The sequence below is a fragment of the Dunckerocampus dactyliophorus genome, chromosome 1 (assembly GCF_027744805.1).
Source record: "Dunckerocampus dactyliophorus isolate RoL2022-P2 chromosome 1, RoL_Ddac_1.1, whole genome shotgun sequence".
NCBI lineage: Eukaryota > Metazoa > Chordata > Actinopteri > Syngnathiformes > Syngnathidae > Dunckerocampus > Dunckerocampus dactyliophorus.
Window position 1 is genome coordinate 8,427,972 of NC_072819.1, and position 288,358 is coordinate 8,716,329.

The following is a 288,358-nucleotide window of genomic DNA, read 5'->3' on the forward strand; positions in this document are numbered from 1 at the left end:
GTAAAATGGCCAAATAATTTTAAATAAAAAATAATATTTTTTTTGCCAAACACTTGTTCGCCCCTAAAAAGGCACACACACTCCTGAACAAAATGTTAAGACCAGTTGAAAAATTGCAAGAATGTACATTTTGCACTGTTTGGATCTTAAGGAGGTTCTAAGTAGAGCTTTAAAATACAAAAAGAAGAAAAGGGAGTTAAACAAAAAAAACATTTTGAGTAAGCAATTTATTGCAAACAGCCATTACAGTGAAATAGGCTGTTCATCAGCTCATCAAAACTTTAAGACCACAGCCTTTAAAAGTCAAAATCTTGGGAAAAATGTGCATTCAAAGTCGGTATTCACACTGTCATGATGTGTTCAGTGCAAAGGCAAAAAAGCATTCTCTCTTTCCAATCCAATCCACTTTATTTCTATAGCACATTTTATAAACGGTTTCCAAAGTGCTGCACAAAGTAGTAAAACAATAAATAAGTCAAAGTACAAATTAATACAGTAAAAACTAATAAATCAAAGTAAAAACATTTAAAACAACAATAAAAGCAATAAATAAAAGAAATAGGTAAAAATAAAAACTAGGATAAGTAAAACCGATCAAAACTAAAAAGAAAACAATAAAAGACACAGAGGACCACACAACTCACGCAGACTTAAAAGCCAGGAAATAAAAGTGAGTTTTAAGACGAGACTTACAGGGATAGTCGGATTTTTTGACATGAAGTTGTATGACATCCCCATCAGCAGTATAGTGCATCAAAAGTGACTTACCCCCAAACACACACTTTGGTCAGATTTCGGTGATGACGAGCGTAGTTCTGGTTAGTTGTTGGGGCCATTTAAGTAAAGAGTTTGGCTTCTCAAAATGATATGCGTTCAAAAGAGTAATACATTTGCATCCTAAAAATGCCTCCTCGAAAAAATCTGACCTTACAAATGGCTCAGCGTTATATTTGTCTCCTGCGGTGTCCCTGCACACTGTCGCCTGTCCATTCTGCCGTATGTGACCAAGACGCTCGCATCTTCTTCCGCTGCATGACACGGAACTATCCTCAGCCCAAATGAAGGTGCAGCGTGAAGTTCAAAAGCCATCAGACGCCATCTACAAGAGAAGGCTTTTAAGAAGAAAAAATATCTTCAAAGGCTTTGTCTTCTTAAATGTTTGGAATTTGCAATAGAGCGCCAAACATGGGACAACGAAGAAAGTTTTATTCTCTGATGAGAAAAAAAGGAACCTTGACGGTCCTGATGGCTTCCAGCGTTACTAGCATGACAAGGAGATCCCACCTGAGATGTTTTCCACACGGCACAGTGGAGGGGGGTCCATCATGATCTGAGGTGCTTACAATGGAGCTTCAGGTTGTGCAGGGGTGTCAAATGGCAGTTGTCTATGTGGCGATGTTGCAGGGGGCATCCCTCATGACTGAAGGCCCACGCCTGTGTGGTAATGACCGGCTTTTTCAGCAGAACAACACTGCAGTTCACAATGCCTGACAAAGGACTTCTTCCAGAGGAATAAGCTCACTCTTTTGGACCATCCTGCGTGTTCCCCTGATCTCAGTCCAATTGAGAACATTTGGAGATGGATGGCAAGAGACGTTTGCACAAATGAACATCAGTTCCAGACAGTGGATGCCCTGTTGAGATTAGCATTTCCGTGAACAAACATATATTCTACTTTTACACTTTCCCCAGGCTTTGTGTAGAAAATGATGCAAATGCTAGCACAGTATTAGTATCCCAGTATCCCAGCTGGCAGGATTTATCAATAAATAAATAGTCACATGTTCTCTGGTCTTGAGGAAGTCATTACCAGCCAGTGTGACAGTTAAAGAGTGCATTGACACTGCTGCCCTGTGTTATTTCAGATGATGTTGAACTCCTTCTGATAAGCATCTTCACAGGCCTGGAGGGGGTTCCTACATCAGGGGCTTGACTTCATTCCGTCTTGTGATGTTTCAATAACATCAAAATGATAAACACTAAAAATCGTCCTAAAGTGAACCACAGCACACCTTCAATGCTTGTACTGCATTTTAATCATTTACAGTGTATTCATTTCAATAGTGAATTGTATTTATGGATGTAAAATATTGCATGGGTAGTAAATGCGTTTAGAATGTAATTATTTCTGTGTGATAGCCAAACAAAGCGTCTTTTCTTTAATGCTTACCTTAGCCATGACTATTTTTGTGAATATTGCTTCCATTCCAAAACATACAAAAGCATGGCCACATGCCGCGCTCCTTATTCTGTGTCATTTCAGCTTCCGTTGTTTCTGAGTGGAGCAGTTGCCAACTGCGACAGTGTCTCACTCTGCTGCTATATTGGGTTCCCTTTTTATGCTCGTGTTAAAGTTTACATATGCTTGTGTGCTTAAAGTGTCATCATATAGTGATTAAATTGTATTTTCGAAGTCGTGTCGGCATAAAGGCGTACATATAAATGACTACAATTCGAAACGACACCGGTGATAGTCCAATACAGTTTCTTTAGTAGCCATCGCAATAATAGACGATCTTTGCTGTTAGCCTTGTCAACATACGAGAAGGCTGCCACTGCTAGCTTCTAGTTTAGCGTAAAACTGGCTAACAAACGTTTGAAATACGCGTCTGCTCGATTGTCAACGTGAAGAAGATGAAGAGAGAAACGAGCTGGTAAGAATGAGCCTAAAAGGTGTGAGAATATCCTTCGAGCAGCCGTGGAAGTGTTCGCCTGCGTCTTTTAGTTGGCTGAGTTCGCTAATGGCAGTCCACTATTATGATTGATACCGTGTGGTGGCACCTTGCTCTCCTGTCACGCTGCTGTCTCCCCTCCCTGACAGATCGCAATGAACACCTGATGTTTTGTGACAGAATGATGGAGGAATAAAAACTCACGGATGGAAACCCCGAGGAGGGGGTAAGAGGATTAATGCCTGCTTGTGATCACCATGTGATATCACCACACACTCGTACTTCCACTCACAAACAAGGGTCATATCAATTTCATACTAAGTACAGTAAATACAGGCCAGTATTGCTGATACTGTGAATTTTTACTTGGCCTATTTCAGTGCCAGTATTGCTGATACCAGGGATTTTTACTTGGACTATTTCAAGATCATTGAATGATTTGTTGATCATGATTATAATCAGCATAAAACACAGGACAAAGAGCCAAAATGAAGTATTTGTGTGTTTAAAAAAAATATATATGCCATATCGTACCAACTTTATTAATGGAGCCCTTTAACCGCAACCACGGTTGAAACAAAGGGTGGTACAGTACATCAAAATAAGTTAAACACAGGAAAAACAGAGAAACATGAAAACAAACATTAAAATATACAATAGTTAAGAAATATAAGCACAATGATTCAAAATAAAAATGAGTTCAAGTCTCATGCTGGTTTAAAAGCCAAAGAATAAAAGTGGGTTGTAAGATGGACCTTAAAAATTGATAGTGATGAGGCCTCTATATAAATACAACCAAATAAGATCATGTGACGATATCAAAAGAAAATAACTTTTTATCTAATATAATTGAGCAAAATAAATGATGTCTTTCTTAAATGTATATATTATAAAACAAAAAAGTACAAAATAACATTTTATTATTTATTATTGTATATGATTATAATAACAATAATGTAATAACAATAGGTCATTAATGAGTTATTATAAATATTAAAATAAACATAGAAGAGAACTGAAGTGCACCGATCTCCTCATGCTAGTATTGATCCCATACTGATACTTCTGACCCCTAATGTTGATACTATTGATATTTGGATCGATCCGCCCACATAAACATATGATGCTCCTCAATGTAACTTGTTAAACATGTCCTAATCAAATACCTATACTGTACTGCCAGTAAAATATTTATAAATTACTTATGTACAAAACATGTCCGAGTGACAAGTACACACACATATATACACACTCCTGATCAAAATTCATTTGGATCTTAATGAGGTTTTAAGTAGAGCTACAATATGCAAAAGCAAGAAGGGGGAGAGAGACAAAAAGCACTTTGAAAAAGTAATTTATTGAAAACAACAAACTGAAATAGGCTGTTTATCAGCTGATCAAAAGTTTAAAACCATCGCTCAAAAAAATAACAAAAATCTCTCCAAACCATAAAACATTTTCTCAGTAGGACTCAGTAATGAGTAGCTCCACTGTTCATGTTTTGTTTGAGCATGCTTCATGCGAGTGTTTCCAGGAGGCTAGTGGGAACATTGCTCCAAGTGGTGAAGATGGCTTCACGAAGGGCATCAACTGTCTGGTACTGATGGCCATTTTTATAAACGTCCCTTGCCATCCATCCCCAAATGTTCTCTATGGGATTTAAATGACGGGAACATGCAGGATGGTCCAAAAGAGTGATGTTATTCTCCCTGAAGAAGTCCTTAATTAATACAAGGGACTAAACTCCATTTTGTGTTCCAATGTAGCTGCTTTCAAAACATGCACTATATTAAATGACAACTAAATACATAACTTGGAACTTGAAGACATTAACTTGTGAATGCATGAGGTCCTGGAAATCCTGCATGGAAGTATTAAGTGAAATGGGACGCCGTGTATATCTGCATATACAGTATCTTTATTTCACGTTAAAACGCTGTATAATAGTCTTAGATAATGGTGGACATGTGAATTAACAGTTGCCATCTATGTTTGTCTCACAGAGATGTAACCTATACAATGTTAAAGCGCTGTAATACGCTCTCTAAAACTTGGATGAAAACTAGAATGGTCTCCTTGACAGGCCCTGGCAGCGTGGCACTAAAGTGTAGTGTTATGTGGTTTTACAAAGTCACAGCTTTCCACAAAAATACTGATAATAACATGGGTATTTCCAAATTCTCATCTTTCAGCTCTGGGGATGACAGTGAAGGAGAGAGAGGCCTGCTTCACACCTGGAAGGGCTACTCTTACAGCTTAGCTCCTGAGCGACTGCTGCTTCCCCAGTCTGTTCTCCAGGTGGCTGTGGGCAGGCGTCATGTCGTTTTGTTGGTGGAAGGTAAGCATAGTAGTGTGTACAGCATTAAAAAACACACCTGAATCTTTCATATCCTTATTGTGCACATTCAGGGGGTCAGGTGTTCACTTTCGGATCCTTGCCATGGAAGCAGAGCCAAACGCCAGAGTTTACATCTCCTACCTTGGAGAGCGCGCTCAGTGGGCAGCGAGTTGTCGCTGTGGCTGCTGGAAGCTTCCACAGTGGGGTGGTGACAGAGGATGGCGGCGTGCACATGTGGGGTGACAACAGCGTGGGGCAGTGTGGTTTGTTGGGTCTCAGCTCCGTCCCCAACCCCACTCCGATCGCTCTGGTGGACTCGGAGTGCGGCCCCTTGCAGCAGACTGTACCGGTGCTGGAGCTGGCCTGTGGGGAGCAGCACACTCTGGCGCTCTCAGCCAAACGGGAAGTGTGGGCTTGGGGAAGCGGTCCCCAGCTGGGCCTCAATGCCAGCGTTTTTCCCGTCTGGAAGCCGCAAAAGGTGGAGCACCTGGCTGGCAGGTTTGTACTTCAGGTGGCCTGCGGCGCTTCGCACAGCCTGGTTTTGGTGCGCTGCCTGAGCGCTCAGGATGTCCAGCGCCCCCCCGCTGACAAATGTGGGCAGTGTAAGCAGCTGCTGTACACCATGACGGACAAAGAGGATCACGTCATCATCTCTGACAGTCACTACTGCCCACCTGGATTAGAAGATGAGGGGAAGCTTGAGGCATCCTTGCCGACTCCTTTACTCAAGACTTCTCCGTCCGAACCCATTCTTTCTACCCAAACCCCTGCTTCACTTCCTCAAGCACCTGCCTCTCCAGCAACTGAAGAGTCATCTTCAGCTGAGGAGGGGCTGCCCACAGTAAACTATGACCTCCCTGAGGCGACAAGTGCCAAATGTGTACCTTATCCAGATGAGAAGGCAGTCAAAGATTACCTGCAAAACCTCTTAGATAACACTCAGGCGGAAAAAACACAAAAGGTGACCACGGGAGGACTGCACACCTTACTGGTGAGTGTTGAAATGGCATGATGGGTCATTAAATCCTCTAGCTATTCCACTTTTAAAAAAGCACATATAAGTAAGACTTTTTTTTTGTTTTTCTTCCAGCCATCTGCCTCCGGACTCAGCACCTCTTCCAACAACGCCCTCAACAATCTGGTGGCGTCGTGCGCTTCGGCAGTGGGCGAGAGGGTCACCTCCACCTACGAAGCTTTGTCCCTCAAAAAAATGCTCAACCTCTACCTTCCTGGAACGTCGAGGTCGGGCGGGCCGGTCAGGTTAACCGGGGTGGGTGAGAGCACCCCCGAGCGTGTGCGCCAGGAAGACTCTGCGCAGGCCAAGAAGAGCTCCAGCACAGGAGATATCCGCGAAGAGGAGGCGGAGCTCACGAAACGCCGCCTCTCACTCCCGGGACTCCTCTCACAGGGTAGATACGCTGTTCACCTCTTATCCTCCTCCTATGCACTGCTGTGTAAGTACGCCTCCCGTCTGTGCATGCTGGCGTCAAGTGTTTGTCAAGTTGCATTCACTAATCAACAACAAGAACATTATCCTTGCTTGTTGCCACCCTGATACAGCCTTTTTAATTTCATTTCCTAAGGTACTGTTCAGTTTAGTGCAGTCCCACATTCTTTCAACACTCATTCTTGTAAATTTTGCAATATTGATTCATCTGGCATGAGATTGAGTCCATAATTTGGTAACACTTGGCCTTCCCAGTGAAGCATGTACAACAGGGGCATTGTAGAAGGAGAGGGAGTTCCCCATGACTGCCGGGCCACCGTGGCAGCCATTGGCCAATGAACTGCTCTGCTTGACAAAATGCATTATAAGGGAGAGAAAAAATTTAAACCTACATGGCCCTGAAGTGATTGCCCTCCTGTGAAAACATAACTGAGATTAATTGAAATCTATCAGTCTGGAAAAGGTTATAAAGCCATTTCCAAAGCTTTGGGACTCCAGCCAGCCACAGTGAGAGCCATTATCCACAAATGGCGAAAACTTGGAACACACAATAAAACTGCACCGCATGAAATAAACGCTTACACACCAATGTGCATGCAAAACAATAACATTTTCGACTAATGTATAAACCGCAAGGCATGCTGGGTAACTTTGTGTTGGGGAAGCGTGCACATGGGCTTCCCAGGATGCTGGTGCTGCCTGTCGATGCAATTATGTACTTTACTGACATCATATAACGTATCACCAATTCAGGGTAAATGATTTGGATTTCATGCCACATAAACGGCACAAAAGCTTTGGCACACACTTTACAATGTACATTAGCACCACCTATGGGACACGAGAGGATTAGAATTGCCTGTCAATCAAGCAGACATGTTTCAGATGATTTGGCCTTTGCAGAGGTTTGCGCGGCATGCTCATTTTGGTCATGCACCTGCAGTGTCGCCAAGGCTGCTTTGTAAAGTCGGTCGTTCCAAGATGGCCGCCGTGGCTCTTACACCGTTGGGCGTGTCAGCCCCTGAGGCCCAGGAGGTGCTGCCCACCCTGCAAACAGAAGTGTGGAGCTGGGGCCAGGGCGACCAAGGTCAGCTCGGCCATGGAGACAACCTGGACAGGTGTGGGAGGGGTGGGGGACGCCTTATTTTTTTCTTTTCTTGCACATAAGCAAGCAAAGTGGAATGTTTTACAGATCACAGCCGCTCTGCATCAAAAGTCTCAACAACAAGGAGGTGGTACGAGTGGCAGCCGGCGCTCATCATTCCCTTGCTCTGACTGCGCAGTCGCAGGTCAGTCAGCATCTGCAGTCGCAGGACCGTGAATTCTTGTGTGTCTGACTTGTGTGTGTCACTGACTTCCAGCTGTTCTCGTGGGGCAGTAACAGCCATGGTCAGCTGGGCCATATGGAATCCCCCAGCACCGTCCCTCGCCAAGCCAAGGTGAGGGAACTATTCTTACATATCCATATCTACAGTGGGGGGGGGGGATAATTATTTATCTGCAGAGTTTTTGCACACCGCATCTAATTAAGAAATGGGTGCATAAACTTGCAATTGTTTTGAATTTATGCAAAATTATGGATACACCACAGACACTCCGACTAATATTTGGTTAAATTTCTCTGAGCTGAGCTGAGTTTCGCATGGACTGCTGCACAACCTGAAGCGCCATCCACAATCCTTCTGTGAAACATGAACACATATTTCTTTCCCTTTCCTGTGCTTTGTAAAGAAAGAAACCAAGTTAGCACAAGGGCGCTAACAATGGACGGCATGGGACCCGCCTATTTAGATATTGTATTAATATATTAATTATATTTAGATTGATAAAGCCCTCTAAAAAAAACTCAAACAAAGTGTTTTGGTTTTATATACATGTACTACATGCTGTGATCATGCGTTAACAGGTACATTCATGATAATACTTACAGTTTTTTGCCGTATTTTGATCATTTTAAATCATTCACCAATCATTTACCAAAATCTCTTTCCTCGGCGCATTGATTTCACATAGCCGATAGGCGGTAACGCTACTTCCGTCAACAACAGCAGCATAGAAACAGCGTGTCTGTGCTATCGCTAATCATGACTTCGTGAGAGCCACCGCCACCGACAACTACTTTTGGACAAATGAGGAACCAGAACAAACAACGCCGCCGTGTAGGTCGTATACTGCTCGACAGTGGCTTGAGGCGTTGTGAGTGACGCTGAGAGGCGATGTGTTTGTGTTACTCCGCCAGATAAATGTAGTGCTTTGTGTTAGCTGCTACAATAACAATATCACTGTTGCTTGGTTAATACACAAGTCAGTTATATAAATGGAACATTGTTGGCCTTTATTTATTTATTTATTTTTAGGGCTTTATCATCAAAATACAGTAGGTGGGTCCCATGACGTCCATTGTTAGCTCCCTCATGCTAACTCATTTTCTCTCTTTAGAACGCACAGAAAAGGGAAAAAATGTGTTCATGTTGTCAAAATTACAAAGAAAGTGCAGTTTTCCTTTAAGCGCTTCTCTCGCAGATGCCATCTCCTGGTTGCTGGGCTGCAGTTAGCTTCAGTAAAGTCCTTCACTTGGGTCGAGGATCAGCCCGTGTCTTCATGAACAGACCCTCTGTAAATTTACAAACATCCAAAAGAAGTTCAATTGTATTCAATTCTTGGGTTTAAAAATCATTGAAGATGTGCAGCTTATATAAATCCTCCACAGTCGTCCCTCACATTATCGCTGTTCCATTGTCACTCCATCACTATATTGCTGTTTTTCAGAAATTGATTCATTAAATGATGTCCGTTTCATGGTAGACTATATTCTATTATTAGTCAAACCATCCATCCATCTATTTTCTATGCCGCTTATCCTCATTAGGGTCGCGGGGGTATGCTGGAGCCTATATTGACTTATGGGTGAGAGGTGGGGTGCAGTCAGTCGCAGGGCACATATATACAAACAACCATTCACTCTCATATTCATACCTGGACAATTTTTAAGAGTTGCCAATTTTTGGAATGTGGGAGGAAACCGGAGTACCCAGAGAAAACCCACACACGCACGGGGAGAACATGCACACTCCACACAGAGATGCCCAAGCGGAGGTTCGACCTAGGTCTTCCCGATCTCCTGACTGTGTGGCCAACATGCTAACCACTCGGCCACCGTGCGGCCTAGTCAAAACAAATTGAAACATTGGTGTCCTCCCGGTGGAACTGGAAGAGGTGGCCAGGGACTGGGAAGTCTGGACTTCCCTACTGAGACGGAAGAAAATGAATAGATGGATGGATGGATGGAAGTGATGTGTACAGTAGTATTGTGGTCACTCGGCAGCAGTAATGACACAAAACGTTGACACATTACCTTAACACTGCATGAAGTCAACCATGGCATGTCCGACATGATAGAGGGGAAAAAAAGTTCTCCCATTCCGTGTGGAAGTTTTTGGCTTGTTAAGTTTAGAAGAAATACATTTGAGGTTAACTGGTTAGCTTGCTAGCTCACTAGCTAGGTATGAATGTGAGTGTGAATGGTTGTTTGTCTATATGTGCCCTGCCATTGGCTGACGACCAGTCCAGGGTGTACACCGCCTTTCGCCTGAAGTCAGCTGGGATAGATAGGCTCCAGTGTACCCCCGTGACCCTAATTAGGGTAAGCGGCATAGAAAATGGATGGATGGAACATTGAATCCTGGATCGCGGAAATTCATTTATCGAGGTTGAGTCTGGAACCAATTGTACAGTTGCCTTTTCACACTTGGAATTTGGTGACTTCACTCGGTCACGGTTTTTCAAAAATATAAACATTCATAAAGCTTTGCTGTTTCTACGGCCTATTATTAGTCAAAAAATATACCAATTCAACATATTTTTCAAGCATAAAAATGGCTAAGTGACGTAAAATACATATATAAGGCATTCAGAAGACTCAGACGTGATGACTTGTAGTATTGTACACTGGTCACTAGGTGTCAGTAATGTTACATTGATTAGACAAGCAACTAACTAACACTGTCACAAAACACTACATAAACGATACACAAGATTGGGTGTATGAGGACGAGACCAGAGGTTAACGTTACTTTTAAGAAAAGTAAAATTTTAAAAAAGACAATATACTAATTTAATTTCTACTACGTTACCTTGAATTGCTCCTCGTGAGGTTGCACTCTTATGCAGTCTGTGTGTATGCTACCGGCCCTGCCTCCCCCCACTGAGGCAAAGAGACTGTATGACTGCCAAAAGGGCTCACTCCTTTCATGCCGCTGTTCTATGGAACAAATGCGCTAACGTGCTAAAACCAATGCACAGAGTGAATCCGCTTCCTACCTGTTTGGAGGCGCGAGATAAGGAAAATAAACAGACAGGCATGAACATATTGAGGCTGGCAAAATGATCCAGTTCGTTTTCATTTATTATGTGATTTATTTATTTATTTATTATCGTCCGAGTCCTAGTGCCCAGGAAACGAACGAGAAATCTCACAAGACCTTGTGGCACCCCTACTAGCTACTGCAGTGCTGTACTGAAACTGGCAGTAAAAACGGAACAACAACAAGGAACTCTCCCAATGCTAACATGTGTGAGTCTATGTGTGAGTCTTATGTCTTATTTTGTCTTATTATGTCCTCCATATTGGGAAATACGAGTGTTAATGTGAGTATAGTCATGTCTAGAGGGGTGTAGTAATGTTAAAACCGTATGTTGAAGGTCGTAAACAGGTTTTCTGGGTTCTACCCACGAAAATATTTGATTTTGAAATAAGGATTCCTACTTAGTGGAAACTCACTCATCACAGTCGGGTCTGGAACCAATTAACCGTGATAAACGAGGGGTTACTTTATGGGCCTAAAACTAAAAAGGCATTTATTTGCATTAGGGCTGCACTAATCTGCGTTTTTTTGTATCTGCCGATACCGATAGTATTCTGATACCAGAGCTCTGTTTGCTTTAATATTATTATTATTATAATGATTATTTTTATAGCGTCTATGAAAATGACGAGGAGGTGGTCGATCAACAAGTGCTTTATTGAACGAGACAGGTTTCTGTCGGTCGCAACCACGCCAAAAGAATATTAGCAAATATAGCTGGAAGACTATCAGCAAAAATACCGTAGTTGTCAGCCTGATCCATTCACGGCTTCACAGTCAGTCGGACAACACAGAACTCTCTTGATATGAGGCTGTGATAAACTCCTCTCTGCAGGCGAGGATGATATGCTTTGTGTGGCCGTGAATGCATCAGACGACCACTACATTTGCTGATATTTGCTGAGATCCTTCTAGCTACACAGACATGGCTAATGGATCGGAAATCGGAAATTTCCAATGCGTGAATTACACTGATATCAGAATCCCCATCCCTAATTTGCATGACGAGTGTGTATAAAGTGCAACTGTGTAGTTACCGCATGCATGTCTGCGCCCCACTGCAGCTGTCAGAGGGCATCCGGGTTTGGGACGCAAGTGCCGGAGAGCGACACAGCCTCCTGCTGGCTGATGGAGACTGCGTCCAGCCCATCATATATTACAGTGGAGAGCAGGTGAAGGGGAACACAGAGGAGACTGGCACACAGGAAGAGGGGGTGGAGCCATCCGAGGGCTACACCCAGCAGCCCGTGCTGCTTCCCTTCTGCATGAACGTAAGAGGAAAATGTTTGCAGTGGGCGCACGGGTCTCACAAATGGTAACAATTTGTGTCTGTTTTGTTGTCCAGTTGGGATTTGTAAGTGCCGTCTTTGCCGGCGGCCGACGGTGCGCTGCGCTGTCGGACAAGAATGTGATGGGTTTTATCGCCGGCCTCCATGAGCTGGCATCGGCGGAGAGGAAGTTCTACTGCAAACTGTGCAACATCAAGACACAGGTCTTACGCCCCCTACTTGAGTTTGGTGAGAACAATACAAACGGGGAAAGATCTTTTTTGTTTCCTATAGTGATGGTAATAGTTGCATAAATGTATTTTCTAGAATTTCTGAGTGCTGCCCTCGGTCCGGTCAACTTTGGGCTCCTACAGACGTTCGCCAGTCGATTCTGGCACTTGTGTCACCTGACTGGGCGGCATGCTGTCAGATTGACCGCCGGCCTGCGACACAGCCGCAATGTTAAAAGCCTGCCTATCCTTGAGCACCCCGCCATCTTTCTGGACTCTTACACAGAGTATGCACAGTACAGTCTTAACAACTGACACCTCATGCCATGATTATGGACTCTTTGCTTCCATCTCTTCAGGTACTGTAGCACTTTGGCAGACTTCCAGGTGATGGGAGGCTTCCTGACCATGACTAAACCCTTGCTGTGAGTACATTGTCACAAGTGTACCTTTAATTGGATATCTCCTGGTTTGCTCACGTGTTTAATGTACTGTATTCAAATTGGGGTATTGTTTCTGCTTGAGTTTATTTGCCAAACTGTCTCTGAACTAACAAAGCGAGCACCATCTTAGTAATTTTCACACATGTTGAATTTCGCAAGGGTAAACATGATATAACTTGTTAAGCATGGTGGAAACAAATAACCATGACCGTTACTGATGTTAGAATACAATAATACCTCCTTATCGTGGTTAATTGGCTGAATTAAATGTTTTTTTTTTTATTTTTGAGCATAGAAAACCTGTTTCCAACCTTCTTAATAATTTTGTAAACATTATTAGAGCCCTCTAGACATGAAATAGCGCCCCTATAGTCACCTTTAGGCTCCTATTACGCAATATAGTAGACATAGTAAGATAAATTAAGCCATTTAAGGCATAAATAAGGCTTGTGCTCGTGTGTGTTGCTGTAAATGTTTTCCAGTGATAGAGGAGCTGACAAGAAGGCGTACAGGAAGTGACGCTGGGGGTACGCAGTAACCCGTGTTAGGGATTATCTTGCCTGTTGTGAGCTCATTCAAACCTGCAATAAAAGCCTGTTGTTCCGGCGATCAATTCTGGCGCTTGTGTGTCTCGCATAACATTACAGTAACATTACTGACACCTGGTGACCAGTGTAGAATACTACATATCATCGCATCTTTGAATGTGTCTTCTGAATGCCTTATAGTTGTATTTTACTTCATTTAGCCATTTTTTTCCTTAAAATGCTTGAACAAAATATGTAATATGCATCATTTTCTACAAATATTAGACCGTATTCAACCAGGAAACAGCATGATTTATTGATTAATATATTTTTGAAAAACCATGATAGAGTGAAGCCTCGAAATCTGAACCACAAAGTGGAAACTTTGAGGCCATTTTGAGGCCGGTCATTTTTATTTGCGGTGGCCGCCTAAATAAATTTTGGACCGCCACAAAAAAAATTAGCCACTACCGCCGTTGCTCATAAAGACATTATTATGGCACTGTCTTCCAGTGTAGCTTATCGTTACAACTCTGCACAGAAGGGGCGGTATGCTTCGTAGCTCCGCTTTTTAACACACCTCATACACACCTGGTCTGCCACTGAATAAGAAGACGTAGCACGAGGGACATACTTTTTTTTCCGACTAGCGATAAATGTAGAGACGTTTTCTTGCATTATTGGAGACTCTGACATGAACGCAGGTATTGCTGTTCTCGATGAGCAGTGGGCTCTTGTGGGCCCCCTTTCAAAGCACTCACAGGTGGCTCTGTCTTGTTTGTGACGTTAAAAAAGCAACAGAAAGAAGTGGTAATTTTTATGGGGTTTTTTGTACTCAGCTCCTGCCTCGCCCCAGTCCACCACTCCAAATAAATTGTGGTCCTGTGGAAACCACTGACGTCAGTGTCCTACTTCCTTCCGAGCAGTCTTGAATGAACAGTGTCAGACCGTAAAGAAAGAGTGCCATTGTCCATTGATACGGGGGAATGTTATTAGTGTTTTATTATTTCGTCTTAAGAGATTTTTTTGGAAAGAGTCCTGAGCTGCTCCAGAGGTTGGCTGAGTGCAGTGAGGAAAACCTTGCCGTGGCAGACATCTTGGTGGCGCTCTTCTGCCTCCCCATACATCATCCTCAGGAGTATGGGCGACTGCTGCTCAAACTGGCCACTTGCTTTGAAGTGGTAGGTTAACTGTTAGCAATGTGAATTCTTTTAATGTTTAAAAAAAAATAAAGAATGAAACATGCGTTTTGTGTATCTGTGTGTGTGTCAGTGCTCCAACGATTACCAGCGACTGCAGGACAGCAGCTCTAAGTTTGAAGCTTTGGCTCTTCTGCTGAAGAAGAGAATAAAGGAAGCCGAGTACACTTTTCTCTTCTGGAAAAGCTTCCCAGGCAAGATGACGGTAAACACGTTTCTTTTCTTCACGGCTACATGATTCATACACATCCATCAGTAGATCCCCGTCTCGTCGCGGATTTCTTTTCTCTGTTTTAAACTGTAAACAATTCCTTTTTTTATCGTAACTGAAATTCAACATGTATAGCAAAGATGCTTTGACAAGACGGCATGTTGTGTAACTGCACATTTTCTAAGTACAATAAGAGCCGCCCCTCCCAACACGCATAACACATATGGCCCCACGATCCTTATTTTGTAAAAAGCGTATTCTCTGCAAATGATTCAGAGAAAAAAAAAAGTTTTTCTGACACCACACTCCAAATGAAATTCTGTTTAGGGTGCCAATTTGGCCAGAGGCAGCCCTGAGTACAATGTTATGTACTGTATGCCTGTCTTAATGTGTAAAACTGCATTTAAAATGTGGCATATTAATGGGATTAGACCTGAGGTCCCACAGTTACATTCATCCAAGGGCCAGATTTTTTTTTCTGCAGACATCATTAAGAATCCTGATAATGATAATTATGGGCCTGCAAGCAAAACTCAGCAGCCCATATTGTTATTCCTCATACTTATTATTGATTATTACATCTTATTCTGCCCCAACTATGATCGTGGGTCGTGTGCTATTTGTACGATAACACTTGATTCGGAACCCCTCTTCAGCCCAAAGAACCCCCACACATTTTAGATCCCTGGATAGGTCTCGATGGGGAGAAGGGCCCTATTTATATTTAGTTACATTCTGTGTAACCATGGCGATGTTATTGACGAACAAAGTTGAAATGGGCCATTTGGTTAGGAACTTCTCTTTAGTCCATCCCGTGCAAAGAGCTCCCACACGTTTTATATCACTGGTAGGGGCTCGATGAGGGGACATGCCCTATTTATATCTGGTAACATTCTGTGTAACCATGGCAACAAATTGAAAACTGGCCACTTGATTCGGAACCTCTCTTCAGCCTATACTGTGCAAAGAACCTCCACACATCACTGGATATGTCTCGATGAGGGGATTCTTTAGTAGGAATCCATACTTCAGACCATAACGTGCTTATAACATGCAAGCAACCGGTGCAGCAGGCAGGCCCATTTAAAATTGTTGTAGTGTATATTACCCTTCATCCTCACTGGGATTTGTACCAAGAACTAGCATGGTTTCATTTTTTGGGTGATGTCTGGCGGGCCAGATGTGGCTACCAAGCCGCCTATTAAGGCATTTTAGGGCTTTTTAGGAGTGCGTCAATTATTTGCAGTTTTTCACCGTTTGCAGGAGGTCTTGGAAGGACGCCCCTGCAGACAGCAGGTATCTACTGTACTGCTTATTTTGTTCTGCGTCACAGGTAGGCGGGTGGTAATTCCAGCTGATTTAGGGTGCGAGGCAGGGTACACCTTGGACAAATCAACTGTCGGGCTCCACCGCGCTTCCCGCGCGCACACATTTTGCTGACAATGTGCATTTGTTGTCGACAGGACTCGCTGCGGAAGCCTCACCGCCGTCTCATCTGTGAAAGTAGCAACAAAGCTCTGACGCTGCAGAACTCGGGGAGGTTCTCAGTCAACTGGTTCATCCTCTTTAATGACGCTCTCGTCCATGCCCAGGTCAGCTCCACACATGCATATCCACACGCACGCAAATGACACTGAGAAAGATAGACATTGTAACCCTATGTGCTTTTCAAGCATTTGTGTGTGCTTGCTTCCGTGCTGTCAGGGTGTGGCGCCTTATAAAAACCTTGTAAGTATGATGTTCTCTGTCAACCCCCTACATAACTGTGTGTGTGTTTGTGGAAAGAAGAAGGATAAGGTGTCAGTGTCTTGGAATTGGTCTGGATTGAAAAGAAAGACAAACATAACAAATATGATTGCTTATTCTCTGAGCTGCTCTCCAAGGAATCGGTCCCAACACTCTATTCCTTTGACTTGTGTGTGTGTCACGCTGCTTCCTGGAAAAAAAGGGGGTGATCCTCAACACACGCGTCATGCTACGAGTCTGTGCGCTACATATGATACGGAGTGTCATTTGATGCAGAAAACGGAGCTAGCCTGCAGCCGATGACACCAATTTCAAGCTTTTCAGGATCATCCGATTTCCGTGAAAAAGCATGTGATCAGCATATGCAGATAAACGCCTTTCAACGCCGATCACAAAAAACGATCTGGCTCGGACTATTGCAGCCTTTATGTAGCGTGCGTCTCCAGCCCACTTTCCTTCACACTGCGCAGGCGTGCCAAACCCAAAACAAACATGTCTGCCGTGTGGAACTCACCTGCCGTTTGTGTGAGTGATATAAATTTTGCACCCTGCAAAACATGCCACGAAAAATATCTCGCCGAGGTAGCACGTTAAAAAGCTTCAATTTAATACGGCATTTGAAGAACAAACACGGAGTATGGTGAGTTTTTGAGGCTCACAATGTGATCATCAGTCCAACGGCAGCTAATGTAGCCAAAACATGCCCATATGTGCGTGATAGTCAGAAGTGTAAAGCAAATAACCCGATGATAATTGAATCCACCGGACTAGATGACCAGCCTCCCTCAGCGGTGGAAGACACCAGGTTTGCCTACTGCTCTGTCACTTGGAGCCCTGCTGCATGCTACTGGAAGTCCTGCTAGAGCGCCATCAGACAATGTACTCTCACATCCAAAGTCTCCTTAAAGAAGGCCTCTCATCGTCTGTAAATTTCACCAGTGATATATGTTCTCTGGAAAAAGTAAGTCAAATATGTCTAAATGAAGGTGATTTATGGTTCCAGGGGTGCAACCAGGAATTCTGGGCCCAATGGGGGAAAAAAATCAACTTGAAACTTATAATAATTACCTATTTTTTGGCCCGCTGACAGTCCGTGGACCTTGGAATTGTCCTAACTCTTCCCCCTTATACGGCACCCCTGGCCAAGAGAACTCACCATAAATAAATTGAAATCGTCCGATTTTACTCATGGATGATCGGAATCGGCAGCATAAAACCTTGATCAGAGCATCCCTAGATATCAGCGATGATATGCCTTTGTTGTGTGGAGTGAGTGAAATGTTAAAAAAAAACACATTCCCCTCCTCTCTCTGCCCGTTGTTGCCATCCACACACCAGCAATCTCCTTTCCTTGCTGTCATTGATTAGACACAACAGCTCCTGCAACACAGGCACATCAATCATGTTAACCTGTATCAACAAGCATGTCTGATGCTTTTGTTTTTGTCCTCCTACCCCCTAGTTCTCCACGCATCATGTGTTCTCCTTGGCCACGCTGTGGGTGGAGCCATTTTCAGAGGACAACACCGGCCTGTGAGGGACTTTGTCTCTTTTTTTAATACAGGGGTGTCCGAAGTGCGGCCTGGGGGTCATTTGTGGCCTGCTGCTGTTTTTTTATTGGCCCGTGGCACATTCTAAAAATATAATTTAACCAGGGAAAAAAAAAACAAAAAAACACAGCAAGAGCAAAAATTAAAAAATTAGTGGTAATTTTACAAGAACAATGTAAAAATATTAAGAGAAAAAAGTAAAAAGTCAGAAAAAGTAATTTTACGAGAAAGTCATAATGTTATAAAGAAAAATAGGGTCATTTTAGTAGCATACAGTTGAAATATTAAAGAAAATGTTTTTTTTTAAGTCATTATATTATAAGAAAAAAACTAAACAACAAATAAAGTTGCAATTTGTGGAAAATTTGGTTGGGAAAAAAAGATACACTATTATGGGAACAGAGTCATAATTCCGAGAATAAAATTTACAAAAAGATAGTTAAAATAGTTCGAAAAAAGTTGGAAAAAAACAGCATAAATGGGAATCAGCTGTCATTTTTTGAGAATAAAGTCAAAATAATATTATGAGGGAAAATAATGTCATTTTAATAGAGTTGGAATATATATTTTTTCAAATTTAGTGTTTTAAAGTTGTAATATTATGACAACCAAACAAAACAAAACAAAGTTGTATTTTTTTTTTAATTAGATTGGGGGAAAAATTTTAATACACTTACAAAGATTATTTAAGAAGAAAGTCAACATTTTGGGGGAAAAAAATGGGGGGGGGCAGAAAAGAGCAAAGTTGATCCTAATAATAGGCTTTTTCACCTATATCACAAAGCTGAAATGTAAAGTGGCCCTTGCATCCTTTAATTTTTCACTAAGTGGCCCTCGCTGGAAAAAGTTTGAACATCCCTGTTTTAATGTAAAAGGTGTTTTTATGGCATGATGTTTTGGCTCACTGCTGTGTGTTTGTGCAGCTATGGGCTGAAAGTCACCACACCAGAAGAGATGTTCACCCTGCTGGCCAGCTCCCCTACGGAGAAGGTAGATTTCTGTGCATGACATGTAACTCCACAAAGAGTTGTTGGACGTCCGCATTTATGTTGGCTTTCACAGACCAAGTGGATCCACTGCATCAACCAGGCGGTTGATCAAGCCCTGGACTTAGGTGAGGGACAAAAGTTTGAGCCCCCCATCTCTCGGAGCGCCACCTACACGTTTTACAAGGACGGCCGGCTGAAAGAAGCAACCTACGAGGGCCGCTGGCTTGCCGGCAAGCCCCACGGCAGGTGGGACATGCTGGCATTGGTCGTGTGAGCCGAGCTGTTTCACAATCTGACTGGTATTTTTGCTGCTTTCAGGGGTGTGTTAAAGTGGCCCGATGGGAGGATTTACACGGGGTCATTCAAGAACGGGCTGGAGGATGGGTCAGTGTCAGCTAGCAACGTGTGTGGAGGGCATGACAACTTCTGTCCTCAACATATGTGTGCTTGTTTAGTTTCGGCGAATTTGTGGCTCCGAATAAGACCCTGAATAAGAAGGATCACTATCAAGGTCACTGGAAGGATGGCAAAATGCATGGAGTGGGGACGTACAGGTAGGCATGCTAGTGTATATTTGATTTGACTTAACTGGCCACAAAAAAGCTACCCTTCTTGTATGGCGGTTATTTTTTCTCTGACAGTGTCAATCAAAATTGACCATTATTACTCCTGCACGACGCACGCAGAACATATTTTTTTGGCGTTTATCTTGCCGTCACACCCACAAATCAGCAAGACAGTTTCATTTCACTATCTGAGCTCCTTAGTGGCTGTCGCCAAATTCTGGTGGAAAGACTGCAAATCTTGGCAGTTATGGGCACCGCATAGTGACCGTATAGATCAGGGCTCTTCAACTGGTGGCCGGGGGGACCAAGTCCAGCCCGGCAGTGACAGCAGACACCCCCACAAGTTCAAAACTTGGGAGCGGCTAACTTTTTTTTTTTTTTTTTTTTAACAGCAGATTCCTAAAAACACCACAGTGCTGTCATGCAGAGGATCTTTGACTAGTATTTTTAATGCATCCTTAGAAACAGCATTGCTCCTTTGACTAGCTTTTTTAGTAGGTCCTGTCGTAGAATATCATTGACTAGTGTTTTTCTAGTAGATTCCTAAAAACAGCAGAGTTCTCGTGTTATATAGAGATCTTTTACTAGATTTTTTAGTGCATCCTTAAAAACGTCAACGTTCCTGTCATAGAGGATCTCAGACTAGTTCTCCTGTGACAAAGAATCATTGACTGGTGTTTTTTTGCAGACTCCTAAAAACAGCAGAGTTCTCCTGTTATATAGCTTATCTTTGATTAGAATTTTTTTGTAGGTCCTTTCAAAACAATTGTCATGTCATAGAGGATCTTTGAGTAGCATTTTTAGTAGATCCTTAAAAACAGCAATGTTCCTGTCATAGAGGATTGTTGGCAAGTGTTTTTCCAGCAGATTCCTAAAAACAGCAGAGTTGTCCTGCTATATAGAGGATCTTTGACTAGCATTTTATTTGGTCCTTAAAAAAAGCACTGTTCCTGTCATACAAGGTCTTTGACTAGTGTTTTTCCAGCAGATTCCTAAAAACAGCAAAGTGCTCCTGCTATATAAAGGCTTTTTGACAGGCATTTTTAGTAGGTCCTTAAAAACAGCAATGTTCCTGTTATTGAGGATCTTTGACTTGTGTTTCTCCAACAAATCCCTAAAAACAGCAGTTTTCCTGTTACAGAGGATCGTTGACTAGTGTTTCTCTAGCAGAGTCCTAAAAACAGCAGTCCAGTTATATAGAGGATGTTTGACTAGCATTTTTAGTAGGTCCTTAAAAACAGCAATCTTCCTGTCATAGAGGATCTTCAACTAGTGCTTTTCCTGCAGATTCCTAAAAACAGCAGACCTCTCCTGTTACATAGAGGATTTTTGATAAGCATTTTCTAGTAAGTTTTTAAACAGCAACGTTTCTCCAGCAGATTCCTGAAAACAGCAGTTTTTCCTGTTACAAAGAGGATTGTCGACTAGTATTTCTCCAGCAGATTCCTGGAGATTCTGAGAGAATGTTTGACTAGCATTTTTTGTAAGCCCTGAACAGCAATGCTCCTGTCATAGAGGATCTTGGCTAGTGCTTTTCCAGAAGATTCCTAAAAACGGCAGATTTCCAGCTGATTCCTAAAAACAGGAGACCCCTCCTTTTATACAGAGGCTTTTTGACAAGTATTTTTTAGTCGGTCCTTATGTTCCAATGTTCCTGTCAAAGAGAATCTTTAACTACTGTAATGTTTTCCCAGCTGATTCCTAAAAACAGCAACTTCTCCTGTTTATATAGAGGATTTTTGACAAGCATTTTCCAGTAGATCCTTGAAAATAACAATGTTCCTGTCATAGAGGATCTCTGACTAGTATTTTTCCAGCTGATTCCTAAAAATAGCAGACCTGTCCTGTTATATAGAGGACTAGTGTTTTCTAGTAGGTCCTGAAAAACAACAAAGAGTTTTTGATGAGTACAAATATTTTGACATCATGACTTTATTTCTGACTATATTAGCTATTTGGTGAGGCAAAATTGTTATTATTTAACAATTATTTATTTAATTTATTATTTTTTTCCCCAATGTTGAATTATTATACAAAGCAAATCCTTGACATGATATGCTAAATAACAACAATAGAAAAGGGAGAAGTTTCTTACCTTTGTGAAAAGCAGGCCTCCCTTCAAAGGCAATGTAGTTGAGTAGTCCTGATATGGAGTAAACACATTCGCTGTCGCTCCCGCCACAGATATGCCAATGGCGAAATCTATGACGGTTCCTTCCAGGACGGTTTGCGTCACGGCCACGGGATGCTGCGCAGCGGCAAGCTCAACACCTCCTCCCCCAGCGTCTTCATTGGCCAGTGGGCGCACGACAAGAAGACCGGCTACGGCGTCTTTGACAACATCACTAAGTACGTTGCCGTCTCCGTTTTGAGACTCTCTTGAGTTTAGCTTGGTTGTTTTCTTCATCAGAGGGGAGAAATACATTGGCATGTGGCAGGACAACCAGCGACAAGGCACCGGGATTGTGGTCACACAGTTTGGGCTTTACTACGAAGGATCCTTCAAAGACAATAAGATGATGGTGAGGAGCAGTTTGCAGAAGAAGCCTTAGGAGAAAACCTACATGCAACTGAGAGATTTTGACTTTCAGGGCACTGGGATCCTGCTGTCAGAGGATGACACAACATATGAGGGAGAGTTCTCTGATGACTGGACCCTCAATGGCAAGGTGACTAACAAGCAAAAGGGGATGAATGCTGTATTTTACGGACTATAAGTGACATTTACCAGTATTTATGATAGAGCTATCATCAGAGCGAGTGTCATGGCATCGCTCCTAACTACATTCAATTTACAAGAGAAGAGGGAGGGGGCAATGTTTACACCAATAAGGAGAAAGCTGACACAACAGAAGCTGACATAAGTCACAAGTTTTAAGTATATGGATACAATAAAACATGACCTGTTTTAATACATGCCAGAATGTTCTCAAAGAAGACAGGTTTAATACGTGACGTGACATCTGGACGCACTCACATTCATACCTATGGACAATTTAGAGTTGCCAATTAACCTAACATGCATGTTTTTGGAATGTTAAACCCTCACACACACGGGGGGAACATGCAAGCTCCACACAGAGATGCCCAAAAAGGCTACCATGCTAACCACTAGGCCACCGTGGGGCCGGCCAGCCAAACTATGAAAGAAAAAACTTTGGAAAATATGGTAACCTTTATTTCTGTATGCCTTCGAGGGAGTGCTGACGATGGCGAATGGCGACTACCTGGAGGGCTCCTTCAGTGGCGAATGGGGCACCGGCCCAAAAGTGACCGGCTCCTACTTCAAGCCACAACTAACTGATAACGACACGGAGAAAACACGTCCGGTGTAGGCTGACCTTAAGTAACTTGAAAGTGCCTCGTATGTAGCATGGGATATTTGACTTTACTTTGTGTGTGTGTGTGTGTGTGTGTGGGTGGTAGGAAGCTGGGGCGTCTGTGTGTGTGCGCCGAGGAGAAGTGGCAGGCGGTGTTTGACGAGTGTTGGACTCAGCTGGGCTGCGATGCCGCTGGCCAGGGAGAGAATTGGAAGGCGTGGGAGAACATCGCAGTGGCGCTCACTACAAGCCGGCGCCACATCCAGGACAGGTACGCACGCACACACACACACACACGTCACGTACCTTTTGTTATCAAGGCTTGAATTCTGCTCTTTCTTTTTGCTACTTATCTCAGTCCGGAGCTGCTGTCTCAGAGTCACAACAGAACTCTGGAGAGTCTGGAGGTCATCCCTCAACATGTAGGCCCCATCACCATGGAGCGATATCACGCTGTTCGTCTTTACCTCATCAAGGTGAAGCCGCTTCGACCTCTCAGGCACATAGTGGAACATTCAAAGTCATATCCTGACGTTCACCATTTGTTTTATAATAGTGGCTTTCTTACCCATTATCCGGCAGTTCGTTACAATACCGATATAGGCACCAGCATTATGGTAAATACCAGGCTTGGGTGTTTTATTTCTATTTGATATCTGGAAAATGGTTTGGAGAGCCATGAAAATTGCAGCGTTTCAGAGCGGATCGTTTTCAGGCTTGGAGGTTCCACTGTCATAAGCTTTGCTGTTCATAAGCAAAGCATCATCTGTATTTTATCTTATCAGGCATGTGACACCTCGCTGCACCCACTCGGCCGGCTCGTAGAGGCCTTGGTGGCAGTCTACAGGATGACGTACGTCGGCGTCGGAGCCAACCGCCGGCTCCTACCGCAGGCTGTCAGCGAGATCAAAACTTACCTCAACCGTATCTTCCAGATCATCAGGTAGCATCCTGAACATGCCGGGAATTTGCTTGTTGTTTGGTCATTTTATGTTCTTTCTTGGCTTTTGTGTGCAGGTTCCTGTTCCCAGACCTGCCAGAAGAGGGCGGTGTCATTCGAGAGCCCAATGCTGACCTCCAGGGCGGGAAGGACTCGTGCTTGAAACTGGAAAGCTCACCTAAGCATGAAATCCCAATGGAGAACACGATGATAGACCAGTCGTCTTTCCTCCTCAGCCACGTGGTGAGCAGCTCGGCTCTGCTGCTTCCTGTCTTGTTGCCCCGCCTCTATCCTCCGCTCTTCACGCTCTACGCTCTGGACAAGGAGCGAGAGGACGACGTCTACTGGGAGTGCGTCCTCCGTCTCAACAAGCAGCCTGACCTGGCTCTTCTGGCCTTTCTGGGCGTCCAGCAGTACGTCTCACCGTTATCACCCAATCACCACAGGAGTGTATTTATTTGGTATTTTCACTCTATTTTTACTCTCCTCTCAGGAAGTTCTGGCCCGTTTCCATCTACATGGCACCAGCACCAGCAAAGAAGCAAGAGGTTTGGTTGGCTGTTTTTTCTTTCTGTGTTAGTGAGCATTCAGAATTCATTCACTTCAAGATGCTGTTAGACGGCATGATCCTGATCAGGTGTGCTTTAGCCTGGCAACAATAAAAGGCCACTCCAAAATGGGCTTATATTTTTGTTGAGTGTATATACAACATACAACATGCACACATATACAGTGGCGTGAAAAAGTGTTTACCCCCTTGCTGATTTTTTTTTTTTTTTTTTTTTTGCTTGTCACATTTAAATGTTTCAGATCATCAAACAAATTTAAATATTAGTCAATGACAACACAACTGAACACAAAATGCAGTTTTTAAATGAAACCTTATATTAGTAAGGGAGAAAACAATCCAAACCTGCATGGCCCTGTGTGAACAAGTGATTGCACCCCCAACTGCCTTGAGAGCCATTATCCACAAATGGCGAAAACGTGGAACAGTGGTGAACCTTCTCAGGAGTGGCCAGCCAACCAAAATGACCCCAAGAGCACAGCAACGACTCATCCAAAAGGTCACAAAAGACCCCACAACAACACCCAAAGAACTGCAGGCCTCACTTGCCTCAGTTAAGGTCAGTGTTCATGACTCCACCATAAGAGAGACACTGGGCAAAAACGGCCTGCATGGCAGAGTTCCAAGACGAAAACCACTGCTGAACAAAAAGAACATCAAGACTTTGCCATAAAACATCTTGATGATCCCCAAGACCTTTGGGAAAATACTCTGTGGTCTGACAAGACAAAAGTTTAACTTTTTGGAAGGTGTATGTCCCATTACATCTGGCGCATTTCAATGCCGCATTTCAGTAAAAACATCATACCAACAGTAAAATATGTTGGTGGTAGTGTGATAGTCTGGGGCTGTTTTTCTGCTGCAGGACCTGGAAGACTTGCTGTGATAAATGGAACCATAAATTCTTCTGTCTACCAAAAAATATTGCAAGAAAATGTCCGGCCATCGGTTTGTGACCTCAAGCTGAAACGAATTTGGGTTCTGCAGCAGGACAATGATCCAAAACACACAAGCAAGTCCACCTCTGAATGGCTGAAGAAAAACAAAATGAAGTCTTTGGAGTGGTCTAGTCAAAGTCCTGACCTGAATCCTATTGAGATGCTGTGGCATGACCTTAAAAAGGTGGTTCAGTGTGGCTGAATTACAACAATTCTGCAAAGATGAGTGGGCCAAAATTTCTCCACAGCGCTGTAAGAGACTCATTACAAGTTATCGTAAATGCTTGATTGCAGTTGTTGCTGCTAAGGATGGCCCAACCAGTTATTAGGTTTAGGGGATAATCACTTTTTCACACAGGGCCATGTAGGTTTGGATTTTATTTCTCCCTTAATAATAAAAAGTTTCATTTAAAATTGCGTTTTGTGTTCAGTTGTGTTGGCAATGACTAATATTTAAATTTGTTTGAATATCTGACAAAAATCTGACAAACATGCAAAAAAATAATCAGGACGGGGGCAAACACTTTTTCACACCACTATATACTGTTATGCACATAGTACACAAAATGTGCAAGTAACAAACAAACATAAGTACAAAGCACTCGTAACCTTGCAATTACAGTCGTCCCTCATTTATCACGGCAAACGGTTCTAGACGCAACTGCGATAAGTGAATTTCCACAAAGTAGAATGAAATATTAATAGATTTAATATTTTTGTATGTATGGCATAGAAAACCTGTTTATGACCTTCTAAATACCATTTTTAACTTTATTAGAGCCCTCTAGACATGAAATAACACCCCATAGTCACCTTTACACTCACATTACCCAATATATCACATATAACCTGAGAAAATAAGACATATTAGACATAAATCAGATCACACAGACTTACACGTTAGCAGGTCCTTGTTTTTTTTTTTGGACAATGTACTTCCTGCGGTGGCTATTGCCTCATCAGTGTAATGTAATGGCGGCTTTCAATTACTTTCCACTTGTTTTATCCAATATAGTAGACATGATAATAAGGCATTTAAGATGTAAATAAAACTGCTGTTTATGGGTGTCACAGACAAATGTGTAGAGGACTGGAAGTGACGTTGGAGGTCCAGAGTTGAGGTTTAGCTTGTAGTGGGTTACGGCTCCAACAGTAGCCATGTTATTATTATGGTATTATTGTGCCTGTTGTGAGATTATTTAAACCTGCATGCCTTTTCTGGCAATCATATCTAAGGGGCGACATGGCTACGTGGTAGAGTGTTCTACCAAGTGTCTACCAACCTGAAGGTTGTAGGTTCGATCCTCCATCCTCCCATGTCGAATTTCCCTGGGCAAGATACAGTTGCTCCTGATGCTGCATCATCGGTAGATAAATGTGCCTTGGAGGTGGAAAAGCACTATTCACTATTCACTATTCAAGTTTACCATCTAGTGCTTGTCTCACCGAACACCGACACCTTGTGGCCAATGTAGAATGCTATATTTGCAATTAGAATGCTCCTTCTGTCTTCTATTTGTAATTTAATTGATTTAGTTAGTTCATTTAGCCATTTTTATGCTAAATGCAAGAGTTAGTACAATTTGCTTAAATATGCATTTTTTTTTACCAATAATAGCCCGTATTCAACCACAAACTGCAATAATTTATTATTTAATTAGTTTTAATTAGGAAAAAACACGATAGAATGATAGAATGCAATATCTGAACTGCGATGCAGTGATGAACGTCTGTACACCACTTTTTTAATTACACTTTGGCTTTTGACAAAAAAAAAAATTATTACATGTTTTTTAAAAAAAATTTAATTTATTTGGATTTTTTAAATGATTTTACTTCTAAAAAGTTGTTCATAAAAGTTTCACTTTTGCATGATTTTTTTTTTATGAAAAGATTTTTTTGTTGTTGTTGAAAGTATCACATTTGCATCTCACAGCAACTCTGGCGCGTTCCAGGACTGCTGGACAGAGACAAAAATATATTTTTTGGGAGTGTGCGGGAGTCCACTTCAGTGCATTTTAGCTTCATCCTGAAATTTCACCCGAAAACAGAATATTCCCAACTTTTAGTGAGTAGTGTATGTGATGATGTATCTGGTCTAGGTTCTGTCCAGCACCAAGGACGCCTGCTTTGCCTCAGCAGTGGAAACTCTGCAGCAGATCAGGTTAGTCCTGTTTGGCGCACACTGAAACTACATTCACTCTGTTCCTTCCCTCTGTGTGAGCTTTCCTTTTCTTGCTTGTTTGCAGCACAACATTCACGCCATCCGACAAGTTGCAGGTGATCCAGCTGACCTTCGAGGAGATCACCAAGGAAGTGCAGTCACTGCTGAGGCAGGATTTCCTGTGGTCAATGGACGACCTCTTCCCTGTTTTTCTCTACGTGGTGCTGCGTGCTCGGTCAGCTCCAGATCTATCTATCTAATACTGTAGATGCTTAATTGGGAGATGGAGATCATCTAACTGTTCGCTGTTGTCTGACAAACTAGAATCAGGAACCTCGGCTCAGAAGTAAACCTGATTGAAGACTTGATGGACCCAAGTGTCCAGCATGGAGAGCATGGAATTATGTTCACCACTCTGAAGGTAAACATTGTTGGAATTTCTTGCTGATCCATTTTTGTTCTGTGACGTTCCCTGTCCTCCTGCAGGCCTGTTACTACCAGATTCAGCACGAGAAGATCACATAACGCAGCAGGCGTCGCTGTTTCTCCCACAACACCCCATCGCGGAGGCTGTTTTAGACTGACACGCATACACGGCCGCCAATGGGGCGCCAGGGATCAGCCGACGTCATCGAGCATTACATCTGCCGCCGACGCGGGCACACCCCCATCCCCGGCCACACCGAGCAGCTGCCGTGAGTGTCGTTACTGGCACGGATGCGCCGTTCCGTATTGCGAACTGAGTGCGACACTTGCCTTTTTCTTTGTGCCAACAGACTTCATTTTACCTCCTGGCTTCATTTTCAGCCCATCAAAAAATTCACCAAAACTATTATCACCAACAACAATCATCAAAACAATTATGCACAGGGTGTGTCGACAGGGTTATCCTTGATAGTTAATGAATGAATGAATAAAACAAACAGGGAATCAGTACACCTTTAGCTACATAAAAATGGAACCAAACTTTACTTTAGAGCAGTGGTTCTCAATTATTTTCTCTCATGCCCTTCCACCCCTTGGGGACAGACATGTTTTCACGCCCCTCCTGATTTGAAGTGCTATTGAGAACCTGATATTTATTGATTAATCTGTACAAACCACTGTATGTGTTGCTGGCACCAGCATCGTTCAAGCATGAATAAAGACACTAATACACCTGCCAACCTTAAAGAAATGTTATGTTTAGTCCCCGCTGTCTCTCACGGCCGTCTCCCCCAACACTTCACCGTACCCTCCCCACTATTTGAGAAGCACTGCTTTAGAGGATAGAGGAAGTTGACTCACCTGCACCAAACCTAAACACTGTTCAAGCTTTGTTTACTGATGTTTCCTTGCTCTTATTAATGTTTTGTCAGGGTGTGATTTGCATCTCCTGTTGTCATGTTCTCAAAGGGCTTTAGAGGATTTCTAACCCCTTTTTGTCTTCTCTGATCATTTCATAGTTCAAGTGAACATCTTTGATTGCCACCGACTCAATCTCAATTTTTAAAACTAATTTAACATTTTTTCCAACTGTCATGTCACTTTTTTTTTTTTACATGATTTCCACCGACACTCATTTAATGTTTTTTCAACACTAATTTCACGTTTTTTTGACTCTCATGTAGGCCTGTCACGATAACAAATTTTGCTCGTCAATGATTGTCCTACAAATTATTGTCGATATTGGATATTATCGACCTTTTGGGAGACGTTTTATGTGAGTACGTCGTATCAAAAGCAAATTTCAGATTTTTTCTTATGATTGACACAGGCTCTGTATCCACTCACTAGTCGCCCCGCCTCCACAAAAAGGCTGTTCATTCCACTATAGAACCAATGCGCACAGACATGCCGAGTGAACTCTTTTTTCATCCAGCCTCTGTGGTTTAGAGAGACGAGGAAATGAAACACAAATGCGCATGTCAATTTATTGAGGCTGGCATAATTATTGACCTCTATTTTTTATCGTTCGATTTATCGATTATCGTAATAGGCCTACTGTCATGCCACAGTTTTTGTCACGATTGGCACCAACACTCATTTCACGTGTTTTTGACACTCATTTCACATTTTTTGTCATGATTGGAAGCGAAGCTCATTTCACATTTTTTCGACACTCATTTCACGTTTTTTTTTTTACTCTCATGTCACAGTTTTCCTCATGATTGACATCGACACTCATATCACAGTTTTTGTCATGATTGGCGCCGACAGTCATTTCACATTTTTCCGACACTCATCTTACATTTTTTTTAAACTTATTTCGCATTTTTTCTCATGACTGACACCGACAATCATACCACTTTTTTTAGCATTTTTGTCAGTTTACCGAGGCCGGCATAATTATAGACTTTGTTTTTCTTTATCGCTCGATTAATCGATTTATTGATTATTGTGACAGGCCTACTGTCATGTCACAGTTTTTGTCCTGATTGCCACCAACACTCATTTCACACGTTTTTAACATTCATTTCACATTTTTTGTCATGATTGGCACCGGCACTCATGTTACATTTTTTTCAAACTTATTTCATATTTTTTTCTCATGATTGAAACCGACACTCATACGACTTTTTTATCATTTTTGTCAGTTTATCGAGGCCGGCATAATACATCATAATGCAGTTTTTGTCATGACTGACACTTATTTCACATTTTTTTCTTATGATTGCCACCGACACTCATTTCTTTCAACACTCATTCACGTTGTTTTGACTCTCATGTCACAGTTTTTGTCATGATTGGCACAGACACTCATTTCACGTTTTTCTTTCAACAATCATTCAGGTTTTTCGACTCTCATGTCACAGTTTTTGTCATGATTGGCACAGACACTCATTTCACACGTTTTCGACACTCATTTCACATTTTTTCAACACTCAATTTCCACGTTTTTTGACTCTCGTGTGACAGTTTTTGTCATGATTGCCACCAACACTCACTTCACATATTTTCTCATCTTATCAGTATGGACTGGCGCATAGTTAAGATATAACGCTGGTGTGAAGTTTCACCAGTGCTGTGGTGAATATGACTTTAAGGTTTGTTGCTGCTAAACTTAAATGGATTTGTTAATGAAGCAGAATGTTCCCCATGGAAACTGAGGCTATGTGACATTAATTCATTAATTCTGTCAGTATTTTGTTGCTGCATCCATGTGCAACACTTGTTGCCGTGTAAGACATGACAAAAGGCAAAGCATTAAACAGAACTGATGTTTTGTCCACTGTTGAATTCTTTGAAGTGTTAAATGTTGGGTATGATTCAGTGACTCATTAGGAAACAAAGCTGTAGGCTGACTGATGCTCAATGATATAATGTTTTAAGCTTTTGCACCTGAATAATGCTGCCTGTGGAGCCGCCTCCTCTTCCAACAGCTCTGGCTGAAAGAGTTAAGAAGATTTGTCAGCTCCACAGCAACCAACGAGGGAGGGAGGGGGTGCAGGCTTCCGGTGGGCAGAGGCAGCAGGCTCTCTTGCGCGGGATTAAGTAGGATCGGGAGAGATTAGAGCTCTCTCACTTCTCGTAGTTGGACGACAGTGTGGTGCTTGGTCCTCTGTTGAGTCTCGATTTTACCAGCAAATATTGTTTTCTTTCTGCAACTGGACTGATGCAAGAGGCGACAACATCTGGAAGATAGAAGCCGGTGGCATCCTTTCAGATTTGGACGTGGAGGTAAACTTTCACTTTGATGCATGATTTACATTCATTTTAATACGTGAGCAGTTATCATCTTGGACATGTCCGTTTAAGATTTGACAGGCTGACCCTTTTTTTATTTTCATTAACAACCCATAAAGGATGGAATCAAATATGCTAGAGTTGAGTTGATGCTGTCTTGTACCTCTTGCTCCCAATACATGAGTGTTATTACGGGCCGCCATTAACCCCTGACCTTTTCACACTGACAACCAGCTCAAGACGGGATTACCATCAGGAAAAGCAGTCGGATGTCACAGAAACCCCCCAAAAGTAACGTAACGTGGCGTGTGTCACTGCTAAGCTGCTCCGAGGTACTGTATTGTTTTTGTTATTGTTATGAAACATAACCGTCTTCTTGTTCTCAGACTCGTCACAGCGTTTAAAGGTGGAGGGTTCAGCGAGCATGAGGCAGGCGGTGGAGGCTCAGGTGTTAAGCCCTCACTGTGAACTCGGAGAGCATGGTCCGTGGGTAGAACAGAGTGCAACGTTTTAGTGCATTAGCGCAGCACTTGCACTCTGATGCTCTAACCATACGTTTGTGCGTGTGTGTGTGTGTTTGTGTGTGCGCGCGTGCACGTCACAGGCCTTCGTCAGATCCTGACAGATGTGGTGGAGGAGGTGAGGCGCACGCTGAATCAGGACATCGACGGAGCAGAGATTCTCCAGAGTCTTCTCAATGCCTCCTGGTTGCAGTCGCTGCTCAAGGTGCGCCCTCACACACACACGCACACACACACACACACAATCCCTGCTTTGACACACCAAGAGTCACAATATTACTCTTACAACAGGTTTATGAGTGTCTTCAAAGATACCTCCGAGACTCCCCAGAGCCGGCCTTGGACTACGCCTCTGGACTCTCATTTCAGGTTTGCTTTGGTGTGTTGGTTCTGCTGCTGGACTTGTTTCTCCCATCTTGTCCTTGTCGTTCCTGTGCAGCTGCTGATTGACATCAAGGCGTTACCTGGATGCTCTGAGGAGGCCAAGGAGCTCGACCGACTCCTGCGACAGCCGCACTTGCAGGTAGGGCAAGTGACTCGAGAACAGGAGCAGGCAAATTACGGCCCGCCTGAAGTTTCTAAATGATTATTTTGGTAGCCGGCAACATTACTTGCAATGCTCTTGTGGCGAATTGGAGTCACACAGGAAGGAGTCAGAGTCCAAAAATTCGCCTACCCACTTCACCACGAGGGCATAAAAATAAGCATCCACGCACAATGCACATGTCAAAATTACACCCATATATTCCTGCCGCAAAGCATGCTGGGTTGCGGCAGGAATATACGACACTCCCAACACATTGCCATGTTTGTCGCATTTTTGCTGTGTTTTTGCTTGATTGCAAAACAAGTGGAGGTCGTCCGAAGTAAACGAGGTGAGACGTCTTAAAGGAAAGCTGCACTTTTTGGGGGAATTTTGCCCACCATCCACAGTCATTATGTGAGACACGAACACGTATGTCTTTCTTTTTTCTGTGCATTCTAAAGATATGAAAACAGATTTTAAAAAAGACAGCTCATGACTGCATGTGTGGGAACCACTTATTCCGCTTATAAAGCCTTCTGGAAAAAGCCTCCAAAAAATGCTCCATTTACATATACAGTAATGTGACTTGCATATTAACTAAGCTACAGCGACATTGTTATTATTATTAACATTGTTACACTGACCGAACTACGTTACTGGCACACTGACACTGACAGAACACACCAGCTAGCTACTAGCCGACTAGCAACAAGCTTCACCACAGACTCGGCTGCAGCGCGTCACAACGCCTCACATCACTATAAAAAAGATAAGGTTACATATTTCAGCTGACACCACTGCTGCTGTGTTTTTAGTTCTGAGTTTGGAAAAGTTAACACTCGGTGTAGCGTACGTTTCTTAATTGCTCATGTGAAGTCAGTGCGCCAAGAAGGAAGTTCCGGTAATGCTTAAAATGGCCAAAATACGCAAAATAGTGTAAGTGTTACATGTTATCATGAATGTACACGTTACTACGTGGTCACAACATGGATATAAAGCCATAAGATTCAAGATTCAAGAGTTTTATTGTCATATGCACAGTAAAACAGGTAGTTATACTATGCAATGAAATTCTTATTCTGTTCATTCTCACAAGAACAGAAAGAAAAAACAAGAAAAAGAATAAGAACATAAGAAACATAAATACCAATAACTAAAGCAACAACAGAAGAGACATTAATACAAATAAATAAATAAATAAAGTGCTATGAGTGTGTTGCGTGCGGCGTGTGTGAGTGCTTCGTTGAGAAGCCTGATGGCCTGTGGGTAAAAGCTGTTTGCCAGCCTTGTGGTCCTGGACTTCAAACTCCTGTAGCGTCTGCCTGACGGTAGGAGTGTGAATAATGAGTGTTGTGGATGTGTGCTGTCCTTGATGAGGTTGTGTGTTCTGCGTAGGACTCTAGATTTATAAATGTCTTGCAGTGAGGGGAGGGCTGCCCCAACAATGTTCTGTGAGGTCTTGATCACCCGCTGGAGTGCCTTCCTATCACGTGTTGTACAGTTACCGTACCAAACAGTGATGGAGGCGGTAAGGACACTTTCGATAGTGCATCTGTAGAAGCAACTCAGGATTTTGGTGGGCATGCCAAATTTCCTCAGTCTTCTCAGGAAGTACAGTCTCCTTTGGGACTTCTTGATAATTTGTTGGGTGTTGTGAGACCAGGTGAGGTCATCGCTGATGTGTGTGCCAAGGAACTTGAAAGTTTTCACCCTCTCCACCTCAGTCTCATCAATAAACAGGGGTTTATGCGGCTTCTTTTCCTTTGTTCTTGGGTCGATGATCATCTCTTTAGTCTTATCTGTACTGAGAAGGAGATTGTTATCATGACACCAAGCTATGAGGTCCGCCACCTCTCTTCTGTATGACGTTTCAACACCACCAGTGATCAGGCTGATGACTGTAGTGTCATCTGCAAATTTAATGATGCTGGTGTTGTTCTGGGAGGCCACGCAATCATAGGTGAAGAGCGTGTAGAGGAGCGGACTCAGCACACACCCCTGTGGGGTCCCAGTGCTCACAATTTTTGAGCTGGATGTGCGATTGTGGACTCTGACTGACTGGGTGGGGCCTGCCTGTGACTTTGTGGGGTTTGACTGTGTTAAAAGCAGAGCTATAGTCTATAAATAGCATTCTGACATATGTGTCCTGGCCCTGTAGGTGAGAAAGGGCTGTGTGGATGGCAGTGTTGACTGCATCATCCGTGGACCGGTTCTGGCGATATGCAAACTGTAGAGGGTCCACAGTGGCCGGGATGCTATTTTTGATGTGGGTCATGACTATCCTTTCAAAGCACTTCATAACAATAGGAGTGAGTGCTATAGGGCGATAGTCATTTAAGCAGGTCACGTTGCTCTTCTTGGGTACGGGCACTATGGTGGTGGACTTAAAGCAGGTCGGTACAGATGCTTGTGCAAGCGACAGGTTAAATATGTCAGCAAGCACATCAGCTAGCTCTGGTGAGCAAACCCTAAGTGCACGTCCTGAGATGTTGTCTGGGCCTGCTGCTTTTCGTGGGTTTGTTTTGTTTAGAACCCTGCGCACATCTGCTGATGTCACCATGAGAGGTGAGTTCTGTGTGCTCCCCAAGTCCAGCCACCCTCTCTGCTCACCAGGAGTTTGGGTGTCGAAGCGGGCATAGAACTCGTTCAGCTCGTCTGGAAGTGTGGTTTGGCTGGACGTGGCTACGCTACTCCGCTGTCGATAGTCTGTGATGTGCTGGAGCCCCGCCCACATGCGCCAAGGGTCTGAGGTGGAATAGTAGCCCTCCAGCTTCTGTCTGTACTGTCTTTTGGCCTCTCGTATGGACCTCCTCAGGTCATATCTGGCCTTTTTGTAGTCATCAGCGGTGCCCATGACAAATGCAGTCGAACGAGCACGTAGCTTAGCCCTTACATCACAGTTCATCCACTGTTTTTGATTAGGGTATTTTCTGTAATACTTGGTGGTGGTAACAGCCTCTATATATGTGCTAATGTAGCCAGTGACAGCAGACGCGTATTCATCCAAATCAACAGTACAATCTTCCCTCCCCGCTGCAGTTTTAAACACATCCCAGTTTGTGCAGCCAAAGCAGTACTGAAGTACTTGATCAGTTTCTTCATTCCACACTTTAACAGCTGTACTTACAGGGGGAGCTTGCTTGAGGAGTTGTCTGTATGTTGGATAAAGGAATATAGAGATGTGGTCAGCCTTTCCAAAGTGGGGTCTTGGAACAGCCTTCAAAGCACCTTTCATGTTGCTGTAGACTTGGTCCAGGATGTTATTTTCCCTCGTGGGAAACCTTACATGCTGGTAATATTTGGGGACCTTGTTGGAGGTTTTTGGAAGTGTTTTAATAGCGTTTGTAGGCAGCATAGTTGGATCCCATTATGTCCAGTCATGAGCTGTCTCTTTTTATCTGTTTTTATATCTTTATAACGCACAGAAAAGCGAAAGACGTATGTTCATGTCTCACGTAAGGATTGTGGTGATTGTGATGGGCAAAATTCCAAAAAAAGTACAGTTTTCCTTTCAATCGTCAATGTTCATATAATAAGGCAAGGGATGTCCAAACATTTTCCAGCGAGGGCCACATACTGAAAAATGAAAGGATGCAAGGGCAACTTGGATATTTTATAAAGATACAGTTGTGTGAAAAAGTGTTTTCCCACTTCCTGATATCTTATTTTTTGCACACTTAAATGTTTCAGATCATTAAACAAATTTGAATATTAGTCAGTGACAACACTACTGAACACAAAATGCAGTTTTTAAATGAAACTTTTTATTATTAAGAGAGAAAAAAATCCAAACCGACATGGCCCTGTGTGAAAAAGTGATTGCCCCCTAAACCTAATAACTGGTTGGGCCACTCTTAGCAGCAACAACTGCAATCAAGCGTTTGTGATAACTTGCAATGAGTCTCCTACAGCGCTGGGGAGGAATTTTGGCCCACTCACTTTTGCAGAATTGTTGTAATTCAGCCACAAATATTTTTGTAGTTAGAAAACTTGTTTATGGCCTTCTAAATACGTTTTTTAACATTTTTGGAGCTCTCTAGACATGAAATAACACCTCTATAGTCACCTTTACACCCCTGTTACCCAATATAGTAGACATAGTAGAAGAAAATAAGACATATACGGCATGAATAAGACATAATATAAACTCACATGGTGATCTACTGACCAGTGTAGAATACCACATATCATCACAACGTCTTTGAATGCGTCTTCTGAATGCCTGATATTTGGATTTTACTTCATTTAGCCATTCTTATGCTTGAAAATGCTTGCGTATTCAACCACGAAACAGCATGATTAATTAATTAATAGATTTTTGAAAAACCGTGATCGCTGCAAAATTCAAAGTGGCGAGGGATTACTGGACATAACTATTTGTTAACCCAATATGGCCCAGGAATTTGCCCACCCCTGCTCTATGGAAGCTTTTGTATTCAATCATTTTTGCATTTGGCATCTCTATTTGTCCAACGGTACAACGTTTTGCATGTTCTCCAGGCTTTGCTTTCTGCGCACGACAGCGTGGCCCAGAAGGACTACGAGCCGGCGTTGCCGCCGATGCCAGCTGATGTTCCGGATGACGAGGAGGCCACCAGGATCGTCTGCCTGGTCAAAAACAAGCAGTCCCTGGTAAGCAGCAAAGACAAAACTCTGATTCTTACAAATGAGGTTTCACTTTAGACCCCAGAACTGGATTGTATCCAGTTTGATGCACGCTATTTATCAGTTTGTATCTGTTTAGAATATTTATCAGTCATGCCAATTTCTGCATGCAAAATCAGCTTGGCTCAGCACGAGTGAGGATAAAGGCAATAATATGCCTGGCGATTTGGGCAACTTGAGCCTTTTTTATCCACAATATTTTGCTTGTCAGTGATGTTGGGAATATTTCTAACACTAAAATGTATTGTGGTGAGAAGATCAAATGTTTGTATTGTTCAGAATGGGACCGCCTTCTCGGAATAAGTATTCCACAAGTAATAAATGTTCCTTCAGTTGTTATATCGTCTAAACTATTAAAGAAATCTGATTAGCAAAGTACACAGTGACTTTCCGAAAACCTGCGTGTGTGTGCTTGTGTTGTGAGGTTGCATTCAAATGATCAGTAGAAACTACCAGAATCAAAAAAGAATCACAATCATTGCGGAAATTTTGAATGGGCCTGCCTGCCTGCTCCCATGTTATATGCATGGTGTGGCCTGAAGGGTTGGTTCCTAATCAAATGGCCGTTTTCAACTTTGGTCGTCAATGACGTTGCCATGGTTATACAGAATGTTACCAAATATAAATAGGGCTCTTTCTGCCATCGAGACCTATCTAGTGATATAACACGTTTTAGGATTCTTTACAGGATATGGCCTGAAGGGCTGGTTGCTTATCAGGTGGCCCATTTTCAACTTTGTTCGTCAATGACGTCGCCACGGTTACACAAAGTGTTCCAAACTGTGAATAGCACACTTCCACTCATCGAGACCTTTCCAATGATTTAACACTTGTTGGGGTTTGTTGCACAGTATGTGCTGAAGCGGGGTTCCTAATCCAGTGGCCGGTTTTCAACTTTGTTTGTCAATGACGTCGCCATGGGTCCACAAAATGTTACATAATATGCATAGCATACTACCTGCTATCAAGGTCTTTCCAGTGATATCTGTGGGGAGCTTTGCATTAGTTACGGCAGAACAAGATATAGTACTAATAAATATTAGAAATAGTATGAGGAATAATAGAATGGGATGCTGTGCTTGGCTTTGCAGACCCATAATTACATACATATACATAGACTCTATGTTTAGATATTTTGGCTCGAACAAATAAATACACAATCTGTCTGTTTTGTGCGCAGCAACTTTTATAAATGAGGCCCCTGAGCTTGAAATATTTCTTTCCTACATTGAGTTCCTCTGTTGTCTAACAGCTTTGCCACCATCTGAGTGCTTGTCCGCAGCTGCCTGCCATGGCAAAAAGCCCCAGAGCAGGGATCCGCAGTCGCTGGGACACGCTGAGGCGTCTGACGCGCCAGAGGCTTCACTTAGAGGGCGCGCTGGGCTCCGGGCGCATCCCCAGCCCGCGTGAGACTTATTCAGCAGTGTGTAGCGTGCGCAGAGGGAGCTACCCGCCAGCAGAGGCGCTCTGTCACCAAGCGCTTTGGCCCCGCCGTCCGCCTTGCTGCGCAGCCATGAGTAGCAATAGCAACGCAATGAGCCGGTGTCGACTTTGTTACACAAACCTCCTCTGGCAGCAAAATGTCAACCACTCAGCTCCTTCAGTCTACAACTCTGTTCTGATTGGTAAGACAAGATGTCCATCATCCATCACCAGCCACGCCCTTCCTTCATCATCCATCACTTGCCGTCATTGATTGTTCATGTTTTTTCTCTTTGGAGACAACTTCATTGAAGAGATAGATGGCAGAAATGAGGATGAAGCAACTGCGCCACCCATTCAGGCCCCCAGCATGCCCCAGCGGTGGGCTGTTTCCCCTCCTGGCCTCTCCCTGCCCTACTACGCCAACGTGGACCAGTCCCTACAGCCTAGTCTGCCTCCAAGGCTAAGAAGCCAGAGCCCGCGAAGCCGCACGGCGCCCCCCAGCCCCATGTGCCCCCAGCGCCTTGTAAAGATCCCTCGGGTGCCCCCTGTGGAGCTCGCCAAGCAGGAGAGTCTGGATGAGCTGCGGAGCACCGTGCAGCTGGCCGCCAGCTCCATGGAGAACAGCACCAAGGATATCAAGCTCCTCGGGGAGAAGATGGCGGCTGCAACCGACCGCATGTCTGAAACCGTCCAGGACAATTCCCAGGCTTTAGTCGTCCTCAGCCAGGTGGTGGAGCAGCTGCAGGTGCGCCTCACCGCCTCACCGGCGAAGGGTGCAATCGCTGAGCAGTATGCGTCCCTGAAATCCATGCCATGGGTTGTGTCGTCCTCGTCCAGTTCCCTCAGCAGCTGCCCGGACGAGCCCTCCACTTCCGGGGCCACCAGCTGTCTGTCAGGGGCCTGCCGCGGGTCGCCCCGCTGGAAAGGCAAGAAACCGCCTTTGACTAACGGCACCTCGGCCGAACCCAAAGAGGCTGTGAGAGGAAATCACTCTCAAGGGAGGAAAAAAGGGAGGAAGACGGCGACGTGAGAGGCCGACGAGAGCAAAACATCCACCTCTTTGCGTTGGTTGGATATTTATTTTATTCCATCTCAGTCTCCATCATTAAGGACCACTTCATGCCTTTCTGTGTCCCTTTTCACTCTGTTCATTTGTGTTTGCTTCCTTCCACCACCCTGGAGTCAGTCTGCAGTCTTCATTGACCCATCACTGGACCTCCATTGTGCCTCCGTTGCGCCTCACTCGTCTTATGTGGTCTCCCTGTTTCTGTCCTAGGGGGCAACGATAAAGAGAAATGACATCACCGGGGAGATTTTTGTGGCTCGGGTGATCCACGGAGGCCTGGCCGATCGTAGTGGTGAGTTTTTGATGGTCATCATGTATTACCCATTTATTGATTTGTTGATTGTGAGCAGGTCTGCTGCACGCGGGGGACCGAATCATTGAGGTGAATGGATTTCCTGTGGATGGCTTGGAGCCGGAACAAGTCATTCAAGTTGTGGTATGTTGTTGGAATCCAATCCAGGAATGTTCTCATTTGAGAGGCAGGGAAAAGCTCTTTATTGGGACAGACAATAACCAACCAAAACAGAACTCACAATGAGCAGGACAACTACTACTACTACTGGAGGATAATAAACTATGTTAACTCTAAACATGTACTTTGAGCAGCTCTTTAGAAAAAAGTGCCACAAAGCATGCTGGGAGCTGGCATCACTCCTGTCGGCCCACGTTCTGAAAGAGTTAACATACTGGTTGTTTACTATCCTCCACGAGTAGTAGTAGTTGCCCTATGTGTGTCAGGATCTCATTTACACGGGCGACCTGGCCAATAGGTCAGCCGCACACGTCATCATCAATACAAAATTGAAGAAAGTTTAAGGCAATAAATGATCAACAATTAAAAACACAAGCATGGCTCATCGGTTTCCTTGTGTGTAAAATAGAACGAAAAGCTTTGAGTGGGGGGCAGCATAACAAAAAGCCCCAATAAATCAACATCATCCAATGTGTATACCTCCAGGAGTTCACGGAGGGCCACGGTGGTAACTGAGGCGACCACAACCAGTAACAAAGCGTAACGCACAATGATACACAGTGTCCATTCCCCGAACACATTTTAACACTCATGCACAAAACATCAACATAATCAATTAACAACAGAAAAGTTGCAAAGACAAGATATTTCCAAGCTCTGAGGGGAAAAACATGATTTATTTAATAAAATCCAAGTTTCACCTGCAATTTACGGACCAGATTGGCAATGTGAGCCTGGAAGAAGAGTTCTTGGTCAAGCAGAAAGCCAAGATACTTTTAAAACCAGTTTCAAAGATTGTAAAATGAGTCAGAATTGGTTTGAAAGCTGTCTGTAAAAATTCTAAAGCCTGGGCAAGTGAGGAAGAGCAGCAATAATAATAATAATAATAATAATAATAATACATGAAAATAATACTAAATAATAATAATAAATGACTGTGTCATCGGCATAAAGGTGATACAAGGCATTTGATAAGTTATCACACAAGTTATTGATGTTATTGATGAATATGCTGGGGCCTATCCCAGATGACTTCGGGCGAGAGCCGGGGTACACCCTGGACTGGTCGCCAGCCAATCGCGGAGCACATATAGTCAAACCATTCACACTCACCTTCACACCTATGGACAATTTAGAGTCGCCAGTTAACCTAAAATGCATGTTTTGCGAGTGAACAGTTAAAAGTGGGAGGAAAGCGGAGTACCCGGAGAAAACCCACGCACGCACATGCAAATGGGAGAACATGCAAACTCCACACAGAGATGCCCAACGGAGATTGGAACCCAGGTCTTCCCGATCTCCTGACTGTGTGGCCAACATGCTAACCATTAGGCCACTGTGCGGCCCTATTGACATGAATAGTAAACAAAATTGGTAGGCTGAACCTTGAGGTGCTCCTGTAGGGATGTTCAGAAAACATGAAGAGGAACCAGCAAATTGGACACACTGCGTTCTGTTTGTTAGATAGTCTACAAACGTAAACGAGGCAAGCGAGCCGGCCTGCATGCTAGGCTAAAAGCTAGAGCGACGAGGCCACCGCTACCAAGCCTGCTGCTAGCCAACGTCCGCTCTCTTGAAAACAAGATGGACGAACTACGAGCAAGGATTACAGCTCAACGTGAGATCAGGGAATGCTGTGTCCTCACCTTCACAGAAACCTGGCTGACGGAGGATATACCGGACTCGGCGATCCAGTTGGAATCATTTGCTGCTTACCGGGGAGATCGGACTTTAGCGTCTGGTAAACACAGAGGTGGCGGTGTCTGTGTTTACGTAAACAAACGGTGGTGCACAGACGTACAGACGATGGAAAAGCACTGCTCGCAGGACATTGAGCTGCTGATAGTGAAATGCAGACCTTTTTATTTGCCTCGTGAGTTTAGCGCTGTGTATTTAACTGCTGTTTACATCCCACCACGAGCTAACACTGCTAATGCACTAGGCCTCCTGCATGACATCATTGATAAACACGAGACCAAACACCCAGACGCTGTATTTATTATATCTGGCGATTTCAACCACTGTAACCTCAGGACTGTCCTCCCCAAATATTACCAGCATGTGAGCTTTCCCACAAGGGAAAATAACATCCTGGACCAAGTCTACAGCAACATGAAAGGTGCTTTGAAGGCTGTTCCAAGACCCCACTTTGGTAAGGCTGACCACATCTCTATATTCCTTTATCCAACATACAGACAACTTCTTAAAAAAGCTCCCCCTGTACGTACAGCAGTTAAAGTGTGGAATGAAGAAACTGATCAAGTACTTCAGGACTGCTTTGGCTGCACAAACTGGGATGTGTTTAAAACTGCAGCGGGGAGGGAAGATTGTACTGTTGATTTGGATGAATATGCTTCTGCTGTTACTGGCTACATTAGCACATGTATAGAGACTGTTACCACCACCAAGTATTACAGAAAATACCCTAACCAAAAACAGTGGATGAACTGTGATGTAAGGGCTAAGCTACGTGCTCGTTCGACTGCATTTGTCATGGGCACCGCTGATGACTACAAAAAGGCCAGATATGACCTGAGGAGGTCCATACGGGAGGCCAAAAGACAGTACAGACAGAAGCTGGAGGGCTACTATTCCACCTCAGACCCTCGGCGCATGTGGGCGGGGCTCCAGCACATAACAGACTATCGACAGCAGAGTAGCATAGCCACGTCCAGCCATACCACACTTCCAGATGAGCTGAACGAGTTCTATGCCCGCTTTGACAGCCAAACTCCTGATGAGCAGAGAGGGTGGCTGAACCTGGGGAGCACACAGGACTCACCTCTCATGGTGACATCAGCTGATGTGCGCAGGGTTCTAAACAAAACAAACCCACGAAAAGCAGCAGGGCCAGACAACATCTCAGGACGTGCACTTCGGGTTTGCTCATCAGAGCTAGCTGATGTGCTTGCTGACATATTTAACCTGTCGCTTGCACAAGCATCTGTACCGACCTGCTTTAAGTCCACCACCATAGTGCCCGTACCCAAGAAGAGCAACGTGACCTGCTTGAATGACTATCGCCCTATAGCACTCACTCCTATTGTTATGAAGTGCTTTGAAAGAATAGTCATGACCCACATCAAAAAGAGCATCCCGGCGGCAACTGTGGACCCTCTACAGTTTGCATATCGCCAGAACCGGTCCACGGATGATGCAGTCAACACTGCCATCCACACAGCCCTTTCTCACCTACAGGGCCAGGACACATACGTCAGAATGCTATTTATAGACTATAGCTCTGCTTTTAATACAGTCTGCCCCCACAAACTCACAAATAAGCTCCTCACACTTGGCCTGTCTCCCTCCCTCTGTAACTGGGTGTTTAACTTTCTCACAGGCAGGCCCCAGTCAGTCAGAGTCCACAATCGCACATCCAGCTCAAGAATTGTGAGCACTGGGACCCCACAGGGGTGTGTGCTGAGTCCACTCCTCTACACGCTCTTCACCTACGATTGCGTGGCCTCCCAGAACAACACCAGCATCATTAAATTTGCGGATGACACTACAGTCATCGGACTGATCACTGGTGGTGTTGAAACATCATACAGAAGAGAGGTGGCGGACCTCATAGCTTGGTGTCGTGATAACAATCTCCTTCTCAATACAGATAAGACTAAAGAGATGATCATTGACCCAAGAACAAGGGAAAAGGAGCCGCATAGACCCCTGTTTATTGATGAGACTGAGGTGGAGAGGGTGAAAACCTTCAAGTTCCTTGGCACACACATCAGCGAGGACCTCACCTGGTCTCACAACACCCAACAAATTCTGAAGAAGTCCCAAAGGAGACTGTACTTCCTGAGAAGACTGAGGAAATTTGGCATGTCCACCACAATCCTGAGTTGCTTCTACAGATGCACTATCGAAAGTGTCCTTACCGCCTCCATCACTGTTTGGTACGGTAACTGTACAACACGTGATAGGAAGGCACTCCAGCGGGTGATCAAGACCTCACAGAACATTGTTGGGGCAGCCCTCCCCTCACTGCAAGACATTTATAAATCTAGAGTCCTACGAAGAACACACAACCTCATCAAGGACAGCACACATCCACAACACTCATTATTCACACTCCTACCGTCAGGCAGACGCTACAGGAGTTTGAAGTCCAGGACCACAAGGCTGGCAAACAGCTTTTACCCACAGGCCATCAGGCTTCTCAACGAAGCACTCGCACACGCCGCACGCAACACACGCACACACTCATAGCACTTTATTTATTTATTTATTTATTTATTTATTTGTATTATTTGCTTGTATTAATGTCTCTTCTGTTGTTGTTGCTTAATTTATTGGTATATATGTTTATGTGTTTATGTTTCTATGTTCTTATTCTTTCTCGTGTTTCCTTTCTTTTCTTGGGAGTATGAACAGAATAAGATTTTCATTGCATGGTATAACTGCTGTTTTACCATGCACATGACAATAAAACTCTTGAATCTTGAATCTTGAAACCGAGTAGAAGCCTGGCTTGAGATACCAATCTTGAGCAGTATATCGATTAAAAGCTTGTGATCGACCGTAAAACCTGAATAAAATCATTTAAAACTTTTAAGGCAGGAGTAACAGCACTATGCTTCCTTCTAAAACCAGATTGACAATTTGTGAAAATGCCATTAGCGTCTAAAAAACTTTTAATTGTTCACTAGCAATTTTTTCAAACATTTTAGCCAGGACACAAAGTTTAGAAATCGGTCTATAGTTATTCACCTCCGAAGGATCACCACACTTCAGAAGACGAAGCACAAAGGCCAATTTCCAGACTGGGGGAATTTTATTTGAATTCAAACTCAAATTAAAAATGTAAGAAAGCAGCTTTGCAATATAGTCGGCAGCCAATTTGATTTAAAAAAAAAAAAAAAAAAAAAGGAGGGGGGGTCCACATTAAAAATTTACTTATTTAAGTACATATTGCAGGGTTTATTTTGCCTAAATGAAGCATTTTCAAGCATAAAAATGGCTAGTTTAAGTAAAATACCAATATAAGGCATTCAGAAGACACATTCAAAGTTATATGTAGTATTCTACACTGGTCACTAGGTGTCAGTAATGTTACATTAATGAGACAATAGCCTCCGCAGGATGTACTGTCCAGAACATCCAACCATCCATCTTCTATGCCGCTTATCCTGACTAGGGTGTTGGGTATGCTGGAGCCTGTCCCAGCTGACTTTGGGCAAGAGGCAGGGTACATCCTGGGCACATATAGACAAACAACTCACATTCATACCTATGGACAATTTAGAGTCGCCAGTTGACCTAACATGCATGTTTTTGGAATGTGGGAGGAAACCAGAGTATCCGGAGAAAACCCACACACGCACGCATGGGGAGAACATGCATATTCCGCACAGAGATTAGAATCTAGATCTTTCAGATTTAACATGGCCAACATGCTAACCATTAGGCCACCGTGCGGCCCTGTCCTGAACAGGAAGTAAAAATAAAAGAGCAACAACAAGGAACTCCCAATGCTAATGTCTGTGGATCAGAGGTGTCCAATATGCGGCCTGTGGGGCCATTTATGGCCTGCGGCACTTCCTAAAAATACAATTAAACAAGAAAACCAAAAAAAAAACAACAGCAAAAATGGGACAAAAGAGCAGTAGTTTTACAAGAACAAATACAAAATATTAACTCTTTCAATACCAAAGACATAGTTATATGTGTTTAGAAACCCAAACAAATAAATGTTCAACGTTAATCCAATTCAAAGTAATATGCATTCATTTGATTCCAACCAGCAGGCCAGAGCGCAGGGCACCATCATGTTCAAAGTGGTTCCTATCACCGACAGGCCAGTTCACCATCACACCATGGTAAGTCATGACTCCCTCACGACTTCCTGACACACCTGGCAACATCCCCCGACGCCATATTGTCGCACTGCAGCTCTACATGCGAGCGATGGTGGACTACAGCCCGCAGCAGGACCCCACCATCCCCTGCGCGGACGCGGGCATGACCTTCAAGAAAGGCGACGTCCTGGAGATCGTAGACCAGACCGACGCCCTCTGGTGGCAGGCTAGAAAACTGCCCAGCAGCGCAGCCTGTGCGGGGCTTATCCCGTCCAGCAACCTGCTCAAACGGTCAGTTTTGCCCTCGGACGCCGCTACGTTCAGTCATCCTGACTTTCACGTGGATCTTCACAGGAAGCAGCGGGACGCCTTGTGGTCTTACCAGCTACACGCCTGCATACACACACGTAAGCTCACCCTGTCAAGTTTCCTTTCACACGTCCACACAAACTAAACATGTCTCTTCATCACATGCTTTTCTGAAGTGAGCACAGTGGAGGAAGGTATGGCTCGTTTGCCACTTGGAGGGGAGGGTCAGTATTTGTTGTGTATTTGTTGTGTTCACGTGCTTTTCCTTCCCACAGAGGAGGACTTGATGGCCATTGATGAGAAATGTGTGGAAGCAGGTAAATCGTCACCTGTACCATGAATGCGATGGGAAAAAAGGACATTTGTGAGTAACTCTACTGTCTTTTCTCTCCGCTAGATGAGGAAGCTTTTGAATCTGGTAGGTAAGTCTTTATTAGATGAATCTGCGTTGCCTTATGTTCACGCTGCTTCTTTCTACTCATTCTTTTTTATCTGCTTCTTTTTATTTGCTTTCTGATGCGGAATGTCAGAGGAACTCCGTGATGGTGAGATGTTAAACATTTATTTAACAATCCGGTCAATCCGTTTAGCCGTTTAGAGAAGAAGATTGTCAGTGATGCTTAATGTGGCCTCATCCATAAAAATGTGTGTGGAAATCTGACTAAAAGTCTGCGTACGCCAGAAACCCAAAATGTGCGTACCTACAAAAATATTCAGATCTAAAAAAAAAAAAAAAAAAAAGTGGCGTACACACGCAAATGCGCCTCAAGTTACGCCCTTTCCACGCCTCCACTTCGCCATAGAAGGTCAATGCAAAGTGACTCATGAAAGTGGCGTCCATATTTAAAGAGCCTTGATTGCGTTGGAATCACGGCTGGTGGGAAGACGACGAGGACGAAGAAGCGGGCTTTCACGGAAACGGAGGTGGAAATACTGGAAAAGGTGTCATATTTGGAAGACGCAGCAGTGGCGTAGCAAATAAAACAAACATTGAGTGCTGCCATCTCTGTGAATGATGGAACAGGGGGCCAACCAAGGCAAAAAAAGATGTTGCTATTATAAAAAAGACAAATGTTGCTATTGATCTTTACTGGCTTCCATTGCATGCTTATTTCTAACATGATTTCACGGCCCCACTTAAAATGTGTGTCGCCTTTTTGCCATGTATCCAAATGGTGTGTACCGGTGCGCACATTCTCACATGTTTTTATGGGTGACATACTTGCCGTCGGAAAAGGCCGAAACAACTTTTCGGCCCTGTTTTGTGCGTAAGCAAGCTTTCTAGGTGAGGCCCCTGGACATTTCTTTCACAACGTGTCCAGAACTGCACTTATTCTGTGGCTGTGTCTCAATTGGCACACTTACGTACTTCCACTATTTTTTACATTTTATTTTATTCATTTATTTATATTTAGACTTTTTTTTGTGATGTAAAAAAATATATACATTGTATATTCCGTATTTACACTGTATTTTTTAAAATAAATTTATATTTTAATTTCAATGTTTTTTATTGATATATATGTTTATAATTGTTATAAAAATATATTTCCAACTTACATGTTTTTTTACTCATTTATTTTTTTAAGTTTTCTAATTTTTTTCACACAAAAAATACATTTTAAACAGAACTAAAGTAAAATAAAAAAAAGTGTAAATAAGGATTATATTTAAAAAATCATAAATAAAAATTAATGTAAAATATAAATACATGAATAAATAAAAGTAAATACGGAATATATATATATATATATATTTTTTTTTTTTTTTCAGCATATACAGTATATATATATATATATATATATACATACATACATATTTAAATAAATATATAATATTTATAAAAAAGATATAAAAAATATATAATATATTTAAAAGTGTAATTACAAAATGTAAAAAACATATATACTTATAAATAAATAATTAAAAGTAAGTATTAAATAATTGTAAGAAAGGAATGTATTTTTTTATCCCAAAAAAAATGAATGAGCCAGGAAAGGTTTTTTTGGGGTGGTTTATTAAATTCTAACTATTTATATTTATATTTTATATTATATTCTGTATATACACTTAGCATTTTGAGTGCATAAGTGCGGAAGTACCCAGTATGTTGCGCTCAACACGCCCCAAACGATGAGTGTGCAGCTACGGATCCTAACCACCCCCAGTTGTCGCAATCTTGGCTTCGTAGCGGAAGGAGAGGGACTAATTTGAGTGGTTGCGATTCAAAATTAAAAAGGACAGAAGAAGAGGAAGTGGATAAATTTGGGACAGCACTACACTGTCAAAGTCTGCGTACTGAAGAACTAAGTACACGGTGTACACAGCATACTAGTACTTATTGAAGTATACTGATGGAAGCGTGTTTTCTTTTTGTCTCCCATTTGTGTTCCTGTCAATCTAGAAGGGGATGACTTGAGCAGCAACTTTGTCGGCGTGTACTTGGGTGCGTCTTCAAACTCTCATCTGGACTTTAATGGTTTAAGGTTTTTTTTATGAGGCTTTAAAAGTAGCATTTTTTTTCCACAGCTGGGTTCCGGCACAGCTTGCGCCTGTGTCGCAGGCGGTCTCACAGTGCTGGCCTCACGTCCTGCCCCGCCCGCTGCCCCAACAGCTGCACCAGTGCCCCCATCTGTGCCTATGAGGAGGTGGTGCGCTACCAGCGCGGCGCCCATGATGCGCACCGTCTCGTTGCCCTCTTGGGTACCTTTTATTCCCTCTAAGCGACATGTTTGGAAAATGAACCTTTGTTTAACAACTCTGGCCTGCCTGCCACAGGTCCGTCGGGCGTGGGTGTGAATGAACTCCGCAGGGGCTTGATTGAAATGAATCCCAACACCTTCCAAGGAGCGGTGCCTCGTACGTGACGGCCTGTCCACTTGCCTGAGTGACAGAAGAACACTGCCGCCCAAACGTCTGATGACGATTTGTCTTCTCCTCCGTCAGATACCACAAGAGCACCCAAAGGATACGAGGAGTCTGGCAGAGAATATCACTTCACCAGCCGAGAGGTCTTTGACAACATGGTGCACAAAAGCAGGTGGGACTTTTCAGTCCGATATTGGCACAGAATGATACCGAGACATCGGTATCATTTTTTTTTTATGTAAATATCTGTATCGGTAATGAAGTGCTGGATGATATCTGTAAGAGAGACAATATCAGGCATCACTTTTAATAACTGGAAATATATGCTCATAGATGACCACGATGATGCTACAAGTATACGAACATGTAGCAGAGATGTGAGAGTCGTGAATGAGTTGTTAAAAAATGAATCGCCACTCACAGCTACTGGGCTCTGTTGACTCGTTCACTTACAGTACTACCGCTAGCTAAATTAAACAAGGAAAACAGGTGACTCTGTGACAGGTGACTCGAGTTAATCCCGTGCTCGATTCACTCCAGTGAATGACTCATAAGAACTTGAGTCAGTTAAGGAATCGGGGTGTCCATCACTAATATGTTCCATGAAAGTGGTTTTAAAAATCAGGTGCTGTGTCTCAAACGGAATACTTCTGTCAGTACACTCCAGTAAGTACACTATGCACACTGTGTACTTAGTTTCTGAGATAGATACTTTATTGATCTCCAAGTGCGCATTTTGGTACTGCAGTGCTGCTGTCGTACACTTGGGATATGACCATTGCAATATTCACTTTTTCTTTTTTTTCTCCTTTTTTTTTGCAACCACTCTACAGAGCATTATCGCCAACATTTTTGATCGGCCAATAAAATATCCCCCAGATTTTTTTTCCCCCACTTCTCAATTTTACAAAAAAATGTAAAAACTCACTTTTTTAATTCGCTTTTTTGTGTTTTTAAATAAAACACGTATAACTAACATGGCTGCCACTATTTCACGTTAGTCTCTCCCCTTCCGCTATGTAGCCAAAATGGCGACGATTCAGGGTGGGAAGTGTCAATCACTGCACACTTGCCGTGCTGGCTGCTTTGAGTCCAACACCCGGATACTGAGTGCACTGACTCAAAAGAGTAAGTACAGAAGTACGCAAATTGAGACACAGCATGAGTTATCAGGATTTGAAGAGGAAGTGCTAATTGTTGTGTTGGTAACTGGAGCACGAATATGTATTTATTACGGAAATATTGAAAATAATCACCAAAAATAAATAAATAAATTTGAAAACATAAATAAATAATTACATTTAAGAAACAGTGTAAGTGTAAGTAGGCATGGAATACATTGAATATATTTAAAATCACAAAAATACATTTGGAAAATTATAAATAAGTAATTACATTTAAAAAGAGTGTAAGTTTAAGTATGGGCGATATATGTTTTTAAAAATCATAAAAAATAAGAAAATGTAAAAAAGTGTAAGTATGCCATTTTTAAAATCCCAATAAATAAAAAAATTGTAAAAATATCAAAACATGCATGTTAAAAAAAATTAAGTGTAAGTACAGAATCTAAATTATTATAAATATTACATATTAAAAATACATTTAAAAATGTAAACATTTAATAAATACCTAATAAAAAAAGAAATAAATAAGTAAATGTAAAAATATAAATAAATGAATAAAATAAAAAATCTTTTTAAAGCGTAAGTACGGAAGTGCACACATTGAGACGCGACATGACTTGTCAGGGTTTGAAGAGGAAGTGCTAATTGTCGTGTTGACGTGCAGGTTCGTTGAGCATGGCGAGTATAAAGGGAACGGATACGGCACGAGCAGGGAAGCCGTGAAGGAGGTTTTAAACAGCGGGAAGACCTGCGTGATTGACATTGGAGCAAATGTGAGTGGATGACCATTGACCATGCTGACGCTGAATGACGGTGACTTTTCCAGTGGATTTTCTCACTTGCCTTTGACGCGTTCAGGCCATTCAGGCGGTGAGAACACATGACCTGCGGGCTTACATCGTCTACGTGAAGCCGCCGTCGCTGGAGCGACTCAGGCAGACGAGGCGGAACTCTTTCATTACCACCGAGTACTACATCAACCGCCCCTTCAAAGTGGTTATCGTGCCCGTTTCATCATTCAGTCTGTCATCTTTTCAAACTGGCACAGGTAGGATTGTGAGGTTCACCTGTTTACTCCAACAGGACGAGGACTTCCAGGAGATGGAGGAGGCCGCCCACAAGCTGGAGTTGCACTATTCACAGTTCTTCGACCATGTGATTGTCAACGATGACTTGCAGGAGTCCTGCGTCCGCTTGCTGACGGCGGTCCAAAGGGCGCAGGATGAGCCACAGTGGGTCCCTGCCAGCTGGATACGACCTGCCTCAGACTCCTAAGAGATGCGCACAAGCTGTTAAACCGTTCCAGAGATGCAATTTACGACAAAACATGGTTTACAGACAATATTCTTTCAATTCAACACAAGTTCATTCCGTTATGTTCTTCACTTGCTCATACCTGGCTCTCAAATCGAACACTTCTATCAGTACACTTCAATCAGTTTGAATCTGCTTGAGTCCTAGTTCTTCCTTGCAGCAGAAGGCGAGGGACTAACTTGAGTGTTTGCAATCCACAGTTAAAAAGGAGGAAGCGGGCAATCGTCATTCCGCTGTAAGTGGGCAACGACAATAACGGATGTGGGACAGCATGACACTGTCATAATTCACTCACTCAGGAACTAAATATGCAGTGTACTTAGTATACATATTGAAGTGTAAGTACACAAGTGTACGAATTGAAATAATAGCCTATAGCTGCTCACTCACCGTTATGGGTGTTGTGAGTGCACCACCCGCACTGCATTTTGCTGTACTTCTCGGTGTGCTAATATGGAAGTGCGCAAATTGTGACACAGCCTATGCCAGTGGTGTCCAAAATGCAGCCCGGGGCTGTTTTTTATTGACCCGCGGCACATTCTAAAAATATAACTTAACAAGTTATCTAAAAAAAACACACCAAAAATGGAAAAATCAAGAATTTTACAAAAATAAAGTCAAACTATTAAGAGAACCAAAATGTTATCTAACAAGTAAAAGTTGTAATTTTATGAAAACAACATAATTTTACTAGCACAAAATTCAAATACTAAAGAAAAAAGTCATAATATGAGAAACAAACAAAACAACAAAAAGCTGTATTTTTTGGAAAATTGGGGTACGGAAAAATGATAATGTTACAAGTATAAAGTCAAAAATATTACTGGAATAAAGTCATAATTCCGAGAAGAAAATGCACAAGAAGAAAGTTGAAATAGTTGGAAAATAAATGTAAAAAAACAGCAGAAATGGAGAAAAACAGCTGTGATTTTACAAGAATACAGTCATATTCTAACGAGAAAAAAAAGCTGCAATTTTACGAGAATAAAACGGTAATATGAGCGAAAATGATTTCATTTTAGGAGTTGAACTATTAAAGAAAAAATATGTTTTTTTTAAAGTCATAACATTACAAAGAAACAAAACAAAGTTGTCATTTTTGGGAAATTAGGTTGGGGAAAAAGTTATAACATGATAGGAATGAAGTGAACATTACAAAAAGAAAATTTGTGAAGATTATCTAAGAAGACAGTTTAAACATTTGGAAAGTTTTGTTTTTTTTAAAAAAGCAAAAATGGGGGTGGGGGTGGGGGTCAAAGAGCAAATACGCTTTTTCACCTCTATCACAAAGCTGAGATGTAGTTTTTTTTCTTGAAATATAATGTCTACAAAGTGGCACTTGCACCCTTTCATTTTTCACTATGTGCCCCTCGCTGGGAAAAGTTTGGACACCCCTGGCCTATGCTGATCCCACCAATGTTTACAGTCTATGGTGTGAGGTAATTTTATGTTTTTATGTTGTGTTGATAATCTGCCAAAACACGTTGAAAAATAGTTGTGTTTGATTATAAGAAACAAACGTTTTATTATGGTAGTGTCATGTGTGCTCTTACGCTGAAGGGGCCAGTACAGGAAGTGTTCGCTCAGATCTTTCTCCGGCCAAAGCAACGACAGCTGTCTGTGGCTTGTTTTTCCTCCGTGAAATGTGCGAGTTACGGTATTCCTTAGGCAAACCCACAAGTTGGCAACGATTTTGTAACGTTGCACGTAGCCTTTACTGTGGTAAAATCAAGTTTTTAACCTTACAACAAATGTGCAAGTTAAGGAATGCTTTGCTATTTCATTTGCTACTTCTGAGTGTTTACGACAATAATAAACCTGCTGACCTCAGGTGATTCGTTTTGATTGGTTCTGTTTAACGCCCCCCCCGCGCCCCCAATCCCCGTGCACTTTGGGGCTTTTATTTTGGAAACAGGATGACCACCCTGACCTCATTAAGTACATCCGGTTGGCGCAGTATTTCGAGCTTCTTTTTTCTACAGTAAACATAAATAAATAACGGTTTTTAGTGTGACTTCGAACATGAATTAAATATACCCCTCCGGTAAAAAAATAAAAATCGAACGGAATATGGACAACGGGGTCTCACAGGTACGATTTCTAAGTTAGCTCTTAGTTTATTTATTGTGCATGCTAGCTTAGCGGCCACTGACGGTAGAACAACACAGAAGGTGCTAAATTGTTCTTTTCCAAAAAGTCACCTTTTCATTTGATGAATCATAAGATTGCTTATGTTGAAGTGATTTGAATGAATATGCTATCTATTGCTTATAATGTTTGCCTTCTTAGAAAATGCGACCCAGGGAGCTGCCTCCTCTGCCTCAGGTTAGTCATTATTTTAAGTAATGTTACTAACTACAAAACTCAAACTGTACTAACTGTTTTACCATTAAGGGTTGTAATCACATACTGACTCAGTTTGCGCACTACCGTACTTACACATTACACTTTTTGAGTGCCCAAGTGCGTTCACACTGAGGCTGTGTCAATTCGCACACTTCTGTACTCACACTTAAATAAGTATACAGTGAGTCCCCGCATATTTGCGAGTTTTTACCCTGCCCGGAATATTAAATATGTGACATTGAGTAATAAAATGTCAGCATTGTTCATTCATTGTAACTTCTTTATATTATAGCATACTGTGGTATGTTTGAAAAACCGTGAGTGCACAGCGATGTGGCGAGGGACGACTGTCGTAACTTAGCAAACCCTCACGCATAAATATTGCCATCAAGCAATCGATTTTGGACAGCACGACACTGCCCTCAGTCACAGTACACAGTGTGCATACTTACAAAGTATACACTACCGGTCAAAAGGTTTAGAACACTCCAATTTCTCTGGAGGAAAAACCTAAATTGTTAAGTGTTAATGTGGTCTGTCTCTCTACCCATTGTTAATTCTCTTTTTTCGTGCCGTTTTTGTAGCAAGACATTACTTTCTCAAATGCAATGCTGTTCAACTGATGTTCACAAGGGTATAGTACCACGGTGTGTTCCAAAAACTGTTATTATGCAGACAGAGGAGGTAGTAAGCACTCCAGAACTTGGAAGCCTTGATGAACCTCCATTTCTGCAGGACAGCTTTACATTTTTGACCCATTTTCCCATTTCGCTGAAACAGGCCTTTTTGTATAATTATGAAATACACATTATTTTTCAGTTTAGGGTAACCTTATCTTTTTTTTAACCTCTGGCACTTCACCACTTACCTTTGTATCATTTCAAGCTATTCGTTGGACTTGAATGACTTGAATTTCAATAAATAACTGGAAAAATTGGGGTTTTCTTAAACTTTTGACCGGTAGTGTACATATCGAAGTGTACTGACAGAAGTAGTCCATTGGAGACGCAGCAAATGTATTGTTGCACCACCTTAATGCATAAAAAAACATATAACTTACATCATTGTTAATTTTGCACAAGGGGGCGCATTCTCTGCAAATGCGCAAAGTATGCACACCCTATTCTCCCAGTCTTGTACTGGTTGCTTTTTCACGGTAGATCAAAATCCACGTAACGTAGCAGCGGGTTTGACCCCGACCCGAGTAATCCTTCCTCATGAGCACAGATTTAGCAGAGGATTTACCAAGCAGGTAAAGCACTGCCTCACTCCACTCTTGCTTGATTCTTGACTGGAATGGCCAGAAAGACGCCGGTGAAGCTCCTCACTTGTCCTCTCATCTGCTGTAACAACAATAACAATGCACTTAATGTCAACTGACCTGTGATTCCCTTTTCTTTCTGTAGCGAGGACAAAGAGCGCTTCCCACAATGCCAAGGTAGGCAAATATAGTTGTAAAAAAAAGTGTCTTATGTTCCCTTGACAAACATGCTGCTCCTTTTCTCATGTACACGGACTGAAGGGAAGACACGGCTGGTGAGTGAGGAACTATCAGCAGGGGGACAATGGGCAATTTCAGCTTTAAAAAATTCAGCAATTGAAGTGTGCTTATGTAACAGATGTGCCAAAACAAAAGAAGAAGAGGGTGAAAAGGGAGGCAGACAACACAGACGGTGCGCACGGTCCTCACGTCCCCACGCCACCTCATGTAAACATCTTTGCACCGTCCTCACGTTTTCATGCTTTTCAGATCAGGCAATGAAGATGGAAGGCCTGGGCACCAGACGGATGTCTGAGGTTGGAGAGCATGTTTCACTTGAAACACCTGCAGATGCTCCTCAAAGGAAGAAGAAGAAAAAGAAGAGCATGACTTCAGGTAGGGTCAGACCGACATCGAGGAGCGCACTTTCAAATACCGCCATGTACGCAGTGTCATACACAGCAAAGACATTCCAGGCCGAAGAGATGTTTTTGTTTTCCCTTTCAGATCTGGAAGATGACCAAGCTGATCTGTTGAATGGAGGCGCGGGAGATCACACTAAGAAGAAGAAGAAGTAAGGAAGAGTCAAACTTTCTCTTATTATTTGCGGATGGGGATGAGTGTTTTTTCTGTGTAACCTACTCGTGCTGTGTCTCAAATGGAATACTTCCGTCAGTACACATAGGAAGTACACTGTGTACTTAGTTCCTAAGTGCACACATTTTGACAGTGTAGTGCTGTCCCAATTTGATTACCGCCATTGTGCACTTATTGAAAGTGACAATCACAATACTGTCCAAATTTTCAAAAATGTATTACTGAATAAATGATCGCTGTTTTGTGGTTGAATCTGCTGTATTGTTAGTAAAAAAAAAAAAAAAAAAGCATATTTAAGCAAACTAGTTGTTCTTGGCCTAAATGAAGCATTTTCAAGCATAAAAAATGGCAAAATGAACCAAATAAATGAACTAAAATACAAATACAAGGCAGAATAAGCATTGTAATTGTGAATGTAGTACTGTATTCTACATTGGCCACTAGGTGTCAGTAATTGTTCGGTGAGACAGGCACTTGACTTCTTACTAAGGTTTCCTATGGAATACATTTACTTATCTGAAATGGCTTAATTACTCTTATTTTGTTTACTACACTGGATAACACATAGACCCATTTAAAGCCGCCATAGCGTACTACATAATACATCAGTGTATTGTAATGGCGGTTTTAAAGTACGCTGAAAGTAAGCTGTTGAGAAAAAAAAACTGCGAGGAACTGCTAACATGTGAGTCTGTTATCTTATTGTTGTCTAAGATGTCTCATTTTCTCTGATTATGTCTACTATGTTGGGTAATAGGAGTGTCAGGGTGAATACAGGGGTGTTGTTTCATATCTATAGGGCTCTAATAATGTTAAAAACTGTATTTAGAATATTGTAAACAGGTTTTTTGTGCCATAATTATGAAAATATTGTATTCATAGGTATTGAATCCTACCTCGGGGAAATTCTATAGCAGTCGGGTCTGGAACCATTTAACTGCCATAAACGAGGGACGGCTGTAGTTACCGTCTTCTTTCTCTACTTCTTTTTCTTTTATTTTTTCTTCTTCTTTTTCCTTTCTCTGCTTTTCTTTCTTTTTTTGCCTATGATTTCTTATTTTTCTTCTGTCATCATATTTTTATTTCTTCTTTGTTCTTCATTTTGTTTTTGTTTTTTCTTCTTCATTCTCCTTTTTTTTTCTTTCTACTGTTCTTTTTAAATGGTGAATTGCAACCACTCGACGGAGCACTATCGCCAACATTAGGTTAATTGGAGAGTAGGGGTGTAACAGTTCGTTTTCATTTCAATTCGTATCATGATGCGATTCAAGGAGGATATTGGTTCATTTAGAACGATATGGTCTGAAACAATTCAGTGACTTAAATCAATTCAGTAACTTTTTATCCAAAAATTCTAACAGTGTGACTGTGAAATAAATACCTGGATACTGGACTGTGCAGGTGAAGTTTCCTAGATGTTGTTTTTTGTAAGGGAGTCAGGTATTAATTAATTATGGATATAAATAAACAAGTAAACAACAATTAATGGCATGAAAATAATACAACATTAATATAAAAATAAAGTGCAACCAACACTTTAGGTTGAGTGAACAGGAGGTTAAGCTTTTCTGCTGTCATTTTCAATATTCAATCCATTTTCAATAAAAGTACAGTAAGTGCAACCAAGATTTCAACAGTACGTTTACCTGCTCCTTCTGCTTTTGGTTTTCAACATAAAAACATTACAGTACTAACATCAAAACAAAGTGCAACCAACATCTCTTAAGGTTGAATTAACTGTAGCTTTAACTGCTACTTTTGCTGTTGTTTTTTCAACATAAAAATAATACAAATACAACATTAATATAAAAAATAAAGTGCAGCCAACTTCTCTTCGGGTTAAATGAGCAGTGCTTGAACCTGCTACTTCTCTCATTTTAATAAACAAACAGCAGTGTAGCAATATTTAACAAAAGATGAAGTGTAAGCAACTACTCTTCAATAACTACAGATACCGTTTAGCAAGGGTTTAAAGTGGAGGTAGCTCTTTCTCCTGAGATCTCCACCACTTCATGGCATTTTCAGTCAAAGGCAAAGCATCTTTTGCTCAGTGTTCACCTCATTTTTGCCAAACAGTGCATCTAAGACTTTTTTTTCTTGCAAGGAGGTGACTCATTTGGACTTAATTAGAACATCTCCCTCTTTGCAAAAGCCAATGTGTTTCCACACACTGGACCGCAATGGTGGCTTAATTATTTCTTGCTCGCCGGCTTGTCCTCTGCCATTCCTCATGCTACGTTTCTGCTGGTGTGTGGCAGACTGAATGGAGTAACGTTTAACACCTTTATCAATAAAAGTGCTTTAAAAAAAACACATCCATATAAAGCCTGCCATGCTTAAAGCCAATGCTTTATATTCTAGTATTGATGCAATTGGATGATTGCCTATTAAACAATGTTTTATCGATATATGTCGTCCGTAATGGCAACTTGTCGTACAGATTGATGTAGTTGAATCATAGGAATATATGTCGATACATCGATGTAGTAGAGGAATTGTTACACCCCTGTTGGAGAGTCTAAATTGTCCATAGGTGTGAATGTAGGTGTGAATGCTTGTTATGCGTCCCCTACAATTGGCTGTTGAACAGTCCAGGGTGTACCCTGCACCTTGGCCAAAGTCAGCTGGGATAGAGCCCAGCTTACCCGTGACCCTATTGAGGACAAGCGGAGTAGAAAATGGATGGATGGGCTTTTTCTTGCTAGTGTGCTTCAAAATTGTACTCTGTCGTGAGTGTAAATGCACTCATGCACTCATGTTAAGTGTAAGTACATAAGTGCTCTTGTTTCCCTCATTAAAGGAAGTCAAAAGTTGTGGAATCGTCACTTCCTGACGGGTTGGATGTAGAAGAAGACGACGTGATCACAGACATAACATCTCCTATCCCACAACATTCCCTGTTCTCTGCCCCACAAGGACAGAGCCAGCCTGTTGGGAAGGTCTTTGTTGAGCGCAACAGTAAGTGATGTAATGGATACCCCCTCCCAAACACTTATTTCAACGCCACTTACTGATTGTATGTTATTGTGTAGAGCGCTTCCAGGCAGCAGAGCGCTCAGACTGGAGGAAGACCAGCGACCAGGCGGAAAACATGAATGACTTCCAGCTCATGCAGCCTCGCTGGACCACCAGAGATGTTTCTCTCAGGGTGCATGAGGGATTCAGGTGGACCCAGATTGCATTGGGTGGTTTAACTAACTGGAAGTATGACTCCGACATTCTTTTGTCTCTAATTCAGGATTTTCGCGCTGTACTGTCACGGCTTCCTAGCAGGATATGCTGTGTGGAACATGGTGGTGGTGTACGTGCTAGCTGGGCAGCACCTCAATGCTCTTCCCAACCTGCTGCAGCAGTACCACTACTTGGCTTACCCATCCCAATCTCTGCTCTACATGCTGCTGGCCATCAGCACGGTGGCTGCTTTTGACAGGTACCACCCTCCCGTGTGTCTTTTAGCCAATCCAAAGCACTTGAAAACAACCACGGTGAGCCAAAGTGCTGTACAGATACAATTTAAATTAATAAAAAACTTAAAATTATCTCATATTTAAATACATTTTTGAATGTATTTAATATAAAAATGTATATATACAAATTTTAAAAGTGTAAAATATATACATTTATAGATATATAATTTTTGGCTTCCGCTCTGATCTGATTTTTTTTTATAATCTTGTCGATCCAATCCGGTGCCGATCCTTTTTCTTCAAAGCATTAAATATAACGCAACCAAATTATTGCTGAATTTACTTTTTTTTATTATACAGCATGACCAACAATATTGTTTGGCTTTTGTAACAAACCTCTGTGAGTCAGGTCTCTAATCCAATAGAGCCAATGATAGTCCATCCACTAAAGATAAGATTGGAAAAAGTAGGCGCGCAAACTACGTTTAGGGTAGAACTAATCATTTGACATGATTATAGATCAATTTGTGGTGTGATTTAAAATATTTTACTTTTTAAAAAAAAAAATTTAATTTTTTATTTTTTAACAAACTCTCAACGCAATAGTAATTCATTGACGGTCCCTAGTATAACAACCAGCGGTTAGAGCAGAACTTTTTGTACGAGCTCCCTGCATAATGACACAGCAGTCCAGGCACAACTACCACTGTAGCCAAGGAGCCGAATATCCAATGTCCAACGTGAAACTAACTAATTTCACCACAGTACACGGCGGACATGTCTGCATGGTGGTGTGAGTTCCGAATATTAAACGCAACAGGATCTGCCCGATCTCACGGCGGAAACCGATATTATCCAATCTTCAAAATACAGCGGATCGGCAGCTCGATCTCGATCCTGAAGATCGGATCGGGACATGCCTATTCAAAAATATATACTGTGTCTTTGGTGCCTTCTGCTGGTCATTTAGAATAATAACAAGAAAATACGTCTGAGAATTACATAGTTGTAAATGAGAGTAAAGTACTAATCAGGTAATATTGTTCAATGTATGTTAAAAATTTACCAAAAGAAGAGATTTTAGGATGTTAGGTTAATTGGCGACTCTAAATTGTCCGTATGAATGTGAGCGTGATTGTCTATATGTGCCCTGCGATTTGCTGGCGACCAGTCCAAGGTGTACCACACCTCCCACCCGAAGTCAGCTGGGATAGGCTCCAACATACCCCCAAATGAGGATAAGAGGCATAGAAAATGATGGATGGAAAGATGGACGGACGGAGATTTTAGTCTGTGTTTCTCTGGGACAGGCGTACAACAACTTTTTCAGCTGGAGTTTGCATTAGGGTTGGGCAATACTGCCAATTTCGGTATCGATTTGATTCGAGCTGCATTGCGATACCGACCTCGTTCTTCATCGTTGAATATTTTTGTTATTTTGCCGTTACATTTCCATATTCCATTTACTGTAATAAATGACAATCATTTGTTCAACGCAAGCATTGTTTTAATGTGAAAAATATCTCTTTAGGAGCCAGGGGTGTCCAAACTTTTTCCAGCCAGGGCCACATAGTGAAAATGAAAGGATGCAAGGGCCAAAAACTGCATCTCAGCTTTGTGATATTGGTGGAAAAGCCTCTTATTACCATCAACTTTGGTCTTTGCTCTTTTTTTCCCGTTTTTGCAGTTGTTCTTTTTAAATTTTCCAAATATTTAAACTTTCTTCTTAAATAATCTTTGTCAATTTTCTTCTTGTAATATTATGACTTTATTCCCATAATATTATAGCTTTTTCCCCAACCTAATTTTCCAAAAATGACTTTATTTTGTTTTGTTCGTTTCTCATAAAAATTTCTCATAACTTTTAAAAAATTATGTATTTTTTCTTTAATATTTCAACTCTATACTACTGAAATGACATTATTATTCCTCAAAATATTACATGTTTATTTTTGTAAAATTGACTTTTTTTTAGAATACGACTTTTTCTTTTAATATTTTGTCTTTATTCTTGTAAAATTACAACAGTTTTTTCATTTCTGCTCTTTTTCCCCCCAACTATTTCAACTTTCTTCTTTATTCCCATAATATTTTGACTTCATTCTTGTAACATTAGAACTTTTTGTACAACCTAATTTTCCAAAAATTGCAACTGTATTTGTCGGTTTGTTTGTTTTTCATAGTGTTAGGACTTAAAAAAAAAAAATCTTTCTTTAATATTTAATATTTTTCTTGTTATAGTACAACTATTTTCTCTTAATAGTTAACGTAATAATGTAATGTAATATTTTTCTATTTTTGCTGGGTTTTTTCCCACATTTTCTTATGTAAATTATATTTTTAGAATGTGCCGCGGGCCCCACTTTGGACCCTCCTGCTTTAAGGTGAACACAACAAAAAGAAATAATCATGCGATTAGTAAAACTATAAAAACCTGCCATTAAAAATTGTGATTAACTTATTTATGAGTCAAGTGACTAATAAAATAAAATTGTGTTGTTAGAGTCAACCTGGCCAAGGCTCCCATGGCACTGCAGGAGCTGATCACACTGGACCCAGTGGCTATTGCCTCATTCTGTGAGTATTATTGATTTTTATTATCGATGTTTCTAAAAGTATCATAACATCTGCATGCTGTCTCTGCAGTGTATTTCTCTGCGTTGGTGCTCTCTCTCAGCCAGCAGACCACAAGCGATCGAATCAACCTCTACCCCCTCTCCAACTCAACTTTGTGGTAGCATCACTGTACTTTTCTTTCCGCTATTCTGAGTATCCTACTTTAAGATGATCTTCTCACTTTCAAGGCCGACAGGGTCCGAGCACCAAATACTCCACCCTTGGGTGACGGTCAACCTGGTGGTGGCACTGCTGGTGAGCCTGGCCTGGATGTTCATCACCAGCCGACCTGAGGCAGACTATACTAAAAGTGAGACTGAGAAGATCCAGTGGCGTTCTTATGATTAGTCGTAGTAGAATTATTGCCTCAAAACACAACAAATGAACCTTGTTTTCTTCTTCAGGTTATCTGGTTGCCATGCAACTCGAACCCTCCAAGATGGATGACAAGTCAGAAATGATCACATGATTAGAGCTAGGCAGCTTCATTATCATTTTTGCACATGCGTTTGCTTTGAATTTGTACACTTCTGATTGTGTTGTACATTTGGGTTCGTTCAGACTTTTGCATTAAACCTTAAAATATTTAAAAAGAAAATATATTTTATTATAAGCACCACTGATAAGCATCACATATGAGGTGTGTCCCAACTACAGACTGAAACAGGGCGCCATTTTTGACAAATGTTTGCCCTGTCTTCCTCCCTGATAGAGGCGCAAAAGTCTTAACTCGGGTTGCGCTCGCTAATGTAGCTTCTGTGTTCGTCAGTGTTGCTGCTGGCATTTGTCGTGGTTTAACTTTAGTCCTGCAGCTTTCAGTGTGTCCAGGGATTCCTCAAATCCCACTTCTGACACCATGCAGTGTTACATAGAAATGGCAGAGGACCATATGAGGTCCACGGCACATTCTTGAAATATAATTTTTTTTAAACACAGCAAAAATTGAAAAATCTGTGGTAATTTTACAAGAATAAAAATTAAAGTATTAAAAGAAAAAAAAGTTTTAATTTTTATGACAATAAAGTTGTAGTATGAGAAAAAATAACACCATGTCAGTAGCATCAAATTTAAATATTTAAGAAAAAGACTTGAAAAAAAGGCATAATATTATGAGAAACAAACAAAAAAAAAGTTTGAAATATTAGAATATTATGTGACTATTATGTGAATAAGGTCAAAGTCATGATATTTTGAGAAGAACATTTACAAGACGGAAGTTTACATAGATGGAAAATTTTAAAAAACAAAACAGCAGCAGCAATTTTACAAGAGTCAAGTCAAAATATTAAGAGAAAAAAGTTGTAATCTAACGAGAAAAAGTCGTTTTATGAGAATAAGGTCGTAATATTATGAGGAAAAGTAACGCCATTTCAGCAGTATACAGTTGAAATATTAAAGAAAAAAGATGTAATTTATTAAAGTTATTAAGTTATGAGAAGTAACACAATGAAGTTGTCATTTATGGGAAAATTAGGTTGTAGAAAAAGTTATAATATTACGACAATAAAGTCAAAATATTACAGGAATAAAGTCATAATTACGAGAACAATATTTACAAGAAGAAAGCTGAAATAGGTGGAAAATTAAATTAAAAGCAGAAATGAAAAACAGCTGTAGTTTTATGAAAATAACGTCAAAATATTAAGAAAAAAATTGTGTTCAAACGAGAAAAAAGTCACAATCTTACAAGGAAAACAAAATTATGAGGAAAAATAACCATTTCAGTATCATAAAGTTGAAATATTAAAGAAAAAAAGACTTTTTTTCAGTCGTAGTATTATGAGAAACAAAGTTTTAATTAAATTAGGTTGGGGGGGAAAGTTATATTATGGGAATACATTCAAAATATTATGGGAATAAAGTCATAATATTACAAGAATAAAATTTAACAGAAGAAAGTTTAAAACTATTTTTGAAAAGTTTAAAAAGCATCCAGAATATCAAAGTGGCCCTTGCATCCTTTTATTTTTCAATACGTGGCCCTCGCTGCAAAATGTTTGGACACCCCTGTCTTAAACAGTCTTCAATGGAACATACATTTCAAACTATGGTGACCCGCTCCACTACTGGACGATCGCCAATTAACTGCTGTGAAGGCAGCGTGCTGTGGACAACTCAAGCTCGAAGATGTCATTACTCGTTCACGTGAAGGCAGTGTCGACGATTCAGACTCATGGACTGCACATACTGTAAGCAGCTCGTACTTCTATACAACTGGGAGAACGGTTCTCAGTGTTCACTTAAAAGAGCTGTTCAAAGGACCCGACTCATTTGCAAAAATCACGTCGCTCGTGCACACTCAAATTTCTAAAGTTTATACAGCATTTTGTTGTGCAATGTTTTGTAGTTGTGTTGTTTCACTGTAAATATTTGGAAATGAACTTAATTCAAATAATAAAATTTTTGTCTAATTGAGATCGGTCTTTTGTGTTTTAGAATTAGATTTCTGTTGCAATCTAAAATAATATTTTTACTTAAAAATGTATGTTAGACGTATTTTGGTAAGATATCAATATAAGTAACAAAAAAGTCTGAGGAGCCCTTTGGGAGCCAAGCCAAAATAGTCGTTTTCTTAAAAGAAAAAAAATAACTTTTTTTTAACCACGGGAAGCGCTGGATGAGCATCGATGTTCTCTGAGCTCTATTAGTCCGCCCTTCCAATCGAACGCAGAAACTCTGCCACATTTGTGTTGACGTGGAGCGTGACTTTAGTTCAAGTTATCGCAACTGGGAAACAAATAAGTGAGCCGTGATGCTGGATTTTGCCATTTTTGCCGTGACGTTTATTGTCTTTTTGGTCGGCGCTGTTCTTTATCTATACCCGGTAAGTTAGCTAGTAATTAGCTCCAACTTAGCTAATCAGCTGTACAGTTTTGAGTTGGTTTTTGGGACATTTCTATATTTAAAAACGCGTCAAACACATTGTGGGCAAGTCGTGTTGGTTTGCTACTGAATAGAGATGAATGACGTATAAAATGAAAATATTGTGGCAATCTCACGTCGGCGAAGAGACGTTCAGAGGCGCTTCAGATGCTTGAAGAAAGCTGCTCTTTATTTGGGCAGGCAGTAATCAGGACGGAACTTGCAAATGGCTTGGCACACAATATGAAGGAAAGACGGTTAAAGAACATTAACCATGGCCATGGTGGACACGACAGGTGTTCAACTCAAGGCCCGGTTAGGCTACTTTCGGCCCGCCATATCGTTTTATGTGGACCGCAATAGCCTGGAAATAATTTAATTATAGTATTATTTTATTTATATATATATATATATATATATATATATATATATATATATATATATATATATATATATATACATACATACATACATACATACATACATACATACATACATACTGCTAAAAAAATTAGAGGAACACTTCAAAAACACATCAGATCTAAACTGGGGGAAAAATTATCTTGAATATCTTTCCTGATAATAAGTGGGTGACTACGGATGGTGTCCTGTCTCCTCCCAGATCTGGACCAGGGCATCAATGAGCTCCTGGACAGTCTGAGTAGCAACCTGGCAGCGCCGGATGGACCTAAACATAATGTCCCAGAGGTGTTCTATTGGGTTTAGGTCAGGTGAACGTGGGGGCCAGTCAATGGTATCAATTCCTTCATCCTCCAGAAACTACCTGCATACACTAGCCACATGAGGTCGGGCATTGTCGTGGACCAGGAGGAACCCAGGTCCCACTGCACCAGCGTAGGTTCTGACAATGGGTCCAAGGATTTCATCCCGGTACCTAATAGCAGTCAGGGTGCCATTATCTAACCTGTAGAGGTCTGTGCGTCCTTCCAGGGATATGCCTCCCCAGACCATCACTGACCCACCACCAAACCGGTCATGCTGAATGATGTTGCAGGCAGCATAACGTTCTCCACGGCATCTCCAGACCCTTTCACGTCTGTCGCATGTGCTCAAGTTGAACTTGCTCTCATCAATGAAGAGCACAGGGCACCAGTGGTGTAGTTGCCAATTCTGGTGGTCTATGGCAAATGCCAATCAAGCTCTACGGTGCTGGGCAGTGAGCACAGGGCCCACTACAGGACGTCGGGCCCTCAGGCCACCCTCGTGGAGCGTGTTTATGATTGTTTGGTCAGAAACATTCACACCAGTGGCCTGCTCGAGGTCATTTTGTAGGGCTCTGGCAGTGCTCATCCTGTTCGTCCTTGCACAAAGGAGCAGATACCGATCCTGCTGAGGGTTGAAGCTCCAGCTCTCCTGGAGTAACTACCTGTCTCCTGGAATCTCCTCCATGCGTCCAGGTACCGCAGTGATGCCCTGGTCCAGATCTGGGAGGAGATCCCCCAGGACACCATCTGTAGTCTCATTAGGAGCATGCCCCCACGTTGTCAGGCATGCGTACAAGCACGTGGGGGCCACACACTACTGAGAATCATTTTGAGTTGCTACAATGACATTTTAGCAAAATGGACCAGTGTGCTGCATCATTTTTTCACTTTCATTTTTGGGGTGTCTTTGATTTCCCCCCTCTATAGGGTGATCATTTTCATTTCTATCAAATTGTGTGGCATCATTTTGTTACTAATACATCACCCACTTATTATCAGGAAAGATATTCAAGATCATTTTTCCCCCAGTATTAACTTTATTACTATTATTTCTGTGCATTTTTATTTTTTCAAAAATGTATTTATATTATAGTATATCTTTATAGTAAAAAAACATTTTATTTAATTTTTTGTGTTTTTAAAAAATGTGTGTTTATAAAATGTATTACTATCATTTATGTACATTTTTACTTTTTAAAAATACATTTATAGTATATGTATATAGTAAAAAAAAATAAGAAAAAATATGTTTATAGTGCAAAAAGACAATTTTTCTGGCTACATTTTTATTTTTTAGTGTTCTTTAAAAAATATTTGTATATATTTTTATTACTAAAATGTGTGTACATTTTTACTTAAATATATATAGTATAGTAATAAATAAATAAATAAAACAAGCACCTATTTTGTGTTTTTAAAAACAACATTTATATATTAATACTGTTACTATCATTTATGTACATTTTTACTTTAAAAAGAAAGTTTATAGTATATGTTTATAGTAAAAATAAAAAACATCAAAAAGACTATCTTTATTATTAAATATATTCTGTCAATTATGACAGAAAATGTATACTGCATGCAATTGAATTTGTTTTTGTTTTGAAACCTCATGTAAAATTAATTCTGCAATAGTTGTATACTCAAATTTCTGCTTGGCACGTTGACTTCTGATTTCAGTTTACGTTTGTTGGTAAAACCATCCAAATACTATATGGAATGACAAACAATTTACATAAAATGTTGTAATATTATGTCATATTTTCTACTAATTACACAACAAAGCATGCTGGGAAGCAGGACGTGCTCCCAGCAACGATTGAGTTGAACTGTACCTATGCTGAGTGTCGAGTGGGGAAGACGATACGTTGCCGATTTTGTCTCCGATCTAAATTCCAAATAACTTCATGGGCAGAAACATTCAACATCTTCTCATGTTTCAGTCATCCAGAAGGGCATCCGGCATCCCAGGTTTGAACCCCACTGATGAGAAGTAAGGAAGTCTTATGTCATTTTCATGTATTATTTTTAAGTTGTGTGTTTCTGATAAGCCGTGCTGTTGGAGGAATGAAGTTGTCGATTGTGTCGTCGACAGGGATGGGAACCTGCAGGACATTGTGAACCGAGGCAGCCTGCATGAATTCTTGGTTGCGTTACATGAGGAGTTTGGCTCGGTTGCTTCCTTCTGGTTTGGAAGGCGTCCGGTGGTAAGCCTGGGCTCTGTCAAGCAGCTCCGGCAACACATCAACCCCAATCACACAAGTAGGTGCAACCAAGCATGCGTTCACACTTAAGTGACGTAAAACATGAAAAGAAAGACACAGTCATACCTTGTAATTGGGGCGCACATTCTAAAATCACAAAAAATAATTAAATTTTAAGAAAAGTAAAAAAAAAAAAAAAAAAACAGCAGCAAAAATTGAAAAATCTGCAGTAATTTTAAAAGAATAAAGTCAAAATATTAAGAGAAAAAAGTTTTAATCTAACAAGAAAAAGTCGGAATCTTATGAGAACATTGTTGTAATATTATAAGCGAAAAACGTCATTTTTGTAGCATAAAGTTGAAATATTAAAGAAAAAAGATGTAATTTTTTAAAGTCAGAATATTATGAGAAACAACTAAAATTGTCAATTTTGGAAAATTATGTTGTAGAAAAAGTTATAATATTCAGAGAATAAAGTCAAAATATTATGGGAATAAAGTCATAATTATAGCAAGAAATATACAAGAAGAAAGTTGGAAAATTAGAAAACCTAGCAGAAGTCAAACTAAAAAAAACTGCTGTAATTTTACGAGAATAAAGTCAAAATATCCAAAGAAAAAAGTTGGAATCGAATGAGAAAAATTTACGAGAATAATATATTATGAGGAAAAATAATGTCCTTTTAGTATCATATAGATAAAATATTACAGAAAAGAGAAGTTGATTTTTAAAGTCGTTATACTTTGAGAAACAAAACAAGAGAGAAAAAAGTTATAATCTATCGAGGAAAAAGTCGTAATTTTACGAGAATATTTTGTAATATTATGAAGGGGGCAAAAAGGCATTTTAGTAGGTTAAAGTTGAAATATTAAAGAAAAAATACGTACTTTTTTAAAGTCAAAATATTATAAGAAAAAAAAAGAACGACTAAAGTTGTAATTTGTGGGAAATTAGGTTGTAGAAAAAGTTAGAATATTATGGGAATAAAGTCATAAGTATGAGAAGAAATTTTACGAGAAGAAAGTTGAAAACAATGGGAAATTTTAATTAAAAAAAACAGCAGAAATGAAAAAACTGCTGTCATTTTTACGATAATAAAGACAAAATATTAAGAGAAAAAAGTTGTATTCTAGCAAGAACATAGAGGTGAAATATTAAACAGTACGTCTCATAATATTATGAGAAAGAAACAAAACAAAGTTGGGGCAAAAGTTTTAATATTATGGGAATAAAGTCATAATATTTCAAGAATAAAATTTTACAAAGATTACAAAGAAGTAAGTTGAAATATTTGGAAAATCTAAAAAAAAAAAACAGCAATAATGGGGGCGGGGGAAAGCAAAGAGCGAGGTTCATACGAATAATACTAATAATTCGCGTATATCACAAAGCGGAGATGCGGTTTTGTACAAAAACAATTTGAACACCACTGGTCTAAGACCTAACCGATGACTCGATTCATCGAAACAACAGGCTTCAGTTTAACCGACAAAGAGAATAATTGTTAGTTGCAGCCCTAATTTGAGTTGAAGGCCTTAAATCTCTTAAATTCTCTTAAAATCTCATAAAATGTCATAATTACAATTTTGAAAGGTGTTAAAAACGTCTTTACAAGTGTTAAATTTGACTTGTTGACACCTGCAGAGACCCTGTAGTTTGTTCGGCGCGGTAGAGTACGAAAACCGAGGCAAAGTTTTTGTCAAAAACCGAATGCTACAAATACTGGGACCTCGGAAAACCGAGGTTTGGCTGCACTTGATGTGCCCTTGAGTACAGTTTCGGTTTGTGTTTGCAGATGAAATCATAAACACATGCATAAAATCGCACCTTAATTTGGGTTGGGTGGTCTGTGGTCACACCTGATTGAAAGGAAGCGTACTAGCAAAGCACACACGGGACTGGAGTTAGTTTTGAACGCACCAGTCATAACATGACAACTGATGCTTCCATTGTCAGTCCGCCGCTTTGTTCTCCACAGCCGACTTGTTTGAAACCATGCTCAAGTCGCTGCTAAATTACCAGTCAGGAATCGGAGGCGGAGGCGGCGAGGCTGTCGTTCGGAAAAAGCTGTACGACAGCGCCATCAACAACACTTTGAAGAACAACTTCTCCTTAGTGCTGAAGGTTTGGCCTAAATGATTGCTAAAAAAGGTTTTTCTCCATCAAAGAAACAGATTTCACCGTCATTGTGTGTTTTTCAGCTCGTTGAGGAGTTTGTTGGGAAGTGGGCGTCGGTGGCAGAGGCTCAGCACACACCGCTGTGCGCTCACATGCTGGGCCTCTCCATGAAGACCGTCACTCAGCTGACCCTGGGGGAGCGCTTTCGAGATGACGCCGATGTCATACGCTTCCGCAAGAACCACGACGCGGTGAGAAATGGTGCTTAGCTTGTCAGAACGCTGCTGTTTCGGGCCCATTTTAGTTGAAGGTGTTGGTGACGTGCGCGTCATCATGGGTTCTTATCCGTTTAAACAAGCCCAGACTTGTTGATTCCTTTTTTTTGGTTTTCCTCCCTGCAGATCTGGTCAGAAATTGGGAAAGGTTACTTGGATGGTTCTCTGGAGAAGAACTCCAGCAGGAAGGCACATTATATGACAGGTGAGCGGCACCAGACTACTGTTGTCTAACCTCGCTTTTCCAATGCCCCAGTTTTTGTAGGATTTGGTTTTCGCAGAAAATTTTGCCCTGGTTGTCATACAATATTGCGCATAACAAATTGTACTTAATACCTGAGAAAATGGCATGTGTGGCAAATGGTAAAGTTAGCATGTTAACGCTTAGCATGATAGCGCGTTGTTTTCATGGAAGTTTATACCTATGAAAATGGCTTAGATGCTAAGATGCTAACTTTAGCATATTAACAATGCTAACGGTTGGCTAGCTGTTATACGTAAATTTATATGTTTTGAAAGAAGCAAAAAGTTAACATGCTAATGTTATGTAATGTTAACACCTAGCATAATAGCGCTTTGTCATTATGTAAGTTTATACCTATAAAAATGGCTTAAATGCAAAGATGCTAGCGTATTAGCAATGTTAACAGGCTAACTGTTGGCTAATTCTTAGCAAGTTTAGACCTATAAGAGTGGTTAAAAATGCTAACATTCTGTTAGAATGCTAACACTTAAAATGAAAACGCTAAGTTTATACCGTTTGAAAATAGCAAAAAGGGTAACATGCTAATGTTAGAATGCTAGCTATGCTAACATGCTAACTGTTGGCATTTTAACAGCTAGCATGATAGCACATTGTCTTTTATGTAAGTTTATACCTATAAAAATGACTTCAATGCTGAGATACTAACTTTAGCATATTAACAATATTAACATGTCAACTGTTAGCATGTTTATGCCTATGAAAGTGGTTAAAAATGTGAGCAAGCTTGTGCGTAAAATGAAAACACCGTCTATGTGAGTTTATACTTTTGAAAACAGCAAAAAAAAAAAAAAAAAAGCGCTTAGTCTGTGTTTAAGCTTACACCAATGAAAATAGGTTAAATGCTTATATGCTAACATGAGAATACTAACAATGCTAACAACTAACATGAAACCACGTAGGTGTTTATATGTATATAATCAAATAATTGTCGTAAAATATTGTTTATTTTTCAAATAACAGTTTATAAAATATTTTTAAAATGTAAAAAAAAAATGTAGATAATTTTCATAAATAAAAAATGTGTATTAAATATTTAAATGTATAATTTTATTTAAAAAATTAATATAAAAAATAATGTATATACTAAAGTATTTTTATAACTGTTACTTAAAAAATATAGTATATAAAGTATTTAAAAAATAAAAAAATATGAATATATATAATACATTTTCATAAACAAAAACTGTGTTCTCATTTAATGTTACCGAATAAGTAAATGTACATAATAAGCTATGAACTGGCTAGGGATTTTACCAGGGATGTCCAAAGTGTAGCCGAGGTGTCAAACCCACAAAAACTGCAAAAATGGGAAAGTAGAGCAACAAGACACAATATAAAGACAAAACGCTGAAATGATGCTATCACTAATAATACCACAAAGCGTTGTCTTTAAATCTGTAACTCCAAATGGGCTCTGCCATGCTTGATTTTTTTGTATGCAGTGGAAAAAGTTTGGACACCCCCAGCCTATGTCGTTTGATAAAGGCGACATGAATTCGGGTTATTTTCTATGGGAAATTTGTTTTCCAACATAATCCGATGATGTTGGGCCTGAGCTGTCTACCTGAACGTGCGTCTTCAGCTCTGTCAGAGATGGAGTCTGTGCTGCTGTCTGTGGCGAAGGAGAGAAAAGCCAAGCAGAGCCAGTTGGTATTTGTGGACACGCTGCTTCAGTCCAGCCTCACAGAGCGACAGGCGAGTGCTTATCCCGGGTCTTTGTTGTTAGGCACTCGTGATTAGCGCGTGTTGATGAGTTGTTTGTTTGTTTCAGATCATGGAGGACTGCATGGTGTTCACTCTGGCTGGATGCGTCATCACTGCCAACTGTGCGTTCCGCGTCTCATGCATGTGCATGTGGTGAAAACAAATACTCATCTTCCATCCTTCCAAACCAATGCAAACATTCTTATTTGCTAGTGTGTATCTGGGCTGTGCATTTCCTGTCCACCTCAGAAGAAGTCCAAGATAAGTTGTACCAAGAGCTGGAAGATATTTTGGGTTCAGATCCCATTTCCTTGGACAAAATCCCTCATCTTAAGTATGTTTTTAAGCAAGGACACATTTTCTCAGTAGATATTTGTCCTCTTGACGAGCGTTGTCACATTTGTCTGTTTGAACAGGTACTGCCAGCAGGTGCTAAATGAGACTGTTAGAACCGCCAAGTTGACCCCCATTGCGGCCCGACTTCAGGAAGTGGATGGAAAAGTGGATCAGCATGTTATTCCCAAAGAGGTACAGTGGAACCTCGTTTTTTGTCGCTAGTCACCCCTCGCTATATCGCGGTTCGAATATCGAACAAACTATATAAACAAACTGTACGTATACTTGGCCTAAATTAAGTATTTAAGCATAAAAATGCCTAAATTAACTAAATCAACTAAAATACAAATTAAAGGCAGAAGAAACATTCTACTTGTGAATGTAGTATTCTACATTGGCCATTAGGTGTCGCCAGAATGTGACACGTGATTGCCAGAACGGGCAGTTCCCGCCGGTTTAAATAATCTGACATAATAACCTGAAGGTTGCGGTTCGATCCTCAGGCCTCCTGTGATCATGTCGAAGTATCCTTGGGTAAGATACTGAACCCCCAGTTACTCCTGATGCTGCGTCATCAGTAGGTAAATGCGCAAACGGTGTCAAAGCGCTTTGAGTGCCCTGGAGGTGGACGTGAAAGACCATTTACCATTTTAGTGTTGGGGTCATCACCCACGACAAGCTAAGACCCAACTCGGAACCTCCAACGTCACTTCCTGGCACTAAAGGTCCCCCAGGGAAAATGAGCAGGAATTTTATTTAAACTTAAATGGCTTATTTACTTAAATTATGTTCACTATATTTTACTATACTATATTTAAAAGCCGCCATTACAAGACATCGATGTGACGATAGCCACCTCTGGGGAAAAAAAACTAAAAAAACAAGGAACTGCTAACATGCGAGTCTGTTATCTCATTTACTGTGCCTTGCGAAAGTATTCGGCCCCCATGAATTTTTTGACTGTTTGCCACATTTCCGACTTCACACATGGATATAAAATTGGAAAATTTGATTTTTTTTTTGTGAAGAATCAACATCAAGTAGGACAGAATTGTGAAGTGGAATGAAATTTATTGGATATGTTAAATTTAACAAAGAAAAAACTGAAAAGTGAGGTATTTGAAATTATTCGGCCCAACCGAGTTAATTCTTTGTAGAACCACCTTTTGCTGCGATTAGAGCTGCAAGTCTTTTGGTCTTTTTTCTGATGTGCAGTGTTACTTTTACGCTGAGTACTGCCATGCTTTTATTTTAAAGCTTACTTTGCACTGAAGAGGAAGTCACTTGTGTGCCTACCTATGGACTATTACATAGCACACGCTTCAGTAACACCCTGTCACATTTCAGACCCTCGTGATCTACGCTTTGGGAGTCGTGCTGCAAGATTCCAACAGCTGGAGCGCCGCAAGCAGGTCTTGTTAATTGATAATTCATAATGGTGCTTGTTGACATACTACATACATTCTATCTTTTGTCAACCGAGGAGCGTTTGAATGATTGTTTACTTTTGTATTAAACTTTCAGATTTGACCCTCATCGATTTGAGGACGAGTCATCAAGGAAGAGTTTTTGTCTGCTTGGTTTTTCCGGGAATCAGACGTGTCCGGAGCTCAGGTAACCTGTGCATTTTTTGGTGCATTTTGACCATTGAACACGCTTGTACGCGTCGCTGCTCTCCAGGTACGCGTTTTTTTGCATAATGCCGGTTCCAGTTTTCTTGTTCAGTCTCTGTTTGTAGCGTGACGTACAGCTACAAGCTACGGCAACGCTGACCATTAAGGCTCTGACAGGTCGGCTTGTAGGACATGATTTGCTACTTATTTACCATCGTTCACTCGCGACGGGAAGCTAACAAGCTAAATTGTTGATGAGAATTGTGGTTACTCAGTGATGAAGAGCTATAAAGGCAGGGGTGTCCAAAGTGCGGCCCATGGGTTATTTGCATGCCGGGGCTTGTTTTTTTATTGGTCCACGGCACATTGTAGCACTAAAATAAATGCACAAAAAACAGCAAAAATGGAGCAGAAGCCATCATAAAAATAACTTCTATTAATTTTATTTATAAAGCACATTTAAAAGCTACTCAAATACAACATTAAATAATAACAAATAAACAATATAAGTGTGTATTAAATTAAAAATAAGACAAACGAGAATGGTATGGTATGTTTATTTGTTTCAGACATGCCTAATAAGTTACATGAAGTCACATCACACGTTTACATTTGCACAACTCAACATGTCTGAAAAGGAGTACTGTAAATTCCAGTGTATAAGCTGCACTCACTAAATTTAGAGGAAAAAACAGATTTGTACATATATAAGCCGCACCGGTGTATAAGTCGCATGTGTCCATGTCATCAATTGTCATATTGTGGCGCGCAGAAGTCTGTGAGGACCAGGCAGCTTTTTATTTGACAGGAGCCAATCATGAGCTATCAAAAAAGCTTGTCAACCCATTGGAAATTGCAGGAGGTCATATAACAGAACACTAAACTCATCACACAGCAACTTAACACTCAAAAGGTAGACATGAAAAATAAACATGTACTAATACGTTTAAAATGAAAAAAACATTTTAAGCAATGTAAAGCATTTCATAGAAGGACAAGCAGCATGGAAAATGGAGGATGCTGCTGCAATGCTGTCTCTGTCCACCAGAGGGAGCCCGAGGAACCCAGGGGGAGGCTAATGTCATTCCACCGTCCCAATGAATGCGTTGCTCTGACTTTTTTCCCATTTTAAACTCGTATTGGTACATATTTGTATTTTTGTTAGGAATGCGTTTTGAGTGTTAAGTTGCTGTGTGATGAGTGTAGTGTTATTTGTAAGATGACACAATGAGTCAGACTGTTATTTTTTACGACCTGCGATTTTCAGTGGGTTGACAAGCTCGTGAGTCAGTTGAGCTTGTGATTGGTTCCTGCCCAAGAAAGAGCTAGAGTTTTCTTCACTGACCCTCGAGCGGCACAGTATTTAAACAATTAGTAGTAGTTCTGAAGTAAAGGACATGCTGCACCGCTGTGTAAGCCGCAGGGTTCAAAGTTTGAGAAAAAAGTAGCGGCTTATACACCAGAATTTACGGTAGGAAGAAGCAGAGCTTCTATTTAATTCTACCCATTTCCTCATGTCTATTACTGAAAATTCATTCACACCAGAACTTTTACTTGTTGACACTTGCAATATTTCACTTTCTGACATTTGTCATTTACATGTTTTCCACTTCCTGTATGAAAGAATGGTTAAAAAAATCAAGAAGCAAATAGGAGTTAACATAATGATACTATGAACCTTGTGCAGTATTAAGGGAATAAATACAATTTGAAAACGGATACATTGGGAATTAATTGTTAATAATAAATACTACTAAATTAGCTGTTGTAAAAATGAAAACAATAAAACTTGAGGATGTTGACTTCAAATCTGCATCAAGTCTTTGTGGGTTATGTCTTTAATTTTTGTAGTTGACGTGATGTTACCTTCATTTGTCCAGGTCTATGATGTCTTTAACAACAAGTACTTGGCGTCCTCGGGTCCTTTATTTAACTTGGTGTACATTTTGCAGTTGGCGCTCGAAGTGCCTTGAACTTTCACCTGCCTCATTGAGTCGCGTGCTGTCTTGGCGATGTCAACATTGCGTTTTGTCTTATGCTCATTGATGTAGACGTTTGTTTTTTTCAGCTGACTTTGAATTTGAGTTGTCCAGCGTTAAAAGCAGTTAGCAAGTCTAATATAATTGTATAATTTTTGTTGACAGGTTTGCCTACACTGTAGCCACCGTCCTGCTCGCTGCATTAGTGCGGCGGCTTAAGCTTCACCGGTTGGAGGGTCAAGTCCCGGAGGTCAGATCAGAGCTGGTGTCGACACCAAAGGATGAAACCTGGATCACCGTCAGCAAAAGAAGTCCAAATTAGTCTCTTGTGAAACCTCCCTTTTTGGAATAATTGTGATAATTGTCATCATTTAGGAAGGGCTGTGATCAAAATGACATTTGATACAATACCTTTCAGATGCCTGGTCCTTATTTTCACATGACCGTGAATTTCAGAATACAGCAAATGCATCGGGTAAATGTTGCATTCTGTTTAAAAAAATTGACATTTTGTATCTGAATACATCTGAAATATGGCGCCATCCAGCCAATTTTAACGCAATTTCAACTGAATTCCAGCCTTGCACTTTCCATGCCCAAGTCCCATGCATAGTACAGATTTTTGCAAAAATGTTACAAATAAAATCAAAACGATAAGCAATTTAAGTGTGAAATAATAAATGTACTTGATTGCCTAGTAATGAATTTAAATGTGAAATATGTCAACTGAGTATTACGATGTCATTTCTTTCATTTAGCACAAGAAAACCATTGATACAAGTAAGGATTGTAATAATGTACTTTCATTCCAAGTGGGTGGAGGAACGAATCATAGAATTTTTTTTTTTTTTTTTAGGATAACGCCATTAACGCACTATTTCTACAAACAGTCAAAGCCACCTATTACCGAAATTCATCAGTGCTTTGGCAACTCTCTTTCATGTTTTCTACGCGCTATGACGTCATTGCCGTACGTCACACCCCAACACACACCCTTAGCAGCCGGCGACACCTGCAGTACCGCACGCAACCGCCAGAGTCGCCAGCGAGCACACGCTGCCCAGCTAAAAGATGTGAAAATGGCGGAGTTACAAATGCTTCTGGAGGAGGAAATTCCAGCGGGACGAAGCGCTCTGCTGGATAGTTTCACCAATTTGGAACGAGTCGCCGAGTATTGCGAGAACAACTATGTCCAGGCGAGTTTGGTTGTCATAAAATAGGACCGCTGGTCATTTTGTTGATGAATATCCGCAAACCGATGGGCTAAGTGCTGCTCGGCTAGCTGTTGCTAGTTCTTTCGATGGGGATGCCTTGTTATCAAGCCAACAATATGGGATTCCTTATTAGCAAACTAACAGTCCGGTGGTATGGAAAAATTACATATATTTTCCACGTCCCGATGCGCGTGTGCGTGGGTGTGTTAAATGCTCTCGTTGGCTCTCTTTCGCGTGTTCATGTGTGTGCCTTTTACACACGCCGTGAGCTATCACGTTAGCCAGGTAGCTTACAGCGATTTAGGATCAGCTACGTTTCCCCACCACTAAAACTGACGCAATTATGGTAATCAGTTTACCTTCCCACTGACGTTTGTTATCGGGCTGTCACCTCATCGTGGCTACCGGACGAGATCAGAAGCCAGATGAATTGACAGAGGCTAATAAGTGTCACAGCCGTGGCTGATTTATGATCTTGTCCAAGCGCACTGCAATTCGTCATGCGTTGTTTTGCCTATTTTATTATTTTTTTTTTACCTTAAATGTTAATTTAGAATCCGCAACAAGTCTTATATTTAATCACAGTAAGTTATTGCAGGACTGCATGGCCTGTGAGGGTTGCATCTTTGTGTATCGGAATGTCATTTTAGCCTGTGCGAGAGGTGAAGTGTTGCATGTGGGATTTCTGAAATCCTGGAAAAGCTTGTCAGACAGGTTTTCGAGTGGTTGCACTGATTTTAAATTCAGTTTTTCGCTGTGCATCTTGTTGCCAATTCGGAATTCTCCAAGTGGATTTCGACATCTGTTCAGTGATGTATTCAACGAACAAAACAATGGTGATTTTTACAGTTGAATAAGAGTGACAAACACAAAAAACTAAACGAGACTGTGTGCAGCGGACTCAAGATTACACTTTTTTTAAACAAAACATATCAAACACCACTGCCAGCTCGCATATGTTGCAAAAAAAGTCTATTTTTCACAATTAAATTGAATAAAAATCGTCGAAAATTTCCTTTGGACCTAAAATAACTTCCGCTCACGGCCGTTTGCATATACCTACGTGTGATTGATGTACACAAAAATACATTTTTAATTCCATTTTATTTATGTAGTGCATGGGTGTCCAAGCTTTTTCCAGCGAGGGCCGCGTACTGAAAACTCGAAGGATGGACTGGCCGCAATTCCAGCAACATGTCATCAGTAGGGTGAAACTAACCTGGCTCACGACGGTCTAATCCCAATTTACGTTTTCGGGCGAACAATCCAACGCTTGGAGAATTCTGCCTCACAATGATAGGAAGAGCCGACATTAAAGGATCACTATGAAGGCTTGGCCGCCACAAGCGAGGTATCTCTTTGGTAACTTTTCTGACACCTCTTGCTTGAAACCCAAAAAGTCTGGTAATATGACTTTGTTCTCATAATATTTTGACTATATTGTCATAACTTTTTCACAACCTAATTTTCCAAAAATTTCACCTTTTTTTGTTTTGTTTACTTTTACTATTATTTATTTTTATTATATTTATTTTAAAATGTAAATATATATTTATATATATTGTGTATATAGGTGCTTCACACATGAGGTAGGTCTGTGATCATGCTCCTCCATAAATGAAAAGAGAAACCAACTGAACCCCATATGAGCAAGCACTTGGCGACGGAGGCAAGGAAAAACTCCACCAAAGCAGTCTCAGAGAGGCGACCAACAATTTACATTCACGTTGTTGTTGTGAGAGGCTACACAGTGAATGATCGCTAACCTGAGTAATCCTCCACAGTCTCCAGACAAGCAGCGAGCGCTGGAGGAGACCAAGAACTACACCACCCAGTCCCTGGCCAGTGTGGCATACCTGATCAACACGCTGGCCAACAATGTCCTGCAGATGCTGGACATCCAGGCTTCGCAGCTACGTCGCATGGAGTCTTCCATCAACCACATCTCTCAGGTGGGCGGGGCTGACATGCACACTAGGGGCGTGGAAGGCTCGAGCCACGAAGACGTCTCCTGAGAATCTTAAGAAAATGTATCGCTGTCCTCAGACGGTGGACATTCACAAGGAGAAGGTGGCCAGGCGGGAGATCGGCATTCTCACCACCAACAAGAACACATCGCGCACACACAAGATCATCGCCCCCGCCAATCCAGAGAGGCCCGTGCGCTACATCCGCAAGCCCATTGACTACAGCCTGCTGGATGACATGGGCCACGGAGTCAAGGTAAAAGTCACTCACGTCTGCTGCCATGCCGGTGTCTAATCTTTCAAAGACATTAAATTATTAAATGACAATAAAATACCTTTTAGAAGTAAAATACTGATTCGCAAGTTTCACTGACAACTCACGGAAGAAAAAAAACAATTTCACTAGAAGCTAGCGTGAACCAGGATGTAAGTCGTGTTCGATATTTACCATTTACCGAAACAATGTACATTGGAACCTCTGTTTTTGTTATTATTCCGTACCAAAAATAGCGTAAATTTTTCCCATAGGAAGCGATGTAAAGTACTGTAATCCCTCATTTATCGCAGTTAGTTTCTGCTAAGTAGGATTCCTTATTTATAAATGTCATATTTTGTACTTGAGCATAGAAAATCTGTTTACAATGCTCTAAATACAGTTTTTAACATTAGAGCCCTGTAGACATGAACTAACAACCCTATAGTCATCTTTATCCTTTTATTACCCAATATAGTAGACATAATAAGAGAAAATAAGACATAAGTAAGTCTCGTACCTGTGTGTGTTGCTGTAAATGTGTTTGGTGCTAGGGGACCTTTAGTGGAGGGGCTGACAGGAAGTGACATCGGGGGTTCGGGGTTGAGTTTTAGCTTGACGTGGGTTACGCCCGGAACAGTCGCCTGTGTCAGGGATTGTTGTGCCTGTTGTGAGATCATTCAGACCTGCAATAAAAGCCTGGCAATGAAGTCTTGTGCTTGTGTGTATCACCAAGCATTACAGTAATATTGCTGACACCTAGTGACCAGCGTAGAGTACTACATATCATCACAATGCCTTTGAATCTTCTGAATGCCTTAGTATTTGACTTAATTTAGCCATTTTTATTTTTGAAAATACTTTAATTTAGACAAAAATATGTCAAATTTGCTTATATATGCCTAATTTTGGACTAATAATAAGCCATTTTCAACCACAAAACGGCAAGACTTCTTATAGATTAAAAAAAAATATTATAGAGTGAAGCTGCGAAATTTGAATCACAAAGTGGCGAGGGATTACTGTAATCCGTTCCAGACACCCAAAAATGTTAACAAAACACTTTTAATGAACATACATAACAATTGTAGTTTTACATGCAGAAACCAATGCAAAATGCATATTTGGTTTTGGGTGTATGATCCACGATGGCTGAATAAACAAGCAATGCTGGGAGTAATATCTTTTATTAATACCACAACATTCAACGTGCCAAGGGGTAAAATACAACAGTATTGTACGATAACTGAGGTTCCACTGTATGTACCCGAGATGATCATTTCTAGCTACGACTGTATGAGGATGTGCTGTCAACGCTATGTATCTGAAGCAAAACATTGATTTAGAATTTGGTGGCTGGCAGAAGGCATTACACTTTTACTGATTGATGCACACGTGGCAAATTTGGGTGGCTGAAAGACCCATTGAAGTGTAATTATTCATATTTCCATGTAAAACTGAGCAAAGCTGAGAGCAGAATTGTGCTTCTTGTTACTTATCCATCACATCCTCTTTTATTTCGTTTTGCTTTTTTGGTGCTTCTTTTAAGATGACGCTTATACAAGCTTATTTTTGATGACCTGACACCATGTGTTTGATTAGGCTCCTGAAATTAATTCTGAAACTACTTGAGTTATTGTTTTCCTCTCTTCTATTGCACACTAATCTGCTGATTTCTTCTCTTTTTCTCTCTCTGCTCGCCTTTTTATTTATTCTTTGTAATCAACTGTAGTGGTTGCAAAGGTTTAAGGTAAGCTTTTCAAAGCTCGCCCCTCGCAAGAGGAAGGGGGTTGCTTTCTGGATTTTCATTTGTTGTTTTTGTGGCTTGCTTTGAAAGTATTGAGATTTGATTTTTTTGTGTGTTTTTTTTTTTGTTTGTTTTTTAAGGAGGAGTTTGACATTCTGCAAAATTAAGCTTATTGGCGCAGGGCTTGAGCCAAAATCAAATCAAGTTGCCATTTTAAAAGGGTTTAAAATGTCCAACTAATCCTTTTAAACAGTGTTTAAAGGGTCCCTGACATATTTATCAACGTTGCTTAAATATGTTAGATATTTTTTGTAATTATGTTGTACATTTTTGAAAGGGAACGGTAAATTTTCAGAAAGGACATTTCTAGTTCATGGCACCACCTACTAGCTCTCGCAGTTCAGCCTCATTTGTGGAAGTGACATCATCAGAGTACTATCACTCAGCTACACAAACATGGCGGTATACGAGACAGATGATGTTTACAGTGATTATAGCGAAGATTTGAGCGATGTCAATAGTTTTCGAGGAGGAAGAAACATTTGGAGATGAAATAGAGAACTTGCAGAACATGGACTTAAGCCTTAAGCTATGGAGATGAAGATTGGTCACCTTCAAGTGTAAATTACTCTGGAGTTGCTTATCCTTCAATTATTGTTTTAAATCGGCTTCTTAATGAACATAAAAGGGTCTTTATTAGCCTGTTTTATGTGGCCACACGTTGAGGAAAAAATGTTTGCCAGCCACGGCCCCCGCTCCCCCATAAGCATATTGCTGTGAAAAGATGTTTATATAACATGTACTTTATAATGCTTTGTAGCCTTGTTGCTATCGTGGAATAGTGCTAAGAAGACATTATGTAAACAAGGCATGACTTACTCTTTTGCGCCAACTTTGAAGTAGTGGTTGTTGTTTGTTTTGTTTTTTTCCGGCAGAATAGCATCCTTTTTCAAAATGCGTTTATACCGTGCTTTCAAGCCAAATGCTTTAAGTAAAGGCGTTCCTTGGAAGCAGTCATCAGTGAAATTATCACTGCAAAGGACAAAACTTGAGGTGGGCGTCCAGCCGCCTCTCATTCTCTGTAGTTCCTCTGTCCATTGTTGTCTAAAACCTTCCTCTTTTGGGAAAAAAACAAAAGAAACGTACAGTAACACAAACATCCAACAGCAACACAATGTTATGGCATGACTACTATTTTGATGAAAAATATACTGAACCAAGTCGACGATCAACCTCGAGAAGCGTTTGTTTACTCTGCTTTAGCTGGCTCAACTATAAATGTAATTTTTTTTCAAATTTACTGTTCGCTTAAAAAAAATCGAACAATGTAGAACATAATTACAAACAATATATAGTATAACATATTTAAGCAAAGTTGATGAATCAAGTCAGGGACCCTTTTAAGAGACTGTTGTTTGTTTCCCTGCTGTGAAATATCTCAAATTTCATCGCACTTCTGTCCGTGTAGGCCAGCGCTCAGAGTATGAAAGCTGGAGGAGGCGGACTCCCTCGCACGAACCCCCCTACACAGAAGCCCCCCAGCCCACCCGTGAGCGGGAAAGGGACCCTTGGGTATGTAACCTGCATATTTGTGGCCCACTTAACTCAGACCATAAGGTCCACACAGATGTCGTCTCGTTGACGCCGAGTGAATGAGAATGACCAACATCTTTTATACTAGAGGTGCATGCTATGCAAATGTTAAAAAATCAGCAGATTTTCTACATATTTTTGTTGTGTTTGTTGATTGTGTACCTAATCCCAGGGGGAAAATGCTGCATTCACTCTGGGGACTTTCCTGAAGCGCTGTTTTTGTCTGTGTGTGTGTGTGTGTATGCGTGATTGCGTGTGCGTGCATGCGTGCGTGTGTGTGTGTGTTTTTTCTCACTTTAAAAATTGTACCTTGGATTTGTGAGCGACTGTGACCCGTCCTCGTAGTGACTTTCCGAGCTGTGTTTTTTGTGTCTTTTGTCTTCGCAAGCAGCATGTAACCACAGCTACACCTCCATGATGGATCCTCCGCCACAGTCTTTGGCTCAAGACTGACATCATATTTTTAGTTGTTTTTTTTTCCCAACTTGCTCTTAGTGTGTGCGCGCGTGTGTGCGTGTGTGTGTGCGCGTGCGTGCGCCCCAGCTTGCCCACTCCTGGCTGCCCCATATTTTCCATAGCAACATTTTGCCATGGCAACCATGCTCAGCCTCAGAGATGGGTGGTCTTGCATATGCTATCACATGACTTTAAGGCTAGATCACGTGTCATTAAGTTTCATCCCCCTTCAAAATATCAAGGATAACACATCTGCCTTTCTGTGCGTGTGCCTTCTTTAAAAACAAAACAAAAAAAAGTTTTTTCTAGACTCAGAAAACTAGTTTTTCAGTGTCAGTAAATGAACTGGAAGCTTACAGTGTAGCGAGGCACCCATGCAGTATGCCATACCAGCACCTCTGGTGATTTTGTGAGCTTTCTGTGAGCTGATGCCCGTGCGAGAAAAGCTCTTGCTTGGTGAGAAGGCACCATCTGCTGGTTTGCATGCAGACCACATCTCTAGACCATGAAAAAAAGATTTTCAGATGCTTTTCCAGGGAGAAATGCGGTTATATTTGGGTAATAGGATAGCTTGTGTTTTTGAGCTCATCTGCATTGTTGGCGTTAGATTGATTAGCTTTAGCCTGGCTGTGTTCCCGGCAGGAGAGTGCTGCATCCAGCTGTTGCCACCTGTGGATTCGCCCCAGCCAGCCCCAACGTTCCACCTGTCATTCCCCATTTTTTTTAAGTTTGCACTTGTTTGTTTCCTGCTCTCCCCCTTCCCCTTTCCTACAATTCTCTGTGGATGCCCCTCCCCTCAACTTCCTGACCCTCTCACAGGCGGCACTCCCCATATAGGACGCTTGAACCAGTGCGTCCTCCTGTCGTCCCTAACGACTACGTCTCGAGTCCGACGCGCAACATGGCGCATCCCCTGCAGAGCCCAGCACGCACTGCATCTGTTAATCAGAGGAACCGCACGTACAGGTACCCCCTCCCAACTCCCCAGCATGCCTTACTTACACTCCTGAACAAAATCTGAAGACTTAATTCACAAGTAATTAGATTTTAGCGCTGGTGAATTGTTACCAGGTTGTCAGTAAAGCATAAAAATACAAAAAGAAGAAAAAGGAGCAGAGAAAATTCGCCCTAAAATCTGGTTTACACTTTATTTTTCGGTGAGAATGCTGTAACGCATTGATAAGCTCCGGCGGCAGTAACACCCCCGTAATTACCATCGTTTGCTACGAAGGACGCTAAGAAGCTAAATAGAAGACGAGAGTTGTGGTTGCTCACCCTGATGAAGAGCTATAAAAGGCAAGAAAGCCTTTTGCCTTTGCCATCAGGATGTCACAACAGTGTGAATGTAATAACGTGACATAAAAGCCAGATTTTAGTGCAGATTTTAAACCTTAAACCTCTGAGAGTTTAAATGCAGTTTTCAATCAACTGAAGACCGTAATTTCTTGTCTTGCGCCTGTTTCTTCTTTTTGCATCTTGATGCCCTACTTACAATCTGGTGTAAGGATTTTGTTCCAGAGTGTACGTCTAGACCGCAGCCCGTCTTCCCTTACCTCCTCCCCTTTCTCCTATCTTGCACTTAAACTTGACCCACCGCTGAACAGTCCTCGTTTCGAGTCATCACCTTTTACCCCTGTCTGCTCTTTATTCCCCACCTGGTGAATACCCAGCCTGGCATAGCATTCACAGAAATTAGGGCCATATAAAGACACTTGTAATGTTGGTCATAGTCTGTTTAATAGTTGCCATCTCCACTGACCCGTACCAAGACCCAACTCTTATTCTGGAAAATGGCACTTGTGGGATAATAATTAGTCCTTCTATTCCACTTGAGTACAGGAGAGATTTGAGTTAAGTAACTGGCCAAAGGTTTGGAATATTTTGTGCCCCAAAACTGATGGGGTAGCTTCTCTGCTGCACAGCATCCATCCTTGTCATCCCACTTCAACTCTGCTTCCTGCCCATCACGTCTTGTCTTTGTGTGCTCGCGTTGCCATGTGTCTCTGTACTATGTCAAAAATATAACAGCCCATGCAAACTGACAAGATGGCAGCACGTCTGTGTGTTTCTCTGACATGGTCGGTGCTGAATCTACTATAGTAACTTGCCCCCAAAAAAAGAAAATCGAGGCGTGGTGAGGTGATCCTTTCATTATTAGTGCAGACCTGCCAATATGTATGTGTTTTTCTTACTCTGCACGTATTTTTACACTACAATACGCTTTGCTGCTCTTCCAGCTTCACATTTTGTTGCATTTTACTGGCGTCGGTTTGGCGTTCAGTCTGTGAAACCTGGATTATGCTTATGTATCGAAACGCCAGCATACACTACACCGGTCCTCTCCTCCCTGAAAACCTTCTTTCATAGCGTGAAAAAAATTCAACCTCGTGAACTGCAAAGGCTGTGATTGGTGGGCCTGTAGTACATTATTTCCTGTGTGTGTACGACTCATTCAGAGCCCGCCTCTGTGAACACCTTCTCTGATTTTGGATCAACATTTGCAAAAACAAATTACTGTGGTAATTAGAGCTGTCAAAATAACATGTTAACGGGGGTAACTAATTGATTGAATTATTACAAGTACATTACTTTTTTGTGTGTAATTAACACATGCGCACCAGGTAAAGCACACCTTTCTGTTATGACGGCAGGAGGCGGCACAGTGTAGAATTCCCACAGGGACACACACAGTGATGCTCTTGTATATCAACAGCAGTGCAATTCCAACACAACTACACTCCTGATCAAAATCTTAAGACTGGTTGAAAAATTGCTAGAATTTGTATTTTGCACATTTGTATCTTAATGAGGTTTTAAGTAGAGCTTCAATAAGCAAAAGCTAGAGGGGGGAGTGAGACAAAAAACATTTGCAACTTGTAATTTAAACAAAACAACAACAAAAAATGAAATAGGTTGTTTATCAACTGATCAAAAGTTTATGACCAGAGGCTGTAAAGCCAAAATCTACTCAAAATGTTCATTTCCTATCAGGCATTCACACTGTCATGCCCTCCTGATGGCTAAAGCTAAGAAGCTTTCTCTTTTTGAACGTGGTCGGATTGTCGAGCTGCATAAGCAAGGCCTCTCGCAGCGTGCCGTTGCTGCTGAGGTTGGGCGCAGAAAGACAGTCCATTCTAAATCTTTTGAAAGTTCCTGAGCACTATGGAACAAAAAAGTCAAGTGGTAGACCCAAAAACATCACACCTGCGCTGAGCCGGAGGATACGATTGGCTGTCCATCAAGACACAGGGCGGTCTTCCACCCACATTAAGGCCCTTACTGGTGCCGACTGCAGTGCAATAACCATCAGAGGGCATCTGCGGGAAAAGGGCTTAAAAAAAAACAAAAAAGGAATTCAAAGACCTCGTCTCCTTCAATGCCACAAAAGATTCAAGATTCAAGATTCAAGAGAGTTTTATTGTCATGTGCATAGTACTGCCCGTTTAGACTTTGCCAGGGAGCATCAAACATGGGACATTGAAAGGTGGAAAAAAGTTTTATTCTCTGATGAGAAAAAATGTTAAATTGACGGTCCAGATGGCTTTCAACGTTACTGGCATGACAAGGAGATCCCACCTGAGATGTTTTCTACCCGGCACAGTGGAGGGGGGTCCATCATGACCTGAGGTGGTTTTTCATTCAGTGGAACACCGGAGCTTCAAGTGGTGCAGGGTTGTCAAACGGCGGCCGCTTACGTGCAGATGTTGCAGCGGGCATCCCTCATGACTGAGGGCCCTCGTCTGTGTGGTAACAGCTGGGTTCTTCAACAGGACAACGCTGCAGTTCACAATGCTCGCTTGACCAAAGACTTCTTCAGGGAGAATAACATCACTCTTTTGGACCATCATGCATGTTCCCCTCATTTAAATCCCATAGAGAACATTTGGGGATGGATGGCAAGGGAAGTTTATAAAAATGGCCATCAGTTCCAGACAGTTGATGCCCTTCGTAAAGCCATCTTCACCACTTGGAGCAATGTTCCCACTAGCCTCCTGGAAACACTCGCATCAAGCATGCCCAAACCTATTTTTGAATTGATTAACAAGAACGGTGGAGCTACTCATTAGTGAGTCCTACTGGGAAAATTTTTTGTTCTGGTTTAGAGAGTTTTTTTGTGATTTTTTTTTTTTTTGGGCGGGGGAGAGATGGTCTTAAACTTTTGATCAGCTGATAAACAGCCTATTTCAGTTGAATTGTTGTTTTCAATAAATTACTTTAATAAATAAAGTGCTTTTTGTCTCACTCGCCCTTCTTGTTTTTGCATATTGTAGCTCTACTTAAAACCTCATTAAGATGTGCAAAAAGCTAATTCTAGCAATTTTTCGACTGGTCTTTAAGATTTTGATCAGGAGTGTATACACACACACACACACACACACACACACATCTATATCTCCAACTCACAAACACGTCTCTAGTCCATTCTTCTTTGGAGCGACGTGTCATCATTCTCATTAAAGGAATTCAACATGCATTCAGGGACACTCCAAACATCACAACAGCTTCTTTATGCATGTACAGTATGTGTGGTGTAATTGAACAGAAAGATAAAGAAAAACACAAAGTGGATATTGTTATCACTCACTTCAGAACTCTTACTGTGGAAGTACAATTTGTTGCATTTAAGTGTGCTGGGAAATCCTAGAAAATACACTGAAAACTAAATTTACTTTAAATTACGTGATGTCTTTGAAAGAACCCCCTAATTGCTCGTAATAACACGGTTCAAATGTGATTCAGATGTTCTGCTCCAATTAAAGATACAAGTGTTAGGCAAACGGATCTTTAGATGTGTGCTATCTTTTCGCTTGATTTAAATTTTCTGTTTATTTGCAGCTGTTAATACATACATACATACATACAGTATACTGTATTTATACATTCATATATAATTCCGTCCTGTCATTTCTTTCTGTTCATAAAATACAGTAAAAATGGGCAGATTTAACACAGTTGCAAATGGTGATTAATCATGGTTCATTTAAAACTGACTAATCACATTTAAATATTTCATAATTTTAGTTGTAATGCATTGATTAGTTCCAGCTGTAATAACATTCCTCTAGCTATAAAATGTTGGTGTGTCCAAAGTGCAGCCATTTGGGGCCCTGACAAAGCTTTGTCTTTAAATAAAATGAATGTGTGTGTATATATATGTACACACACACACACACACATATATATATATATATACGATTTACATATTCATGCAGTGGAACCTCCGGTTAGCATACGTCGAAAATTTACAGCAAAAATTTTGCCCCGGGTTTGCGTACATTTTCCGTTTAGTGTACAATATGGCCCATGCCTTGTCGTGTTATTAATATACTGCCTGAGTCCAACTTTTAATGTATTTTTTTAAATGCCAAAACGTATGATTATCACAAAGCGGAAGTCGAAGGCAGGTCCGTCACCTGTACAGGATGTCCTCAGCGGTTGACCCTGTAGTTCTTCGCTAAATAACAGTTACAACACAAAAAAGGTTAACATAAAACATGTCACAGGTTTAAAAATTCACTTTGCATTTTGAAAAACATTCAAAATGCATATAAAATGAATGGGGAAACGGAACATGTAACCTTACTCTCCCCTTTATTGTAGATGTGATTGTTGACAAAGATGCCTATGTGGCAGCGAGATCATATTTTTTTGGAGGTTTTCTTGAATTCTTGAATTATTTGTGAATGGGGGGAGGGCATTGCAGTGTGTTAATGATGTTTTAAGTGCTGACCTGTTTGCTGACCCACCACCAGCAGTGGCAGCAGCGGCGGCAGCCACCCCAGCAGTAGTCGCAGCAGCAGCCGGGAGAACAGTGGCAGCGGCAGCGTGGGAGTGCCAATTGCTGTGCCAACCCCAGCCCCGCCCACCGCCTTTCCAGGTAGTACTGATGTGTGCCATAATTCACTAAATTGCTTCATATCAAGCTTGTTGATACCAAAAGGTAGATGACCTGCGAATGATCCCTGAGTATTGTAGCGCTTTCCCCCTCTACCTCACTTTTTTCTCCTCTCTTCCTCTCTCTCACCTTGTTTTCACACTTCCCTCAGCCCCAGCTCCATCCAACACAACTAAGCAAACGCCCAACACTACCACCACCCCAGGCCCCATGCCTCCTGTTCTTGATGGCCCCCACCAGGCCTCTAACCCTCCTATTGAGATCCCGCATGTACCCCCACCCCCTCCCCAACTCCCCACTTCCACAGCCCCCACTGGCACAGGAGCCGCCACTTGTGGCAACCCTGCACAAGGTGAGTAAATGTGGAAAAAGCCCCCCCACCCATCTGCTCATCTGGGACGGGTTTTGTTCTCCATATGCAGATGTGTGAAGTTCGAAGTATGACCAGAAAATTCATGTCTTTAATGAGGACTATTTGTAGAAGCTCTGGGTAGCAGCAAGTGTGTGTTTGATATCGCATGCTTGAATAATCGCACCACTCTTGCCACAATCCCACTGCTTATTTCCATCCTTCGCAGCTACTGTCAGCTGTCTTGCCATAGGGGTGGGCGATACTGCAGATTTTGATATCGATGTGATGCCAAGCCAGTACAGGACTGCCAATACGGATACTTTTTACTTGAAGATTTTCAATATTCTTGAATGATTTTGTGATTTATTTTTTTTTTAATTTTGCCTTTAATTTGTTGATCATGATTGTAATCAGAATAAACAAAATAAAATACAGGACAAAGACTAGTTCTTAGTTAGAGAGAACTACCAGGTCCTTCTGATTGCTAACAGACGAGTGAATCAACCCACGTCCTTACCAGGAGCAACAAACCGATAAAGGGGGAGCAGCTCTAAAGTAGATGGTTCAGTATTATGTACAGTATAAATTGGTTTGTCTATTGTGCGTGATCTGGGTGTAATAGAGCCATCTCTAGCTTGTTAATACCTGGGTGAGTTAAGAAATAATTTAAATTTAATGAATCCGTACCTTTTTTTTTCCCCCCCTCTTTTTTTTTTTTTTTTTTACCCAAACGCTGATGACATAAGACGGGCAACGCAGCTAGATTCTGGTTCCTGTTTCCATGTAGTTCCAAGCTAATAGGATGCCAACAAGCATGTTTTGTCATTTAAAAATACGTGAGGAACGAAGTTGGACTCATGCAGTGTATTAATAACACGACAAGACACGTGCCATGTTGTACACTAACCGAAAAATGCACACAAACTGAGGCAAAATTAGGGCGTACGTTTTTTACGTTAACCGAAAAACACTCCTATGATTTAATTTAATCATCAGATTAAATTAATCAGTGGATTTTATGTAATTTTTGCCTAAATTAAGCAAGTTCAAGCATAAAAATGGCTAAATGAAGTAAAAAGAAAAAGGCGTTCACAAGGCGCATTTGAAGATGTGATGATATGTAGTATTCTACAATGGTCATTAGATGTCAGTAATGTTACTATAATATTGGGTGAGACACACAAGCACCAGACTTGATCGCCGGAACAGCAGGCTTTTGTTGCAGGTTTGAATGATCTCGCATCAGGCACGCTAATCCCTAACACGGGCTACTGTTGCAGCCGTAACCCACGCCAAGCTAAAACTCAATTCTGAACCCCCGACATCACTTCCTGTCCGCGCCTCAATCAGCTCCCCTATCAGTTGGACATTTACAGCAACACACACAAGCACGAGTCTTATGTCTTATTTCATCTTTTGTTTACTACATTATATTGAGTTATAGGAGTGTAACGGTGACTATAGAGGTTCTATTTTATGTCTAGAGGGCTCTAATTTTAAAAACTGTATTTAGAAGGTTTTAAACAGGTTGTCAATGCTCTAACTACAAAAATATTACATTTATAAATAAAGAATCCTATTTAGCGGAAATTCACTTATTGCGGTCGGGTCTGGCATCAGTTAATGATAAACAATTATATTTCCTTTTATTACATACAATTGTTGGCGTCAATAGTGTAAAAGAAGTAAACCAGCAAAAACTATTGGCTGCTATTGTTTTTTTTTTTTTTTTTTTTTTTTTTTTTTTTTTGCATTGAGGTTACACTAAAACTCCACTTACATCAGTCTAGGAACAGAACTCGTTCATAACCCGAGGACCACCTGTGAATATAACCATATCAACAATGTAATATGAATAACGCAACAAAAAATTGGTGAAAATAAACCTAAAAGACACGGGTATTGGTCCAATAGTGACACTACCCTTTATATCTTTCGATATTTTGATCAATCTGCCCACCCCTACTTGTCATGGTGAAGTAATGCGCATGAGCATCAGAATTGAGCCGTCCTGTGGCTGAGTTCACGTCTTCACTGCTGTTCTTTTCTTGTATGGTCATCATTTGCAAAGTGGATTTGATTTAAAGATGCCCTGTTCAAGGGATGAAGACTAAAATTTGCTCTGCTGCCTCCTGGTGGCGTCTCCGTGCAGGTGCGCCTCATTTTTCCAGCATGAACCGCCCGGCGCAGCCGCCTCAGAACGCCCACGTGGGGGGGTCACTGCCTTACCGCCGGCCTTCATCTGTCACTGGCCAGCCAAACGTGGTCCCCAACCAGAACCAGCTCAACGGGGGACCACACTTTGCCCAGAATCAAGGTATAAAATACATTGGATGTAGTGTTTGTGTGCGCACTATAGGATGAATTTGTAGTTTTTGGTTAAATTGGCTTCCAGTCTCGGTCAATAAAGTCGGTCTTCAGTCGCTACAAGATTATAAAATTAAATTAACTTTGAATGAAATATTTCTAATTCAAAGTACAAATACAAAGACTTTTGCCCAATCCGCACCCCATCCCCTCCATGTCTGCATCAACACTGTTTTTGGCACTTGCAGGCCCACTCGCTCCCCCTCCCCCTTCCATGCAGATCACGCCTCAGCTGCCCCTGATGGGCTTTGTGGCCCGGGTTCAGGAGACCAGTAAGTGGTTTTAGGTCCTTGTGCATGGTCGCCATTGTCACACCGTCGTCACCGCATTAGATGTTGCCTTCTCAGTAACGTCTCTGCCCCACAACTTGCAAGTTAACCTTAACGACAAGTGTTTGACTGAGACTCGAAATGAAACAGGTTCTTTAGCTCAGTGGTTCTCAACAGGTGGGTCGGTACCCAAAAGTGGCGCCGTTTTTTAGCGCGTCGCAGGGGAAGACCGCAGGGCGCGTGCCATGTTTCTGGGTGACTTTGTTAAGCTTGAGCGGGAGAGGAAGGACATTGAATGGAGACTTAATGTGCCGTCTGTCCGACACACAGCTGCAGATATCTGCTGGAGAAGACCGGCGCCCTGCAGCTTGAAAACTTTTTGTCCATTAAAGGGGTAATTGTGGGTCCCGCGGCCAAACAAGTTGAGAACCACTGCTTTAGATGTCATTTGGTGTCACTTCTTCCTTTGCTTCGAGCATGAATTGGCCCAGAACACACAAGAGGACGCTATTGACAGTTGATTAAAGTTCTTAAAGCATGCCTGTGTGTCCATGAGTGTGAGGAATGTTACATTTCGTCCTTCTAGGTCAAACAGCATGGAGTTGTCCTCTTCTAAAATGCATGGCAATGCCAAAGCCTTCATTTGTTATCTCAATTCTGCTTGGTTTCTGTATTCATTATTTTTTGGCCTTGCACTAGTCTCGGACGTGCCGCCCCCACCCCCCCTTGCGGACGAGCCGGTGTTTGAGGAGCCGACACCTCCCCCTCCCCCGCCGGAGGACTACGAGGACGATGAAGACGACGAGGAGTCAGCGGTGGTGGAGTACAGCGACCCGTACGCAGAAGAGGACCCGCCCTGGGCGCCGCGCACCTACCTGGAGAAAGGTCTGCTTTTACGGTGTAGGGGTGTTCAAAGTGCGGCCTGGGGGCCTGAAGCGCTTTTTGTTTTTTTTTACTAGCCCGCTGTATAATCAAAGAAAGAAACATTAATTATTAATAAGATTTTTTGTTTACATGCTACATCTGTACCAAATCGATACTTTACGATTTCGTCCAAAAACAAGTCCGGAATTTAGCGGCACGCAAGTTGAACAGAATAATCATTTAAATAGTCTTCACAAACCTCTCCCCCCCGACCTTCCTGTGTTGATGTTTAGAATCCTGCTGTTCATGAATGCACCTCACTCGAGCGCTGCTGCTCCCGTTTTAAGGTTGGCAATCAGGTGTGAAAAAAGCGTCAGGCCACCACATTACTTTGGAGACGTTACCTGCACAGTCTCACCTTCAAGTACTTGTTGCGGATGGCATAGTCTGCGTTCATTTAGAGCCCACGAGGCACCTTTTTTTTTTTTTTTTTTTTTTGGTCCGCTTCCCTATTAATAATATTACGCTAATTTGCTTTGTTGCCTATAACACAAAAGCTGAAGTGTCTGTTTTCGTCAAATAGCTTAGCAAACGTTTCATTGGATTTGTTTTAGCATCACTTTCAGGAGTCCAGAACGTCGTACAGACTTGACACTGCATACGAGTTTTGAAATTGTGTGAATCAGTCAGGTCAAAGCAGATTTATGATCAGTATGCAGTAGACGCCCCTACAACTTAAATAATCCGTTCCAAGAACCTTTATGTTATAGGGATTTTATGTTATACGAAGCGTAAAATACATGTAAATAGCCTAATCCGTTCCAAGATCTTCCCAAACTCACACCTTTGGTCCTTCAAAATATTCAAAGTCCACCAAATATGGTGGGAAAATATAAGAAAACAGCATAAACATAGTAGAGTAACATTCCAATATAAAATAAGGTAAATAAGGTATAATGGTCGATGGGGAACGGCCGTATAGTCTAGCAACATCACTTCATTTCATACCACCGTCATGCTTCTGGATCCTTTCCTGCTTTGTTTCGATCGACAACTTTTCCCTTTTTTTCTTCTCACTTACACTTGGTTTAGGGTCCATGACTCCGGTAATTTTAACACAAATAAGAGTAAACAAATTAAAAAGAGATTTCAAAGCGTGCAAACTAGTTTAAGGGCGACTACGATGAGGAACAGAGCAGCATGTCTCTCATAAACACACCGACGCGCTAGATTAGTCAGCCAATGAGATAAGAGCGTAGGCGGTGCCCTGATAATCAGCCAATGAGAGCATGAAGCGTCAGAATTTCTGCATAACTTCCTGTTTCGTTTCGATCGACAACTTTTTCCTTTTTTCTTATCCCTTACACTTGGTTTAGGGCCCATGACTACGGTAACTTTAACACAAAGAAAAGTAATGAAATTAAGAAGAGATTTCAATGCGTGTAAACTAGTTTAAGGGCGACTACGATGAGGAAGGGAGCTCGCATACAAACCTGGACGCACTGGATAAGTCAGCCAATGAGATAAGAGCGTAGGCGTTGCCCCGATCATCAGCCAATGAGAGCGTGAAGCCAGAAGGCGTCACCAAGTGTACTCTGTTAGTCTCTCTGTCGCTTGCACCGACTTGACGCTTTACGTTATATGGAATTCCTTACATAATACGATGCAAAAACTTGATATAAATTCTTTACGTTCAGTGGAATTTACGTAAAAGGAGTTTTACGTTATGCGAGGTACTACTGTATATCTTATGGTCCCCATTTGGAGGGGGGTGAGCCAACACTTCCGTCAAGTGGCCAACTTTTGCAGGCAACGCATGCTTTCATTTTTCAGTGTGCGGCCCTCGCTGGAGAAAATTTGGACAGCCCTGTTGTTGTTTGGTAGCGAGTAACCCCCCTGTTTCTGATGTGGTCTCTGCGCCGTCCCACAGTGGTGGCCATCTACGACTACACTCGAGACAAAGAAGACGAGCTGTCCTTCCAGGAGGGCGCCATCATCTACGTGATCAAGAAAAACGACGACGGCTGGTTTGAGGGCGTGATGAACGGCACCACGGGCCTCTTCCCCGGCAATTACGTGGAGTCCATCATGCACTACGCTGACTGAGCACCGCCCCTCGAGGAGCGGATAGCCGATGGAGGAGGAAGGGAACGAGGGAAGCCGAGGGATAAAGGTCAAAGACTTTGAACGGACAGAGCATGATCACCTCCGGGATGGCACGTAGACAAGAAAGCAGACGGCATCGTCGCCACGTAAACAACCACTACTTTTTCCCGCCAAGTTTGTGTTCTATTCAAATGGCTCTTATTTGATAACACGATAACATATTTATTTTGAGGAAGATTTCCACGTTGCAGCTTTAGTACCGGGGCTGAAGGAGCTGGCGAAAGCATTCCACCCAACATTTCCCCTCGGACAAACGGGAAAAGCAACCGTAGCGATGACACCATGCGGTGTGTTCACGTGACACACGCTACATGGAGGCGGGTCAAAGAACGTTTTCCATTTAATTTGATGTTTGCTTCTGGAAGGTCACATGACCCTTAAAGCTGTTACATGAATAATCTGAACACTGGGTGTCCCTAAAGTCTGGACACACAGGAAAAAACATATTACTCTATTGCAATACAATAATCCCTTCAACTATCACAGTTTTACAAAAAATATATTCATAAATCATGCTGTTTTGTGGTTGAATGCAGCCTATTAGTCCCAAAATATCTATGTTTAGGCAAATTTTACATATATATATTTTTTAAGAAAGGTCACGCATAAAAATGGCTAAATGAAGTTGGGAAGACTCAATCAAAGACGTCGTGATGATGGTCACTAGACGTCAATAATGGCACTAATGTTTGTTGAGACACACAAGCACCAGAGGCGATTGCCGGAACAACAGGCTTCTTATTGCAGGTTTGAATGAGCTCACAAGCACAATAAAACTCAACTCTGAACCCTCGATGTCGCTTGCTGTCGGTCCCCCACTCGTCTCCCCCTAGCAGCAGAACACATTGACAGTAACACGCGAACATTAGTCTTATTTGGGTCTTATATGTCTTATTTTCTCTTATGTCTACCATATTGGCTAATAGGTGCATAAAGGTGACTATAGAGGTGTTATTCCATATCTAGAGGGCTCTAATAATGTTTAAAAACGTATTAGAAGGTCATAAACACGTTTTCTATGCTCTAACTACAAAAACCCGGATAAACGAGGGTTTACTGTACAGTGGATCCTCTGTTTTGTCACTAATCTCTTCCACAACGTCTGATGAAAACCAAAACGTTCAGAAATCGATTGGATTTTTCTCCATAAGAAATCATGGACACAGAATAGTAACAGTTTTGCATGCACACTTGCAACTTTTTCTTTTGCAGTCCTTAAAAAAAAAAAAAAAGCAGCAGCACAGATTCCTTTCAGAAATACGCAGTGCGCTTGAACACCTCATCGGAGCACGGCGCAGAGCTTGAAAGGAGACAGCGTTGTTCATCGTTTTGTGAACAAATTAACCACACGCACACATAATAAATACGGTTAAAGGATTCCCTGGCCGGAATCTGTCTCTAGTGTCCTGACTCTAAAAGAACCACTATCCAAGTCACCAACTCGTAGATGCGTTGTTTGGCCGAGACATATTTGTGCAAACTATGAAAACCTATGAAAACCAAGGTTCCAGTGTATTAATAAAATACATTTGTAATGCAAGGAAAGTTGATGAACGTGAACTCGATGCAATAAGTCGGCATTTCCTTTGTGTCCAGACTTGTCTACACTTCAGACGTTTTTTTAGCTGGAGCGAAAAGGTCGGCCTCCGGCTGCTGGGTTGCGGTGTTTTTTAACGTGTCATTTTCCTTTCCTTTTGATTTTGCCGTTCCTAAAATGAATTTGCAGAGTGGCATGTATCTTCTTGAAGGAAGAAATTAAAAAAAAAAAAAAGAAGAATTAACGTCTTAATATTTTTAGACATGGTGTGACTTTTTTATTTTTCATATGTCAGCAATGATGCATTTCCATCATTTCAAAGACGTGTGCCATATCGAGGCGTGTGGCTGGGCTTGTTTTTAAACCAAAAAGCACACGTATTTGTGGTGAAATGTAGAAGAATGAAGATAAGTAGGAGATGTTTAATGTCCTCCAGGCAGGATTTCTTGGTGTTAAGTTGGTTTTAACCCTCGCAAACGCCCCTCAATGCCTCCAATCAGCAGTTTTAGGGGTGCATCATCTCAAATACGCTTGGCTGTGTCCGGTATTAGTAAGGCCTCAGTGCTTAAACCAGAAACTCTATTTTCAACAAAAAAAAAGAGAAAATAAATATTCCAGTGGGTCTGTATTTGAGTCTTGCATGCCATTGTTATCTGTGCTGTCCCCAAAACGTCAAAAGAGACGCAGTTCTGACCCGCCTCATCCAAAGAGCGTGTTCTATCCACCGAGGAGGTGCTTTTTAACCTGCGGGGAAGAGGGGAGGTGTCTCGTAGCGTCATTGTGTCAGCGGGAGAACCTGTCAGGCGGTCATGTGACGGTCCATAACGCCATTGTGTTGCACATTTGAAGTGGAATTGCAGAAGTATCATATTTGTAAAAATCCAGAGAACAAAGACAATAAAGATATAAGATTGACTTGCAGGCGTTTGGGTGTTTATTGGCACACGAAACAGATGGGCTGGTTTGCATCCAAAGCCCTGAGAAGGCAGCGGATGTTGGGGTGAAAAGCGTGAGCAGACAGGGTAATGACAGGGGAGATGAGGAGCAGAAAGGGTTTGTGTTTGTGTTCAGTGCTTCACCCCTGGCAGAAGGGCATGTCCTGGCAGTCTGCTGCTTTTCTACCTGCCACTCACTTGCAATCCAAACAGCCACTTGATGTTGAGTAATGAAACCTAGCTAGGAATTACCCGTGTCTTCGTTTTTGCTTTTTGTGTTTTTTTTTTTTAATTGCCTTCTCTGTTTTAATAATGTACTGGAAGACCTTCACTAGATAATTTAGCATGCGTATTTGACATCTTTCATCATGAACTTTTCTCTCTATGGAATGCAGGTCTGCACGCTGCAGACGTGTCTGAACACAGGAAAACTTTCATGTTAGTTTTTATGTGCTTGACATCCACATCACACGTTTCCACTAAATGTCATTCATTCAATCTACTCGCTCAGCTTGAACTCTTTTTAAAACCATTTTGGTTAGGTGGTGGGGGAATCGAGCCAAATATTGATACCGGTGGTGGTATCGGCATCCAAAATTTATCAGTTCTTTTCAGTTTATTTTCAAATGTGTTTGTACGTGGTTGCATTTGTCCCATTACATTGATTTTTTTTTTTTTTTTTTTTTTTTACAAACTCTGAATTAAGTCCTTTAACACAAAGGGACTTTAGTTGTTATGTTAGTGTACATACATCTTTCTAAATATCTTTAAAAGTATTTAATTTTAATCTATCCATTTTCTTTCCCACTTACTCTCATTAGGGTCGCGGGTAAGCAGGAGCCTATCCCAGCTGATTTTGGGCGAGAGGTGGGGTACACACCCGGACTGCTCGCCAGCCAATCACAGTGCACGTATACTGAATTTTAATGTCGAAATAATTTTTTAATGATATACAGTATTTATGAATAATTTCTAAAATAATATACAAACACCAGGGGTGTCACGAAGACACTCGGTTCACAAGACGATGCACGAGATCGGGCCTAGGAGACTAGACGACATTTTAACATTACTTTTGAGAAAAGTACAATGGAAAAAATATGACATATTGCAATCTACTAATTTAATTCTACTACGTTACACTCTTCCACACTACGTGTGTATGCTACCAACCCTGCCTCCCCCCACCGAGGCAAAGAGACCGTATGACTGACATAAGGGCTCGCTCCGTTCATGCCGTTGTTCTGTGGAACAAACTCGCCGAGGTGCCGAAACCAATGCACAGAGTGAACTCTCTTCCTGCCTGTTTGGAGGCAAGAGACGAGGGAAACAGACACGCATGCACATGGCAATACAGTACATTAAGGCTGGCAAAATGATCCAGTTCTCTTTCATTTATTGTGTGATTCATGTATTATCATCCAAGGCCTGGTGTAGCGGATGCCAGCCTATGAGACTGTGGAAGTGTATGTTGGTAATGCCTTGAGAGCTGTACTGAACACGCGGTCAACAGTCCAGGTTTTTGGCCGTGTGGTCAGCGCTCTCGCCTCCCATTACAAAGTTCCTGTGTTCGAGCCCCGGTGCGGGCAGCGCGAAACAGGGCGGGTTACACCAGTACCCACGATCTTGCTTTTTTCGGAACGAGAAATGTTGTGACACCCCTAATAAACACTTTGTAACATCTGTGTATTTACATTATTGTAAATCTATTTTAAGTATTAAAATTAATTTATACATTATTTTCAGTTAAATCTGTGTATTAATTTCTAAAGTAATTACTCAGCATTTAGTTATTTTCTAAATGTATTTTTCAAATTTATCTAAAGTAAAAAATCTAAATATGTGTTCTTTTTATTATACTGCATTAGTTGTAATATTTGTGCATTTATATGATTTTTTTTGTTTTAAGGCACTTAATTTTAATTTTAAAATTATTTTAAAAATAATTTCTCAGGTAAATGTAATATTTTATTTGAATTTTCAAAATAATTTTGGTTTTAATACATTTTTAAAATAATATATAAATGCATATTTTATTTTTTCATTTCATGTACTTGTAATATTTTTGTATTTACGTAACAGATATCTAGTTTTTATTTTAAATAGTATTTCATTTTAAAAAATGTGTAATAATTTCTAAAGTAATAAAATCGAAAAATGTCTTTAATGTAATGTATTAGTTGTAATATTTGTGTATATTATAAATATCTTTAAATATATTGTAAGGAAATTAATATTTAAAATATTTTATTTTTAATAATTTCTAAAAATATATAAATATAAATCAATTTTTAAGTTGAATTATTTTAGAAATTATTTTTAATGCTCATTTCTAAAATATTATGTAAGCAAATATTTTCTTTTAATTTAATGCATTTGTTATAGGCTGTGTATTTACGTGATCATAAATATGGGTATCATTTAAAGTATTGAATTATTTTTAAATTATTTCTAAAAATAAATAAAATATAAATTAATATTTTCTTCTTTTTAATGTAATGTATTAGTTGTAATATTTGCGTATAAACATTATTATCCATAACATACTGCTGTATGTGTAGTATATGTAACAGATGCAGGTGTGGTGTATGGATCCTCGTTTGGTAAAGTTTAATCCTCGCCACCTCCTCACATGATTTTTGGATGTGGGTTCGAGTCCCGGCTAGGGTGCAGAGCTGAACTGCGTTAAATATGATTAAATTGTTCACACATAAGTTTGTTGATCTTTTTTGTTTTTGTTTGCCTAAAATCTTTGTCCTGCGTTTTGATCAATAAATTAAAGGCAAAATCATTTAATGATTTTGATCAACTGTAAGTAAAAGGTATCCGTGTCGCAAAGTCTGCCTTGTATTTACTTGGTATCGGATCGATACCAAAAATTAGCAGTATTGCGCACCCTTACCTGCCTGGAAGTGAAGGCGTCAGGCTGCACGTGAAGACAACGTCGACGGCTTTCAAAATAAAGGCATCTGTGTCCCTGTGGCTTAATTACCGGATAGTTTTGGGATACTTTCTCCACTTTTCACCTGCCTGCTTGCAAGTGTAAGGTTTACGTTCTTATAAAATTCAGCTTGTGTGTGGAAAGTACCTCGTGTGGACCTTTTAGCACTAGCTTGTTGCATTTATAGCCGTCGTCGCTTTGCCTTGAAAAAAACCAGTAAAGGAAGTTGCCGAATGACTCCACCTCGCGGCGCACAACCCACACAGGTTAAAAAGAAAAAGCCCTGTCTCTGTCTGTGATTTATTTCTCCCCAGAAGCTGCCCAACTGTCAGGCAGGAGATGATCACACGTCCTCCCCCGAGTTTCTGACAGGATATCCTCTTTTTTTTCCTCTCTCTCTCCCTCCATCTTTGTGAAAAGAAGCCGTGCAAGAATGTGTGGACGCAGCAGGTGGTTGACCGTGCAGACCATCATCATCATCCTGCTGCTGGAGGTCAAACGGATACACAGCCAGTACACAGGTAAACTGCATATAGCACATTTACTTTGAAGGAAAAACTAATAATGATACTGAAGTTACGAAAATAATTTTGCACGAGTTGCCAGTGTGCGTGTGTGTGTGTGTGTGTGTGTGTGTGTGCATCCACACTTTACCATTGAATTCACTGTTTGCTTTGCTCAAGCGCTATCCATACAGCATACCCCTCTAATCTAACACTAATTCCACTTAATCTCACATGCATTTTTGCATGCAATCCCTGAACTCTTTTCTACCCGAGTGTGTGCGTGTGTGCGTGCGCACAAGTGTGTTCTTGTTCCAGATGTTGTGTAGCTCATCACTTAGGATTCCACTTCAACATCCCGTACAGCTGGAAGGTGCAAAGTGGCTTTGCAGGTTGGGATCTGTGGTTCTTGCTCAGATTTTCCCTTCTCGGGGGCTTGTCTGTACCTCCCAGAAGAACGCCGCACACGCACACACACACACACGCACACACACAGGCAGTGTGCATGTTTAGATTGTCTTTGAAAGGCATTCTGGGACATGTGCGAGCTTGAAAGGATGAGGCAAGTTTTTGGCTCAGAAGGTCAACATATGAGGAAAGTGTACTCCAGGCTAGGCACTATTAAAACAATATGCAATCATTCAATAGGCAGCGGTGGCTAAAATGATCAGAACACCTGACGGATCTGAAAATATTGGCCCTTTTTTGCCTCCTAAACATGATTTCATTTCATAATTTTTATGAAAAATGCAGATGGTTGCTCTGAGCACAACAAATATCAGATCAGATGAAAACTTGAATATTTGCTATGGCCTCTTTTTGCAGCAATAACAGCAGCGCATCTCCCTGACATACGGTGGGGTGAAAAAGCGTTTGCCCCCTTCCCGATTTCACATTTTTGGAATGTTTGTCACACTTAAACGTTTCAGATCATCAAACAAATTGAAATGTTAGTCAGTGACAACACAACTGAACACAAAATGCAGTTTTTAAATGAAACTTTTTATTATTAAGGGAGAAAAAAATCGAAACCCAACATGGCCATGTGTGGAAAAGTGATTGCCCCCCGCCCCGTTAAAACATAACTGAGTTTAATTGAGATCTATCAGTCTGGAAAAGGTTATAAAGGCATTTCTAAAGCTTTGGGACTCCAGCGAACCACAGTAAGAGTCAATATCCACAAATGGTGAGAACATGGAACAGTGGTGAACCTTCCTACTGGCCTGCCAACCAAAATGACGCCAAGAGCGCAGCGATGACTCATCAAAGAGGTCACAAAAGACCCCACAACAACATCCAAAGAACCGCAGGCCTCACTTGCCTCAGTTAAGGTCAGTGTTCATGACTCCACCATAAGAAAGACACTGGGCAAAAACGGCCTGCATGGTGTAAACCACTGCTGAACAAAAAGAACATCAAGGCTCGTCTCAATTTTGCCAGAAAACATCTTGATGATCCCCAAGACCTTTGGGAAAATACTCTGTGGTCCGACGAGACAAAAGTTGAACTTTTTGGAAGGTGTGTGTCCCATTACATCTAGCATAAAAGTAATGCTGCATTTCAGAAAAAGAACATCATACCAACCGTAAAATATGGTGGTGGTAGTGTGATGGTCTGGGTGCTGTTTTGCTGCTTCAGCACCTGGAAGACTTGCTGTGATAAATGGAACCATGAATCCTATTGCGATGCTGTGGCATGACTGTAAAAAGGCGGTTCATGCTGGAAAACCCTCCAATGTGGCTGAATTACAACAATTCTGCAAAGATGAGTGGGACAAAATTCCCCCACAGGGCTGTAAGAGACTCATTGCAAGTTATCACAAGCGCTTGATAGCAGTTTTTTCTACTAAGGGTGGCCCAACCAGTTATTAGGTTTAGGGGGCAATCGCTTTTTCACACAGGGACATTTAGGTTTGGATTTTTTTTCTCCCTTAAAAATAAGGTTTCATTTAAAAACTGCATTTTTGTGTTCAGTTGTGTTGTCATTGAGTAATATTCAAATTTGTTGGCTGATCTGAAACATTTAAGTTTGACAAACGTGCAAAAAGGAGGCGAGCACGTTTGCACACCCCTGGATGTCAGCATATTTCCTGGGAGCTTCAACATGAATGTTGTCCCATGCCTTCTCCAATCACGCCAAAGGCTTTCCTTTGAATGTACAACGGATCTGTCCAGTTTATTTTCTAACGTGCGCCAAATTTGCTCAATGGGGTTGAGGTCTGGACTTTGAGGGGGCCGGTCCGTAATTTTTCATGTTCCAGCAGATTCCTTCTGTCGCAGGTACTTCCGGCAATAGTTAGAAGAATGTTCCGGGTCATTGTCCTCTTGGAAAAGAAATCCAACCCCGATAAGCCGACTCCCAGGTGGTACTGAGTGCCTCACCACAATGTTGTGCCATGATGCCATCAATTTTCACTAAGTCACCAGTTCCTGAGGCTCAAATGGCACCCCACCCCATAATAGTACCCCTTCTGTTCTCGCGATCAACCGACAAAGGCCCAAAGATGGACTAGTAGCTCACGATCGACGGGGTGGCGACCCCTGCTTCATACCAATCTTCCTTTGTCCATTTGTTTGCAAATTTTTGGCGTTTCACTCTAATTTTTCTCTCTCAGTAATAGTTTCTTTGCTGCTATTCTGCCAACAAGTCCTTTTTCTCCCAGTTTCTGACACACAGTTCTTGCAGACACTGTTGCACCCTTAGTCCTTGTGGTGTTGATCTCCTCACGCAGTTCTTGTGAGGTCTTTCGTGGTGATGGGCAGTGATGGGCAGTGATGGGCATTTTTGCCTCTTCTTCTGATCTGCATGTGTTATGTATTTGGTCCATCTACGGCCTCACCTTTACTCCATCAACTGAAACAACAAGCTTCAGATGAATGGACTAAGAAACTGATCATGGTTGTATTTTTATTGTTTTACTGAGGCTGTTTGACAGGCATTTAGATTTTGTATTGTTTAACGTTATTTGAACAGAATATTCAGGCGGCAACCTGGTGTTCGTGCACTTATTTGCTCTGCCAGTTCAAATCTTTTATTTCTGAATAAAGAGACGGAAATTCAAAATATGGGTTTTTTAAAATCCGATTCATTGATTAATCAAAAAAATTATTATAAATATATTTTATTTTAATGTTGTTAGTTATATAATATAATATTAATAGAAGTTATTATTTTAATATCAACTTTTTAATTTAATGTATTTAATTTAATATATTGCCATGTATTTTTATTGACATTATTATATAATACATTTATTTGTGTGTACAATTATTTTATCCTCATTATTTTACAAATAATTATTTTATTTGTAATCAGAATAATTTGCTAAATAAATACATAATATAGTATAATACATATTTTCCTCTTTTAATGTAATGTATTAGTTGTACTATACTGTATGTGTGTTTACATTATGATAATATATTTGTATTTATTTTTAAATTTTTAAGTTTGAAATTAATTAATTGTAATTATTTTCTAAACATTTATTTTATTTATAATTAAAATAATTTGCAAAATAAATAAATAGTATAATACATATTTTAATGTATTTCAATGTATTGGTTGTACTATATGTGTATTTACATTATTTTAATATATTTGGATTTATTTTTAAAATTCAAAAATGTGAAATATTTTCTAATGTATTTTATTTTTGAATGATGATAATTTCTCAAGTAATATAATGACATATGTTCTTCTTTTTAGTGTAATGTATTAGTTGTAAGATATGTATTTACATTATTATATATAAAATATGTTTGAAATTAATTAATTGTGATAATTTTCTAAGTAGTTCTTTTATTTGTGATTATAATAATTTCTCAAATTAGTAAATAACATTTCTATACATTTCATTTCAAATACATTTCTTCTTTTTATTGTAATGTATTAGTTGTAATATGTGTTTATTTACATTATTATATGTAATATATTTGTATTTATTTATTTTGAAATGATAAAACATGAGTTATTTTCCCATGAATAAATTATTTTAGTTTGTAAAATAAAGAATAATACAAACGCATGTTGTCTTGTATTTAATTGAATGTATTAATTTCAATATATTTATATTTCGATTTTCATATAATACATTTATATTTACGTATTAAAAAAAAACATTTAATTTTACATTTTGAAATTTTTTAACAAACAATTATTGAAGTCATTATTACATTTAAATAAATGAATTGTTACTTCAAATAAAATAAAAATGTTACTCCATGTGTGTATTTTATGAGCAGGCTTTCGGGACGCGCTGCATTTTGGGTGCAATGAGTGTCCTTATTGATGCTTTTCTCTCTGACATGTGCCGCTGTGGTCACATGACAAGCTCGATGCAGCCATTGAGTCAAACATACCAGGAATTTACCAGGAAAAAAAAAAAGTATCGTCTCATTGATGTAAATCCAGCTCCAGCAGTGGTATGGAAAGAAGCATGTGACAGGATGTGTTTATCCTTTCCTATCGGGTCTGCCATCTGGGCTGAGTGCTCACAAGGTGTTTTGCTTAACGGCTGGCGAGGATGGCGGTCGCCTCCTCGAGTGCTAATCAGCGGTTTATCTACAAGCTGTGGGGTTCCTTCTGCAAAACGCAGCTCGTGTTTGCTAAAGCAGCTAATGTGAGAAAGAGGACACGGTTACACGCGACAAACATGACACGGATGTCAACCACAAGTGAACCCTGATAACGGCTGTGGTACACATTACCTTTCAACTCCGCTTTTTGGAGCCGCCGTTTCAGTTCTGTTTTCCAAATTGATTGAAATCGATTCGCATTCATTCATTTTATTTTGTAAATAATAAAAAAAAAATATTGTCAAACTCCAAAATACTTTTTTTCTCAAAAATAGGCTGTTTTTCCCTCAAAAAACACGTCTCATTCACGGTAATATGATTTATTAATACATGGTAATAAAGCAAACATTTTTTTATTCAAAAATGAGATTTGTTTACATTTTCTAAAATCATTTTATATGTTTTCATTTTTATCCAAAAATAGGCCGTTTTTTTTTTCTGCAGAAAACACATATCATTCAGCCTACAGTAGGTCGGTAGTGATTTATAAATGCATAATATTAAAGAAAACATTTTTAATTTGAAAAGATTACAAAAAGATTTAAATTTCATTTTTTTTAAATTACAAAAACATTTTGTATAAAAAATTCTTTAAACAGTTTTTCATTTTTTTCTTGAAAAATAGGCATTTTTGTACAGAAAACAATAATTTATCACTACATGATAACGCAAACATTTTTAATTAAAAAATAATTACAAAAACATTTTTAAAATTGTTTTTCAAATCATTTTTTTGACATTTTTTCTTTTTTTCCTTGAAAAATACGCAATTTTGGTCCAGAAAACAATACGGTATAAATACATAATAATAACGCAAACATGTTTCATTTCAAAAGCATTTTTTTAAATTGTTTTTAAAGAATTTTTCAAACATACATCTTTTTTTCTTGAAAAATAGGCCATTTTTCAAAAGAAAACAATACATTATAAATACATAATAAAGCAAACATTTTTTATTTAAAAAAATGTAAACAATTTATTTGTTTTTAAAATAATTTAATAACATTTAATTTATTAATAATTTAATAAACATTTTTTCTTTTTTTTCCCTCCCGAAATAGGCCTTTTTTCCCCTGCAGAAAACACAATAATTCACCTTAGGTTGGTAAAAATTTATAAATAAATAATAATAAAGTACAACTTTTTGTATTTAAAAAATAACTACAAAAATATTTCATAAATTTGTTTAAGGTTTTTTTTTCTCCAAAAATAGGCCTCTTTTCCCCCCGCAGAAAACACAATAATTCACCTTAAGTCTGTAATAATTTATAAACACATAATAATAAAGCGAACCGTTTTGATTAAAAAATAATTACAATAATATTTCATACATTTAAAAAATGTAGAAAACACATCTTACTCACCCTGAGTCGGTAATCATTTATAAATACCTGATAATTAAAAAAAAAAAATTCACTCGCAATGTTTTCATTATAATGTTTTTAACATTTTTTCTTGCAAATGTTGGAGAACATCAATATCAACTTAGTAGGAGGGTTTGGAGGGGGAGGAGCGAGTCGTGGTAGCATCATAATCCGCGCATGAGCGATGTAACATGTCTGTAACGTGACACATCTTTGACATGGACTCTCGTATTGTACATGAAATATTACGCTAATGTGTTGTAGATGGTGGCGGTCAGGTGGGGGGTATCCTGACGAGTCGCAGGTGTTTCGGATTTTTGCTGACGCGCCTTGCGGCGTCCACTTATTCCACGTCTTTGTTTTCAGGAATTTCAGGCATGAATAAGATAAGCGCAAGGCCCGGACGGCTTCGACTCCACGGACGAACTTTACTTTGATGCCTGGAAGAGCATCACTTCAAACTCATGATGAATTGTCACTTTTTTTTTTATAGAAAAAAAAAATCAAATAAAGATGATAGAGATGATCATGCTCATTTTAAGCAGCATAGACTTTTGATGCCTTAACATTTTTCATTCACTTGCAAACGGGCCTGCACAATCTGAAAGGTGGAAGACAAATTTGCCTAAAGAGTCTGAGTCCTCGGGCTACTTTTATGTTGCTGCCCTCTGCCGGCAGAGAGCGGTACAGCTACTACAATGCATGTACAGTACAACAATCCCTCGCCACTTCATACTTTCAATTGTTTTTCAAAAATATATGAATTAAATCATGTTTTGTGGCCTATTAGTAGTCAAAAATATACATATTTCAGCAAATGTTACATATTTTTTGGTCTAAATGAAGCATTTTTAAACACAAAAATGTCTACATGAACTAAAATACAAATATAAAGCATTCTGCAGATCGTTTCAAAGATGTGGCGATGATATGTAGTATTCTACACTGGCCACTAGGTGTCAGTAATGTCACATTGATGAGATAATAGCCACCGCAGGAAGTAAAACAAGAAAAACAACAAGGAGCTCTCACAATGCTAATGTATGAGTCTATAGTATGTCTTATGTCTTATATTGTCTTATTATCTTTACTATATTGGGTAATAGGAGTGTAAAGGTGAATATAGGGGTGTTATTTCAAGTCTAGAGGGCTCTATTAATGTTAAAAGTCACATTTAGACGGTTGTAAACAGGTTTCTACGCTCTAACTACCGAAATATTCAATTTATAAATAAGGAATCCTACTTCGCGGAAAATTCACTTTTCACTGCCCTATTAACCGCGATAAATGAGGGAATACTGTACAGCGGTACCTTGTTTTTTGTTATGAGTTTATTCCAAAAGGTCCAACGAAAACCAAAACGTATGACAAGCGTGGCAGTTTTTCCCACAGGAAATAAGGTCAATCCAATCAGTCCATTCTAGACACCTAATATATTCCAAAAATGACATTTTATAGAGAATAATTTTTATAACTTTTACATGCAGAGAACAATGCAAAATGTGTTGTACTAGATTTTGCAGAACGATACGGTCCAGGGCGAACGGACTATTTTGTTATGCCAAATATTGTACAAAAAGCAAGATGGTGTACGAAAAGCGGAGCAACAGTTTGACAAAAAAACGTCCAAAAACCAAATCATACTAAAACCGGGGCGTACAAAAACCGAGGTATGTACATGTGGCCTTCCTGACCAGAAACCATAAAAGTGAGGTCAAAAGCAATGAAACGTGTCACAGCGGAGGCTCCAGCTAAACTCGGGCTCGTGTGTACACAAAATCACTTTGGATGAGATTTATGGTTTACTGAACATCCATATTTGGGATTGTATGCGTTCAGGCGTCAGGCTTTTCCACTTTATAGCCGCAGTAGGCGCACCTACGCTAGGATAAATGTCCCTCAAGTGGCCTTTCTCCAATAAATGTGAAGACACGTGCGAAAATGTGCTGTGAGAGCCGGATATTCAGGATATTATTCCCGCTTTCCCTGCAAGAGTGTCCCAATGTAGTCTGTAGTCTGTAAATAAATCTTCATTTTCATGTGCATTTTCCCACTGTGGGAAACTTAGCCAAGCTATATAACTTACATCTTAGATCCCCACTGGGGTTCAATGTGCAGCTGCAGGATGAGAAACTCTCATGGAATGTATGATATGTAGCTGTACATACATGTACGCTTCCAAAATGTCATATCATTTTTATATACGGTGGAGGTGGCGCTCAGCGAACGGATGGAACGGGAGTCACGGTGTAGAAGTTTCACTGTTGCGTCTCACAGCAGCTATGGTGCGTTCAAGGACCGCCAAACAAAAAAATCTCAACACTTGCTAAAAAACATTAGCAGTGAAGCATAAATGCATAAACATGTTTTAAAAAAAAAAGATGGTGGGCTTTTTTTTTTTCCGCGGTGGTACATGTGTGCGGTTCATTTGACTTGTTTACGTATTCCCAGGTATTTATGAATTATTGCCGACTTTGGGTGAATGGGATGTGTTTCGGTGGAAAAAAGGCCAATTTTTGGAGAAAACAATTAAATCAAAAGTTGATTTAATTGAAACTCCTTTATTCTCATCTATTTCCAAATGTTAACCGACTTAACAGGAATGAGATGCATTTTGTGTGGGAAAAAAAATGACAACATGTTGGAGGAAACAAGTGAAAAATGAAAAAATAAATACAAACATTAAAAAAATATATTTTATTATTTTTTGAAGTTTTCTAATGACATTGTTTTTGTTTTATTAGCATGTATTTATAAATTATTGCCGACTTAGGGTGAAAGAGGTGTGTTTTCTGTGGAAAAAAAACGTCCAACTTTGTAGAAAAAAAAAAATAACATTTTAAAATAATTTTTAAAATACGTACTTTTAATGTTTAAAAAAAGTTTTTGTATTAAAATAATGTTTGTTTTATGATCACCTATTTATAAATTATTACCAATTTAGAGTGAATGAGATGCATTTCCTGCAGAAAAACCTGGCAATTTTTGGAGGAAAACATTTTTAAAAATACAAAACATTCAAAATATATTATTTCAAAAAATATTCATATTAGATTTTAAAATTTTTTAAATGTTTGCTTTATTATCAAGTATTTTTATATATTATTACCTACTTAGGGTAAATGACGTGTTTTCTGCAGAAAAAACAGCCAATTTTAGGACCCCCCCAAAAAATGTCTACAATTTTTAATTTAAAAAAATATTGCTTTATTATGACCAATTTATTTAATTTAAAATATTTTTTGTAATTATGTTCTAAAATATTTCTAATTTAAAACACGTTTGCTTTCATATCACCAATTTATTAATTCATATCAACTTAGGAAGAATGAGATGCCTTTTCTGTGGAAAAAATGGCCAATATTTGAGAAAAAAAAAACCTTGGGGAAGGTTTATTGTAGCCAAACACATTTTCAATGTGACATCTGGCCCAATCAAGTACAAACAGTATATGGATAACATTTATATATGTCTTTCATCCAACCAATAACAGCGCAGGAAGGCGGGGCTTCAACAGAGTAATATGTGCCATTTCAAGCAATCACAGAAGAGTATGACGTGGTGTAATATTAATAAGAGTAAGTCAACAAGTAAAATGCTACCTAACATTAGGCAACTGCTAATTTTTGTTCTCTGAACGGGACGTGGGCTGGGAGGTGTGAGTGGAATGTGGAACAGCTGGATGTCCTAATTCGACAGATGAGGCAGTTTGATGGGGGCACCGGGGGTTAGGGGGTTCCCTCCGCGCATCCTTCACTTAACGCTCCCCTGTGAGAACATGGACATGGAAGCCGTTCTGGGGGTTTTCTGCGATGAGGTAACGCTTGCAAGGGAGGGAGCGGATCACGAGACAATCCAATCACAGACACCCCCCCTTTCCCACTCCCCGCCTGCCCACCCATCCGCGGGGCCTCACGTTCTCAGCTTTCCTCCATCCATCTCTCACTTCCACCACCTTCTCACTCTCGTTTTAAAGTGAATTCATGTCGCTGACAACACGACAAGAGGGATGAAGAGGAGGAGTTTGAGGGAGTCACGGCATATCTGAGTGACCATCGTCAAAGCCGACCTCCTGGTGCACGTCCCCCATCTGTCCATGTTTAGTGCTTGTTCACGAGGGGGTGTGCACTTCCAGAGGAAAGATCTGCCTGACTTTAACCACCGTACACTCGGACCTTTTCGATCGCAGGATGTTGAGGATCCAGACTTGGCTCCTGCTCCTGGTTCTCTGTGTCGGAGGCTCAGCGGCCTGGTTTTGGTTCTCTGAGCCAGAGCTCACCACAGAGCCCCCGACAGGAGCCACCCCAACACCTAATGGCACAAAGAGGGTGGAAGAGGAGGATGACAACTTGTCAGGGGTTGGAGAAGAGATTCTCAGCGTGGCCACTGGAATCCGTAAGTTGGTCGAGGCGTGGGACACCACCGCCAGCCCCCGGACTACTAATGGATCCCTGAAGATGGAGAGCGCAAGCTCTAACATGACGGGTAATAATGACGAGGTCAGGGCGGGGAAGGTTGAGGAAGGGTCTGGGGTTTGGGAAGGGGATGCGTCCGGATCAGGATCAGGATCAGGATCAGGATCAGGGTCCAGGCAAGATCTTGGGTCTGGGCTAGACTCAGATTTTGAGGGCGGCAACATCCAGCCAAGTAACGTAACCAGCATAACAGACGGCAACAATGACACTCTGGATGCTGCGTCTGATCCACTTTGTCTCCCCGTGCCCTCTGATTGGCCCATGTGCTCCAGAAAGCGCCCACAGTTTTTCACGCTACCCAATTTTTTCAACCACTCATCTGTGGAGCAGGTGGGGGCGGCCCTGCAGGAGTGGCGGCGGCTGGCCACGGTGGGCTGTCACCACAGCACAGAGTGGTTTGTGTGCCTCCTGCTGGTGCCCAGATGCCCCTCCAACGCCAGCACGCCCCTGCGCCTGCCCTGTCGCAGCTTCTGCCATGAAGTGCAGGACAGCTGCTGGGTGTCGATGAAAAGCGGGCAGCTTCCCGTGGATTGTGGCCTCCTTCCTAAGGAGGCGCAGGACCCCGGCCGCCCTCCGTGCGTGTCTGTTAGTAACTGGAAAGGTAACCCGGTGGCTTGGAATGCATCCTGTGTGTTGCTTTGTCGCGCTGCTTCAGGGCGGACTAAAACATGACTTTGCATGTTTTTAGCCTCTCTCACAAGAGCTGAACACACGTTGATGTTGTCGTTCTTACGCCAGGTCTGCTTTCACTGCTCCCAATGATACTGTGGAACCCGCTTAAGTCGACCCTCCTTGTGTCGACAACCCGTCTGTGTTGACCAACTCATAAAGTTGTGGTCCACCGTGTTGTTATTATTACTAAAAATTACCTGCTTAAGTCGACGTGGGACCAACAAAAGATCAATACTAACATGCTAATAGCTAATAGCATGTCAATAGCTAGCATTGGTACAGTGTAAGTAAAGTCCTGACTGTCAATGAGTTTAATTTTGGGGGAATCCCAGCAAAATGTCAACGTTAACATGCTAATAGCTAACATGCTAATATCTAGATTGCTAATGGATAGCATTGGTACAATGTATGTCAAATCCTAAATATTACTTAATTAAATTTTTGGAGAATCACAAAAAATGTCAACGCTAACATGCTAATGTCTAGCATGTTTATATCTAGCATGCCAATAGCTAGCTTTGGTACAATGTAAGTAAAGTCCTGACTGTCAATGAGTTTAATTTTGGGAGAATCCCAGCAAAATGTCAACGTTAACATGCTAATAGCTAGCATGCTAACATCTAGAATGCTAATGGATAGCATTGGTACAATGTACGTCAAATCCTGACTATTACTTACTTAAATTTTTGGAGAATCACAAAAAATGTCAACGCGAACATGCTAATGTCTAGCATGCTTATATCTAGCATGCCAATAGCTAGCTTTGGTACAATGTAAGTAAAGTCCTGACTGTCAATGAGTTTAATTTTGGGAGAATCCCAGCAAAATGTCAACGTTAACATGCTAATAGCTTGCATGCTAATATCTAGAATGCTAAAGCATAGCATTGGTACAATGTACAGTATATCAAATCCTGACTATTACTTTCAGTTTTAGAACTTAGATTCAATTTTGGGAGAATCCCAAAAAATGTCAACGTTAACATGCTAATAGTTAGCATGCTAAGAGCTAGCATTGATACAACGTACATAAGTCCTGACTTGGCATAAGTGGGTTCCGCTGTATTTTGGTGGCAAGCAAAAGAAACCTAAGTCTTTTTGCTTTGCAGACTTCAACTGCGTGATAAAAACGCGGCGTTATCATGTTGAATGCCTCACTCTCACTGCCGCACGTGGCCGCCATCTTTGTTGCATGTTCTTCCACGCCTTAGGCTGCGTGTCACTTTTATCGCCATGTTGTTTCAACCCTTTTTGTCTTCTAAGTTTGGGGTTTTGACTGAAAATTGTACTTTTAACCCAATGCTTGAAAGCAAGCTGTTTATTTAGGGAAGAAATGACTTTTACTGGATGTGAGGTCCCACTGCATCTGCTGTTACTTATGTGTTGACATGCAGCGTTGTTGCATCTCTTATGCGTCACCTTTTTTTATTATTTTGCATGGAAGGGCAGGATTTAGGCCCAAAAAGGGAACAATCGGGTGACATTTATGACGGCGTCCGTGGGTGGGAAAATGCTCTCCGAGTGTCGATGCGCGGGAGGGATGGGTGATGGTGTCATGGCTGCTAACAAGGGAGCCTTGTTGCCGGGATGACGGGGCCCCCTCAAAGTCCCCGCTATGGGGTGCAGAGGTCACACAGCCAGTCGCCCGCCCTGCCAAACCAGTAAATCTTGACGGCTGATAATTAAAGACGAAGACAAGTGAGAATGTGAGAGGGACTTTTATGTCGTGGGGGGAAATCACACACACATTCAGCAAACATGCAAGAGGTCACGTTTAAATAGCTTCTTGTGCCACTTCATGGATTTGAGATATTGTAGTTCAGTCTTCAGGGCTTGTTTCCCAGCTACGTCGTCAAAAGAGAAGCTGCGCTCATTGAGTCTTACCCGACTGAGCAATTGGTAGTCGCTCTTCATTTGAATTGCAATTTTGCAAATTGAATTTGCTTAAATCAGGGGTGTCCAAAGTGCGGCCCGGGGGCCATTTGCGGCCCGCGGCTGTGATTTTATCGGCCCGCAGCACACTCTAAAAATGTAATTTAACAAGGAAACTTGCTATCAATCAACGGTGAAAATATTAAGAGAAGAGTTGTAGTCCAGCATAGAAAAAAAAGCCATAATTTCGCAAGAATAAAGTAATTTTAGTAATTTTAGATTTTAGTAGCATGAAGTTGACATTTTTTAAATATTTTTTTATGTCGTAATTTTTGGAAACTTAGGTTGGGGGAAAATTTATAACATGGGGAAAAAAAGTGAAAATATTAGGAGATGAAAATATACAAGAAAGATGAAATATTCGGAAAATTCTACAAAAAAATCAGCAGATATTTTACCAGAGTAAAGTCAAAATATTACGAGAAAATAATAGTTTTCTAATGAGACAAAAGTTGCAATTTTTACGAGAATAATCGTATAATATGAGGAAAAATATCATTTTAGTAACAATGTTGAAATAAAGAAAAAACACATTCTTGTTTTAAAAGATAAAAATATGATGGGAATAAAGTTATAATTATGAGAAAAAAATTACTAGACGAACGCTGAAATGAAATAGTTGGAAAATTTAAAAAAAAAACAGCAGAAATGGAAAAAACAGCTATAATTTTACGGGAATAAAGTCAAAATATTAAGACAAAAATAATTGTAATCGAATAAAGAACAAAAGTCGCAATTTTACAAGATTTTAACTCATTTGTTTTTTGTGTTATTTTTAGTAGCATTTCGCCAATAACAAAACAATAAAGTAGCAAAGTTGCATCCTTTCATTTTTCAGTATGTGGCCCTCGCTGGAAAAAGTTTGGACACCCCTGGCTTAAATAATATAAACAAATACATTGAAATAATAATAATTCAAAATAAAAAAAAATATAATTTAAATCAATTAAAATTAAATAATTCAACTTAATAAAATTGAAATAAAGTGCAAATGAAAATACAGCCTCATAATGTGCAAATTAATAAAAACTTTCTTTAAGTGTGTTGAGTGTTCACAACCCAATCTTATGGCGTCCCCTCTTAAAGCTGCTGTAAAGTTTCCCATACCCCCCCCCCCCCGATCAGCATATGCTACCAATAGTGGTTTAAAAGAACACTTTGTACCAAAAAATGTATGTATTTTTTACAATTACGAATGAAAGTGCATAAAAGTGGCAGTGAATCAGTCGACTACCTGAAGCATTACTGCCACCAGTGGTGGGAAGATGTATTACAACTGAGTGTCTCGTAGCCCGCAAGTGTAAAACAGATATTTTGCTAGTCTCAGGGTTCAAAATCATTGTTTTAAAACATGCACAGTTGCCTTACTCCTGTGTAAAAAAAAAAAAAATCTTCATCCACACTATGTAGAGTTTCTAAAAAAAATATTATTCATTACAGTGGAAATTATTTCAAAAATCTTATTTCTAGACATGTTAGACTAGACTTTTTGGCCTACTTGTAAGATTAACTTGGCTTCAGGATACAGCTTATTCATTTTGTTTCACTTATTTTAATAATATTTCACTTTTTATTGGTTGTATTTTATTCTGAAAATATGTATTTTCATCTTAAAGGTCCTGTTTATTTCTAGATATTGAAATCTTAATTTAGGATTTTTTAATCAAGTAAAATGAATTACGTTATTCTAAAAAGAAGTATTTCCAGCTTAAAGATCCTGCCTATTTTTAGATATCAAAATCTTACATGTGGGATTTCGGTCCTGCTTATTTGTAGATAGAGAAATCTTAATTTAGGATTAATATTTACTTGCTGCATGGACAGATAATTTCACTCAGTTTAAGTAGTTTTTTTCCCAAAAATCTAGTCTTTTTATCTTATATTTGGCCAGCCCTTTTTTGCAGTGTACTTCTTGGTGTGAACACGCAATCACGAAAATATGCACGTCTAAGGGCGACGTGGACCGCAGAGCTGTGATTGGTCAAGCTTTTTAACATTTTTTTAACTACAGTCATCCCTCGTTTATAGCAGCAATAAATGAATTTCAGCGATATAGGAGTCAGCATTAATAAACTGAATATTTTTGTAGTTAGTTTATGACTTTCTAAATATGCCTTTTATCATTATTAGTAGACATGAAATAACACCCCTATGTTCACCTTTACGCTCCTATTACTCATCGTTTACAACACATAGCTCAACTCTTAAGCTGCAAGGACTTGAGACGGCCGCTAGCTAGCAGGCTAGCGAGCTAACCAGTTTCAAATGTATTTCTTCTAAACTTAAAAAGCCACAAACTTACCAGTTCCACACGGAGTCCCACAAAGTCAGCCAAAACAAAAGAAACCAAAATGAGTTCCAGCTCCAACAACGATCTGTTTGTCACGTCAGTCGCCATTGGTCGCTATTCCCACGCAGGAAGCTAAATAGCTAGTCAACAAAGAGCCGAAGAGCTATAGCAGAAGGGCGTGGTGACTACAGCCATTCCTCGTTTATTGCGGTTAATTGGTTCCAGACTCAACTGTGAAAGTAGGATTCTTTTCAAAGAAACCTTTTCATAGACTGAATTTGTGTCAAAAGATTCATATGATTTGACTGTGAGATTAATAGTCGAATCAGACTCCTCCGAGTGGATAATATAAAGTACAGTAGCAAATCTATAACATACACACACTATGAAGCCGGAGCTTTTACCTTTTACCTGCGTTACGCCAAAACGCATGGGAAAATATGCATTTTTAAAACATCCTTCTTTGTGTGGTTATAGTCTTACGGCCGCGGATTTTATTTTGTGCATTGGTGCACACACTCACAAACATTCATGTTGTTTCCTGGCTGTGGATTTTCAAGATACTAGGCACGGCATTGTGGGTGAAAACGTACATTTATGTTTGACAGAGTCCAGCTGGTTTGGTCCCATGCGGGTGTCCCAAATAAGGCTGCTAGAAGTAAAGACTCAGCTTTGGTGTCCAACTGATAGAATGGAGTTCATTTCCTTCGCTCTGCGGAGGAGACACATTGGTTCCACATTCAGCCATGTTGGACCCTCTGCGCTTCTGGTCCCACGCCGTCCACTTTCCCATGCACACATCTGACACGCATTTCCTTCCCCCTGCCTCCATCTGTCCACCCGTCCGTCTCCTCGTGCTGCTGCCAGTTGTTCCGCAGGCACTGAACGACTCCTCGTGTAATCTGCGGGAACATGAGCTCACTTTGTTTTGTGGGAAATGTAAACAACGTCATCGTTTGAGGGCAAGAAGCCGACCAGTGAACATCTGGGTGGATGTGGTGATGGTTTCCCACATGCGTGCCATGTCAGATTTGTCCTCTCGAGGAGCCCTTTTTTTTTTTTTAAAGGCTTCATGGCCGTTTGCAGCACACCCAGACAACGACATGAGAAAAGTGTGTAATTGCTATTGTGTTGCGCAATATCCTGCAAGCATGCTCCTTGGTCCTCAGCAGTGGATTGGACCGTTTCCAGATGTGCAGGGACGTCAAACTTTCACCACCCTCTCAATTAAAGCGGGTGTGAAAAGTAGCCGTCGAAGTCGTACTCCGAGATTGGCGAACGATTTGGCCCCGGCAGCTGCAGGAACCGACAGCAGGTGCTGCCAGTTGGGAGCGGACCACCCCGCGCGTGCCGCCCCAGTTCCAATTGGACAGCATCCATGGGGATTTGAACACAACGCGGCATTCACAGGGATGTGAAAACATGTGTCGCGATCTGCGCCGGTTGAAGCTTCTCGCCCGTTAGGCAGTTGTTGCTCACCATCCGCTTCACGTGTGAAGAATGAAAATGTCATGTCCAGTTGCCCCACGGTTTGTTTTCTCACGTGAGTTACAGCTTCCCCCTGTCTTTCTGAACACGTGATGCTCTTACATCACTTGGGACCCCTGACCCCCACGCACAGAATTCACTTTTCAGCTCGCTTCTGTCGTCAATCTGCCACAAAGTCTCCTCCTTGCCTCCCCTGCCGAGCCAAATCCTTCCTCCCTTGTGATGCTGACTTGTGAGAGTTTGACTTCTTGGTCTCTGGGCAGACTTCTTTTATGGGAACTCAAATATGAACACTTTTCCATGAATTTGGGCCAGTGGCTTACCCACTTGGTATCGGCTCAGCATATATTTTATTCACAGTCTGGACACAACGCATGTATTATGCAATTATAAAAAATAAAATTATTTAATTTATTGTTTATTATTTTTATTATTTATTATTATTATTTATTTATTATTATTATTTTTAATAAATTGTAATTAATTTATTTAATAGAGAATATACATACATAAATATTTATTTTATTTATTTATTTTATAAGTTATTCATTTTAGTAAATACATTTTTATTTTCTAAAATATAAAATATATTTATATTGATAACGTTCAAATATTTTATTTATTATTGTTTTCAATAAATAAATTATTAGCTAAATGATTATATTATATAGTATGTGATTATATTACAGTATATGTTTGTTTTGTATGTTGCTGGCGTTCCAGTACGTTTGACTTTGTCACTTCATACAAATCCGCTGAAGAAGAAGTAATAACCTGCGAGGACAATAACGTTTGGACAAAGGCTAAAATCAGTCCAAGAACATGGAAGCTGCTGGTCATTCCTGTGCTTCCAACGGTCTTGCTGGCTTCAAATGCACAACGTCCAAAAATGAACGTTCTTTTTGTGAAAAACAGAGAGCGGTTCAAGTGGAGATGCATGTTGCATGATGTTCTCCCTGTGCGTGCATGTCTTATTTCATGTACTGTCTGCAAACATGCATATCTTTTACACTTATATGTACTGTATATATATATATATATATATATTTTAATTAATTTATGTATATTGTTACATAAAATGCATTTTTTGTTTCTAGTGATTTTTAATGATTTAATGTATTTTTTTAAATGTATTAATTAGATTGTAAAAAAAAATAGTTTGTACTAATATATATGCGAATCAATACCATTTTATACAAATGTGTAACCCGCAAGGCATGCTGGGTAACATCTTGTTGGGAAAGTTGCCTTGCAGAAGCAGAAAAAAACTTGATTTATTTTGGATATCTTTTTCTAGTGAGGGTTCCTTTCTCTTCCTCCCCTGCAGAGCAAAGCAGTTTGTCTCTACTGCAGCTAATCGGAGAACCGCCGCCCGATGAGATCCGACGTGTCAGCGGGCCAAGTGGCACCCCAACCTATGTCTTCACCTCTGCAGCTGTGGCGGGCCAGCCGGCTCTGGCCCACGTGCCCAACCCGTTCTACCGCCATTTCTCCCTCCTCTTCCACGTCAAGCCGTCCACTCCCACTGCCTCCGTCCTCTTCGCCATCACCGACGGGCCGCAGAGGCTCATGCACGTTGCCGTCAAGCTCAGTGCGGTAGAGTCGGGCCGGCAGAGGGTGCAGTTCTTCTACACCGAGCCCGATTCGGAGGCGTCCTACGAGGCGGCGAGCTTCGAGGTGCCGAGCCTGGTGGACAAATGGACTCGTTTCTCTCTCTCACTCTTTGAGGAGCAGGTGACCTTCTACCAGGGATGCGAGTCGGCACCGCGGGTGGTCAAGTTTGAGCGCTCACCGGACCCCATGGAGCTTGACCCAGCGGCCGGGATCTTTGTCGCTCAGGCTGGAGGAGCTGACTCTGACAAGTTCCAGGTTCGCAGTAGGGGGGTGGGCGATACAGCTAATAATTCTGGCATCAATCTGATACCAACTAAATGCAGGGCCAGTACAGTCAAACGTTGATTTTTGTACGCCACATTTTACGTATGATTCGGTTTACGCCAAAAAATTGCCTTGGTTTTTGTACAATAGCAAGTGCTTTTGCCCTGTACTGTATTGTTCTGTGCCCAAACAAAGGACCCATGCGCGGCTGACTCACCGTCCGTGCATTTTTTATGGGCGTGACTGCTAAATAACCCGCCACGGGGCCAAAATAAGTTGCGAGTGTTTTATTTCTATGATGTGTCGCAGGTGAATAAAAAATTAGCTGCAGTGTTTTTTTTAGACACTGAATTTATGTAACTGATTTTTAAATTATTTTTTTAACATCAAACTATGTTGAAAAATGCATGTGTTTTGAAATTCACTTGATTAAAATGCAGTGTTTAAAAATTCTGTTTGCTAAAACACGGTGTTTTAAAATTCCGTATGTAAAAGTTCAGTGCAAAAAAAATCTGTGCAAATAAATTTGAGGTTCCAAAGTTCAGATACACTCAGATACAATCCAATTTATTTGCACTAAATTTATTTTACAGTGAATTTTTATAGGGTGGATTTTTATTAACTGAATTTTATTTACACTGAATTTTCATAAAGAGGATTTTTAAGAACTGAGTTTTCCACAGAATTTTTATACAGTGGATTTTTATGAACTGAATTTTTTATCAACTGAATTTTTTACACAGAATTTTTATGAAGTGGATTTTTATGAACAGATTTTTATACATTGAATTTTTATAAAGTTTTATTAAATTAATTTTTTATAAACATAATTTTTATAAAGCGGATTTTTATTAAATTATTTTTTTATAAACTGAATCTTTTTATACTGAATTTTTGTAAAGCGGATTTTTATGAACTGATTTTTTTTTATACTGAGTTTTTAGAAAGTGGATTTTTATAAACTGAATATTTTATTAAAAAAAAATTTTACACAGAATTTTTGTAAAGTGTATTTTTATGAACTGATTTTTTTTTATAAACAGAATTTTTTTTTACAATGAATTTTTCTAAAGTGGATTTTTATGAACTTATTTTTTTTTACAATGAATTTTTAAAAAGTGTGTTTTTCTGAACTTTTTCTAAAGGGTAACATTTTTTATGTAGTATGTTTATACACTGAATTTTTATAAAGTGGATCTTTATTAACTGATTTTTTTTGATAAACTTTTACAAAATTTTTATCAGCAAGATCTTAAAACAACAACAAACTGGATTTTCAATATTTTCAGCATAATTTGATCAATTCACACAAAAAAAATAAAGCAAAAAAAATCAGTTCGCAAAAATTCAGTGTCTAAAAAAGAAGTGAATGAATGAAGAAAGCAAGTTAACCTTCATACAGGAAAGGAAGACTTTGTGTTTGACCGTCAGCTGCTGCTCCCTTTTGTGTGTCTTCAGGGTGAGATTGCGGAGCTCACGGTGGTGGGAAACTCTCACGCAGCCGAGCGGTTGTGCGATGACTCGGACGACGACTCGGACGCCGTGAGTGTTTGTGTGCGTGTGATCTCGGTGAGCCCCCTGAAGTCCCATCATCTTGTCGTGTCCCGCAGGCCTCTGGTGACTTTGGCAGCGGTGAAGGCGGCAGGAGGCAACCGGACGTCTCAGTGAAAGTCAGTAAATGCAAACATTTGTTATTTGACACACAATAGGCGGCAGAGTGTTGAAGCAATTTTGTGATGCGTGATATTCTGTCGCCAGACCACACCTGCATCGTTCAGGCCAGTGCCGGAGCCGCCATTGATAGCCTCCAAAGGAGGCAGATTGAAGGAAACTGGTAACAGCATGATTGTTATTACTGTAAAAAAAAAAAAAAAGTGCATTCGCTGCATGCTGGAAATGATCCACTCATAAAAATGTCTATTTCTGACACCTGGCTCGCTCCTCACCCTCTAAACCCTCCTGCTAGCTTGAGGTTGAAGCTAACACGATAAATGCATAGAAGCACAAGCCAAGCTTAACCTCACACATTACAGTGTAAAATGTATCGGTACTCACCACCAATGAATGATAACAAACAACAATTAGAATGATGACATTGATGATGAAGACATGTACGGCACAGCGCGAGCTGACGCTTTAAACTTGAAAAGTCTTTGATCTTCGTGTATTTCGTTCACTCCGTAATAGCAACTTAACCACGACCTTGCACATATCCACAAGTTCAACCTTCCCCTGCAGCGTCATTACCTTTTTCCCGGCGCTTAGCTTTCTCGGCCAGACCCTGAGAAGGCGTGAAACATTTGCGCGGCATCGTAGGGCGTAAATTAGGAGTGTCCAAACTTTTCCCAGCGACGGCCACATGGTGAAAAATGAAAGGATGCAAGAGCCTCTTTGATATTTTGTAAAGTAACACATGTAGATATGCTAAGAAGTTACATATATTTTCAAGAAAAAACTGCATCTCAGCTTTGTGAAAAAAAAACTATTATTAGTGTCAAATTCACTCTTTGCTCTTTTTTGCCATATTTGCTGTTTAAAAAAACCCAACTTTCTTCTTTGACTTATGATTTTGACTTTATTTCCATAATATTATGATTTTTTTCCCAACCTAATTTTCCACAAAATAGAACTTTATTTTGTTTTGTTTGTTTCTCAAATGACTTAAAAAAAAAAAATTATTCTTTAATAGTTAAACTCTATATTACTAAAATGACGTTATGTTTCCTCGTAATATTACGAGTTTATTCTCATAAAATAGAGAGGTTTTTTTGTTAGGGTACATCTTTTTTCTCTTAATATTTTGACTTTACTCTCGTAAAATTACAGCTGTTTTTTCCATTTCCTGTTGTTGTTGTTTTTTTTAAAACTATTTCAACTTTATTCTTGTAATTATGAGGTTATTCCCATCATATTTGGACTTCATTCTTGTAACATTATAACATTTTCCCCAGCCAAATTTTCCCAAAAAATACTTTATTTGTTGTTTTGGTTGTTTTCATAATAATACGACAAAAAAAGTCTCTCTTTATATTTCAGTGTTATGCCACTAAAATGATCTTGTTTTTCCTCATAATACGACAACGTTACTCTCTTAAAATGATGACTCTTTTTCATTAGATGACAGCTTTTCTCTCTTAATATTTTGACTTTCCATTCCATTCCATTTTCCTCCGCTTATCCGGGTCCGGGTCGCGGGGGCAGCAGTCTTAGTAGGGAAGCCTAGACTTCCCGGTCCCCGACCAGCTCCACCGGGAGGACACCAAGGCGTTCCCAGGCCAGCTGTGAGACATAATCCCTCCAGCGTGTCCTAGGTCTTCCCCGGGGCCTTCTCCCCTATTTTGACTTTATTCTTGTAAAATTACTGCTGATTTTTAAGTTTTTTTAGGTTTTCTTGTTAAATTATATTCTTACAATAGACAAGCCGCAAATGGCTTGGACACCCCTGGCCTCAACACAGTGATAAAAACTCAAAAGTAAAAACAGCCACCTTGAAGACTTGCACATGAATGGGAGATGTGCAGCTTGTGCGTCCCGCCCGCAATCCTTCCTGTGGATATGGCGCCACCAGCAGGAAGTATAAGGTAGAAACGGAAGCCCTCTGCTGTTCGAACCTCACGCCAATGTGTATTGTATAATTATGCAGTCATGTTTTGCTTCATTATCACATACAGTGGACCTTTGGTTAGCATACTCCCCGGTTTGCATGTTTTTTGGTTAACATAGAAAATTTACAGCAAAATCTTCAGTTTGCCTCAGTTTGCATACGTTTTTCCGGTTAGCGTACAATATGCCGCACGTCTTGTCATGTTATTAATACACTGCGTGAGAGCACCTGTGTTTTTAATGAATTTTTATAACAAAACATCCTTGTTAGCAGCTTGCTAATACATGGAAACAGGAAGCGGATGTCAGCCCTGTCGTTGACACAAATGTTAACACAAAACACATTTTTATGGTTTTACAAATACAGTTTTACATGCAGAAAACAATTCAAAATGCATATAAATGACAAATGAAGGGCATAAATGGACATAAAAGGTTACTTTTACCCTCACTGAAGACGTGATTGATGCCAAAGGCGCAATGTGGCAGCGAGATCAACACAATTCAATCGTGTTTCTCACCTTCTTTATCAAAATGCTGGCACTTGCAACTTTCTTTGGCTCCATTTTGGGTTATTTTGCAGCCGTGATCAAAAGAAAAGCAGAGACTTGAGGTGAGAAACACTATTGAAGAATTAACTCATGGCAAAACAGGAAGGTGGTGTCCGGGTTCATCTCGCTGCCACATTGTGTCTTGGGCAACAATCACGTCTTCACTGAAGGTAAACGTAACCTTAAATGTTCATTTATCCCTTTCATTTATCATTTATATGCATTTTGAATTGTTTACTGCATGTAAAACAGTAATTGTAAAACAATAAAAAGGTGTTTTGTGTTAACATTTGTGGCTTTCTGGAAGAGATTCATTGGTTTTACATTATTTCTTATAGGAAAAATTGATTTGGTTAGAGTCGGACCTTCTGAAACGGGTTAATGATGCTAATCAAGGTTCCACTGTATTTGTGAATGATTATCAATTTAGGATGAATGAGATGGGTTTTCTTGCAAAAAAAAAAACCCTGCCAATTTTGGATGAAAAAAAGCACAAATGGGCAGGTCAAAATATTCAGAGAAAAAAGCTGTGAACTAATGCGAAAAAGTTGTAATTTTATGAGAAAAAATACCTTCATTTTAGTAGCATAAAGTTGAAATGCTAAAGATGTTATTTTTAAAAAGTTGTAATATTATGAATAACAAACAAAACAACGAAGAAAGTTGTCATTTTTACAAAAATAGATTGCGGAAAAAGTTATAATGTTATGAGAATAAAGTAAAAATATTATGGGAATAAAGTCCCAATTATAAGAAAAAAACTTACAAGAAGAAAGTTGAAATAGTTGGGAAAAAATTGAAAAAAACTGCTGTAATTTTACCTGAATTAAGTCAAAATACTACGAACAAAAAGCCGGAATTTTATGAGAATAAACTCGTAAAATTATGAGGAGAAACATAACTTTAGTAGCAATGAGTTGAAATATCTTAATTGTATTATGAGATATTATGAGAAACAAACAAAATAAAATAAATTTGTCATTTTTTCAAAACATTCTGAGAATAAAGTCATAATATTACAAGAAGAAAATGTACAAAAATTATTTCAAATTATATAAAAAAACAACAGCATAAAAGAGGACGAGCTAAGTGAATATGAATATGTTTTCTCACCTATATCACAAAGCTGAGATGCAGTTTTTTCTTGAAATATATATAACTTTTTAGCATATTTACATGTGTTACTCTACAAAATATCAAAGAGGCCCTTGCATCCTTTCATTTTTCAGTATGCGGCCCTCAGTGGAAAAAGTTTGGACACCCCTGTTTTAAGCAAACAAAAAACATATTCTTATCAACAAACGTATTTGTGAACAATTTAACAATATATAAATACAACAATATAATATAATGTAACAATATCAACATAAAGGTACAATTGTTTGTGCAAAATAAGCTAAATAGTGCAACATAACAAAACAAAAGTAAAAACTACTGTTGGCTGTTGGTTACTTTTATTCCAGGAACCGGCAATTTTGGGTCTCATGGGGGGAAAAAAATCACATTGGTCACCCCAGGCAGCTGTTGTCACCGCACCTCTAGTTTTTTGGAATTGTCCTAACTTTCCCCACCCCCACACGGCGCCCCTGCCCCGTACCCTAAACAGGATAGTGAGTTGGGTGTTGAAATAGCTCCCTCTACTGGGCATATGGCTGCATCATTCACACTTCAGGACAACCGGGAGAAGCATCTGTTTTTTTCCCCCCCTCTCTCGTCCTTCAGGTTTAAGTGGCGCCAGAGGAGAAAAAGGTGACAGAGGACAGAAAGGCACCCGAGGGGACAGAGGCCCCACGGGGCCAAAGGGAGACCCTGGTTCAGGATTCTCCACACAAGCTGGAGGTGGCGGGCAGAAGGTGGAGACTCACAGTAAACTTTTTTTGTTTTACATGAGCTCACAAGCAGTTCTTTAACAAACATTTTTTTTTAGGGAGAAAAGGGAGATAAGGTAAGGGGACTTTGCCTTCCCCCCGATATTCAGTTCATTTTTTACAGAAGTAATGTCACATAAACTTACTTACTTACCTTTCCTGGTGACCAGGGTAGTACTGACTTTGGAACGAAAGGCGAGCGTGGGGATCAGGGCCCCCCAGGGCCTCCTGGGCCTCCAGGACGTGCTGCCGAGGTAGTCCACATTGGGGATGGTTCTTTTGTGCAGCCTGTGGCCGGACCCCCAGGACCTCCAGGGAGAGATGGGTTGCCAGGTCCAGCGGGAGATGATGGAGGCCCTGTGAGAGAATGTTAAAAATATGACTCATGAGTTCATCTATTCTTTCTTTATGAATCTCATTGGTGGTTTATGGTGTTTCAGGGTGATCCGGGAGAGGATGGAGAAAGTGTAAGAGATGAGGATTTACCTTGTTGCTAAATGTATCCAACAACATTTAAGTAAATTGTGTTTTATGTGTATCTTCTTAGGGTCCTCCAGGGCCGCCAGGTTTCCCAGGAACTCCAGGAAGTCCCGGTGCTAAAGGCCAAAAGGTTGACTTACGTTTGAACCCAAGTCAGTTATCCATCAGTTATTTTATTCATTTTCTGACCTGAACTTCAGGGTGAGCGAGGCGAAGGACAACCTGGACCCAGAGGTCCCCCAGGACCTCCTGGACCAGGAAGTGGTAGTCGCCCGGTATGTCCACACCTTTTACACACTTTATGCTCGTTCACAAACTGTGGCAAGGTTTTGGTGGCCATGTGTGACTGATGTATGACGCTACCACAGACATTTGTTGACATGGAGGGCTCAGGATTCCCAGAGTGGGAGAAGATCCGGGTAGGCTGAATCTCCATCTATCTCTGAATCTCTAAGGGGGCACTCACACTGGCATGATGCTTGACACTTTGTCTCCAGCGCTCCATACTATCTGCTGTACTTCTTGGCCAAGAGGTGGGCCTGGGTTTGGCACAAGCACACTCATTAGAAGTGTTGCACAGTTGAACTTATTTAAGTCGCCTACCCTCGGATTGGTTGAGTCACGTTGACATTCAGTGCCGGAAGTATTGGAACAACAGGGCCAATACTTCTAGTTTTGCTTCAGACAGGTGAATATGAGACCAGAGAGCAACAGTTCAGCTTTTATTTCCAGGTATTTAAATCTGGATCGGATGCACAACTTCGAAGATAGCACCTTTTGTTGAAACCCACCAATTTTCCATGTGCATATGTATAAGTGAATGGTGTATTATGTTGCTCAGATGTGTCCTACTGCATTGCTTATTCAACAGCACTGAATATCTACGCTCAGTTTCAGATTGGGTAGGATAAGTTTTGCCTGTGTGGACTGCATTTAGAGATGAAAACAACATGAAAACCAGAGTCCAAGAATCCAAGTAATTAATATTTCAAATGAAGCACAGAACGAGAAAAGTAGAAGTGGCCCAGTGTGAGTGCACCCAAAATAACAGGATCTGGAAGGTTTTTGATATTTACCATGTTCGGGTGTGTTATTCAGGAACTTCGTGGTCCTCCAGGACCCCCAGGCCCTCCTGGCCCACCTGGGGTTCCCGGTACATCAGTTGCACTGGGCTCAAATGGTGCCGTGGCCTTTGGACCTCCTGGACCACCTGGAAAGGATGGAGTCTCAGGTCTACCAGTGTGTATCTAACACTATCTGCGCTTTAGTTTGGAGACTGACATTCTTAATCAGTTCAGGAGGACACAGCAGGGTGGTGTTGTTGAGCTCTACTTGTTTGATCCTGTGTGCTGTTTAGGGGCCTCCTGGGCTTCCTGGTCTGCCGGGTCAACCTGGACTCAGAGGAGAAAAGGTGAGTTGGGCCATGTTATCAAGCATTTGGTCAGTTTAGGTATTCTAACCAGAACGTATCTCCAAAGGGTGACAGTGGTGAGCTTAGCCTTCGGGGAGCAGCTGGAGAGAAGGTAGGTTACATAAACCTGCTCATCCTGCTCTGGCGCTTTTTTTTTCCTCAAGTCATTCATGAACAGGCTGTGAGTGACACTTCTATTTATACCAGGGTTCTCGTGGTGACCCTGGACTGCCAGGAACTCCAGGACAAACTGGGCTGGCTGGGCTTCCGGGTCCCGTGGGACCGAGCGGGCCTCCAGGACCACCTGGTCCTCCCGGACCACCATACTCCTTTGGCTTTGTGAGTCAAGGGTCAAACATGGAACAACAGTGTAACAAAACCTGATAGTTTGTGTAGTCAAAATGCACTAGGTGCACCGCAGGGTAAGTTTTATGCAGCTTTAAGGAAGAAGTGACCATGTAATTAGATATCATCTGCATCCGGATTTGCAGGATGACCGGGATGGCTTTGAGAGGACCAGCAGCTTTCCGGGCGCCAGTGGCCCACCGGGACCACAGGTTCTGAAACATGACACAGCTTACAGTCGTCTTATTCAGACACATCATCATAATGTCTAATTGTGTCATGTTTTCCAGGGTTCTCCGGGTATTGCAGGTCTACCGGTAAGCGTGTCTTTCCCTCTTTTATGTTGCTATGGTAACTGCTACACGGCACTTGTACACACATATATACGTACACATAACTGGAACAACCTGAGATAAAAGCTCAACCAAACCACTTTTAGAGAAATGGAAGACAAGGGCAAATGTTAGATTTTACAGTAGCCATCAACGTCTCTCCTTTAAATTGATACCAAAATCATCCATGGAGACCTTATTGATGCACAGAAAAGCCTCTCAAGCCTGTGGTTTTAGAAGTTAGTGAGTTCTTCGATTGATCATAGGTGAGGGTGACCAAAAGGACAAGATCGCGGGTACAAGCGGCAGAAATGAGTTTTCTCCGTAGGGTGACTGGGCTCTCCCTTAGAGATAAGGTGAGAAGCACTGTCATCCTGGAGAAACTCGGAGTAGAACTGCTGCCCCTCTGCACTGAGAGGAGGCAGATGAGGTGGCTCGGGCATCTGGTGAGGATTCCTCCCGGACGCCTTCCTAGGAGGTGTTCAGGGCACGTCCGACTGGTAGGAAGCCTCGGGGAAGACCCAAGACATGTTGGAGAGACCATGTCTCTCAACTGGCCTGGGAACGCCTCGGGGTCCACTGGGAGGAGCTGGACGAAGTAGCCGGGGTAGGAGGGAAGGCTTGGCTTCCCTGCATAGGCTGCTGCCCCCGCGACCCAACCTTGGATAAGTGACAGAAGATGGATGGAGTTGTTCGATTACAAGTTCAGTTGTCATCTGGATTTGTAGGGCAGACCAGGTTTACCAGGAAGCAATGGCGACAAAGGAGCAGAGGGACCTAGAGGCCCACCAGGAATCCCAGGTCTGGACGGGTTTCCAGGACAGACAGTAAGTTGGAAGATGAGTATTTTAGTATAAATGAGTAAAAATACACTGTTGAATACTAAAAAAGACTGAGAGTATTTGTGTCTGTGTTTGGTTTCAGGGGCATAAGGGGGATAGAGGAGAGAAGGGAGAACAAGTAAGTCTTGGATTCGATTCAGACTAGAGTCACAATTTTGACGACTTTGGACTCAACGTGACAATATCACCAAAGGCTTGCAACCTTGACGTTAGTGACTCGGGACTCGGACTTTTGTCTGATGACTTTAAAATAGAGATTTTCAGTGAGTTTGTTGAGTAAAATGTGTCCCCATTCAAAATATTCAACTAAGGTAACCGTTATTATGTCATTTCCAGCAAGACACCAAATTTTCCCACAGAATCTGCCTCATTGACTTGCACATCTTTACATGACACTTGACTTGGGACATCCAAAACACTGACTTTCTCCCACCTGGTATTTTGCCACTATTAAAGAATGTCTTGATGGAAATGTTCTGTTTGTTGGTTCTTCTCAAAGGGGCTTCCAGGGCGTGATGGTGGGCCACGTGGACCTCCAGGGCCTCCGGGACCTCCAGGCCGAATCATATACCCGACAGACAGTGATGTGAGTCAGGGGTCCAAGTCTGTCTTCATGTGTCTCTTATTCCCCCTTACTAATGGTCACCGCATGCTTGGTTGTATGTTCACCGTACTCACCCTACTTGTCTTGCTGTAGTATAATCACCTTTATTGGAGTGAAGGCTTGCAGGTGAGTGAATGCAAGAACCGACGGCACTCTGACCACCACGTGCACTCACATCTATTTCCCTATTGTGTCTCTGGCAGACGGGGGCAGGAATTCCGGGCCGAGCTGGATTCCCAGTGAGTTCACTTGCAAGTGAGATAAAATGCAAGGAGATTGAGATCAGTCACTACATCACTCGTCTTTGTATTTTAGGGACCCATGGGACCAAAGGGGGAAAGGGGGGACACCGGCCCTCCAGGTTTTGCCCCTAAGGTAAGCACTCCGACTCTTGATGAAAACACCTCACAAAGTCAGTCATGAAACAGCAATGGTACATGTGGTTTGTTCAGGGTGAGAAAGGAGAGCCTGGTATCATCATGGGTCCCGATGGGCAGCCTCTGTACCTGGGGGGCTTGGCAGGAAAAACAGTAAGTGTGACACTACGTCTTCCCTTTGCTTTTAACTTCAAACCTGTTGCATCCATAGAGTAAATGTAATAGCACTGTTTGTCTGTTCACAGGGCGATATTGGACTTCCTGGCCCAGTTGGACCTCCAGTATGCTTTCTTTATATAAACCTTTACTTTTACATGGGGGTATGCTGGAGCCTATCCCAGCTGACTTCAGGCGAGAGGCGGGGTACACCCTGGACTGGTCGCCAGCCAATCGCAGGGCACATATAGACAAACAACCATTCACACTGAAATTGAAAATGAAAATATTCTATTTATAAAAAGGAATCCTACTTGACGGAAATTCATTTATCACGGACGGGTATGGAGCCAAATAACAGCAATAAATGAGGGATTACGTATATGTATATTACGTATATTTTGCGCAAACAGCTTGTGCAGTAAAAGAAGCACAATGTGTTCATTACATGACATTAGTTTCAGGGAAGAACTGTTGCCAATATCGGTAGTGGTTGATAATATCGGTATATCGGATATCGTTATAAAATTATAATTATAATGTAATTATATAAAATTATTATCAAGCACCTGGAATTATTTGTAATAATAATTTTCGAACCTATTGAAGTGAAATTGTAAAATTTCCTGAGGCACACATGATGAGCTCTCATGGCACATTAACTCATTGACATGTTCAGAGCAGAGAACTCCATACAGAGATTTTGGGCATTTTTGCTGAACTTTCAGGACCCACGGGACTTTTAGAGCTACATAAACATTGAAACTATCTAAGGAAACTTTAGACTCTCTTCTTTCATCAGAAAAAAAAAGTTTGTTTCTAGCCTTTTTGGGTTTTTAGATATTGGCGGTAGAGCATAGGGTAGTTTCAGCAAAAACACCTGATTTGGACCAAAAAACAGAGAAAACGAGCTTTTTCGGATGAATCCCTGATGCTGACCGATCCAGACGGCGACCACTCATCAGAAGAATCAGGGTCGGGTTCTGAGTCAACCGACTCTGAACTGCTTCCGGTGTCGCGCCACATGGCTTAGCAACGCTAACCACTAGCTTGTTGCTTCGGCTGCCATTGTCAACTGCGTTTTTGGCTAAGTCACCTACATCACCCATGTCACCTCTATATTTCGCGATCGCGTCACGACTAAAGGCAGATCCACCGCCAGACAAGCTCTGTGGCAGTGTCAGCTGCCTGTATTTTTTGTCTCCGCTCGATTTCTGCATGTGTTTTGCCATTTTCTTCTCTCAACCCACAATCCAAAAAGCACGTCTTTGGCAGTCAACGTTACTTTTTGAAAAGACATCAATAGATGAGCGGTTAGGAACCACTGACCTAATGGATGTAAATTATTTTTTTTCTGCAGGGCGCTTACGGTCCTCCTGGCCAAAAAGGAGAAATCGGCTTTCCAGGTCGACCAGTGAGTGTTTGTATTTGATTTAAATGAATATTAACAGACATTAAGTATATCAGGGTGGAATGTGTTTGACGCTGTAGGGTCGACCAGGACTGAACGGCATCAATGGGCAAAAGGGAGAGTCGGGGAGTGGGTCTGGATACCATGTGAGTATAAGTTCTCATGCAGAACCGGAACTTCACCCACTTCCGAGTAATGAAATTTGTTTTGGTGCAGGGTCCCCCAGGTCCACCGGGCCCACCTGGTCCACCTGGACCACCATCCAGAGTGAGTAGAGATGCATGCAAAGTCATCTACAGTTGTTTTGATGGAAATAGAAAATAATGAGAAACACCCTCCCTTTGTGGTTCTAGGGATTTGAAGACTATTCCAGGTATTATCCAGGTGAGTGCACATCATGCTAAGCTGTTGTCTGAAACAGCGGTTCATCTCAATGTGCGGTCCTTTATGTTGTAGCTGCTAAAGGAGAGAAAGGTGACCCTGGAACGCCAGGTATGCCCAGCCTACCAGGTAAGGCAGCTTCCACTCCATGTCTTGCCGTCGCCTGAACATCTTGTTTGTGATTCAGGTGTCGGGTCAAACTTGGACATTTACGCTTTGAAGGTAAGCTTCCTGCGTCAGCATGACAGTACAGTAATCCCTCGTTTATCGCTCTTAATCGTTCCGTGGAGATTCCTTATTTATAAATGGAGTATTTTGGTATTTAGAGCATAAAAAATCTGTTTACAACCCTCTAAATATAACATTATTAGAGCTCTCTAGATATTAGTCCCCTTTATACTCCTATTACCAATATAGTAGACATAGAATCACACGTTAGCATTGGGACAGCTCATTGTTGTTCCGGTTTCTGTACATTACTTGCAGTGGAGGCTATTGTCTCATCAATGTAACATTACTGACACCTAGTGACCAGTGTAGAATACTACATATCATCACAACATTTTTGAATGCGTCTTCTGAATGCCTTATATTTGTATTTTAGTTCTTGTAGTCATTTTTATTCTTGAAAATGCTTAATTAGGGCCAAAAATATGTAACTTTTACTTAAATATGTATAGTTTTTCTACTGTATTGGCTAATACGAGTGTAAATGTGTCTATATTGGTCTTATTTCATGTCTCGATGCTGCCATGTTGACCCGCCCTACTGACAGTAGGTGTTTAAAGTTACCAATCAGAAAGAAGAGGTGTTGTGAGTCGCGATAGATAGAAATTTGAAGAGCAAAGTGGCAAGGGCTTACTGTACACGCTTAGAGGGTTCACATGAACATCGGATGTTTTAAAATGTTTCTGTATCCAGCATGAGTTGAAAGGTGAAACAGGAGATCTAGGCTTGAAAGGAGAGAAAGGAGAACCAGGCGGAGGATATTATGACCCACGATATGCCGGAAGTGGCGCACCGGGAGTCCCTGGACCTCCGGTGAGATAGTAATAATATTGTGGTTTACATTGTGAACATCGCTCTCTTAGCTTGCATGTGCATAATAACATAACCATGCTTCATTTTTCCTCATATTTTCACAATTCTAGCAGAGAGCTAGGACTGTACACAGTACTGTAAACAGTACACACTTCAGATTTCATATTGATATCATGTCTGATGTATTCTCTGCTATCTTTTAACACAAACACAGACAGACATAAACATATCAGCACATTTCAACAGCATCTGCCCAAAGGCTTGAATGTGCCATTGGTCCTAAGAAGGATAGTTAGTTGCCCTGCAAGGTGCCTGGCGTAAAAACCATGGAGTCCGGCCTAAACAGTGCCTGCACTAAATATAAATGTAAAATTAGGGAATTTACAACAGCAATCAACCTGGCAAGTCCCAAAGAACAGCTAGTTGGCGACCCCTGCTCTAATGTGATGCAGCACCTGAGCAGTTCAATTGATCAATAATTGGAAAAAACACAAGTTAAAAAAATAAAATGATGTGATTTTATTGTACATCATCCTCAGGGAGGATTGTTTTCAGAATGAACCCCTCACATCAAAAACATCCTTTCCGATTTGACTCAGCAGCCCAAACCATCACATAAATGCTCAATATAACGATGCATGACATGCCAAAAGGACAAAAGGCCAAAATGAGTCTTCTCCGTAGGGTGGCTGGGCTCTCCCTTAGAGATAAGGTGAGAAGCACTGTCATCTGGGAGAAACTTGGAGGAGAACTACTGCTCCTCTGCATTTAGAGGAGCCAGATGAGGTGGTTCGGGCATCTGGTGAGGATGCCTCCATGGGGAGGTGTTCAACACATGTCTGACCGGCAGGAGGCCTCGGGGGAGACCCAGGACGCTTTGGAGAGACTATGTCTCTCAACTGGCCTGGGAATTCCTGTGAATATTCTCATTCATCCAGGTCATTATTTTCTCAGGGCAGCAAATCGATTGCAACTGGACTGTTCAGGTTGTTTTAAGAAGACGTTTCGCCTCTCATCCGAGCAGGCTTAATCAGTTCATTCTGAAGAATAGGTGGCATATAAACACCAGTCAGACTTGATATGACAGCTCTAGTCTGAGAAGTTGGTGTAAGATCCAGTGTATTACCCCTAAAGGCGGAGGCATGTCCACAGGTTTCGCTCTTTTGTGGTGTCAAATGACGGTCGTTAGGAACAATGGAGTATGGGCCTCTGCCTGCAAACGTTGGTCGTTCACTTTTGTTAGCATCCCATTCAGATGTTTGCTAGAGGCTAAGTGACTGAATGTTTTAGGAAGGAATGAAAGGACAGCAGTGTATGAGGGAGAAAGGTGGTGTTGCAGACCTCCCCCTCTGCTCAGAAATGACTTCTCAAACCTAACGTAGATGCCTTCCCTCACTCCTCTATCTAACCATCTGTCTTCTCTATCCAGAATGTGTACATTTTTGTCCTCAACAGAGTGCTCTTTCTCTTTGAGGTGCCGGTAGACCGCAGAATCTTGACCTGAAGAGTTAGCCCATCTGTGTTGTGACATGCGCCTGCTCTGTGGCTGCTTGCACAGTAGCCCAGTAGCTAGCTAACATAGCTGCTAGTCAATTTGCCGAGTGCCGTTGCCATGTCAACTGTGTGGCCTTACTTTATATCCAAAAAAGATAAAAGTAGCCCAGTCTCAAGGAGCGACAGCAGCAGAGTTTTCCTAGAAAACTAGTGCAAAGAAAAAGGCTGAGTTGGGACAACATTCAATCCGCTGCTGTTCTGGAAGATCAACCAACCTAGACTGACCCCTTAAATAAAGTTAACTGCGCACATTCAAGAAGTATGGAGATCAAGATGCTCTTCACGAAGGTGTGTTAGCTTCACATCCATGTCACTTCTTCACATCAGAGTATATGTCGTCCCACCAGGGCCCGCAAGGGGACTCCATTGTCGGCCCTCCAGGTCCCCAGGGGCCACCCGGTCTGCCAGGAAGAGGCTATGATGGACAACCTGGACCACCAGGGCCACCTGGGCCTCCAGGACCTTCCTTCCCTGGGCCTCACAGGGGCACACAAAGTAAGTTGGATACTAAAAATACAGTACGATATTCACATCATTCCTTCAACATAGAGCTAATCCTTTTGAATGACAGCCATCAGTATTCCTGGACCACCTGGACCACCTGGAATACCTGGATTACCAGGACACTCTTCAGGGGTGAGAAAATCAGAGAATATAATAATTCCTTGGAACGTCTTTAGCGCGGTATTTTTTATGGCCTTGTTGAAGAAGAGTTGCCAGTTCTGTTTTGTTTTTGCCTGAAAGGCCGATATGCAGACATCCTTAGTGCTCACCCCGTCGCTTTATTGCTTGGAAGGTTTTCATGCATTGCAGGGACAGTGCAGCTTGACAAAGACGACCCCTGTTAATCCACATTTAGGTGCTCGGCATCACCATCATGAGCGTCTTTGTGCATGCAGGTGACCGTGTTGCAGTCGTATGACATCATGACAGCCACAGCGAGAAGACAACCCGAGGGCTCGCTGGTTTACGTCATCGAACAAACAGATCTTTACCTACGAGTCAGAGACGGGGTTCGGCAAGTCCACGTAAGAACGAGATCTTGTCTTCCAGTAAGCAGACCCAGGTTGCCTTTTCATGATCTTGTCACTTTTAATATTTTCAGCTTGGGGGCTACATTCCCCTGCCACGTGACGACGTGAGTGTCCCACCTGCTTTTCTAAACTTTTCATTTCCAAAATGTTATTAGTTGTGTTGTATACAATGAACACTATCTGCAGGGCAATGAGGTTGCAGCAGTGGAGCCCCCACCAGTTGTTCCGTATTCCCCACACCACCACTCCAATGACTCCCACAGGCATCCGGAGAGTCCAGTCCCAGTTAACCCAGACCGTTCTTCCCAGCCTGACCCGCACCGGTCCAGCCAGCTGTACCCTCCATACCAAACAAACCCTGATGGCCGAGACCCAAACCTTCCTTATCCCGGATACCATCCTGACACTCGATACCCATCTCAGCCGGATCCACGATACCCAGCCCCAACAGACCCCAGATACCCCAGTTACACAGAACGGGTGAACCACCCAGATGGTCGTTATCCGGTCCATTCATCTCATGACCGCCCACCATACTATGCCGTCACCCCTCAGCGAAGGCCCCCTCCACCTGTGGCCCAGACTCCGGCCCACCATCACACATCAGGTCCAGGGGTAAGGGAAGGACATTCTGTCTACCTGCTCTGATTGTTGAGGACTTGAACTAATTTTCCGCTGCTCCAGCTCCACCTGATGGCCTTGAACCAGCCCCAGACTGGAGCCATGCGGGGCATCCGGGGTGCCGACTTCCTGTGCTTCACCCAGGCTCAAGCCATCGGGATGAAAGGAACCTTCCGGGCCTTCTTGTCCTCAAAACTCCAGGATCTCCACAGCATTGTCCGCAAAGCAGACAGGGACCGTGTACCAATAGTCAACCTGAAGGTAAACCAATGCAAAACACATTTTAAAGCTGCAGATACCAAACAGCCCCCCCCCCGTATCATGTTTTTCCTCACTTGCCAGGATGAGATTCTGTTTGACAACTGGGACGCCATGTTTAGAGGAGACAGAATCAAAGAGAATGTCTCAATCTACTCCTTTGATGGTAAAGATGTTTTGCGTGACAGCACATGGTAGGTTCAATCATTACATAACACTTTCACAAACTTTCACATGTTAAAATAAATGCATAATAATAAATGCAATAAATAAATAAATGTGGAGTTAATAATACTCAAAACATGTCAAATAAACGGACCCATTTGTCATAGAAATGACCCCTTTGGCTCTCATATTTTATGTTGGCAAAAGCGGCCAACCATATACATCGACACCGACCGAAGCGGGCGCTTTTTAGTATCAACTTAAGCAGGTTCCACTGTAGTTGATGTTAAATCAGGAATATTAATGATCAGTTAGGAATCTCCTTGACAGTGATGTACGATGAGGTGCATGGCTGGTGAGGCACTGACTCCTTTGGCGTTTTTTTTTTAATCTTAACACAGGTTGCTCATTAAGAGGATAACAAGAAAAAGAAGAGAATAATTCACTTGGGTTAAAAATGTGTTTAATTGTTTTAAAATATTTTTTTGGCCCATTTATTTGTTTATTTCATTAACTGAAAAACATTTGCGAGCTTACCGTTTAATTGTATATGAAGTACATGTACACTATCCTTCTCCAGGAAAACGTCTGATACTTTGTTGTACCCCAAATCCAGTACACGACCCAGCCAACAAAGAAGTGGCTCATGAAGAAGCACATTAAGATCCTGGAATGGCCTTAGCCCGGGGGTGTCCAAAGTGCGGCCCAGGGGCAATTTGCGTCGTGCGGCTGTTTTTTATTGGCCCGTGGCACATTCTAAAAATCAAATTTAACAAGAAAACCAAAATGACAAAAAGTGGAAGAAATCAGCAGTAATTTTACAAGAATAAAGTCAAAATATTAAAGGAAAAAAGTTGTAATCTAACAAAAAAAAGTCATGATTTCACAAGAATAATGTTGTAATATTATGAGGAAAAATTGTCATTTTAGTAGCATAAATTTGAAATATTACAAAAAATATATTTTTAAACAACAATTAACAACTCACTCACTCTCAGCCATTTTTCAAAAGACAAACCCATTCAGTACCGGCCATTTTCGACAATTTTGACTGATCTTTCAAAGCCCACAGAATATTGTGTTCTCTGGCTTTATAAACATGGAAGCTACCAAAAGATTAGACTCCCATCTTTCATCAGGAAAAGTTTGTTTCTACCTTTTTCTGTTCTTTAGTAATCATCAGTAGAACATAAGTAAGTTTCAGGAAATCATCAGTTGCCGGCTAAAAAAGAGAGAAAAGATTAAAAGAAAAGAGAAATTTCAAGCATAACTTTCACTTTGACACAAATATTTTTTTGCTTTTGTGACAACTCAAATATCTAAACAACTACACCACAACATAAACACCACCAAACATGTTTCCTGGTCCCTGCCGAGCTCTTATCAAATGGACTTCTGTGGCCATTTTTATAGCTGTGGAGTTGAATACATTGGTGGGGAGTTGCATCATCACCTCCGTCACCCTTCGCGCTAAAAAACGTAAAAAAGACGTATAAATAGATGATTGGGATCAGGCATTCGAGTTTATAAAACGTGTACATACGTCTTTGGTATTGAATGAATGAATGAACAATTAACAGCTTTTTTTTTTTTTTTTTTGACAAAACAACTGATAAAGTTGTTATTTTTGGAAAATTAAGTTGTGGAAAAAAATTATGTTACGAGAATAAAGTCAAAACTACGAGAACATTTACACGAAGAAAGCTGTAATAGGGGAAAAATACAGCAGAAATGGGAAAAAAACACTTTCATTTTATGAGAATAAAGTCAAATTAGTTAGAAAAAAACTCACAATTTCATGAGAGTAATTTTTTAATGTTATGAGGAAAAATAATGTCATTTTAGTGTCATAGAGTTGAACTATTAAAGAAAAAAGACATCATTTTTTAAAAAGTCGTAATATTATGAAATACAAACAAAACAAATGAATGTTGTAATTTTTTAAAAATTTGGTTGGGAAAAGTTATAATATTATGGGAGTAAAGTCAAAATATTATGGGAATAAATTCATAATATTGCCAGAAGAAAATTTAGGAAGGTCATTTAAGAAAAAAGTTGAAATATTTGGAAAATAAAAACAGCAAAAATGGGAGAAAAAATGGCAAAGAGTGAAGTAGATACTAATAATAGGCTTTTTCACCTCTCACAAAGCTGAGATGCAGTTTTTTCTTGAAATATATAGAACTTTTTAGCATATCTACATGCGCTGCTTTACAAAATATCAAAGTGGCAAAGTTGCATCCTTTTATTTTTCAATATGTGGCCCTTGCTGGAAAAAGTTTGGACACCCCTGGACCTCAATCCCATTGCAAATCTGTGGAGGGAGTGGAAATGTTGAACCGCCAAACGACAGCCTCAAAATGTTCAGGATTTAGAGATTATCTATTAGAGGAGCCAAAGAGGCCACTTTCCGTTCATGTAACCCTGTATCGTTACATCAGCTCTACTAATTCTTACATGTTCAACTAAAAAACGTGAATGAAAGTGAAACGTATGCTAGATCTGTACTATAATTGTGTGTGCCCATGTGCATTTTTATCACGCAGGTAGTTTTCCAAAATACACATCCCTACTGTTGAGTGTAAAAAAATAATAATAACCTTGTATGACGCGTTTTTTGCAGGCCTGAGAAGATGATGTGGCACGGCTCTAGCAGCAACGGGCAGCGGCACGTCGACAGCTACTGCGAGACGTGGCGCGTGAGCAGCCCTGCACTCACCGGTACGGCGTCGTCACTGCAGAGCGGCAATCTGCTGCAGCAGAGTTCCAGCAGTTGCTCCAGCTCCTACGCTGTGCTGTGTGTGGAGAACAGCTACATTGGCCAGACCAGGAGATAAACACACACACACACACACACCATAACTGCCAAACCTCCTGTTTTCCCAGAGGAACTCCTTTTTAATTTTAGTTTCTCGTATGTTTACCCGATTTTAACCGAAAACTTCTGGTGGAAGGACGAAAAACCACAATTTCTCTTATTTTCCCTCACTTTCTGGAGAACTGTCCCTTCTTTGCAAATGCAGATGTTGACAGGTATGACGCACACACACGTACAGTACAAGAGAACCCTGCCTGGGACTATAACATGTTGTATTTAGTGGTGCTACACAACATTATCACACAATATGTGAAACAACAAGCTATACTGGAGGCTGCTTTGACATTTGAAGTGGACTGCAGTCTATGACTGCGGACAGATTTGAACATATCTCAGCTCCAATCAACAAGATAACAACTAATAACTGTTCATTTTTTTGCAATAACATGGATATTTTGTGTGTGTGTTTTTTATAAGCGTGGCTATTCTTTTGACACTTTTGTCTGATGTCTTGTCTGAGTTTTTACAAACAAATTCCAAATATATCTGGCTCATGTTGACATATTTTTCGATTGACTTAATGCAGACCGATGCATTGAGAGCAGTAAACACGCTGCAGTTATCCACGCCTTGTGGTCTTTTGTCACACTTGCACATCATCCAGTCAGCCCATTTTTGGAACACAAGCGCTACCCCGGTTTTTGCTGGTTCCTGAATGTCTGACAAAAACCAAATCTCACAAAAACCAAAGCAATTTCCCACAGGAAATACTGAAAATCGAATGAATCCGTTCCAGACAAAAATGTGCTTTATAGAGATTCATTATAGTTTTACATGCAGAAAAGAATGCAAAATAATTCTAAATGGATACATGAACATTTAACATCACTTTGAGGAGTGGAGAAGAAATTCAATAGTTTTTCACCTTCTTTATCAAATTGCTGACACTCGCAACTTTCTTTGGCCCCATGGTAGGTTATTTAGCAGTCGCGCTCAATAAAACATGCACGGACAGTGAGTCAGCAACAGGTAGGGTGGTTTGTTTGGGCACTGGATTCCACAAAACAGTTATGGTAGAGCAAACGGAAGGCAGTCATCCCTCGCCACTTCGCGCTTCGACTGTCGCAGCTTCGCTCTATCATGGTTTCATCAAAACAATCATTGCAGTTCCTTGCTGTTTTGCCGCTGATTATTAGTCCAAAATAAGCATCTTTAAGCATATTTTACGTGTTTTTGGCCTAGATCGAGCATTGTCAAGCATAAAAATGGTTAAATTCACGAAAATACAAATATAAGGCATTCAGTAGTCATACTGTAGTCACGCATTCCAAGACGAAGGCCTGGGTACACGTGTCTAACGTAGCACCATCATCATCAAGCTAGTTGCAGGATTTTCACAGGTTAGTGGTTGTGTGGACGCCTGTGTGTGTAATTATAACGGGCAAGTACTTAAGTATAACTATACAAGCGTGGAGTAAAAGTATCAAATGAAACAAACCCAGAAAAACAGAAGTTTAAAAAGTTTAACAACAACAAAAAAAAAACAGCTGAAATTTTATGAGAATAAAGGCAAAATATTAACAGAAAAAAGTCGTACTTTTACATGAATGAATGAACTAATATCATCAGAAAAAATAATGTCATTTTAATAGTATTGAGTTGAAATATTCAAGAAAAATGTTTTATTTATTTAAAGTCGTCATATTACGAGAAACAAATAAAACAGAACAAAAGTTGTAATTTTTGGAAAATTAGGTTGGGGAAAAAAAGCCATAATATTGCAGGAAAAAAAATAATTAAGAATTAAGAGAAGAAAGTTTAAATATTTGGAAAATGGAAAAATAAATAACCCACAGCCCAAAGTTCATACTAATGTGCATTTTCACTTTTATCACAAAATTGAGATGCAGGCTATTTAAAAAAAAAAAATCCCATTTATGAATAAGGAATCGGATCTGGAACCAATTAACCACGATAAACGAGGGACGACTGTAGTATGCTGCGCGTAATATTGTACGATGGCCGAGACAAAACGCAGGCCAAATTTTGACCAAAAAAAAAACAGGGTGTTTAAAAACCAAGGTTTGACTATATTTTGTGTCAACTGGTTTTGTTTTTGAAGGGACCACTCGTCACATAACATTTGCCACGTACAGTACCACTGAGCATTCTTGCTACAATTATATATTAAATGACAAAGCAGTTAACTTTCATTAAAATGTGAAGTGAGGTTCATGGCCGGTGAGGCATTTAAAAAAAAATGTTAATACAGATTATTTGTATATGAAGTACATGCACCTTATCCTTCTCCAGGAAAAGCTCTGATACTTTATTGTATAAGTCTGATCACCTTCTGTTGAGCTTGGATATATAATCCTCCATCTTGGCGGTGAAATCCATTCATTCCTTCAGCAGAGCCATAAAAATATATTTCCTCCACTTGCCTTGGTGCGGACTCTCGCTCTAGCTGACACCACTGCTGATGAATTTCAATAACATTGACTCTTTTTCCTCTCTTTGAAAGGACAGCTGCGACATGCACCTGTTTATTCTTCACATTTGCTTTATTTTTGTGTCCCACATTAACCTCTTAATGACTTGTTCTGTATCAACTGACACTCGTTTTAGGAAGACATCTGGGAAGTATTCTATTCAAGTCATTCATTTGACTTCATATTATCGTAAATAAAAAAACATAGTACAACAAATAAATAAAGAGGCGTGCAAGACAAACCCGTTTCATTATTCCTATTATAGAAGTGAGATGTGTTTCAATTCGCACACTTAGCATACTAGTCAATGCGGCGCCAGTCCCCGGATGTTGCACTCAACACACCCCAAATGACAAGCCTAACCACCCTCAATCATCGCCATCTTGACAACGTCGTAGCGGAACAGGAGTGTGGTTGTTGCAAGTGAGCAAGAACAGTAATTGATTTGGGACAGCACTACACTGTCTACACTACACTACACTACACTCGCGCCCTCGGTAACTAAGTACACAGTGTACTACTAATTAGACTTTCCCGATTTCAAACACAGCCTTGCTAATAATTAATCGTTAAAAAAAACGCACTTGACGTAATGCGGGGACGACAGTATAGATGTCTCACTCCTGATCAGTTTTCTAAGCATTTGTGTGAACGCCAACTGGGAAGGAAAACGCGCAAACAAAGCATGCGCCGACACAATGCACGATCTTCGATTCGGAAAGGAAGTGAGCCTCTGAAGTCACCGGAAGTACATTGTGCCGTTATTCGTTGGTCCTTCCCACTTCGTATTTGCAGAATAAGAAGCAGCAAACGGTAATTTATATAAACAAAAAAACATTTTAAAGCTGTATAGTGCAATTATTTCATTATCTATCGTTTGACTATTAGTGGTGACGGCGCTGTCGGGTTAGCTAGCCTGTTTAGCTAGCTTAGCTACCCGCATTAGCAAGGCATTGTTAGAGATGTCGCGGCGTAAAGCTGCTTTGATGCTAGCCTGTCAGCCAAATTAAGTGCATAATTTATTCATCGTTTTATTTTTTGTTTTTCATCATTCTAAATGAGATGAAAATTAAGCTATATCAGCACAATGTAATTTAACACGGTAATTGTTAAATGTAAGGTGTAACGGCGTGTCGGTAAATATTAAAACATATTAGATTTGCTTTTGCTCACCAGTGCCGTATTTTACTATCCGTGTTTATTAAATACAGTCCTATTAATGATGCGCTTTATCATTTTTTCTAAATGACCAATTTAATAAATGCTCATTTTGGTCTTCAGATTTCATTGACTATGAGTGCTGTGGTACCAAACCATCGGAGAACCAAGCCTGGAGGTAATTGTTAAATGTGTTAAAAGCTAACTTTTATGGTTCCAAATGGAAATTCTCTATTCCTTGCAGGCATAAAGCCCGGAGCAGCAGCCGGTGGTGCAGCAGGTCCGACGTCTCAGATCCCTGGTCTGTCCCAGAGCGCTGACGAGAGTGCCCCAGTGGAGAGGATCAGTGGACGCCGGGTTGGGATCTTTGAGTCTGACTCAGACTACGTTAAGCTTGCAAAGCAAGGCGGCCACAAAGGTAGTAATACCCCAGATTGATGCATTCTTAATGGTGGCTGTGATTTGTGTTGCCCCGCCTCTCTGCAGGGCTGTTGAGCCATGATGCCGATGATGACGATCAGCCGAAGGCACCCTACGTTCCCAACAACTGGTTTACAGGTGATCACTCAAACAGGTAAATCTACACACAGGCTGGTTTGGTACAGCTGTGTCACCTCACCTTTTCTATTTGAGGTGAAAAAAACAATAAACCTTGCAAGTCCACAGTCCACCACGTGGTTTCATTCCAACGCAAGATGAAACGGGACTATTTTTGTACTTACAGCGGAAGCAAAGCAACATCTCCCAACGGCCAGGCGAAGGGCGGCAGGCAGCCTTTGCTTGCACCGTTTGGCACTGATAACAGTTCCTCCTGGGAAAGAGAGGCCGATAGCTTTACTCATGATAAAGATAAGGTGAAGCCATCAAGCGTCGCCATCTTTTTTTATTCGTCCTCTCCCCGCCTCCTCCGTCGTCTTATTTTTATTTATTTTTTTAACTTTGCTCCATCATGCTGTGGTCATTACCGGCTGCATTTCTCATTAGAAGCAATTTTCATTTGTAGTTTTTACCATGTCATCATTTGTGGTCCACTCTCCAGTCGGCACACGTTGCGTTGTCCTTTTTTTTTTTTTTTTTTTTTGCATCGTGATAGTGCACACGTGACACCTCGTCACCTCTCCATTCCTGCAGATGTCTCCTGAGCTCACAGCCGTGGAGTTGGAGCGGCTGTCTGTGAGCAACAAATACAAGAGAATGTGAGTACATCCCGTAACTGCACACATGTGAGCCGGCAAGATGAAGCCCTGGCTGAGACCCGCCTGCTCTGTTGTCTGCGCAGGTCTCATGATAAGCGGACCCCCCCGGTCAGCATGTCCAAGCTGTTGAGTCACGGCTACGTGGAGGACAAAAAGAAGTCTCCCAATGACGACGACACCTCAAGTATGGTATTCTATGGTGTCTTAATTCGTACACTTTTGGACCTACACGTACTCTTTTGAGTGCACAAGTGCACTTACACATGTATGGCTAAATGCAGTGCACTGTCAGTACCCAGATGTTGCACTCAACACGAGCAAAATGAAAGTGAACTGAGACAGCCTGTGTGTGCGTGCGTGTGTGTGTGTGTGTGTATATGCATTTAAAGATGCCTGCTTGTTTTGCAGGCGTGACCTCGGAGCAAACGAGCACCGTGGCGACCGAGGACGTGGACGACATAGAGTAGCGCGCGCCTCGACATTCCCACATTCACTCACTCCTCTTGTACGTCCACTGACTGTTTGTACTCACGTTTATGCAGAGGTACGAGCCCTTCCATTCCATCCGTTTGCGTCAGTCTAGGAGGTGGGGGGGGACAAAAAAAAGAGGCATTTTATCAAGTAGATGTGACGCTGTTGTTTTTTTTTTTTTTTTTCCTTTTTGTAATGCAATTCCTCAATTTGACAGGCAACTTGCGAGTTAACTGTTTGGTTCTGTTCATGTTTGCACACTAGCTCATCATTTTCATGACCTACGTGTGTGAAGATGGAGCAGGTCAACCGTAGACGTGTTTGTACTAATGACCTTTAGTTGAAGTGACGTGAAATATGATTTCTGTGTGTGCGTTGGAGCGGCAAACCTGCCGCTCTTAGAAAGTGACGTTTAGCTTGTCGTTCTGCAAAGCAGTTCTGTTCTAGCAGTGTTGCCCACACATTCATGTATTTGTGGTGGCCCGCCACAAGTACATCTGGACTACCACAAATACATTTGACCACAAATAGGTTTGGCACTACCTATTCGCCTGTAGTTTTTTTTTTCCCAAAAATGCGACAAATCTACTGAGGAGATTGTTGGCGATTCTGACATGAAAGCATGTGTCACTCTTCTCAACAAGCGAGTGCTCCTGTGGGCCCCTTTCCCTGCTAAAAGCAGACATAAAAAAAAGCTACCCAATAAAGTTCATTTGTGTTTTGCTTTTCATTTTTGTTTTTCCCCCCATTCCCTTTTTGCAAATGCATCATGGCCAATTTTAATTGCAAATTCGACGATGGCCACAACCTACGACCGCCACAAATAGATCACAGTCCTGTGGGAAACACACTTTGCGCTCATGTATCGTTCATGTTGCTGTTAGGAAGCACAATGTGCCAAGTGTTCATACTGTCAATTGCAATCCTGTTGCGTTCTCTAGTCTGCCACGGCAGCGTGTCATGAGGAAATGCTGTGCAGGACGACAAGCTTTAAGCGTACATGCACTGGGAGCGTTAACGACGCTTTTCAATGTGCAAGTGTCTTCTGAACACGCTCACCATGCAGCAGTGCGGGCGTCATGACAAGCCTTCTGTCCCGTTTCTGACGAGAGAGGTGCACCAGTGAAAATCTGAAAAGAGAAGTGGAACATCCCAAATGTTACTTTTGCACCAACAGTGACGAGAAAGTCCATTTCCCACTGGGAAACATTTTGAAGACAGAAATGCTGCAGGTATCTCACTGCAGTGAGGAGATGTTCAACACAACACAACACAAGCCTTGTGTGTTCGACGTGACGCCAGTGCGGCAAAAATGGGGGAGTTATTTACTTCTGATATTGTCTGCTTGGAAACACAGGTTGGTTTTTCTCCAACTCTTGGTGCTTATTGTACCAAAGTGCGGCGAGTTAGTGCATTACTGGAGTTTTGTTTACATACTAAGGTGGGGAGAGGAGGTCGCTTAAGTAACACAAATGTTCAGTGTAATATACCCTACACATACGTTTTATTTTAATAAATGGGCATGTGCATGTATTGATGTCTTTTGGCTTTCATTTATCAGCAGGGTACTTATCAAACTATAGTGTAAAGCAAGGGGTGTCCAGACTTTTTCCAGTGAGGGCCACATACGAAAAATGAAAGGATGCAAGGGCCGCTTTGATACTTTGTAAAGAAAAAAAAACTGCTCATTTCAAGGTTCAAGATTCAAGAGTTTTATTGTCATATGCAACAGGTAGTTCTGCTATGCAATGAAATTCTTGTTCTGTTCATTCTCCCAGCAGAAAGAAAGAAAAACACAAGAAAATGAATAAGAACAGAAGAAACATTAATAACAATAAATTAAGCAACAACAACAGAAGAGACATTAGCTTTTTCAAAATGGGGACTTGGAAGAGCCTTCAAAGCACCTTTCATGTTGCTGTAGACTTGGTACAGGATGCTGTTTGTCCTCGTGGGAAAGCCTACATGCTGGTAACATTTGGGGAGAACAGTTTTGTGATATAGGTGAAAAAGTATATGCTTTATGCTTCTTAAATAATCTTTGTAGTTTTCTTCTCATATGACTTTATTCCATTAATATTTTGGCTTTGTTCCCATAATAGTATAACATTTTCTCCAAACTAGTTTTCCAAAAATGACTTTATTTTACTATACTTTATTTTGGTTTTTTTCTCATAATATTCTGGCTATTAAAAAAATATATTTTTCTTTAATATTTTAACTCTGTGCTACCAAAATGACATTTTTCCTCGTAATATTCCGAGTTTATTCTTGTAAAAAAAAAATTATATACTGACTTTATTCTCTGACTTTATAAAATTAGTGCTGTTTTTTGCATTTCTGCCGTTGTTTGTTTTCCAACTATTTCATTTTCTTGTATAAATGTTGTAAATTGTTCTTGTAATTATGCCTTATTCCCATAATATTTTGACTTTATTCTTGTCAGATAACTTTTTCCGCAACCTAATTACAAAATTACAACTTTATTCATTGTTTTGTTTCTCATATTACACCTTTAAAAAAAAAAAGTATTTTTTTTTGTATTACAACTTTATGATACTAAAATGTTTTTCCTCATCCCATGATATTACGTTATTCTTGTCAAATTATGAATTTTTCTCATTACATTTTTTTATCTTAATATTTTGACTTTATTCTGGTAAAACTACTGCTGATTTTTCCATTTTAGCGGTTTTGTGTGGGTTTTTTTTTTTAGCTTTCTTGTTAAATTCTATTTTTAGAACGTGCAATGGACCAATTAAAAGAACAGCCACGGGTTGCAAATGGCCCCCGGGCGCCACTTTGGACACCCCGGTCATGCTGTAAAGCAGGTGTGTCCATTTTTCCGTCGAACCACGTACCACAGCTCGTCGTCTGGCGCAGCTCTTTCAGGTGACAGGGTGTGAGGTTTACTCGCACATCCATTCCCTGCTGCAGCGGGATCAGTAAAGTTGGGACACCGCTGGTGTAAATGCCGAGAGTAAAGTATTCAATTTCATACTAAAAGTTCATCCATTGCCTCCAGCAGCACTTTGTCTGCATTTACTGGAATCTCTGATGGTGTCATTGTAACTAGATGAAGCAATTTCAGTAGAAATTGCTTGTGACTGCTGAGGCTGAATGGAAATGTAGAATGAATGTTGAAATCACAGGCTGAGGATTGAACCAGCAACCGTCGGGTTGGGAGACGACCACTGTACGACCTGAGCCGTGCCGTTGTGCACAGCGTAATGTTACATGTCATGTTAAATGTAAAAGGGGAGCGACATTGAAATAGTCGGTTTTCAATGGGAAAAATTTTAACAAAATTCTCAGCATTCACACAATAAATAGACGAAAAATGGTGTACAAGTTTATATGCATGAATGCCAGGAAACTACATTATAAGAGGACAAATTTAGCCATAAAAGTAAGTTGATACCCACACATTCGCAAAGTTCCTTTTTTACTTCTGGTTTCTGTACAGTACCTCCTGTGGTGGCGATTGTCCCATCAACGTAACATTACTGACACCTAGTGACCCGTGTAGAGTACTACATACTCATCACGTCTTTCAACGCGCCTTCTGAATGCCTGATATTTGCATTTTACTTCATTTAGCCATTTTTATGCTTGAAAATGCTTCATTTGGGCAAAAAATATGTAAAATTTGCTCTTATATCCATTTTTTTACTAATAGGTTGTATTCAACAACAAAACAACAATGATTTATTCATATTGTTTAGAAAAACTGTACTAGAGTTAAGCTATTAGTCATATCTGTGAAGATGTAAAAAAATCGACTTATACTTCAACAGTTAGCTAGCTGCGTAGCCTAATGAAGTCCACACTAATATAATTTAGCACTCGCACAAAGAAACACTTTTTTATGGGTGTCTCAATTACAGTCATCCCTCTCAATATCACAATCCTCCCATCCTGTGTAGAAGTGGTACATTGTTGGCTTCTTAAGTTTAGGAGAAATTAATTCTAGGCTAACTGGTTAGCTCGCTAGCATGCTAGCTTGTTAGCTCACAATGAGCGGCCATCTCGGGTCCCTGCAGCATAATGTGTTGTAAACAAATAATAATAGGAGTGTAAGCGTGTGTAAAGGTGTTAGGACTATATAAAGGACTATATGGGTGTTATTTCATGTCTGAGGGGCTCTATAATGTTAAAACAGAAAATATTCCATGTATTAACGTTGAATCCTATATCAACTACATGCTATAAACGAGGGGTCACTGTACTCGCGTAGGGAACGTAAGCCCCGCGAAAAGCGAGTGCCTCGACATTAAATGCACCACTTTTCCTGGCACACATCGACATGTGATCGATCCTCAGATCAGATCAGAAAGCACTCCATCGCCGCATGGTGACGTCACGCCGCTGCTCGGTAACAGTGGCTGGGCGGGTTGGTGGGCGGGCGGCAGATTTCCGCGCGGACACCCCCGGAGGTTGAAGTGCAACCACTGGAAACGCCACAGGATTATTCCAACGCACACGTACCGCCACGTACACGCGTACAAGAGCGCGCACGGGTCCGTTTGCGGTGTCGGACATGTAGCGGCTCTCACGGAGGAGGAGGAGGAGATGAGGAGGATGGATGCCTAACAGGACGGATCGAGCCAGCTGTGGCCTGCTTCCAACGGCAACATCTGGCTGGTGACAGCCGCTCGCCAGAGAAGACAGCTCGGCGTTTCACTGCAGCGTCGGGTGAGTCGGCGTGACCTCGTCCTTGGTTTTGCCGGAGGGCGGTTTACTGATCATCATGTGTGCACGTTTGCAGGATGAAACCCTCTGTTAAAAAAATCTCACTATACTGTTTGTCATCAATGATTGGTTTCAATCATGCCTAAACCCCCAAATGTGTCAACACTGTGCAATGTGACTCTTTAAGGCTCACACACAGCAGCATCCCTCTGAACTCCAACATCCAAGTGTCAGAGATGGAGGAAGGGGATGCAGAAGGAGAGGGGCCGAGTGGCTGCACCACCACCACCACCACCACCACCAACCTACTGGCTTCTGTCAAAGAGCAGGTGGGATGGCGACACACCCTCACTGTGCATTTTCTCACATTTCCTCCATTTCACTTCTGTGTGTGTGTGTGTCCACGCTGCCAGCCTTCCTCTCTCCTCCTCTTGTGATGAAAAATCATATCTGCTCCCTCATTGTCTTCCTTTCGCACCGCTTTGGGGACCCAATCCAAATTGACGGAGCAAATCCCCGCAGATTATCTCCAGCTCAGACGTTTTGATGATTTTTGCAGCCCAAATTCTGCTAAAACTTATATGAGACGTTTTCGTAATTCTCCACCCAGTGAATAAAAAGATGGAGGGGCAGAAGAACGCCAGCTACTAAGGGTGTCTTTAGTGTTTGATAACACCTTGACCCCATGTTTCTAAAAAAAAAAAAAAACCCAAAAATCCAAATAAATAAGGTTTTTCATAGCATCCAAGGGGGCGTCCTTACAACTGAGTACACATTTTATTATTGTTTATTGGTATCAACATTTCAGCCTTTTTTCATTACATTACACCCTTTTTCTCTTGTCTTAAGTTTTTGCGTTTGTTCTACAACAAGAAGCAAGTAAAAGTCAATAACATAAAAACTAAAATAAAAAGTCGAATTTAACAAATTGATGTACAGTAGGCGGCGTTGTGCCTGTTTCTTTAAAAATGTATTTTAAAATGAATTTATTTAATAAAAAATGAGCGGCTTCTAATGGATTGATGTAGCTTTTGTTTTTAAATTTCATTTAAATTAATTAACTTACTTAAAAAACAGTATGTTTTTGTTTTTACATTAAAATTAAAATGAATTACATTTTTTTTTAAAAAGGGTCAAATTTAATGGTGATGCATGTGACACTGTGCATATATGCTTTTGTTTTAAATTTCATTTAAAATGAATTTAATTTAACTGACGTACTCTATGTAACATTGTGTGCATAGGTTTGTTTAGTTAATTTAAAATACATTTATTTAATCCAAAAAAAATTTCAATTTTAATGGACGCATGTATGCGACATTGCGTGGATGTTCTTGTTTTTACATTTAATTCAAGATGAGTTAATTTAATTAAAACAATCGATGTCAATGGAGTGATGTGTGTGACACTGCGTATGTTCTTGTTTTTAAATTTAATTGAAAATGAATTCATTCATTAAAAAAACAGTTGGTGTAATGGAGTGATATTTGTGACACTGTAGGCTTTTTTTTTTTGACATGTAATTTAAAATCAATATAATTTTAAAAAATAGTTGATTTTAATATGTTGACGTATGTGACATTGCGCACATGTTTTTTGTTTCTAAAGGTAATTCTAAATGATTTATTTAATTTTTAAAAACAGTCTTCATTTAATGGATTGATATATGTGACATTGAGCGTATGGTTTTTTGCCCCTGGGTAAGTAAAAGCTGTGGATTTCACATTCGTCTCATGTAAAAAAAATGTGAATTTACACTTCAAATCTCCTTTATTAATATGTTGTTGCAGTCTAAAAAGTCCAGAAATGATAAAAACACTATCTGATTATCACGTGTGTCAAGCCTGTTGCTAATAAAATAAACCGGAGTATTGTTAGTAGAGAGCTCTACAGGCGAGTGACATTTGTAAACAAAAAAAACGGAATTAATTGGTGTAAATCACCTCCAAATGTAAAATTTGCAAGAAGAAGTCACAGGAAGTCTTTGTTTTGGTAGAGATTTGCAAGACGCCAGCACAACCTAACTCTAATCTCATAAAAGATCTCTCACCCTCCTAAAATAAATTCAGATTGTTCGACGTATTTGAAGGTTTTCCAAAAAAGAAACGCGATAATTACTTTCCCCGGTGACTCTACGGTGGTCCCTCGTTTAAAAAGTTTTCTTGTTGAACTACTTTTTTTTTTTAACGTGCCGCAGGCCAACAAAACAACAGCCACGAGCCGCAAATGGTCACTGGGCCACACTTTGGACACCCCCTGCAGTTGGCAAGCTTACTGGATAACTAAAAACAAACCATCTTGTACTCGGAATAGGTGGGGGCCGTGGGCAACGACTGGTGGGTTAGTGGGCTAGATTGCTATTCAGCGTTCCCTCGCTCCATCGTGGTTCACCTTTTGCGAACTCGCTGTTTCGCGGATTTTTTTAAGTGCAATTTTTGTGTTTTTTTACAGCGTATGAGCTCTTACAGGCCAAGCCTGGCCCTTTAAGAAGAATTGCATTGTGGGAAGTTGAGTGTAGTTCTATGCTTCAACAAGGCGGCAGTGTCTCTCTATTCTCTCTCTTCTGTCTGAACCGCCCATTGTCTTCTGCGTCCCGATTGGCTGGAGACTATTGTCACTCAATCTCCTTCGTGTCGTCTCTTGTTGTGGTCATGGCTCCCAAACTAGCTAACCGTGTGAGTTGCTTGCTAACCGCCATTGCTGTAAACAATAGAAGAAACACAAGAAGCTATCCGACGGGAGCGATACATTTTAAGAAAGATACAAAAAAAACGCTACAGCCGAACGGCGCCAGGACGAGGCACGGTCAAAAGAGTTAAACACGCGTGAGTCACTGAAAAATTTCTTCTGTCCAACCTAGTAGGTTGATCATTAAAATTCAAACAAAATTTGAACTTTGAGTGTGTTAAAATAAGAAGGAAATGTGAGAAAATGTTCATTCCTGTCTGAGAAAGGTGTATAAAGTGAGGGGTTTTACAGCTTTAAAACATACAGTATATAATAATTGTAAAAAATATAGTTGGCTACTTCGCGGATTTCACTTATTGCGGGCTACTTTGGGAACCTATCCACCGCGATAAAATAGGAAAAATCAGCAGGAATTTTACAAGAATAAAGTTAATTATTTAGAGAAAAAAGTTGTAATCCAAAAAGAAAAAGTCTTAATTTTACAAGAATAACATAATATTATGAGGAAAAATAACATAATTTTAGTGGCGTAAAGTTGAAATATGAAAGAAAAAGACATTATATTTAAAAGTCGCAATATTATGAAACATTTTTTGAGAAATTTGGTTGCAGAAAAATTATAATGTTACGAGAAAAAAGTCAAAATATTATGGGAATAAAATCATAATATTACAAGAAAAAAATTATTATTTGAAAATTGATTGATTAAAAGATTATTTAAGAAGAAAGGCCAAATATTTGTCAAATAAAAAAACAACAACAACAGAAATGAAAAAAAACGCCGTAATTTTACAAGAATAAATTCAAAATATTAAGAGAAAAAGTTGTACTCTAAAGAGAAAGAAAGATGCAATTTTACAAGAATAAACTCATAACTTCATTGGGAAAAATAACGTCATTTTAAGCGTAGAAAAATCCGTTATTTTTTAAAAGTCATCATATTATGAGAAACAAAACAAAAAGTCGTAATTTTTGGAAAATTTGGTTGGGAAAAAGTTTTAATATTATCGGGATAAAGTCAAAATATTATGGCGATAACGTCACCATATTACGAAAAGAAAATTGACAAAGATTATTTAAGAAAAGTTAAACATTTGTAAAAGGAAAAACAGCAAAAATGGGAAAATAATAGCCTTTTTCACCTAGGGTATATCACAATACCTTTCATTTTTCAGTCTGTAGCTCTCGATGGAAAAAGTTTGAACACCCCTGCTTTACAGCATATCCATCTTCTCGTTTTAATATATTTGGATTAGCGCACACAAATATCCAATTATCCAAGCTAAACAGAGCATATCCTGTTTTAGCATCCATTGCATCTGCGCCAGGGATGATGGTGACTCAGAACTGTTGCAGTTTGGGGTGACATTTTTGGTTGGTTAAATGAATTATCATGTAGTATTCACACTTCAAGGTCCCAAAGAGCGCTGATATGTCTGGTTATTATCGTTGCTTCTGCGGTAGAAGCAGCTGGCACGCTCAGGGAGCTCAATCGATACCATCATGTTGCCATCATTCTCCCAAAAGTCAATATTTCTCTCAGCTGGGAGGAAAAAAAACAAACAAGTTCATCTTCCTTCCTGAGGAAAATGAATAGTGGTGTGTCTGCTGAAGTATTATCAGACGGCTAGCAGCAGCATGTTGATGTAGCGCAGGCCTGCAGGCGTCCATGCAGGGTCACCATGTGTAAATAAGATGCATGGTGCTGCTAAAACGAACAAGCACACTCAGCAAAACCTCCTGAGGGGGTTCGATAGAACAACCCCAGGGTCACATCGGCGCCCGGGTCCTCGCTTGAACTGAGCGGGTTGTCACCTGGTGTGAGTGGCAGGGTCAGGTCGGAACGTGAGTTAGGTCACCAAGCAGCAGCGCCTCACCCTTTACTGTGCGTCATCTGTCTGGATGTGAATGCATGCTTCTTGACATCTTGCTGCAAATGACAGCCTCCTGTCTTGTCAGTCTGTGACGCTCATCTGGTACCGAGTACGGATGTAAACATAGACGATTCGATTTGAATCTAGATACACAGGTTCCGATGCGATTCAAAAACAGAACGATTCGATGCAGCGTACAAACAATACAATTCCATTCGATTCTACAGTTAGCGTGTTGATGTAGACGCTCATCTTACGTTATAAAATGAAGATGCCAATTATATATGAAAGTGGAATTCTTACAGTATTTTCATATGTGTAAAAGAGCACATGATATCCCCACGCATGCTTTAAGGCACCGGCAAAAATACAGTCAACAGAATCACATGTCAAATGCATTTATTGCTTAAACACAGACCAAAAAATGACTTGCTCAATGAACATCGTTTTGTTTGATGGGATTTTACATTCTTTATTGTATAATCTATATTTTTATACATGTTACATTTGAACATTTAAGTTTTAACATGTCTTAATGTTGCTAGAAATGGAAGTAGAACCACCACACTAAGTTTTGTTGTATACTGTGTGCAATGACAATAAACATCCATCTACCTACTGTATCTATATAAAATATATCAGAAGTCTTAACCTTCAGTTCAATCAATAATACAAAATAAATAAATAGTGCAAAGCCCCGTAAATAATGATGCATCTCTTCAAAAGTGATGTCCAAGCACAGTAAATAGTAAATAGAACTATTTGTCACATGGGTGCAATGAAAAGGCTGTGTTAGCCTGGAAACGTAAACAATCCCATACTGAAAATGTCAGAATAATAGCAAGCGTGCAACATTTCAGACTGAGCGTAGTGTTTTCAACACTCCAGGTAGGTAACAAAGGCGCAACATTTCAAAGTAAACAAGTTACAAAGCAAAAAAGTTACCATACTCACATCGGCTGGTCTGGCTGGTCAAGTTTTGCACGCTTCTTGTAAAATGAAAAAAACGTTCCAAACTTTTGGTTTTTTTGCTGATGCCTTGAAAATCTTTTGCGGTGACTAGTTAGCTAGCGCTAGCTAGCATGCCTGCGACATCCATTTACATCCATTCTGGTCTTCAGCTGTGCTAGGATTGTCCCGCATGCTTCGGCGATGTAGAATGCGTGACAATTCTTTCACCGGCAGTCCAGGCTCTGGCGTTGTTTTAAAGACACTCTGTCAACCGATTGTTTCTCTCGTGATACCCGGCGCATGTCTCCACAGTCGATTAATCTAAAGATTTATGTTGCCGAATCGTTCGCTTGTCAAACCGGATATCCGGTCACATCGGTTTATCGTTCACAACCCTAGTGTCCAGTAGTGGTTTCACCTCTGGTGGTTCATCCATTCATTTACTTCCATCCTCTCTCGAAATGCCTTTTGACAATATTTGTAAAGCTAAACCTGTTGCTGCTCATCAAAAGGTGGGTGTTTGGAAATGAAAAGGGACTGAAAGTGTTTGAGTGTATCATTGGGTTGTGTGTGTGGGTAGACAGAGAAGAGGGATGGCGAAACAGAATCCAGGATGCGTTGCATTCTCCTCGCTAAAGGTGAACGTGGGCGACACAGCTGCTTTTCCTCTTGTGGTTTCTCCCATTTCAGCAAACTAAGGATGCGAATCATCACCTGAGTCAGAGTCCATGGTTTTTGCCCGGAGAAGGGTCGAGTGCCATCTTCGGCTTGGTGATGACATCCTGCCCCGATTGGAGTAGTTCAAGTACTTCGAGGTCTTGTTTACTAGTGAGGAAATGTGGCTCGCGAGATCGACAGGCAGATTTGGTGCGGCATCTACAGTGATGCGGACTCTACATCGGTCCCTTGTGGTGAAGAGGGAGCTGAGCCGAAAAGCAAAGCTTTCAATTTGCCGGTCGATCTACGTTTCTACCCTCACCTATGGTTATGAGCTTTGTGTAGTTACTGAAAGGGCAAGATTGGGAGTACAAGTGGCAGAAATTCATCCATTGGGTGGCTGGGCTCTCACTTAGAGATAAGGTGAGAAACTCAGAGTAGAGCCGCTGAGGGGAGCCAGATAAGGTGGCTCGGGTACCTGGTCAGTGTGCCTTCCAGGCACCTCCAGTGTAGGTGTTCAGGGCTTGTCCGGCCGGGAGGAGGCCTTGGGGAAGACCCACGACATGTTGGAGAGACTATGTCTCTCAATTGGCCTGTGAACACCTTGGGATCCCCGAGTAGCTGAACAAAGTAGCCATCGTCTGTGTTTCTCTGCTTGGGCTGCTGCCCCTGCGACTCCGGATATGAGGGGGAAGATGACAGTACAATCACGTTGTGTCACAAATCTCTCACCATTGACATGTTTAAAAACCTTGCTCAATGGTTCCAAAAGCTCATGGCCTTCAGGAGAGAATTTCTTCTTTCCGTTGATATGGCAACCGAATATTTAAGACGTGAGAGAAGTAAAGATGAGCAAGTGCGCTTGCGTCACCATCTGTCAGACCCGTCCATACAAGACTTAGCAAGGTGCATTGCTCCTGACCCCATTGCAACATTTCAGAGTATTTCTTTGGGAGTGATTTCCCACAAAGAGGCCGGGGACGTTGGCTCACAATCGCTCTTTGAGTTCATCCCAAATTGTTTGATGGAGTCGAGGTCAGGGTTGTGTGCAAGTTCTTCCACATTAAACTCATCCAAGCATGACTTTATGGACTGTACTTTGTGCAATGGGGCACAATCATCCTGTCAGACAGGAAATGGCCTTCCCCAGACTGTTCCTACCAATTTGGAGGCATACAGCTGTCAAAAGGCTAGCTAAGATAAAGTACAGCGGTACCTCGGTTTTCGTGATTAATTAATTCCAAAAGGTCCGGTAAAAAGTGAAGAAACCCCCTTTACCTATTTCACAAGATTAGCTTCCTTGAGTTCTTCTTCCTTTGCAGGATAGAACTTATGTTTATTGTGGATTTCCTGTACATCCTGGCGATATCAACCACGTGGACGCCATCTTCGTACTTGCGATGAGTTCTCTCTTGAATTCAATAGTGTTTGTCACCCCATGGTGAGTTATTTAGCAGCCGCACTCAATAAAAAATGCACGGATGCTTGGGGTGCTTTGTTTGGGCACTTGATTTCCGAGGAATTATACAGTACTGGGCAAACGGACTAGTTTGTTACGTGCAATATTGTACGATAACCGAGACAGTGTACGAAAACTAAGACAAAAGAATGGTTATTTTTTTTTTGTCAAATACTGTCCATCCATCCATCTTCTTCCGCTTAGCTGATGTCATGTCGCAGGGGCAGCAGCCTAAGCAGGGAAGCCCAGACTTCCCTCTCCCCAGCAACTTTGTCCAGCTTCTCCCGGCAGATCCCGAGGCATTCCCACGGCAGGTGAGAGACATACTTTCCAAAGTGTCTGGGGTCTTCCCCGAGGCCTCCTACCAGTGGGATGTCCCCTGAACGCCTCCCAGGAGATGTCCGGGAGGGATCTTGACCAGATGCCCGAGCCACAGTGCTTCTCACCTTATCTCTAAGCGACAGCCTCGCCACCCTCCGGAGAAAACTAATTTTGGTCGCTTGTACCCGCGATCTTGTCCTTTCGGTCACTCCCCAAAGCTCACGACCATAGGTTAGTGTAGGAACGTAGATTGACCGGTAAATTGAGAGCTTTGCTCAGTTCTCGCTTCACCACAACGCACCAACACAGAGTCCGCATCACGACAGACACCGCACCGGTCCGCCTGTCGATCTCACGCTCCATGCTTCGCTCACTCGTGAAGAGGACATTGAGGTACTTAAAGTCCTCCACATGGGGCACGATCTCATCCCTGAGAAGGACATGGCACTCCACCCTTTTTCCGGGAGAGAACCATGGACTCGAACTTGGCGGCACTAACTGTCATCCCAGCCGTTTCACACTCATCTGCGAACCAATCCGATCCAGAGTTGAAGATCCCGGCTCTCACTGGATCGGTTCGCAGCTGAGTATAAAGTGGCTGGGATGAGAATCAGTCACAAAAAAAAAAACTGAATCATACAAAAACTGGGGCATACGAAAAACGAGGTTTGACTATATTATGATTCCGGGGACCCTATGGGGTCTAATCCAACTGAACTATATTTTGATTAAGAGGGGCAGGGGTGGACAATAACCAACTCTGTATTACCAATATAGCAGACAGACTAAGAGAACTAAGACATGATATATACTCACAAGTTAGCGTTGGGAGAGTTCCTTGTTGTTCCTTTGTTGCTTCCTGTTCTGTACAGTACTTCTTGCAGTGGCTATTGTCTCATCAATGGAACATTACTGACACCTAGTGACCAGTGTAGAATACTACATATCATCAACATCTTTCAGTGCGTCTTCTAAATGCCTGAATGTATTTTACCTCTTTTAGCCATTTTTATGCTTGAAAATGTTTAATAGAGGCCAAAATATGTAAAATTCACTTTGGCAACGATTTATTCATGAATATATTTTTGAAAAACCATGATAGAGTGAAGCCGTAAAAATCGAAGCTCGAAGTCGTGAGTGGTGTATCAGCAACGTTTTGATGAGCGCTACAACAATTGCGCACCATCAAACACAGTCAAGGTTGCGTGTCCCACACAGCAGCTGACCCAAATACAACAGCACTTTATCAGGAGATGTAAACCGGAATTAAGTATCTTTTGTACTTTTAAAAGCTTAAACATCATCTGTTTACATAATTATTACGAGAAGAGTTAGTGTCAGTCACCCAAATTCAAAATGGGTTTCATTTTGAAGGGGGAGGTTGGACCATATGGACCATGGACTGTAGAAAATATGAAAAGTAGGCCCGGCCAGAGATGCTCGCCTGCCTCATGGGCCCTGTCGGGTTGCCCTACAGGGGTGTCAACATTTTTTCCAGCCAAGTAGTGAAAAATCAAAGGAAGCAACCATCAACACTAATAACCATCATATACTGTATGCTAAATACAATTCTCATGAATGCAGAAAAATGATATATAACGCCAAGAATTAGTCATGAGAATACATGACTGATATGTTGATATATGATGATGGTATAATAATGAGTAATGACATATTAGTATTGATAGGATGTATAGGGTATAATGGAATAATAATATATGTAACACATACACACACACACACACACACACACATATATATATATATATTCACACTCCTGATCAACATCCTAAGACCAGTTGAAAAATTGCTAGAATTTGCATTTTACACATTTGGATCTTAATGAGGTTTTAAGTAGAGCTACAATATGCAAAAACTAGAAGGGGGAGTGAGACAAAAAGCATTTTGAAGAAGTAATTTATTGAAAACAACAATTAAACTGAAATAGGCTATTTATCAGCTGATCAAAAGTTTAAGACTATCGCTCCAAAAATAACAAAAAACTCTCCAAACCAGAACAAAAAATGTTCTCAGTAAGACTCAGTAATGAGTAGCTCCACCGTTCTTGTTAATCAATTCAAAAATGGGTTTGGGCATGCTTGATGCGAGTGTTTCCAGGAGGCTAGTGGGAACATTGCTCCAAGTGGTGAAGATGGCTTCACGAAGGGCATCAACTGTCTGGAACTGATGGCCATTTTTATAAACTTCCCTTGCCATCCATCCCCAAATGTTCTCTATGGGATTTAAATGAGGGGAACATGCAGGATGGTCCAAAAGAGTGATGTTATTCTCCCTGAAGAAGTCTTTGGTCAAGCGAGCATTGTGAACTGCAGCGTTGTCCTGTTGAAGAACCCAGCTGTTACCACACAGACGAGGGCCCTCAGTCATGCAATATCTGCATCCGTTTGACGACCCTGCACCACCTGAAGCTCCGTTGTTCCACTGAATGAAAAAGCACCCCAGACCATGATGGACCCCCCTCCACTGTGCCAGGTAGAAAACATCTCAGGTGGGATCTCCTTGTCATGCCAGTAACGTTGGAAGCCATCTGGACCGCCAAGGTTACATTTGTTCTCATCAGAGAATAATTTTTTTTCCACCTTTCAATGTCCCATGTTTGATCCTGCTGCCAAAGTCTAAACGGGCAGTTTTGTGGCGCTGAAGGAGACAAGGTCTTTGAATTAGTTTTTTGCTTTTTAAACCCTTTTCCCGCAGATGCCGTCTGATGGTTATTGTGCTGCAGTCGGCACCATTAAGGGCCTTAATTTGGGTGGAAGACCGCCCTGTGTCTTGATGGACAGCCAATCGGATCCTCCGGCTCAGTGCAGGTGTGATTTTTTTGTGTCTACCACTTGACTTTTTGTTCCATAATGCTCAGGAACTTTCAAAAAATGTAGAATGACTGATTTACTGCACCCAACCTCAGCAGCAATGGTACACTGCGAGAGGCCTTGCTTATGCAGCTCCACAATCCGACCACGTTCAAAAAGAGAAATCTTCTTAGCTTTAGCCATCAGGAGGGCATGACAGTGTGAATGCCTGACAGAAAATGAACATTTTCAGCATATTTTTGCTTTTATAGCCTGTGGTCTTAAACTTTTAATCAGCTGATAAACAGCCTATTTCAGTTTAATTGTTGTTTTCAATAAATTACTTTTTCAAAATGCTTTTTGTCTCACTCCCCCTTCTTGTTTTTGCATGTTGTAGCTCTACTTAAAACCTCATTAAGATCCAAATGTGCAAAATGCAAATACTAGCAATTTTTCAACTGGTCTTAAGATTTTGATCAGGAGTGTATCTATATATATATATATATATATGTATATATATATATATATATATATATATATATATATATATATATATATATATATATATATACATATATAGATAGATAGATAGATAGATAGATAGATAGATATAGATATATAGATATAAAATACACTAGGTCCCCAACTTACGAACACAATTGGTTACAGACGACCGTTCGCAAGTCGATTTGTTCGTAAGTCCAACAAAAGGTAATATTACCAATGATATAGGTACTACATGTACGTGTATACATATACAGTATATGTGTATATATGTAAATATGAGTTTGGATGCAGTAGTAATATTAAACGAGGATAATTAATGAAAAAAACAATAATAATAAAAGTGATATAATAATACGTAATGATAAATGTTATTTACCTTTGAAGAGGAGTGGTCGAGCATACGTCGCTGTGGTGGAGGAAGAGGAGTTATTGAAAAAAAGGACAAATGGTCGTCGTCGTTACTCTTCTAAAAGAGGTAGTGTTCTGTGGGTGGTGTAGAATTAAGCAGGCCTATTAACTCTTTACAACTTTATTTAACAGCTCTGCTGGGTTGTATCAGACAGCAATTTAGCCTTCCACTCTCTCTCGTCTTCCTCTCCTGTCGGTCCCATTAGCAGTGTCACAGTGCCCTCTACTGGTCAAGCATGTACAGTATAAATATGGAGTTACTACAAGGCAAAATACATGAAAATATACAGTAGACCAGTCAGCTTGTGTTCGTATCTCAGAATGTTCGCAAATTGGATGTTGGCATGTGTACAAGCACGTGGGGGGGCCACACAAACTACTGAGAATCATTTTGAGTTGCTACAATGACATTTTGGCAAAATGGACCAGTCTGCTGCATCATTTTTTCACTTTCATTTTTGGGGTGTCTTTGATTTCCCCCCTCTATAGGGTGATCATTTTCATTTCTATCAAATTATGTGGCATCATTTTGTTACTAATACATCACCCACTTATTATCAGGAAAGACATTCAAGATAAGTTTTCCCCCAGTTTAGATCTGATGTGTTTTCCAAGTGTTCCTCTATTTTTTTTGAGCAGTATATACTGTATATATATACTGTATATACACACACATACATACATATGTATGTATGTATGTATGTATGTATGTATGTATATATATATATATGAACATTTTCCAAATATTAATTTTTTTGTACATAACCTTTGTGAATTTTCACATAATATTTGGACGTTATTCCTATAATATGATAGGATAAACGATTATAGAATAATATTCCCCAACCTAATTTTAAAAAATGTACAATTTTGTTTTGTTTGTTTGTCATAATATTCTGACTTTTAAAAAATACGTACTTTTTCTTAAATTCTTTAATTTTCATCTTAATACTACTAAAATGACATTATTTTTCCTAATAATATTACAGTTTTATTCTGATAAAATTGTGACTTTTGCTCTGTAGAATACAATTTTATATTTTGACTCTATTCTTTTTTATAATTTTTGTTGTTTTTTTAAATTTAAAATTCTTTAATTTTCCAACTGCTGTATTTCAGCTTTCTTCTTGTAAACCTTCTTCTCGTAATTATGACCTTATTCACACAATGTATTGACTTTACTCTCAGAACATTCTAACTTTTTCCGCAAACCTAATTATCTAAAAATGTACATTTATTGCGACTTTAAAAAATCCAGCCTTTCTTTAATATTTAAACATTGTTTTTCCAATCATATCTTATTTTCTTAAAATGTTTCCTTTTTTCTTTTAATATTTTGACTTTATTCTTGTAAAATTACTGCTGATTTTAAAAATTAAACTACATTTTTAGAATGTGCCATGGCAAAATAAAAAAACACTTTGGACTTTGGACACCCCAGCCCCTAGGGCAGGGGTAGGGAACCTATGGCTCGGGAGCCAGATGTGGCTCTTTTGATGCCTGCATCTGGCTCTCAAACATGTCTTAACACGATAAAAATGTATTTTTGTTTTTTTGTTCGCTGACCTTTTAATGTACATTACAGAAATCACAGTGTTAAAAATAACACTCAAAATATAAAACTTTGTTATGCATTTTAGTCCATCCATCCATTTTCTACCACAATGCGGGTGGCCAGAGCCAGTGCCAGCTGTCCTTCCAATATTTTCCGGGTCAAACACCAAAATTCGATTATCACTGGATAATGCGGTAGCCTATTCGCGGTAGTCTATTCGCATGAACTTCCCTTCCTTAAATCAAATAGTCAGATCGCTAATTCTGGAAAAAGAAAAAGATACGGAGTACGGTGCAAAAGCACGCGGCACCAGAAGTCGCATTAATGGTAAGAAGTAATTTATTTATTATTGGATAGCTTCAGTGTAACAATGTTAATAAAAAGAATAACTTTAGAGGTCCTCCTTAAAAATGCCCACATTTACTTGTATTCAATGTTAAAAAATATTATATGGCTCTCAAGGAAATCCATTTTAAAATATGTGGCTTTTATGGCTCTCTTAGCCAAAAAGGTTCCCGACCCCTGCCCTAGGGCAAGGCACCGAGCACCTAAGCTGCAGGTCTTCAGGTGAAAAGTGAATTATACTCATATATCGTATAAGAGATCTTAAAAAGGAGGCTTACGATGCCATCGCTGTGGATGTGTGTTCTGCAGGAGCTGCAGTTTGAGCGGCTGACGCGGGAGCTGGAAGAAGAGCGTCAGATTGTGGCAAGCCAGCTGGAGAGGTGCATGCTGGGAGCTGAGTCGCCACCTGCAGACAGCAGCAGGTAGGTTCTTTCTGGAAGAAAGGCAAAACACTAAAGACATTCATCACTTCACGTATGACATATTATCTTCAAGCGCAGTGGAACCTTTAAGGTTGAATACAACAATTTAATAGGAGCAGATCCTTTCACATATTCAAGGATACCATTTTTATTCTTCTTGACGATCTCGACAGTCAAACAGCTGAGACAGCATGCGCCCAATGTTGGTCAGTGTTTCTCCGAGCTTCCTGAGCATTTTACAATTTCTAATTTCACTTCACTTTTCACTCTCACTTTCCTTTTCTTCGACGCACTGCGATCAGGGGAGTCTGCCTTACGCTTGGGAGACATGGGAGACGAAGGGCAAACAGTTCACGAATAAAAACACAAGTGACGCTGTGCTTCCTCAGTGTACTGAAGCGCGACTACATATTTTCCCACCTATGTGGTCTTCCGCCGCGCGCATGCAACTACTTCTCTTTTTGTTTTTGCACGGTATTAATAATTCATGGGAGTGTGTTGTAATCACGAAACATCGTAACAATGAAATGTCTTAACAAGATACGGCGTAACGTGAGAAGACCTAGTATGGAAACACTGCAACCACAAACTGGCAGAACCGCGAAACGCCTTTGCCCAAAACGCCATAGCGCAGAACACTGTCGCACAAAACATCGTAACACAAAACGGCATAATACAACACGCTGTAACCACAAAACGCCGTGTCCACGAAACATCATATCAGGAAACTTCAAAACCACAAAACGTATCCACAAAACGTGAAATGTCGTAACCACGATACGTTGTAACATGAAACTTCAAAACCACAGATTTGACGTAACCACAAAATGTCCTAACTACGAAACACTGTAAGAAGGAATTTCATAACCATGAAAGGTCGTAACCACGAAACGTTGTAACATGAAACGTTGTAACATGAAATGTTGTAACCACAGAATGTCTTAACCACAAAACATCGTAACCATGAAACGTTGTAACCACGAAACTTCATAACCACAAAATGTTGTACCCACAAAACACTGTAACCATGAAATGTCATTAAGCACGATATATCGTAACACGAAACTTCAAAACCACAGATTGACGAGTAACTACGGAACATTGTAACTACCAAATGCTGCAACAAGGAATTTCAAAACCATGAAACGTCGCAAACATAAAATGTTTTAACCATATGAACAAAACGTTGTAACCACAGAATGTTGTAACCACAGAAAGTTATAACCACAAAACGTCATAAGCACGAAACATTGTAACCACAAAACATCGTTACTATGAATACTATGAGTCATGTCAAATACTACAAATACTACTACGAGTCGTAATACAAAACGTCATAACCACAAAGAATCAATGAAACATTATCCTGTAACCATGAAATGTAAGCACAGAATGTCGTAACCACAAAATGTCGTAACCACCAAACATCGTAACCACCAAACATCGTAACCACGAAAAGTATCAACAAAATGTAACCACGAAATGTCATAACCACAGAATGTCGTAACCACAAAATGTCGTAACCACAAAACATCGTAACCACCAAACATCGTAACCACCAAACATCGTAACCACGAAAAGTATCAACAAAACGTAACCACGAAATGTCATAACCACACAATGTCGTAACCACAAAATGTCGTAACCACCAAACATTGTAACCACCAAACGTCGTAACCACCAAACATCGTAACCACGAAAAGTATCAACAAAACGTAACCACAAAATGTCATAACCACAGAATGTCGTAACCACAACATATCGGAACCATGAAACATCGTAACAACAAAAAGTGTCAACGAAACATTGTAACCATGAAGCGTCGTAACCATAGAATATCGAAACGAAAGAATGTCGTAACCACAAAACGTAACAATTAAACATTGTTACAAATGTTGGAACCACCAAATGTTCTAACCACAGAATGTCATAACAACACAACGTTGTAATCGGAAACAACAAAATGTCGTAATACAAAACGTCATAACCACAAAGTATCAATGAAACGCGGAAACCACAAGCATGGTAACCACAAAATACCATAAACAATGAAACGTCATAACACGCAATGTTGTAACCACAAAATGTCGTAACCACAGAATGTCGTAACCATGAAACGCCGTAACACGAGGCCCGCCTGTATACACAGGTTAATTTTGCACTTTCTGCCATTTTCGTAGAAGAGATATACAGTAATTGCTGTGTCACTGTACGTCGCATGTGGTACGTCTAGATGAACAAAGATACATTATTTGTAGTCAAGGAACCATTTCCTGACCAATTAACTGAAATTGGATCATTTCCCACGGCCCACCTGATAATCTCTCACGAGCATACTCATGTTCTGCAGTACAGTGGTTGGGAATCACTGCTGACACCATGCATGACAGCGGTTCTGTCAGGCCATTTTCCCCCCCCCCAAATTGTGGTTGACCTCTGAGCTGTATGACTGTACGCCAGAGCACTGGGCTTTTGAGGTTTCAGTGTGACGACCTTTTTTGTGTTGACTGATACTCTTGCTTTGTCTTCCTGCTCAAGCTCATCTGAGAAGTCGTTTGCTTGGATGTCTGCGGGTATGAGTTCTCTCTACACTGCACATTTATGAAAGATCTAAGCTGTGTGAAAGTTGAAATCCCCTGGGGATGCACGGATACTGCTGCATGAACTTTTTTGTGCATGCATGCGGCTGGCCGGCTATTTAGTCTACGGTCAGAGAAATGCACCACAACTTGGAAATATCTGTGCAAAAGTTTGCCCTGCGACTCGTTTTGAATGTTTGCCCGATGCTTTTGCAGAAGGAGACGCCCAGGGCGGAGCCATATCTGGACGTCAAGGTCGTCGCGTCGGGGCAGAGGAGGGACAGTACCCGCCTGAAGTGGACCGTGCATCTCTGCATGACAGTGAGGGTCTGTCCCTTGGTCACACATGGCCATGCTAGCGGAGAATAACAAACCCATATATTCTGCTTGTCGTGATGTCGCCTCTCTCTAGTAGCAACTTTTGGACCAGTCTTTAAAGTGATTGAATAGATTTTTCAATACTTTCATCAGATTTCAGCATCATAGGACAAAGAGTTTCAATGATAAATAATCATGCAGCATCAGAGTAAGTCTTTGAAAGCTCTTATTTATATTCCTTGCTCTCGAAATAAAAGCATGCCCCACATGCAAGAAAGTAGGCCAGCGATGAAGCTGCACAGCGAGCACATTGTTGCCGTACAGCAGATAGCCGTGCTGCGTATTTCCACTGAAAGTGCTTTGTACTGCAAATTAAGTAAAACGCAGTGGCTGCTGACTGATGCTTCCTCCTCTTCCTCCAGGCTCGGGGGGCCACTCAGCTCACATGACCTCCTATTCGGACAGCGGCTATCAAGACAGCAGTGTCAGTTACTACAGCAACCAGAATGTTGTGCGTTCTGAGCCCCGTGCGTCCATTTCAAGAAGCCCGCGAGCAGAGGGTCAAGCATCTGGGCAGGTAGGATGGATCTGGTGTTAATGTTCCTGAAATATACTGGAGATTAGTGTGTTATCTCTTACCTTCTCAGCAATCTGGTCGGGTCCTACGTAGGATGACATCCCTCCCCTCCAGGAGCCAGTCTCCTGGTTGTGCCACAGCCGGCACGGTCTCTCCTTCTCGCATCTCCCTGCGAACGTCCCAGGGCAGCACCTATGACTCACCCATCCTCTCGGAGCCCAAACCGCTGGCCGCCGTCTTCCCTGGAACCACCATGCCACCCTCTTGCCCGTCACCCTCGTCCCCGGCTGACGGCACACAGGCCTTGGGTGGTGGGGGAGCGGGTGGCGGTGGCCGTCTGGGCTCCACCCTCTCCCTCATAGAGGGGAGGGGTTTGCCAGGGTCACCACTGCGCTCCGGGATGACTGCGGTGCCCCAGCATTATGGCTCCACACTGCCCAGACAGGGCCAGTCACTGGCCTACGGTGCAGACCCGTACGGCCTGTACCAGAGGAGTGCCCTGCCCCGCCCTGACAGCCTGATAGGTCAGTGACTTTCCAAACTCTCCATCATGCCCAACCACGTGCTAAATCTTTACTAATAGCTTCCACAGTGACAGGAAATATGAAAAGAAAGTTCTATACAGTGGTACCTCGGTTTTTGTCACTAATTTGTTCTAAAACAGGGGTGTCCAAACTTTTTCCAGCAAGGGCCGCGTACTGAAAAATCAAGTTCATAGTGGCATGGGCCACTATGAACTATGCTCTTTGCTGTTTTATTTATTATCATTTTTGCTGCTGTAGGGTTTGTTTTTTTTACATTTTACAAATATTTAATCTTTCTTTTGAAATAATTTTTTAAAATTTACTTCTTGTAATATTATGACTTGATTCTCAAAATATTTAGAATTTATTCCCATAATATTTGGTTTTGTTTGTTTCTCTAATATTACGACTTAAAAAAATACATATTTTTTATTTAATATTTCAACTCTACACTACTAAAATGACATTATTTTTCCTCATAATACTACGAGCTTATTCTCGTAAAATTGCGACTCTTTTCTCGTAATATTTTGACTTTATTCTCGTAAAATTACAGCTGTTTTTCTCATTTCTCTTAAATTTATTCTTATAACATTGTGACTTTTTTCTTGTTAGAATATGATTTTATTTTCTTAATATTTTGACTTTATTATCATAAAATTACAGCAGTTTTTTTAAAAAAATGCAATTTCAACTATTTCTACTTTGTTATGGTAAATTTTCTTCTTGTAATTATGAATTTATTCCCATAATATTATGACGCTATTGTCATAACACTAGAACATTTTCCCCAACCTAATTTTCCAAAAATTACAACTTTATTCCTTGCTTTGTTTGTCTTTCATAATGCACTGTGTTTCATAATGTACTATTTAAACTTTATGCTACTAAAATTAAGTTTTTTCTTCGTAATATTATGACTTTTTCTTGTTAAATTACAACTTTTTTCTTTTATTATTTTGACTTTATTGTTGTCAAATTGATGCAGATTTTTCCATATTTGCTGTTTTTTTTGTTTTTTTTTATTAGGTTTCTTGTTAAATTATATTTTTAGAATATGCCGTGGGCCAATAAAAAAACAGCAGCGGCCCTCAAATGGCCCCCAGCTGCAATTTGGACACTCGTGTGTTAAATGGTGGGACAAAAAGTCATACGTACTGAAACCGAAGCAACTTTACGCAGAAAACCAAGGTTTGACTGCATTTCTAAATCCCAACCGTCACATTTACCTTTAGCACTCATCACCCACAAACTCATCAACGGGTTTTTTGCAGAGCTACTAGCACCTTAGCAGCACCTTCAGGAGTAAACTACTTCTATCGCACTGCTTCAGGAGGTTTTTTTATTGTTTCACTGTCAAGGGCAAATTTGCCACTAGCTCCAAAACAGACAAGAGATGAGGCAATTTCTTTGAGAATAACGAGAAGTACAATTTTATAAAACTTCCATGCAAGGAGACAAGTCAACAACCTGAACAGACGGCTTCTAGACAGCTGACCATTCATGCAAATAAATGTTTGTTAATATAGAAAAGGATGAAGGGTAGACTTACATGCCAAAACACCCAAGGCTATTTGAATCAGGTGATAAGCATGTGGAGGACTTGTTTTGGAGACATGAGGCCTCTAGCCAGTCACAGCGTGACATTAATGCAGGGGTGTCCAAAGTGCGGCCCGTGGGCCATATTCGGCTCGCGGTACATTCTAAATATATAATTTAAAAAGAAAAAAAAACAGCAAAAATGGAAAAATCAGCAGTCATTTTACAAGAATAAAGTCAAAATATTAAGAGAAAAATGCTGTAATTTAACAAAAGAAGTCGTAATTTACGACGTTGTTAAATAAATGACGTTTACAACGTCGTTTATCTGGCATAAAGTTGACATACGAAAGAAAAAAACGAAAAACTAATTGTATGTTGTACGAATAAAGGCAAAATATTATAGGAATAAAGTCATAATTACGAAGAACATTTTAAATTTTCAAATTTGAAGAAGAAAGTTGAAATAGTTGAACATTTTTTTTACAAAAACAGTAGAAATGGAAAGAACGGCTGTAATTTTACAATAATAAAATCACAATACTAAAAGAAAAATGTTGTATACTAATGAGAAAAAAAGTTGTGATTTTATGAGAATGAACTTGTATTATTATTATTATTATATTATGAGGAAAAATAACATCATTGTAGCTGCATTGACTTGAAATATTAAAGAAAAATATGTTAGGTTATGGGGGCCGCACGGTGGCTGCACATGTTGGCCACACAGTCACAGTCAGGAGATCAAATCTCCGTTGCATGTTCTCCCCGTGCGTGCGTGAGTTTTCTCCGGGTACTCTGGTTTCCTCCCACATTCCAAAAACATGCATGTTAGGTTAATTGGAGACTCTAAATTGTCCATAGGTATGAATGTGAGTGTGAATGGTTGTTTGTCTATATGTGCCCTGCCATTGGCTGGCGACCAGTCCAGGGTGTACCTGGCATGTTGCCCGAAGTCAGCTGGGATAGGCTTCAGCATACCCCCGTGACGCTAATGAAGATAAGCGGCATAGAAAATGGATGGATGTTACAGTATGTTATGAAGTCGTAATATTAGCTGTAATATTATGACAATAAAGTCCAAATATTCTGGAAATAAAGTCCTAATATTATGAGAAGAAAATTTACAAAGACTATTTAAGAAGAAAGTTGAAATATTTGGAAAATTTGAAAAAAAAAACCCAGCAAAAATGGGGGAAAAAAAGACCAATAATATAATATATAACAGTATAATATAATATAATATAACCTATTTCACAAAGCTGAGACGTCAAACCATATTTTCCTGACAGTCACCCACCAACCCATCATGGGTCATGGGGTCACAATGATACCAAAAGTGTGACATCTCTACTGTCCTTCACTCGTGTTCAACCTGCAGTAGTTGCAGCACTGCTGATGCTGCAACAACAGATTTACTTTTCAGCTTTTCAGCCACGTCACTAAGCCTCTCCCACTGACCCACATTGCAAGGTTTCTATCACAAAGCCATCAGCTGATTATCATCTGCACTCAGCATCTGCTTTATTCTTGATGCATGCTTCTTTTGGTACTTGCGTGGCAAGTACACACATGCACTTGCACCCTTTGTGTGCATTTGAGGAGAGCAGAGTGACGGAAGCATGTTTTCAAAGGCAGTGAACTACGCCAAATTCTTCCTGTTTTCCAGATAAGTGATTTTCTGCTACGTTGCCCAAGTCCCCATTCCAAGTCATCCATTCAAACCGGCATAATCCCAGATTATAGATAGAAAATGAGCAATAGACGGGTGCACATAATTAGGATGTTACAGGTTAACAAGCTTGTAAGTGGCCGACACAGATCGTATTGACAGATCCTTCTCTGGGGTAGCATTTCAAGCTGAAAGCATTTCATTGAACAATAACAGGCAACAGTTAACTCATCGAAAGGATGAAAGTCAAAACGGTACAAGGAGTTTTCCTGGTGTGTTGATCATTTTGCACAAGGGAGGCGTATTCTTGGCAAATGCGAAAAGGATCGCTGCCGTGATGCACATGCAAATTTGCTGAATTCGCTTGCTTTCCTGTCAGTTCCTGTTGGTATACAGTCGTCTCTCGTTTAGCGTGGCTCATCGGTTCCAGACTCAACCGTGATAAGCAAATTTTCGCCAAGTAGGGTTCCTTATTTAGAAATGGAATATTTTCGTAATTGGATCATAGAAAACCTGTTTACGACCTTCTAAATATGTTTTTTAACATAATTAGAGCCCTCTAGAAATGAAATAAAATCCCTATAGTCACCTTTACACTTGTATTACCCAATATAGTAAGTCATAATCAGAGAAAATAAGACATAACTAATAACATAAAAAATAGCAAATGCTTTTATTTCAAGTCTGGAACCGATGAACCGTGTAAATGAGGGATGACTGTGCACCAACAACAGAAACTGACCAGAAAGCAGGTGACTTGATGCTCCATGCGTGCGTCACAGCCGCGATCTTTTGCGCATTTGCCAAGAATGCACCCCCTCTTGTGGAAAATGATTTAATCAGTTCTTCCATATCCCATTTCTGACAATTCCTGAAAATTTCACCCAATTCCATTGGGAACTTTTCAAGTCATTTTGAACATAAACAAACAAACAGAGAAACCCCGGCAAGAACATAACCTCTGCACTGCGCTTGGCAGAGGTAATAATCACAAATATGCTGTTTGTATGTTTGCATGTTGTCCTGCTTCCATCCATCCAGTAAACAACTTTGTCCTCGCGTGTGCACCTGCAGGCCTTCACAGCTCCTACGCCACTCAGTCAGGACAGATTGACCCCGAGCTGAGAGCTGTGCTGTCTCCAGATTGTCACATGACGCCAGTTTTTGATGACCACACCTTCCACAGCCCCCTGTACCACAGCCCCTCTCACGACCTGCAGGGGTCCCTCTACGGAACAGGCACAGGTACATGCATGTTAGGTTGACTGGTGACTCTGTATTGTCCATATGTTTGAATGTGAGTGTGTGTTCTATTGTAAAAAACACTAAGCCAGTGGTTGCCGAGAGTGCTTCTGGCTTCCCAGCATGTTTTGCGGCACTTGTTTTGTAACACATTGCTAAAGGTATGTTTTCTCGTTAGAAAATATGGTCATCCGCCGACACTACGCTGCTTGGTTATTACTGTTGCTTTCATCGGAGCAAATCCTTTAACATGCTCAAGGACCTGGCAGTTGTGTGTAGTGTTAAAGACTCTTTTGTGATTTCCGACACTCTGTGAAGCCGTGAATGTGACACGTGTGTGTGGGGTGCAGAGAGTTCAGTTGAGTTTGCTGATGTTGTTTTGGCATGGGTCGGTTGACAGTAGCTTCTTTTGAGATTGTCCATCGACTACCACTTTGTCATCCTTGCAACGTCCGAGTTGACGTTACAATACCATCTTTATCCTTAATGATGGTCGCGGCAGTCGAGCGATTGAGTGCGGCCAATATCGAGCACATGGTGTACTCAGTTCAGTTTTTTTGGGGTGTTGAGCAGAGACAAGAGGGGTAACCACAGGTTGAGATGTTTAATTGCGTTTTTCTTGTAGCCTCTGAAATATGTCGTCATTGTGAGGAACAGATCTGCTGACTTAGAGCTGATTTATATTACCAAGCTGCATTTATCAGGATGTTGCTTTCTCACACTGCACAGAGATTAGCCGTGGTTTGCACATGCGAGATTTGTTGTCCCCAAAGTCAGAACTTAATTAAGCTTCCACTTAATCGCAGCAAGAAAGTTGTTTACATACAAATCTCCAATGAGTTGTTGCTGCCTACTTTCTAGTAATGCGTTTAAGAGGACTTTGTGTGTGGACATTTGAACAAAAGCTCACCTCTCTTTATCCCGGTTTGATTTCTTTCAGGTGTGGGGACCCTCCCTCGCACCACGAGCCACTGCAGCACGCTGCCGTGCCAAAGAAGCAGCTACGGGCTGAACAACGCCACCGTGTACGTCGACTCCTTCAGGGTCCCCGGCGATCCTGTTTACTCTCACCGGCACTCTGATCTGGTGGAGCGGATGGTCACGCGCACGCCATCAATGGAGAGCATCCACAAAGACCCCAGGTGTGCAAGAAGAAACGATCGTTTGACTTCAATAAAGGACCCTGACGAAAAGACGTCCTCTCCCAGGCGAGGAAGCAAGATACAGTGCAAACTCAACGAGTCTTCTCGCTCTTTTTCACCCCCAGAGAGTTTGCGTGGCGAGACCCAGAGCTACCAGAGGTCATCCACATGCTGCAGCACCACTTCCCCTCCGTGCAGTGCAATGCCGCCGCTTATCTGCAGCACCTGTGCTTTGGAGACAACAGGATCAAAGTGGAGGTGAGGCGGCCGTCATCAACGACAAAAACATGTGATCAGTAGCGTACTATTAATGATGAATGAATGAATGAATGCGATGTGAGTCAAACGTGAGCAATCACACACACCGGCATCGATAGGCTTAGACTGTGACAAGCTGTCTTCAATTGACTACACATTTCACAGACTATTTTTCATTTTCACGGTAGTAAGGGCTGTCCTTTGTCAACTCAATAAGGGACACGTACTTTTATCTGGCTGCGCATGCACGAGTACATGAAAAATTGACTCACAATGTCTCATATCTTGGTCGTAAAATGCACCCATCTAGTCGCAGTGTGGAGCCCTGTAATATTTTGACTTTATTTCCAAAGTATTTGAACTTTTTCCCCAGCCTAATTTTCCAAAAATGACAGCTTTATTTTGTTTGTTTCTCATAATATTAATAATGTTATGACTTTAAAAAATAAAAGATTTTTTCTTCAATATTTCAACTTTATTCAAATAAAATGACATCATTATGTTTGATGGCGCTACCAGCTGATCAACTAAATTGATCTGAAATTTATTGCGATCACGGTCATATACAGTAATCACTCAGCCCTACTAGAAGCTAACGTTAGCCAAGTATTATATACCACTAAAACTCATAAAGCCAAGTTATGGTAATTATGGTTCGAACTACATTTTTTAATGTTAGTCCATTGTTTGGGGTCACACCTAAATGATTTGTACCAGAAACAATGACTTCTTGCGACTTCATCTGAGTGGATTTCTGATAAACCTCGTGGCCAATTTCAAATCTGGGGGCGGAATCTCGTTTCTTGTGAATTTACACCAATGAATTTGTCATGTTCCGCAGGACAGGAGCGAGTACTTCCTGTCCTGCGCTGTTACTTTGGCGGGCTGCACTTCCTGCTGGGAAGAAACTGCAGCCGCTTCACCCCAGGTGGCAGCGATTGACATTTGTGGGGTTTAAAAGCCCAGCGCTGCCTTGAGTACAGCGCTGGTTCATTGCTTGTATTCATCTCGCCTGTGCTGTAACCCGAGAAATGACTAACCTGCTGCTACTATGACTACCACCACTGGTGTTGTTTCGCAGAGCCTTTTCCTCTGTCGCCCTTCGTTGAGTTCCTGTGCAATCGTGAGTTTCTGCACCTGCTCGTGCACCATTAGAGATTTTTTTTTGCACGCCGGATCAAGCTTCCGACAGCAGCCAAGATCGTGACAGAATTCTGTTTCTTTTTTTTGTCACTCGCATGTACAACTATGTATTAAAAGCTTTATAATGATGCTCCGGTTCATTTTTATTATAATCAGATGACGTTTTTAACAATTTTTTGACTTTTTGAGACTGCCACAGCACATTTATAAAGGAGATTTGAAGTCTCAATTTCTGTTTGTTTGAGTGTGAGCGTTTTTGATGATGAATCTTGTTTTTTGAATCCTAACCTTTTTATGTTAAGTCCATTAACAGCGTTGTGACATTTGAAATCGTAATGAATTAGATTACCCATTACTGGTTATGTATAACAGCGTTATTCCCACCCCCTGTAACTCCATGCAGTCTCACAGAGAGTCTAGAAGTACATTCTCTGCTTTCACTTTTGTGAGAAGCTAGCAACCAAACTTTGAGCCAAAGCGCCATCTGTTCCGACTAAAGTTGATAAAACATTGGTGCCAAATGTGTCCTCTTCTTATTTCTCTCCTTCCTGTGCAATAAATAACTGCAGCACAGCGATGCCATTTGGTTGTTGAGGTGTGCTTTGTTGCTGTTTGGGCATACAACGCATCTCCCTGTCACATACAAGATCAGACATGATTGAATAGAGAACGTTACGATGTATGTATCGTTCTGCATGTTTAATCCAGGTTATGATTCTGTAGGATCCTGTTGTGAAGAGATTCTTTTATCTGATAACCCCCCGTTTTATGGGACATCTTCAGCTTTTAAACACTCTGATTGGTTTATACAGGTGTGCCACCTGGGAGGTATCCAGCACCTGGTGGATTTGCTGGACAACAAGGCGACCGAGGTGCAGAAGAGTGCCTGTGGGGCCTTGAGGAACCTCGTGTATGGAAAAGCCACAGACAACAACAAGGTGGCACTGAGGAATTGTGGCGGCGTCCCTGCGCTGTTGCGCCTCCTCAGGAAGACCACAGACAACGAAGTTCGTGAGCTGGTGACTGGTACGCCTTTCGCACTTACACTTGGGCTGTGTTCCAATTCGCACACTTGCGTACTCACATAAGTGCGTTCCAACCGCCCCCAATGTACGTATTGGAAGGGGCGGGACCAACTTAGATGGGTGCGATTCACAATTAAAAAGGAGAGAAAAAGCAAGTGGACCTATTTACGACCTTCTAAATACGTTTTTTAACATTATTACAGCCTTCTAGACATGAAATACTGTAACACCCCTATAGTCACATTTACACTCCTGTTACCCAATAAAGTAGCCGTAATAAGAGAAAATTAGACACATAAGACATAAATAAGACTCATGCTCGTTTTTTACATTTTTTAACATTATTAGAGCCTTCTAAACATGAAATACTGTAACACCCCTATAGTCACATTTACACTCCCGTTACCCAATAAAGTAGCTGTAATAAGAGAAAATTAGACACATAAGACATAAATAAGACTCATGCTCGTGTGTGTTGCTATAAATGTGTTCTGGTGCTAGAGGATGGATAAATAAATAAAATAATAAAAATAATAATTTATTATTAGAATTATATGAAATATAGAAATAATGTATACATATTTGTTTTATGTATATGCAGTAAATTAATAATTTATATTAATATTATATAAACAAAATGTGGCATTAATAATTAATTAGAATGAATATAAATTACAATATAAAATGTAATTAATTCCAACTATTCATATAAATTAATAGCTTGCATCACATAAATTAATAACTTCCATCACTTCCATGATGATGGCGCTCCTTTTCTTTGGCGCGCTGCCACTTGAGATACATAATGAAGTTTTAAAAGTGAACTAATAAGCAGTGTTATTCTTCCTCAGCGTGGCTGCACAGGCACACACTGCATTCTTTCTTATTCTTTTGCCAGAATGCGCTGAACTTCTTGAAGAAGTCTTATATTCTTATATGGCAAAATTCCATTTTTAATGAATCCACAACCAAGAAACGTCATAACACGGAACATCGTAAATCGGGGACCACCTGATATGGAGGTGGAACAGCGCTACATTGTCAAAATGTGCGCACCTCAGCCCTCTGTTACACAGTGTAAGTGCATATGTAAGCATGTATCTAAGCATGTAAGTACGGAAGTATGCTAATCCCTCGCCACGCACTTTGAATTTCACAGCTTCACTCTATTATGGTTTTTCAAAAATATATTAAATAAATCATGCTGTTTTGTACGGCCTATTGTTAGTCAAATAATATGCATATTTAAGCAAATTGTACGTATTTTTTGCCTAAATGAAGAACTTTCAATGAAATGAAGTAAAATACAAATACAAAAAGCATTCAGAAGACGCATTCAAAGACGTTGTGATGATACTGTATGTAGTATTCTACACAGGTCACTAGGTGTTCCGTCGGAACAACAGGCTTTCATTGCAGGTTTGAATAATCTCACAACAGGCACAATAATCCCTAATACGGGCTACTGTTGCGGCCGTAACCCAGGCTAAGATAAAACTCAACTCTGAACCCTTGACGTCACTTCCTGCCCGCCTCCCACTCACATTTACAGCAACACACACGAGCACAAGTCTTATATACTGTATGTCTTATTTTCTCTTATTATGCCAACTATATTTGGTAATAGGAGTGCAAAGGTGACTATAGGGGTGTTATTTGATATCTAGAGGGCTCTAATAATGTCAAAAAGTGTATTTAGAAGGTTGAAAACAGTTTTTTTTTATGCTCTAACTATGATCATGTTTGATTTATAAATAAGGAATCCTACTTTGCAGAAATTCACTTGTCATGATCGGGTCTGGAACCATTTAACCGTGATAAACGAGGGATTACTGTAATGGATTTGGGACAGCACTACACTGACAAAAGTTCAATCACTCAGGGACTAAGTACAGTGTACATATAGAAGTGTACTGGCAGAAGTATTCAATTTGAGACACAGCCAGTGTCTTTTAAAGGATGCTGGATGACACTAGCGTTGACATCCGTCTGGAGATGCAGGGTGGGTATCCAGTGGTAAAATGTCCAAAGTAGCAGCATGTGAATGTTTGTCAGCTGTTCCGTGGGAAGTGAGAGTGGCAGTGGCTCAAACGCTCAGCGCGCTGTGTTGACAGAGCACGCTGGCACCGTGGTCGGGACAGATGCTCCAATAACGTGCTGGACAAACAGGATGCCACGATGGCTCTGCAGCCACACTGCACATACTGTTTCATACCAGATGGCTGCAGACTCCTCCACGCCACATTATTACATGAAGTAGCAACTCACCTGGGAGATCCAAGACAAGAGTTATGGCGACTGAAGTGATTGTTGATATCAACCAGGGTGTACCGCCTCTCACCCTGACTCAGCTGAATGGATCTTCCCTTTCTGTACCCACCCAGGCGTCCTGTGGAACCTCTCCTCCTGCGATGCGGTGAAGATGACCATCATTCGCGACGCCATGACCACACTGACCAACACGGTGGTCATCCCCCACTCAGGCTGGAGCAGCCTGTCACACCGTGACGAGCACAAGGTCAAGTTTCAGTCCTCCCTGCTGCTGCGAAACACCACCGGTTGTCTAAGGTGAGACACGCGCCACTTGTGTCAGGAGCTTAGAGGCGCTGTCATCACCTGTGCTGACCTCAAGTATAATCCAAACCAGCAACAACCTCTCACCATCTTCCATCGTTCGTTCGTTAACACCTTCGCCACTTTCGCAACATTAGCTTCCTTACTTGCGTAAGTAAACATGATATTGTAACATTTACCAAGTTGTGGTTCCATGGTTGTCATAACTCAGGGGTGTCCAAACTTTTTCTGTCGAACTCCACCTACATTACTGAAAAATAAAACGATGCAAGGGTAACTTTGATATTTTGTAAGAGATGCTAAGAAGTTATATATATTTCAAGAACTGCTTCTCAGTTTTGTAATATCCTGTAGGTGAAAAAGCCTACCAACTTTGGTCTTTGCTTTTTTTCCCCATTTTTGATGGGTTTTTTTCTCCAGATATTTCAGCTTTTTTCTTTTCATAATATTATGAATTTAGTCCCATAATATTTTGGCTTTATTCCCATAATATTATCACTTTTTCCCCAACTTTATTTTATTTTCTTCCTCATAATATTCCATCTTAAAAAAAACACACATTTTTTTCTTTTAATATTTCAACTTTATGCTACTGAAACATTATTAATTTTTTTTCTTCATAATATCATATATAAAATTGCGACTTTTTTCTCATTAGAATAACATTTTTTATCTTAATATTTAGACTTTATTCTCGTAAAATGAATGCTGTTTTTTTTTTTTTTTTTTTTAATTTTCCAACCTGTCTTAGCGGCCACCTGTATAGAACGGCCACCTGCCTATAGCGGCCACTGAAAAAATCCCCCGCAGAAAATTTACGTGTTATGGACCCTGTGTATAGCAGTCACCTGTCTAACGCGGCCAGCGGCCACCCATTTTGTCTCCCTTGGTCAATATCTGACCGCATATAGCGGCCAAAATACCGACTCAAGCAGAAGCTTCATGCACGAAAAAGTTTTCTTTTTTAAGCAATGAAGCTGTCGTGTGTAGACTTTAATTACTGAGTCCTAGTTCGACATAAAAAAGCCGTCTTCTTACTTTGCAATGCCACCCTGAAAAGATTCAATGATGGCCAAAACGGTAATCTTCCCACTTTGCAATGCCATGAATAGATTCTAAAATAGCCAAAACACCTGAATAAAACATCTAAAATATCACTTAATTGCCGACTAATTAGAGATTAGAAGTCCATTCAATAAGAAAGGAGCGATGGTATTGTTAGTTTACGACGATCTTCGCACCTCCTCCGCACTCAATTGTTCACGCACACACCCATTCATGACTGCTTCACGCGTATCCTGTACATATATCCTCGGGCTCGTTCACTAAAATTTGTATTTCTTGCTTTTAAAATCGTGTTTTAAAAAAAATCAAAGATGGAAATTTGTGACGTTCTGCCGGACAGGAGCGAGGGCCCCCTGTCCTGCGCTCTTATTTGGCGGGCTGTGCCTTCTCCGAGGAGGACGAGGCAGCCGCTTCATGCCTGGTGGCCGCGCAGCTGCGGTCAATTAACATTTGTGGCGGATAAAAGGCCAGCGCCGTCGAATGTGCGGCGCTGGTTCATTGTTGTTATTGATATTACTAGTTTCCTCACTGGAGCTGTTACCTAGATTTACCTACCTGTTTATGTCAACAGAGCGTTTTCTCCTATGTCTCTTGGTTTTGCTCCAGTCTTTTTGTGAATACATGTTAATATGTGTGTGCACAAATTCAAAATGGCCGCCAACCTGTCTATAGCGGCCACGTTTCCCTTCAGTGGCCGTTATAGACAGGTTTGACTGTATTTTATCTTTCTTCTTCTAAAATTGTCTTCTCATAATTACAACTTTATTCCCATACGTTGATTTAATCTTGTAATATTATAACTTTTTCCGCAACCTCATTTTCCAAAAATTAGAACTTTATTTGTTGTTTTGTTTCTTTCTCTTAATATTACAACTTTTTTTTTTTTAAAGGGTTTTATTTCATATTTCAACTTTATAATACTGAAATTACGTTATTTTTCCACACAATATCATGACTTTATTCTCATGAAATAAAAAAAATACATAATTTTTCTCGTTAGATTACAACTTTTTTCTTGTAATATTTAGACTTTATTCTTGTAAAACCACTGGTGATTTTTCAATTTCTGCTGTTGTTGTTTTGATTTAGCTTTCTTGTAAAAATATTTTTTTGCGGACTGCAAATGGCCCCCGGGCCGCACTTTGGACACCCCTACCATAACTGAAAGTTAGGACACGCTTCCTCCTGTAGTGGATCCAGGGAGGCGTGAAGCCCCCATGTGGGGTCAGTCGCTCATTGCACTTCATTGCCAGTTAAACCGTGTGTGTGTGTGTGTGTGTGTGTGCGTGTGTGTGTATCAGGAACCTGAGCTCTGCCGGGGAGGAGGCGAGGAGTCAGCTGCGCTGCTGTGAGGGTCTGGTAGACTCCCTTCTTCACATCCTTAAAGCCTGCGTGAACACCTCCGACTACGACAGCAAGGTGCTGCAAAAGCATACACACGCCCACGTGCATGCGCTCATTGTCAACTTTTATCAAAAGCTCTGGATAGTGCAAGGGTGTCCAAAGTCTGGCCCTCGGGCCATTTGTGGCCTGCAGCTTGGCTTTCTTATTGACATCTGACACAGTATACCGATATTGTCCAGCACTTCATTACCGATACCGATATACGCCGCACCTCTTCCCTCAAGCTAATGTCGTCTAATGAACACATTATGCTTCTTTTGCCATGATGCCACGGGATGCATTTCACAAATAAACACTGCAAAATAGACAAACGCCGCAACATGCAAGGAAGTTATAGAAAAAATCTCAACAAAAGTCAACCAAAATATCATGTTCTTCTATCATCAAGACACGTTAGTCTTAATTAAGGTTGTCAAAAGTGTAACCGCCTGTGAATAATCTGAAAATCTTAACACGTTATAAAAATAATGCAATTTAAGTATATCACAACGGCATCCCGTAGTCCTCCGTGCTCCTGTGGGGCTATGCAGCCAGCAGCGATGAGTGACAAAGTGTCTACTTCACAGGATATTTCGGTTTAACAAGCTACCTAATCAAAGTCTGGCTAAAACCAAAGTTGTGTGTACATATTGCGGTGAAAAAATGGGCATGCAAAATACTTTTATGGTACTACTAATCATTTTTACATGATTGTGATTTAGAATATATGACTTTTTTTTTGTAACAAACTCTTTTAGGGTCCTATGAAATCAGTTTTATTTTTTCCCAAATTCCGTTAAAAATTTTTAGAATTCCGTTTTTTACCTTTTCCACTTATTTTACCAGCATAGAGTGTGTGCTATTTGGGTTAGTGAATACAATGTCCATTAATTTAATGCAAAAATCCTTACATTTATTGATGCAATACATAATTTGCCCATTTTGTCCAGTAACTGAGAAATGGATGTAGCTTAGCTAACTTTTCTAATGGGATGTAAGCCTCAGCACATATTGCGACAAAATCTTCAACAAACTGTAATGCTCGTGATTCACCGATGTATGTCAATGTCGTGAGTCACCCATGTAATTCCAATCGTGTTATTATTGTAAGATATTTTAATGACACCCTTATTTTGTTTACACAATTAGACAAATGTGACAAAGAGCGCTCTTATTTTGAAGGCCGGAAGTGTGTTGTGTGTGTTGAGAATGGCAACTGACGGTTGATACGAGCTGGGTGTAACAATAAACCTGCCTTGTGTTTTTTCACTTCACGTCATCAGTGGGCTTTGTAAAATGGTCCTTAGGAGTTTCCAAGGTTTTTCACCGCCTTTCGGACATGTTTAGTAGTGTTTGCGACAAGATTCCGCCATGATTTCCCACACAAACTTTCCCTTTTGTCCCACGAAGCCCTCATTTCATTCACATGACACTTTTCGCGAGATTCCACGTTTAACAGTAGATTCCGTTTTTGTTGGCCAATTCTGCGATTCCGTCCACGATTCCATTAACGCGGAAATAATGAATAACCGGCGGTTACAGCGGCACTTCCACGCACAGTGAACACACAATCTATGGTGATTAAAATAAGTGTTAAAAAGAAAAAAACTGAATTTTAAGGGCCCTAAGTAAGCAACCATACTTTTATCTCAAAACAAAATTCAAGCCAATTGTGCTACTTCAATTAAATTAAAGTCTACTTAATTAAGCCCAAGGTAAATGTGATTAGATAGATGGCTGCTTGAAAGGCTGCCACTCATGGCGGTGCTGGTAATAAAGAAAAAAAAACCACATTTTTAATTGATTGACCGCGGTAGTCTTAATACCTTTACAAATAAGAATTAAATAATGCTGGTAAAGATACAATTGGGAACGCTGCACATTTCTATGTTGCACAAACATCCGTCTAAGTACAAAATAGTGTAAAGTATGAAACTGGATGAACACAATCAGTGAAATTATAAACTGGGCTCATTCAGCATGAACACAGCATGAAGGAAAAGATTAGAAGTATTAAAGGAAGATGCCTTATATGTGTTTGGACACCTGTGACCTACATGGTGAATGAATTTACTGCATCCTCCTCAGATTGTGGAGAACAGCGTGTGCGCACTGAGGAACCTCTCCTACCGGCTGGAGGTAGAGATGCCTTCCTCTCGTCTCCTCGGCAACCAGGAGCTGGACACCCTCCTGGGATTCTCCTCCCCGGCCAAGGAGCTGGACTACATCTGCTGGGGCAAGAGGAGACGCGGGAGGAAGAGGAGCAGCTGGCCAGACGAGAAAGTAAACAAAGCAAACGTGGGAAAATGTTGCATTTTCATAGCTTGAATGACTTTTAGCAAGCAGTGTCTGGTTGTGTGTGCTGTTGCAGTGGGACGGCATGGGGCCCATTCCGGGCTTCTCCCAGCCTCTGAGGGGTGCGGAGCTGCTGTGGCACCCAATGGTGGTGAAGCCATACCTAAACCTGCTAGCTGAGAGCTCCAACTCCGCCACGCTGGAGGGGGCTGCTGGATCACTGCAAAACTTGTCTGCCGGAAACTGGAAGGTGCCCTGACACGAGAACATAATCTTTGTAAATTTTCTTCTCATAATATTTTGACTTTATTCCCATAATATATTACATTTTTCTCCAACCTAATTTTTCCAAAAATACAACTTACAAACTTTGTTTCTCATGAAAAATAACATTTTCTTTAATATTTCAAGTCTTTGTTACTACAATGGCATTATTTTTTCTCGTAATATTACAAGCATATTATTGTAAAATTGCAAATTCTTTTCTTGTTATAATACAACTTTTTTCTATTAATATTTTCACTTTATTGTATTAAAATTAAAACACTTTTTTTCATTTTTGCATTCACCATATTTGGATTATATTCATCACATTTTCCGCAACAACTTTATTTGTAAAATTACAACTTTATTTGTTGTTTTGCTTGTTTCTCACAATATTACAAAATACAACAAATGTCTTTTTTTAATAGTTCAACTTTATGCTGCTAAAATGAGGTTATTTTTCCTCATAACATTACATTATTTTCGTAAAATTACAGTTTTTCTTGTGACATTACAAATTTTTCTTTTAATATTTTGACTTTATTTTTGTAGAATGACCAGGGGTGTAAAGATTCGTTTTAATAGCGATTCGATTCATGTAACGATTTGCGGTTGCCGATACGATTGAAGGACGACATTGGTCCATTTAGAACGATACGATCCGAAACAATTCAGTAACTTTAAATCGATTCAGTACCTTTTTAGCCAAAAATTCAACCAGTGTCAAATAAATACCTGGATACTGGACAGTGCAGGTGAAGTTTCCTAGATTCCCATTGTTTTTTTGGAAGGGAATTTGGTATAAATTAGTCATAATGCTCACATACTTAAGGAGAAATGATCAGTGAGTACAAAAAATGAGTTAAAAATGCAATACAAAATCATGATGCACAGAGGGTGGTATAGCTTGCCAGCCTCACTTAGTTACTTACTTTAAAGAGTGCAATCCCAACCTGCACTTTGCACCCAAAGCTGAAGGACATTATGCAAATTACTCAGCAAATTAATGTGGTATGCTATCTCCAATTAGGTGACAAACTTTTTCACCTGTACGGGCCGAATGAACATATTATAATTCATGCTTATATTACACTTAGACAACCGCCCAGTCCTAGTCAGTCACATCTTTGCTAGTACAAAGTGATGTCAACTACCTCACATTCTTAATCGCATCACTCCACATTTGTTCTGCCAGCACTGTGTGTGCCTGTGTATGCGTGTGTGTCATGGATGCACATTCATGACTGACATGTTTCATGTATGTGCATATGTGTATGCGAGTATGTCTGAAAATAGTGACAATGAATGAATTGTGCGCGGGAATACAGTGTTTTCCACAACGTCTGCAAATTATGCTCTCAAAACGATGTTATAATGGCCAAATCAAATCAATCAAATCTACGGGCCCAAGGTAATTGTTAAGTCTTACCTATGAAAGGTCCGTAGGATTTGGCCTGGGCAGTAAAACGAGTCGTACACTCCCATGCAACACATGAATGAGGCATCTTCTCCTCTCTCGCTCGACTCTTGCCACATCCAATATGGCGGCGACATTGACATACAGCTCAGCGTAAGAAGACGAAGCGAATCAACTGTGTTTCAAGGGTCCACTCCAAATCCCATGACCACCACATACCCGGAAGACGATGATGTCACAGACAGGCAGACTGAATCAAGTAACGTTTAACGTCTTTATCATTAAAAGTGGTAAAAAACCACACACATCCATATAAAGCCTGGTGTGCTTAAATCCAGTGCTTTTTTTCTTAGTATCGATTCAGTTGATTGATTACCTTTTAAACAATGTTAGATCGATATATATGTCATCCTGAACGGAAACTTGAGAACACAAATTGATGCTTCAGTGTAGCGGATTAATCGTTACACCCCTAATAATTACTGCAGATATTTCCATTTTTGATGTTTTTATTGGAGTAAATTTTCATGTTAAATTATATTTTAAGAACCTGCCGTGGGCCGATAAAAAAACAGCCACGGGCCACATATGGCCTCCTGGCCGCACTTTGGACCCTCCTGCTGTAGTGTTTTGTGTTTTCCGACTGTCTGTGAGGCCGTGAACGTCACAAGCTGAGTCCTGACTGTGTGTGCGTGTGTGTGTGTGTGAGAGAGGTAGGGCCGGGCGATATGACCTCACATCAATATCACGATAAATTGGGCAATTTTACCTTGATAACGATAAATGCACGATAAATCCCTGACCGCTATATATCTGTGCTCGCTGAAAATAATTGCAGGAATGCAAATGAACTGCTTTTCATTGATTTATTGACCAACTGGCACACATTACTTTCAATGAAATATAATGCACGTAATGGGACGCACCTATTCCTCAGTATAAAGCCTTCTGAAAAAAACCTCCAAAAAGCGCCGACAACGCCCCATTTACATAATGTGTTCTGGAGGGTACGACAGTTTTCATACTCACTTTGCATTTCGTGTTCTTTTGCTCAACATCATCTTTGTGGAACCCCAAATAAATCTCCCTGGCACTGCGGTCCACAAATATGAATGTATGGTACATACCCTGGCATACTAGATCCTGTACGCACATGTACTAAGCTACACATGCAGCCACATAACACCACCGACATCACGTCTCATGCAATGACTAATGGCCACATGGCGTTGATACCAACCACAACCATGTCAGGTAATATTTTCTAATAATAATAATAGCATTTATAAATATGGTGACTTTCTATTTTTCTAACAATTCTATTCCATTCCAGACGTTCCATTGTCATGTTATTAGCTTATATGTGTGTGCCATGTTGGCTTTAGAAACTGGATAGATTACCATCATCACAATGAAAAGAGAATTTCACATGTTCGTGTAGCCATGTGACCATCTATTCGTGACATCAAATAAAGCATGGAATCCTTAAAAACCACTACCAACAGCAACCTGATCATGGTTTCCTACAGAGATACTTTTATAAGGTTTTTATTTTCTTATTCTTTATTTGTGAATTGTCAATTTTGCATAATTGGCCATGATGTACTTGTTTCTTGATTTTTTTAAAGGCTTTAAAAATTCATATAGTTAAAGTCAAGTATTTGTGTTACTAGTTTTTAGTATCATTGGGAGCGGCGTTACGATGCATACAAACGAGGGAAAAAAGTATTTTTAGCGCATGAGCGTCACAGAGAGCAGTCATCTTTCCCGCAGCGCTCCAATCCAACTGATAGCACAGCTAGTTAGGTACGTCAAAGAAGTGCAGCTTGTACGGCTGAGAGGTCATGGCGCGGCAACGCGAGTTGCCGATGTGAGCCCAGAAAAGTTGTAGGAGACATCTTGTAGGAGACAAAATGTTACTCTACTCTGATTCACTTTGTAAGGACTTATTTCGGGAGCAAAATGCGAATGAAAGGGTTGAAAAACGTAGTTGCACACGTGCTCCCTTTTTATTTTTTCTACTCGCACAGTCTGTACGCAAGAATACTGGCACCGTACAGCCGCTTCTTCATTTGAAACATCAGCCTTTCCCTCATCGTTTCCCTTCTTGTTCAGGCTGGATGGGTGGAGTCACGTGACTACACACGCTGTACCTCGTCTTAAAGGGGAATGAACATAGCATACCAGCACACACAGTCAAAACAGGCAAAAAAGGCTTTTACGGAATTTACCGACATGGGCAAAATGACGTCGGTTATCGTGGTAAATTCGGTAACGGTACATTTTTGGTTTATCGCCCAAGCCAAGTGAGAGGACAATTGAGTTTGCTGATGTTGTTTTGGTTTCTTTACAAGTAAACAAGCCCTAGGTTGCCTATAATAAGCATACCTGGCAACAATGATGTGTGTGTGAGTCTATGTTATGTCTCATTTATATCTTAAATGTCTTATTTTCTATTGTTGTGTAATACACTGCTCAAAAAAATTAAGGGAACACTAAAATAACACATCCTCGATCTGAATTAATGAAATATTATTATTAAATACCTTTGTCTTTTACATAATTGAATGTGCTGGCAACAAAATCACACAAAAATTATCAAAGGAAATCAAATTTATTAACCCATGGAGGTCTGGGTTTGGAATCACGCTCAAAATTGAAGTGGAAAAACACACCACCTGTCGTCTATTCCATTTGCTCAACAGATTGTGAAAATGATTGTCAATCTGTGTTGCTTCCGAAGTGGACAGTTTGGAAAATGGTGGCAGTTTTGACTGTTAGTTGAGTGTTAATTGAGTGTTCCCCTTTTTTTTAGCAGTGTCTATCGGGTAATAGGAATGTAAAGGTGACTATAGGGGTGTTATTTCATGTCTAGAGGGCTCTAATCACGTTAAAACCCGTAATTAATAGGTCGTCAACAGGTTCTAACTGCTAAAATATTCAATTTATAAATAAAGAATCCTACTTCGTGGAAATTTACTTATCACAGTCAGGTCTGGAACCAGTTAACCGTGATAAATGAGGGACAGCTGTAAAGAGGTTGTTGACTGACCATCTTGTCATGTTTGGATTATCCGGGTGGACGTTACGCACAGTCAAGTGTTGAGACTAGGGCTGCAACTAACGATTATTTTCTTAGTTGATTAATCTGAAGCTTGTTGTTTCGATTAATCGAGTAGTTGGTTAGGCCCAAGACAGACCAAATCAATATGAAGCAAGTTAGTGCGTTGGTCCGCAACATATAAAAGAGACAAAAATGTCAGTTTTCCAAAGTCAAAGATTGTGTGTGAAGATCTTGTTTTGCCTAAACTAAGGAAATAAAAAAAATTCACAATTTAAAAAAAAATAAAATTCAAAATAACTGCTGATTAATTGAGTAATTGATTAATCATTGATTAATTGTCGCAGCTCTAGTTGAGGCCCAAAGTGCAGCCAATAATGGTCGACGTTTCTCCTCTCTGAGCTTTTTATGATGTTAATTTTCACTTACATAGTGATGGCTTTCCTTTTCTTTGATGCACTTCCACCAGAAGTATTCTTCCGCCACACGCACTGCAACTAGTTCTCCAGCGAACTCTCGTGTTTACTGACCAAAATTATGTTTTTAATTGATTTATGGGAGCATGTAACCTGGGGACCACCTGTATTTATGAGCTTTTTGGTAGTAGAGACTAAAAGCATTTCACTGAATCAGAATTGTGCGAGCATTCAAAACACCAAAAATGAGGGATTATTTACCTTTGTGTTGTTGCGTGTCCAGTTCTCTGCCTACATCCGAGCAGCGGTGCGCAAGGAGAAAGGTTTGCCCATCCTGGTGGAGCTGCTGAGGATGGACAACGACCGCGTCGTCTGCTCCGTCGCCACAGCCCTTCGTAACATGGCCCTCGATGGCCGCAACAAGGAGCTTATAGGTGCGCGCACACAAACACACACACACACAAAGAAATCTGTAGAAAACACAAATGCACATAATCATGTCACTTGGCAGGAAAGTACGCCATGCGGGATCTAATCAACCGGCTGCCTGGTGGGACTCCATCGGTGCTGTCCGATGACACTGTGGCGTCCATCTGCTGCACGCTGCACGAGGTCGCCAGTCGCAACATGGAGAATGCCAAAGCTCTGGCCGACAGCGGCGGCATCGACAAGCTGGTGGATATCAGCAAAGGACGGGGCAGAGGGTGCGAAACAGCCGGAGAGCACTACGATGCTCCACAAATATAGATGGCAGTGTGACGTGTGTGTGGTCCTGTCGCAGGTACTCCACGAAGGTTATGAAAGCAGCAGCTCAGGTGTTGAACACGCTGTGGCAGTACAGAGAGCTGAGGACGCTCTACAAGCAGGTCAGCACCTGCGACAGTGTCAAAGGGACACTTAAGAGTACGCAGTAAAACAGACAATGTTGTGTGCAGGACGGGTGGAACTACACCCACTTCATCACGCCTGTCTCCACCTTGGAGCGAGAACACTACCGTTCGCAGCCGACGCTCCCCACCAGCCCCATCCACATGCCCCCTGTCATCCAGTCCGGTAAGGGAAAGAAACCACGGTGTGGAAGAGGCGCCTTTCAGAAGATGACCAACTTACTGTATGTTCTTTCTCAGGTGGGAGCGCTACGTCCTCACCAGCCATGCTCGGGATCAGGAGGCACAGCTCAAACTACCCCAGAGCGCAGTCTATGCAACTGGACACCTACTACGGAGACGACAGTTTGCACAAACGTCAGTACACAGGTTTGTATGAACGTAGTTGTACACTGCATGGGTGCCCAAACTTTTTCCACTGAGGACCACATACAGAAAAACTGAAGGATACGGGGCCACTTTGACTTTGATTTGATAGGTCAAGATATCTAAAAAAAAAACATCCACATCTTAGCGTTTTGCTTTATGTGCTTTAAATTAGTGTAATATCTTATTAATAACGTGTTTTATTTTAACAATGTGCCGAGGGCTAGCAAAAAATGTCTCAGTTATCGTACAATATTGCGCGTAACAAACCCGTCCCTTTACCCTGTACCGTATCATTCCGTGGAATCAAGTGCCCAAACAAAGGCTGAAAAAAATTGTTACACAGTCATCCCTCACTACATCACGATCTGGGTAAAAAAAAAAATGCATATTTTAAATAAAAAAATATGGATTTTTTTGCCTAAATGTAGCATTTTCAAGCATAAAAATTACTAAATTAACCAAAATACAAATATAACGCATTCAGATGACGCTTTCAAGGAGGTTGTGATGATATGTAGCATTCTACTCTGGTCACTAGGTGTCATTAATGTTAGTGTAATGTTCAGTGAGGCAGCCACGCACCAGACTTGATCGCCGGAAAAACAGGCTTTTAGTGTAGATTATAATTATCTCACAACACGCACAATAATAATAGTAACACAGGCGACGGTTGTGGCTGTAATCCAGCTAAAACTCGACTATGAAGTTAGCTATAAAGTTAGGTGCACTCTCCGACATTACAACCTGTCCACATGTCCGGAACACATTTATTGCAACACACACACACACACACACACACACACACACACACACACACACAAGCACCGGTCTTATTTATGTCTAATATGACTTATTTTCTTTCATTATATCGACTATATTTGGTAACAGTAGTGTAAAGGTGACTATAGGGGTGTTATTTCATGTCTAGAGGGCTCTAATAATGTTAAAAACTTAATCTAAAAAACGTTTTTCTATGCGAAAACTACAAAAATATTCCATTATAAATAAGGAATGCCACTTTGCGCCAATTCACTTATGACGGTCGGGTCTGGAAGCAATTAACTGCCATAAACGAGGCCTTACTACATATATTTAAGGACAAATGTTTGTGTTGTTATTGGTATGAACATTTCAGCTTTTTATCATCACATTATGCCAGGTGCCCTGTAGAGGGGGGAAAGCTAGGACAATTGTGGAACTCAAAATCCTGTCGATTTTTGCCATTTTTGTGCAATCGAGGCTCCGACAGATGACCAAGTGTCGATGAAAAAATGAAAGTGAAAGTAAAAAAAAGTGCATGCAGCAGTGAACTCTGTTTGATGCAGTAACAGTATCGCTGGCATGAAGACAAGTCCCGGTAAACTGCCCTTGCGGCGCATTTTCTTGTGCACAACAGCCAGTTAACAGCTAAATGTCTTTGTTCTTGTATTATGTATAGATTAGTTGAAGCACAGCAGCTACAGTACAATCTCCAAGCTGGACACAACTAGCATCCTTAACTGAACAACACTGCTGTCTAAAACATGACATTTCTTAATCTACACACGTATCGTACACAATAATCCCTCGTTTATTGCAATTAATTGTTCCAGACCCGACAGTGACAATTGATTTTCCGCAAAATGGGATTCCTTATTTCTAAATGAAATATTTTTATTGTTAGAGCACAGAAAGCCTGTTTCTGACCTTACAAATATGGTTTTTAACATTATTGGAGCCCTCGAGAGATGAAATAACACCCCTATAGTCACCTTTACACTCATATTACCCAATATAGTAGACATAATAAGAGAAAATAAGACATTTAAGATATAAATAAAAGTTGTGCTCACGTGTGTTGCTGTAAATGTGTTCCGGACGTTTGAACAGGAAGTTGAGTTCAATCCGCAACAGTAACCCATGTTACTATTATTGTTGTTATTATTATTATTATTATTATTATTATTATTGTGCCTTTTGTGAGCTCATTCAAACTTGCAATAAAAGCCTGTCCTTCCGGCGATCAAGTCTGGTGCTTGTATGTTTCACTTACGGACGCCAAGTGAACAGCATAGAATACTGCATATTACAATTGGAATTTGTCTTCTAAATGCCTTGTATTTGTATTTTAGTCCATTTAACCATTTTTATGCCTGAAAATGCTTCATTTAGGCAGTAAATATGTAAAATTTGCTCAAATATGCATAAAAATAGGCCGTATTCGACCACAAAACAACATGATTTATTAATTAAGCTGCCGAATTCAAACTGCCATGTGGCAAAGGACTGCATTTCTAGTTGGGCATTACTTACAGACACAGTCTCCATGGCAAAAGATTACATATTGTACAATTGTAAAAAGAAAAATTGTTGTATTCTGTAACAAAATGTCTCCAGTATGCGCTTTCAAAAACATTCAATTTGTAGGTACAGCGGAACCTTGGTTAGCGTGTTTTTCTGTTAACGCCACAAGTTTGTCTCTGTTTGCACGCGTTCTCCCATTAGCGTACAGTATGCCGCGCGTCTTGTGATGTCTTTAATACACTGCATGAGTACAACTGTGTTCTTCATGTATTCCGGCAACCGGAACCGAAAGTTAGTTACGTTACGTCGCCCGTCTGTGATGTCGTAAGCAGTTGACTCTAAAAAATGTTAAACAAAACTGCTTTGTATTGTTTTACAGTTGTAGTTTTACATGCATGAAATAATTCCAAATGCATATACATGATGAATGAAAGGGATAAATGAACATTTAAGGTTACTTTTGACCTTCATGGAACATGAGGCTGTTCCCAAAGACACGATGTGGCAGCAAGATCAACCACCACCACATCAAGAATAGGACAAAAGTAACCTTAGATGTTCATTCATCATTTATATGTACAGTACTTATATGCATTTCTGATTGTTTTCTGCATGTAAAACTAATAGTGCTGTCAAAAATAGCGTGTTACTAATTTATTTCATAAATTACATTAACATTTTTAGCGGAATTAATGGATGTCAAGCCACACCTCGATGCTATAACGGCCGACAGAGCCACCATCGCGTCCCCACAGAGTCACACAGAGTCTGCCGCTCTTCAGTAGCTTTATTCTGACCTGAACACATCAACAACAGCGTTGTTTTTGGCAACCATTTTATTTTTAGTCTTCGTCTATTGGCCGAAAATGCTTCTTGTTTTAGTCACATTTTAGTCGTTTGTATATGTGGTAGTTTTAGTCCGGATTGAGTCGATGAAAACTTAAAAAAATAAATAAATAAATTTACTTGACGAAAACTAAAAATGTTTCAGTCAGTTTTAGTAAAAAAAAAATTCATTAAAGAAATTGGATGAGGAAAAAAACAAAGAGGGGTTTAGAGTTACTCTTTCTTTATACACCTGTAAAAGTCTACAGGTGATATACAAAATGAAATGTAAGTATATCATATCTTAAAAACCCACACAATAGGCAGAAATGTCATGTATTTTAAACGTCTGATGGAGGGGTTCCCAACCACCGGGCCACGGCCCGATACCGGACTCTGGGTGGGGCCAAACCTGGCGGGAAACTTTCAGGTGCAATGATTTAAAAAAAAAAAAAAAAAAAAAGTGTAATAACTACATTGAATTTGATGTAAAAGCACATACATTTTAGAAATATGGCCCATTATTTTATTTAAAAAATAATATAGTTACAAATCCTATAGTTTTTTAATGTTTATGTTGTTCGTTGCAAGCGGCTACATGTCCCACTTTGTTCAACGGTTCTTGAACTCACCATTATGTGTGTGTTTAGTGTTGCCAACTTGGCGACTCTTGTCCCGAAATCTGATGGCATCCCAAACCCTCTTGGCAGCATGTTCTCTCAAAAGCGACTAGCGACAAATCTAGGGACATTTTCTGGATTTTTCTGGTATTTGGGGACTTAAAAGGGAAAGCACGTGTAGATCTGCAGTTTGTGTTCTCAGAGATACGCCCCAAAGCAGTCACAAGCTGTCGGTACACTGTCAGCTCCCGTGGCACACTGAGAACATAGTGGAGCTCTACGCATCCATGAATCACGCATGCGATGTGCAGGCACGATGCCGACGGGGTGGATCTCGCCTCTGGATGTAATTATTACGCTGTCTAGACTTTGAGAGGCGCTGGCCAAGATAAAATCTTAAAATTGTTTTATTTTGATCAAGTGATGGCCAATTTGAAATGAACAAAAGTTTATTTGTAGTTCTAAACATAAGTACAGTGTTTTTACTCCCTTTTTTGTCTCTCCCATGAGAGCATCTCTTACGTCATATTCAAATAATATGCAAATTCACTGATGATTTATGCGATCACATCAAACGGCCCCACCCCCCCGCTCGTCATGTTTTAATCATCAAAGAGCCACGTTTAGCTCGTCACCGTCTCGGAAACAACACTGACCAACAGCAGTGCAATTCCAACGCCATACACTGTATGTATCTCCAACTCACAAACACGTCCCTATAGTCCCTTCGGCATCGCAACGCTTCCTCATTGTCACCAGATAACCGCGAGATGCATTCAGGGACACTCCGAACATCACAACAACGTCTTTATTATGCGTGTATGTGAGGTCTAAATAAACAGAAAGGCTCATCACTGACTAATGTAACTCTTACTGTGAAAGTACAATTTGCTGCATTTAAGTATGCTCGGAAATCCCAGATAATACATTTACACTCAAAACATGTGAAGTCTACTTAAGTAACGTGGTGTCTTTGAACGCAACTCCTCCTGGCTTATAATGACATGGTTAAAGTGTGATTCTGCTACTACTCATGAGACTAGCGTTAGGCAAAAACATTTTTAGACGTGTGGCATCTTTTGGCTTGATTTAAATTTTCAGTTCATTTGGAGCTATTAATACATGCAAATATATAAAATTGTGTCCCATCTTTCTGTTCATAAAATACAGTAAAAAAAAAGGGCATATTTCACGCAAGGTTGCAAATGCTGATTAATCATGATTAATTAATTTCACAGCCCTAAAAATGATTTAAAAAAAAACACATTTCATGTTCACATTTTTTGGCTTTCTGGTACAGATTAATTAAAGTCGGGTTGAATTCATGATAACTGAATAACGCTAACCAAGGTTCCACTATATTCAACTCCTTCACAAGTTCAAGTCAGTTAATTATTGTGTCCACTAAATGTCGCCAAATATCAACTAACAGCCATAAAACACCGACCCACACAAAAAAACACATAACAGTTCAGGGGTCGCCTACAGAGGGGCCCTTCAGCACGGGGAGGATCGAAGTCTAGTCCGTTAAGGGTTCTGACTACAATGGTTCCACCTGTATTGTGGTTACTGTCTCATGCTGTAAATGCGAGGATTCACGTGAAGTTATTATTCTTGACTGTTCAGGGTCAGACAACACCAACCCATATTTCATCGACACGTACTGCTCACAGTCTGGGGACAAGCTGAGACGGCCCCAGGTGAGGAAACCTAACGGACACATTCCATGTATTTTTATAATAAATCAGTGACAAAAGAATTGTTTGCTTTCCAAGCAGCCAGAGCCGTTCTACGATGAACCCGACAGGAAGAACTACAACAGACTATACTTGTCGTCCCCGCACGGTTACAGCGTGGAGCACTACGACAGCGAGCCGGTCCACCTGACCCCGTCGTCCCCCGACGGCTACGTGGGCCAGGCGCTCCAGTTCAAAGCCAACACCAACTACGTGGACTTCTACTCCACCACACGGAGGCCTTCAAACAGGGCCAGCAAGTTCACCGGCTCCCCCGACTCCTGGGTGTAGAAACAGAAAGTTTGTTTGTGCGTGAACGTCCGTGTTTCTGGGTGAAAGGGTCCAGAGCGCCAAAAACTGTGTGCTCCTTTGGTGGTGGACTTGTCCCCACTGATTTCATCATAAGGTGCCAAAGACAGGAGGGGTGCTTTTCGTAAGCCGAAACCTGACTTATAGTGTTTGTGCAAAATACTATCCGCCAACATCACACAGAATCCTGAGAAGGGACTTCAGCAGCGTCATGTGACACTCTCGACACCACCAACCTGGAGAAAAGTACCCCGAAAACTACACTCAACTAAAATATAAACGGTTTTTGCTCCCATTTTTTGTGAGCTGAACCTCAAAAGATGTAAAACATTTTTTATGTACACAAAAGCTCTACAGAGAAATAGGTTAGACATTATGTTGGCCACAATAAAAGGCCACCCCAAAATGTGCAGTTGAACTGTATTGAGTGCTGAGTGGTTGACATGTCCAGGGAGTACGCTGGCCCATGCAAGAACTCGGAGGTTTTTTTCAGCTTCCAGGAATTATGTGCAAATCCTTACAACATGGGGCTGTGCATTGTCATGCTGCAACATCAGGTGATGCTCATGGACGAATGGCACAACAACAGGCCTCGGTATCTCTGTGCATTCAGAAAGCCATCAATAAAATGCACCTGGAGTGGTCCATGTGGGTGGGGTTATGGTACGGGCAGGGGCATGATACGGAACACAGGTGCATTGTATTGATGGTACTTCGAATCAGTTCAGATCAGTTTTCAATGGGTGACATCATCGAGCGTGTTTGGGATGTTCCGGCTCGGCGTATCCAATTTAACCAATACAGTGAAAGTGCACATTTTGGAGTGGCCTTTTATTGTGGCCACCTGTGCAATCATCATGCCGTCTACCGGGCACTTTCATATGCGTATAAATTATGAATGCTCACCAACACAGATTTAGATGTATCAACAAGATAGGCCTTTTCTGTACATGGAAAAGGTTTTGGATTTTCAAGTTCAGCTCTTGAAAAATGGAAGCAAAATCGAAAATGTTGCGTTTAAATGTCATCTGCTCCAGGTTTGGAGAGATCACAGGTGAGTGTCTCCACTTCGGGAGAACTCTTGGCATTTATGTCTGTTGACCAAAAGTGCGGTATATACAGTATATATATAAATACCTATATATATCATATGTGAAACATATCTATTTGTACAGATGTACAATGTTGAACGTGTCCTGTCACATTGTCGTACTCCACCTGTAAAACTTTTTATGTGACAGTGTGAGGAAGATTTTCTATTTGTTATTTTTAATTCATGTATCTGTAACCTAACGGGGATAGCCGAGCTGTCTGTTCGTCTAATGCTGCTGCTGCTGCTGATAATGTGCTACGTTACAAATGGAAATAGGAGTAGGGATTCAAGATGATGTGATACAGTATGATCAATAAACAGGATATTGTGGATTTATTTTCTTTAATTGTGCGGCCGGTTAGTCAGAAAACATGGATATTTAAGCAAATGTTATTTATTTTTTGCCTAAATTAAGCATTTTCAAGCATAAAAATGGCTAACTGGAGTAAAATACAAATATAAGGCATTCAGAAGATGCATTCAAAGACGTTGCGATGATATGTAGTCATCTACACTGGTCACTAGGTGTCAGTAATATGACTGTAATGTTGGGTGAGACACACAAGCACCAGACTTGATCGCCGAAACAACAGGGTTGAATGATCTCACAACTGACACAATAACCCCTAACATGGGCTACTGTGTTGTACGGCCGTAACCCACGCAGTCACTTCCTGTCTGCGGCCTCACTCAGCTCCCCTAACACATTTATAGCAACACACACAAGCATGAGTCTTATTTATGTCTTATATTTTCTTTTATTATGCCTACTACAGTATATTGACTAATAGGTGTGTAAAGGTGAGTATGGGGGTGTTATGTCATGTCCAGAGGGCTCTAATAATGTTTAAAACCGTATTTACGCAAGCCAAGGCAAAATTTTACCAAAAAAATTTGGTAGCTAACCGACAAACGGATATTAAACGAGGTCCCACTGTACACTCACAGTACAACACTGAAGTCATTATTCATTTGGATCAATAGTGTATTTCCCCCTCATGGCCTCCAATGAAGAATTAAAAGAGTAAAAATTGTATTTAATGCAGATAAACTTGTATAAAGTACAGATGTTGTATCGAAATAAAGAGAAAATAATCAAGAACCGCTTCTTATTGTACACTGCTAAAAAAAAAAACACTTTGAAAACACATCAGATCTAAACTGGGGGGAAAATGATCTTGAATGTCTTTCCTGATAATAAGTGGGTGAAGTATTAGTAACAAAATGATGCCACATAATTTGATAGAAATGAAAATGATCACCCTATAGAGGGGGGAAATCAAAGACACCCCAAAAATGAAAGTGAAAAAATGATGCAGCACACTGGTCCATTTTGCTAAAATGTCTTTGTAGCAACTCAAAATGATTCTCAGTAGTTTGTGTGGCCCCCACGTGCTTGTACGCATGCCTGACAACGTCGGGGCATGCTCCTAATGAGACTACGGATGGTGTCCTGGGGGATCTCCTCCCAGATCTGGACCAGGGCATCACTGCGGTACCTGGACGCATGGAGGAGATTCCAGGAGACAGGTAGTTACTCCAGGAGAGCTGGACAGGGCCGTAGAAGGTCCTTCAACCCTCAGCAGGATCGGTATTTGCTCCTTTGTGCAAGGAGGAACAGGATGAGCACTGCCAGAGCCCTACAAAATGACCTCCAGCAGGCCACTGGTGTGAATGTTTCTGACCAAACAATCAGAAACAGGCTCCATGAGGGTGGCCTGAGGGCCCGACGTCCTGTAGTGGGCCCTGTGCTCACTGCCCAGCACCGTAGAGCTCGATTGGCATTTGCCATAGACCACCAGAATTGGCAACTACACCACTGGTGCCCTGTGCTCTTCCCTGATGAGAACAAGTTCAACCTGAGCACATGCGACAGACGTGAAAGGGTCTGGAGATGCCGTAGAGAACGTTATGCTGCCTGCAACATCATTCAGCATGACCGGTTTGGTGGTGGGTCAGTGATGGTCTGGGGAGGCATATCCCTGGAAGGACGCACAGACCTCTACAGGTTAGATAATGGCACCCTGACTGCTATTAGGTATCGGAATGAAATCCTTGGACCCATTGTCAGAACCTACGCTGGTGCAGTGGGACCTGGGTTCCTCCTGGTCCACGACAATGCCCGACCTCATGTGGCTAGTGTATGCAGGTAGTTTCTGGAGGATGAAGGAATTGATACCATTGACTGGCCCCCACGTTCACCTGACCTAAACCCAATAGAACACCTCTGGGACATTATGTTTACGTCCATCCGGCGCCGCCAGGTTGCTCCCCAGACTGTCCAGGAGCTCAGTGATGCCCTGGTCCAGATCTGGGAGGAGATCCCCCAGGACACCATCCGTAGTCTCATTAGGAGCATGCCCCGACGTTGTCAGGCATGCGTACAAGCACGTGGGGGCCACACAAACTACTGAGAATCATTTTGAGTTGCTACAATGACATTTTAGCAAAATGGACCAGTGTGCTGTATAATTTTTTCACTTTCATTTTTGATTTCCCCCCTCTATAGGGTGATCATTTTCATTTCTATCAAATGATGTGGCATCATTTTGTTACTAATACATCACCCACTTATTATCAGGAAAGACATTCAAGATAAGTTTTCCCCCCAGTTTAGATCTGATGTGTTTTCCAAGTGTTCCTCTAATTTTTTTGAGCAGTATATTTACAATGAAATAAGCTTTGCAGTAACTGGCAATCAGGCATACTCAACGTTGGAGTAACAGCACACTCTGGCGGTCAAACACACAAACAACTGTCAGTAGAGTTAGCGCAGACAGAATGCCCTCGCCCAGAGCAATTATTATATAAACACACTAAGTTACGACAGAAGCAACATTGATAGCTTCATATGCAACATATAACACTGCTACCTTGGAACATTACTTACTAGCAGTCCAATTGTGTCTATTATACGGCACACACCACCTCCGCCTGATTCACACACACAAAACTTTCCCAGGTCAAGCCGTAACAACGAAGCAATTACAGTGGGAACATACATCGTCATGAACGCACACAAATATCCACCAACAAAGGAGGAGAAAGTTTGTCTCTTCACTGGCGAGAGTCACATTCAGAACCCTCAGCGGCACTTATCTGCTCTGTATAGATCCTCTTCCGCCTGCCTATGACGTCATGGGTGAATTCATGGGTGAATTCGGTGATTGACAGCAGGCAATAGGGACTTTTACACGCGTAACAAAAAGCAGGTCTTATTGGTCTTATTTTGAAGACCGGAAGCGTGTTGTGTGTGTTGAGAATGTTTCTTGACTGTTCCTAAGCGGGAAGAGTGGGTACAAGAATAAAAGTGCCTCATGCTGCTGTGGCCAAAGACGCTCAGTTGCATTATATAACAACAATAATTGTATTTCCCCCTTTTCTTTCCTTTTTTTATTTGTTTAATTTTGACTAAGCTATCCATTACGAAGCAGTATTAGGGCCACATTGAAAAGTTGTAAATTTACGAGAATAAAGTTGTAAATTTACAAGAATAAAGTTGTAATATTTACGTGCCATCGTGTCATACATGTCAGAGGGAAAATAGAGCATAGCTCTTCAGGAGGGAAGGGAACTTTCCTCTTGCTTCAGGCAAGCTTTTATTATAATGTGGCCTCCAAATGCCCAAGGCCAAAGGTCACATACGCCCCTCCTTTTCATAGCTGTCTCAGACAATGCCTGTAACATAAAGTGACAAGTTTTTCTCGTAAATGTACTTTATTCTCCTAATATTCCGACCTTTTTTCTCGTAAATTTACAACTTTATTCTCGTAAATGCACAACTTTTTTTCTCGTAAAATTACAAGAATAAAGTCGTAAATTTATGAGAAAAAATGTCTGAATATTATGAGGACAAAGTCGTAAGTTTACGAGAATAAAGTCGTAATATTACGTGTCATCGTGTCAGAGGGAAAATAGAGCGTAGCTCTTCAGAAAGGAAGGAAACGTTCCTCATAACGTGGCAGCAGCAAAAGAGAGTAGTTTAGCAAAAACATTAGCATGGCTAGCCCATCTAACTTCCGCCTTCCATACCCCGCCCCCTCCACATGCCCAACATAAAGTTCCGAGTTTTTTCCTCGGAAATTATTTTAATACTCCGTCGTAACAGGCATTGTCTGAGACAGCTATGAAAAGGGGGGGCCTATGTGACTTTTGGTCTAAATTTATGACTTTCTCTCTCATAAATGTACGACTTTTTTCTCGTAAATTTACGACTTTATTCTCGAAATTTCAGTTTTTGTTTTTTTTTTCAATGTGGCCCTAATACTTGGTCGTAATCTTTTCCGCATCCAAAACTGGCAAGTTAGAGACCCAAAGTGAGCAAACATATAACGTAAGCAAATAAAGCGCTTTAATGTCACTTTTTTAAAGCATGTTCCAAATAAACTAAACCTAAACTTTTTTTTTTTTTATCATTAGAATATAACTGTTTTCTTTTGATATTTTGACTTTATTCTGGTAAAATTACAGCTGTTTTTTTTCCCAATTTTTGTTGCTAATGACTTTATTCCCATAATATTTTGCCTTTATTCTCGTAATATAACTTTTCTGCTAAAATCACAACTTTCTTATTTTTTCGTTTTTCATAATATCTTTAAAAGTCTTGAAAAATATGCATTTTTCTTTAATATATCAGCTTTATGCTACTAAAATGACATTAATCTTGGAAAATGACAACTTTTTTTTGTTAAATTACAACTTTTTCAGTCTACATATTTTGACTCTAGTCTTGTAAAATTATGGCTGATTTTTCCATTTTTTCCAGTTTTTATTTTTACAATTTTTCGAAAAAATAGCCACAGGCGGGAAATGCCTCCCAGGCCTCCCAGGCATAATACAAAGTGACGATCCCATACTCTTTAGCGTCTTGTATTCCTTGTAGTCATGAAAATCACCAAAACTCACTCTCCAAGTCTCAATCTCGTTTTTAGGTTTTTGACTTTTAGATTCGGTATTCAATCTTTCTTTTTTATGTCGTTCCAGCCGGCAAACAGTTGTTGATTTTGACCTGATTTGGGCTGGAAATACTGATGTGAATTGTATACATAATAACTCACAAGGAGAGAACCAAGCTCGTAGTTTTATGAAGGGCATCCCATCGACTGGGCCTTCCCTTTCCGTAACAAAAGCCCAGGGGCATTTTGTAAACTGTGTTGGGTTGCCCATCTGGTACTAAAAGGACCTCACACGAATTGCTGGGATTCCACCAAAACTTTGCATGTGCACGATTTATTACGCTGGAAAAGACGTGGCAGGCATCCAACATCCACGTATGTTCCTCACAAAGACACTGATACACTCCTGATCCAAATTTGAAGAACCAGAATTGACATTTTGCACTGTTGGATCTTAAGGAGGTTCTAAGTTGAGATTCAAAATGCGAAAGGAAGACATGGGAGTGGGAGAAAAAATATTCTGAGTAAGCAATTTATTGCAAACAAGCATTAAAGTGAAACAGGCTGTTCTTCAACCGATCAAAAGTTTAAGACCACAGCTCAAAAAACACCCGAAACTCCCTAAAATAGAAACAAAATGTTAAAAAAAGTGACTGAATAATGAGTAGTTGGACTATTCTTGTTGTGAAGGGGTGAAGATGGCTTCACGGAGGGCATCCACTGTCTGGAACTGATGTCCATTTTTATAAACTTCCCTTGCCATCCCCAAATGTTGTCAATTAAATTTAGATCACGGGAACATGCAGGATGGTCCAAAAAAGTGAGCTTATTCCTCTGGATGCCTTCTGCATCTCCACATAGCCAGCTGCCATTTGACGCCCCTGCACAAACGGAACCTCCTTTGCTCCATTGAAGGAAAAAGCAACGCAGATCATCTCCACTGTGCTGCACTGTGGTCTCAAACTTTTGATCAGCTGATGAACAGCCTATTTCACTTTAATGCTTGTTTGCAATAAACTGCTTACTCATAATTCTTTTTGTCTCACTCCCATTTCTTGTTTTTGCATTTTCAAGCTCCACTTAGAACCTCCTTAAGATCCAACAGTGTCAAATGTAAATTCTTGCCATTTTTCAACAGGTCTTGACATTTTGATCAGGAGTGTATCTTTTATGCACGTGACTTGTTGCTGCCTCAAGCTGCATACCTGTCAACAGTTGCATGATAAAATGAGGGAAATATTTCAGAAAAATAAGGAAAAATGAGGGAAATTCTGATCTTGCACAGCAGAAAAGTTCAACTGGCGACAGGGAAAGCAGGCGCTTCCTGAGGACCTACACCAGGCTCTCTCGCTCCTTGTCAGCCATGATAACGTCTTCGAACAGACAGCTTCTAGAGAAAATGTCTAACTATTCATGCTAAAATTTTAATTCATATAAGAAACCACACATGTGAGTGGAGGCGTGATCTCCTCTTCCTGTGAGGGACCGAGACGATGTGGGGCAGACTCACATGCCTAGACACCCAAGGCTGTTGGAATCAGGTGATAAGCATGTGGAGGACTTCTACACATCGTATTCATATCATGATAGAATATCATATGTTAGCACATGAGGGCGACTTAACACGTAATAAGACAATAAGGAAAAAAGATTCAAGCTTGACATTTTTGTGATGTTGCATTTGCAATTTTCATCTGATCCTCTATGATCCAAAACATTTTTATCACACTTTTCACATCGTGAGCTCATTAGGCCAAAGACATAGTGCGAGTAGGACCACTGCATGAGTGCGCATGTCTGGAAATGTCTGGATGAAGTCTCGTAAACACCGCGGGACGCTCGAGCGGCTCACGTGGGCTTTTTATATTACGCCTCGAAGACCTGCAGAGGATTTCCTCACAGTTTCCAACACATCATTTTCCCTTCTGCCTCTGTGTGAAGAAACTGCCGCTACTTTCCCTGAGAGCGGGGGGTCCAATACTGTATATGTTTGTAGTTTATAGGTGGAATCCATTAACAGGATACTTGGCAGCTTCCAAACAAGGTTACAGATGGGATTCCCTGCAAAGAGGCTGTGGATTGGGGGGGCGAGGGGGGACGTTCCACCTGTATGTTTTAAAACTTTTAATTGACTTGACAATATTTCCTCCTCTTTTAGCAAAACATAATGAGGTGAGAGAAAGTTTTCCACAACATCTGTTTCAGCTGCCACAACGGGCCAGAATTTCTTACAAACCACACAACGACCTTAAGAGAGGGGTGTCCACATTTTTTCCACCGAGGGCCACATAGTGAAAAATGAAAGCATGCAAGGGCCACTGTGCTATTTTGTGATGCAACACATGTAGATATGCTGAGAAGTTGGGTATATTTTTCAAGAAAAAATTGCACCTCTGCTTTGTGATGTAGGTGAAAAAGTGGATTTTCCCATTTTCCCATTTTTTTCTATTATTTTTCCCCAAATATTTTAACTTTCCTCTTAAATAACCTTTATACATTTTCTTCCTGTAACATTATGATTCTATTCCCATAATATTTTGACTTTATGGACTTAACATTATATTTAAAAAATTCTATTCTCATAAAAAAACAACTTTATTTTGTTTTCTTTGTTTTTGTCATGATATTCCGACTTAAAAAAAGCAACATATTTTTTTAATATTTCAACTCTATGCTATGCTACGCTAAATGACGTTATTTTTCCTCATAATATCACGTGTTTATTCTCCTAAAATTGCAACTTTTGTCTCATAATATTTGGACTTTATTCTTGTAAAATTCCAACTGTTTTCTTTTCATTTCTGCTGTTTATTTAAAAAAAAAATTCCAACTGTTTCCACTTTCTTTTGCAAATTTTCTTTTTGTAATATTATGACTTTATTCCCACAGTATTTTGACTTTATTCCCATAATATTACAACTTTTTCTCAACCTAATTTGACCCAAATTACAACTTTATTTTGTTTTGCTTATTTCTCATCACATTACAGAAAACAACTAAAAAATAATGTCTTCTTTTTAAAAATATATTTTAACTTTACGCTAATAAAATGACTAAAATCATTCCTCATAATATTACAATATTCTCTTAAAGTTACGATTTTTGGGGGGTTAAATTACAATTTATTTCTCTTAATATTTTGACCTTATTCTTGCGCTACATAAAGCTGAGATGCAGTTTTTTCTTGACATATTTATAGAAGTTCTTATCATATCTACATGTGTTGGACTATCATGTGTAGTTTGAACCCAAAAGAGCGTCACCATGGGTTCTTGACTTACTGAATGAACCTTTAGCCTCGTTGTCAAGCTAAGGCCTGAGTTATATAACCCATCATCTCCCTTTCAGCAGAAATGGGCTCTTGTGGGATAAATGTTACGGCTTTTAACGGAGCCAAGATAAAAATATTGAAATCAAAACTGATAATCAAAATCAGCATCCTTTGCCGACAAGTTCACGCCTCCCCTCCATGTATGAAGCTCCTCCCCCAGCTATAAAATGTGTTGCTTGAGCTGCAGTTCTACCAGATGACATTCCCGCTGCTCCGACGCAGGCGGGCAGGAGGGGGATGCGGGTTGCCATGACGACGCACATGCAGCAGTGGATTATTCTGCTCCTCCTCATCTTCCTCTGCGGCGTCTGCACCAGGAAGCCGCGCCGATGCATCATGGGGGATGATGATAATGACGATGACAAAGACGGGGAGTCCTGGCAGGAGAGTTTCCCGAGGGCACGGTGCATGTCCCGATGCTTGAGTTTGCACAGCGTGGCAACACCGCAGGTAACGTGTGGATTTCAAGCCTAATTCAAAGTTGTCAGCAGAACTACAAACATTACTGCACTGGGTAACATTAACAGTGCGTTAATGGTAATCTCTCTCATTAGGAATACATAATAATTCACAACATACTGTACTTTTTCATCATTTTTATCAGCCATTAAGATTTCCCTCTGCATTTGTGAAGTGTAAACAAGAGAAGGAACTGAAAGAAATAACAAAATTAGGGACGATATGGCAGAGCAGAGCAAATTGTGCGTCAAAACATCTTTGAATATGCGATGCAAACCCGTCTCAACCAGTCTTCCGCCATTCAGGGATTGACAGAGCGAGAACCCTATTGATTTTGAACGATATCACAACAAGAGGTCACTTTCGTTGTCAAACCGCTGGCACTTGCAACTTTCTTGAGCAAGTCACACTCAATAAAAAATGCAGTGACTCTGGAACGCGTAGGGTGGACACTCAATTTCACGGAAGGATACAATACAGCGCAAACGGACTAGTTTTTTATGCACAATATTGCACAAAAACAGAGGCAAAATTTGGGCAAAAATCCATCCATTCATCCATTTTCTTTTTCTTATGCGGGTGTAAATGTTGAAGGTCACACACTGATGAGGCCATCAGGACCGCATCATCTGCAAATACACTCCTGATCAAACTCTTAAAACCAGTTGAAAAATTGCTAGAATTTGCATTTTGCACATTTGGATCTTAATGAGGTTTTAAGAAGATCTACAATATGCAAAAGCAAGAAGGGGGAGTGAGACAAAAAGCACTTTGAAAAAGTAATTTATTGAAAACAACAATCAAACTGAAATAGGCTGTTTATCAGCTGATAAAAAGTTTAAGACCACAGGCTATAAAAGCCAAAATATGCTGAAAATGTTCATTTTCTGTCAGGCATTCACACTGTCATGCCCTCCTGATGGCTAAAGCTAAGAAGCTTTCTCTTTTTGAACGTGGTCGGATTGTCGAGCTGCATAAGCAAGGCCTCTCGCAGCGTGCCATTGCTGCTGAGGTTGGGCGCAGTAAATCAGTCATTCTACATTTTTTGAAAGATCCTGAGCATTATGGAACAAAAAAGTCAGGTGGTAGACACAAAAAAATCACACCTGCGCTGAGCCGGAGGATCCGATTGGCTGTCCATCAAGACACAGGGCGGTCTTCCACCCACATTAAGGCCCTAACTGGTGCCGACTGCAGCGCAATAACCATCAGAGGGCATCTGCGGGAAAAGGGTTTAAAAAACAAAAAACAAATTAAGACCTCGTCTCCTTCAACGCCACAAAACTGCCCGTTTAGACTTTGCCAGGGAGCATCAAACATGGGACATTGAAAGGTGGAAAAAAGTTTTATTCTCTGATGAGAAAAAATGTAACCTTGGCGGTCCAGATGGCTTCCAACGTTACTGGCATGACAAGGAGATCCCACTTGAGATGTTTTCTACCCGGCACAGTGGAGGGGGGTCCATCATGATCTGGGGTGCTTTTTCATTCAGTGGAACAACGGAGCTTCAGGTGGTGCAGGGTCGTCAAACGGATGCAGATGTTGCATGACTGAGGGCCCTCGTCTGTGTGGTAACAGCTGGGTTCTTCAACAGGACAACGCTGCAGTTCACAATGCTCGCTTGACCAAGGACTTCTTCAGGGAGAATAACATCACTCTTTTGGACCATCCTGCATGTTCCCCTCATTTAAATCCCATAGAGAACATTTGGGGATGGATGGCAAGGGAAGTTTATAAAAATGGCCATCAGTTCCAGACAGTTGATGCCCTTCGTGAAGCCATCTTCACCACTTGGAGCAATGTTCCCACTAGCCTCCTGGAAACACTCGCATCAAGCATGCCCAAAGCAACCAAAATGTGGGAGGAAACTGGAACACCCGCAGAAAACCCATGCACGCACGGGAAGAACATGCAAATTCCACACAGAGATGCCCAAACAGAGATTCAAACCCAGATCTTCCGGATCTCCCGACTGTGTGGTCAACATGCTAACCACTAATCCACCGTGCGGCCCACCATAAGAACTCATCATTGTCCAAATACTTCTGGGCCTGCCTGAGTAACAATGGTACTAAACTAGAGACTCTCAGTATTGGCTTTCTTACGGATGTCCAGCACTTCATTACTGATATCAACCAAGACCTCAAACTCAGCCCATCTGTAACGTAGTTCTTGGCTAATTAACACAGTTACACCAAAAGTCTCTGCTTTTCTTATTGATCACGGCTGCAAAATAATCTGCAACAATGTTTTATTGGGTGTCTGGAACTGATTAATTGGATTTACATTATTTCTTAAGGGAAACATTGCTTGGGTTTTTGTATATCGCGGTTTTTATCTTACATTTTGGAATTAATTCATACCAAAAACCAAGATTTGACTGTGATTGTGTTGCCTTTCCTGCGCATAGGCGCTTTCCTCTATCTCAGCCTTAACTTTGGCCAGAGCTTTCAGCATAGCGAGAAGGAAGTGATGGATTTGATCTTGAAATGGAGCAGAAAAGGAAGCAGTGGCGGGGTTTGCAGAGCCGGGGACAGCATGAGAAATGGCAGCGTCACTCTAAATTAGTGTGCCAATTTTCTTTAGAAGCCCACGAGGGGAGATGGAAGATGGCAGGCCAGGCGCCACAGTGTCTTGATGTGCACGTCCTCAACTTTAGCTTCAACTCCAGTAAAACTAGGTAGAAAGTTTTGCAGATGATAAAGTAGGGGTGGGGGCATATTACAATAAGTTCAATACTGAAATTAAAATAATTTAATTATTAAGAATTATCGTGCCGGTGTTATATACTTTGCACAGTATTATACATACTGGTAGTTGATATGCCTGCACTGCTGTTCATTTGATTTTTATGAATTATTTTACTATTTTTATTCATTTAGTTGTAATTTCATAGTACTGCCTCTCTACTGTATATGTGCCTAGTTTTTACCTTTTATGTATTTATTTGTATTAGTTATTTATTTGAACTTTTCATGTTGTGATTTTACCCAAATGTTAATCAGTTATATATAGTAATTTAAAAATAATATACAAAATAATGATAATAATAATAATCCATCCATTCATTTTCGATACCGCATAAGGTCGCAGGAGTATGCTGGAGCCTATCCCAGCTGACTTTGGGCAAGAATGATAATACAACCCAATTCCAATGAAGCTGGGGCGTTGTGTTAAACGTAAATAGAAAAAGAAAGTAATGATTTGCAAATCCTTTTCAACCTATATTCAATTGAATACACTACAAAGACAAGATATTTCATGTTCAAACTGATAAACTTTATTGTTTATTGCAAATAATCATTAACTTTGAATTTGATGGCTGCAACACGTTCCAAAAAAGTTGGGACGGGGCATGTATACCGCTGTGTTACATCACCTTTCCTTTTAATAACGTTTGGGAACTGAGGACACTAATTATTGAAGCTTTGCAGGCGGAATTCTGTCCCATTCTTGCTTGATGTACAGCTTCGGTTATTCAGCAGTGATCGTATTTTACGCTTCATAACGCGGCACACATTTTCAATGGGAGACAGGTCTGGACTGCAGGCAGGCCAGTCTAGTACCCACACTCTTTTACTACGAAGCCACGCTGTTGGAACACGTGCAGAATGTGGTTCGGCATTGACTTGCTGAAAAAAGCAGGGGCGTCCATGAAAAAGACATTGCTGGGATGGCAGCACATGTTGCTCCAAAACCTGTATGTACCTTTCAGCATTAATGGTGCCTTCACAGATGCGCAAGTTACCCGTGACGTGGGCACTAACACACCCTCATAGATGCTGGCTTTTGAACTTTGCGTCCGGATGGTTCTTTTCCTCTTTGGCCCGGAGGACACGACGTCCACAATTTCCAAAAACAATTTGAAATGTGGACTCGTCAGGTTTTTGATGCAGGGTCGCTTGAGGGATTGAAGATCACGGGTATTCTGTGTTGGTTTTCGGTCTTGCCGCTTACGTGCAGTGATTCCTCCAGATTCTCAGAAGATATTATGGACCGTAGATAATGAAATCCCCAAACTCCTTGCAATTGTACATTGAGAAACATTGTTCTTAAACTGTTCGATTATTCACTCACACAGTTGTTCACAAAGCGGTGAACCTCGCCCCATCCTTGCTTGTGAATGACTCAGCATTTGAGGAAAGCTCTTTTTATAGCCAATAATGGCACCCCCCCTGTTCCCAGTTAGCCTGTTCACCTGTGGGATAGGTGTTTGATGAGCATTCCTCAACTTTCTCAGTCTTTTTTGCCAGTTGTGCCAGCTTTTTTGGAACATGTTGCATCAAATTCCAAATGAGCTAGTATTTGCAAAAAATAACAAAGTTTATAAGTTTGAACATCAAATAAAAATTTGTCTTTGTAGTGCATTCAATTGAAAATAGGTTGAAGTCTAATTTGCAAATCATTAAATTTACACATCGAACCAACTTCATTGGAATTGGGTTTGGGATCGGCGGGAGGATGCTTGCTCCGGGGTGGGGCGGTCGGGGGGTGGCTTTGGCCGGGGGCTTGGGGGTCGGGCTGGCGGGGGGCTGGCGGGCGGTCCCTGCTGCCTGCTGGTGTCAGGCTGGTCCTTGCTTCCGGGCCGGCGGTTGTCTCCCTCCCTCCGGGGTTTCCCCCTTGGCGTGTTGGTGGATGGGCGGGGGGTGGGGCGGTGGCCGGTCTGTGGCGTGGCGGTGGGCGGGGCGGGCGGGGGCATCTGCTTGGGCGCCGGGCGGGGGCCGCTCCTCTCGCGGGCCCGGTCGTGCGGTGCTTGCTTCTCTGTCCCTCCCTGGCGCCTCTGGCCTGCGTGCTTCGTGGGTGCGGCCGTGCTCCGCTCTATGTGGGGTCCGGTGCTCTTGTGGTCGTCGTGGTGTTGCTCCCTTGCCGGCCGTGGTGGTATGCGGGGGGCGCGTGGGCGCGGCTCCCGCTGTCCTGGTGGCGGTCGGATCTGCCTTGGGGGCGTGTGGCTTGTCCGTGGTGTTTGGCGGTTTGGGGGTGGCGCTGTGAACGCTACCTCCGGTGGGGCTCCGGTGTTGGGGGGCGCTGGGGGTATCGCCTCTGGGGGGTTGGGTGGGCCGGACTGGGCATCCTGGCGGGCCGGGTAGGGCCTGTGGTGTGTCCTGCGGCACGCCCGAGCCTGGGCTGTGGTGGGCGGCCGGTCGGTCATGTGTCCTTGGTCCCCCCCCTGCTCGGTTTGGGCGGCGTTGGGGTGTGGGGCCCCCGTCCTTCCTGTGCCACTGCACCACCTCACATATATATAGGACATTGGGGGGTGGCCTACGGTCGGGCGTGATTGGGGAGGGGAGCTGCCTTGCGGGGCTCCTTTGCTCCTGCTGTGCCACTGACCTGTTGCCCCCCAATTTTAATCGCAGAGTAGACACTTAGGGTTTGGGGGGGCTGGCCAGGTGAGGGGCCCTCCGAGCGGCAGCTGTCCCCCGATTTTAATTGCATCATTAGCTATCATCCACATACACTCTATATACATGCACACAGATACACCATCCTCTTTTATTTTATTTTATTTATTTATTTATTTATTTTAATTGCATCATAGACACTATCACACCTTATCACATACACGGGTGGGGCGGGCTGGATTGGGGTGCCTCGTGCACCTCGGCGTCTGCCCGCCAGGGTCGGCGGTGTGGCCGGGGGCCTGGCCGTCGCGGTGGCTCGCCCGGGGCGGCCTGGCCTGTGGGGTGCCCTTGTCTGGTTCGCCTGCCCTTCCCTGGGGTGGCCCTCTGGGGCCTGTTGATGCCGGGGCTTGCGCCGGGGGGGGCGGCTTGCGGTGCCCCCCCTGGACTGACACGTGCCGCGGGCGCCTCTGCGCTCTTGGGGCGGGTTCGGCGGTCTCCGGGGGGCGGTGCTGGTGCTTCGGGTGGCCCGTGTGCTGTCGCGGCGGCCGGTGGTTGCTGCGCTGTGGCGGCTGCTGGGGCGCCGGGCCAGCTGGTGGGTTGGGGCTTGGTCATGCTTGCGGGTACTGTGGGCCTGGGTGGCGGGGTGGGGGTGGGGGGGCGGGTGCCCTGGGGCCGGGCTCGCTGGGGGGGGTCGTGCTCTGCCGGGCGCTTGGGCGTCTGTCGCCGTTGCGCTTTGTGCGCTGCCGGGCCGCTGTCTGTGTCCTCGCCTCCCCCGGTCTGCTGTGGGCTTGTCGGGGGTGGGGCTCCGGTGCGCGGGTGGTGCGCTGTCGGCTCTGGTGGCATGTGGCTGGTCTGGCTTCTGGTGGTTTGTGGGGGCCGTCGGCTGGTCGGCTGCTGGTCTCGCCTTCTCGGCGCTGGTGCTTGGCCTCCCTGCGGCTTGGGGTGTGGTGCTCCCGCTCTCTCTTCGGGGTTTGCTGGCCCGCGGGTCTCGGTTGGCGCTGTGTGGTGGTTCGCCTGGCTGCTCGCCCGTTTTCCCGCCTGCCTGCTCGGTTTCCCGCTCTCCTCCTCACTGACTCCCCTGTCTGCCTCGCTGGCGGCGTCCTACTGCTGGGGGGGTGTGGCCGGGTGTCTTCCTGCTCCCTGGCGGTCTGCGCTCTCCGCCCCTGGGTTCTGAATCGTATGTCTGGGACCCCGGGGTCCCCGGCTCCGCTGCTCCTTGGGTTACCAACGGGGGATAGGGTGGGAGTTCCGGGTGTCGGGCAGTCGACCACTGTGTGTGTGTGTGTGTGTGTGTGTGTGTGTGTGTGTGCGCGCTTGAGTAAGTAAGAGTGTGTATGAGCGTGCGCATAGGGGTGTGTTTGTGCGTAGGAGTGTTTATGTGCGTGTGTGTGGGTGCGTAGGAGTGTGTATGTGCGTGCGTGTGTGTATTTTTATTTATTTATTTATTTTAGTTATTTATTTTGGGGGGGGGGGGGGGGGGGGCATACAGGGGTTTGCTCCGTGGGGTCAGGTGCTGGGCGATACATCTCTGCCGCTCGTGCCTCCGCCGGGTGGGTGGAGGGTGTGCCTCCTGCATCCCTTGGCGGGGCGGCCCTGTGTCGGGGGTCGGGCGGGGGTTGGCCCGGGGCGGGCCGGGCTCCGCTCCCTGGGGGTGGGGGTGGCGATGGGGGGGAATTGCCGCTTCCGGCGCGGGCGGGCTTCTTTCCGGCTGTGGAGGCGTCTCTGGGCCTGCCGGTTTGTGGCCCCCGGTACCCGTCTGCCTTTGTGGGGTGTGATCTCTCGCTGGTCTCGGGGGTTGGCAGTCCTCCGGCCCGCTGGCGCCCTGTCCTTGGCTGGGATTACCTCTCTTCAGCCCCTTACTGGTCTTCCCGGGGGGGGGGGCTCTCTGGGCTGGCTCTTGGGGCACTGATCTTTGTGCTGCCTGCCCCTATGGGCCTGGTGGCCTTCTGGCGGCCGGGGCCCGGCCTTGCTATTTGGGGCGGGGCTCTCTGGGAGGTGGAAGGCGGCCCCTTTCCTTTCATGCACTCTCAGTGACAATCACACGCCCACACATTCCTGCACCTTTATATATATATGAAGTCTTCCTTACATACAGAGATACCTGTACATATGCACACTCACAGTACATACGTACTTCCCCACATTACTCACTGAGTTATCCAGGGTGTTATTATGTTGTTGGTTTTATTACAGCGACGGTGATTTCAGCAGTATGACTATATATATATATGTGTGTATGTGCGGTATATATGTGTATATATATATATATATATGTATATATGTATGTATGTATGTGTATGTATGTATATATGTGTGTATATGTATATTTTTTTTTTTTACAATGATGTGCATTACAGTAACTTTGATTCTATTCACTATCATGGATAATCATTTCATTACTACAGTTATGTGTGACTGTTTCAATGCGGTATTATCATGGTGATCACTATCATAATTCATCATTTCATGACTGCTATTGTGTGCGACTGTTTCAATGCAGTATTGTCATTGTGATCACTGTCATAGGTCATCATTTCATGACTGCTATTATGTCTGATTGTCATTGACAGCTTTGTCATTGTGGTTGTTGATATTGATTTGTCCTTTATCCTTGTTCGTCTTTATAGTTGTCACGGACATTTATTTGCTGATGTCGTTCTGTATGTTTCTGTTGTTCTGTCACAATTGTTGTTGTTGCTGCTGTTGTCCTTGTCTCTTGTCTCTCTTTTTTTTGTTTTTGTCCCCTCTCGCCCCCCCCCCGTTTCCTTTTCTCTTCTTCTCTGTCCCCTCCTGCTCCGGTCCGGGCGCTCCAAATTTGCTTTATAACAAGCATCAAGGTCGAATAAATTTTGTATGACAGGGGAAGTGTATATCACACTTCTCTCTGGCAGAGTAAATCTGTTGAGCACTTGACGGCATTTAGGTATACAATTCTATCTGCTTTAAAGGCTGGACAGGACAGGGGAGAAAAAAAAAAAAGAAAAAAAAAAAAAAAAAAAAGGAATTGGGTTTATAATAATAGCCATTTGTGGATAATGGCTCTCACTGTGGTTTGCTGGAGTCTCCAAGCTTTAGAAATTGCTTTTTCTCCCTTCATAATGAAAGGTTTTATTTAAAAACTGCAGTTTGTGTTCAGTTGTGTTGTCATTGACTAATATTTAAATTTGTTTGATGATCTGAAACATTGAAGTGTGACAAACATGCAAAAAACACTTTTTTCACACCACTGTATGTTATATAATAATGTAATTGAAGACAAATAAATATAAAATATAATATGAAATTATTTTTTTTATCAAATTAACATGAACATAACTTATTTGTGAACAATTTGACTACAATGTAACAATATCAACAAAATTTCTTTTTATTACATAAAATTGTTTGAGTCAATAAAAAGCGCAAAATAAGCAAACAATTATACGACTATTAAAAATAACTAAGCTACAATCTATGACCTGTGGTATATTCTGTTTTATTTTATTATTTATTGTTTTAATATATTTTATATATATTCAATTTTATATATTTTTATTTGGTATTATACATTTATTATTTATTTTTGAATAGAGAATTTTTATTTTTTATTATTTGATTTTAATATTTTCTTCTACAATCATGATCCACAAATTACAAGCAGAATCACAACATTTTTCAGTGATCATGAACATTTTTAAGTAAAAATATTGGTCTCAGAAATGGTATCGGTATCAGTATCGGTATTGGCAATACCGACCCTAGACTGTAGTTACTTGGTATCAAAGTGACACTAAAATTTGCAGTATCCTCCACCCCATGCTTCACTGTTAGGTCATGTCAACTGCGGTGTGTTTAAGGACTGTCGAATAAAGTACAAAATCATATTCCTTGGCGGAAAAGATTATCAGTGCAACATAAACATGTAAACATTGTGTGTTTTCTAACAGCTTCCACAGTGCTTGGAGCCGTGTAAGGATTCTTGGTCTGTGGAAAAGAAGAGCGATTGCAAGGAGCCGTGTGAGGTAGACACTGCAACACACTCATGTGCATCACAACGCTGTGCTCATTTCATATGCATTGCATCCAAACGGGGTGAAATATGAACTACACTTGCCTTGCCGCCTGTGTATTCAGAGGTTGTTCCCCAAAAAACACTGGGAGTGTGTGGCCAGCTGTGAGTTCCTTCAGTCTGTGGTGGAGGTGAAGCAGGGTAGCTGTCCTCCTCCGGACTGGGCCGCTGGGTTTGCGGCCGCCTGTGTCCACGGATGCGATTCAGACTCTGAATGTCCAGCTCAGAAGAAGTGCTGCTCCAACACCTGTGGCCACACATGCCAGGCTCCTAAAGACCTCTACCAGGGTGAGTGTGTGAGGAGGTTCCAGACCTGATCGTGATAAGTGAATTGCAGCAAAGTAGGATGTTCTGAATGTGTCGCATATACAAATGGGTCACGTTTCTCTCCCAGGGGTTCCTTTGAAACCCAGGAAGGAGCTGCATTTTGAGGAGGTCTCCCCTGGCCAACTGGAGGTGCGCTGGACCTCCAGGTTCAACAACTCTGCTGAGCCTGTGGTCTATATTCTGCAGAAAAGGTGGAACTTTGGCATCCAGCCCAGTGAGGATGCTGCCACTCCATGGCACACGGTCACACAGGTAAATGTGCTACTTGACTGAGTTTTCAGTTTTCCTCTAGTCGTTTTTTTTAAGCCAATACACCACTTGATACTCCGTAGACCACAGAGCAGCGAGCTCGACTGCATGACATGCGACCAGGCCGGTGGTACCAGTTCCGAGTTACAGCCGTCAACACCCACGGAACCAGAGGCTTCACCACTCCGAGTCGGCATATTCATTCCAGCAGAGGTCAGGAACCTTGTGAATGCGGATGCCAGGGGTGTCCAAAGTGCAGCCCTGGGGTCATTTGCGGCCCGTGGCTGTTTTTTTATTGGCACATGGCACATCCTACAAATAATTCAACAAATTAAATAAAATGAAACTAATTCAAAAAGAAATTGAAAAAAAAAATTGCAAACAATGAAAAACAGCAGCAATTTTACAAGGATTTAGTCAAAATATTAAGGGAGAAAAAGCCGTAATTTGACAAGAATGTAATGAACTGTAATATTATGAGGAAAAATTACGTTATTTTAGTAGCATACAGTTGAAATATTAAAGAAAGCTTTTTTTACAGTCATAAAAAAACAAACAACAAATAAAGTTGTAATTTTTGGAAAATTAGGTTGAGCCGGAAGGCAAAGTTCTTAATTTACCGGTGGATCTATGTTCCCACACTCACCTATGGTCACGAGTTTTGGGTCGTGACTCGAAAGAACGAGATCGCGGATACAAGCGGCTGAAATGAGTTTCCTCCGTAGGGTGGCTGGACTCACCCTAAGAGATAGGGTGAGGAGCTCGGTCATCCGGGAGGGGCTCAGGGTAGAGTCGCTGCGCCTTTCTGGTGAGGTGTTCTGTGCATGCCAGCCGGGAGAAGGCCCCGTGGCAGACTTTGGACACGCTGGAGGTCTCACAGCTGGCCTGGGAACGCCTTGCTGTCCTCCTGGTGGAACTGGAAGAGGTGGCCAGGGACTGACAAGTCTGGACTTACCTATTGAGACTGCTGCCCCCGCGACCCGGACCTAGATAACTGGCAGAAAATGGATGAATGGATGGATGGATGGAGGTTGTGAGAAAAAAAAATACAAAAAAAAAGTTGAAATAGTTGAAATATGAGGAAAAATAATGTCATTTTAGCAAATATTAAAGAAAAAATATGTTAATATTGCGAGACACAAACAAAACTAGATAAAGTTGTAATTTTTGGACAATTTGGTTGGGGAAAATTTATAATAATGTGGGAATTAAGTCCAAATATTATGGCAATAAAGTCTTAATTACAAGAAGAAATTTTACAAGAAGAAAGTTTAAATACGTAGTTGGAAAATTAAAAATAAACAACAGCAGCAGAAATGGAAAAAACAACTGTAATTTTACGAGAATAAAGTCAAAATATTAAGAGAAAAAAGTCTGATTCTCATGATAAAAAAAGTGGCAATCTTCCAAGAGTCAATGAAGAAAAATAACGCCATTTCAGTAGCATAGATTTGAATTATTATTATTTTTTAATCATATTTTTTATAATATTAAAATCAAGTCAGAATATTATGGGAATAAAGTAATGATATCACGAGAAGAAAACTTACAAAAAAAGACCAAAGTTGATCATCGTAATAGGCCTATATCAGAGTTAAATGCAGTCTATTCTTGACATATACTTGTATATAAAAGTACATGTGTTGCTTTACAAAATATCAAAGTGTCACAGTTGCATGCTTTCATTTTTCACTATTTAGCCCTCGCTGGAAAAACACCCCGAGTGTATGCGTTTCTTTTTTTTAACTCTACAATGTCTTATTAAGTCCTTAAGAGACGTCTTGGAAACATTATGGAGTGGTCGCCATCTCAGGAAATGGTTTCCCCAAAATGTAACCTAGCTCATTTCCAAAAGCTTATTTTTTTGCCATTGAAGGTCACTTTAAACCCATTTAACAATTCTAATGCTCTGATTGGGCATCACATATTACAATTAAACTGTTCCTACTACATTTCTTGAATTAATTCAGACAAAAGAAGCTATTAAAATATCGTTATCAGGTTTTTTTTGCCATAAAAATGCATATTGAAATACAAGTGATGTAGTATTCTGGTGTCAAGGAGGGAGTAATGACACAAAACATTGAGACATTACCTGCATGAAGTCATGAAGTCCGCCATAGCATGACCGACATGATAGAGTGAAAAAAGGTTCTCCTCACATCCCGTGTGGAAGTGGTCGGCTTTTGGCCTCTTAGGTTTAGAAGAAATACTGTAAATTCCGCTACAAAAGGGGGATGACTTTATATGTAACATGAAAAACCTTTGATTTTATAGTAGATCCCCACACATTCGCCATGCAGCATTCACGGCCCTGCAAATGTACAGATTTTCGGTCAAAACTACACATATACAGTCATCCCTCCCCACTTTGTGCTTTGAATTTCACAGCTTCACTCTCTCACAGTTTTTCAAATTCGTATGAATGAATAAATCATGCTGGTTCTGGTTGAACATGGCCTATTATTAGTACAAAAAAATGCATATTTAAGAAACTTTTAAGGGGTTCTTTTGCCTATATGGAGCATTTTCAACCATAAAAATGGCTACATGAAGTGAGATATACTGTAAATACAAGGCATTCAAGATGCATTCAAAGATGTTGTGATAATATGTAGTATTCTACGTCAGTAATGTTACATTACCGTACCGAACAGGAAGTACAAAAGGAACAAGAAGATGCTCTCCCAATGCTAGCATGTGTGAGTCTGTATTATGTCTTATTTGCCGCAGTAGCTACTCTTTAGCCCCATCAAGAAATGCTTATCTTCCTCTTCAGACCCGACCAGCCCTCCAGCCCCGACTGAGCTGAGAGTGACCAACATGACCTTTACTCCGGGCAGGGCTGTGCAGGTCCAACTCCAGTGGCGCATGCTGGGAGACCTGGATGTCCCTGTTCACCACTACAAGGTCAGCTGGACCTGGGCTGCCATTGGTCCAACCCCAGCTTCCTCCGTGACCAAAAGGAAGAAGCTAGTCAGAGAGGTAAGGGGGCTGCTGTGACCACTTTGGCTCCAAAAATGTCCAAATACACACACAAGGTACTTTTTTGTGCAGAGCCGGGTGGTGCTGGACAGCATGCGGTCCAACCGCAGCTACAGCGTGGAGGTCCAGGCCGTCTCCTACTGGAGGCAAACCCAGCTGAAAGGACCCAGAGCCATCGTGCACTTTAACACCCTGCGCAGTATGTTAAGAGTCTTGCGATCCATGCATTACTTTCTGACTTGATGACTGAAATTGTCTTTTATGGATTTGAAAGATGCGTCAAGAGACTTAACAGGTGACGTCCTGGACGTGGGGACGCCGTTCTATCAAAATGGACAGCTGCAAGTTCACGTTTACTGGAAGAGCAGCACAGGTGCGTACTGCATTTACAAGAGCTAGCTCTGGTTCTAGACAAAATGCCCCCTTTCAGCTTGGGATACCACTTTTTCATGCCAGAAACTGATACCGATATTGCAACATTGTACAGTAAATCGCCGTGAATCACTCGGTGCATCCCAGACCACCTGCCAATGGCAAAAAACAAATATTTGGGCTACGTGTACGGCACTACTGCACATAACATCAATTTGCGTGCGGAAGTGCTGTTTATTTGCAATGAATTAGCCTCATTTATTTACACCCATGCGCACACAACACCAACCAAAAGGAAGTCCTCAAACAAAACCCCTCACTCACAGTGCAACAAAAAAAAATGGTGGAACACCCAATGTCATTGCTAGTGATGTGCAATACCACTGATTTGGTTGGTGATCCAATACTGAGTAAAACTCAGGCTGGTATCGATGATACCAATCCTTGTGCAAATTCACCTGATGTGGCTGGTAAATTTTAAAAAGTAGTGGATTTTATGTCCTAGCATAAAGAATACAAGACATTTAGTTCATTTATTAATTAAATACATGAGTCATTTAAATAAATTAGTAATTGAATAATGAATTTAAGTTATCGGATTTACAATATAGCCCATCTAATATAGAACAACAGAAAAAGCAGGACAAAATCATTTCAAATACACGAGGTTCTCTACTTACGAACATCCGGTTTGCGAACATTCTGAGATACGAACACAAGCTGACTGGTCTACTGTATATTTTCATGTATTTAGCCTTGTAGTAACTCCATATTTATACTGTACATGCTTGACCAGTAGAGGGCACTGTGACACTGCTAATGGGACCAACAGGCGAGGAAGACGAGAGCGAGTGGAAGGCTAAATTGTCGCTGTACGATACAACCCAGCAGAGCTGGTAAATAAAGTTTATGAAGAGTTAATAGGCCTGCTTAATTCTACACCACCCACAGAACACTACCTCTTTTAGAAGAGTCTAACGACGACGACCATTTGTCCTTTTTTCAATAACTCCTCCTCCTCCTCCACCACAACGACGTATGCTCGACCACTCCTCTTCAAAGGTAAATAACATTTATCATTACGTATTATTATATCATTTTTATGATTATTGTTTTTTTCATTAATTATCCTCGTTTAATACTACTACATCCAAACTCATTTTTACATACATACACATATACTGTATATGTATACACGTACATGTAGTACCTATATCATTGGACTATTTGTTGGACTTACGAACAAATCGACTTATGAACGGTCGTCTGGAACCAATTGTGTTCGTAAGTTGGGGGCCTAGTGTATGTGTAAATTGTATTTTAAACAATAAAAAAAGAAAATAAGTAAAATAATAAATCCATTAAAATAAATGAATCATTATTAAGAACTACTATTCATCCATCCATTTTCTATGCCGCTTAGCCTCACTAGGGTCGTGGGGGTATGCTGGAGCCTACCCCAGCTGACTCTCGGCTAGAGGTACAACCTGGACTGGTCGCCAGCCAATGGCAGGGCACATATAGACAAACAACCATTCACGCTAAGAACTACTATAAGAATGGAAACTTTATTGACAATACACACATGGCTGCGTGTACGATCAACAGACGGTTCATACAAACATTACCACAAATATCAAAAGTGGCGATATTTTAATATTTTGACTTGAGAATCGATTTTAGCGCATGAAGAGCTGGCATCGGAAGTATCGAAATTTCAGTCTCGATTCGCACATCACTAGTAATTGCACAACACAGACTCTGCGGGTATGGAAATAAACGTGCACACACTCAAATACATGCATGTGTTGTGTGTTCCACATGTGTTGCTTGTGTTATTTTTGATTGCACCATGAGTGAGGGAGGCATTTGGGTTAGTGGCGGTGTAAATATACTGCTCAAAAAAAATTAAAGGAACACTTTGAAAACACATCAGATCTAAACTGGAGGAAAAATGATCTTGAATATCTTTCCTGATAATAAGTGGGTGATGTATTAGTAACAAAATGATGCCACATAATTTAATAGAAATGAAAATTATCACCCTATAGAGGGGGGAAATCAAAGACACCCCAAAAATGAAAGTGAAAAAATTATGCAGCAGACTGGTCCATTTTGCCAAAATGTCCATTTTGCCAAATTGGAGCAACTCAAAATGATTCTCAGTAGTTTGTGTGGCCCCCACGTGCTTGTACGCATGCCTGACAACGTCGGGGCATGCTCCTAATGAGACTACGGATGGTGTCTGGGGGATCTCCTCCCAGATCTGGACCAGGGCATCAATGAGCTCCTGGACAGTCTGAGGAGCAATTTGGCGGCGCCGGATGGACCTAAACATAATGTCCCAGAGGTGTTCTATTGGGTTTAGGTCAGGTGAACGTGGGGGCCAGTCAATGGTATCAATTTCTTCATCCTCCAGGAACTACCTGCATACACCAGCCACATGAGGTCGGGCATTGTCGGGGACCAGGAGGAACCCAGGTCCCACTGCACCAGCGTAGGTTCTGACAATGGGTCCAAGGATTTCATCCCGATACCTAATAGTAGTCAGGGTGCCATTATCTAACCTGTAGAGGTCTGTGCGTCCTTCCAGGGATATGCCTCCCCAGACCATCACTGACCCACCACCAAACCGGTCATGCTGAATGATGTTGCAGGCAGCATAACGTTCTCCACGGCATCTCCAGACCCTTTCACGTCTGTCGCATGTGCTCAGGTTGAACCTGCTCTCATCAGTGAAGAGCACAGGGCACCAGTGGTGTAGTTGCCAATTCTGGTGGTCTATGGCAAATGCCAATCGAGCTCTACGGTGCTGGGCAGTGAGCACAGGGCCCACTACGGGACGTCGGGCCCTCAGGCCACCCTCATGGAGCCTGTTTCTGATTGTTTGGTCAGAAACATTCACACCAGTGGCCTGCTGGAGGTCATTTTGTAGGGCTCTGGCAGTGCTCATCCTGTTCCTCCTTGCACAAAGGAGCAGATACCGATCCTGCTGAGGGTTGAAGGACCTTCTATGGCCCTGTCCAGCTCTCCTGGAGTAACTACCTGTCTCCTGGAATCTCCTCCATGCATCCAGGTACCGCAGTGATGCCCTGGTCCAGATCTGGGAGGAGATCCCCCAGACACCATCCGTAGTCTCATTAGGAGCATGCCCCGACATTGTCAGGCATGCGTACAAGCATGTGGGGGCGACACAAACTACTGAGAATCATTTTGAGTTGCTACAATGACATTTTAGCAAAATGGACCAGTGTGCTGCATCATTTTTTCACTTTCATTTTTGGGGTGTCTTTGATTTCCCTCCTCTATAGGGTGATCATTTTCATTTCTATCAAATTATGTGGCATCATTTTGTTACTAATACATCACCCACTTATTATCAGGAAAGATATTCAAGATCATTTTTCCTCCAGTTTAGATCTGATGTGTTTTCGAAGTGTTCCTCTAATTTTTTGAGCAGTATATATAAAGAACACCTCAAAGATTGCTTTTCTACAAATAAATGGCCCAATTGTGGCGATTACATGCAAAAAATATCTGAATTAATAAATCATGTTGTTTTGTGGTTGGATACGACCTATTTTTAGTACAAAAATATGCATACATAAGTAAATGTTATACATTTTTTGCCTAAATAAATCATTTTCAAACATAAAATGGCTAAATGAAGTAAAATACAAATATAAGGCATTCAGAAGATGCATTGAAAATATGTTGTAATGATATGTAGTGTTCTACACTGGTCACTAGGTGTCAGTACTGTTACTCTAATGTTACGTGGGACACACAAGCACCGCGGGAACAACAGGCTTTTATTGCATCTTTGGATGATCTTACTACATGCACAATAATCCCTAACACGGGCTACTGTTGCAGCCATACGTGTTAAAACATTAAAACGCGTTAGGGAAAACTCAACTCTGAATCCCCGACCTCACTTCTTGTCTGCCCCCCCGACCCCCCTAGCACCGAAACACATATGCAGCAACACACATGAGCGTATGTTTTATTTTCTCTTGTGTCTGCTATATTGGGTAAAAGGCGTGTAAAGGTGACTATAGGGATGTTATTTCAAGTCTAGAGAGCTCTAATAATGTTAAAAAAAACGTATTTAGAAGGTCATGAACAGGTTTTCTACGGTGGAGCTATATAAATATTCTATTTCTAGATAAGGAACCCAACTTGGCGGAAATTCACTTATCACGGTCAGGTCTGGAACCAATTAACCAAGGCACTAAAAAATTGGTTATAGGAGTATCAGATCGGACAATCCCTCATTCAACCCATTCAGGACGTGTGAAGAAAAACCATGATGAAGATCATAATGTCCATCTGATGTCATCATCAGTCATTCGGGGGCATATTTGAGTGTTATGATACGCTGTGATGCATTAACCAGTGTCTTTCAACAGTTACCTTTCAGGGATGTACATTTTGTCCACTTCACGGCTTTTTTCTTGACGTAGACCCTTCAGCTGAATACTACCGAATCCAGTGGGTACCAGAGTACTGTGAGCACAACCAAACGGCACCCAGAGAGAAGACTAACACACAGGTTGGATTATATTACAGTACACGTACACAAATCTTAGTAGCAATTAGGGCTGTCAAAAATAGCGCGTTAACGACGGTAACTAATTTGTTTCATTCATTGCATTAAACTTTTTTTTTGCCTAATTAAGACATGCATCATGTCAAGCCACACCTCTCTGTTATGACGGCAGATGGGGGCACAGCGCCCCCACACACTGTCGTCACATAGAGTCTGACACTCTTTTATAACTTTATTCTTACCTGAACACATCAACAGCAGTGCAATTTCAACAGCATATATGTTTCTCCAACTCACAAACCTGTCTCTATACTACCTTCATCATCGGGACGACACTTCCTCATTGTCTCTCGATAAAGATGCATTCAGGCATACTCCGAACATCGCAAGAACGTCTTTATTATGCGTGAATGTGTGGTCTTAACAAACATGAAGACAAAGAAAAACAATAAGTAGATATTCTCACCATTCACTAACGTAACTCTCACTTCGGAAGTACAATTTGCTGCATTTAAGTATAAGTATAAATTCCAGAAAAAACATGTACAGGACACTCAAAACACCGTCTTAAATTACGTGGTGTCTTGAACGCAACCACTCATTGCTCTGAATAAGGTGGTTAAAGTGTGATTCACATGTTCTGCTACTATTAAAGAGACTATCCATCCATCAATTTTCTATGCCGGTTAACCTCACTAGGGTCGTGGGTATGCCGGAGCCTATCCCAGCTGACTTCGGGCGAGAGGCGGGGTACACCCTGCACCGGTCGATTAAAGCGACTAGTGTTAGGTAAATAGATTTTTAGCGATGAGTGGTATTTTTTAGCTTGATTTATATGTTCAGTTCTTTTGGAGCTGTTAATACATAAAAATGCATATACCGTATAATTGTGTCCTGCCATTTATCTTTTCTGCTCATAAAATACAGTAAAAAAACGACATATTTCACCCATTGTTGGTGGTCGGACTCTCTACGAGCGCCGTGTGTGCTGCCATGTTCTCATGCCAGAATACCGGAAGCAGAAATTTGCTCTACATTACTGAGGCTACAACTACATCTACTGGTCACATTTGGTATTACAGTTTACTAACGCCTCTCCACACGTTCTCCAAGATGACGGCACCGGAAATTACGGTGATTTATTTCAAAAGCGTGAAATAATAATAATAATAATAATAATAATAATAATAAATTTGGTTAACATTTTTAATCATAGCAAAACATTCTATTTAGTGGTTGTCGTATGAAGCTTGTAAAGTAAAATTAAGCTTGTTTGGAAATGCATAACGAGCAGTTGCACTGTGTCTCCTGATCCAAGGGGACCTTCACCAGCCTGCAGGGTTTGCTGTTCTCCTGTAAGTACAAAGTCCTCCTGCAACCCGTCAGCAGGAAGAGTCGCCTGCCGGCCAAGAGCGTCAGCTTCATCACACCGTCCTGTGCCGCCATGCAAGCCAAGAGTCCAAAACCCATTGCCTGTAATGGAGGTGGGTAATGGAGCCTTAGCCAACGTCATCCACATTGTAGCACACTGTAGGAGAATTCACTCTGCCCCTTCTTGCAGTGAACCCTAGGAAGGTTCTGGTAAAGCTAACCAACCTGACAGTGTCCTTCAAGTTCCGTGGCGGTAACATGACCACCATCTTTAATTGGGGTGTGCCTGCCGGAGCACATCGCCATCACCTCACCGGCTACAAGGTGACCTGGGCGGAGGTCATGTCAAACAGCCACAACAAGAAGCTGCACAGCAGCCTTACCTCGCAATCCCAGATCGTACTCCCGGTCAGTACTGGATGACTTGTCTTATACTTTTGCAGCTTTTGCGCTGACTGTGTTTTCCGCCACAGGACACAAAGGTTCTGGCGGTGTCTGGCCTGCACCCTGCCAGTGTCTACAGGCTGGAGGTCCGGGCCATCGCCAACGGCAGTGATCAAGGTCCAGCCATCAGCAGAATCTTCCAGACTCCGGGATTACAAAACGTGGTGAAGCATAGGAAATATGATTGATAAAGCAGACAATGTTAGCCATTCACTGACCATCGGTGCTAACCTGACACCTCGTCAGAGTGTACCAGCTACATCTCCTGCATTAGTCAAACAACTTCTCGTCCTAGTGTGATACCCTACTTCTTTTTCTTCTGGATGATGACACCATTGCATGCATGTGTTGGATGCCTTCACTGTCGCTGAGAAGCACGTTAAAGTGTATTTCAAAAACACAAGTACAGTATTCCACTTTGCGCTTCGACTTTTGCGGCTTCACTCTATCAGGATTTTGCAAAATATATGAATTAATAAATCATGCTGTTTTGTGGTTGAATACGGCCTTGTATTAGTCAAAAAATATGCATATTTAAGCAAATTGTACATATTTTTTGGCCTAAATGAAGTATTTTCAAGCATAATAATGGCTAAATAAAGTAAAATACTAATATAACGAGATTCAGAAGATACGTTCAAAGAGGTTGTGATGATATGTAGTATTCTACACTGGTCACTTCCTGTCAGTCATGTTACACTGATGAGACAGTAGCCACCACAGGAAGTACTGTACAGAACAGGAAGTACAAAAAGAACAACGACAGGAAACTCTCCAAATGCTAACATACAGTATGTGAGTCTTTTTTTTCATTATGTCTACTATATTGGGTATTACAAGTGTAAAGGTGACTATAGGGGTGTAATTTTAGCCCTATGGCTAGCATACCCCCGCAACCCTAATGAGGATAAGCGGCATAGAAAATGGATGGATGGATGGGCTCTAATAATTTTTAAAAGCGCATTTAGAAGGTCGTCAACAGGTTTTCTATGCTCTAACTCCAAAAATATTACATTTATAAATGAGGAATACGGAAATTCACTTATCACGGTCTGGTCTGGAACCAATTAAGTGTGATAAATGATGGATTACTGTACAGTCATCCTTCGCTACATCACAGTTCGAACAAATACGCCTTCACTCTATCGCGTTTTTTCAAAAATTAAGTAATTAATAAATGATTGCTGTTTTGTGGTTGAATATTGTTTATTATTCATATTAAAAAATGCATATTTAAGCAAATTGTACGTATTCATGGCCTAAATTAGGCATTTTCAAGCATAACAATGTCTAAATGAACAAAAATACAAATTTAAGGCATTCAAAAGACGTTATATGAAGTGTAATACAGTATCTGGGACTTGCTGTGTGTGCCTTTAAGAAGCGGGGCCTGGGAAGTGACGAGTCAGCTGAGTGCTAGCAGCAGGTTGGCAGTGTAGAGAGTGGCCGACAGCAGCTCCTGTGTGACTGTTCACTGCATATATGTTCTCTGCTTGTTAATAAAGCGATTGAAGTGCATCGTGAGTCTCACCTTAACCACAAACAGTGCAAACAGTAGTACCCTACACTGGTCTCTAGGTATCAGTAATGTTACATTATGGAGACAATAGCCACCAGGATGTACGCTGTCAATGCTGATGTGTAGGTCTACCTTATTTATGTGTAAGATGGCTTATTTTCTGTTATTATGTCTACTGGAACTGCTATAAACAACGGATTACTGTCCTTCCTTTGTGGTGTAAATGCTGTATATAATGTCTATAATATGACTTGTGTTGTATTTATGTATCTATACCTCTAAAGACCTTTTGTATAAATATTCAGTGGCAAAATATATCCTGTGCACAGCCTTCTTTTTGCCTTTATTTTCAAGATTGGTGTCTTTTTTGCACACAAATTTAGTGAAACGATTTGAATATGCTTTTGCACTCACTGCACAAATGTTGCAACAGTCAAAAAATGCATCAAGAAGAGGAGAAAAAACTCTGCAGGTCGTACTGGACTATGGGTGGCATTTACTGGTATTTATCATCAAAGTGAACTTTTTTTTTTAGGAGTGTCATGGTCCTAAAACGAAGACAAAGCGACACTTTTAATACGTGACATGATGCTTGGACACATCCGGCTGTATAGTAATGTATCAAGCCGTATTTTAGCAACAAAACTTGAAAATGAAAATAGACTGAAAATCATATGTGTGTATTTAGTTAGTCAGTGGCTGACGCCACAGCTACAATCTCCAAGTTAGACATAGCAAGTGTCCTAATTAAACAAAACTGCAGTCTAAAATACCACTTTCCTCAATCCACACATCATTAGTTACACATTACTTACAGACACACAGTCTCCAAGGTAGAAGTGTATTAGAAAGCATTTCGTAATTTTAAAAAAGCATCTGGTATACTGTGTAAAATTCAATTTGTGTGCCAAACTGCGTCACAAGCTCAACTGAATGAATTATTGTGGCCACTAGGTGTCGCCAAAAACAAACCACTACCTCCACTTTACCTTAAAGGCAGCACGTGAGAAATTATACAGTATATCCATTGAAGTCGCAGGACCAGCCAAACTGTGACAAAAAGGGAGAATTTTTGGGGAAATCTCAATCTTTTTCAGGTCGGGAACTGGTGCTGCCATGATGCGGTTTATGCATTCTCATGATTAAACGCTTGCGTGTCTTTGTATACAGCGCGGTTCGAAAGGAAGGCGAGCTCTTGTCGTTCGGCACCAGCTCATGTTCAAGGTCATTTGGTAATTTCACTTGTCTGTTTTCATTTTGGTGTGTGGTTCTTGGCTTGTCCTCTTAACTTTATCATTGGGTAAATTTGTGGTAAAAGACACCATGATGTTTGTTAGAAGCCAGCAGCAGCGTTTCAAGGCTCAAGGCGACACGCTGTGAATATTTAGCGAGTCAGTGCTCGGCCAACAGAGTGAGCCACCGCACTGCCAAATCGAATGCAACGCTCTGTGGACACCAGCTCTATTGCAGGGGGTTGTGTGTATACAGTACTGTACATATAACACTCTTCTCTACCTGAACATGGAAGTCGAGAATTGCAATTCACCCCCATACTGCATGTAAAGGACCTTACGTGTTAATCATTACACGTGGGCGATACTGCAGGTTTTGGTATCAATGAAGTTTTTCAAGGTCATTGAATGTACAGTATTTGTGATTTTGCCTTTAGCTGGTTGCTCATGATTTGAATCAGCAAAAAAAAAAAAAAATTGGATTTAATTTAAAAAAATTTTATTACAAAAATTTAATTACATTTTTTTTATGATGATCATGTTATCATATTGTACTGTGCATGCGAAAAATGTATTTAATATTTATTTCAGCATATGAATAATATAAGACAATATAACAATATCAAGAAAATAATAACATTATGTATGAATATAATATAACATAGCATAACATATCATGCAATAATATTATTTTATAATTATGTCACATAAAAATGATATAGTATATTATGTATATACATTGATATATATTTTGATATTATATATATTATAGACAATATAAATGCATTTAATATATTAATAAATTAATAATGTATTATAATGTAAAATAATGTAATGTCATATAATAAGAAACTATTAAATCATTAAATATATAGGTTATAAAATAATTATGTACTAATAATTAATATTCATAAAATATATAAATATAATTCCTATGTTAACAATAATAAGATAAAATATAAACATATATTTATTTTTTTATTTATTTGTATTAAATATTATAGTTTATTATTTGTATATTAATCATGTTAATATAAGAAACACACATATATACATACATATACACACACACATATATATCGTTTTGGAACATATATTAGAAGAGCTGTAAATTATGTTGTCATTCCTGCAAAAAGAGCAAAAAGGCGCCATTTAGTACATTAGTGTCGGTGCTTGTCAAACAATGAAAATAAACGTAAGGCGTTTTGACACACTTGGGTTAGCATGAATGCCGAGAGACAGCATAATATTATTACATTGCACATTGAGCACAATTATTATAATACAAGCATAATAAGACAACATTATTCATAGACACAACAGCATTAGTATGAATATTTGTCTCAGTAAAAAATGAATATTATGATATGACATGATGACACAACTGTAGAAATCAAAATCTAAGCCACAAAAAATGCACATCATACATATGGACTCCACTACTTTACATGGAGTAATCCCCAAAGATCCGAACCCCGGGATCTCTGAAGAAGTGCTGCCTGGCACTTTTTCCCCTCCTTATTGCTGATTTGTGTTGCAAGGCTGAACCCGCTCCTGTGGGATGCAGTCTTAACTCTCCACCGCTGCGAAAGAGAGAGAGAAGAAACCTCACAAAGGAGGTTGATGCTGAAATCAATCACTTATGGGTGGATGTCAGCCTGCAAAAATAGAAGCACTATGTCCTTGTCTGGGAACGTCAGGCATCGTATGGATCCAGGTGGCTGGGTAGATATGGCGACGTATGGCAAAATGCACCCATGCATTGGAACTGCACGCCATACAGTACAGTGCAGCGGTATTCAAGGTGCTTCTTATTTATGCAATAATTCTTAACATTGTTTGCTCACAGCCAAGGAAGCTAACAAGGTACATGCACAATCCAGGTTTAAGCGCTAATACTGTATGTCTCACACATTTATTAAACACATTTTAATTTTAAACGCTCCTATTCATCCATCTCCCTAATGAGGACTCATCGGCGTTTCTCCCTAAATGGCTGCTGAAGGCCCTCCCGGCCACTAGGGGGCCCCCGCAAACGCTAACATCGTGAGTAGTGCAGTTGTTATGCAAGGATTTGCGCTTGAGATAGTCAATAAAACAAAGGCGTTTAAGGCAGTTTAATAAATGTTTGCTATGGTTTAGACATTATTGTTTTTTATATTTCATAACTCATTTAATTGTATTTCATCTTTTAAGTGTTATTAACTTACTCATTATTCCAATTAATTTTATAAAAATAACGTAAAATATACTAATAAAAAAATGAGGATAAATAAAATAAAATAAATTAATAAATTATTTAAAAAATAAAACATTAAAATTAATTTTTAAATATTGGAATAAATTAAATAAAAATATTTTAAAATGTAATAAAATAATTAATACAAATAAAATGAAATTAATTAATCTAGTTTAATTTGTTCACTCTTTTAGTATTATTTTCTTCTCTTTTTCCAATGATTTTTTAAAATTTTATTAACCATTATTATCATTCATTATTTCATTTTCAAAATATCATTCTTATTCATATTTATCTGTTTTCACATGGTGAATTGCTTTTTATCTGCAAGTGTGTTTTGTTCTCTGACGGGTTTTTGTTTTTACAGAAAAAAAATTCGAAAATAAATCTTCATACATTTTCTTTCGGCAATATTATGGCTTTATTCCCATAATGTTACAGGAACATCCCATAATATCGTAACTTTTGCCAACCCAATCAGTCCCCCCCGCAAAAAACAACTTTGTTGGTTTCTCATAGTATGGCTATTAAAAAAAAAGTATTTTTCTTAAATAACATAAAATTATTTTAAATAAAAATAAACTAGAAATGTAAATAAAAATTAAATACACATCTTTAATTTGTTTACTCTTTGTATTATTGCTTTATTATGTATTGATCATATATTATTTTCTTACCTTTTCCCAATGTTTTTTTTAATTTTATTAACAATTATGATCATTTATAATTGTATTATTATTGTTTTATGATAAAAATGTTTTTATTTTGACGTGGTGAATTGCTTTTTATGTGCAAGTGTGTTTTGTTTTGTGCAGTCGTGGTTAATACAGAAAACGACTGCCAAGTGTGTCAGGGGTGTGTGTAAAAAACATGAAAATCTAAATCTAAATCTTGCTTAATGTCCACTGTTGGGGACAAGTCAAGCTGTATAGAAAATGGATGGAAGTGACGGCTTGAATGAATCATGTCTTAGCAGCGCATGTTTATATTTATGATATTTATGAGTCACGCAGTGGTTTTAACTTCCACCCACAAGGTTGCAGAATTGACTTGAGTTTATTATGTTTTAGAGAGAGAGAGAGAGGGAGAAACAAAAAAAAAGTGTGGATGCAATCGACGGCGTCATAATCATGTTCCGGGCATGACTAAACAAAATGAAGAGATTATATTTGGAGCAGCAATCCTCAGCATTCTAAAAGCTATTTTATCTGAGGTGTTTTCAACGGTGCATATTTGTCTCCTGATTATTGCAACTTGCTACCGATCTTCCTGGCTTCATTCCAGTGACACAGTTTTCCATTTCGACTTTGGTTTGTTTCTCTCACTGACAGCGGAACCCGAGGGTTGAGAGTTTGAATCCATTGTTGCATTGCAGTGTAGCGCAGATCCGTCAATCACTTGCACCGCATTCTGTGCCCCAAACGCCGCTCGGAGCTGCATGCTTGAGTACCCTCTCCTCCTGTGTCTGGGACCCGGGTAGTATGCACGAGCTGATAGTGGGGAGGGTAAGAAGAAACTTGTAAGCCTTGTCATGTTTTTCATTTTCCAGATATTTCAACGTTCTTCTTAAATATTCTTCCTCATTTTTCTTTTTCTAATATTGGTGTTAAAATAATCGCCCATATTTCCACAATGTATATCCCTTTACATAGAATTTGATGTCGTTATATGAAAATTATTTTAATAAATTTATTTTTAATAATTGATTTAAATAATTTTAATAATATAATCTGCGTTCGACTTTTTCCACAACAATATTTTGTTTTGTTCCTCACAATATTACGACTTTAATAAAATGCCGTTTTTTTTCATACTTCAACGCTGTACTAAAACGACATTATTTCTTCTCATGATATTATGACATTATTCACGTAAAATTAACAGCCGTGGACGCACTTTGGACACTCCCGAGGTAAAACCAACCCTAGTTGGTTCGGTCAAGCGTAAACACAATCTACTGGACACTGGAGCGCACGGACCTAGGCTGCCTGAGAGATGACAATAAGCTAAATGTACTCTAAGCCCAGAAGCGTAAATAGTAGCTCAGTATAAAGTACCTGGGTCTTTTGGCTTGTAGGTTACATTACGTTAATAAGGGAAATTTTGTGATGCACAGGCTTATTAGACACACTAAGAGATAAATGAGTATATGTATGACCATAAAATATTGTCCAGTACTTCATTACACAGCAACCAATACCAATATTTGCAGCAGCTCTTTATATACAGTATGTTTACATATTTACAAACTAAAGGCCGAAACTTGGACATAATTCCACACCACGTCAAATAAAGGTAAAAAAAAAATATGCATATTTAAGCAAATGTTACGTGTTTTTGCCCAAACAAAGTATTTTTAAGCATGAAAAATGGCTAAATGAAGTAAATTACATATATAAAGCATTCAGAAGACGCATTCAAAGACGTTGTTGTCAGGGTTCACTTCCTGTCTCTGCCACCTGTTCTTCCCTGCCTTCTCCTGGGCGTATTCTTTCTCGTTTCAGGAGCCCTTTCTCCGGCTGGAGGCGGGACTACTGGGCGCACCTGCCTCTGATGAGATCTCGCATCCTTTTAAGCGGATGGACTGCACCTGGGAGACGCTGGATTACTCCACATGGTTTGTGCCTCAGACACGGACAGTAGTTCTGGCTGTTTGGACGTTATTCCTTTTGTTGCAGTTTTGTCGGACCTCTTTTCCCTTTCCTGAGGTCCAACTCGTCCCTGCGTCTCCCAGAAGGTGTGCCCCAGTACTCCCGGCCCTCCAGGCTGGAACTCTTTCGGCTCTCCTCCACGTGTGACCTTCATGGTGCTTTTTCCGTTCAGCCTCCTAACTCACGCACCATCGTCTTTTGTTCTGTTTCTACAAAAATTAAAAGACTCACTTACCTGTTCATCTGCCTCCTGCCTCTGCATGTGGGGTCCAACGCCCGCCGAACGCAACAGTTGTGATGATATGCAGCACTACACTGGTCACTAGGTGTCAGCGATGTTGCCGTAATGTTAAACCCTATTTGATCTATTATCTCTAATTAAAAAACACGGGCTACTGTTGCGGCCGTTACCCACGCAGAGCTGAAATTCAACGATGTCACTTCCTGTCCGCCTCTTTCAGGAACACATCTGTAGGAACACACACAAGCACGAGTCTCATTTATGTCTTAATTTTCCTGATTATGTCAACTATACTGGGTATTAGGAGTGTAAAGGTGACTATAGGGGTGTTATTTCATGTCCAGAGGGCTCTAATAATGTCAAAAGATAGACATTTAATTAATCACCAAGAGACATTCACATTTCCAGCAGCTCTGCAAAAATGTCATAATAAACTCAATCACCTCAAAATAAAACAAACAATGCAAGATAGGAGAGATAAGAAAAACAAGAAAATAGAATAAGAATAAATAAATAAATGTGGAACAGCGCATTTAAAAGGTCGTAGACAGTTTTTCGATGCTCTAATTACCAAAATATTTAGATTATGAATAAGGATAGTAGGAAATAAGGAATCCTTCTTTGCAGAAATTCACCAAGTAACTGTGATAAACAAAGGATTACTATACCAATATGTCATTTTTATCATTTTTACACCCCTACCACCTAATGTTTTGATTACTTGTTTTCGTGGAAGTCCACAAATTGTGAGGGAGCTATCCGATTCTTCATTGGGAAAATCCCAAGCGGCAAACAGATAGACGAGCCAAGCGGCGAGATGGGCCTGTTTCCAACTGTGGTTCAGTTGAGTGAATCTGCCCCCCCAGAGGACTCGGCAAGGCTGCGCTCCTTGTGCCACTCAAGACAAGTGGAGCCTGAAATCTGGGTCAGAATTTCAGTGGAGCCGAAAACAACACGTTCCCTTTCTCTGAGATATGGAGACAATGGCTGTGTGTCAAATCCAATACTTCCGTCTGTACACTTCAATGCTGTGTACTTAGTTCTTGTGTGTGTGTGTGTGTGTGTGTGTGTTTGACAGTGCTAATGATGCTCTTCATAGGAAAAAAGTATTTCTTTAAATATATTGAATTTTTTGTACCGCTGCCTCCCACATTCCAAAAACATGCGTGTTAGGTTAATTGGGACTCTAAATTGTCCATAGGTATGAATGTGAGTGTTTGTTTGTCTATATGTGCCTTGCGATTGGCTGGCGACCAGCCCAGGGTGTACAGCTCGCCTGTAGTCAGCTGGGATAGGCTCCAGCTTACCCCCGTGACCCTAGTGAGGATAAGCGGCATAGAAAATGAATGGATATTTGATTTTAGAACGCTAAACCAATTACTTGGTAATCATAACTGGTAGAAATAATTTAAAAATAGCATGCTAACAAAGCAGTCTAAGAAGAAGATGAATTAGCTTAAGCTTGGCAGGTGGGTGCACTGCACTGTGAAGTCAGCAGTAAATAAGCTCCTCCAGCCTGCTTGCTAGGGGATCACAGCCTTCCTTGGAATGCTTCATTAATGGGAGGGAATTTTTCAAACAATGAGGTAAAATATTACATGCAGCTGGGGAATTGTTTACTTCACGGATAAACTCTTAATTTAAGGGAGGCCTGAAATAAGTCTCATTAGCTGAAGCAGCGAGGAAGCTTACATAACATAATGAGGGAAATTACTGTACATCTACTTCTTATTTACAGTTACCCTATTTTACAAAGTCACAGAAATTTATTTCACACAATTCAAGACCAAGAGGACACATTTAATCTGGAAAGGCAAGGTATTCAGCTAACAAACAACATACCTGGAAGGCTGAATAGGCTAAATCAGGGGTGTCCAAACCTTTTCCAGCAAGGGCCACATCGTGAAAAATGAAAGGATGCAACTTTGCCACTTTGGTATTCTGTAAAGCAATACATGCGCAGTAGATATGCTAAGAAGTTCTATATACAGTCATAGAAGAAATGATTACACCACCCTCGTTTCTTCGCTTTCTTGTTCATTTTAATGCCTGATACAAATAAAGGTACCTCTGTTTGGGCAAATATAACAATGACAACAAAAATAGCTCGTAAGTGTTACATTTTTTTGGCAGTGCAATGCTATAGTTATTCATATAAGAACTTAAGTGATTTTGGTTATTATCAAGGAAACTATTGAAAGTTGTTAGATATCAGCTGTTAAATTAAACTCTTATGAGCTATTTTTGTTATCATCATCATATTTGTCCAAACAAATGTACCTTTAGTTGCACCAGGCATTAAAATGGATCAATAAACTGAAGAAACAATGGTGGTCTAATCATCAAGAAAATGATGTGATATACTTTGTGATATACTATGTGGAAAATGACAGTAATTTTGGCTATAATATTACGTGTTTATTATCGCAAAATAGTGGCTTTTTCCCCCCATTTGATTTCGATTTTTGTAGTCTTAATATTTGATTTTATTCTTGTACAATTACCGCTGTTCTTTCAATTTCTGCTGATGATTTTAATTTTTTTTCCTCTTAAAAAATAAGGTTTATTTTCTTTAATATTTAAACTATATGCTGCTAAAGTTACATTATTTGTCCTCGTTATGAGTTCGTTCTTGTAAAATTGCGACTTTTTGTCTCGTTAGAATACGATTTTTTTCTTAATATTTTTTTTGTATAATTTGTACAAACACTCCAACTTTCTTGTCTTCTTCTCGTAATATTATGACTTTACTCTGACAATATTTTGATTTTATTCCCGTAATATTATAACTTTTTCCCCAACCTAATTTTCCAAACATTACAACTTCCTTTTGTTTTGTTTCTCATATTTAAAAAAAAAATCATCTTCTTTTTTTTCTTTCTAAAATTGCATTATTTTTCTGCATATTATTTTATTCTTGTGAAACGACGTTTTTCTTTTTATAGTACAACTTTTTTCTCTTAATAGTTTGTCTTTATTCTTGTAAAGTGATTGCTGATTATTCTATTTTTGTTTTGTTTTTTTTGTTTTCTTGTTCAATTATATTTTTCGAATGTGACGCGGGCCTTTAAAAAAACAGCCAATGAAACAAACAAAAAAAAGGCCCCCGGGCCACACTATGAACACCCCCGGGCTAAATGAACGTAACAAATCAGTGAGTCCAACAACCGAGTTACTGGTAAGCAAGTTCACCAAGCTCCCGATCTCATTCCACATCACTGAAGCCATTGAAGTCTTCATCCTCTGTTGTCACAGGTGACTACCTCATGAAGCTCATTGAGAAAACACCACAAAAAAGCTACTTAGAGGAATCTAATTTATAGTACATATTCTAATCTACAATGTAAATAGTCATGAAAATAAAGACAACGCATTGAATGAGAAGGTGTGTCCAAACTTTTGGCTTGTACTGTGTGTGTGTGTGTGTGTGTGTGTGTGTGTGTGTGTGTGTGTGTGTGTGTGTGTGTGTATACAGTAGATGTATGTATATACACTGCTCAAAAAAATTAAAGGAACACTTCAAAAACACATCAGATCTAAACTGGGGGGAAAAATGATCTTGAATATCTTTCCTGATAATAAGTGGGTGATGTATTAGTAACAAAATGATGCCACATAATTTGATAGAAATGAAAATGATCACCCTATAGAGGGGGGAAATCAAAGACACCCCAAAAATGAAAGTGAAAAAATGATGCAGCAGACTGGTCCATTTTGCCAAAATGTCATGCCTGACAACATCGGGGCATGCTCCTAATGAGACTACAGATGGTGTCCTGGGGGATCTCCTCCCAGATCTGGACCATCACTGCGGTACCTGGACGCATGGAGGAGATTCCAGGAGACAGGTAGTTACTCCAGGAGAGCTGGACAGGGCCGTAGAAGGTCCTTCAACCCTCAGCAGGATCGGTATCTGCTCCTTTGTGCAAGGAGGAACAGGATGAGCACTGCCAGAGCCCTACAAAATGACCTCCAGCAGGCCACTGGTGTGAATGTTTCTGACCAAACAATCAGAAACAGGCTCCATGAGGGTGGCCTGAGGGCCCGACGTCCTGTAGTGGGCCCTGTGCTTACTGCCCAGCACCGTAGAGCTCGATTGGCATTTGCCATAGACCACCAGAATTGGCAACTACACCACTGGTGCCCTGTGCTCTTCCCTGATGAGAGTTCAACCTGAGCACATGCGACAGACGTGAAAGGGTCTGGAGATCCCGTGGAGAACGTTATGCTGCCTGCAACATCATTCAGCATGACCGGTTTGGTGGTGGGTCAGTGATGGTCTGGGGAGGCATATCCCTGGAAGGACGCACAGACCTCTACAGGTTAGATAATGGCACCCTGACTGCTATTAGGTATCGGGATGAAATCCTTGGACCCATTGTCAGAACCTACGCTGGTGCAGTGGGACCTGGGTTCCTCCTGGTCCACGACAATGCCCGACCTCATGTGGCTAGTGTATGCAGGTAGTTCCTGGAGGATGAAGGAATTGATACCATTGACTGGCCCCCACGTTCACCTGACCTAAACCCAATAGAACAGCTCTGGGACATTATGTTTAGGTCCATCCGGCACCGCCAGGTTGCTCCTCAGACTGTCCAGGAGCTCATTGATGCCCTGGTCCAGATCTGGGAGGAGATCCCCCAGGACACCATCCGTAGTCTGCCGTAACAAATCTGTAACTGCAACACAACGCTACTGGATCTGCATTGAGTGTGTGGACAATAATGGATCCCATTTGACTGATTTAATTTTTAAAACATAATGAAACAGAATGGCATTATAAGTACTTTTCGAAAATAAAAACACTTTCTTGTTTCTTTACTTTATTTGCCTTTTATTTAACCTACAAATGTGTCAGATCATTTTGCCTGACCCTGTATATATATTGATCATTGATATATACCAGCCAAACTATGAAAAAGACTGTGGTTTGTAGTCCAGAAAATACAGTATTTCATTCTGACCCCTAGTCCTCTAGCTCAGTGATCCCCAACCCCATTTGGTACCGGGCCGCACAGAAAGAAAAAATAATTTCCATTATTTTTTTGATGTTTTATTTTGAAAAGTGTCAGCATTCTCTCTGTTACATCCGTCTCACTTGACGCATGTCCATTGTGCGTGTGCTAACTTTCTCTCGCCGCACAGATAGACTACTACTGTATTTTTACCATTTTTCTTTCACCTCATATTTGGTCTCAAATGCTGATTCTGTGTGGGAATGCATAAAGGTAAGTTTTGATGACTTATTGAGTGCTAATGTGTACATTTGTCTTAAGTTAATTCATGCTAGCAGACTGCCTTTTACCACACACGTCAAACAGCGATGTAATCATCTCTCTGGAAAAACTCCAGGCTTGAACTGGTGGATGGTGGCTTGGCATTCATTTTGTGATTTTAATTTGATGTTATTCACGTCTTAGTTTTACACAATACATAAGAAATAAGATAAATTACATTGCTATAATGTACAAACAAGCCCCCGGTCCGTGGGAGATTTGTGGGAACACAAGCCAGTCCGTGGGTCAAAAAAGGTTCAGGACCACTGCTCTAGCTCATCCAGCCCTCCCTCTTAAGGAACCTCATGGCATCATCAAACCCTTCCTGACACAGAGACTGCATGCCACAGGTGGATGGCGGGAACAAAGCCTGGTTCAGACGCTTGATATTTTCCATGGAGAACTGGAGAAACAACAGAAAAGCCCAATTTGAGTACCATGGTTCATAAAGCAAACTTATACATGTTACACATTATACATTGGAGTATATTTTTAGTATAGGGATGTACCGAGTACCTACCGCTATGTTCATGTTGGCCAGCCTAAGTTGGGTTTTGAACTCATTGCCCTGATGTAAAGGACACACGTCTTGCTGACCGGCAAACGGGGACACAGTGATGGTTTGGCCCACAGGCAGGATTGGAAGGCTGTCAGTAAAGCCTCCATCAATCCAGTTCTACTGACAGACATAACAAAACACATAAATGTATCCAGCTAGAGCAGGGGTGTCCAAAGTGTGGGCTGGGGGCCCGCGGCACATTCTAAAAATACAGTATAATGAAACAACAAAACTAAACAAAAAAGCAACAACACCAAAAATGAAAAAATAAGCAGTCATTTTACAAGAATAACGTCATAATACTAAGAAAAAAAATGTCATTTTAGTACCATGAAATTGAAATATTAAAGAAAAATATATATTTTTTAAAGTTGTTATATTATTATTATTATTATTATTATTATTATTATTCAAACAAAATAGCAAAAAAAGTTATACTTTATAAAGTCAAAATATTATGGAAATGAAGTCATAATATTACAGGAACAAAACTTACAAGAAGAAAGTTGAAATAGTTGGAAAATTTCAAAAAACAACAGCAGAAAGGGGAAAAAAAACAGCTGCAATTTTACACAAAAAAGTCATATTCTAAAGAGAAAAAAAGTTGCTATTTTACAAGAACAAAAAAAATCATTTTAGTAGCAGAGAGTTGAAATATTAATTTGTGAATATGAATTAATATATGTATTCATTAAATAACGTTGTAATTTTAAAGTTATAATATTATGGGAATAAAGTCATAATATTATGAGAACAATATTTCCAAAGATTATTTAAGAAGAGAGATTAAACATTTGGAAAATTAAAAAAAAAAAAAAAAAATGGAAATCTAAATATTAAGACATAAAAAGTTGTAATCTAACAAGAAAAAGTCAGAATTTTTCGAGACTAATGTCATAATATTTTGAGGAATAAATAACGGCATTTTACTAGCATTAAGATTAAATATTAAAGAACAAAATTTGTAACATTGTGAAAAACAAACAAAATAGCAAATAAAGTTGTACAAAGTTGTACAAAGAGTCTTGAAGAAGAAAGATGAAAGATGACAATTTACAAAACGAAAGTTCAAATAAGTGGAACATTTTTTTAAAAAAACAGCAGAAATGGACAAAAACAGCAAAATGTTGTATTCTAATGAGAAAAAATTTTCAAATTTTAAGAGAATAAATAGAAGTACCCGCCACCCTAATGAGGAGAAGCGGTATAGAAAATGGATGGATGGAATAAATAGAAGTAATATTTAAATATCATTTAAAATTAATGTCATTTTTGTAGCACAGAGTTGAAATAGTAAAGATTCATAATATTTTGACAAACAAACAAAATAAAGTTGTAATTTTTGGAAAACTTTGTTGCAGGAAAAGTTCTAATATTCTGGAAATGAAGTCAAAACATTATGGGAATAAAGTCATAATACTATGAGAAGAAAATTTACAAAGATAATTTAAGAAGAAAGAGACCTTGCATCCTTTCATCTTTTCAGTATGTAAAGTTTGGACACTCCTGAGCTACAGCCAACATAAAAAACATCACGTGGTTCAGCAGACAAGAGGTAGCTGGTACCTGTCCTCGGAACTCCACGGGTTGGAATCCAGCATAGATTGGCACAAAGCTGCTCGCCAGGAGAGCCTTGGGGAATGAACATAAACGAACAATGAGGATCAATACTGCCGCCTGTGATTGTCAAAAATGGCAATTTTTGGTGTATCAATTACTAGTGTTTTTTCACCACTCGCTGGTGGTCTCGGAATGTAACCCCTCGTGAAGTGGGGATCTACTTTATATGCTTATATTGTAATAAGAGTACCCTCAACACAAGATGACCCCAGATGTAGAGATGCGTGAGGCCGAAAAACAGTTGCAGTTGCACAAAGTACAACAACCAAGCAGGCACTGGCTGAGCTTTGGAAAGCATAAAAACTGTCATAAAACAGGGCCTGGTTGTGGGCATACTACTACAACATGCGACAACTACTAAATGTTCAAAAAGTAGAAGAAGTCCAAGCAAGTGCTTCCTCAAAGCATGGAAGAAAGAACCGGCGGCTCCCAGCAACAAACTATCGGGTTTAAGTAGCCAGACAGCCAATCAGCGGTAGGGGTGTACAGTTATTCCACCTCCAGCTGGAGCGGGGGCCTCTGAAAACGGAAGCAACACAAAAAGGCAGAGAAGGCCAGATGGGCTAACATAACTCTTTTTCAAGACACGGTTTTGGAAAAAAAATCAAATTATTTTTAAAGGAAAACTGCACTATTTTGAATTTTTTTTTTTTTGCCCATCATCCACAATCCTTATGTGACACACGACCACACGTCTTTCTCTTTTCTGTGCGTTCTAAAGATATAAAAGCAGATAAAGAGACAGCTCATTACTGCACGTAATGAGACACACCTATGCCGCCTACAAAGACCGCAATTAAAACACCTCCAAAAGCCTCCAACAAGGTTTTATGGTTTTATATACATGCTGTTACCATGTAGTAACACTTTCATGTTAACATGCAATACAGTATTTTACCGTATTTTTATCATTTTAAGCATTACTGGAACTTCCTTTCCAGGCGCATTGATTTCACATAGCAACATAGAAAGGAACGCCTACACATAGCGTTAGCATTTCCAAACTCAAAAACAAAACAAACAAACAGCAGCAGTAGCGGCAGCTCCATGTTGTGAACGCGTTGTGACGAGCTGCGGGCGAGTCCGTGGTGAAGCTAGTCGCTAGCCAGTGTGGTTTGGCGAGGTGTCAATGCGGCAGTGACGTAGTTCGATCGGCGTTACAATATTAATAATAATAATAATAATAACAAAAATGTTGCTGTAGCTTGGTTAATATGCACGTCACATTATATGCAAATGGGGCATTGTTGGCGCTTTTTGGACTTTTTTCAGAAGGGCTTTTAGGCGGAATAAGTGTTTCCCATTACACTAGGTCCCCAACTTACGAACACCCGACTAGCGAACACTCGCCGATACGAACACAAGCCGACTGGTTTATATTTTATTTTATTTTGCCTTGTAGTGCTTAGGCTGCTCAGTCAGTACAGTGTATTTAAACTGCTACTGTACATGCTTAACCAGTAGAGGGCACTGTGACACTGCTAAGGGGACCAACAGACGCTGGAGAGCTTCCGGTAAATATAAAGCTAAGTTTTAGCTTTATGATACAACCGGGACAGAGCGTGTGATTAAAGTTTATGAAGAGTTAATAGGCCTGCTTAATTCTACACCACCCACAGAACACTACCTATTTTAGAAGAGTCTAACGAAGACAACGATTTGTCCTTTTTTTCAATAACTCCTCCTCCACCACCACCACAGCGACGTATGCTCAGCCACTCCTCTTCAAAGGTAAATAACATTTATCATTACGTATTATTATATCATTTTTATTATTGTTTTTTTCATTAATTATCCTCGTTTAATATTACTACTGCATCCAAACTCATATTTACATACATACGCATATACTGTATATGTATACACAAGTAGTACCTATATCATTGGTAATATTAATTTTGTTTCGACTTAAGAACGGTCGTCTGGAACCAATTGTGTTCGTTAGTTGGGGACTTAGTGTGCATGCATTCTTAGCTCCATTTTTTTTTTTTTTTTAGCTGTTTTTATATCTTTAGAACGCAGAGAAAAGGGAAAGACATATGAGTTCGTGTCTCACTTAATGGATGGGCAAAATTCCAAAAAAAGGTTTTATTTAAATCATGCTTTCAATAAAAGTTTAATCATATTTCATTTGTTCATATTTATAAATCCTATTTCTTAGTACGACAGGTATTTGATGACTGTTTCACTGATCACCATTTTCTTAAAATTAGTCTCATAACTCCCTCTGTGTTGTTTGCCAAGGGTGCGTTCACTTGCCTTGTTGGTATAAGCAAAACAGAAATAAATGACAAATGATATCAACAAGACAAACATTCATCACAGTGTTTTCCCAGGTATCGTCCATGTGAGTGTGTGTGTTTCTACCTTGATGAGGTCCTCTCTGGAGTTAAACCGGGACACGATGTGATTCTTCCCGCTTCTGAAATGCGTCAATGAGACATGGAGACGATCAGATGCCAAGATGTGCGCATCAGCCGGAAGCATCTCCTCAATCCCTTCCCTGCACGGAAAGCAGACATTTTTAGATTAACGTTTTTACGTCTGGCTGCTCTGGTTGTTTGATGCATGCTTACTGCAGCTTCAGCGAGATGTTGTATCCCGGAGTGAGCGCCCCAAACCTCTGTTGTCTCACATCACTCGCAAATTCATACGTAAATTCTTTGCAGTGCTGAAAGAGGAAAACGCAACATGTTAACATGTTAAGAATTGGGTACACTGTTAAAAATGTTTGTAAAATAAATATCTGAAATAGCGACAGTAAAAATCTGTAAAATAGATCATAGTGTGTTATCATGGTAAAAACGTAAAATTAGTAAAAACAGAATTTTACTGAGTAAAATGGCAAAAGTAATTGAGACACCCATATAAATGTGTATTTTTGACAATGGTGCTACTATAAATAACATTAATATGAAACAATCACCCTCCCTCATGCTGCACCAAAAATAACAAGTTACACATGTGGAACACACAATGTAACCACACCACAAAGACTATGTGAGTATCAAAAATACTATTTTATACTTAACCCACAAGGCACGTCAGGTAACTTCCTGTTAGGCAACTTAGAACGTCATTGATTTTGAAACCTTTTACTTTAAAACTGCCACTTCTGCTCCTGGTTTTGCTTATGTTACAACCAGTAATGCCATTCTTTATGCTGCTTACCCCTATTTTCCTTATTTTCAAACACAGACGTTGACATAGTTGTCCATAGAAACTACATACACATTCTTCACGGCCAAATATGCCAATTAGACAATGACGTCATACTGCCCAGCCCTGAAACCCAACACCACAGATAGATTGCAGTACTGAGGTAATATAGTAGCTTGAAGTAACATATCTATTTCCTTGACTTCACATCTCTTCCTTCAAAATATGCACCTTCAACACGGAGACATAAGAGAAAGGTGTCTACCTTGACTTTGTCAGGAGCTGTGAGCATCACTGCAGCAACCAGAGCTCCAGCTGAGGTCCCCGCACAGGACCTGAGGCACGCCAGCAGCTTGTCCCCATGACGGAGGAAGGCCCCCACAGCTCCCAAGTGGTAGATGCCCAGAAAACCACATGCAGCGAAGGACAAATTCACCACTGTCATCCTAAAGGACTCTTGACTCACTCGTCATTACACAAATGTCATATTTATTAACATTATAACATTGCAAACTAGCAGCTAGCAACGTCTGTATTTTTTTTAAAGCGTAACAAAAGTTGCTACTTTCGCGCGCGCGCACAGCTGTGTGTTCACGCGACTTTATTTTCATAAATTAGATTGCGCTTTACGGCAAACAAAACAATGCTTTTTGGCACCACGCGTGACGTCACACTGTCGTGACTCCACAACCCCCGTGGCACATGGCCATATGCTCCAAAAGTTAAGCTAAGTCGCAAGCACAAAGCGTATTCATTTGATTTATTATGTTTAGCTGCGAAACAAATGATTGAAACACGCTTGAACAAGTACCAGACTGTTATGTCACTGTCGATGTCCAACGCAAACAATGAGACCGGAAACACGTCTAACTCCGGTAAGGATTTTCAAAACAAAACACACGCCACTAACGCTATAATGCGCCACGGTTATAGTTTCGTTTATTTCAAACGCGCTTACCAAATTGATAATAAGGAAAATATTAAAATTCAAATTTTCACAACGCAGTATGTCCGAAGAATCGTAGGGAGAATAAAAGTTAATTCAATTCTATACTGCTCTATTGCCGAAATCACTTCCTCTTGGTCAAATTTGACATTTGTTACAGTAAACGTATACATATTTGTATTTTTAGCCTGCAATTTGATGATTTTTCCTGAAGTGACCCAAAACACACAAATGATAGTCAGTTTTTTGTTGTATGTTATGGGTCAAATTTGCCCAGTTTTGGTGAATTCCATGCCTAAGAAGATCAAGGTAGTACTTATCTATATAACTATACCAACGGTGTTCACTGAAAATATCGACTTTTAGGCCACAATTTAGACACGCTCGCTGTGAGGTGTGTTCGAGCTACTTAGACAATAATGGTTGTGTGTTGAATTATTTTCAGAGGACAACACAGCTATACTGTTATACACGCTGTACACTGATTACGCCAGGGGTCACCAACGTTTTTCCTTGTGAGAGCTACTTTTACAAAACGAAAATGGCCAAGAGCGACTCATTTTTGTCACATTTATTTTCAGAGCTTATTTTAAACCCAAACAAAGCAAATATGCTTGTTTTACCAGAACATTAACAAAATGCTGGTGTCCACAACTCACATTTTGTATTTCAGAATGCATTTCTTTCTACTGTTCTTTCATTATTAACCGAAAACCTGAATGAAAAGCAGACTTTGCTTTTTTCCCCCGATTTTCCTTTTTGGAATGAATGGTAAGTTGCAAATTCAGCTTAGGTTAATTCAGCCTCTTCCACCGAGTAGGAAGCCCAGCTCGCCAAAATAAGAGCGAAGGACAGGAAGCACTCGGTCATGTCCTGCGAAACATGACATTTTACTTTATTCTCGTAAAATTGCAGCTGTTTTTTTTTATTTCTGCTGTTGTTTTTTTTGAATTTTTCAAACTTTCTTCTTGTTAATTTTTTTCAAGATTCAAGAGAGTTTTATTGTCATGTGCATGGTAAAACAGCAGTTATACTATGCAATGAAAATCTTATTCTGTTCATTCTCCCAAGAAAAGAAAGAAAAAAAACACAGAAAGAATAAGAACATAAGAAACATAAACATATATACCAATAAATTAAGCAACAACAACAGAAGAGACATTAATACAGATAAATATACAAATAAATAAATAAATAAATAAAGTGCTATGAGTGTGTGCGTGTGTTGCGTGCGGCGTGTGAGTGCTTCGTTGAGAAGCCTGATGGCCTGTGGGTAAAAGCTGTTCGCCAGCCTTGTGGTCCTGGACTTCAAACTCTTGTAGCGTCTGCCTGACGGTAGGAGTGTGAATAATGAGTGTTGTGGATGTGTGCTGTCCTTGATGAGGTTGTGTGTTCTGCGTAGAACTATAGTTTTATAAATGTCTTGCAGTGAGGGGAAGGCTGCCCCAACAATGTTCTGTGAGGTCTTGATCACCCGCTGGAGTGTCTTCCTATCACGTGTTGTACAGTTACCGTACCAAACAGTGATGGAGGCGGTAAGGACACTTTTGATAGTGCAACTCAGGATTGTGGTGGACATGCCAAATTTCCTCAGTCTTCTCAGGAAGTACAGTCTCCTTTGAGACTTCTTCATAATTTGTTGGGTGTTGTGAGACCAGGTGAGGTCCTCGCTGATGTGTGTGCCAAGGAACTTGAAGGCTTTCACCCTCTCCACCTCAGTCTCATCAATAAACAGGGGTCTATGCGGCTCCTTTGCCCTTGTTCTTGGGTCGATGATCATCTCTTTAGTCTTATCTGTATTGAGAAGGAGATTGTTATCACGACACCAAGCTATGAGGTCCGCCACCTCTCTTCTGTATGATGTTTCAACACCACCAGTGATCAGTCCGATGACTGTAGTGTCATCCGCAAATTTAATGATGCTGGTGTTGTTCTGGGAGGCCACGCAATCATAGGTGAAGAGCGTGTAGAGGAGTGGACTCAGCACACACCCCTGTGGGGTCCCAGTGCTCACAATTCTTGAGCTGGATGTGCGATTGTGGACTCTGACTGACTGGGGCCTGCCTGTGAGAAAGTTAAACACCCAGTTACAGAGGGAGGGTGACAGGCCAAGTGTGAGGAGCTTATTTGTGAGTTTGTGGGGGCAGACTGTATTAAAAGCAGAGCTATAGTCTATAAATAGTGAAGGGTTTTATATCTCATTTGTGTTCTTATTATATGCATATTAATCTGCTAAGCCGCTCACATCCATTTTATACAGGTAGTCACACAAAACACATAGTGTTCTCATGGCCTGCGCTCATTACCTCATCTACACATACCTCACAACTGATAAGCAGCTCAAGGAGCGAGTACTCAAACTACAGCAACATCCTGCTTACAGCAGCTGGTTGACCTTCACAACGAACAAAGGCCCACTTCTCACATCGGCGGGTGCCACCCCACTTTGCTGATTGGTCCTCAGGGACTACAACACCACACCTCCAGAGACATCTAATTGGTCCTCGGGGACTACAACACCACACCTTCAGCGGCATCTGATTGGCTCTCCAACATCTACAGTGACGGGCGCTGTCTTCTCCCATTGGCTGAGGATCAACATCCATTTGCATCTACAAATGTATAAAGGCCGGGCAGGGATAGTTAGCTGTGCTCTTCCTGTCTGACCCTGTATTAAGACCAACCTCTGTGTAGGCCTATAGGGAAAGACGCTAGGCCCGGAGCTCCGATTGTATTAGGTTTGTTTGTCAGGAATAAATATATCTATGGCTTGCTCAGAAAGTCTCATGTAGTATTTCTCCTCCGACTTCGACACCCACAAGGATCAGGGAATCCTTCAACTTGGCGCCCAACGTGGTTGGAGGGGGATAGTGGTGTCTTAGTGATCGAATTCTCACTTCGGTGATCGAATTCTCACTCGACCTGTGACGACAATACTTCGATCTTCCACTTGGCCGGCCATCTAAAAGGTAACACAGGAAACCTGTTACATACGAATTTCTGCTATTGATGATATCAAATTGAAAGTGGAAGTAAGAATATTGTGGTATATTCACAGGTTTTGTTAATATCAATTATATTTGTTTTAATTGTAGTTCTAATCAGTGTCGCTTGTTGCTTATTTTACCTATTTCTTTCCTATTTTATATTACTTACATTGTATTGAAGATAGTGACGTCACGTGGTCTGGGACCACAGTGGTCAGGGACCACAGTAGTCTGGGACTACTAAACCGGAACGCGTAAGTGGTCGGGGACCACCGTAGTCGGGGACTACGAGTAGTAAAAGGGCAGAACGTCTACCGGGACAGTAACGCTTTTACTACAGGGGCCGGGGTTGGGGTCGCTCCCCAATCATCGCTCCAAATAAGGACTGGGTCCTACTGATTATATCAGGGCAGGTATTGGATATCGCTGAATAATCGGGTTCGGTAAATTCTACACCAAATAGCGGTGATAAATAGAATTTGCATGAATGCTTGGTAGTCCACTAATGGGCAGTGGATGAACACTTCTTAGCATTTAACTTTTTGGACCTTCTCGAAATTACATAGTGGGTGGGTGACCAGACCTTAAGTCTAATAACCGTCGTGAATAAAGTTGTGTCTGACAGAATATTGGCAACTGTGGTTCGGGAGACGTCGTTCTCCACTGTCAGACACCTAAAAGCAGTGTTTTTTTTATCTTGGCCTTGCTTATTTGTGCTTTGTCTTGAATATTGGTGTTCGTATTTGTCTATTTGTATTGTTGTTTGGGTGAAGTTGTAAGAATGTATGGTGAGTTTGACAGGGAGGGCGCCCCGGTGATGAGTGGTTCCGAGTTGTTAGACTTGGTGGAAAAAACAGGTAGTGAGTAGTGGAAAGACAAGTGTCGAGTGGTTGTGATGAAAAGGATAAAGACAAGGACAAGAAAGTTATGTAGAAAATTTGGACAGAATGTGGCGGTGAGCATTGTAGAAATATAGTGGAAGTGCAGGGAAAGATAAGGAAAAGGGAAGTTGACATAGTGAAAGAAATGTTGAGATTAGAAGTAGATATTGAACAGGCGAGTGTGCTGAAGAGAGGCAAGCTGAAACAGAAATTAAAAGAGTTGGATGAACTACAGTGAATGATATATTTAATGGGGATGGCCAGATTGGCTTTGGCCGCCCCCTACGTCTATGGCTAAAGTTACATCAGGCAAAAAGAAGTCGGCGCCTCCGACCGCGCCGCCGCCGTATGTTCATACACAGAGTGGTATTTATCCCACTCTCTATTTCAAGGCGAATTGGACTTGAACGGAGATGACGTAGCCACTCCGATCCCCACATTGCAACAAGCTAGACAACGTCACCCCGCGGAAACCGCTCCACCGGTTGGTGACCCTTCCACTGTACCTCGCACAGAGGCTGAACGGAACATATCACAAGTCAGACTAGCACAGGCGGATGCGGGGAACAACCCACCGTCACAATCGCGAATAGCAAAACGGATTGACAATTCTAACATTTTGCCAGATACCCAACGTACCAGGCGACGTACAGCGGCCCCCACATCTGTTAAACCCAAATGCGATGATGCAGGAGTCGTATACAAATCCATATCTGAGTCGGAAGATGACGACGGTGTCCTGCAAAAGGCGGCACCCGTTCTTCTTCCTTCCACCCCCTCACCATACGTTGACGGGAGCGGGGGACTCGCCTAAAAACTACCATGCCATTACGTGTTGATAGTGGCGGCAACCATACCGAATATACACCTTTTTCCATCACAGACATAGACGGTCTCAGTAAAAAAAAAAAAACTACCACCCATAAGTGGCGGTGCAGACGCGTGGATTGATGCTGTGTTACAGGCAACTGCAGGTCTCAGTTTGGCTTGGGGGGACATTCGCTGTTTGTTGTCTACTACCATGAAACCCTCACAATTTAGCACTTTGCTACAACGAGCTGGAATGTTAAATACTTCAGTACATGAGCCGTTTGGGCCATTTGCTCGTCCTCTATTTGCTGCCTTGAGGGAGGAGTTTCCACATGAACAGCGGACTTTCTCCACTGTCTTTGCACGGAGTGGCGAGGTAGATCCAACCACATATTATACTAACTGTATGCGTGACTGGACCACTGCCACTGGGTGTAATCATTTGAACAGTTCTCCCATGACAGCGTTGTTTAGAACTGCTATTCGTTCTGGCATGCCTACACCTGTGTCGGACAAGCTCAATGATGTCCCAAATTTGCTGTCCTCACCTGAGGCGGACTTTAAGTCCACATTATTCCATCACATGCGCAGACACCGGGAGGACGAAAGTGCAAAGACCAAAACAAATACTGAATTGGCTGTACAGTTACTGAAATTACAGTTGGCTGAAGCACGTGCAAAAAGCACTGTACAAAAGAAGGAAGCAAAACCTGCTAGTGTGATGTGGCAGGGGCGGGGTGGTACAGCTGGTAGGGGAAGAGGAAGAGGTAACATGTCGCAGGGCTTCAGTGGCTGTTTCGTGTGCGGCGCCATGGATCACTGGGCTCGCAGCTGCCCACAACGCCGCTACATGCAAGGTCCACAGCAGCAGCAAAGTGTGGGGCCTGCCACCACAACAGGGCCCACCCCAACAACAGGCGATGGCACCCGCCAGAGGGCGTGTCATCCATTTGCTCAACGCCCGCCCATGCAGCAGACCCTACCTGCTGGTCAATACTATGTCGACCAGGGTGATGACCTCAACTACCATCAGGCCTAGGGAGGCCCGGGAGGCCCCAAGAGCAGGGAAACAGCAGACCCCATGCTCTTGTTCACAGTGGACAATAAGGCAATCAAAGGACTTGTAGATACGGGGGCGACACATTCTGTCATCAATGTTCCACGGTCACCACACCAGATTACGTCATGCTGCGTACCTCTGGTTGGCTTCTCGGGGAAACGACGTCTGCTGCCATTCACTGTTGACCTACCAACTGATTTTGCTGGGACACGTTTTACACACGCTTACACCCATGCCACGGATGCACCTGTGTGTTTGATCGGAAGAGACATTCTCAGTGCTGCAAACGCCACCATCATGTGTACTGACAAGGGACTCACACCAACGTTACCAAATGGTGTAACGTTGGACTGCAACGGCAGCCCTCGAGGTGGCTAATATCTGCCAGCCGACATCCGCTCCGGACAGTGTGCTGACAGCTTATGAGATGTGGAAGCCTTGGATCCTTTCCCGGGCTGTCTACCTGCCTACTGTAACATCACCACATTGCACATTGTTAAATCGAAAACACTGTTTGGGTGCTAAACTCTTCTTGTATTTTTGCAGGACCTGAGGGGGTGGCGTCTTCCGTCTACTTTGTAGAAGTGTTGGAACAGGCTTGGTTCCATGGAGGTCCAGCATCAGTACCTCACATCTCTTTGGCTGTGGCACCTGGTCACGAACAGAGGGCCTTAGGTCCCATGGTCAAACGGTTGTTAGCCGCAACTGACTGGACGCCGTCCCCTGATCTCCCACAAGTGCACTTTTCTCCGTCTGAGTCAGCGTATCGCATATTTGGTCAGTTCAAAGACCCATCGTTGGTCCAACATCAGCTGATTGACCGACACATGCGCAAAGAGCTCACTGATCATGATTTGTCGGCACCCATGCTTGACAGCATCCCTGAGGGGGTGTGGTCAATGGGTCCCTTTGATGTGGGCTTCTGTTCATCTGTCACTTCTATTACACTTGAGGTGCAAGAGAATCCCATTGTGTTCCGACCTCAATATAGGTGGCCTCCTGAGGCAGACGAGGGAATGGCACAGGCCTTGGCGGGTCTGTGGGACGCAGGGGTGTTGGAACACTTGGACTCGGAGTGGCCCACACCCCTCCGCCCTGTTTTGAAAGCCGACGGCGAAAGCTACCGTATGGCGCACGACTTACGTGCTGTTAACGATGTCACTCTGACGCCGGTGCTTCCGGTACCTGACCCTCACAGGATCCTGTCCTCCCTGTCTCCCTCATTCCAGTGGTTCTCGGTGATTGACCTGGCAAATGCATTTTTCTGTCTCCCGCTTCATCCAGATTCACGAAAGTATTTTGCTTTTACATATCATGGCCAGCGTTATCAGTACAAGCGCATGCCACAGGGCTTTAAAAACAGCCCCGGTTTGTTCAACTACCACCTGCGTCAGGCCTTGTCCGGCCTACAGCTCCCGGAGGGGTGCCTGTTGGTCCAGTACGTGGATGACGTTCTACTTGCCTGTGATTCAGCTGATGTCTACCTATTGGCTACTCAAACCCTGTTGACGGAGTTGCATAAACTCGGGTTCAAGGTGTCACGCAAGAAACTGCAGTGTTGTCGTCGTATTGTCACTTTCTTGGGTCGCGTTCTCTCCGCGTCCGGTTATGCCATGTCTATAGCCCATAGGACGGCTGCTGTCGCCCTCTGGTGACCTCCATGCAGCTTCCGCAGTTGTCCAGTTTGACCCTGTGGCTAACACCTTCCACACTGTGTATACTGATACTGTGTTTTCTACTCCTTCTGCTCAGGCTGCTGACCTGGCTGCTAAAACCGCGGCGGGTTATAACACTTCTTCCGCCGCTTCTATGTGTGTTGTGCAGATGCCTCCTGTCCATTTGACGGGCTGCTTCCGGCGCAGCCCGTGAGGGGGGGGGTAGTGGCAATGTCGATGCTGGCCCAAGTTCTGGGAGGGCCGCCCCCGCCTCCTCCAACTGAAGCCGATAAACATCTGGTTGATGACAACACACACACCTATACTGATACTGATGACCATATACAACATAAATACAAACGTGCTCGCTTACTTAGACAATATACATATGCGTGCTTTGCTTTGCTCAGATTGTAATGTGTATTTTGGTTCCCTTGCTGATTGTTTTGTTCCTCACAGCTTACCACTGGACCCCTAGTGGGGATAACCCATTGGATGTATCCTTTGTGCTGTCCGCAGGAATATCGGGACAGTTCAACAACTGGCTGCTGTTGGCCGAGCAGGCGGGAGGAACCAAGACCGGAGATTGTTTGGCATGCATGGGTGCCAGACCATTGTTGCGTGTTGTCCCCACTGCGATCACTGAGCAGTGTGTCATCCAGTTGATGAACACTTCCACCGCCTCCTCGACCAGCACCAGTTCAGCAGGTTCCCCAAAGTGTACCCAATTTGACCTCGTTCATCCAGTCATCTCTGAAATGTGCGGCAGGCCTATTTTCAATAGCTTGGTGGTATCCAATAATTTTACTTGCTTTAATGTCTCCACAGGAAACCTGTTTGTGCAGCCTGGCGTCAATGCATCTTGGTGTCTAAATACCACTCAGGTGGGCGGCTACTTTAAGCCGGTTATTCGTGCGGATGTCTGGTGGTGGTGTGGCGGTTCCGGTGTCACAGATAGGTTGCCCACTAACAACATGACTGGCCTTTGTGCCCTGGTTTCATTTATACTGCCTATGGCTATTTTGCCTTTGGACATTGATCATTTGATTCATAGTGCAACCTCTGTGGGATCGCACCTCATGACCACCTCGTCCCACTGTTCCAAACGTGATACATCTTCTCCTTGGTTGGAGGCTCCTAATCCGACATACATTGACGCCATTGGAGTGCCTCGTGGTGTTCCTGACGAATATAAATTGACTAATCAAGTCACTGCTGGATTCGAATCTATCTTGCCGTCGGTTACAGTTAATAAAAAAGTTGATCGCATTAATTACATTCATTACAACTTGCAGCGTTAATCCAATCAGACCGAGGAAGCCTTCAGAGCGGTGAGCGACCAATTACGAGCCACATCTCTCATGGCCTTCCAGAATCATATTGCCCTAGACATGTTATTGGCTGAAAAACATGGAGTTTGTGCAATGATTGGCACTGAATGTTGTGCACTTATTCCTAATAATACTGCACCCAGTGGCCGACTGACCCATGCCATCAATGGTCTCAAAGCACTTAACGTGCGAATGAAATCGCATGTGGGAGTGGACACCAGCCCTTGGGACCGGTTGACGAGCTTCTTTGGTAAATGGCAAAAAATTGGCTTCTGGAATTATTATTGCGGTTATGGTTTTCTTCATTTTCTTTGCCTTGTTTGTGGGTTGTTGTATACCTTGTTTTAAGTGCCTTTTCCAGCGTTCCACAATAGGTTTTTTTGGCGATGGTCGAGGTCAGTACCAACTGATCCGTCTTCCGCCACTTCCTGAGGGGGACACGTGAGCTGTGCTTCCTGATCCTGAAAAATAAAGTACTATCTCCTACTGTGTGTTTCTTTGGCCTCTTTCGAGGCCATGAGGGGGAATGAAGGGTTTTATATCTCATTTGTGTTCTTATTATATGCATATTAATCTGCTAAGCCGCTCACATCCATTTTATACAGGTAGTCACACAAAACACATAGTGTTCTCATGGCCTGCGCTCATTACCTCATCTACACATACCTCACAACTGATAAGCAGCTCAAGGAGCGAGTACTCAAACTACAGCAACATCCTGCTTACAGCAGCTGGTTGACCTTCACAACGAACAAAGGCCCACTTCTCACATCGGCGGGTGCCACCCCACTTTGCTGATTGGTCCTCAGGGACTACAACACCACACCTCCAGAGACATCTAATTGGTCCTCGGGGACTACAACACCACACCTTCAGCGGCATCTGATTGGCTCTCCAACATCTACAGTGACGGGCGCTGTCTTCTCCCATTGGCTGAGGATCAACATCCATTTGCATCTACAAATGTATAAAGGCCGGGCAGGGATAGTTAGCTGTGCTCTTCCTGTCTGACCCTGTATTAAGACCAACCTCTGTGTAGGCCTATAGGGAAAGACGCTAGGCCCGGAGCTCCGATTGTATTAGGTTTGTTTGTCAGGAATAAATATATCTATGGCTTGCTCAGAAAGTCTCATGTAGTATTTCTCCTCCGACTTCGACACCCACAAGGATCAGGGAATCCTTCAATAGCATTCTGACATATGTGTCCTGGCCCTGTAGGTGAGAAAGGGCTGTGTGGATGCCAGTGTTGACTGCATCATCCGTGGACCGGTTCTGGCGATATGCAAACTGTAGAGGGTCCACAGTTGCCGCCGGGATGCTCTTTTTGATGTGGGTCATGACTATCCTTTCAAAGCACTTCATAACAATAGGAGTGAGTGCTATAGGGCGATAGTCATTTAAGCAGGTCACGTTGCTCTTCTTGGGTACGGGCACTATGGTGGTGGACATAAAGCAGGTTGGTACAGATGCTTGTGCAAGCGACAGGTTAAATATGTCAGCAAGCACATCAGCTAGCTCTAGTGAGCAAACCCGAAGTGCACGGCCTGAGATGTTGTCTCGGCCTGCTGCTTTTCATGGGTTTGTTTTGTTCAGAACCCTGCGCACATCAGCTGATGTCACCATGAGAGGTGAGTCCTGTGTGCTCCCCAAGTCCAGCCACCCTCTCTGCTCACCAGGAGTTTGGCTGTCAAAGCGGGTGTAGAACTCATTCAGCTCATCTGGAAGTGTGGTTTGGCTGGACGTGGCTATGCTACTCCGCTGTCGATAGTCTGTGATGTGCTGGAGCCCCGCCCACATGCGCCGAGGGTCTGAGGTGGAATAGTAGCCCTCCAGCTTCTGTCTGTACTGTCTTTTGGCTTCTCGTATGGACCTCCTCAGGTCATATCTGGCCTTTTTGTAGTCCTCAGCGGTGGCCATGACAAATGCAGTCGAACGAGCACGTAGCTTAGCCCTTACATCACAGTTCATTCACGGTTTTTGATTAGGGTATTTTCTGTAATACTTGGTGGTGCTAACAGTCTCCATGCATGTGCTAATGTAGCCATCACCACAATCTTCCCTCCCCGCTGCAGTTTTAAACACATCCCAGTTTGTGCAGCCAAAGCAGTCCTGAAGTACTTGATCAGTTTCTTCATTCCACACTTTAACAGCTGTACTTACAGGGGGAGCTTGCTTGAGGAGTTGTCTGTAGGTTGGATAAAGGAATATGGAGATGTGGTCGGCCTTTCCAAAGTGGGGTCTTGGAACAGCCTTCAAAGCACCTTTCATGTTGCTGTAGACTTGGTCCAAGATGTTATTGTCCCTTGTGGGAAATCTTACATGCTGGTAATATTTGGGGAGGACAGTCCTGAGGTTACAGTGGTTGAAATTGCCAGATATAATGAATACAGCATCTGGGTGTTTGGTCTTGTGTTTATCAATGATGTCATGCAGGAGGCCTAGTGCGTTAGCGGTGTTAGCTCGTGGTGTAATGTAAACAGCAGTTAAGTACACAGCGCTAAACTCACGAGGCAAATAAAAAGGTCTGCATTTCACCATCAGCAGCTCAATGTCCTGCGAGCAGTGCTTTTCCATCGTCTGTACGTCTGTGCACCACCGTTTGTTTACGTAAACACAGACGCCGCCACCTCTGTGTTTGCCAGACGCTAAAGTCCGATCTCCCCCGGTAAGCAGCAAATGTTTCCAACTGGATCACCGAGTCCGGTATATCCTCCGTCAGCCAGGTTTCTGTGAAGGTGAGCACACAGCATTCCCTGATCTTACGTTGAACTGTAATCCTTGCTCTTAGTTCGTCCATCTTGTTTTCGAGGGAGCGGACGTTGGCTAGCAGCAGGCTTGGTAGCGGTGGCCTAGTCGCTCTAACTTTTAGCCTAGCATGCAGGCCGGCCCGCTTCCCTCGTTTACGCCTCGGATGCTTTGCTCGCCGGGTATTCAGCTCACGAGGCCCGCAGGCTGCTGCGTTCTCCCGGCGCAGAAGAAAGGCAAAGTCTGAGAGGCTAAATGAAAGTTCATGGTGAACCCTGCCGATGTTCAAAAGTGTCTCTCTGTTGTAATGTACTGCGTTAGTGTGTTGAATGTCCAAAATGAACAATAAAATAGCAAAAAATAGAAAAAAACGTGAGAGTGTCACAGAGACGTCTGCCACGGAGGGCACCATCTTTGATTTTTGTGGTAGTTATGATTTTATTGCCAGAATACAATAATGTCCTGGGGGATCTCCTCCCAGATCTGGACCAGGGCATCACTGCAGTACCTGGACGCATGGAGGAGATTTCAGGAGACAGGTAGTTACTCCAGGAGAGCTGGACAGGGCCGTAGAAGGTCCTTCAACCCTCAGCAGGATCGGTATCTGGTCCTTTGTGCAAGGAGGAACAGGATGAGCACTGCCAGAGCCCTACAAAATGACCTCCAGCAGGCCACTGGTGTGAATGTTTCTGACCAAACAATCAGAAACAGGCTCCATGAGGGTGGCCTGAGGGCCCGACGTCCTGTAGTGGGCCCTGTGCTCACTGCCCAGCACCGTAGAGCTCGATTGGCATTTGCCATAGACCACCAGAATTGGCAACTACACCACTGGTGCCCTGTGCTCTTCCCTGATGAGAGCAAGTTCAACCTGAGCACATGCGACAGACGTGAAAGGGTCTGGAGATGCCATGGAGAACGTTATGCTGCCTGCAACATCATTCAGCATGACCGGTTTGGTGGTGGGTCAGTGATGGTCTGGGGAGGCATATCCCTGGAAGGACGCACAGACCTCTACAGGTTAGATAACGGCACCCTGACTGCTATTAGGTATCGGGATGAAATCCTTGGACCCATTGTCATAACCTACGCTGGTGCAGTGGGACCTGGGTTCCTCCTGGTCCATGACAATGCCCGACCTCATGTGGCTAGTGTATGCAGGTAGTTCCTGGAGGATGAAGGAATTGATACCATTGATTGGCCCCCACGTTCACCTGACCTAAACCCAATAGAACACCTCTGGGACATTATGTTTAGGTCCATCCCGCGCCGCTAGGTTGCTCCTCAGACTGTCCAAGAGCTCATTGATGCCCTGGTCCAGATCTGTGAGGAGATCCCCAAGGACACCATCCATAGTCTCATTAGGAGCATGCCCCGACGTTGTCAGGCATGCGTACAAGCACGTGGGGGCCACACAAACTACTGAGAATCATTTTGAGTTGCTACAATGACATTTTGGCAAAATGGACCAGTCTGCTACATAATTTTTTCACTTTCATTTTTGGGGTGTCTTTGATTTCCCCCCTCTATAGGGTGATCATTTTCATTTCTATCAATTTATGTGGCATCATTTTGTTACTAATACATCACCCACTTATTATCAGGAAAGATATTCAAGATCATTTTTCCCCCAGTTTAGATCTGATGTGTTTTTGAAGTGTTCCTCTAATTTTTTTGAACAGTATAGTTTGACTTTATTCCCGTAACGTTGTAACTTCTTACGCAACCCAATTTTCCAAAAATGACAACTTTATTAGTTTGTTTTTCATAATATTACTACTTTAAAAAATACCGTCTTACTTTTGTTAAGTTCGGCCGTAGCCGTGATACAGGAATCCAAAATGCAGAGTCACAAGTCCGTGTAAAAAAGGTATTTAATACAAAACTGGAAACAAAGGTACAAAAACAACACAGGAAGCAAAGTACAATGAAAATACCTGCGGATCTAGTCACGGGAAATAGAAAAACAGAAAACATTGCAAGCACGGAAAACTAAGCAGGAAAAAACACGGGAAGATAACAAAAGAAGCTGCTAACAAAAACTAGCAGAAATAACATGCAATCACTACTGCTGAAGGACGTCAAGCAGGTGGGACAGTACTTACAGCCAAAAACACAATGTACAGGAATGCTTGAGTGAGCATGACAAGTTGTAGCAAAGGTACAATCTGGCACTGGACAAGAGTTAGTACACATCTTAAGTAGCACTCCTAATCAGGCACAGGTGAGGATAATCAGCTCATCAGGAGTGTGCTGCAAGAGAGGACAGACAGATGGCAGTACCGCAACACACAATCCTGACAGTATCCCCCCCTTTTATAGGACCCCCCCTTGGCGGCATACCTGGTTTATTAGGGTGGACGGAGTGGAAGTCGGAGATGAGAGAGGGATCCAGTATACAGGAGCGGGCAACCCAGGAGCGCTCTTCTGGTCCATATCCCTCCCAAATACTGCACCCACCCCCCTCCCTCTTTTTCTCGAATCCAATATTGCTCGTGTACGGTGGCTGGCCATTGATGATGCGGGGCGGAGCTGGAGACTCGACCGGGGGGCACAGCGGGTTGGTGGCAACCGGCTTGATGCAGAAGACATGGAACACTGGATGGACTTTAAGCGTTGACGGGAGTTTCAGCTTGACAGCTGACTTGTTGACGATGGCCTCGATCTTGTATGGTCCCACGAACCTTGGAGCCAGTTTGTGAGAGGTTCCTGCAAGGGGTAGATCCTTAGTGGACAGCCATACCTCCATCCCGGGCTGGTAGTTGGGTGCGGGGATGCGATGTTTGTCTGCAATCAGTCTGTTGTATTCTGCCGTCCGTGTCAGTTCCGCCCGGGTCTCGCGCCAGATGCGACGGGCAGGTGTACATGCACGGCGGGGACCGTAATCTCTGCCTTCTGGGAAGGAAAAAGCGGAGGCTGGTAGCCAAACACAGTCTTAGTCTTAAAGGGTGACATACCTGTTGCCGAGCAGGGTAGAGAGTTGTGGGCGTACTCAATCCAGGGGGGTGGGTTGACCAGGAGGAGGGGTGTCGGTGACAGACGCACCTGAGCGCTGCTTCCAAGTCTTGATTAGCCAGCTCCGTCTGGCTGTTAGACTGCGGGTGATAGCCTGAAGACAGACTTACCGTCGCCCTCAGTGCCTTGTTAAATGCTCGCGAGACTCAAGAAGCAAATTGTCATCCTCTGTCCGAAACAATGTCAGTAGGGATGCCATGCAGTCGGAAGACATGTCTCACCAATAGTTTAGCAGTCTCGAGGGCAGTAGGCAATTTAGGAAGTGATACAAAATGCACCATCTTGGAGAATCTGTCCACGATGTTGAGTATAACAATGCGTCCGTGTGAAGAGGGTAGACCAGTGATAAAGTCCATAGCAATATGGGACCATGGGCGGGCAGGAACGGGTAGCGGCTGGAGCAGTCCGGCGGGTGGGCGATGAGAAGCCTTGCCTCTGGCACAGACGGAGCAGGCGGAGACAAACTTCTTGATATCTGCTGACATAGTTGGCCACCAAAACCTTTGGGACACCAGGAACTGAGTACGTCGAATCCCCGGGTGGCAAGTAACCTTTGAAGAGTAGCCCCACAGTGTCACCTCGGATCTGAGTCTTTCGGGAACAAACAGTCTCCCCTCCGGACATCCCTCTGGTCGTTCCGTATCCTCTGCTACCTCCGAGACTTTCCTCTCCACCTCCCACTGGAGAGCGCCAAGTACCCGGGCGACAGGTACGATGGTCTCAGGTGGTGCGTCCGTCTCCACTGTGCAGAAAATCCTTGACAGGGCGTCCGGCTTTATATTACGGGATGCAGGTCTGTATGTAATGGAAAAATTGAACCTCGTTAGGAACAATGACCATCTCGCCTGACGAGAGTTAAGTCTATGTGCTGAGCGTATATATGCCAAGTTTTTGTGATCAGTTATAACCACCAATGGCTGGGCTGCGCCCTCCAGCCAGTGTCTCCACTCCTGCAGCTGGGATAAGACCGCCCCCACTTCTGTATCCGAGGCATCGACCTCAACGATAAACTGTAGGGTGGGATCAGGGTGGGTTAGAACAGGAGTGGACGTAAACAGTGTCTTAAGTTTCATGAAAGCTTCCTCCGCTTCGGGAGACCATGTAAAGGGAACTTTAACTGATGTAAGCCTTGTCAGAGGTTCTGCATTTATGCTGAAATTTCGGATAAACCTCCGGTAGAAGATAGAAAACCCCAAGAACCTCTGCAAATGCTTCCTTGATTTAGGAGAAGGCCAATCGACCACCGCCTGGACCTTGGCGGGGTCGGCTCTTAGCGTGTCCCTCTCCACTATGAAACCTAGAAAGGACACAGATGTGGTATGGAACTCGAATATCTCGGCCTTTACGAAAAGCCGATTCTCCAAAAGACGTTGAAGGATGCGGCGTACGTGCTGGATGTGTTCCTGGATGGAATTAGAAAAAATTAGAATATCGTCCAAGTACACAAAGCAACAATTATTAATCATATCTCTGAGAATATCGTTGAAAAGACACTGAAAAACGGCAGGCACATTGATTGGTAAGGCCGAATGGCATGACTAGGTATTCGAAGTGGCCCAATGGTGTATTAAAGGCCGTCTTCCGCTCGTCCCCCTCTTTGATACGAACCAGATGATACGTGTTACATAAGTCGAGTTTCGAAAAAATCCTAGCTGAGTGAAGGCAGAGTCCATAAGAGGAAGTGGATATCGGTTCTTGATCGTAATTTTGTTAAGACCATGAAAATCAATACATGGAAGCAAGGACTTGTCCTTCTTTTCAACAAAGAAAAAACCCGCTCCAAGTGTAGAGGACAAGGGCCGGATAAGGCCGGATGCTAGCGAAGACGCAATGTATTCTTTAAGTGCAGCCTGTTCGGGACCCGAAATACTATAAAGTCTAGCGTTAGGTAAGGAGGCTCCAGGCAGAAGATTAATCGCGCAGTCGTATGGACGATGAGGAGACAAACTCTGCGCCTTGTCCTTACTAAATACCATACGGAGGTCATGGTACACCTCCGGAACCCCGGAACGATTGATCTCCTCCGTACTGGGTTGTCTACCCGTAATAGTAGGGACTGCTGAGCGTAAACAATTGGCAAAACAGTGGCTACCCCAATTAGTAATCTGCCCCCTCGTCCAATCTACCGTCGGGTTGTGTACACCCAGCCACGTGAGCCCCAAAACCACTGGTGCTGACTGCCCCCTCGTCCAATTGATAAAAAAACGAATGGACTCATTGTGGTTGCCGGATAACTGGAGTGATAACGGAATGGTCTGATGAGTAACAACCACCAAGAGACGTCCATCTAGGGAGTGCACTTCCTTGTGGTCCCTTAACACCACCTTAACACTGTATTTGTCTTTTCCAATTGCGTTTTCGCATTGCATATTGTCATTGCATTTGGTAATACCATGCAAATGCTGGCAGAATGGCAAAATGGCAAAACAGGAAAAACAACAGCAAATTTGGAAAAACAAAGACATATACAGAAAAAATTAAGAGAAAATGGTAAAAAAATATGACTACATTTGTATATTTTTTTGTATTATTGAATCTCTTTGTATTTCCACATTTGTATATATTTGTATTATTGATTCTCTTTGTATTTCCACACGTATTCCCTTTTAATTTTGGCACTCCTGTGATTCCATACTAATCAGGCACAGGTGAGGATAATCAGCTCATCAGGAGTGTCAGGGGTGTGCTGCAAGAGAGGACAGACAGATGGCAGTAGAGAAGCACACAATCCTGATAACTTTAATATTTAACTTTATGCTACCAAAATGACGTTATTTTTCCTACTTTATAACATTTTTCTTGTAAAATGACAAGTTTTTCTAATTCAGTGCTTCTCAAATAGTGGGGCGTGGTAAACTGTCAGGGGGGGCGTGAGCGGCAGGGAGAACTTTCAGTGTTACCGCAGACCTGCCAAAGTGTACAAATTTATCGTAGTCAACACGCAATTGAACTTTTGAATCCACTTGTACGCTTCACAGCTGTCCATTTTTATGGTTTCAGTTTCAAGTTCGGACTGCACAAAACAGATAAATAAATAGATATTATGGTTTTCACAACAGTATTTCAAATCGGCGGGGGGAGGTTGCTGTTGTTGTTTGTTTGGTTTCATTTTCTTGTGAAGTTATATTTATAGAAGGTACCAATAAAAAACAGCCACAGGCCGCAAATGGCCCCCGGGTGGTCCTTCGACACCCCTGGATTAGAGTTAGTGGTTAGGGTCAGTATTAAGGGTTGGTGTTTATGGAAACAAATAATCTAACGTTTTCTACACTGTACCAAAGAAACCTACTGAATATTATTTACTATATTATTTACACAATTTGTCATATTTACATGATACACTAGGGCAGCCATATCTTTTTATGGTTGCATGCTGCCACAGGCAGCCAAGTCTCTCAAGCGACAGACGTCATGTCCTTTGCTAATTTGAACTGCATACACAAGGATTAGAAACAGATACCCCTAGGCACGCTCTATTTCCAATTCCAATGCTCTGCAGAGGGCGCCGTGTAAAAAACAATATCACAAGACATGTCCCTGTGCATGTGAGCCACTACAGCATCTTGCTCAGGCCCCTGGTCAGAGTGAGACGTTCTCACTCTAATTACACTGATCTCAGCTGACCCGGAAATGCTGACCTCGGAGGCGTGAATAATTAGCGGCAGCATTCATTAGGAACGGCCTTAAACCCAAAGTGCATATACAGTACATAGCGGAGCTGTGAGTGCTAATTGAATAAAGTGGAGATGCTGCACAGTCAACTCAACACTTTCTCACTTTCACAGTTGAGTGATGCTTGATTTGTCAAAGTCATGTACTGACGCATTTCACATAGATAGATGCACTTATGATTATCCATAACCCTTCATTGGCGATACTGTGTTTGTTCGTGCAATATGGCCCATTACCGCCATATTATTTGATTGCATCCCTTTAACAGGACAGTATTTGCAATGCTGTGCGATCTGTGCTGTGCGATCAAAATAATTCCACCAGGTTAAGAAACCAGAGGCTTTGCACTTTCCATTGATGTATGTGTCATTACGGTAATCCAAGGGACGGCAGCGCAGAAGAAGATGAGGCTTTGTCACAAAGCAGAGTGGGAGTTTGTTTCCACAAACACGCAAGCTTTGTGTAAAAAAGTTCTCCACAAGCCGCACGGTGGCCGAGTGGTTAGCATGTTGGCAACATAGTCAGGAGATCGGGAAGACCTGCGTTCGAATCGCCGCTTGGGCATCTTTGTGTGGAGTTTGCATGTTTGTGGATTTTTTTCCGGCTAGTCCGGTTTCCATGTTAGGTTAATTGGAGACTCTAAATATGTGCCCTGTGACTGGCTGGCGACCAGTCCAGGGTGTACTCCGCCTCTCGCCCGAAGTCAGCTGGCATAGGCTCCTGATGAGGACCCTATTGAGGATTAACTGCATAGAAAATGGATGGATGGATGGAGTTCTGCACAAAAGTGATATTTTAACGGACATTTTGGGGTGTGTGATGTCACATTTTTGCAAACGTGGAGTAAGCGGATCCACGACTGATCCAAGGAGGGAGGAAATGACCTGAATGCCCATTAGAAGTAAAGACTGAAAGAAAGTAAAAAAAAATACGAAATGAACCCAAAGTTCACATAGTCTTTGATGATCAATGTTTTATAGTTCATAGTTGAAATTGTAAATGCAAAATCCCTTTATTTGTGTACAATCTGCGTGTCTTATTCACTGAGAACCTGTCAAATGACAAATAAAATGAAGTAAAATTAAATAAAATAAAATATGATAAAAAAATAAAATCTTCTGAGCCCCCCCCAAAAAATCCATGATGTAGCTTTAAACAATGTTAAAAAAAGCTATCACTCAATCGATAAGCCGTGAAAGCATCATTATGGAAATATGGCCTACTGTCCTGTACATTCAGTACCCATTGTTGTTAGCAACACATTTTGTGTGGAGGCTAATTAACTCTGTAGTAAACGATTAAGCCAGGGGAGTCCAAAGTGCGGCCTGGGGGCCATTTAAATCCTGTGGCTGTGTTTTAATTGGCCCTCGGCACATTTTAAAAACAAGAAAACTAAAAAAAAACACCCAACAACAGCAAAAATGAAAAAAATAAGCAGTCATTTTCCAAGAATAAAGTCAAAATATTAAGAGAAAATTGTTGTAATTTACTGAGAAAAAGTAATAATTTTAAGAGAATAATGTAGCAATTTTATGAGGAAAAATAACGTAATTCTTGTAGTATAAAGTTTAAATATTAAAGAAAAAATATTTTTGTTTTGAAAAAGTTTCAATATGAGAAACAAACAAAACAACAAATACAGTTGGAATTTTTTGAAAATTTGGTTGCGTAAAAAGTTTTATTATGGAAATAAAGTTAAAATGTGAATAGAGAAGAAAATTTCAAGAAGAAAGTTGAAATAGTAGAAAAATTTAAAGCAAAGCCAGAAATGAAAACAAAACAGCTGTCATTTTACTAGATAATGGAGAAAAAGTCGTCATTTTAAGAGAATAATGTCGTAATATTATCAGGAAAAATAATGTCATTCTAGTAGCATAAAGTTGAAATATTAAAGAAAAAATGTTTTTTTCTGAGTTGTAACATTATAAGAAACAGACAAAACAGTGTATTTTAAACTAAGAAAGAGTACATTTGCAATACAGGAAGTGAACAAATGTATTGCAAATGATGTGAGACGGGTGGGGGGTTAGGATTAAATAAGCTTTGCTTCTTACTACTCCTTTTGGACATGTGGAACTGCGAATTGTATTATTCAAGAGTTGTTTTTTTATTGTCATATGCACAGTAAAAAAAAATTAAAAAAGTATTTGTTTATTTTGTTTGTTTATTTTATTTATTATGTGATATATTCCAATGTAACCTGTATGCATATTCAAATAAATTAAACCAAAATTAAGTTGCATTTTTTTGAATATTATGGGAATAAAGTCATAATATTACAAGAAGAAAATTTAGGAAAATTATTTAGGAAGAAAGTGGAAATATTTGAAAATTAAAAACAAAAAAACAGCAAAAATGGGAAAAAGACCAAAGTTGATACTAATAACATGCTTTTTCATCTACGTCACAAAACTGATGTTTTTTTCCTGAAATATATATACACAAGTATAACTTCTTAGCATATTTAAAAACTATCAAAGTGGCCCTTGCATCCTTTCATTTTTCACTGCGGGGCCCTCGGTAGAAAAAGTTTGGACACCCCTGTATTAGACTAATGACTAAAAGTGCTGGTGTGTAGGGTACGACTGTTCATTAACATCAGGAATGCGTTGCTAGAGGAGAAATAAAAATGTATTTTTGAAAAACACAGCATGTTTTTGTCACCTTCTTAACCGATCTTCCATCCATCCCTCAGCTGAGGTAGTAGAGTGTGTGTTTTTTGTACATTGCCAAGCGGGTCCTCAAACAGTATCTTGGAGATGTGGTACTGTTTGTCGTCATAACGAGCTGCCGTTGGTCTTCTCATGCTTGCTGTGCATGGACCTGCTTGATATTCAGCAGCACTCTGTCACAGCGTTTCTCCTTTGTGGATGTGCTTTATTCCCATCAGCCCCGGTAAAACAGTCACTCACCTGAAGAGATGTTACTCTTATGCATAAATGCTATGAGGTTTCTCACCCCTTATTAATTAAAAAACACCTGTTTGTTTTATGATCCTCCATATTTGTACTCGGATGTGTTCTTTCTGCCTGAACACAAAGCGACAGGGTGGATGACGGAGGCAGGGGTTTGCGTAAGTGAGGGGCAAGTGATCACTGAAGAAAGTGCTCTCCATCATGGACAATCGCTCTCATCCTGGCCATGACAATGCAGGATCGCAGGTGGTCATTGAGATTGACTCTCATCAACAACAATGTACATGGTCCTTCACTTCCTTCTCTACATGGTACCTTTATACAACAACCCTTCACTGTGTGTTAGGTGAAAAACCTTCCAATACGAGAGGAAAATGCTTGAAATAACACTATGACTGAATTGCATTCAGTCCCATTAGACCAGCGGTGTTCTAGCGTTTTCCAGCAAAAGGGGAAAGGATGCAAAGGCTACAAAGGCTACTTTGATGTTGTGTAAAGAGACATCTCAGCTTTGTGGCATAAGTGGAAAAGCATATTATTAGCGTGAAGTTTTTTCTTTTTTCCCCCATTTTTGCTGTTTTTTTTTTTTTGCATTCTCCAAATATTTTAACTTTCTTCTTAAATAATCTTCATAAATTGTCTTTTTTTATTTTATGACTTTATTCCCATAATATTTTGACTTTTTCCCCCCAACGTAATTTTCCCAAAATTACAACTTTATTTAGTTTATTTTTTTCCTCATAATATTCTGGCTTTTAAAAAAAAATAATAAAATGTTTACTTTAATATTTCAAGTCTATGCTACTAAAATCACATCATTATTCCTCATAATATTATGAGTTTATTCTCATAAAATAGCAACTTTTCTCATTAGAATGCATCTTTTTTAAAAATATATATATTTTGACTTTATTGTTATCAAATTACAGCTGTTTTTTTCCATTTCTGCTGTAATATTATGACTTTATTCCCATAATATTTTGACTTTCTTCTCATAACGTTGAACTTTTACCTCAACCTGATTTTTTAAAAATTACAGCTTTTTGCGTTCTTTTGTTTGTTTCTCATAATAATTAAACTTAAAAAAAAACTTATTCTTTAATATTTCAACTTTATGCTACTAAAATGCCATTATTTTTCCTCATTATATTATGTTATTCTTGTAAAATTGGGACCTTTTCTCGTTAGATTACAGCTTTTTTCTCAATATTTGACTTTATTCTCATTAAATCACTACAAATTTTTACATTTTTCTTGTGTTTTTTTTTTTTTTTATAAAATATATTTTTAGAATATGCTGCAGGCCAATAAAAAAACAGCAGCGAGCCCCAAATGGCCCCCGGGCCGCATTCCAATGTAACATTTAAAATATGTAAACAATACCTTGAATTCCTACCGGTGTAACGGATGCCAGCCAGTGCGGCTGTGCTAATGCATGTTGGTGACCTCACTCCCTGAACCGGAAAGAAGAACTGCACTTTTTGGGATCCACAATCCTTATGTGAGACAAGAAGAGGCATGTCTTCCCCTTTCCTGTGCGTTCTAAATAGTGAAAAACTGCTACCACGTGGTAGAATAACGTAATATTATGAGGAAAAATCATAATGTGGAAATATTAGAGAAAAAAGTATGTAATTTTTTCAAAAGTTTTATTATTATGAGAAACAAACAAAACAACAAAGCTGTAATTTTTTTTAAAAAGTAGGTTGCGGAAAAAGTTTAAATGTTATGAGAATTAAGTCTAAAATATTATGAGAATAAAGTCATAAGTTACCACCACCAAGTGTTACAGAAAATACCCTAATCAAAAACCGTGGATGAACTGTGATGTAAGGGCTAAGCTACGTGCTCGTTCGACTGCATTTGTCATGGGCACCGCTGATGACTACAAAAAGGCCAGATATGACCTGAGGAGGTCCATACGGGAGGCCAAAAGACAGTACAAACAGAAGCTGGAGGGCTACTATTCCACCTCAGACCCCCGGCGCATGTGGGCGGGGCTCCAGCACATCACAGACTATCGACAGCGGAGTAGCGTAGCCACGTCCAGCCATACCACACTTCCAGATGAGCTGAACGAGTTCTACGCCCGCTTTGACAGCCAAACTCCTGATGAGCAGAGAGGGTGGCTGGACTTGGGGAGCACACAGGACTCACCTCTCATGGTGACATCAGCAGATGTGCGCAGGGTTCTAAACAAAACAAACCCATGAAAAGCAGCAGGCCCAGACAACATCTCAGGACGTGCACTTCGGGTTTGCTCACCAGAGCTAGCTGATGTGCTTGCTGACATATTTAACCTGTCGCTTGCACAAGCATCTGTACCGACCTGCTTTAAGTCCACCACCATAGTGCCCGTACCCAAGAAGAGCAACGTGACCTGCTTAAATGACTATCGCCCTATAGCACTCACTCCTATTGTAATGAAGTGCTTTGAAAGAATAGTCATGACCCACATCAAAAAGAGCATCCCGGCCACTGTGGACCCTCTACAGTTTGCATATCGCCAGAACCGGTCCATGGATGATGCAGTCAACACTGCCATTCACACAGCCCTTTCTTACCTACAGGGCCAGGACACATATGTCAGAATGCTATTTATAGACTATAGCTCTGCTTTTAACACAGTCAGCCCCCACAAACTCACAAATAAGCTCCTCACACTTGGCCTGTCACCCTCCCTCTGTAACTGGGTGTTTAACTTTCTAACAGGCAGGCCCCAGTCAGTCAGAGTCCACAATCGCACATCCAGCTCAAGAATTGTGAGCACTGGGACCCCACAGGGGTGTGTGCTGAGTCCGCTCCTCTACACGCTCTTCACCTACGATTGCGTGGCCTCCCAGAACAACACCAGCATCATTAAATTTGCAGATGACACTACAGTCATCGGCCTGATCACTGGTGGTGTTGAAACATCATACAGAAGAGAGGTGGCGGACCTCATAGCTTGGTGTCATGATAACAATCTCCTTCTCAGTACAGATAAGACTAAAGAGATGATCACTGACCCAAGAACAAGGGAAAAGGAGCCGCATAGACGCCTGTTTATTGATGAGACTGAGGTGGAGAGGGTGAAAACCTTCAACTTCCTTGGCACACACATCAGCGAGGACCTCACCTGGTCTCACAACACCCAACAAATTCTGAAGAAGTCCCAAAGGAGACTGTACTTCCTGAGAAGACTGAGGAAATTTGGCATGTCCACCAAAATCCTTAGTTGCTTCTACAGATGCACTATCGAAAGTGTCCTTACTGCCTCCATCACCGTTTGGTACGGTAACTGTACAACACGTGATAGGAAGGCACTCCAGTGGGTGATCAAGACCTCACAGAACATTGTTGGGGCAGCCCTCCCCTCACAGCAAGACATTTATAAAATCTGAATAATCTTGAATAATAATACAAAAAGTGTAAGGAACCAATAGGAGGAGGGTGTTGGCACACCAATTCCGCCCACTCTTACTGTATTTAAGGCCTAGGGCTACCAGTACTTATTAGTTCGCTGACGAAGCTCTTCGGATGAGGAGCGAAACGTCCGACACTTTCTTCACAGAAGTACAGATGACGTCTCAAGAAGCCTTTTCCTCAATAATACAAAAAGGAAATTTACAAGAATCAAGTTCAAATAGTTGGAAATGGGAAAAAAAGAACAAATGGAAAAAAAACAGCTGTAATTTTATGAGAATAAGGTCAAAATATTAAAAGAAAAAGTCACATTCTAATGAGAAAAAAGTTCCAGTTTTTCAAAAACAAACTCACACACCCCAAAATGTCCGATAGAATATCACTTTTGTGCAGAACTTTGTCATTTACAGCTTGTGTCTCCGTCCCTCTTCGGTACACGCAATCACTTTGGAAACAAACCCCCACTCTGCTTTGTGTCAAAACCTTGTCTTCTTCTGTGCTGCTGTGATGCAGTCCCTTGGATTACCGTAATGACACATACCTGTATATCATTGGAAAGCGCAAAGCCTCTTGTTTTGTAACCCGGTGGAAAAATTTTGATCGCATAAATAGTTCAAAATTCATGGTAGCTTCAATATAGCATTACAAAACCTGTCCTGGGGATTGAATCAAATAATTTGGAAAATGTGTGCAGTAATGGACCACATTGCACGAATGTACACACTATCTCCAGGGAAGGGTGAGGCATGATCATAAGTGCATCTATTGCGCTGGAATGAAATCTACGTGAAATGTGTCAGTACATGACTTTGAAAAAGACTTTGAGAAAGTGTTGACTGTTTTCTCATTGGATTACAACTTTTCTCTTAATATTTTGACTTTATTCTTGTAAAATTACAGCTGATTTTTCCTTTTTTTGTAGTTTTCTTGTAAAATTACATTTAACCTGCTTTCGGTTTTGTGCCCTGTTGAGAAAAATCATGTCATTAAAAAAAATCCAAACAAGGGACTTTTAATCGCCACGAGCAATTCTGCTGTCTTTTCCTGCTGAAGACTTTGGACCCCGAAGCAGAGACAGAGGCAACGTTAACAGCCAAAAGAGTTTCAGTTTATTTACAGCAGCAAAAAATAGTCCAAAGCGTGAAAAAAAAAAAAGCACTGTGAAACTAATAACTAGAACAAACAATACACAAGCAAAACAAAATAGACTGTGGCGGAACGAGGTTGAGAATTAGGTAACAGGTGATGATATTTCTCGTTGTGAAATGAGTCGAAGCACAGATTTTTGCTACAAGGAGACAAGGTCCATAAAAAGGGAGTGAGGTATACTCGCACAGCCATCCCTGCTGGCATCAGTAACCAGACGGGTTACAGAATGAACACCCTCATCCTCATCACACTAGCTCGCCCCCAAACCCACCTCTTACCTTTACGCTATACACCGCATGATGACAGCTTACTGCTAATGGTGACCTGTGGGAGTACAAACCCCCCCAAAAGAAGGTTTGCCTCCAAGGCAATGTTATTGCTTTTGCTGAGTCATGAATAATGGATCAGGTAGCTGTATAATCTCCATGCAATAAGGAGCTCCATCAGCTTGGAAGAAGATGATGAAAACAAAACTCATTTGTGCTAATAATGTCTGTCTCCATATCGGCGTTGTCTGATCGTGTTAGTGTTCAGCAAAATGTATACAAGCACTGCGCACAAGTCTGAGCAGTTTGGTGCCTTGCTCGTGGGCACATCAAAAGTCGTCAGGACGCAGACTTGCATTTCTCCCACACTATACTAACTTATATGCGGTGTATACACTACAGCGGTGTGTCTTACGCTTGTTTTTATATTTTACTTTTTATACGGCAGAGTGTCATTACAGCTTTAGTTCATCAGGAAGTGACGGTGGGCGTCCCGAGCAGGAGAGCTAGGCTCAGTGCTAGCTGTGAGTTTGGAGAGAGTTGGGAAGTGTGTTTATGTTGGCGTGGATGTAAAGTCCTGCAGTGTTCTCCGCTGTTAATAAAGCCATTAAAGTGCATCGGCGACGTGAGTCTCTCCTTCCTCACAACAAGCGGCATTACAGTATTGACCAGTGCACACCAGGAAATAAACGGTGTGATTTCTTACAGGCATTGGCTGGACAGCTATGTAGTGGGGCTTGTTTAACCTTTGCCTTGTGGGCAAGCAGGAAGGAGAGACGATGCTGAGAGATGTGTGTGTGTTCTGAGCTGCTGTCTGGTGGCCGCGTTCAAGAAGGCAGAAGAAACAGGAGAAGTTTCCTTCTTTGCTTCGGAGCTGAATAACACTGACAAGTTAACAGACTAGTAGCGAACGGAAAAGAAGACGGCTTTGTTTGTGTCGAATACGGAAGATGAGGACTTTGATGGATTTGTGGATGAGGATTGATGAAAAATAACGTGAGTACATTCTAAAATACTTCAATTAAGTACAACCGAACTCAGTTTCTCTCCCGCTGCTGCATGCATGCTAGCGTATGTTTTTTTTTTTTTTTATTGTAGTGTCGCTGGGAGCACGTCCTGTTCCCAGCCTAATTTGCGGTAATGTTTTGGTGCAAATGCTCTTAAAGTTACATGTTTGACCAGGAAATAGCAAGCTCAAAAGAAGACGGCTTTTTTGTGTGGAACAACTGACAGTTTGTGTGAATCTTGTGAATGATTGTGACTGAGCTAGGACTCAGTAATTAAAGTCTACACATGATGGCGTCATTGATTGAAAAACGAAACTTTTTCGTGCATGAAGCTTCTACTTGAGTTGGTAATTTGGCCGCTATTTGCAGTCAGATATTGACCAAGGTAGACAAAATGGGTGGCCGCTGGCCGCGTTGGACAAGTGGCTGCTATACACAGGGTCTATAACATGTAAATTTGCTGGGGGGGATTTTTCAGTGGCTGCTATAGGGAGGTGGCTGTTCTATAAAGGTGGCCGCTAAGACAGGTTTGACTGTATATATGTTAATTACAGGTTCATGCTCTGTGTATTTATTTATTTTACTTAAAAACGTTTGTGCTCTAACCTTTTATCTGTATACATTGTAAAGTACAGGCCCTAGGGATGTTATTAAAACATGACAAGATTTCTCTGTCAGAAAAGTGTCTTGTGATAATAAATAAATACATTCATCATATATGACAGTAATCATTAATTAATAAATGAAAATGAACTTGCCCATCACAAACATCTCCCTGACCCAGTTTTCCCATCTGGGAAAAAAAGTACACATCAAAATCAAGAGCCTTCGTCCCAACACTCAAGTCAAGAAATGCTGCAAATGTTAAGGCCCCGTCACACCTTGACGATTTAGCCAGCGCATGCCTGACGTGATCATTTTGATGGCATACGCTGAACTGCCGACGTTTTTTTTTCCCCCCAATTTTGGGCGTATACATAGCGTCTTCATAACGAGGTCGACGTATACATGATGTATTAGTAACTTACACAGAACGTTTCTCTAACTTATATCAACGAATGCGTAGCGTGTTGCCGGCGTTCACAACTTATGCCCAACGCCTGTCACACCTTGACGATTTAGCCAGCGTATGCAAACATATGAAAAATTTGACGTACGCCAAATACGCTGGCGTACGTCGAATAAGTTATGAGTAAGTTTTGTATACGTTAAGAGCACGCTGAAGCACGCCGGCATACATCGTAGTACGTCCAAGTCATCTAAAAATTTAGTGCGTGCACAAAACTTTGACGTACGTCAACCTATGATTCATACGTCCCGCATCCGCGGGCAATAAGTTACACCTGTTCACACACGTTATTTGTAAGTTACACACAAGTCGTAATACGTCAACATACCTTGAGACAAAACTGTCTTCTTGGCAAGCTTTGGATGAGAGGAGATGGAGACTGTCGTGTTTGCATTAGCAGATAAGTTAGCAGCTTGACTATGGAATCACAGGAGTGCCAAAATTGTGTGGAAATACAAAGAATTAATAAGACAAAAATATACAAATGTGGAAATACAAAGAGAATCAATAATAAAAAAATATATACAAATGTAGTCATATTGTTTTTCCCTTTTGTCATTGTTTTCTGTATTGTCTTTGTTTTTTCCAATTTGCCGTTGTTTTTCCTGTTTTGTATTTGTCTTTTCCACTTGCGTTTTGTCATTGCATTTAGTAATGACAAAGACAAAACAGGAAAAGCAACGGCAAAATGGAAAAAACAAAGACAATGCAGAAATCATTCTTTTGTCTCGAGGTATGTTGACGTATTATGACTTGTGCATAACTTACAAATAACATGTGCAAACGGGTGTCAACGATAGCATAACTTCTTGCCGCGGATGCAGGACGTATGAATCATACGTTGACATACGTCGAAAAGTTTTATGCAGGCACAAAATTTTTGGACGACTTAGACATATGCCGGCGTGCTGTTAACATATACAAAACTTACCCATAACTTGTTCGACGTACGCCAGCGTATTGGCCAAATTTTTCATACGTTGGCGTAAGCTGGCTTAAATCGTCAAGGTGTGACAGGGCCTTTAGACAGTGCGAATTGCGTGTGAGAAAATACATCATAAATAACATAAATCATAAATGCCAATTCCCAACTTTACAACAGTGAAAGATGACATATTAAAAGGAAATATTGCATTATGATATATTGTAATTATTTATTATATATTATGACAGTAATGGTTTATTTGGTCTGCAAAAATGTTGACAATATCGTTTAGCGTCAATTTCCGGAATTTACGATAATTACATTTATGAAGGAGTAATTCCATTTGTTACGACAGTGGTCATCAAAAGACAGAACGGAAGTGGAATTAATCAATACGTTACACTTTTATTGCAAATATTGAGTTGTTCACAAATGTATGCCCTCTGAATGAATCGTGTACATCAGGGGTGTCCAAAGTGCGATTTGGGCCATTTGTGGCCCGTGGCTGTCTTTTGATTGGCCCATGGCACATTCTTGGACAACTGGACAATGTAGGAAGCAATACAAGAGCTTAAATATAGTGTAACATGAAAACTAAAAAAAAAAAATTGAAAAATCAGCAGTAATTTTACAAGCATAAAAGACTAAAGATTTTGATTAAAAAATCATAATTTTACAGGGATAATTTATTAGGAGGAAAAACAACATCCTTTTCGTACCATAGAGTATATTTTTAAGTCATATTTTTGTAGAGAAACAAACAAAACAACAAATAAAATTACAAATGTAATTTTTGGAAATTTAGGTTTCGGAAAAGTAATATTACGCAATTAAAGTAAAAATATTAGGGCAATAAAGTCATAATTATGAGAAGAAAATTTACAAGAAGAAAGCTGAAATAGTTGGAAAATTTAAAAAAAAAACAGCAGAAATGGGAAAAAGCTGCAATTTTACAAGAATCTGAATATTAAAGCAAAAAAGTTGCAGTCTAATGAGAAAAAGTCATTTTAGGAGTATAATCTTGTAATATTATGAAGGAAAATAGCATTATTTTAGTAGCATAGAGTTGAAATATTAAGGAAAAAAGATGTTTTTTTTTAAAGCAGCAATATGAGAAACAAACAAAACTACAAATAAAGTTGTAATTTTTGGAAATTTAGGTTGGGTGAACGTTTTAATGTTATGAGAATGAAGTCAAAACATTATGAGAATAAAGTCAAAATTAGTAGACAAAAATTTATAAGACGAAAGTTGAAATAGTTGGAAAATAAAAAAAAAACACACAAAAAAACAGGAGAAATTAAAAAATGTTTCCAATAATAAAGTCAAAATATTAAGAGAAACAAGTTGCAACTCTACTTATGTTTTTTTTGTAGTTTTCTTTTTAAATTATATTTAACCTCTTGTATTACTTCCTACATCGTCCAATTGTACAAGAATGTGCCGCGGGCCAATGAAAAGATCCCAGGCCGCACTTTGGACACATCTGGCCTCTAGCAAGAAACGGCCCTGCCCTGTCCTCAGAGACATGTTGGGCCGTGTAAAAACAACCATGCAGCTGGTTATGAATACGATTTATCCAAAGTGCGTGCTATGCAAAAACCTTGCATTGTCTGAATTATTCCTGATAGGCTAAGCACTGTAATCACATTGCTTACGGCCCTTGCTCTTGTGGGCATCGCTTTGAGCTCTTCATGCATTCCAATTCCTCTACAACACATTAATATTGTCCTCCAGGTCTCCCGTGGCGACGGTGGAAATTATACAGTTTTACGAGGAGATCAAAGGCAAGCCACGGAAAATGCAGCATTTATGCTGCAAAGAGCGTTCACTCTCCATCCCGATTAAAAGTTAATGACGAAAGGCGGCCGTGGAGAGGTATTGGACTTTACTCTTCAAATCTGTTATTCACAGATTATAACGGACGCTGCCTCTTTGATCATCTGGTGCCAGAATCCAAACCTGACGGTATTCATCACGTTCCTGCAAGTAGATGCATGCAATGCACCACAAGAACGGTTGTACACATTAAGCCTCAAGGGTAAAATCATAAGGCTGACAATTAAAAATCATGTTGTTGCTACACTGGCTTGTCATATGGAAATAGCATTGTCACACAGGTGTCCAAAAAGTCAGCAAAGCTTCCCTGCAGCTATGATAAATGGCCTGAGTATGATGCTGCAGAGTGGGTTTTGACTTTTGTAACCTTTTCATCCTGACATGAAAGACATTAAAGTGGAAATGTCTTCGTCTTTTAAATGCACTTTTAAATGCACTTCAATTGACTTGACTTCATTCAACCGGCAACCTCTGCACCTTGACCAAGATCTCGTGCCAGATCATCTCACTTTTGTATTGCAAAAGAATTTAAGTTTTGATAAAATTACTTACAATTGGACACTTGCCCTTCAACCTGTCCCATCTTACGCCAGATCGTAACATCAGCAGTATTCATTATTAGACATTAGGTGGAGTGCCATCTCTGGGTCGGGGATGAGATCCTGCCCCAAGTGGAGGAGTTTCAGTACCTCAGGGTCTTTTTCACGAGTGACGGAAGGATGGAATGCAAGATTGACAGGCGAATTGGTGCGGCGTCTGCAGTGATGCAAACGCTGTATTGGCCCGTTGTGGTAAAGAGGGAGCTGAACCGAGAGGCAAAGCTCTCAGTTTACCGGTCGAGCTACGAGCTTCCTAGTACTACTCCTCTATTATGCTATCCTTGGGTCACACCCTCACAGGGGTGTGGGCACTCCCCTATGTGGATCAGTGGTGTGGCTATGTGTCTGCTTCTAACTGGTTGGGGCTGGGTGTGTTTTAGTTTTTGTTTTTCTGTGTGAAGCAAGCTGTTAAGGTTGTCAAGCAACCTGTATGTACAAAGTTCAAGCAATAGTGCCTTCTACAGTGCTTCTATTGTTTAATACTACTAGTTTTCTCCATAGGGTAGCTGGGCTTTGCCTGAGAGATAAGGTGGGAAAAAGTAAAAAAGTAGAAACTATGCTCCTCTGCATTGAGAAGAGCCAGATGAGGTGGCTCGGGCATCTGGCCTGGATGCCTCCAGGAGGGCATGTCCGACCAGTAGGAGGCCTCAGGGAAAATCCAGGATACAGGATGGATAATGTGAATGAAGGTGGGAGAAGATGAGAGAATGTGGGAGGAAGCCAGACTACACAGAGAATACTAAACAGGGAAAACAAGCAAACTCCACTCGGATTTTCTAACGGAAATTTGAAACATCAATCTGATTGTGGGGCCAACATGCTAACCACTCAGCCACTGTGCAGTTAACATCACTTGCCATTGGCATATATGTGGTTGCACACATACTCAGTGTGCATACTTAAAAAGTGTGATTGTGTCAACATTTGCTTCATTTAAGAAAACCTATTGTCATAAAAAAAAAAAAAAACCTTCTGAAATCCCCCCCCAAATACCCCTAAGCCCGCAGAAGTGCCCACGGCCCAGGTCAGTCCAAGGGAAGCACCGCAAGCCGCTGGGATAGGCTCCAGCATGCCTCCGCTGTCACGTGGCCCATAACAGGATTGAAAATGCAGAGTGGACAACAACTTCTGTATACAAAAGTATACTGTATGTGCATGGCTGAGATCAAGGGTACCCAAGTGTTACATTTTACCCAAAATGTCAAACTTGTGGATAGACCTTGGTAATGTTAAACACAAACTTCAAACATTGCAAAACACACACCCAACATACCAGAGCTGGAGACATCTTCCATTTCCCATAGCAACCCTCCGAAGTTCACTCTCTTAAATGTAATGTACATAACTCAGTGTCCACTTTATGCTGTTATCTCTGCATAGATTTGATATTTGTCAGAAAAGTAACTTATATTTGAGAGTATCATAAAGTAAATAAAAACAAGTGACAAATCTAGATCTTGAGTTCAAGCTCTAAAAATATGGCAAAGAAAAATTGACCTTCAGTTCTTACCATGCCATTGTTGTGGCACTACAAAGACTACAAATCCCATCAGACGTTCTTAAGACTGTAATGACATGAACTTTGACCTATCAACTCCACAATATAAGCTAATCATTGCAGCACTGTGGCAACATGAGCCAGGATTCAGTGAAATGCACTGAGTGAGTGGTTCTTGAATTATCATGCTTTAGACAAAATTACAAGGCGATCTTTGACCTCCCATGAGGGACACGCCGATCGCTTCCAGGTTGAATGTCAACGACATATAATACGACGGATAAAAGTAAAATCCGACTAGTAATGATGAATAATTTTGCCCACTTCGCGTGTTTTTTTTCGCCGCTTCGTGCACACGACACGAACGGCGATCTACAAGAGGTCAAAACGAGTTACACTGCTTGATAAACACAAAATTTGTAACTCAGACGAAAAAAAGTGCAAAAAGATCTTCTCCAATATATATAAAAATCTTACCTTAGACTTGACAATGGTTGTTGAACCGCCGATTGCTCGTCGAATTGAATGATGCTGCTTCGCCGAGTTCGTGACTGAACGTACATTACGCCAACACAACGAAACATTCCCCTGCTGAACGCGTATTTGGCGAATAACCGGCGGAAGGATACAAGTTTTGTTTGGCCCAAGAAGGCACTTTTTATTTTCCAATTCAATATTTACAAGCAATACGCAAATTACGCTTTGAGCTCGAAGTGTACGTACATTACTGGCCTGACACGAAATTTGGGTGTTTTAGACTTTTGTTCAAATAATCTTATTTTAGTCTTTTATACACACAAAAAAAATCATTTTAATCATCATGGGGTTTGTTTTTCCATGGAATTATGTTCTTCAAAAATTTTCATCGACAGCCGGACACGAAAGTAATGTACTTCTCACTAATGATTACACAACAGTTATTTATTTATTTTTTTTTACACTGACAATATTTGAATAAAACACATTAGAAACCAATTTCAGACATCATTCTTTAATTCTAAGTAGAAATCATGACAAAATTATCAGAGAAAATATTGTTTATTTCACAACAAAAGTAGACATGCTTTACATGTAACATTTCAATGTCCAAATATAGACACTTTTTTACAACATAGCCGTGCTAGCGCAAAATAAAAACATGAACAGGCTTAATATATGGTTTGGTAACCTTCCTCACTCTATAAACATCAGAGTGATAAGGATAGTACACATTGTTAGAACAACAATTTCAAATACTACTCAAGTGAAGGTGAAGACAGTAAAGGGTACCCTTGATCTGAGCCATGCACATATTTATTGGTACAAGATAATATATGCGACAGTCCAATAACAAAAGGCACCGGGTACATCCACGGGAAAAAGGTGAAACAAACAACAAAAAAAAAATCACTGCACTAGCAGGAAAAACTCAACCTAGAAATGTCCAACTAAATACAAAAACACCAAAAACTAAGGTAGTAATCACAAAGGCTAAGCAGAGCAAAAATGCTAACAAAAAATCACTGTGGCAAGAAGTGCACGCAGGGACAAAGCATGGGTACTTACAACTTGGGAGTATAACCAGAAGCATGGGAAGCCAAGACTAAGCATGAACAAGCAACAGGTGAACATGATGAGACAATCTGGCAAGGGCTGAGAGGCAATGCAGGGTATAAGTAGGATGTGGTGATTGCAAGCAGGTGTGTCAGAGATCCTCCCTCAAGGTAGGTAGGTGTGTTGCAACAGATAAACACAAGATAGAAGCAGAGCAGCACCCCAGCTCATGACACTAAAGCGGAGACGCGGTATAGAAAATGGATGGATGGATGGATGGATGAATGGATGGGCTGTTCATAAAAAACAAAGACATTCTTTGTATAAATATATGCTCAGCAGCAGCCGTGTCCATCTCCTATGTAGTTAGAATGGTAAAATTTTGATCACATGACATTTTCATATGATTCGACGGCGAGAGAGTTGGATCAGACTCCTCCGAATCAAATCGTTGAATAGTCCACTATTCTACGACACCCTTACAAAGAATAATAGGAGCGTAAAGGTGGCTGTAGGGGTGTTATTTTATGTCTACAGGGCTCTAATAATGGTATAAACTGTATTTAGAAAGTTATAAACAGGTTTTGTATGCTCTAACTATGAAAATATTCACTTTATTAACATTGAATCCTACTTTGTGGAAATTCTTTGATCGCAGTCGGGTCAGGAAGCAATTAACTGTGATAAATGAGGGTTGACTATAGAATATATAGTTATATAGCTATATAGACTTTATAATATATAGTCAACCCTATAGTCCAGGGTGTACCGCGCCTCTCGCCCAAAATCAGCTGGGATAGGCTCCAGCATACACCTGAGACCTTAGATGGAGATGGACAGTTGGTTTTAGCAACTTTAATGTATAAAATGTATCAAAGTGGCCTGCGCATAACTTCCATCTTTCTGTCGAGGCCCTCGGTGGAAAAACACTTCTTTCAACCCAAAAACAATTAAAAAAAAAAAAAAAATTATACGAAAATACATTTATTTGCTTTTTTTGTAAAAATACCTGCAGAGATGGCTGAGAATTTGACACATATTAATACTTGAATGGACAACGCAGCATTGCCACACAAATCCACAGCCATATCAAACAAGAAGTTGCTTTCTGAGGTGAAGCAGGCTGTTAATGAGGGGGGGAAATGGGACACTTTGTGCTGGCAACACACAAACTCAAACAAAAAACAATGCAAACCAGAATTTTTTGGCTGAAATGTCTGAACTTCTCCATTCATTTTTTAATGATATGAACTAGGGCTGTTCTGATCGGGGTTTTATGCTGCTGATTCTGATACCGATCATCCATGAGTGAGATCGGCTGATATCGATACGGACAACGTGGATTAACTGTAGATTCAATTTATTTATGTGGACAATAGACAATTCCAAGGGCCCCTGGCAAATAGGTAATTATTAAAAAAATAAACTTTTGAGTGGATTGTCTTTTTTTTGTGCCTTTACTTGTGTAAAACGATTTTTGTACGATTTGACACGGACCTGAATTTATTTATTTTTTAGTTCAGGATAACAAAATTAACAAAATAAAATATTACAAATAAATATCTATATAAGTAGACAGAAATCTGTCATGCTTAACTTAAAAGAGATTAAATTGAGTGTCCAGGTTGCAGGGGTGTCCAACTTTTATCACTATTAGAGCTGTCAACTATTTGTGTTTTATTTATGACTGGCAACATTTCAATTGTTCACTACTTTATTTACCAAGCGCATCTCCACTCAAACTGTGTGGCCATTGTCTTTATGCTATTTTGTGCTCATTTGTCATTATATAAAAAGGTATGAAGTCTGGACTGAACAAACGACTGAGAGTTGAAGCAAATATTATTTGACCCTATGGTGAGCTATTCACAGTCAGCTGATATAGTATCACCATCATAACGCTGGACACACTATGCGTTTATGTTAAACAACCACACACAAATACTGTCTGGAGGACAAGACATAATTAGTATAACGACAACAAGAGCACAAACACCATGAACGTGATATCCACGTGTAGCTTTCCCGTGGGACAAAAACTAACTCCGTACTAACCACTTTGCTTGGTTGTTTTCAAAACAAAATGTCACTGTGGTAAAAAGTCACATTTAGAGTCCGAAGACGACAAGGTAGGTGGATAACACTAGCTAGTGAGCTAGCTAGCTGCTGCCAGTGACAGATAGGCAAAGCATGTAAACAAAGATGTAAGATAAGTCGAACGGCAGGGAGTGAGCAAACACGCTGGCATCAATTGGTGTAACTCTTTTTTAGTCAAGAGCTTAACAGTTAAGCCAAACTTTTGAGCCGCTTCTTCTTTGTTGGTGCTCGCTGACTTCTTCGCTGGTGTTCTTCTGTTCGTCTGACTGGGCATCGAAATTAGGAATCGAAATTAAAAAATGTGAACAATGTTGTGAGAATTGGAACGTTAATCCCATCAATGATCGAGACTCAATGCCCAACCGTACATATAAGACATAAGACTCCTGCTCGTGCGTGCTGGTGTAAATGTGCTCTGAGTTTTAGCTTGGCATGAGTTACGGCCGCAAAAGTAGCCTGTTTGTCCATTTCGTAGGAGCAGATCCTTTTCCATGTTGAAAGATACCTCATCTATCCCTCACGATAGTTGGCTTGGGCATGCAGACACTGTTGCTGTTCACTCTTCACTTTCACTTTCCTTTTTTTTTCCACCAGAAGAGTTTGCCACTCTGCTTGGGACACATAAAGGGGAAAAAGTTCACTAAAAAAACCCAAATGTGACGCTGTCCTTCCACAGTGAAGCGATGTGTGACCACCTGTTCTTCCACCTATGTATTCTTCTGCCGCACCCACGTGACTAGTTCTCTTTTTTCTTTTCGTTCAGTACTAATAATTCATGGGAGAATGTCATAAATGGTTGTAACTTGAAACACTGTAACTGGAAACACCGTAACTCGAAACACTGTAACTTGAAATGTTGTAACACGAGGACTGCCGGTATTCATTGACACGATTACTTGATGTCAAGTAGACGAACTTGAATCATTCTGAAATTATTTTGAAAAAATTAAAAGGGCATCAGTCCCTCGCCATCACGGTGAACGTAAAGCCCATATTCCTTTGCATAGACGTACTTTCCTGCTATCAACCTTGTAATTGAAAATGGGGATAGGAACCATAATTACCACAATCATCAGTGAGGGTGAGATACTTCATAAACCACTTGAGCTTTAGCCTCAGCCTCCCTCTGAGCTTTGCGGCCCGCCCTAAGAATTGAGAAGAGGGTGTTTATATTCAGGATACGGGTACATTTCAATATGTAATGATCACCACCATCATCATCCCCATTTGCTCTGGTTTATTTAGACATAATCCTGTATAATCCAATACACCAAATTCATAAATGCAGTCTAATTACAAGCAAATGATGGCTTTAATCATCTCAAGCATGTGTCTGTAAAGCAGAACCCTTCGAGGGAGCGCAGGAGGAGGTGGAGGTGAAGTGTGTGCAGCATACAGATGACGATGCGGCACCCTGCTTCCACAAGTGGAAGCACTGACGCTGTGATTGCCAAGATGCACTACTATTGTTGATGAAGTTATGAACAGTTCAGCGCTCAAGAGTACTCATATTTGTGACCCAAAATCACTAGAACCGGAGCCCTGGCCTTTGTGAGTCAGTATTTGTAAGAACATTTACACTTTACACCCCTGCCCTTGCAAACTAATAACCTAAAGGCAAGGTATGTACCTTATTTTGGTGGTGTAAAGCTTTGGGTTGCAGGCCGGGCGTACCCAGGCTCTGATGGAATTTGAAAAAGCAATTCTAGTATGAATAAGTCAGCGGTGTCCAAAGTGCAGCCTGTTGGCCATTTGCGGCCCCCGGTTGTTTTTTTTTGTTTTTGTTTTTTTTAAAACAGCAAAAATGGAAAAATCAGTTGTAAATTTAAAGTCAAAATATTGTAACTAAAAGAAGTTGTTATTTTAGAAGAATAATGTGTAATATTATGAGAAAAAAATAATGTAATGATGTGGGGCCCAGGGGGTGGATGAGTTCGCACGAAGTTCCCTAAGTCCCTCGATGCTGTGGCCGTGTCTTGGTTGACACGACTCTGCAGTGTCGCGTGGACATTGGGGGCGGTGCCTCTGGATTGGCAGACCGAGGAGGTGGTCCCCCTTTTTATAGAAGGGGGACCGGAGGGTGTGTTCCAACTATTGTGGGATCACATTTCTCAGCCTTCCTGGTAAGGTATATTCAGGGGTTCTGGAGAGGAGGATCCGCCGGATAGTGGAATCTCGGATTCAGGAGGAGCAGTATGGTTTTCATCCTGGTCGTGGAACTGTGTACCAGTTCTACAGTCTCGGCAGGGTCTTTGAGGGTGCATTGGAGGTTGCCCAACCAGTCTACATGTGTTTTGTGGACTTGGAGAAGGCATTTGATCATGTTCCTTGAGGAATTCTGCGGGTAGTACTCCGGGAATATGGGGTACCGGAGCACCTAATTCAGGCGGTTCGTTCCCTGTATGACCGGTGTCATACAGGAGTTTGGTCTGCATTGCCGGCAATAAGTCGGACCCGTTTCCAATGAGGGTTGGACTCTGCCAGGGCTGCCCTTTGCCACAGATTCTGTTCATAACCTTTATGGACAGAATTTCTATGCACAGCCAAGGCGTTGAGGGGTTCTGGTTTGGTGGCTTATTTTTAAACAGTTGTAATATTGTGAAAAAAAACAAAACAAAATCAAAATATCACAATCAAAACATTACGAAAAGAAAATTCATGAAGATTCTTTAAGAAGAAAGTTGAAATATTTGGAAAACAAAAAAAACAACAGCAAAAATGGGAAAAAAAAGAGCAAAGACCAATTTGATACAAAAAAATGCCCTTTTTCAATTATATATAATATATTTTCTTTTATACAATTATATATTTTTTTCTTGAACTATATATACCTTCATAGCACATCAACAAGTTGGTTTACAAAATATAAAAGTGGACCTCGCATCCTTTCATTTTTGACCTTTGCGGCACTTGCTGGAAAAACTTTGGACACCCCTGAATTAGGTGTAGCTTAATGAAATTATGTGTGAATGCTGGACTGAAATGTTGAAATATCCAAGTAATGTGAAAAGTGACCCACCGACTGAGGATTGAACCAGCAACCACCAGGTTGGGAGATAACCATTCTGGACCCTGAGCCATACAACCATCCACTAAATATGCAGAATGTTATTGAAGTTGTCCATTAATTTTCTATGGGGAAAATATCACAGAACATTTGTGGGCATGTTTAGAAATGTCCTGATAGATAGCCTACATGTCCAGAAGATGTTGGAATGGTTTGAAGAGTTGTAGTTGTGGGAGTGGTTAGCGAAAAAAAAAATGTAATTGTAAAAACATAGTGAATGATTACACGAGAAGTGAGGATCAAACCAGCAACTATCGGGTTAGGAAACAACCACTCTGCCCCCTGAGCCACGTCACCCTGTACAATAAGCAGAACGTAAAAATAATGGAAAATATAAAATTATTTTCCATCAGCACGGGGTGCCAAATAAATTTCCCATTCATTTTCAATGGGAAAATCCATCCATCCATCCATTTTTTTGTGCCGCTTCTCCTCATTAGGGTTGCGGAGGTATGCTGGAGTCTATCCCAGCTGACTTTGGGCATGAGGTGGGGTACACCCTGGACTGGTCACCAGCCACTCGCAGGGCACATATAGACAAACAATTCACACTCACATTCATACCTATGGACAATTTAGAGTCGCCAATTAATCTAACATGCATGTTTTTGGAATGTGGGAGGAAACGGGAGTCCCCGGAGAACACCCACGCACAGGGAGAACATGCAAACGCCACACAGAAACGGAGATTCGAACCCAGGTCTTCCCGATCTCCTGTGATCTCCTGTGTGGCCAACATGCTAACCACTAGACCACCGTGTGGCCACAATGGGAATATTGTCACAGAAAATGAGATTACAGTAAGAAGAAGCTGAGGAATAAATAGATGAAAAATGGTGGGTGTAGAATTGTATATGTGTAAACACTGAGAACAATTGCTAACAGATGTGTTGGTAGTAGAGATGGGATTTATGGCTCTTTGAAAGGAACAGCTCCTCGAGCTCCGTCTCCCTTCAAAGAGGCGTTCAAAAGACTGGATGGATGTTATACTATTTATTTATTTTTTATAAGTGAAACGGGGGTAACTCCCTTTTTTTTCTTTTTTTTTTAAATTGAGGAACCCATCACTGGTAGCTGTTATAACATAAGATTTGTATCAGAATAATTCAAGTGACTCTATTGATTATAATTTCATTTGTTTTCTGTTTTCATTGTGAACATTCCATAAGGTGGTGCCATATATGAGATCACTATTTGGAATTTCCCCTAACCTAAAAAAACTTTGTAGCACAATAAAAACTATGCAGGTTACATATAACGTCCATGCAAAACAACTTTTCCACATAAGAGCATTTTAACTTTCTAAAAATATAAGAATAACAAGAATAAAATGTACATAATATGAGTGCAACTAGAATAAAAATTAGGACCTTATTCTTGTAAAATTACGACTTCTTGTTAGATGACAACTTTTTTCTCATGATATTTTGACTTTATTTACCACAAGTTTGGTGAATTTGGTGTCTTGCGCGATAGAAAAGAGGTGGTTATCTAGTGCGATACACTCCATGATTTCCTGCGTGATGGCTTTCGTTCGGGAATTGGAAGTATTGAAGGAAGAAGTCTTGGTTCCGCCTCGCATAACCAACGCTTTGCAGTCTTTGCAAATCGTAATTAATCTAACGTTAGTCAGGAGCGAGCAAGCACGTTACTAGCCACCCACGGTTGTTTACATGCTTCAAACGTGGTTTGATGAGGTCATCATTTGCGTACCGGAAAATATGGGAGCACATAGGCCTTTAAAGAATGTTTCGGTTTTCATTATAGTGAAAAAACCCAATACCGATATTGACCGATATTATATTATTATGTCAATATCGTGCCGATAATATCAGTGGACCCCCCGTGCCCCCCTCAACACCCCATTTTTGCTGTTTTGTTTTTTAACTTTCCAAATATTTATCGAGGAAAAGGCTTCTTGAGACGTCATCTGTACTTCTGTGAAGAAGGTGTCGGACGTTTCGCTCCTCATCCAAAGAGCTTCGTCAGCGAACTAATAAGTGCTGGTAGCTTAGGCCTTAAATACAGTAAGAGTGGGCGGAATTGGTGTGCCAACACCCTCCTCCTATTGGTTCCTTACACTAAGCCTGGGCGGAGTAGTGGTATAATCCTATCCTGCTATTGACACCTCCGATAAAAGGGAAGTGTCGCTCCCTGAATTGAGTATGAACGACTCTGATACTGGCTCGTTAGCATCTATTGTTCTGGCTCGGCCCTGGCTTCACCTCATTTGCAAGACTAAGAGCTGTGGGTTTTGGTCTCAGTAACCTGCTGAACACAGGGTCCAAATTAAACCTCAAACCACCATTCCGATTCAATGATGGGTTCTGTTGTTTGACAAAAATAGCTTCCTTTACTCCTCTTTCAAACCATCTGTTTTCTTTGGCCAAAATCTTTACCTCGCTGTCCTGAAAAGAGTGATTGGTAGCTTTAAGGTGTAGATGTACTGCTGATTGAGGACCACTAGAATTGTCCCTGCGATGTTGATAAAGCCTTTTTTGGAGCATTTGCTTAGTTTCCCCAATGTAGTGCTCTTTGCATTCCTCATCTTTACAGTGGATGGAATAGACCACATTGCTCTGTTTTTGGGTTGGAGCCTTGTCTTTAGGATGCACTAATTTTTGTCTCAGGGTATTTACTGGTTTGAAATAGGTAGGAATTTTGTGTTGCCATAAGATCCTCTGGAAATTTTCGGAGACCCCCGCTACATAAGGGACTACCACTCCTCACTTATTAGTTCGCTGACGAAGCTCTTCGGATGAGGAGCGAAACGTCCGACACCTTCTTCACAGAAGTACAGATGACGTCTCAAGAAGCCTTTTCCTTGATGGACAACTCCTGTACGACTGAGAGCCTACACAGACGCTTTCTAAATATTAAAACTTTCTTCTTAATTTAACTTTCAACACATTTTTCATAATATTATGACTTTTTTCCCATAATATTTTGACTTTATTCCCATATTATATGTAACTGTTTTCCCCAAAGTCATTATCCAGAAAATGACAACTTTATTTTGTTTTGTTTTTCATGTTACGACTTTTAAAAAGTAACACATTTTTTCTTTAATATGTCAACTCCATGCTACTAAAATTATGTTATTTTTCCGCATATTACGACCTTATTCTTGTAAAATTACGACTTTTCCTTTTTAGATTACAACCGTTTTCTCTTAATATTTTGACTTTATTCTTGTAAAATTACTGATTTTTTCATTTTTGTTGGTGGGTTTTTTTGGTCATTTTTAGAATGTGCCTCAGGCAAAAAACAGCCACAGGGAGGAAATGGAACCTCGGCCTCACTTTGAACACCCCTGATAAAGTATATATCTACTCCTGGACTTACCTTTTTTACACCTTAATTTAATTAATTAATTAATTTATTTATCTTTTTTCATTTATTTATTTATTTATTTATTTTATTTTACTTTAGTCACTCAATTTATTTTATTTTCTATTTGTTTATTTTATTTATTGTAACATTTTTTCTTTCATTCCTTTTTCTTCCATCAGTGCATAAGCTATCCATTGTTGCACATTCTCCATTGTTTTCTTTAAGTAAATACCAACAGGTATCAGACCTGCAGAAGAGGTAGAATTAAATAAGATCTGCTTCTTTTTACTCTAAACATGTCCGAAACATATAAAAGCCATTACCATTAGCATTACCGACCACTTGTAAGGCAGATACAATATAAACATACATTATGCTACAATATACAAACCTATGTATGCAATTTCGTCGTGGTAGTAGCGGTCATTTCATTCAATTATAAGAGTTGCAATGAGCGCCGGGAGACTGTCTCTGTGTTGTCATGTCTTTGATTCAGAGCTCAAGGACGGCGCTAGCACAGTGGACTATGCACTCGACAGGGGAACGGTATCGATCTCAGTTGCTTAATTAGCATTTCATATCAGCGTCCCTCATTTAAAATGGTGATTGCTGATATCTTACCCAGGACAAATGGTCAGCTGGGGAATTGGAAATGATGGCGATACCAATCAGCCGCAGAGAGTTAACGAGCTTATCATCACAATGTAAACACCCGCCGGTTTGTGTGTGTGTGTGTGTGTGTTGCTCATCCCTCCTGTGGAAGTATCATGGTTATTAATCAAAGGATCAGCTGGAGCTGAATTACAAATGGTTGTATTATCTAGGATGCCACAGTGTCTGTATTAAAGCATTATCATCCTACTCTGTCTGTCATACTGGAAAAACACAGCGTTTACCTACTGGGCCTCATTGATCATCACTGGGAAAGTATTCATTGATTGTCAGCAAAACTAAATAACGGTAAATTCAGTTTAAATGATCTGCTGCTGCATTACATTAGCTGGGAGGAACGTTATAACTGTCTATAATAAGTAAACAGGATTGAATGAAGGCCTTCCAAGGCTGACATTTTTGTAAAGAAATTGTTCATATTTTTGGCAAATCGTACCTCGACAGATTGATTTAATGTCCTTACTGTTAATTCAAGGATTTAGCTTCCATTAGTTGGATACTGAATATTAATACTGGTATAAACAGGTGTTCCAAGGGTGCTACGTCCGTGGTAAGTACGTCCACGAGTGCTTTGCAGAATCCAGTCTACAACAAAGGTCACTGAAGCTCTTTGTCAAAAACAGACATGTGCTAATGACGGCTGCTGTTTTCCAAGTTATTTTTGAAAACGTTTAACACCGACAACAGGATTTGCAATAACGGCTAATGTGAGTAAAAACACCTTGATTACATTTAGAACTACAAATAAACCTGATTGTTGGTTTGTTCATTTAAAATTGGCATTCACTTCATCAAAATAAAATAATAAATAAATATTTTATCTCAGCCAGCGCCTACCACCTTTTATCTTGCAGGTAGGACTACTTGTTTCATTTATCACACAACGTTCTTCCATCACACGTTCTAACACAGTGACAGGTAAGTGACTGAGTCCGAATGAGGCTTGAATGTAATGAGTAATAACTTAATGAAAAGTAAGAAATATTTATGTTTTAGATCCCTCACTGTGAAAGAGGATGAGATCCACCCTGGTGGCATCGCGTC

The 288,358-nt window shown here is 41.1% G+C and overlaps 10 protein-coding genes across 40 annotated transcripts; 9 read left to right on the plus strand and 1 right to left on the minus strand.

The window, feature by feature from the left end:
- Window positions 1–2,498: 2,498 nt before the first annotated feature.
- Window positions 2,499–30,689, plus strand: als2b (alsin Rho guanine nucleotide exchange factor ALS2 b). 3 transcript variants are annotated; one of them, XM_054782417.1, is made up of 34 exons: window positions 2,499–2,654; window positions 2,822–2,898; window positions 4,865–5,010; window positions 5,082–6,001; window positions 6,101–6,464; window positions 7,401–7,575; window positions 7,650–7,746; window positions 7,819–7,896; window positions 11,886–12,092; window positions 12,167–12,338; window positions 12,417–12,606; window positions 12,679–12,744; window positions 14,308–14,470; window positions 14,562–14,693; window positions 16,163–16,291; window positions 16,404–16,427; window positions 17,908–17,978; window positions 18,919–18,985; window positions 19,058–19,230; window positions 19,303–19,368; window positions 19,440–19,538; window positions 21,735–21,899; window positions 21,961–22,072; window positions 22,142–22,219; window positions 22,748–22,881; window positions 22,977–23,141; window positions 23,229–23,346; window positions 23,656–23,813; window positions 23,888–24,223; window positions 24,304–24,358; window positions 27,419–27,480; window positions 27,566–27,715; window positions 27,805–27,901; window positions 27,967–30,689. In XM_054782417.1, the coding sequence occupies exons 2-34, from the start codon at window positions 2,879–2,881 to the stop codon at window positions 28,003–28,005; spliced, it is 5,028 nt and encodes a 1,675-aa protein (XP_054638392.1). In that variant the 5' UTR covers window positions 2,499–2,654; window positions 2,822–2,878; the 3' UTR covers window positions 28,006–30,689. The 3 variants fall into 3 exon arrangements, with proteins under 3 accessions (XP_054638392.1, XP_054638404.1, XP_054638413.1); XM_054782429.1 differs by lacking the exon at window positions 16,404–16,427; XM_054782438.1 differs by lacking the exon at window positions 16,404–16,427 and having other exon boundaries at window positions 6,101–6,419.
- Window positions 30,690–30,954: 265 nt separating this feature from the next.
- On the plus strand, window positions 30,955–51,205 carry mpp4b (MAGUK p55 scaffold protein 4b). Of its 9 annotated transcripts, none has more exons than XM_054780553.1 (22): window positions 30,968–31,140; window positions 31,266–31,437; window positions 31,533–31,628; window positions 31,751–31,872; window positions 31,959–32,036; window positions 32,107–32,190; window positions 36,694–36,825; window positions 39,560–39,641; window positions 39,700–39,785; window positions 45,569–45,643; window positions 45,717–45,913; window positions 45,977–46,029; window positions 46,108–46,125; window positions 46,207–46,248; window positions 46,329–46,349; window positions 46,462–46,476; window positions 48,336–48,377; window positions 48,461–48,634; window positions 48,710–48,790; window positions 48,878–48,971; window positions 50,588–50,696; window positions 50,782–51,205. In XM_054780553.1, exons 2-22 carry the CDS (start codon window positions 31,416–31,418, stop codon window positions 51,196–51,198), a joined length of 2,040 nt encoding a protein of 679 aa, XP_054636528.1. In that variant the 5' UTR covers window positions 30,968–31,140; window positions 31,266–31,415; the 3' UTR covers window positions 51,199–51,205. The 9 variants fall into 9 exon arrangements, 7 of the variants coding, with proteins under 7 accessions (XP_054636528.1, XP_054636526.1, XP_054636530.1 ...); XM_054780557.1 differs by having other exon boundaries at window positions 30,969–31,437; window positions 50,782–50,916; window positions 51,007–51,205; XM_054780558.1 differs by having other exon boundaries at window positions 30,969–31,437; window positions 45,572–45,643; window positions 50,782–50,916; window positions 51,007–51,205.
- A 1,974-nt stretch (window positions 51,206–53,179) lies between these two features.
- On the plus strand, window positions 53,180–64,098 carry LOC129183655 (transmembrane protein 237B-like). The gene is made up of 14 exons (XM_054780559.1): window positions 53,180–53,328; window positions 53,527–53,562; window positions 54,990–55,021; window positions 55,106–55,119; window positions 55,203–55,256; window positions 55,334–55,459; window positions 55,571–55,637; window positions 58,461–58,618; window positions 58,693–58,825; window positions 58,899–59,090; window positions 61,571–61,644; window positions 61,714–61,801; window positions 61,872–61,993; window positions 62,088–64,098. The coding sequence occupies exons 1-14, from the start codon at window positions 53,308–53,310 to the stop codon at window positions 62,150–62,152; spliced, it is 1,182 nt and encodes a 393-aa protein (XP_054636534.1). The 5' UTR covers window positions 53,180–53,307; the 3' UTR covers window positions 62,153–64,098.
- Window positions 64,099–64,332: 234 nt separating this feature from the next.
- Window positions 64,333–76,616, plus strand: LOC129179710 (cytochrome P450 20A1). The gene is made up of 13 exons (XM_054773303.1): window positions 64,333–64,507; window positions 67,214–67,263; window positions 67,366–67,532; window positions 69,453–69,598; window positions 69,676–69,843; window positions 69,994–70,072; window positions 71,715–71,827; window positions 71,904–71,958; window positions 72,050–72,170; window positions 72,253–72,364; window positions 73,520–73,584; window positions 73,697–73,786; window positions 75,930–76,616. Exons 1-13 carry the CDS (start codon window positions 64,436–64,438, stop codon window positions 76,084–76,086), a joined length of 1,395 nt encoding a protein of 464 aa, XP_054629278.1. The 5' UTR covers window positions 64,333–64,435; the 3' UTR covers window positions 76,087–76,616.
- A 141-nt stretch (window positions 76,617–76,757) lies between these two features.
- abi2b (abl-interactor 2b) lies at window positions 76,758–96,166 on the plus strand. Of its 13 annotated transcripts, XM_054773182.1 has the most exons (12): window positions 76,758–76,960; window positions 78,763–78,930; window positions 79,025–79,201; window positions 80,931–80,948; window positions 82,414–82,517; window positions 83,814–83,960; window positions 88,748–88,872; window positions 89,042–89,242; window positions 91,395–91,559; window positions 91,798–91,881; window positions 92,578–92,763; window positions 94,673–96,166. In XM_054773182.1, exons 1-12 carry the CDS (start codon window positions 76,844–76,846, stop codon window positions 94,846–94,848), a joined length of 1,668 nt encoding a protein of 555 aa, XP_054629157.1. In that variant the 5' UTR covers window positions 76,758–76,843; the 3' UTR covers window positions 94,849–96,166. The 13 variants fall into 13 exon arrangements, with proteins under 13 accessions (XP_054629157.1, XP_054629187.1, XP_054629167.1 ...); XM_054773212.1 differs by lacking the exon at window positions 83,814–83,960 and having other exon boundaries at window positions 76,759–76,960; XM_054773192.1 differs by lacking the exon at window positions 80,931–80,948 and having other exon boundaries at window positions 76,759–76,960.
- A 4,434-nt stretch (window positions 96,167–100,600) lies between these two features.
- On the plus strand, window positions 100,601–142,087 carry LOC129188365 (collagen alpha-1(XVIII) chain-like). 4 transcript variants are annotated; one of them, XM_054788788.1, is made up of 41 exons: window positions 100,601–100,842; window positions 118,949–119,490; window positions 120,958–121,041; window positions 121,110–121,169; window positions 121,258–121,333; window positions 125,376–125,506; window positions 125,581–125,598; window positions 125,692–125,880; window positions 125,962–125,988; window positions 126,069–126,131; window positions 126,202–126,276; window positions 126,370–126,420; window positions 127,100–127,240; window positions 127,359–127,412; window positions 127,480–127,524; window positions 127,620–127,751; window positions 127,904–127,969; window positions 128,048–128,074; window positions 128,818–128,916; window positions 129,014–129,049; window positions 129,431–129,517; window positions 129,629–129,661; window positions 129,739–129,774; window positions 129,851–129,910; window positions 129,988–130,065; window positions 130,158–130,193; window positions 131,429–131,482; window positions 131,560–131,625; window positions 131,696–131,746; window positions 131,833–131,863; window positions 131,936–131,989; window positions 132,048–132,082; window positions 132,782–132,901; window positions 134,803–134,950; window positions 135,027–135,091; window positions 135,355–135,483; window positions 135,561–135,593; window positions 135,676–136,104; window positions 136,174–136,371; window positions 136,453–136,562; window positions 139,157–142,087. In XM_054788788.1, exons 1-41 carry the CDS (start codon window positions 100,755–100,757, stop codon window positions 139,368–139,370), a joined length of 4,071 nt encoding a protein of 1,356 aa, XP_054644763.1. In that variant the 5' UTR covers window positions 100,601–100,754; the 3' UTR covers window positions 139,371–142,087. The 4 variants fall into 4 exon arrangements, with proteins under 4 accessions (XP_054644763.1, XP_054644736.1, XP_054644746.1 ...); XM_054788761.1 differs by lacking the exon at window positions 100,601–100,842 and adding an exon at window positions 110,727–111,841; XM_054788771.1 differs by lacking the exon at window positions 100,601–100,842 and adding an exon at window positions 110,727–111,841 and having other exon boundaries at window positions 131,936–131,971.
- Window positions 142,088–142,203: 116 nt separating this feature from the next.
- On the plus strand, window positions 142,204–146,201 carry c1h7orf57 (chromosome 1 C7orf57 homolog). 2 transcript variants are annotated; one of them, XM_054788809.1, is made up of 8 exons: window positions 142,204–142,266; window positions 143,125–143,179; window positions 143,246–143,419; window positions 143,488–143,575; window positions 143,726–143,855; window positions 144,133–144,197; window positions 144,281–144,381; window positions 144,606–146,201. In XM_054788809.1, the coding sequence occupies exons 2-8, from the start codon at window positions 143,137–143,139 to the stop codon at window positions 144,662–144,664; spliced, it is 660 nt and encodes a 219-aa protein (XP_054644784.1). In that variant the 5' UTR covers window positions 142,204–142,266; window positions 143,125–143,136; the 3' UTR covers window positions 144,665–146,201. The 2 variants fall into 2 exon arrangements, with proteins under 2 accessions (XP_054644784.1, XP_054644773.1); XM_054788798.1 differs by lacking the exon at window positions 142,204–142,266 and adding an exon at window positions 142,536–142,656.
- A 2,844-nt stretch (window positions 146,202–149,045) lies between these two features.
- Window positions 149,046–196,305, plus strand: LOC129183344 (plakophilin-4-like). Of its 5 annotated transcripts, none has more exons than XM_054780492.1 (22): window positions 149,046–149,363; window positions 149,548–149,689; window positions 163,245–163,357; window positions 165,896–165,930; window positions 166,153–166,263; window positions 166,677–166,831; window positions 166,902–167,355; window positions 171,641–171,811; window positions 172,749–172,950; window positions 173,076–173,208; window positions 175,164–175,377; window positions 177,761–177,944; window positions 180,317–180,434; window positions 182,487–182,681; window positions 182,770–182,943; window positions 188,135–188,285; window positions 188,363–188,555; window positions 188,633–188,717; window positions 188,787–188,904; window positions 188,979–189,095; window positions 194,462–194,535; window positions 194,611–196,305. In XM_054780492.1, the coding sequence occupies exons 2-22, from the start codon at window positions 149,597–149,599 to the stop codon at window positions 194,860–194,862; spliced, it is 3,342 nt and encodes a 1,113-aa protein (XP_054636467.1). In that variant the 5' UTR covers window positions 149,046–149,363; window positions 149,548–149,596; the 3' UTR covers window positions 194,863–196,305. The 5 variants fall into 5 exon arrangements, with proteins under 5 accessions (XP_054636467.1, XP_054636474.1, XP_054636441.1 ...); XM_054780499.1 differs by having other exon boundaries at window positions 194,614–196,305; XM_054780466.1 differs by having other exon boundaries at window positions 149,047–149,363; window positions 188,979–189,107.
- An 8,118-nt stretch (window positions 196,306–204,423) lies between these two features.
- On the plus strand, window positions 204,424–226,164 carry LOC129191223 (anosmin-1-like). The gene is made up of 12 exons (XM_054794380.1): window positions 204,424–204,649; window positions 213,924–213,998; window positions 214,111–214,333; window positions 214,440–214,624; window positions 214,705–214,834; window positions 217,401–217,606; window positions 217,679–217,805; window positions 217,881–217,979; window positions 222,445–222,533; window positions 223,849–224,014; window positions 224,092–224,309; window positions 224,375–226,164. The coding sequence occupies exons 1-12, from the start codon at window positions 204,437–204,439 to the stop codon at window positions 224,531–224,533; spliced, it is 1,890 nt and encodes a 629-aa protein (XP_054650355.1). The 5' UTR covers window positions 204,424–204,436; the 3' UTR covers window positions 224,534–226,164.
- A 10,873-nt stretch (window positions 226,165–237,037) lies between these two features.
- pnpla4 (patatin-like phospholipase domain containing 4) lies at window positions 237,038–243,445 on the minus strand. The gene is made up of 6 exons (XM_054783889.1): window positions 243,107–243,445; window positions 242,259–242,353; window positions 242,050–242,185; window positions 239,629–239,694; window positions 238,024–238,179; window positions 237,038–237,906 (listed from the first exon to the last, which is right to left on the minus strand). Exons 1-6 carry the CDS (start codon window positions 243,284–243,286, stop codon window positions 237,775–237,777), a joined length of 765 nt encoding a protein of 254 aa, XP_054639864.1. The 5' UTR covers window positions 243,287–243,445; the 3' UTR covers window positions 237,038–237,774.
- Between the last annotated feature and the right edge of the window lie 44,913 nt (window positions 243,446–288,358).

Bases quoted from the DNA above. Each gene is read 5' to 3' on its own strand.
- LOC129191223 (XM_054794380.1), top strand. From the start codon at position 204,437: ATGCGGGTTGCCATGACGACGCACATGCAGCAGTGGATTATTCTGCTC. The intron at 213,999-214,110 runs GTAGACACTGCA...CTGTGTATTCAG, and splicing joins ATTGCAAGGAGCCGTGTGAG to AGGTTGTTCCCCAAAAAACA. The intron at 224,015-224,091 runs GTGGGTAATGGA...CCCTTCTTGCAG, and splicing joins ACCCATTGCCTGTAATGGAG to TGAACCCTAGGAAGGTTCTG.
- c1h7orf57 (XM_054788809.1), top strand. From the start codon at position 143,137: ATGAGTGCTGTGGTACCAAACCATCGGAGAACCAAGCCTGGAG. The intron at 143,420-143,487 runs GTAGTAATACCC...GCCTCTCTGCAG, and splicing joins AAAGCAAGGCGGCCACAAAG to GGCTGTTGAGCCATGATGCC. The intron at 143,576-143,725 runs GTAAATCTACAC...TTGTACTTACAG, and splicing joins ACAGGTGATCACTCAAACAG to CGGAAGCAAAGCAACATCTC.
- LOC129188365 (XM_054788761.1), top strand. From the start codon at position 110,956: ATGTTGAGGATCCAGACTTGGCTCCTGCTCCTGGTTCTCTGTGTCGGA. The intron at 111,842-118,948 runs GTAACCCGGTGG...CCTCCCCTGCAG, and splicing joins GTCTGTTAGTAACTGGAAAG to AGCAAAGCAGTTTGTCTCTA. The intron at 130,194-131,428 runs GTATGCTTTCTT...TTTTTTCTGCAG, and splicing joins CTGGCCCAGTTGGACCTCCA to GGCGCTTACGGTCCTCCTGG.
- LOC129183655 (XM_054780559.1), top strand. From the start codon at position 53,308: ATGGACAACGGGGTCTCACAG. The intron at 55,257-55,333 runs GTGCGCACGGTC...CATGCTTTTCAG, and splicing joins GGAGGCAGACAACACAGACG to ATCAGGCAATGAAGATGGAA. The intron at 61,645-61,713 runs GTGAGTATTATT...CTGTCTCTGCAG, and splicing joins AGTGGCTATTGCCTCATTCT to TGTATTTCTCTGCGTTGGTG.
- pnpla4 (XM_054783889.1), bottom strand. From the start codon at position 243,286: ATGACAGTGGTGAATTTGTCCTTCGCTGCATGTGGTTTTCTGGGCATC. The intron at 239,695-242,049 runs GTAGAAACACAC...TCATTCCCCAAG, and splicing joins CCAGAGAGGACCTCATCAAG to GCTCTCCTGGCGAGCAGCTT. The intron at 237,907-238,023 runs GTAGGTACTCGG...TTGTTTCTCCAG, and splicing joins TGGCCAACATGAACATAGCG to TTCTCCATGGAAAATATCAA.
- mpp4b (XM_054780551.1), top strand. From the start codon at position 31,416: ATGTCACAGAAACCCCCCAAAA. The intron at 45,644-45,716 runs GTAAGTCATGAC...GTCGCACTGCAG, and splicing joins CAGTTCACCATCACACCATG to CTCTACATGCGAGCGATGGT. The intron at 48,972-50,587 runs GTGGGACTTTTC...GTTGACGTGCAG, and splicing joins AACATGGTGCACAAAAGCAG to GTTCGTTGAGCATGGCGAGT.
- als2b (XM_054782417.1), top strand. From the start codon at position 2,879: ATGGAAACCCCGAGGAGGGG. The intron at 19,369-19,439 runs GTCAGTGTCAGC...GTGCTTGTTTAG, and splicing joins AAGAACGGGCTGGAGGATGG to TTTCGGCGAATTTGTGGCTC. The intron at 24,224-24,303 runs GTACGTCTCACC...CTCTCCTCTCAG, and splicing joins GCCTTTCTGGGCGTCCAGCA to GAAGTTCTGGCCCGTTTCCA.
- abi2b (XM_054773182.1), top strand. From the start codon at position 76,844: ATGGCGGAGTTACAAATGCTTCTGGAGGAGGAAATTCCAGCGGGACGA. The intron at 83,961-88,747 runs GTACCCCCTCCC...ACCCACCACCAG, and splicing joins CAGAGGAACCGCACGTACAG to CAGTGGCAGCAGCGGCGGCA. The intron at 92,764-94,672 runs GTCTGCTTTTAC...GCCGTCCCACAG, and splicing joins GCGCACCTACCTGGAGAAAG to TGGTGGCCATCTACGACTAC.
- LOC129183344 (XM_054780466.1), top strand. From the start codon at position 149,597: ATGGAGGAAGGGGATGCAGAAGGAGAGGGGCCGAGTGGCTGCACCACC. The intron at 167,356-171,640 runs GTCAGTGACTTT...GTGCACCTGCAG, and splicing joins CCGCCCTGACAGCCTGATAG to GCCTTCACAGCTCCTACGCC. The intron at 182,944-188,134 runs GTGCCCTGACAC...TTGCGTGTCCAG, and splicing joins TGTCTGCCGGAAACTGGAAG to TTCTCTGCCTACATCCGAGC.
- LOC129179710 (XM_054773303.1), top strand. From the start codon at position 64,436: ATGCTGGATTTTGCCATTTTTGCCGTGACGTTTATTGTCTTTTTGGTC. The intron at 67,264-67,365 runs GTAAGGAAGTCT...TGTCGTCGACAG, and splicing joins TTGAACCCCACTGATGAGAA to GGATGGGAACCTGCAGGACA. The intron at 73,787-75,929 runs GTAACCTGTGCA...TTTTGTTGACAG, and splicing joins CAGACGTGTCCGGAGCTCAG to GTTTGCCTACACTGTAGCCA.